The following is a 233,068-nucleotide window of genomic DNA, read 5'->3' as shown; positions in this document are numbered from 1 at the left end:
AGTCTGGACCTCCTTTCTGAAGCTGTTACCCCATTACCCAGAAAGAGTGGAGGAAAATGGATGGATGGACAGAGGTTTTTGTTATCATGCAGTTTCTAAGGGCTCAGCATGCAACAGGATGAGGACGTTCTACAAACAACTCTACGGATGATTTTACACTTTCACTTCTTTTGCATGACCTGTGGAGGTCAAGTTTTATTCACCAGTTAGTTGTTTTCTCAGTTTAATTCCTTGAAATTGATTCACTTACCTGGGGATTATAATGTTTCTTCGGTGGAAACTGAAATCCTGGGTACGCCTCGCTGGAGGAGAAAGGTTACTACTTATCTGACAAAATGAATACAAACACAATAGAAGAAAACACTGAATAGATTCCTCAAAGTGAGGTCCTTACCTGGGTCCTTGGGACTTTCTGTTTGGAAGCCACGTCGTTTACTGGGTCTTTTGGACCTTCTTTCCTGGCATGAAGAGAAAACGACGTTACTCACCTTGAATGTATTGATTCTTTTTGTAATGGACAACCAGGTTGTTTACCTGTAATTTTGGGTTTTGTTTGGTTACCTGCAGCATCCCCTGAATTGGGTGGTTCATTTGGAGGTACTGGTTCTAAAACATTTTAGATACTTTGATGGTAATGTGGGCTGCACAGTGGCGCAGTTGGTAGAGCTGTTGCCTTGCAGGTAGAAGGTTCTGGGTTCAATTCCCGGCCCTGGTCTTTCTGCATGGAGTTTGCATGTTCTCCCTGTGCATACGTGGGTTTTCTCCGGGTACTCCGGTTTCCTCCCACAGTCCAAAAACATGACTGTCAGGTTAATTGGTCTCTCTAAATTGTCCCTAGGTGTGTGTGTGTGTGTGTGTGTGTGCATGGTTGTTTGTCCCGTTGTTGCCCTGTGACAGACTGGTGACCTGTCCAGGGTGACCCTGCCTCTCACCCGGAACATTAGCTGGAGATAAGAACCAGCAGGGGTGAAAGTAGTTTTAAATTCTTGGGGTTACTATGACAAAAATTATATATATATATATATATATATATATATATATATATCCATCCATCCATTTTCTTCCACTTATCCGGGGTCGGGTCGCGGGGGCAGCAGCTTCAGAAGGGAGGCCCAGACTTCCCTCTTCCCAGCCACTTCTTCCAGCTCCTCCGGGGGAATCCCAAGGTGTTCCCAGGCCAGCCGAGAGACGTAATCCCTCCAGCGTGTCCTGGGTCTTCCCTGAGGTCTCCTCCCGGTGGGACGTGCCCGAAACACCTCAACAGGGAGGCGTCCAGGAGGCATCCTGACCAGATGCCCGAGTGACCTCAACTGGCTCCTCTCGATGTGGAGGAGCAGCAGCTCTACTCTGAGTCCCTCCCGGATGACCGAGCTTCTCACCCTATCTCTAAGGGAGAGCCCAGCCACCCTGCGGAGGAAGCCCATTTCGGCCGCTTGTACCCGTGATCTCGTTCTTTCAGTCATGACCCAAAGCTCATGACCATAGATGAGGGTGGGAACGTAGATCGACCGGTAAATTGAGAGCTTCGCTTTTTGGCTCAGCTCTCTCTTCACCACTATAGACCGGTACAGCGCCCGCTTCACAGCAGGCACTGCCCCAATCCGCCTGTCGATCTCCCGCTCCCTTCTTCCCTCATTCGTGAACAAGATCCCCAGATACTTAAACTCCTCCACTTGAGGCAGGACGACCCCCCTGACCTGGAGAAGGCACTCTACCCTTTTCCGGCTCAAGACCATGGCCTCGGATTTGGAGGCACTGAGCCTCATCCCGGCCGCTTCACACTCGGCTGCGAACCACTCCAGTGAGAGCTGCAGATCACGTTCCGATGAAGCCAACAGGACCACATCATCCGCAAAAAGCAGAGATGCGATCCTAAGGCCACCAAAACGGATCCTCTCAACACCTCGGCTGCGCCTAGAAATTCTGTCCATAAAAGTAATGAACATGAATATATATATATATATATATATATATATATATATATATATATATATATATATATATATATATATATATATATATATATATATATATATATTTACACACAGCCTCATTTTCAACAGTGGAGCTATAAAGGTTGAAAAAGGTTATTATTCTGGAGAAAGTCTAAATAAATATTTAGCCCACTAAATAAGAGGCAAAAAAAAGTTTGATAAAGAAAAAGTTTTTCAGACTCTGAGCTCAAAGCACCAAACAATTTTTTTATATTAATTAATTTAATTTCACATAATTATCGCGTAAGAAGCCATTTGTTTGTTAAATACTTAATGAAAAATATTTACCGTGTTTGATGTTTGTTGTAAATGACGTAAACTCACAAATAACGAGGTAATTAGTCCAAGTTTGTCGTTTATTGAACGTTCAGAAATTACAGCCGCTGTGATGCGCCAAGACAAAGGAAAACAACCTGAACAGGTGATCAACTCTAAACCATTCGCACATTTTCACTCTCCGTGTCTCTGTGTCATTTAAGCACACCCGTTGCCATAGCAACCTCCTGCGCTCCACAAGCCAACCCGAGATTACATTAAAAACAACATTCAGTCCGTTACGATATCAAGTTTGCAGACTTGATATTTATTTTTGCATCATTAATAAGCCTCCCTGAACACAGCGGTGGCTGATTAGTTCATTTTAATCTCCTGCTCTGTTATTTTGGTAATGGAACCGAAACGCAATTGCGCAAAATCTTGTTGAAACAATAATCACTGAGATTATTATTGTTGTTGGGGCATTAATTTGAACACGTTTTGTTGATTTTTTTGCTGTTGTTCTTTGACAAAGTTACGAACGTTTTAAACCAGCCAGAGGAGGACGTGCTGGCAGTGGCGCACAAAGTGGGTATGCAGGGTATGCAACGCTCTATGTCGATCTGTGTTTTCGCGTCCACCTGAATAATGACTAGTTGCGCCACTGCGTGCTGCTCTCAGCGTCCTGGTGGCGTCCAGTTTTTCACCTAATGCCGAGATCGACTCAAAACCTTCGCGATGACGTGTGGCAGCCCTGCTCTTGTAAAGCACTAAGAGTTCAGAAACAATATGAAATGGGGGAAAAGCGATTCATTAACTGATTAAGTCGTGTTTTAGATTGTTCTTGAAAAACGAATCAGTCACGGTTAATTAGTGGGCGCACTCACAGCTGCACAGTGAACCCATTCATGTTTTACAGCAGACAGCCGCTCGCTCTTGCAGGTACTGAGTACCCCCACGAAATCGTTTAGGGGTACGCAGTACCCTGCCGTACCCCCTTACTTTCACCCCTGTTTGTCAGTTGAAGTAGCACACCAGCTAGCTAGCTTAGAAACTGACCCATAGCTTCTCCCGCCTGACGTGTTTGGTAATTTGTTGAAATCGCCTACTTTGCCTGAATTCCCGTCACGTTTCTGTGGATCTAAAACGGTCTCATAATTCACAAAGGAACAGAACGATATTCACAAATGGACAAAATTGAGATGTCAGGGGAGTCTTAAAATTCACACACAAATTTGTGTTTGCATCAAAAGTACGAGTATGAATCTTGTTCTGTGGATTTGTGAATTATGAGACTGTTTTAGCTCCATACATGACTTGTACCGCAATGTCATAAATGGGTTTCTTCTTACATCGTAGCGTACGTAAAAGCGTACAAGCATCTAGATGATAGTCTGTTTTTTTGTACATGATTTTAGGCTTCGTAATGGTCTCCATGGTTACTAATGTTTAGGTGCGTAACTTCTCCATAACGTAATATTTGATTGCATCTTACTAAGCTTACTTACTTATTAAGCAGACGAATGTTAATCTGGCTTTAAAAAATTGTTTGCTGCAAGTCCACTAAATCACCAAGCGCTGCCAGTCCGACCGATGGACGTGATGGACTTATTAGTTGCTGTCCGTCGCCATCTTCTTTTCTCATCAAAGACATACAATAAAATAACAAGTTTGGTTGTTATTTTATGTCTGTTTATGCAGACAAACCACACAGCACAAGATGGTCATTATTATGGTGAAATCAACCAAATAAAAGCAGGATTAGGCTACCAACTGTCTGTTGTTTGACACATGTTATAGGAGTTAGCACGAGCAAAGGTTGTTGCGACTTCTGCCATGGCGGTGTGTGCCGCTTTCTGAAGAGTGTGATGTCACGTGCAAAGGCTCAATACATTATTTGGATATGGCCAATGCACTCATTTACATTCTCGCATGGAGCTTGCATGACGTTCTACCGCATACCCTGTGCGTATTCCTGTTCTGTGGCTTTCCAGTATCTCTACCTCACCAGGTCAAACGCGTAAAACCCAAAGAGAGATGGCCGTGTTATCTGCACCCATTTATCTCCAGAACAAGTCAGCCTAAATAACCAGTTTACCATCATATAAAAGCCTAACCCCCCCCCTGCCCCCGCGCCCCTGACCTGGCTTCCATTAACCCAGACAGAGGCTCAAAGAAACAGAGTAAGAGATCACAATCATCGCTGCTATCTGCTCTATCTTCATCTCCCGTCACTCGCGTCTGGCCAGCACAGGAATTTTTCACTCTCTGTCCTCCTTCTATCTCGGTAACCTCTGCATGACTCTGTGAAATCAAGCCAGGTGGCCGGGCCAAGCTGTTGGACCAGTTGCTCAGGCTCTTCTTATTTCTCTGCATCAGCAGCTGTTGTCAGCACAATCTGCACCTTGCACTGATTTTAGCCACCCTGTTTGTTGTTGCGGCTGGTTTTTTTATCTTAATGTGTGGGTGAGAATGCATGCCTGGCCTAACCTATGCTTTGTGGAGCATTAAGCCCCGGTGTCGTTGTGAACACTTGTGGCAGCAGCACTTTGTGCACATTAGAGAAAAAGGCCCAAAATCTTTGACTACCATGAATAGGTAAGATATACATGAAATTACACATTAATATTTTTCAGATTTTATGCTAAAACCACAAAACTATTATGTATTGTATTGTATTGTACCATCTCACCTCAATAAAATGACCAGGTGTTATATGTTTCCTAGTGTTTAAATCGAGTTAATCAGTAGTTTGACCATGCAACAGCGCAAATTGGAATTAGGTAAACAAATTTGCTTAATGGAAAGATGCCAATTTTGAAAATACTCCTGTTTTTTGCAAAAAGGTTTTTTAGCTATGATGAGGCTGTTTTTCACAGAACTGCACTGGAAACCTTTTTTTTTTTTTTTTTCCCCATCACAGGAGTCACGTCATCAACAATCACATGTTACTACGGGCAGAAAAGATGTAATATATGACAGGAAGTAGAAGTAGGATGATGGTGTGGAATGTTTTTCAATGTCCTGTCGTATGAACAAACTTATGCAAGTGTGATTTTAATCATTCTGTTAATTTCATTTAACAGAAACACAACAATTGAGAAACTGTGTTTTGCCAGCAGCTTACTGTCACATATTATGATAGCATTGCTGCGGTCACCAAGCTGCTGGACAGTCGGAAACAAAGCTAATGCGAAAAACCCTATCGACTGCAAAAGAAGAAACAATCTGGGAATTTTCTCTTTAAACAGAACCAGCTTCTTTTTTAAAATCAGACATCAGGCCTGTTTTGTCTTACTTTGACAGGTGTTAAGTCTTTAAAATTTGTAATCAGTTCAAACGAAATGACTGGAGAAGCAAATAAGAGAAATAATACGCAGTTTGCTGCAAGCACAGGCAGCCCACACAACTAAGAGCAAAGCGTTAAGTGTTTATATTCTGCGAAGGAACGCAGATCAGTGAGCCCTCTTAACTAGAGAAAGGTCACTGCTAATGAACAGGCAGATGGCAACACTCAATGACTTAGCATATTAGTTGCTTGACCTTTGACACCCCTGAGTGAGAAAGTGAAGGAGGTAGTGGAAATGGATAGCGGTGAATCTCAGCAGTGTCTTTTGTCCATTTAAAAGTGAGTGAATGTGAAGCTGTGAAGTCTGGTGAACAACCTGTAACCAAGAAAAGGGGCAACCAAAAGCAAATTTGTATGAATTCACCATTTATTTCATGAACTGGCCAAGTATTTTCAAGGAAACCATACAGCAAAAAAAAAAAAAAAATGTCTACAAATTTCCACACACAAAAATATGACATCCTGAAATTGTTTATTTTTGTTTAATGGTGCTCTATTCTTTCAGACATACAAGAGAAAAGCAGGAAACTAATGTGCATTGTTTTTGGGGTTTTTTCTCCGGTTCATTCTACATTTTGAATGTCCTATAGTGGTTCTTAATCAGGCTCGTCAAATCCGGTCTGCAACACGACGACGATTCACCCAGCCAAAGGAAAAATGAACTAAGTTCATTCTGTTGACATGACTTCCTTTAGATGTGTCGTTTTGTCCAGATGGAGAGCTCCGATATTGTAAATGAAAATATCTGGAGAGAGTAAGCAATAATTGGCAGGTGAGGTCTGTGGCAAAATACGAAGGCTAGTTTTCCTGGACCCTGAATGCGACACAGTTCAATGTGTCCTTGCTGCTTTTAGAGACACAAACTCAACAGTCAGATCCATAGATATCAGGTCATGTTGACTGAAGCCATGTCATTACAGCAGTATCAGTAACAACAATGACCATACACTAATGGCTGCTAAAGAAACTCTTAAGTTTAACCACAAGCAGTATGTGTATATATGAATGGCATTATAAGCAACCCCTATCATCTCTCTACCTCTCTTGTCATTTTGCCCAAGCACAAACATCAGCTATCACCGTTGCCATGGAAGACGTTCTTAATGTTTCACTGTTTACTGTTGAAATACAGGGGCACTTTAGCTGCCCACTAATGTGTCTTGAGGATTCCTGTATTAAAACCACTCATCAAATGCACCGTCTTTCCCTCCTGCCTCCACAGCTCAAGGCTTTTAGCTGGCAAGGTTTGGCTTTGGCTGAAAACCTGAGCAGTAATACTTAGGTTTCACCATCTCTTGGTAATTGAGTCTGCCAGAAAAGACGCGAGAGGCAAATTTGTGTGTTTCTGAAAAATATATTGTTGTAGGATATGAGTCAACATTTGTCAGAACAATAAAATCTGTTTCTTTTAGAGAAGTAAAGCATCCAACCTTGGCTTACATGATGTGGGAATAGTCTGTCGGGTCCAGCGCACAAATCACAACTATTTGTGGGTTAAAGTGAGCAGAAAATCAATGAATGATGAGTTTAAAGGCAGAGTGCAGAAATAGAACATGGTGGGTTTGTAGCATTGAAGTTGCCAAGGTTTCTGGTCCTAATGCTTTAAAATTGTTCCTTACAGATCTACAATATTCCAAAAAAATCTACGTAGAAGCCTCAGAAATGGGAAATCTTTACCACACCACTTCCATTAAGCATTTTTGTTAAATCTAATTATTAAGGGGCTGAAATTGTGCACTTAATGAAAGAAATGAGAAGAAAATACTATTAAATTCAAAATCACAGTATTGACAATTCAATTACTAATTGAAAAACTATATTGGATCGAGTAACTGAATGAATTAGCAAATAAACTATTGCGAATTTGAACTAAAATGACTATTCAATTTCCAAGTCAAACCGAATCAAACAACAAATCTAACTACTTGAAGGGAATCTTAAAACAGGCAGGCAAACAAACGTACAGATCAGGGGTCCCCAAACTTTTTCCTGTGAGGGCCATATAACTTTTCCCTTCTCTGGTGGGGGGCCGGAGTCAGTTTGTAACAGAAAAAGTGTGACGATTGCAGGAGTGCCTAAATGTAAAAATGTATTGTTTTCCAGAAAGCACAATCAAATAACCCTCTTTGGGTTCTTCACAGAAAAAATACAGGAAGGATTATAGTCCGTATTTTCATAACTATGAGGTGACCGACTATAAGCCACAACCTCAAAGTTTTTTTTTAACCAGTAAACATGCACATATAGCAGATATCTCTGCCGCTCCAGGTTTTCCACAACGATGCAGCAGCAGCAGAGGGGGGCGGACACCCAAAAATTGAATAAAAACAGGTCAATAAAATATCAAATTTATTACTGTTGAAAAAGAAAAAGTTGCCAAGTTTATATTTAACTGAACTAATTACGGCAGTTTCCGAACGGTAACTGTAACAGTAAAAATGCTGATCCTGTGTCTGCTACTACCGTGTTTCCCCGAAAGTAAGACAGTGTCTTACTTTCTTTTTATCCCCAAAAGCCCCACTATGTCTTACTTTCGGGGTATGTCTTATATTGGAAAAAAAATGTCGAATTTTTAAGCATTAGGCGGCAGTGACAAGTGCAGGGGACGGCGCGGTGACGTATGGAGAGGGGGACGGTGCGGACGTGGCCAGGAGGCGGCGCGCAGCTAGATGAGAGGGAGGCGGCAATACCCCCGTGTTTCCCCGAAAGTAAAACGTATGTCTATTTTAAAGTAAGACATATGTCTTACTTTCGGGGTACGGCTTATATTAGCCGACCCCCCTGAAACCCCCGATACGTCTTACAATCAGGGGTGTCTTACTATCGGGGAAACACGGTAGCATGTGCTAAATGAAAATGGGCGCCTTCCTCTTCTTCTTCTGCTGCTGCTGCCGCTGCTGCTTCTTCTTCTTCTTTAGATTTCAACAGCAGCTTGCATCCATTATTGTTGCACTGCTGCCATCTACTGGATCATAATATCTATACCTCAAATTCTCAAAATGATCCCAGTATTATTATTTTTTTTAATGAAAAATCTTCTTTTCCCCCTCAATGCTATTTAACTGATCAACAATATTCTCAAATTTCAATTCCCTATTAAAACCTAATTCCGTTTTAATGGGCACTTTCTTCTTTTATTTCCAATTTTGACTTACAATGATTCACTTACTGCTAAAGAGCCCCCTGGTGGTTGAAGAAAAATCCACATAATTTTGGCTTATAGTCCGGAAAATACGGTATATGAAAAAAAATCTGAATGTTCTCTGGTATTGTTCAGGGGGCCGGACCAAATGTGGAGGCGGGCCGGATCCGGCCCGTGGGCCGTAGTTTGGGGACCACTGGTACAGATGATCAAGCTCTTAGACTAACTTTTAGCTCTAAAATCTTTAGCGTGAATAGCAGTAAACACAGCTAGTCGCAATAATAGCTCGGTTTCTAAAGAAAAAGATCGTAAAGTTGTTGACAGCGAAAGTTCAGCTGTCACAGCTGAGCACAACGTTGGGCCGAGTGTAGCTTCTTCGAAGAGAAAAAACTGAGGACATAAAGTTATTCATTGGAGAGTAGTAGGAGAAAGTGGCAGAGTGAGGAAAATGACATGTAGACTAAGCAGCATAACTATAGAGTTAGCTTAGAGTAACGTATAAACCACCTTAACCTGAGTGGATAGCTAAGACTCTGAATACCCGAGACCCCCTCTAAAAATGTTTTAACTGACTATTGTTATAGTTCAGACACCAAATATGTGTTAATATACATATTATGTAAAAGGGGAAACTTCCTTATCTTGGCTCTTGGGGAGTACAGCCAATCAGCTCCAAGGTAAATTAGTCTCACTTCTGGATTGGCTAGCTTGACCGGCTAGCTTGCAAGAGCTGTGTCAACTAGGCTACTTAAGCTTACCAAGCATTATTTATTTATTTTTTTACAAATAATACGGAGCTAAATTCCACAGAAAAACTAATGAGCACTGTACTGTTATCAAAAAGGAAAGTTTTAAGCCTTGTCCTAAAAATAGATCATAATAAAACTGGGAGCTGGTTCCCAGTTGTATTTACTTTTAGAAACCACCGGTAAGCCTGCAGACTGAGAGCATGGAAACGTGGAACAAACCGATTTCTGAGAAATAACAGAGCAGGCTTATCAAAGAATCGTTTCAGAGATCTTCTATAGTATCTGGTTTTTTTTCTCCGTTGCTACTTTCCGCTATCTTGAAATTCAAACACACGCAGTCAGCAACTCTGTGATTCATAGCTGAATAATTATTAAGAAGCCATTCCGATCTTATTCTGGTAGCCAACCATAATGTAACAATTTCAAACAGATGGCATATATCACAACAGACAATGGCTCTGTGCTGCGGAGGAAAGGGAAAGTGGTTTTAAATGTGACGAGTTTTATGGAACAGATGGACTTCTCCCATCCTAAAGGAGCCGGGTCTATTAGTTTTTATTAAACTCTTATTAACCTTGGTTAGGGAGGATTAATTTGGCACTAAATGTTTAAAGCGGGTGATCAAATACTGAAAACTGACAGAACATTTGTCTGACACGCAGAGTGTCAGAAGAATTACTATTTAAAAGATGAGTCACGACATTAAATTTAGTAATAAATGAAATGAGAAGTTTTAGTTTTTTGGGGTTTTCTACGTGTACAAAAAATACATTATTTATACCACTTTCTGTAAGCAAAGGAAAATTAATTAACGCGATCTACCACTTTTTTTAACTGCGGCGTATTTTTTGGTAAAAGTTAAAGGGGCGGTATTATGTAATGTTGACTCTGTGCTTTACATCATGTTGTAAATTTATTCCCTTATCAAAATCGTACCTGGAGTGTTGCTTTGATTATTTTTTTTCTTGCATGATTGAGAAATTGTTTAATCTTCCATGGCAACCAATCAGCTTTACAAAATGCCTGGGTGCAACCGAGGCATTTTGCAGCCCTCCCCAACAACTCACCCACTCTGCTCCTTCAGACTAGCCAGAAGCAATTAGCAAACACTTGGTGGAACTGCGCATCTGTTGATCTCATTCTGTGAGCTGTTTCTCCATGCAACACTGGAAAAAACATTGCTAAGGAGTTAATAAAGGAGCAATGTTGCGATGACTTCAGTATTGCAAAGAGCAGAACCTTCTTAAAGAGACAGATGCCCAATTTCAAATCATTAAGTTTCGAAGTAAAATTTCTTTATGCAACATTTTTATACCAACTGTGGCAGCATAGTTACTTGATTGTGCTATGAACTTGCACTATGTGGCTGGAAAACACATAATAACCTCCCTTTAAGATTATTTTAATTCACTGTTCTTTTTTTTTTTTATGAAATCAGCCAATGAGCACATTTATAAGTCTGGGTCATCATTGTTTACAGTGCCTGAAGACGATACCTATGTTCTTCTGTTAAGATAATTAAATGCAAGTAATAACAGCGTGGTAAGGTCTAGCCATCATAAAGCTCAGGAAGGGGATGGGCTGTCAGTCCTAGAGATAAATGTGTGAATCGCCCCCAGAACAAAAGCAAAAGACAAAACGCAAAAGCAGAAGATATACTGCCTGAAACTGATCTCTATCCACGGTGACATGAGTCCTGTGCTAACAGAAACTGAAAAGCCAATCAGGCAGAACGAAGCCAACTCTCTCAAAGCAATAGAGAAAGCCAAATTTTAGGCTATTTTGAAAACGTACAGACCTTAATTTTCCAAGCACGTCCTCTGGTTGGATGCAGCTGGAACCAACATGTTTGGTGTTACAACCGTCTTTAAATCCGGAAAAGAAACAAAAAGCATGCAAGTCTGAGAACACAACTTCAACTGTGAAGGAAATGTCAGCATCATGTGTGCGGATGCTTTGCTGAAGGAGGGACTGGTGCACTTCTGAAAACGTACTCTGAGGAAATAACATTAAGCGGACGTAATAAAGCAAAATCCCAAAACGTCAACTGGGATGTTTGAGCTTGAGCAATGATGTTTGACAAACCGGGCAACAAGGTTAATGTTTTGGAGTGGCCATCAATAAGTTTTTATTTCAGTCTCATAAAAAATAAATAAATAAATAGTTGTGAGCCCACAAACCTGACTTAACTACACCAGTTCTGTCAGGAGGAATGGGCAAAAAATCTATCAAACTATTGCAAGAAGATTCTGGAAAGAAGTCCAAAACATTCTGATTACTCTACCAAATCCTTAAGGTGCTCAAGTATGAACCAACTGTTTTGTCATGTTTCTCTTCACATGCTAAGCTCTCTGGTTAATATTAAACTTTTGGAAAACGGTGAGCTTCTTTTCATCAAGACTTGCAAAGTAGTAGATCTTACATTGCTGTCGGTCATCACTTTGATTTAATGAAACTGGCGAAGCAACTGAGGGAAACTTTGCTTTGTTCCTGGCAACTCCAAATGTAAAAAAAAGAAGAAAAAAAACTCTTAAGTTTACGGTCCACACTGGACCCAGAAAGTCATGGTTCTCAAATCTTGATTGAAATGAGTTACAGCAGGAAAAAAAGGTCATGGAGAAAACCTGCTGGATTACCGGGGCTTTAGAACAGTAACAAACTCCATGTGTCTGTGTTTCTGTTCGCTCTCAGTGGAGAATTGTGGAGAATGAGATCCAGCAGGGACTTTTTTTTTTTTGTAACCATAGGAATTTGTAAGGTTCACAGCAAGAACAATAAAGGCTGTAAGATGGATCTTGAAGGTGGGGGGAAAAAGAGGATAACATTTTCAGGGTTACAATTCTTTGCTGTCAGTAGGAGTTTAGTTGTTAAACCCAGCTGCCCTTTTACCGCCAGTTTTCTTGATTGTGGCTTTCTTTAGGTCTATCTTAACATCTATCCACGTCTACGAAGCTTAGTGGGACTTTGACTCAGTCAGAAAGTCAGCAGGGAACGCTTTGACAGCAGAGGCGGAAAAAAACACACACACCTCATAGAAATCTGCTCAGCTGACAACATCATAGCAACAACCCAATTTCACATTAATCCGTGGTGGGAGGTTTTTACTTAGATGATCCCATATTTCCTCAAGAATGTCAGAGGGAAAAAAATGAACATTTTATTATTGATAGTTGTTTGAGTTACCACCTAAATTAGAAGCTTCTAATTAGGAAGCAGAGCTTGTGTGCGTCTGATTGGCCGGTGAAGGTTGTAAAGGTTTGTTCAAGAACATCAGTGAGCATCAACCAGCATCAGAGTCTCGGGATGGATCGATCCACTTTTTTCACTTCCGATACCGATACAGATATCGGAGGTTCAGATGTCAATCCAATATAGAAAAACGGTGCTGAATTGACTTAAAACATTTCTTCTTTTTTTTAAAATACTGACATAAATGTGCTGAATTACGAATTTATTTGATAACTGCACTGGTTCAGCACATTTAAATACACCAATAGCTTCACAAGCTTGGTCAAACATGTAATAACAGCAACTTTCATTTGTTCAGTCAGTGCAAATAGGAACGAAGACCAGGGAATCCAAGCTATGAACATCTCAAAGAGGATCATTCAATCCATCAGCTGGAGATAGAAAGATTATTTTAATCCTACAAATGTGTATATAGTTGTCAAGCCGACAGGTCTGGGAAAGATTATCATGATCTTTTATGTTTTCATTTTGCGCTACAGGATTGCTTTGTGTGGTTTTTGAGTTTGTGTCACAAGACAATCTGTCTTTACTGAAAGCTTGTGTTATATTTTCCTCACTGTTATCTGATCTGCTTTCATATTCAGTTAAAACAAATACTTTATTAATCCCAAAGGGAAATTAAATGTCATGCTGTTTAATTCTATTTAAATCAATTATGCTTATTTGTGTTGCAGCAATTCACAACATGTGTCATTTCAGGGCACTTCACCACCTGTCCTTTGTGTTGTAAGAATGCAGAGGAACAGCTGTTGAGGTTTTTTTTTTTTTTTTTGTAATTTGTTTCTCCTTCCCTCCAGCACCACACGACCTGCCTCTCCTACTGTACACCGAGTTCCTGTTTAATGAAACAAACGCAGGTCTTTGCCATCAGCTGTCCTCAGATGACTCCTGCCAGACCGGCAGTGAGTCAGCAGAGAAAGCAAAAAAAAAAACAAAACAAAAAAAAACAACAGAACATGGATGCCACTGAGGGCTCAGGGAACATTGCAGCATCAGCTCACAAATCAAATGGCACTGTGAACCAGAGAGACCCGTCTGAGATGCACGCTGCACTGCGATCTGCAGACAGAGAGAGAGAGAGAGAGAAAAAGAGAGAGAGAGAGGTTCGTCACACAGGCCTCGTGATCTTATTAATGTCCCCATCATGTTGTAGCCATTCTGTCTCCTCTCATATAACTTCATTTATAAAAGCCAACTATAAACTCTACAAACACAACTACAACAGCGATTAGTAGGGGAGGCTGTAAAATACTATTTAGGAAAAGACTTTCGGTCAAATTCTTGGAATTAAGAAATATTACATAATTGAACTGTTCCAGAAAATCACTTAAGCAATGTTTACTGGATAATCAAAATTGTACTTGAATAATTTTTAAATCAACTAATGCTAATGTCACTAATTAACTAATACAAATTACCCTACTTTTAGTCATACATTGAAATGCGTCATAAATGATAGGTCATGTATGTTGTTATGCATGTTGCAATTCCTTCCATCAGCCTGCTAGGGCGACGACAGATGGAAATGAGCCTCTTTGGCTAAATGTGGCATCTTTACTTGATGTGTGCACATTGATTAATATGCATTGTCCCCTGTCAACTCCAGCTTAGTTTACATGCTGTAACAGTTCAGTTCGGTCCGTCAAGCTGGTGTTGAATGGTTTTCAGAGTTGCGCAAGAATGCTGGTCTTCAGCAGGATGAGACTGTTGATAGGAAAACTGATGAAGCTGACTTTACACTAAACATTGTAGCCGGTGAAACATGTAAAAGCAACCCAACTTTTCATTTGTTCAGTCAGTTCAATTGGTATAACAACCAATGTGAAATATATAATAAAAAAATCTGCCAGAAACAACAGGTTGACTATCTTGGTCAAACATGACAGTCAACCTATAACAGTTGAAGGTCATCGATTAACTATGACTGTTCAGAAACCATCCGTAGAATGGTTCTGAACCGTTCTTTCAAATGGTTCAGAAAGTGCAATTAGGAATTCTAAATATAATGTAAAATAAATAATAAAGCATGGCCCTAAGTCCTTCCAAGACAATAACATAGTTTGATCTTTCCCTATTCATTGTATACCTCCAAACTTGTGAAGCTAATGGTGTTTTTAAATGTGAGGTACTGGTGCATAGTTAACAAATAAATGTGTAATTCAGTACATACATTTTATGTCAATTCAGCGATATTTTTCGGTATTGGATCTGTACTGATACAGAAAAGCTAAACTTCAGATATCGGCACCGAAAGTGGACAAAAAAAATGGATCGGTGCAAATTTACCCCCTATAAAGATGCTGAAGTGTATACCTGTGATATTATATAACACTATGTACACAAAGGACGACACCTGGTGCCATTTTCTCTTCCTCTCCCATGTCAGCAGCAGTAAAGCCTCCTATCTTCACCATGGTCATCTGCCGGAGACAGGTCTAGGAGGAAACGTGGAGAGTTGCAGCAGAAAATGCCTGTCTACTGCATACCTCTGCAGCAAATGTAGATGGAAAAGCACCTCAGCAGGAAGAAGAAGAGGAGGAGGAGGGGAAAGAGACAGTGGGAGTGGGGGATGCTGTATGGCAAGTGGTGCAACACTGCCCCCCTGTGAGCAGAGGTTAAGAGTGTGTGTTTAACCTCGGTGTGTATGGTTCCTTTTGAAAACCCAGTCTGTCTCTCAGCAAAGAGCCGTCCCACGCAGCCTCGTGTTTTGGACTTTGAATAAGACGCAAAGCAGCTTTCAGCCTTGGATCCCGTGTCGAGCTTATATCCCGGCTCTTGAACCTTTGACATTTCTTCTTCTTCTTCCTCTCAACCAGCAATTTACTTGTCAGTCAGCAAGATAACAAACAAAAAAAAAAAACAATACAGATGCACCAACCTGTCACGGAGGAATGTCAGCAGTACGAGTCAGAAGTAGAAGCTCTCTCTGCAGATCACCTGCTTTCTGTGCGATTACACGCTGAACAAAGTCTTAGATTGATGCCTTTCTTTGCATGGAAGGGATAGGTAGTGAAAAGGCAGTGAGGATGGTTAATGTTATTCTGATCTCTCTGACCTTTTTGTGGCATGTTTGCAGGCTTCATGAAAAGGGCACCCATGAAACGTAAGAGCCGAGCGGAAAGCAGGGGGAGGGGAGAAAAGCCTTTCTAAAGCCGGGAGCGTTTGTAATGCATGAAGAGTCGACTACGGCTCTGATCCCTCCGGCTCCGTAACGCAAAAACAGCAAGAAAAACACAGAGGCAACAACAACAGCTACCAAACAGACTGATGTCTGTAGTAATGAGACAGCAAATACAGTGCCTTACATCATTTATTTGCATACATAACCGGTTGAACTTATTTGTTTTCTCATGTGACTTCTGCAAACTTTTTTTTGTGTGTGATTTTTCATAATACACCAACACCACAAATACAATTTCTGGAAAGTGTGACATGGATTTCTATTCAGCAATATGTTGTAAACCAGTTTTTGATCAAATTTATGCTGCAGTCTTTTGGGGTAATTTGCATTTTGCAATAGATGCAATCCAGCTAGGCCAAGATAACGAGACAGGGGGCGGGGCCAGAGGCTGACTGGCTGGATTGGGCTTGGAACCCACTGATAACTGCTTGCTGTTCTAGTTGCACTTCAACTTGCATCTAGAACTTACAATAAAATACTATAAAGTCTAGTACTAGAACTCTTTATTTTCCTGTTACTCAAACTCTGCAAAATTCTGCCTGTGCACAATTATGATTACCAATTGATGTATGCACAAAGTTTTTCAAATAAGGCCGTGTTCACTAATGAGCATATTCCCGTCCTGCCCCCCTCCACCCCACCCCCACTGTCTCCTACATTTTATTCATAAAGGTTTTTGTAGGATAAAAGAAAAAAAAAATGAGCTCCTTGTTGAGCACAACGGCAGCTTTGTTCCCAAAATAGTCGGCCTTGTGATTTAAATTCAGTCTGGAGTCTTGAGACCAATGAGACAAGATCAAAGAAGTCTCTTTAGACTCACTTACTGCAGAAGAGAGAGCGGGCGAGAGGAGAGGCGAGAGAAAATGCAAGTCTCGCCGGATCACACGAGGAAATTGTTCTCCGCTCGCTTCCACCAAATTATATTAGATTGAGTCACTGTGGCAACCAAAGAAGATCATCTTTAATGTGCTCTTTAATGAGAAGGAAAATGTTTGTCTCCGGTGATTGAGGCTCTCGCTGCGCAAATTATAAGCGAATCAGCTCGGCAGCATGGGGCTCCTGACTGATGAAAAGTGGCTGAGGGACAGCATTCAATTAGTGCATTAGATTGACACAATCAGAACATGTAATGGGTTTCAGGGCTTTAGCTCCAGCCTCAACACTCTGCGACTAAATGACTCCTAAAAGGTCATTTTAAGATAGCTGAAGAAGACTTTGACTGGTTCTGACATCCTTTCATCACACACACACACACACACACACACACACACACACACACACACACACACACACACACACACACACACACACACACACACACACACACACACACACACACACACACACATACACACAGCCGGGGATGTTTGCATAGGGTTGTCAGCTGTTTCCAGAACATTTTTATGTTTATTTGCAGAAAATAAATTGAAAGCTAAGTAAATAGTCACATTTTCAGCAACTATCAGAGCCCAGCAGGGTTCGGAAAGGTTGAATTTTCATTTCTGAGTCGTGAATCACCTGATGTTACTGGGAGTCAAAAAGGCTAACGGTAGCTAGATTAATTATACACTACAAAACACACTAAATGTTGCCGGCAGTACCTCCTAAATCCTAGAGTAAATATCTCAGCCAAATTAAAATAAGACGAAACTAACTTACACGTAAGTTTTCATCAAGCTGTAGGAGTTTGTTTTGAGTAAAATAATTCTTGAATATCGATTAAAAAAAAAAAACATTTAAAAAAACGTGGAGCAGGAATATTCACCTTTTCACCATTAAATCCTCAGCAGAAAGATGCTAGATCATTTTGGTGTCTAGGTAAACAATCACAAAGTTTAATTTATCCAAGAAAAGCCAACACAGTTTGTTTTTATGTGATGAAGAGATTTAGTCAGTTTGTGTGTGATCTTTGTAGCATGGTGTTGTAACCAGTGTGTGGTGTGTGTGTGTGTGTCTGGTAAACGTACGTACAGCCATCAGTGGCGCAACATTATTCAGGTGGATGCGAAAACATAGATCGGCGCCCCCCCTGCACAAGGTAAAAATTTGTCATTTGCTGTCAAATGTGAAATCTACAGGTGTCCAAAATCTTTGAAAATTGTGCAATAAAAAAAAAAAATCAAAATTATAATTATTTTTTAAGGGGATGGCTGCTGAGCCCAGAGTGCTGCTGGTCAAAGTATTTTATGAACTGCTGTAACGGAGGAACATTTACATCATGGACCGTAATCTCTAAGAATAAAGAAGACAACAGAGGGTTTGTATGAAATAAGAATAACTTAAACAGCTTTCGGTCAGTCATGTTGCTGGTTTCTCATTTGTTATTAGGCTGACTTCCCACCGCGTGCTATTAGAGGATTCCCAAAATATAATACAAAGAAACCCTGGTGCTCATTTTAATCCCTGCTGTGAACATGGCGCCTAAAGTACGGCTTGAAAAGTTCATTTCTACTTTAGATTGATGGCTAGAACCTCCCCTTCCCCTTGATAAACATGAAGCCATTTCTTCCATAAAGGCTGAACACATCAGTTCTTTAATGAATGTCATCATGGCAACAGCTTCAGCTATCAGCGCTAATAATATTCACACCTTATAAAGCTGCTGATTTCTTCTTGCGCTCAGCTGTCTCTGTTGGCTGTCAGCGGAAAGCGGCCCCGCATAATCACTGCTAATAAATTAAGCCCAATAGAACTGTCACATCTCATTTGGACTCATTTGCACATGATTGTGTTTGTTTATGTTCAGTCTGGTAGAAGGAGAAAAAAAAAAAAAAGAAAAGCAGAAGCTTTGACTGGCAAATGGCTGGAATTAATAAATTTCACTGCTGCCCCTCCTCGGCGCCCCCCCCCCCCCCCTCACCCCCCTTTGCTTGCAGGAGAAATCAAACTCCTTTGCCAGAAACTCGACATGATGAGCGATCCTGAGTTGAACACAGCTGTCAGACGTCTGCAGACGTTCTGCTTTGATATGCTCTATGTGTGTTCTTGGAGTTGATGACTCCCTTGGATGATTAGTGTAGTAAAAAAAAAAAAAAAAGGAGACAGCTGCCAGGAGAAAATGATCAGGCTAAAGATGATGACAGACATCAGAGTGAATAGCGGATAGAGGACTGCGCGAGCTTCAAACCATAGAATTGAGATAGCAAAATAATAATGCAAAACCTGGAAGTCCTATTGACATTTATTTGAGGCATTTTAGATTTTTGTTACATATGTCGGTTTCATAAACTTTGCTAAAAAATGAAGGTTAGTAATTTTTCTTAAAAAAAAAAAAAATCAATTTATTGTAGAAAGATGATAAAGCGCATATTATTCTGCAAATAGAGATAGTGAAGAGAGGATACTTAGGGAATGTTGTGGGATTGATGATCAATTTTAATTGAGAAATAATGTGATACATGGATGTAGAAATAAAAGGATAATATTACACATATAGGCATGGCAGTTTCAGAATATTTTAGCAATATTTTGACAAAATATGATCTTTTATTTGTCCACTAATTTGGCTCTTTTTGGTATAAAATTGTAGTTGACATTAAAAAAAACTATTTAAACTAGGGATATTAAAACACAATAAATTATTTTTGGTAATTTATTTGATAAATTATCTTATCAATAAAACTGTTTTTGTAACTTTAACATCACATACGTTTTTTGTTGTTGTTTTTTTTACAATTAGGTCGATGTTGAAATAAGGTCCTTTGCCCCTGCCATGTTCGCCAAACAATTTATTTAGCTAAATTGTTACGATTGGCTAATATCATTGTTGAGGGATACAGACAGATCTGCAGACACACGCTTTAGAAAATTACAAAAATATTATAAAAGGGACAATTGGGGCATCGAGGATGAAAGGTGCTCAAATCCTGCCCGCCACCCCCCTGCACGCGCCTGCTCTGCTGTACATAAAAAAAATCACCATGACAACTACAGACTTAACCGGCTTGATTTCTATTATGTGTTTGTTTTTTAATACTCGCAGGAACTTTGAGATAGTTCATTCTGTCCACAGTTTAAGGGCCTGTGCGACCAAAGAATCATCCCTTGTCCGGTAAGTGTATTGCTAATCAAATCTGGGATTTAATTTGAAAATGTATCTATTAACCAGTTCATGCTAGGTCTGTTGCGGTTACTCCTGCTCGCCTTCTTACACTTTAATTTTGTTTTTGAACGTAGCCGTGAAGCTCCCTTTCTAGCATATTGGTGAAAAGAAATAACTACATTTCTTTCACTCTGCCGGGTACAACAACTTGGTCGCATTGTTCACAGCCTGGATCAGCTGGTTGCGCGGAAGCCGCATGGTGTCGAGAGCCACAGAGATTCCCGAAGAGACCTGGAGAAGGACACACCAGGGTTGTAGGGAAGGAAGCAAATAGCAGAGGAGAAAAGATATTTAAATAAGAGACAATGGAGGCTTATTGATAAGAGGATATATTAAGCAGTTTCTCCCCTCCGTTACTCTGGGCAACGTAAGGTCGCTCGTTAGCAAGATGGACGTATCAGCGCTAGCCAGAGGTCAGAGCCGAGAGCATAGTTTGATGTTCTTTACCGAGACCTGGCTGCACCAGGATATTCCTGACGACAATGTATGGGTCAGCAGACGGTTCGGGCGGACTGGACTGAGCTGGTGGTCTACCTCCACCACTTTTACAAAGCTCTCCCCTTAGGCCAGGGGTGTCCAAAGTCATCCTGCATGTTTTAGTTCTCTCCCTGGTTTGACACACCTGCATCAAATGATGGCTCATTAGAGGCCTAAGGAGAACATTGACTTGCTGAGGAGGTTGTTACAACCACTAGGGAGAAAACTAAAACATGCAGGATGCCGGCCCTCGAGGACCGACTTTGGACACCCCTGCCTTAGGCAGATCCTATTGTTTTGCTCTATGTAGTGAAATTTATTGGAATCTAGGATGGTTGATCAGAATATCAACCCTCCAGACCATTCAGGTCTTCTGGTTCTGTTCTGCAGCCCCAGAACCAAAACCAAACACAGAGAAGCAGCATTCAGCTTCTAAGCCAGGGGTGTCAAACTCCAGTCCTGAAGGGCCGCTGTCCTGCAGTTTTAAGATGTGCCACAGGTACAAAACACCTGAATCAAATGGCTTAATTACCTCCTCAGTTCTCCAGAGCCATGCTAATGACCTAATTATTCTATTCAGGTGTGGTGCAGCAGAGGCACATCTAAAAGTTGCAGGACACCGGCCCTCGAGGACTGGAGTTTGACACCCCTGTTCTAAGCACCTCAAATCTGGAGCAAACTTCAGGAAAACTGCAAAAAAAAAAAAAAGCTTAAATACTGAGTTCCTTCAAAACAAGTCTTGAAATCCACCTATTTACAAATACTTTTGAGTAGCAATAACTGGAAAATTGATGAGTATATTTGATTATTTTTGGTGATGGCATTTGACAAAATGTAATATTTATTTCTTGTTTTATAGTTAATGATTATATGATGTAAAGCACTTTGAAATGCCTTGTTGTTGTTGAAATGTGCTGCAAATAATATTGACTAGGAGAAAAATACTCTATTAACCAAAAGGTAAAGGACATTCCCTTCAAAATTTTACACTACACTTACCCAATGAAAAAACATTACAATAACTTAAGCTTGTAATTGGTTACTCTTCTTTTTGTGAATCCCATGTTGAAACAATTGAACTTTTTTTTTCAATGTGAACACAGTAAGATATTCATTCTCAATGAATAGAAGACTGCCGAGATTGCAACAGGGATGAGGTGACAACAATACAGAGGTGCTTGAAGGTGAAGACCAGAAGAGCTAATTGTTCTGGTGGAAATTCCACCTTCACACCTCATCCACCCCTCTTCTACTCTGTGCCCCTACCCCGAGCCCCGTAGCTGGTCACCTCTTGTCAGAAGACTGCAAGAGAGGCTGCACTGACGGTGTGATCCTAAGGTTGCTCAAAGCCTGTGCCACTCAGCTCTGTGGAGTACTCCATCTTCAACATGAGCCTGTGTCATTCCAGTGCGGAAGACGTTATGTCCCTGACCTCTGAGGAATATAGCTCATTGGGGCTGACCTCTTCAATCATGAAGACCCTGGAGAGACTCGTCCTAGAGCAGCTCCGGCCTCTGGCTTGCAGTTTGCTTGGAGTTGAAGATGCCATCATCTTTCTGCTCAACCACGTGTACACTCACATGATGGACCAGTCAGTGAACATCGTGAGAATTATGTTTTTCACGTCTCCAAAGCATTCAACACCATCCGTTTGGCTCTACTGGGTGAGAAGCTGTCGGGGATGCAAGTGGATCCCAACCTCCTTGAGTTTTGGATTGTGGACTGTCTGACTGGCTGGCCACAGTTTGAGGGTTCATAAAGCGTGGAGGAGGTTGTGTGGAGGGAAGAGGAGTGTAGAAGAGAGCTGTGAGGGAGGGAGATTGGGTCAGAGGACTGTATGGGATATAAGTGAAGGAAGGGGGCCAAAGTGGCAGAGTAACTGCAGGCATTCCTCCACCTGGCTGCAATGAGGAACTCGAAGTGAGGAAGATGCACTGAGGGAGAACAAGAGTCAGTGACAGTGGAGGGTGTAGCTAAAACTATTAAAAAGGACAATTATTGGGTCAGAGTACCAGTGGGTGTTTCATTTGTGTAACTTAAGGAATAATAGGTTTTAATAAAAAAATTTTACTGCATTTTATTGAAAATGTAAACTTTTGTTTTCTTCAGTTGAAGTAGTTTGTTTATACTTCTTGAATTTTCAGGACTGTTAAAACATGTCTGGCTTTCACAGAATGTCAATGTTTCCTTAAGTATCTTATATTGGATTGTGTTCCCAGAGATGGTTCTAAAAACACTTTTTTTTGTAGACAGTGCTTGTTTATTGTCTGTGTAAAAACAATATTTGAAAACATGACAGAATGTTTAAGATATCACATATGACACGGACATTGCCACGACAACAACAGACTTAAATGGCCTGATTTCTATTGTTTGTTTTTAAATTAGTTGAATTAGTTGATTTTGTCCAGATTTTCAGTGTGGGACCAAAGAAGCCCCCTCTTCTTGTCTGGTAAGCATAAAGATAATTAAAACAGAGTTTTAATCTGAAATTGTATCTGCTAAATAGTACACTGACTATTAAGGTCTGTTACTGGGTGAGGACACAAGTGGATGTTTTATTTGTATAATTTTAGGATTTATAAGTCTGAGTACCATTTTTATTGCAATTTCCTTTTCAAATGGAGTTTTCTTTAGTTGTAATAATTTGTTTATATTTCAGAACTTTTGAACTTGACCCATATATGATAGGAAACACACAGGGGTTCCGAGGGCGCCCCGTTTTTGTCCACTAAGCAAAAGTCTTTTGTATTTTTTGTATTTTAGATTGGATTTATGTACTGAAGATGGTTCTAAAACAAAGTAGTGGAGACAAGTGTGTATTTTCTTTGTTATAAAAAAAATGGTTAAAATACACACACTATTGTGCAGATATGGTAATTACCATGACGACGACAGGCTTAACTGACCTGACTTCTACTGTTTGTTTTTAAATACTTGCAGGAACTAACTGAGATAGCTGTGTTCAAACTTTCAGAGAATCATCTCTTCTTGTCTGGTAAGTGTAAACAAGGATTTAAAATGTACCTGTCAATCAGTTCATGCTAATTTATAATCTGTCATGTTAAAAACAACTGGGTAATTTATGCATATTCTAACATATTACTACTATTACAAAGATCTTATAGTAAAATTACTTCAAGTCTTTAGACAAAGCTTTGATATTTTTAAGGAATACAAATAATTCCTAAATGAAGCAAGCTATGTGATAGTTTTATATGCTGAGTTGTGCATAGGGCTTGATAAAGAAGGCTGGTTCTGTTCTGTGGAAACTTTGGAGATAATGATGCAAAGAAGGATATTACACAAAGTCAAGAAATTTATGGACAACCCTGACCAATCCTCTTTACGAGACTGTCTTGGAAAAACAGTGTCTTCAGTCAGAGGCTTCTTCAAATTCACTGTAATACAGACAGTTGTGACCATCGTGACCCTTTGCAGAATTCGAATTAATGAGCTACAACAACATATGATTTGGGATCAACAAAGTATTTTTGAATTTGAATTTAAACATGAGGTTAACAAAATAAGCAAATGACAAAATTAGAATATTAGAATAGAAAGACTTTATGTTCTTCCCTGGATGTTGGAGCTCCGCGTGGTTTCACCCAGTCAGTCGATCTGAGATTAGAGTGTGCCAGCCAGATTCCATGGCTTCAGCCAGCTAAAGGGACTCTCCCACAGCATCTGTGAAATAGAAAAAAACAACAAAAAAGACATAAAGTTTGACAGAATTACATTTGTTCAAAAGCTAACTAAAAATGTGTGCTACAATTATAACGAATGTATTTTAATATTATCAAATGAAAATCCAAACAAAAAAAATGATGTATTTGTGCTGCAGTGGGTGTGATAAGGGGGCCATTGAAGTAGTCCACCTTAACAAGAGGACCACAGTTAATATTCAGATTGACTTGAGTTTCATTTTTTCCACATATAAACATTGGTTATCTTGTTAACACTGGACTTTCTAATAACCCAAAGCTGCGTATGGTGACTATGAAGGTCATGTAAATAGGACCAATTGGAAAGTATGTATGATTGAATTGAAATTATTATAATTATTTTTGTGATAAAGTTCCTTAATACGACATTTACTGTGAATTGGCACCACATAAATAAACTGAAATGCATTATTGGGCCAGAATACAAGTGGAGGTGTTTGTGTTTTTTAATCAATTAAAAGTCAGAATAATATTTTTTTTGTAGTTAAATAAATAAATAATAATTATTATTAATTAATCATTTTTATATTTCTTTAATTTAGCAGGACTGTTAAAATTGATCCAAATATGTTGAGACACACATGCTTTCACAGGATGTCCTGTTTCTTTCGCTAAGCAAACGTCTTTCTGTGTCCATCTGAGGTACATCCTCCCAGATTAGGCCTACTTGATAAAGCAGGGCGTCAGTACCAGTATCTCTACTTTTACTGCAACACAGGGACAAGCTCAGCTGCTGTACGTCACCATGGCTGAGACCGATGACCAACTGATGACCCAGTGCAATGCAACAGTCATCACAGCATTACCAGAAAACAGGGAGCCCACATCGGCCGTGGAAGAGCCAAGTGGCACAACCTTCCATCGGTTCTCCATTAAGTTTCTCTTTAGCCAATATCCTTTGATAATTACTTCAGGTGACATTTGTGTCAAATAACAAGTGTTCTTTAATTTAACCTATCTAGCACTACTCTTCATTTTTCTCAGGTTGCAAAAGTTGTAAGTCTCAACCTCTGTTGCAATTTGAATAATTTTATTAGGTTTTGTCCTTAACTTCGCACACTTGGCCAGGCTATCTGGCTCTTTTGGTCATAGGGTTTGGCTGTCTTATTCATGGAATTTACCAGCCTTGCACAGCAGACCATCTCCCTCAAAAGGTGAGAGTTACATCTGAACTCATTTAGTCACTTGCAACCATGAACTGTAGTCACTGTCTGCCAGTAATGCATGAATTTCACATGTTTCCAATCAGATTGCATCCCGCGTGATGCTCGCCTACTTCTTTGGGGAGCTGGTAATCAGAGTGGAGGCTCTGGGCATCCAGGAATACTTTTCATACAACTGGCACAGATTCGACATCTTTATTATTTGTGTAGAGTTAGTAACCCTATAAGACTCAGGTTGATTTTGTGTCGCAATGTCAACCATGTCTGAAACAAAGTAAATGAAATATAAAGTGTTGATGACGGAACATCAAAATCCTCCATAATATATATATTTTTTGTGTTTGCTACTTTCTCCTCAGGCTTGTAGACTTCATTCTTGAACTTTGTGAGATACACCTATCACTCTCCTATTCAGTTTCCCCATTGCGACTGTTAAGCAGGATTGAAGGTAATCTTGACAGTCACATGGACATTTACTGCAGTCTGCACACTTTACCGCCAAATGCAAAGTCAGCATTTCTATACAGTACGGACGGATGAATAGATGGATTTTATTTAATATTTTCCTGGAACCCATCCATCAGATTTCACATTTAAAGTGAAATAACTGTATTTACATGGAATTTTCACATGAAATATGTCTGCCTGTTTTTTTTTATTAGATTGTAGTAAATAAATACGTCAACTTTAAAGTGAGATAAAATCCCAGGAATTTGTGCGATGCCAGTCTATCGATTAAAAATTGCTTTCAGGGGTCAGTTCACATCTTAAAGGGGCAGCATTATGTAAAATCAAATTTTTTGAGCTTTTACATCAAAAACCTTGCCCTGATTCTTTCATGCATGTTTGAGAAATTCTTTAATTTCTTGTGGCAAACATTCAGCTGTGCAAAACACCTGAGTGGACCCGGCACCGCCTTCGAGCTCGAGCTGCAGTTTCCGAGCTTCCAAGCTTCTGCCACACAGAGCAAGCCCTCCCCTGTGACTTCCCCACTCTGCTCCTTCAGCAGCAATTACCAAACACCTGGTGAAACTGCAGGTCTCGTTATACGAGCAACTTCTCAGTGAAGCGCTGGTTAAAAAAAACGTTAAGGGATTAATAGAGGAGCAGTGTTGAGACTTTGTAAAGGCAGAGCGTTGGAAAGAGCAGGGCTTTCTTAAAAATGACAAAGGCCCAATTTCAGGGCGTCAAATTACGATGTCAAATTAGGTCATGTTTGACTTATACGGGATTTTTATAACAACTGTAGGTTACATAGATACTTGAATATGATCTAAGATGATAACTACGTAGATGAAAAGCACATACTGCTGCCCCTTTAAAGCTGAACATGGAACCATAGATATCTATGGTGAGACAAAAAACCTGAAGCTTATCCAGTTGTCTTTACCTCTGCAGAGATGCGCAAGTTGGTGACCATGCTTGTGGGGATCCTGCCCATGCTGGGAAATGTAATCATACTCTATATACTCGTCATATACATCTTTGCCATTGTGGGAGTCCAGCTGTGGGCGGGGGACCTGCTTTACCGCTGCTTTTTGCCAGATGAGATGCTTGCGTAAGACACCTTCCAAAATGTTTTTTTTTCCTCTTCTCTCCTGCCTTCATTAAACTCTTTGGGAATATTCAGTCAGTGAGAAGATTCACCAGTTTAAAACTGTTAAATTTGTCCCTGACGTCTCTCACAGATCATCAGAAGAGCTAAATGAAGATTGCTCATAGGACCAAAAGAGTATCAATCCCATATTAAAAAAAAGAAGAGACAAGAATAATTATTATAATATGGCATAATGTGAACAAAATAACAAATAATACTATTAAATGAAAGGCAAAAACCTACATTTAAATTGTGAAAACTGTGCATTGAAGCTAGGGCTTAAACAGTTGGGTTAATTGTGATGAATCAATTACCGAAATAATTATCAACTAATTTAGTAATCGATTAATCATTAACTTTGGTATACAGATTGTAAAACATGCCAATTGCTGAAAGAACAGCACCCTCAGAGCTGTTATTGAGCCAAAACTGTACAAAGACTATCTATAAAAGAACATATACAACCAAGGACACCTCAGGTGTCATAGTTTTAACTTTAAGGTTAAAATTCTGTAAAAAAAAAACAAACAAACCCAAAAATAAATAAAATTCCTAAAACTATTGATATTAGGTCAAGAAGAAAGGAATGAGCTTCACGCATGTTGATCTCAGAAATACTTTTGTCAGCTGTAGATGGAACAAATGATCATATTCCCACTAAAAGACTGATATGTTAATGCATTTTAGGCAATATAATCTTTATTTTCTTATTTTAAAATACTGTACTATAATATAACCTCTGCTTAAGTGGTTAAATGAAAAATCTGCAGCGTGTACCAATTTTTAAATATCCGATTACTCGACTAATTGCCCGATAATAGATGGAATAATCGATTGCTACAATAGTTGCTAGCTGCAACCCCGTATAATAATTTTAATCTGTCATGTGCTTCTATTAACACAGAATGTACAGCAACTTAACTCCGAGCTATGGGTCTGTCCCTGGCGAAAGATTTCCCTTCATCTGTACCCTCGACAAAGGCATGCGGTTCTGTAAAGACATACCTGCCAGTCGTGAAGGCAATCTCATCTGCACGTTACCCGCTCCCCACCTGGATCCACTTGCTTCGACCCATAACGGTAGTCAGTGTGTTAACTGGAACGCATACTACAACACATGTCGTATTGGTGGAGAAAACCCGAACTTGAACTCTATAAACTTTGACAACATCGGCTACTCCTGGATTGCCGTTTTTCAGGCGAGTTCCAGATTTTTCCTCTTATTTGTCACTCTGTTACTTTGTCCATATACACTATGTTGTCAGAAGTATTAAATGCTCTGAATTCACACATGTATCAACCTGAGTGATGACCCTTTCTCAGTCTGTAGAGGTCAAAATGCTGTCTGCCAACCCCCTGCGGTTTTAATAACTTCAGGGTTTGGGGGTTTGTTTATTGTAATGTTTGACTATTGTTCCAGGAGTCTATTTATGATTTTGGAAGAGAACAGCATTTTACTCAGGCCAGTTAACCTCTTGCACACTAAATGAGTCCTCCGTGTCTTTATTGACCCTGCGTTGTATTCAGGTCGTATTGAAACTAGAGGGTTCATCCCCAGAGCTTTCCTCACGATTTGGATGCATCAAATTCTGCAAAATATCTTGGTGTGCTGAAGCACTCTGCATAAGGTTGACACTATGGTCTGGTTAAACAGACAACATCCAATCATTGTCCAAGGACAGAGTTCACCAAGCTCCTGATAGAGATGCATTCTTTTACCAATGTTTGTAGAAGCAGTCGCCATGTCTAATTGCTGGTTTCTGAATTTAATGATTTGGATGGGTGAGTGAATACTTTGAGCAATATGGAGTGTATACCATGAGCCAAATTAGACAAAAGGACTTTGGTACTTGTAACTGTTTGCTTTTTAATGTCTAGCTCAGAGTGGACCACTTCAAGATTTGCATTTATATGAAGACATGCAAGGTTTAAATTATAATTACTGTAAACTTTACCAAAGGATGATCTGAACTTCACAACTACTTAATCTGTCCTGTCTTGTGACTGAACTTCTGTGTGTTCATCCAATTTTTTTTAAAACTCTTACCCACGAGATCTTGTTTTCATTCCGTCTTACCAGAGAGTCAATTCACATTTCAGAGGGGTTTTTTTGTGCTACATTTTCCTTTATTTTTTTTCTGTGTCTTTTTCTCTTCAGTCTGTCACACTGGAAGGCTGGTCTGACATAATGTACTATGTGATGGACGCACACTCCTGGTGGAGTTTTGTGTATTTCGTCGTCCTCACAATTGTAAGTTTCTGTCTGTATGAGCTGGCAATCTATGGAGCCTCAAAAAAGCCTCAGGGCAAAAGGTTGTAGAGAAAATGGACATTTCGTATGCAGTGCTCAACAACTGAGATTTCCCCGTCTGTAAATGATTCGTTAAGTCATTTTTTTGTAGATTATAGGGTTTTTTCTTTTCTTTTTTTTGTGCACTACCTCACATTAGTATTGCAATAAGTTTTGTGTTCCATTGCAATAAAATAGCAAATACACCCTATTTTGTATATAGTCAGTACTAACAAATCCTAATTTAAAATGGCACACACCTTTAAAGAGCGTGCTTATACATTCTTAACTCTTTGGTTAAAATGAATGTGTTAACTGCGTGTTCATAGAACTGTACGTGACAACAGCCCATTATTAACTATTCAGATAAATAAACACAAAAAAGACACAATCAAAACTGTCAGATGGCTTTATTACCCCATGAAAATAACAAAAAAATTAGCTGAATAATTAGGATGTATTTTTTCTTTTTTTCCTCCACACATACATACAGCTAAAAGCTTTTCAAAACCTTGTATTGTAGCAGAAGTACTTTCAGTATTCAGAATGCTGCATGGACAGACCATTAAATACATTATTGCAAGAGAATGCAAAACACATTGCAAGGGAACGCAGAAGTATTGCATGGGAATGCAATGCTTTGTTTTGCTAGAGAATGCATTACTTTTGTGAGGTTTTTCTTAACCTTAATGTCCACAGTCATTTAAACTTTTGCCATCGGAAGTTCAAATGTATGTGTACCACAACTAAAAGCGATGGCTGCTATTACCTAGCTGGGTACAGTATATTTGTATATCACATAATGATGTCTCTGTTTGTCTTTTGTAGTACATTTTTCACAGTACAATTACAGTGGATTGGCCCCCACAAGAGCAAACTGAATTGAATGGCACAGTTAATATCGCATACAAGCTACACCCTAATTACTTGTTGTTTATGTCTTGATCCAGCTCGGCTCCTACATCATAATGAACACATGTGCCGTTGTTATTGCCACCCACTACTCAGATGCCATGAAACATGAGCCTGAAAGGAGGTTTCCTGGAACCGTGAGCTTCCGTGCAGTTTGGCAGGGTATAAAGGCAAGGATTTCAAAACTCGTCTCAAGGTTAGAGTTACATAAATAGTTATATAAATCTTCCTTTAATTGTAACAAACATCGAGGATGTGTTTTAAGGGCCAAAAATCTACAACTGCCTGAAAAACTGACAAAAAAAAATTTGGACTTATCATCTTAGAAATAAAATCGTTTGTAAATAAATGACTAAAGGTCATGCATTGCAATCCATAAATCCAAGAATTAAGTAAACAAGTAATCTAATAAATAATAATTGTCATTTAATCTCAAAATTTGCTATAATATAAATTCATATTTTGTAAATAAAACATAATTCTTTCAATATGTATTTAATAGTTTATTGGTTCCCGTCACAAATATGAAATAAATATATAAAAATAAAATAAAAGTCCATGAACTCTGTAACTGGCAGCCATCTTGGCAGGCAGTTGCTACTGAGTTGCTATGATAAGAATAAACGAGCCACAAGCTCACAACTAGCTCTCAGGTCATTCCTAGGCAGCATATAAGGACATTACAACTACTTGAATACTATGCTCATCTCAGCGTAAGAATAAGATGAATATCATTGATATTTACTTTGGTACTGATGTAGCAAAATTAGCTTAGCTATTATAGCTTTTATTTGCAAGCTAAGATGGGCATGTGGTCTACTACTAGGGGTGCACAGATTTATCCGTCAACCGATTTATAGCCACAGATTTCCTTACTTTTGGGAGATGCTTACAGCGGGTAGCAGAAGTATTCAGACCTCTTTAATTTTGTTCACTCTGTGATTCACCGCAGCCATTTGCTAAAATCAAAAAAGTGTATTTTATTTCTTGTTAATGTACACTCAGTTGTGGAGTCCTCTAGGGGAGATGGGGATTTTTTTTTCCTTTTGCTTTACCTTGCAATGATGTACTAATCAGTTCATGTTGCATAACTGAATACTGTTAGCCTTTCTCACGTGGCCACCATACTGTCTGCTATAACATAAGGCTTTCATGAGGTTTTTCTATGTATCTTAGTATCTTGTTTTGAACTGAAGTTTTATATATTTTTATTTAGGATAGAAATGCACCAGAAACCTATGATATGAACAGAACCGTTACATAAGTGAGAAAGAAAGAAAAAATACATCCAAACTATTTGGACTATTTAAATTAAACTAGTTTTCGTAAAGGAGGAATTTCAGGAGCACTCAATACATAGAATGAGTTCAGCTTGAGAACAGCACTTCTTGGTTCTTAGGGAATTCATGTTGCTCTTATTGTTCCCTTTAATTGTTAGAGTGAGTAGCATGTGCGCCCATCATCATCACCACATAAACGAATCATCACCACTGGTAAATAAATTCCCACCAACAAAGTTTCTTCTTTTTTTTTTTTTTTTGATCTACTACTAACCAGGGCCTGACTATTTTCCACCAGGGCCGGTGCTGGCTGCCTATCCGTAGGAAGCTAGAGATGCTCGTGACAGGGACTTACTTCAACAGGTTTATCACAGGTGCTATTCTGCTCAACATCCTAACCATGGCCATCGAGCACCATGAACAGGTAAAATGTGAGCATTTGTACATATTTCGAAATGTTTTTGGCTACATATACAATATTTAATATGAATTGTGATTCTGAGTCGCATTTTTTTTGTTTGCTTTATTATTTTGAAAAGGAGTATTTTAAGCTCTGCCTCTCTTCTTCAAAGGAGTTTCAAGTTGCGTTGTTTCTCCACTAGGGATGCACCAATTCACTTTTTTCATTTCCTGTACTGACGCAGATATCTGAGATTTAGTTTCGGCCGACACTGATCTGATACAAAAAAAAAACACACTTCGCTGTATTGACTTAAAAAGTTGTGCTTTTTAAACACAGATGTACTGACTTACAAATTTATTTGGTAACTCTGCACCGGTACAGCACATTTAAATATACCAATTGCTTCACAAGTTTGGTCAAACATGTAAAAACGACATAACTTTAATTTGTTCAGTCAATGGAATTAGGAGTAAAACGTCAAAAATGGTAAGAATAAACTGCAACAAAACTGCTTCCAAATTTTTCAAAAAGTGTAATTAGGAATTCTAAATATAATGTAAAATAAATAAAGCATGTGTTGGAGATTTTCCCTTCTTCAGCTTACTTTGTAATGTATGAGGTACAAGAAGAATCAGCGAGTTGAAATCATCAATCCTGTTTATTAAGGCCAAAATGCAGCGCTGGTCCATCATCGCTATGTTTCCTTGTGGGAAAACACAGCAAATGGCGCCTGAGAACAGTTTCTGATTCATTTTCTAGGCCTCTATCTAAGCCACGCCCTAAAGAGGGCATTCCCTGATGTGTCATTTCCTTAACCATACTTGTGTATGTGCGTGTGCACATATGCGTGCGGGCGTGCGAACATGCAAGCATCTAAAAGAGAGAGAGAGGGAAATAGAATCATTTATTCCAAACACATGACATTGCCCAGTTCACAAAGCATAGAATTAGACTGAATAGAGCTGCTCTTTAAGTTTTTTGCCATAAACAATTAAACAGTTAATCAATTAATCAGATAATAAATTCACCAAACCTATATTATTTTTCTATATCAGGGCTGATGCAGATATTAATATCAGATTGGTGCAAATCTATCTCCACACTCACTGTGTCCAGGGTTCGTACGGGTGCTTGAAATCCTTGAAAATGCTTGAATTTTAGCTGGGGTTTATCAAGGTTTGGGAAGTGCTTGATTTATGTATGAAGTCCTTAAAAGCACTTGATACTCAAACTCTGCAATTCTGTAATTAAATTCAATATAAAGTTTTGTTAAAAGCTTAAATTTGGAAAACATTATTTAAAGTTTAAAGCAGATATTTACGTACACCTAATAAAAAGATACGTAGACATTGTTTTCTTCCAGAAAGTTAAATCAGACTAAACTTCTCTTGTTTTAGGTTAAGTTTGAAGTTAGAATTACCTAAATAATTTCTAGTCACACCAATCAGGTGTGTAGGGTGTGTGTGTAAGAGATGCATCTCTGAAACATAACATTTTGTTATTATCTGGTTTTACCTTTTCCTCGCTGTTGAATGTACACGATACATTCTTAGTAACAGTAATAAATGATGCCATATACAGTGATCCCTCGCTATAACGCGGTTCACCTTTCGCGGTCTCTCTGCTTTGTGGATTTTTTTTGTGCAGTTTTTTTCTCAGTGCGTTGTGTTCTGCGTCCTGATTGGCTAAAATATATGTAATACAGATCGGCCATTCATTCAGGAGATGGAAACTGAAACTTTGAATGCCTGCTGAAAGAAACTGTGGCAGAAGGCTCTGCCATAGATACAGCTGTGAATCTCGTGGGGCAGGTTGGAGGAGACGCTTTAATGACACAACTACGGATGACATTATTGCCGTGATTGATGCACACGGACATCCGCTGACCTGAAAACAGGTTTTAGTTCTTTGGTTTCAATGTAGAGTATTTAATTATGCTCTGTAATAGTTGTAAAAACATAAATAAAGGTAACTACTTCACTTATCGCGGGTTATTTTAGGAACGCAACCCCCTTGAAAAACGAGGGATCACTGTAATAAATTTAAACATATTTTTTTAGTTAATCTGGATTGCTTTGTATCTCCAAAGAATGGTACTGGAAAAGCTTAAAAATGTACCTTGAAAATGCTTGAAAAGTGTTGACGTTTTCTGTGGGAAAAGCGCCTGAACCCTGTGTTTCTCTTCTTCCTGCAGCCTGAGATGTTGACGGATGTATTAAAGATCTCTAACTTTGCCTTCACGGGTCTGTTTGCCCTGGAGATGATCCTGAAACTGGTGGCCTTGGGGCTTGACTACTTTCAGGACTGGAGCAACAACTTTGACTGTCTCATAGTTATCATTAGGTATGATCTCACGCAAGTGAATATATCCCTTGACTCATAGGTTTGAGTCAGTATCCATTGAAATTCAAATAGACTCCGTATTGACCTTTTGCAGCTATGTCACTTAATCGTTTGAGGCGCCATGATGGACGTCGGAAGTGGGGGACGGGAGTGTCGAACAGAGCAACTGAAATTGTTTTTCCAAGTTGTTTTTGCCAGTTTAGCCACGGCTTCTACTTGTTTGAGTCGGGCTAATTTGCCTGTGAACATAACGCACCTGGTCGGGGTTCACAGAGGGGGCATTTACAAAAGTTGAAAATATCCATACGTCCTCCCTCCTGACTTGTTGATCAAATTACTGAATTCAAACCAAATTACTTTTTATCACTGTATCAAAAACAGCATTTCCTCTTACACTTGAGCGACATTAAAAATGTACAAAAGACTATACACAAACCAGTTTTGTCTGTTTGTGCAGATGACTGCGCATCATCCTGTGACCATTTTTAAAGGAAATCAACTAAATACCAATTTCAGGTTGCAGATGTCTGTTTTTTGACAGGCTTTGAAGGGACGCACAGGTTGTTTGACGTCCATCATGGCGGAGTGGGCAGAGGTCTGAAGAACGTGACTTCACGTGCAACGGGTCAATACGTAGTTCTCATGTGACGTCACCCTTTCGTGAACTTTGTAATTGACAGCCATTTTGGCAGGCGGTTGCTGTGGAGTTGCTATGACAACAATAACAATCTACAAGCATAGAACTAGCTCTTGCCTCATTCCTAACTTATAAATAACATAAGTGCCATACAGTCTTTACTCGATTGCAATTTTTGAGTACTCTGCCGACCTCCCCGTAATACTAAAATAAATATCAGTGATATTTGCTGTTCTTACTGTCGAAGTTGTAAAATTTGCTTATGCAATATAGCTTTTATCTCCAAGCTAAGACGGATATGTTCTTTGTGTTCACTAAGTAGTCAACTATATCGCAATATGAGATCGGATGCATGCGCCAGCCTGCTAAGATGGCACGGATCTCTTTCAGTTCAGACTTGTGGCAACTATGTATCAGATTTAAATTTCAAATGGTTCTCTGTTTCAGAGTTACACATTAGATTTAGAGCTGGGCTGAAAAACGTTTCACGACATAAGCATTTCATATTGGTCAATATTGATAGTTATTGGTCAGATTTTTTGTTTTAAATATCTGAAATACTCGTCAAACGAGGGGTGTGACCTTTCATGTTTGATCCGTGCAATTTTCTTTTATTATTTTGAAGCAGTTATGACTAGGCCTGTCACAATAACAAATTTTGCTGGCCGATAAATTGTCTCAGAAGTTATTGCGTAAAATGACAATATTGCCGTTTTAAGACCCTTTTCAAGTTATATAATAACATATTCTTAAAGATGAATAAACCTTATTTCTATCAGACAATTAACCCTGGAACTCTAAAATGTGTTAAATAAAAGTAAATAGAAACAACAAATAAAATGAATTATGAAGTCTCTGTAAACAGAATTGCCCTTCAAATAAATAGTTAGCTGAGATCAGTGCACCAGACTGAAGACTTTTGTTGTCCAACTTTTGGTAGAAAGAGAGAGAGAAAAAAGAAGAAAACGATAAATCATGCAAGTCAAAATTATTGCGTTTGTTTTAATTTATCACACGATTAATTGATTTATTGCTTATTGCGACAGGCCTAGTTAAGAGGTACGGCGGCAAAACCTTAAACTGCTGTTATACAACTTACTCAACAGGTTGTTGCTTGGCAACCAAAGAGAAAGTTAGTTGGTTGACGCCACCCGTCCTAGATGGCCTTTAGAGGTTGAGTGGCTAAATCCTTTCCTCTGCCTACAGCCCCCAGAACTCTACGCTGTTCTGGATAAAGCTATTGGAAATTCTTTCAAACATATCATCTTGATATGTTTGAATATCATATTGATCATGTGCATATGTATTGTTATTAATTTATTGTTTTGCCCTAAATTAGACATTAACAGTAAAGCAAACTAAACTGTTTGTGCCTTTCAGTATGTGGGAATTGCAAGCTGAAAGTGACAGCAGGCTGTCGGTCATGCGCGCATTTCGAGCCCTGCGGTTCGGGAGGCTTGTGCATTTCCTCCCTTACCTGTACAGACAACTGATGGTCCTGAAGAGGACCATTGAGGAGGCCGCCATGCTCTGCTGGCTGCTGTTCTTCATTATCTTCCTCTTCAGGTACATTCTCACACCGAATCCCAAGTCTAGCAGAGGGCAGATGAGCAACTTTCACTTCCGTCCTGTTTGTCCCTGCAGCGTCGTGGGAATGCACATGTTCGGCTGCCTAATTAAGGGAGACCTACGTGAATCCGGCAGCAAAAGCTTCGACAAGATTGACGCGCGGAAAAACTTTGACGACCTCATTTGGGCCATGGTCACAGTGTTCCAGGTCAGAATATATATATATATATTTTTTTTGCCATTTTTTGCACTGTTGTTGTTCAGTTTATTTATTTATTTTGATATTCATGCAGGTTCTGACGTTAGAAGATTGGAACTTTGTCCTTTACAACTGCATGGCCTCCACCTCACCATGGACTGCCGTGTTTTTCGTGATGATGATTATTGTGGGGAAGAACGTGATTCTCAACATCTTGGTGGGGATTGTTGTTGAGAACTTCCAGAACCAGGTCAGAATCAGAATCTGCTACCCACACCCACATCCATTTTCACAGAGCGACTACAGTAACAAAATGCATTGTCTTTTTTTTTTTTGTTGTTGTTACTATTCTTTTATCTAAAAGCCCGAAGATCACGCAACACTTTCAGGAATTCCTTCGACCATTGGCCGTCGCGTAAGTCCTTAACTTCCTCTCATTATTTATTTCAATCATCCCCTGATGTAAGTAATATGATGGAGTGTTGGGGCTTTCTGTTTATTTACGAGAATATAGTTATGATATTAGCTAAATGCAGGTTCAGTTTTACCAGAAACCAAGAACTTTGAAAAATAAACTTTGATAAAGTTATCAAAATATGACATGACTATCTTTAGTCTGTGTTGTTGTTTCTTTGAAGTAAACACAATCATTTCAAATACTACTGCTACTGATAATAATTTGATGCTGATTAAGTATTTCTACTAAGTAACATCTGTAAAACTTGTGCCAAAGTATAACTTAATAAAATACTCAACATTCCTTATTTAAATTTTTTATTTTTCTCATAACACGCTAGTCAAGATGGTAGATGGTTGGCATTGGGCATACTGGCATCACTCTGAACTATGGAAACAGAGATGTGAATTTCAAAAGGACGCAGATTTTCCAAAAACGAATCAAAATCCAAAATTTTGATAAACAAATGAAATCGATTTATCACCCAGCTCCATGACTAAGCTTTGATCTGCTCAAGACCTACCCCCAAGGGCTGCTAGCCCACTTCCTATAAACATCAATCAAATTAACAGGACATTACCAGCCAATTAATCAACCAGTCAAGTTTTTTGTCTAGCACCTTTCAGCAACAAGGCAGCTCGAAGCGCTTTATATCATACCGTTGATAAACATTACATTTTGACGAGTGACTTTATTAAAATCATCAATACACGTTGAATATATTAGGCAGTGTTCCATTTATTATGGTTCAAAAGCAACTCTAAGAAAGCAGGAGGATTTTTTGGCCTTCATCTAAAGCAGGGGTGTCAAACTCCAGTCCTGAAGGGCCGCTGTCCTGCAGTTTTTAGATGTGCCACAGGTACAAAACACCTGAATCAAATGGCTTAATTACCTCCTCAGTTCTCCAGAGCCTTGCTAATGACCTAATTATTCTATTCAGGTGTGGTGCAGCAGAGGCACTTCTAAAAGTTGCAGGACACCGGCCCTCGAGGACTGGAGTTTGACACCCCTGATCTAAAGGATCTAAAGCAGTGGTCCCCAAACTACGGCCCGCGGGCCGGATCCGGCCCGCCTCCACATTTGGTCCGGCCCCCTGAACAATACCAATCAGCATTCAGATTTTTTTTCATATACCGTATTTTCCTGACTATAACCCATTTATATGTGGATTTTTCTTCAACCACCAGGGGGCTCTTTAGCAGGAAGTGAATCATTGGAAATCAAAGAAGAAAGTGTCCATTAAAACAGAATTAGGTTTTAATAGGGAATTGAAATTTGAGAATATTGTTGATCAGTTAAATAGCATTGAGGGGAAAAAGAAGATTTTTCGGGGTTTTTTAAATAATACTGGGATCATTATGAGAATTTGAGGTATATACAGGGGTGAAAGTAGTTTTAAATTCTTGGGGGTACTATGACAAAAAAAAAAAAAATATATATATATATATATATATATATATATATATATATATATATATATATTCGTGTGCTTTGGAGTTTCTGAGCTGATGAATTTTTTTGCGAGGCGATTAAAGCTGGTAGCTCTTGAATTGCTACAAAATAAAGCTGTATTTCCTTCAGGCTACTGGCTGCAATGTTGACACCTTGAGATTCCATGAGACCTAAATCCTGAACATCATGGCATGGAGTGCATCCCAGTTTTCCATGTCTGTCATATAACCATTCATTTTAGCTTTTAAACTGGTTCTATTGATCCTGTGTCCAGACAGAGGGATAATCAGTAGCCTAGCCTCATGACCTGTTGGTTCTGAAGATCCTGCAGCTTCCACTTCTCTTCCTAACATGGCGCCTCCTCACCCTGACTCTCATACTGACAGGAAGAACCACAGAGCTCTGTTAGGTTAGAAGCTCATCTTCTGAAGTCATTTGTGAATGTTAGCGTCTCATTTTCAGCAGTGGAGCTATAAAAGTTGAAAAAGGTTATTATTTTGGAGAAAATCTCATCAAAATCAATATTTCCACTAAATAAGAGGCAAACAAATTTGTTTGATAAAGAAAAAGCCTCTCAGACTCTGAGCTCAAAGCACCAAACTATTTTTTATATCGGACAATTAATTTAATTCACATAATTCACATAATTATCGCGTTAGAAGCCATTTGTTTGTTAAATACTTAATGAAACATATTTACCGTGTTTGATGTTTGTTGTAAATGAAGTATAGTCAAAGAACGAGGTAATTAGACCAAGTTTGTCGTTTATTGAACGTTCAGAAATCGCAATGATGCGCCATTGCAAAAGTAAAAAAATAAGTAAAACAACTTGAACAGGTGATCAACTCTAAACCACTCGCACCTTTTTACTCTCCATCTCTGGAGATGGAGAGTAAACACCCGTTGCTATGGCAACCTCCTGCACTCCGCAAGCAAACCCGAGATTATGTTAAAAATATAACATTCAGTCCGTTACAATATTAGGTTTACAGGCTTGATATTATTTTGCGATCATTAATAAGCCTCTCATGAACACAGCGGTGATTGATTAGTTAATTTTAAACTCCTACTCTGCTCGTTATTTTGGCATGGGACCGAAACGCACAGAATTGCGCAGAATTGTCACCTAATGCTGAGATCAGCTCAAAACCTTCCGCGATCGACATATTGCAGCCCTGCTCTACCAAAGCACGAACAGTTCAGAAACAATATGAAATGAGAAAAAAAGCTATTTATTAACTGATCAAGTCGTGTTTTAGATTGTTCTTAAAAGACTAATCAGTCACGGCTGATTAGTGGGTGAACTCACGGCTGCTCGGTGAATCCATTGATTTTTTTACAGCAGACAGCCGCTCCTCTCTTGAGGGTACTGCTTACCCCCGCTAAATCTTTTAGGGGTACGCAGTACCCTGCCGTACCCCCTTACTTTCACTCCTGGGTATAGATATTATGATCCAGTAGATGGCAGTAGTGCAACAATAATGGATGCAAGCTGCTGTTGAAATCTAAAGAAGAAGAAGAAGAAGAAGAGGAAGGCGCCCATTTTCATTTAGCACGTGCTAGTAGCAGACACAGGATCAGCACTTTTACTGTTACAGTTACCGTTCGGAAACTACTGTAATCAGTTCTGTTAAATCTAATCTTGGCAACCTTTTCTTTTTCAACCGTAATAAATGTCCGCCCCCCTCTGCTGCTGCTGCATCGTTGTGGAAAACCTGGAGCGGCAGAGATATCTGCTATATGTGCATGTTTACTGGTTAAAAAAAAACTTTGAGGTTGTGGTTTATAGTCCAGTGCGGCTCATAGTTCGGAAAATACGGACAATAATCCTTCCTGGATTTTTTCTGTGAAGAACCCAGAGAGGGTTATTTGGTTATTATTTATTTCATTAGTAGTGTTATTTATTTCCTGACTTTTGTTCTGTGAAGAACCCAGAGAGGGTTATTTGATTGTGCTTTCTGGAAAACAATACATTTTTACCTTTAGGCACTCCTGCAATCGTCACACTTTTTCTGTTACAAACTGACTCCGGCCCCCCACCAGAGAAGGGAAAAGTTATGTGGCCCTCACAGGAAAAAGTTTGGGGACCCCTGATTTAAAGGAACTCAGATTTTCCTAAGATTTTATGGACATAGATTAACTCAAAATAGTACATAACTGTAAAGTAGAAAGAAAACTTTATATAGTTGAAGCTTCTCGTAATGCTCTGTACATGTTATGAGTTCTCATCAAACAGACCTCATTTCTCATTCGTAAATATTTTTTAAAAAAAATTTGTTTCCTCAGGCCACTTTAGCTTCCCAACTTGACCAACTGAACGCTGAGTCCAGCTCTGCTCAGATGCAGCAGCTTCAAGTGGAAGAAGCTGGAGCTGTCCCGACTGAGCAGGAACTGGTGAGTCTGTGTGAAAGACTTACTTTAGCAAGAGGCTAATCTTGAAATTAGTTTTATTTTTAAATTATTTTTCATGTGAAAGCTGGGGACGTTACTTAATTTCTAAAAAAGAACATTGAATACCATTCAGTTTTTTTTACATTTGTAGTTATTTTTTATTTACCTTGTATTTAAACCACTACAGAGGTTTGTAAAAGTATCCATACTTCTCAAACCAGTGGTGTCCAAAGTCATTTGGGGCCGATGTCCTGCATGTTTTAAACATTTCCCGGCGTCTTTCTGGATGTCTTCGTAACATGCTGAGTAGCGAACAAAGCCATTTGAATTAGCTGTGTTGAAACAGGAGCACATCTAAAAACATGCAGGATTGAAGACTGACTTTGGACATCCCTGCTTTCAATCAATTTGTCAAAATGTTTTCTTGAGATTTTGAGTGAAATACCATCAAATAATTCTAAAGTGGAAAGACGTTGGCACGCGTTTGAAATTGTTTTTACAGACTGTGTGTTGTAGACATGGGAAAAGACCTCTGTGAGCCAGTGCCTAACCAATTGCCTGTTGCTAATTAAGAAAGTTGCTTACTTTCAACACCTGATAAAAAAAATGTAATAAACTGAAATATCAATCTGTTAAGACAAGGATGCAGAGTTTAAAGTGTAACTAACCCCCAAATCAACTTTTTTTGTGTCTAAATAAGTTACTAATGGTGCGTCCGCACCGAGCGCGTTAACGCACGTTAAAAATGCGTCAGACGCTTCAAGTTTAACGCATGTGCACTTTGACTGCAGATGCTTGATGGTGCGTTCCCACCAAATGCGTTTCACGCATCTGGTTGTTGGGGTGGAGATGGGTTGAGGGACACGTTGGACGTGCTTGACAGGTTTATGCTTGTATTCCCGGTCGGCGTGTGCGTTAGTGGAGCGGGTCAGCCTGTGGAGATGTTGCGCTTGCCTCATAATCATACAGCATACATATCATACACATACAATCATACATATATAAAAACACGGAGGGCTGCTGGTGGACCGCCTTGGCCACCCCTGCCTCTGGGCTTAGCAAGTTTTCTGGGGAACACCATAGGTCACCTGTCTGCTTCCGTTTTAATCGCTCTCTGTCAGAACCGCTACACATTGCCATAGCAACTGACTGACAACAGTCCCGCAAGTGTGTCAGAATTCAGTCCATTACAGTCTTATGTTTTAATGCTTGATGTTTATTTTGCAATTATTATTAAGTCATCGTCTGAACACAGAGGTGGTTGTAGGGGTTGCACCGATTAGTCGACTAGTCGATTCTTTTCTCTGCAATGACTTTTTTTCTAGGCCAGTGACTAGTCGCAATCAGATGACAAAACAGATTTTTCCAAGGAAATGAAAGAAGGTGGAGTAGGTGAGTTCTTCGGAAACCTCAAATTGTATAAAAATGTAAATAATTTAACAAAGACAAACTGTAAATTACAGCATAGGCTCCCGCAATAGGGATGTTGCGCGGTGGTTAGCGCGGCGCCCCGCATACAGACTTTAGCTCGCGGTAAAGTCTGTCAGGATTGGCCTGATAAACGCCAGGTCGCTTGTGAATAAAACTTTTATTCTTCGGGACTTTTTTAGTCGCCAAAACCTGGATTTTATGTTTGTGACTGAGACGTGGCTGAGTGTTGGTGAGTCCAGTGCTCTATCTGAGCTTTTACCAACGGATTGTTCTTATTTTAATTCACCACGGACTTCGAGGAGAGGGGGAGGCACAGCGACTGTTTACAAACAGGACTATAATTGTAAGCAGTGTTTTCTACAGACGTCTTTCCCCAGCTTTGAGTTTACGTCATTTGAGATGAGACACGTAAACCCAGTTTTCTGTGCTGTCGTTTACCGCCCCCCCCCAAATATAATAAGGATTTTATAAGCGACTTCTCTGACTTTTTATCTGGGATTTTAACTAACTATGAACATGTTCTTATTGTTGGAGACTTCAATATACACGTGTGCTGTCCTGATAAGCCTCTGGTAAAGGACTTTTTAAGTCTTCTGGACATGAGCACGGACACACACTGGACCTGGTTATTTCCTGCGGTCTGCCTGTGACTAACCTGGAAACCTGTGACTCTGTGTTCTCGGATCACCTGCCTGTTTTATTCACTGTTACTTTGACACCAACTGCAGTTAAAACTCGCGCTGCTGTTCGGCGCTGTCGGATTATTAACCCTTCCACTGCCACTCAATTCTCCACCGCTTTTCTTCAGCTCTGTGGATCATCTGACTTCCTCAGCTCTGATACAGAAGAGCTCTGGTCCTGGTTCTGTTCTTCCTGTCAAACCATTCTGGACTCGGTTGCTCCATTAAAAACCAGGCAGCCAAGGATTAAACCTGAGCCTTGGTTTAATGACAGAACTCGTGCTGCAAGGCAGGAATGTCGTCGTGTTGAACGCAGATGGAAAAAGGATAAACTGCAGGTTACCCTTCAGATTTTAAAAGACTGTTGGCGTCTCTACCAGAACACGGTTAAAGAGGCTAAAAGGGAATATTTGGCAAATATAATTTCCTCAAACAGCCATAACTCATGTGTTTTATTTCACACCATTGACTCTGTCCTTAATATTCCACAGAATGCCTGTTTGGAAGCTTCTCCTGACATGTGTGCTAAGTTTCTGCGTTTCTTTATTGAAAAGGTTGGTAGTACCAGGGCTCTTATCACAGCTCCTGACTCCGACCCCTCTGTTTCGGTACCTTGCTCTGCTGCCTTCAATCAGTTTGAGCCTGTGACTGTCTCACTTTTAGAGGACGTGGTTGGCCGCATTAAGCCATCAGGTTCCCCACGTGATCCTGTCCCTCCACAATTTTTTAAAGATATTTTATCTAGCATAGTGCAGCCTGTTCTTGCAATTATAAATAGCAGTCTGTCCTCAGGTGTGGTGCCCTCTAGTTTTAAACATGCAGTAGTGCAGCCACTGCTTAAAAAACCTGGCCTTTATCCTACTGTTCTGGCTAATTATCGGCCTATTTCGAAGCTGCCTTTTCTTTCTAAGGTTTTAGAAAAAATTGTGTACTGTCAGCTGAAACAGTTTTTAGATGACAATGGCATTCTGGAGGTTTTCCAGTCAGGTTTTAAAACTCTTCATAGCACAGAATCTGCTTTAATAAGAGTTTTTAATGACATCCTTCTTGCATGTGATTCTGGTAACCATGTTGTTCTGATTTTACTTGACTTAACTGCTGCCTTTGATACAGTAGACCACAATATTTTTATATCGCGATTACACCACATTGTTGGTATTGATGGCACTGTTCTTAAATGGTTCCAGTCTTACCTAGAGGAGAGAACATTTTCAGTGAAAATTAGTGACTCAATGACTTATGGTGTCCCGCAGGGCTCAATTCTGGGCCCACTGCTTTTCTCTCTTTATTTATTGCCTCTGGGTTCTATCCTTAGGAAACATGGGATTTCTTTTCATTGTTATGCTGATGATTGTCAGATTTATTTGCCCATGAAGCAGAAGGATGTCCACTCTATCAAACATCTCCTGGCATGTCTTGGTGATATTAAATCTTGGTTGGTCTTGAACTTTTTAAATTGTAATGAAAACAAAACAGAGGTGATTGTGTTTGGACCCAGTGGCTCTTCTGAGTCCTCCTCTGTTGACCTTGGACCTTTGGAGGTATATTTTAAACATGTTATTACGGACCTTGGTTTTAAGGTGGACAGTGATTTTAAATTGGACAGCCAAATCAGAGCCGTGGTTAAGTCCAGCTTTTATCATTTAAGGCGATTGGCATCAGTGAAATCTTTTCTTTCCAGGCAACATTTTGAAACAGTGATCCACGCTTTTATCTCGACTCGACTGGATTACTGTAACGCACTTTATCTGGGAGTCAGTCAGTCGCTGCTCTCACGTCTGCGGCTGGTTCAGAATGCAGCTGCAAGACTTTTGACAGGAACTCGGAAGAGGGAGCATGTGACCCCTGTCCTGGCCTCACTTCACTGGCTGCCTGTATATTTTAGGATTCATTTTAAAATTCTTTTGTTTGTTTTTAAATCACTGCATAATCTTGCCCCGGCTTACCTCTCTGAGCTTCTTCACCCCTACGTACCTTATCGGTCACTCAGGTCAGCAGATCAGCTGCTCTTGGAGGTACCAAGATCCAGGAGGAAGCTCAGAGGGGACAGGGCTTTCTCTGTCATAGGTCCTAAGTTATGGAATGACTTGCCTTTGCAGGTCAGAGAGGCCCCTTCACTGTCCACTTTTAAAGTTCGTCTTAAAACCCATTTATTTTACTTGGCTTTTAACTCCTGCGGGATCTAGTTTTAGAGTGTATGTTTTTGTTTTTAAACTGTAAGAGTTTTTATTTTTTTTATTATGCTGTGTTTTAATGTACAGCACTTTGTATCAGCTGTGGTTGTTTTAAAGTGTTTTATAAATAAAGTTGGTATGGTATGGTATGGTATGGTATGGTATGGTATGGTATGGTATGGTATGGTATGGTAGTCAGGAGTCCGACTCCCGTCCTCCATTCGCTGGGCCCAGGCCTCTCTCCTCCCGCTTCGCTCTCTTTTGTAATCTGTAATCTCCCGTACAGTCAGATTGCTGTCCAATAAACTAGTGCCGAAAAAATCCCTGGCAGCTTTACGCTCTTATAAAAATATGGTTTGACTACATCTGGAAACTAAGTCCAAGCGTCATCCGGAGGGTGTGATAGAGGCGATCTCTCCCGCCGTCTGCATGTCGGTTCAGAGAGACGCTGCTGAGTCAGCAGAGCTTCCTGCTGCGCATCGGGCGGAAAAGCAGCGGGTGGTTTCGTTGAATTCAACTGTAACCAAACGGGATCCGTTCATAATACGTTTGGTTTGTGATGTTCCAAAAACACCATTGTGGTCAGTGTGATAATTTGACTCCTCTACCAGTAGCTATCCAGAGATCATCAGTATGGGCCGGTGTTTGGAAAAAAGGAAAAAAGTCAGACCCGAATTTGTGCAACGAACTTTTCTCTTCTGCTCACAAAGAATGATCTGTTTATTGCCCTTTTAATTCTGCATAATAGACTTAATAAAAGGGGAGTGGGGTGTCAATATTTGCCGTGAAAATAGCTGATAAAGCCTCCAAGTAGTTGTGAAGGGTTTTTGCGCTTACGTCACTATGACATCATCGCGACTAGTCGACATCGACTCGACTATTATCATGATGTAGTCGACCTTAAAAAATATGTAGTCGTTCAACCCCGAGGCGGTTGATAAATTAATTTAAACACCTGCTACTGATGAGCTGTCAAAGAGTTGGTGTGTGGGTCGCCTTATTCTTTTTTTAACTGAACTGAAACACACCGAATTCTGCAGCATATCTACGTGTTAAGTTTGTGAAAGTCAAGCTAGCATAGCGGACCTACTATCTCTGCAGTTTTATGCCCTACAGCAGGGACCTGCATGCGTGATACAACGTATCCGCACTGTAGGACAGAAAGCAAGAGGGGCTCACTGCAGCTCTGGGTGCTTGCATAACAGGGTTGCAGTGATGCTGCAGAGTGTTGTCACCATAAAAATCCCCCAAAATATAGAAAAAGTTGCAAGATTTGTCTTTTTTTCTTGTTTGTTTTTGTTTTAATCTCTAGAGGACAAATTGACAAATTTTATATGTAAGCAACAATGCTTCTTTTGTCCTGACCACAAGCCCTGCATACCTCACCAGCAGGGGGAAGCGGATTGATCCAAAATACTTATGATATTAATAACAAGCCTGCATCAATATCGGATCAATACTATAGTGATAAGATACGTATTTTAATTTCAGATTTCATCTTAAAATTGTATTTTATTTTTGTGTTTAAGTTTCTCAAATCTGCCTTAAAACAGAGTTTATTTTGATTTGCTCTCAAATAAAAGTTTTTGCACTTTATTTTTTGGAAAACCTGCACGTAAATCAATATGACATTAAAGTAATTTGTAGATGTCAATAACCTTTTTAAAAATCTGTCTTAGATTTTAGCAAGATATCTTGGAGGAAAAACAACGAAGACACCGAAAGGTCAGAAGTTTGGTGATATATCACACTTAAAAAAAAAATAAAATACTGGCCCCAAATTTACTTGGTATCGAGTTGCATTGCATTCTCCTAACCCTCAGCTCATTCCCATACTTCGCCACCCTCCTCTGTGTTTTGATTCCACCCTCTTTGCTGAAATTTTTCAAATGATGTCAGCCGTTGGGTTATGCTGTCACAGGTTAGTTACACTTTAAATACACTCATGAGTTTCTGGATGCTGTGCCTGTAGCAATTAAGCACAGCCTCAGTTGAGTTCAAGCAGTAAAACTGCTTGAAAACTTTTAAATTCTTTCATTCATCCTGTTGGAAAGGAGGGATAACTGACTTGTGACTGATTTACCTCATAGCAAGCTCTAGGCTGGAAGCGCTGGTTCAAAGAGCACGAAGATTGGTCCTTCTATGTGTTTTCTCCACAGAATAGGTGAGTCACACACACACACACACACACGCACACACAAACACGCACACGCTAAGAAACAGAAATCCACTGTCGGCGCGTGTAAAGATGTGTAAAGCTGATTGAGGTCAATAAATTAGATGTAGTTTGATTTAATGCTGCAATTTGAATTATTGCTTAGACCAGGGGTGTTCAAAGTCGGTCCTCTAGGGCCGGCATCCTGCACATTTTAGTTCTCTCCCTGGTGGTAGTAACAACTTTTTGAGCAAGTCAATGTTCTCCTTAGGCCTTCTAATGAGCCATCATTGGATCCAGGCGTGTTAAACCAGGGAGAGAACTAAAACATGCAGGATGCCGGGCCTCGAGGACCCACTTTGGACACCCTTGGTTTAGACTATCAAATTCTTAACAACTAAATTGATATTTATATCTATCACAACCTGAAGAAAGGAAGAAAGTTACACGATTTGTATGTTCAGAAAAAATTATCATCTCCTTTAATATAATCATCTGTTTCGTCATCTCCAAATGCTTAATAACTGCATCTGTGTGCTCGCAGGTGGCGTATATTTTGCGACAAACTGGTGTCCCACAGGCATTTCAAAACGGGGATTCAGCTCGTCATCTTGCTGAACTGCATTACTATTGCTTTTGAGAGGCCTACCATCCCGCCTGATAGCAAGGTGAGAGACACTTCACACACAGAAGATCTCCCCCAGCCTGATTTTCACACACACATTCACAGACAAACACATCCCGATAACGGAAGGCGAGCTACACGCTCTGCAGCCTTGTCACACAGTGATGTGTGAGAGATGCACCAACACACCCAACCCACTGACAAGACATGTGTGCTGTAGAAGTTATATCATGTGAAGTGCACGTGTTTTTCAGGAACGATTTTACTTGGATAAAGCCAATGACGCCTTCTCCGCCATTTTTCTCCTGGAAATGCTACTGAAGGTCATTTTGGCTTTTTAGCAATTCTATGAGATTTTAAACAAATAATTTGTATTTCAAATGTATCAGATGTTTCTTTTCTCTTTTTTTTTTTAAATCAGATGATGGCAAAAGGACTGATCATTGGGAAAACCACCTATTGCCACAGTCCCTGGAACAACTTGGACGGCTTTCTGGTAGTCATGTCTGTAATAGACATCGCCATCCTACTGGGGACGGAGGAGGGATCCTCCAGACCTCTGGCCATCCTTAAAATACTGCGTCTGCTACGTGCGCTCCGTCCCCTCAGGTGCATCCTTCATCGTGATTTTGTTTATGAAAACCGGCGTTTTGATGTGTCTCCAGAAGCATTTGTCGACCGACCGACAGACGCTGATATGTTGTGTTTGTGCGATCTAGGATGATTGAACGGACCCCCCAACTGAGACTGGCCGTGGAGGCGCTGTTAGCTTCTGTTAAGCCCATGGGAAACATCATTATTGTTTGCGGCATTTTCTTTTTCTTTTACGGCATCCTGGGAGTGCAGGTTGGTTGGAGAGCACGCACAACAGTTTTAACTTTTATTAACACTTTCGAGGAAAGTTAACAAATCAAAGATGTACCAGAAACATTTTCAAATGGTCTATAAAAAGGCCCTCCCCCACAGTAACCACATAGACACCATAGAAGGAGATGTCCTATAGTCATCTACAAATGACTAGGAGTTTTTTTTTTCGGTACACGTTTTGGCAAAATAAAAAGGAAAATATCTCCGTTGCAAGTGTCCACGACCTAGAGCAGGATGCCCATCTTTTAAAACTCTTAAAAATTATTTAATTTTTGTGTCTAATATTAAGGCCTTAAAATATCTTAATTTCATAAAATAATGTAATTAGCTTTAAATATGTTAATCGTAGGTCTTACATTTTGATGTGGCCCAACTATATACTCTCGTGGGACTTTTCTGTCAGGGAAAAATTTAACATTTCACTGGCCAGTTTGGACAGTTTTCAGGGGGTGCCACTGTGACTACCATGTATGATTTTCCTTTCACATCCATAACAATAGTGTTGGTCTATCACTATTATTCCTCAGTGAATACTTTACATTTTTTGTAGTAAAGTTACAGAACATCAAAAGGTTCAGTAATAGGCCACTGAGTACTTTCTTTTTTTTGTGTGTAAAAGCCTGCATGATTTGAGGTAGTAAACTAAAAACTGTATTTTTGTCTTTCACTCCAACTACAGCTGTTCAAGGGAAAGTTCTTTTACTGCCATGGTTCCAATGTATCGATGATTGTCAACAAGTCGGACTGTCTCTCGTCCAATTACGAATGGTTGCTTAAGGAGTACAACTTTGACAACCTGGTTTCGGTAGGAATTGTTTACCGTGTTGTTTTCTTTCCTTTAACTTTATTTAACAGCTGATCAACATGATTTGTTCAATAAGGGTTTCATTTTTAGACCAATAGTTGAAGCTACTTGTAATGCAACCTAAAGAAAAAAAAAGAAATTCCAGTTTGTCAAATCAGAACTATGAGCTCTACAATGCGGGTCAAACCTGATTCGGACCACAAACCTCGTGGTTGTTACTACCACCAGGGAGAGAACTAAAATGTGCAGGATGCAGGCCGTTGAGGACTGAACTTGGACACCTCCGCTTTAGAACAATGCTACCGCTACATTTCATTATGACAAAATAGTGTACGCATATAGATTTGAAAAAGTGTAGTTTTGATCTCATCTGAGCTTCCACGTGTTTGCTGAGCCTCCTACAAGACTCTTGGCAAACTGCACATTTGACTTCTGGTGGCATTCTTCCGAAGGTGTAGAGCACATCACCCCAGTTCTGAAGTCCTTATACCAGCTCAGAGAACAGACTTCTGTTTGTTCATAAACCACTGAATGACTTGGCACCAAAATACATTAAAGACCTGTTATTGCAGCCTTCTGGTTCAAATACACTCTGTATCCCCAGAATAAGAACCAAACATAGAGAAGCAGCATTCCGTTTTTATGCTCCTATAATCTGGAACAAACTTCCAGAAAACTGCAAAACGTCTGAAACAGTGAGGTCCTTTAAATCAAGGCTAAAAATTCACCTGTTTTGCTCTTGATTAGTAGTAAGTTAACATTGAAAAATTACATTTGCTTGATGATTTTTGATTATGGCCTTCGATGAAATATGTTTGTTGCTTAGCATTGTACATTTCTTTCAGGCTCTGATATCAGTGTTTGTCATGTACTCCAAGGACGGCTGGGTTGAACTGATGTATGATGGACTTGATGCTGTTGGAGTGGACCAGCAGGTATTTGGTTTCACTCCCGCATGCAACTAAAGCTTGACAGAATGGGAAAGAGAAAGATTTAATTGTGGAAGAAACACAGTTCCTGAAGATTTCCCAGGTTCTTTTGTAAAAGTGCCTGCTGGTAACTTTGCAAAGATTATTTTAGTTGCAAATAGGGACTTTTTAGATCTTGCTTAACCTATCTCCCTACTGTGTCTAAACAGAAAATAGTGTCAACCACAGCAACTATAGAAGTGGTTAAAATTTTTCTAGATGGGGACATAGTGATACAGATTGGTTGCTTCCATGTGGCTAAAAAAAATAACAGCAGAGACCAATGATTTGTGTACTACTAGAGCAGTCTTTCACATACTGTGGTTCTCAGAGCACTTTTGTTCCTTAGGCGCCCCCTACTGGTCTTGCCTGTAAACAACCGTTTATTTGCCGTTACGTGAGGTCAAAGTGCGACGCGTACAGCTAGCTTACCAAAGAATTGTGTTGCAGAATAATAAAAGATAAGTGGCTTAAAACTGGGTCACTCTAAAGAAAAACTGAAGATGCAGGTGGAAATAAAACAAGGACTACTTACACGTCATATCTGCTGAGAGCATTGATGCTGTTCACGAGCAATTCAGTTCCTTTGAACGGCTCTATGGCAAGAACCATAGACATAATATAAGGATAGACGCCTCATGGACCGCTCTCGCCTATTGTCACTGACGAGATTTAGGGCGGCCATCTTGGACCACTTCACTCAGCGTTATGTGTTTAGCAGGCAAAATGACATAACGCATTTAATAGATCATAACACGCTTTTTTGTTACTGGAAACCATATTCAAACATATATCAAAGCTACATTTATAAACAATTGTATTATTCAAATATGTTTTTAATACATAGTTCATCATATTTAAATATGCTTAGTGGCTATAACAATAGAATAGGAATGGAATATTCTGATATTGATGTATGATGAGCATATTATGAAGCACACAGCCGGTCATAATTTATTAAATTATTTAGTAATATCAATACATATTTATATAACTATACAAACACAATTAAATAATGATTAACAATGGCAAAAATAATGATTAATACTGAATAATATATATTGGATACATGTTTATATGTATGTGTATACATACATATAAACAGCAGACGAGTTCTAGCTTCAGAGAGATTCAGCAGCTGAGATCGAGTCCAAAATCCAATGTGAGATTCATCCGTGCTGCAGTCAATCCGTCTCTCCTTATAGATATCTCCCTCTTCTTCCTCACATCGTGTCTTTATGAAACTTTCAAAACAAAAATGGAAGATTTGGGATGTATCTTACTAGTGAAAGATACATCTCAAATAGTCTTTACCACACAGGTGGTAAAGACTATTAATTACATATAAATAATAGTCTTTACCACCTGTGTAAACTTTGCTGGTGAATGTCCATCCATCCATTTTCTTGCACCCTTGTCCCTTAGTGGGGTCGGGAGGGTTGCTGGTGCCCATCTCCAGCTAACGTTTGGGCGAGAGGCAGGGTACACCCTGGACAGGTCGCCAGTCTGTCGCAGGGCGCTGGTGAATGTTATAACATAATATAAGTTTTATAATATGTGTTATATTGTTTCATTTCTAATATAGGCTCTTGTGTCAGATAATCTAAGTCCATGTTGGAGAATAATTTTTTTTTTTAGATTTACGGAATCTCAGTTAGCCTTCATAGCGGGGCTGAACCCAGTATTACACCAAGCACTGTAGCTAATATTAGCTGGTATTTCGCCAGTGGACATAAATACAGTAAAGTAATATTCTAATCACAATATATACACAATAATATGTCCATCTTACTTGTGAAATGTTGTCTGTGGAGCCCTCACATCAATGGTCCATCGATCAGAACAACAATATCCCTCAGTGCTGAGGCATCTTCTGCTGTTTTGATTGAGCAAAGTAGGAGGGAGTACCGCTCCAAGATGGCCGCCGTATTTCCTGCGCCGGAGCAGCCAATGCGGAGTCTACTGGTGTACGCAGTACACCAGTAGACTGTAGTACGGGGTCTACTTGCCATTATGTCTATGGCAAGAACGAGTCTCAGTGGGTGAGAACTGTTTTGTTTTTTACGATTTTGCTTGCTGCTCACATGTCAGCAGCTGTTATTTTTACTTAATTGAAAATGATTAATTAAAATGTTATTAAACTGAATTAATTAAATACAATTGACAGAAATCGGCGGGTAATTTTATGTTAAATGGTGCAGAAGAGGATTTGTTTTTGTTTCTAGCAAAGCAACTCAAGTCCATTTTTCTTTTATTCTAAATAAAAGAAGCAGAATAATAAAGGATGTGTGTATTAATAAATGTTATTAATACACACAACACTTGGTAGTAAGGAACAACTTGTTTTTTGAGTTCCATGTATTTGACATAAATGGAAAGCGTTGAATCCCGTACCTGTAAATAACTCAAAATGCCCTGAGTGGACATGTTTGTCGTAGCCTGTTACATTTACCAAACAGCATGGATGAACAAAGAAAACAACAACTTTAAGAGACTAAGATATTCTTTTCAGGTCGTAGATATTAAGACGTGTTATGAGGCTATTTCAGGTTAGGTGGTCTGTGAGGGTTTGTTAAATAGGTTAAGTCATCCTCAGCCTGAATAAGTTTGTTTTAGAGCAAAGCAATATTCCTACAATTTGTGGTGTTTTTGAGAGAGAAAATGTATTGCACCAACATCAAGCATGCAGGCACAGAGACTCCAGTGGAAGGAACATAGATGTTTTCTGTGTATGTTCTCAGCCTATTCCCAACTACAACCTGTGGATGCTTCTCTACTTCATCTCGTTCATCCTGATGAGCTTTATATTGCTCGACATGTTCATTGGGGTGATGGTGGAGACGTTCCACAAATGCCAACGGGAGCAGCGGATAGCTCATAAATCCAAGAAAAGGCGGCACTCTGGTAAGACTGGTTATGATCTGGCTTGTCTATAGTGAAAACAAGCATCTCTACAAGCTGAAAACAGCAGTGTAGGGCTCCAAAAAGTATTGAGTCAACTCGTGCTAAATACAAACGCCATTACTTGTAAGAATGTAAGCGAAAACCATGTATGATTTTCCTTCCACGTTGCAATTCTACTCCTTTGTTGATACAGAAATGCACTGGAGTTTGCAGCTGTAAAATTAGCCAATGTGTATACTTTTGTAAGGCACCACAGGTGTCGTGACGCACGTATCTTTTAAACGTATTCCAGTGGCCGAAGATGAGGGATTTTTCCTTCATTATTCCAAAACACGTCGAAAAATACATACCGTGTGTAGCAGTCCTGCTCTGGAATACTCCATTACGACCTGCGTCTTCCTCAGCATGTTTGTGATGGGAACAGAACACTTCCAGCAGCCTAAGGTAAACACCCTCACACAGGCTGAAACAGACCGAAAGATTAGCTCATTTCAGCTCTCGGGCAAGAGATTGAGCAAGTTGTATCTTTGTTCAGTATATATCAGTTCTTTTAGAGTGGGTCTTCTACATCTTAACCCTCTTGCTGATCATTGAAATCGTGATGAAGCTCATCGCATTTGGCATTGTGAGGTACCTGAAAGACAGGTAAGAGACCTTCTCTCTCGCTGCTTCTCTTTTCTGCTCCAGTTTTTCCCAAGCCCTGCAGGTACCTAATGTGTCTTATTGTACGCGTTTAGCTGGAACATGCTGGACATTTTTGTCGTCCTGATTTCTCTAGTCAGCGTTATTTTGGGCCAGTTGAAGTTCCAGGAGAAGATGCCAATCAATATGGGCATCTTCCGTGTGGTGAGAGTCCTCAGACTTGCACAAGGTACAAAACCAAACACAGAGGTGAAATGTGTTGTGTTTAGTATCGGACTGCGCCTCCTGACAGTTTCTGTTGTTTCTGTTTAGTTCTCAAGACCACAAAGATCAAAGTTTTGCTCAAAACCATCATCAGGACTCTGTCGCAGGTGAAACACACACTGTGGTATCTTGGATTTGAACAAAAAAAAAATCCTTCTAATTTGAAATGTTCCAAAATAAATATTTTTTAATTCCCTACACAAAGTAGTTTCAAACCTTAATAATTTGATCCAAAACAAAATTTAAGACAGGGAAACAAAAAACAAAAGGTTTTCAGGAACGTTTCATAATTTGCTCACCTTTGAATATAACTCTTAACATAACTCTCAAAGGATGAAGATTTTTCTTTGCATGACAAAAACTGGATGCAGTTGTGATATTGGTGTCCACACATTCTTAAAAAGTCTTAAATTCACGTACATACAATGAAGGCCTTAAAATGTCTTAAATTCATAAAACAAAATGAAAATTGACCTTAAATACATTAATCACAACTCTTAAATTTTGTCATGACAAAATTATTTAATATCATGTGTAGTTTTAAGTAGGAGTGGGATTTAAAAGTTTTATCACAATGTTTTGTGGTACTATTGTGATAGTTCTTATTGTCACCTTTAGCATTATTTGTTACCGTTTCTTAGGTAATTGAATGGCAGCAATCATAATCTCACAAGCACAAATACTTCTTTTATGCCCATTTGCAAAACACATCTTTAGGACACCAGTGTGATTTGTATCCCTAAAATCCATATAGTAACTGCATATAAGTATATTTTAACATTTATTGATATTTAGTGATACACAGTTATTGAACAAACAGTGAAAATTGTAAATGTAACAGTCCCAACGATATGGACAACTCTAAGTGTTTTAAACATTCATTTGAATTAATTATGACAACAGTAAAGCTAAATCTTATGAAAAGAAATTCATTAAAATGAATGGTAAATGCCCGCCCCTGGTTTTAGGACTTATCTGTCAGGAAGAAGTTTAAGTCTCGCACAGACATTTTCGTTGAGCTACTGGTATCTACTAGCTGCTGATGTAGTTGAACATTTTTCAATTTTCTTGTGTCGGATAACATTGCCGCATGTTCAAGTCAAATTCAAACCAGTTACAGTAAAAGCCACAGACTTTGTCCAGTTTTCTGTATGGCCTGGGGAGTCTTACAAAGAGTGCAAAATTATGAGTAAAGCAGAGACAGATTTGGTTAAATCTACAATGGGTACGGAAAATATTCAGACCCCTTTACGTTTTTCACTGCTTCATTGCAGCCATTTGCTAAAATCAAAAAAGTTCATACTAATTCTCACTAATGTACACTCGGCATCCCATCTTGACAAAAAAAAAGCAATGTAGAAAGTTTTACAAATTAATCAAAATAGAAAAACTGAAATATCACACATGGTCTATTTGATATTTACCATGTGTGGTAAATGATGAATAGAGCAAATCATGAATAAAATTCCACTGAAATACTGTCTTTGCTATTAAAGGCACCAAACACTGTGTTTTAAATTTCCTGCTTCTGCACTGTGCAAATTTCATGACCTGCACATTTAACCTGCTCTTTGTTTTCAGGTCGGAAATATCGGTCTCTTGTTCCTGTTTTTCTTCTTCATCTATGCTGCGCTTGGAGTAGAGCTCTTTGGCAGCATCGGTTAGTCCCTCTACCAACCCACTAAACACAAAAAATGGGCTGCCCAGGAGGTTGGTAATCGGTGTACGGTTCATTCTTTGGTTTTTCTGTTTCTCAGCAAAATAGCAAAACAAAAAATTATTAGATAACGTATATATACATGGTTGTTTTTTAACATAAAGCGATACCAGAAATGACGGAAGTCGCCAAAGAAGATGAGTGTACAGGAGATTATGCTTTCTAATCTTAACTGCTTTCTTGTAATATTAAATCAGTTTTGCTTAAGGTAGTATGATGAGATGCTGATGAAGTGCGTCGACTCCCTCCATCTGTGACCAAGGAAGACCAGAATCGACCCCTTAGCCTCCCCAAAATTTCACCCCAGGCAAGAAGCAACATCAATGGTTTGCTTTTCCTGTGTGTTATTGACCCAGAAATGTTAAAGCAGATCAGTGACTGAGGCCCATTGGAGGCAGTTCATAGTGCATGATGGTGGCCAATCTGAAAGCCTTCATTGGCCTTTTATATTTGAAGAATATTTCCAAACAGAATATCTGTTTGGAAATATTGGACTTCCAGTTTTTCGTAGGAATGATGTCCAGAAATTAATGCAAATAAATCCTGATACTTCCCTGTTTTGATAATAATTGCAGAAGACATTTTGTGAACACATTGTGGACAACTGTACATCACTCATTGACCCTGTGCAGCTTCGTCACCTAGCCAGGTTCAGACACCATGATGGACCTCGGACGTGAAGGGCGGGAGTATTCAATGGAGCGACTGAGATCGTTTTCCCAAGTTGTTGTGGCTTGTGCTACTAAAACTAATTTGTCAGTGGAAGCAGCGCACCTAAGTTGCTGACTTTATTTGCCATCATCTGATTTAGGTTATTGATATGTACAATTTAATGTCCACCAACAGTTACTTGCTAAGCTCAAGATGAACAACTTGTATGACACCAAGCAGATACAGTGACAGTGTGAGTTGCTCACGGCAGATTTTGCTCACCATGGTGTGATAGGATAGGAGATCTAATTGATTCACAGACTGTTCCAAATTGATATGTAATTGGAAAAATGAACCACAAGGCATCGATGAGTCAATATTTTTAACTATACCGATTGCCGAGGAGGAACTCTGCAAGGTAGGCACAGTTTGCTTCATGCTAGCAAGTGCTAGCTACAACACTGTTTGAAGCCAGAAAAAAGAAAAGCCTGCCTTTCAACCAATGCTGCCCTCTTTCCCCGTACTGTGAGTCGTCTTCGTTTAAGTTTCTGTGCTTTTCTGTGCTTCTGTATCGACGAATATTGAAACAAAGTTCCCGGGATGTCCTCTCCTTCCAATGTTTGCAACTTATTCAGATGGCGCCGTTCTGTTTGTGATTTGTTTTGTTTGTCCGCAGGAAGCACCAGGTTCAGAAAAGCGGCAGTAAAAAATAAAACGGCTGTTATTTGCAGCAGATGTCGCAAAGCTGTGAGGGTGTAGAAATGACCAAAGCTGTTTCTAGAGCCAAGTAAAAACTGGAATCCTCCTGTAGCTATGTGCACTTATTTAAATTTCAAATTTGGTTGGACCATTAAAATATGTATTTTTTCTCTTGTTTTTTAGTTTTGGAATTGTTTTCTCATTTAAGACAGAAGAAACAAAAAAAGAACACGCACATTTTTGTTTTGTTTTGAAACGGAAGAACCAAAGAATGAACCATGCGCAGATTGTTGGAATTGTAAAATTCATGTCATTTGTTCAGTTTATATCACTTCAGTTCATTTATATTGCACAAATTCACAACAGATATCACCTCTTTGCACTTTACAAGACAAACACATCCAGTTTCTATACAGAAACATGTAGTCCGTTTCACAAGCCACTCGTACAGGCAGATTTAATTACATACAGTCCAACTCCATCCTAGTTATAAGTCAAGTTTAGTTTTATTGCTGTACTTGACGAAAGGCATTTAGTAGCTAAACTACAGGGATAGCTCAGGGTAGGCTAAGCCACTCTAACTTTAAATTGTATTAAAAAGGAAAGTTTTAGGCCTAGTCTTATAAGTAGACAGGGTGTCTGCCCCATGAACTAAAACTGATGACTCTGGACTCTACTAAATGACTCTGATGCTCCTCTCAATCTGACTGAAACTCTTCAAACTGATCATTACTGTGTAAACGCTCACAATAGATTAGACAGGAATTTTTTTGAGGAATTTTGTTTGTCTCTGTGTTGATCAGAATGCTCCATAGACTTCCCTTGCCTTGGCCTGCACCGCCTCAGCGACTTCAACAACTTCATGGTGGCCTTACTGACGCTGTACAAAGTCAGCACAGGAGATAACTGGAGCGGCATCCTGAAGGTACACATGAACACCGTGACTTATTCAATAATAACATGAGAAAACTGGCTTCTCACGGTGAGAAAGAGCCTTTCTCCAGATAACGATCGAGGAAATCTATCAATACATTTCAACTAGAACGAGATCAGCAGCACATGAGTAATGTTTGACGCAGGCAGCTAGTCAGTATTCTCCATTCCCTTTTGTCGCATATTTGAGACATTGTTAAACTATATTTATGGACATTTATGTTGAAAACAAGAGCCTATAAAGTCTTACTTTCTTTTTTTTTTTTTTTTTGGACAGTCAAGTTATTTTGGCCTTCCTATTTATATGATTTGATGTTCAAATTTTTTAAAAATATATTCAAAAATACTTTATTGATCCCAAAGGAAAATTAAATGTAGTTGTACCTCGTATTAGAGTGATTGTAGATGGCGATGGGAACAACAGTTTGCATTCTAAATTGTGTTCTCCGTGTTGATTTGTGATTTTGGCACTAAAGCAAAGCAACGTCGATGAAAAGTGGCAAACGCCCATCAACTGTCTAAGAGTTTACCTGTCTGCACAACTGCCAAATGGACACACAGTGGGAGTAGAACATTCCCACTATTGAATTATTAATTTGTGTAATGTTTCTGTATTTATTGAATTTTGCTATTTATAACCCTAGAAAAAACCAAGTAAAGTCGCCATGTCTGCCTTGCAGGACACGATGCCAGGGTGCTTGCCTAATGACGACAACTGTAACCCCTACCTGAACTATGCTTCTCCCATCTTCTTCACCTCCTTCGTCATCACAGTCCAGTTTGTTCTCGTGAACTTGGTGGTGGCAGTAATCATGCAGGCGCTGGATGACAGCAGGAAGGTAAAGTTGCCAATTGTGAACAAACATAAACTGTAAGTAATCTGACGGTATGCTTAGACCCTTTGTCCATTTAGTAGACCCACGTGTGCCTGACCCTCTCATGCATGAACATAGGTACACTGCAAGAAAACACAAAATCCTATTAAGTATTTTTGATCTAGTTTCTGTTGCAAATATCTCATCACTTGAAATAAGGCAAAACTTTATATTTCATTAATACTCATCAAAAAGAACTGGGTCAACTAGCAGATTATTTCACTTATAACGTGGGAATAACTTGTTATAAGTGAGGTTTAATAACCTATCCTAGGTTATTAAATCTTAATAATTCTGGATTATTAAGGCTTAATAAGATGTCGGCCCACAGCTTTAGGGGATTCTTTCTGGAATGTTTAAGAATGTATTTATGGGAATTTTTAACTATTCTTCCATAAGGTCAGACACTGATGTTGGAAAAGAAGCCCAGGCTTGTAATCTTCAATGTAAATCATCCTAAAGATATTCTGTCGGTTGAGGTCAGGACTCTGTGCGGGCCAATCAAGTTGCTCCACAGCAAACCCACTCATGCATGTCTTGATGGATCTGTCTGTGCACTAGTGTATCTCCATGTCAGAACAGTAACGGGGCAAACCAAACTGTTCCTACAGATTCGAGAGCATAAATTGTCCTAAGTGTCTCTATATTCTAAAACATTAATAGTTTGTTTCACTATAACCAAGTGACTGAATCTGACTCCTAAGCTGCGTATACACTGCAGCCTGAAGAAGAAGAAGATTTTAAATTTTTTATTTTGACGTAATGTGACCTGTACCTGATCTTTTCATGACAGACTGAACAACACAGGTCAGAGTCTTTTTGAATGCCATTCAAATGCGACCTAACGTCCAGGTCTCATTCATCCGACCTGAACGTCACTGATTCTCAACAAATGTCACTATTCTGCGTCCTGGTACGCGCAAGCAGGAAGAAAAACAACAACCATGACGGACTATAACGAGGATTAAGTTAATATGTCGGGTCTGGTCAGACAACAACTTCAAAATCGTAAGCTACGCTCCACAGTTAGCAGCCATGTTTACTTCCGAGCACTTCTTCTTCTTCTTTATGGCTGTTGGCAAAACACTGAGCTCGTTCTCTATGTGTGATGTTATTGCGCCCTCTACTGCGCATGCGGGACAGTTTCAGGTAATTTGTAGTTCAGACTGGAGAAAACATGTTGCATAAATTTGGAAAAGTGAACGACCACGCCAAAAAGACAAAAAAAAAAACAGATTTGGGTCACTTCAGGCTGCAGCCCTAAAACCAGTCAGTCCACTCTGTAATTTTACATGGAAGTTCTGTTGTAAATTCTATCTCCTGTTAGAAACGCTGTAAAATTACAGCGTTTCTAACAAGAGATAGAATTTACAACAGAACTTCCATTTTGTTGTAATTAAAATATATAAATATATGTTTGATTTCCAACTTTGAATTTTAAACATGGAAACGCTTACCTACTTGATGTTTCTTTCTGTAAAAGGAAGGAAATGGGGAAACACGGATGAGAAATATTGTACTTCTCAACGAACCTTCGGTGCCCGATGAAATCTTCGGGGAGGAAAGCAACTAAACTCAGAGAAACCGCCATATTTTCTTTGTATTGTTTCAGCAACTGTTTTAATGTTAAAACACAGTTTTAAGGATGTTCTTGCCTTGTTTCTGTATGAACTATACAATGTTTATACTTTGTATGTCAGTTTTTACTCAAGTGTACATAGAGATGTCAAATGTACTGAAGAATTGTACAAACGCATGTTAAATTATTGAATAAATGTATTTGCCTAATTTTGAAACAATAATCTACATATTTTTTATTTACATGCATTTTTCATATGTATTCATTAAATTGTGTACTGTTTTATTCATAAATGGAGTTTAATTATTTATTTAGATTTTTTATGTGATATTGTATAAAATAAGCTGAGGTGGTTAAGTGAAAAGTCAGCAGAATGTGCCGGTTTTTTTTATCCGATTATTCGTCAGAACAGCTGATAGAATAATCATTTACTAAAATAATCGATACATCTTTTACCCTATGTGTGAAAATAGAGTCAAATAATGCTTACTTTGTGCTTAAATTAGGACCATTTTAAATTGAGACAAGCATCGAAAGAGTGATGATCAAAACTGGAAGGATTATTTAATATTTAGATTATTTTAAACGGCTTTGGGAGCCTCTGTGGTAAAGTTAAGCACATGAAGCAAATGACTTGAATTAGGGCGACGGCATGAGGAAAGGCAGCGCCTGCACATGGCAGACCTGCTTCAACTCACCCTGGATTTAAATCATTAGTTATGTTCTAACAGATTTGGAAATGGAAAGATTTGATATCTAGCTTCGGAATACAGAGAAACTCAGATAATACAAACAAACAATAAAAACTGAAAGAGGGAGCTTTTAAAATATAACAAAGGAATAACTGTGAAGGAACAACTTGGCACGTATTTGAACTTCTGTCCTTTACTTACTTCAGCGCAGCTCATAGTTTTTAACAAGTTCTGTAGCTTTGTGTACTTCTAAATCGGCTCCTTAGTTGCACCTTTTCGGGCCTGCTACTACCTCTAGTGGCGTGGGGGTGGTAGCACAACTAATATAATTACGTCACTAAATGAGAATATCACAAAGTCTTTATTATTAATTCTGGCATTACTGCGTCCCCTCTAGTTCAGCGCCCCTATGTGTTGCATATAGTGCATATCCGGTTTTTGCGCCACTGGATCTGGCAGTACAGATCGATAGCCGCTGTACGTAAACGAGTCCTTAATAGCAGATTTATTAAGTACGGTTTTCCTTGTGGAAAACCGAGAGTGCGGGAGATATCAGCGGCTTATAGCCCGGTGTGTCTTATATATGTACGTTTCCAGTTTTAAAAAAATAAAATAAAATTGTGGGTGCGGCTTATAGTGAGGTGCGCTCTGTAGTCCAGAAAATACGTATCCCAATGTTAAAAGGTTGACATCACACAGGCGTGTCATATAAAGTCGGGGGTATGTAGAACTGCATTACTCAACAGCACTTTTTGAAGGTTTTGTTTTGGAGCATTTCTGGTTGAAATGAGGTTTTAAAAAAAACCTTGTTTCAAAAACCCCTGTAAGCAAGTCCAACTTAGAAGCAGATATCATAACCTGGAGGTGACCTTTCTACTTTTTGATGTGAAAGTAAAGCACCGAGCAGGAAGTGTGATGGTTTCCAGGAGGATCTGGCCTGCTCACTGTTGTGCCCACCATAACGCATACGGGGCCCCAACAACTTCCTCGGTAAGAAGCACTTTTCATTTTTTGTTTATTCTTATTATTGTAACACTGCATGGTTAATTTTTGGTGTTTTTCCAGAGATATTTGCAAAACAGACGTGAACATGAATATTTAAACATACAGGAATATTTAAGTTCAGTTCAGTGTCTGTATTGTCCCCTAAAGGGGTGATTTGTTTTTCAGCCAGGCATTTCAAACATGCAAAAACAACATGAAAAATGTAGACAATGTTAAAAACGTACAAAGCACACAAGCTTCGTATGTTTTGTACAAACCTGGTGTATCGTAATTTATTACGACACTGCAGATTTTATAAGTCATGAAATATAATGTTTAAAATCTGTCATGATGCATTTTGTAAAAAAAATCGAATCAGAAAAACCAAACAGAATTAATACAAACTAAACGTGCACCGACTGCGGTTTTCTGTCCGATTGCTAATCTTTAAACAGCCTGTTTTTTTTTTTGTTTTTTTTTCCCATCTGAAATGTTGCTAAATTTAGGTGGAGCTGTCAGTCAAACCTCTCATGACAGCAAAAGAGAACAGTGGCTAATTTTTAGACCTTTGCCGAGACAGGTTTGGTGGATAAGATCAGCTTCAGGGGTAAGTACTACGCGATCACCTAACCCACAAAATTAAGAACATCAGATAAATGTTGGGCAACTGTCAGTTTACACAGGAAAGTTTAACACTGGATGAACTTACAAATTGATCTCTGACACGTCACACAGTCAACTGCATTTCAAGTTTGATGTATCAAGAGTTTTTTTGGGGGTGTGGTATGAATACCTTAGTAAAAATAAGCTCATTATCTCCTGGTGTTAAATTTTAAATATCCGTTTTGAAGCTTTAATCTCCAACATAGCCGACATTTACAAATTTCCGAAAGCAAAATGTGTTCTCTGAAGCTCCAGAGTAAAAAAAACCAGGAAGCTCCTTCTCGGAACAAAGCTGGGAGCAAACGGCCTGTCTGCACTCTTTTAACGATGCAGCGAACATGGAAACTACAGGGAGCCTCTTAAGGTGGAGGAGAGCGCCACAGATAAATAATGTAAAGCCTCACAAAGTGAGACATGGCTCCTGCCAAATCAACATGACTTTATTCAATAGCTGGCTGTGTCAACATCTTCGCCCTTCCATATAACGTCTCCCTCTGCAACGCCTTCTCTCTTTCGCAGCACGGCAGAGACAGAGAGAGGCTGAGATTAAAGGGCCCTGAGGAGAGAGGAAGGCTGCGTTAATGAGCAGAGAGACGACGGGTAAGCCTTGGTAGCAAACATCTTACCCCCGTGCTTCTCTGCCTGCCACGCTGCATGGAAACATTTAGGAGCGTCAATAAATCATTCAGCAATCATTTTGAGAGGAGTTGGGGTGGGGGAAACGAAGGAGCAACTGTAAACGCAAAAGCTCTTCACAAGCCTCCGCAACACGTTATCATAGAAATATACAAATAGACGGGTTTATTTTGTTGGCCATTTCAGAACCAGCCAGTGAAAAGCTCAAAATCTGTTGTGAGAAAACGAAACATGAAAATAAATTAAAAATAAACAAAAAGATTTCGAGATTTAGTGCCGTCCTGTTAGACGCGTAATTCTGGCTGATGTTTCTAAAGATTTCCAGGGTTTAGAGAAAAAAAAGGTGAAATTTAAACGTAATCTGCATATTTAGTTACATATGAAGCCCCCAGAGCCTAAGAAAAGGAAAAAACAAATTATTTTAATTTATTTTTTAGTTATTTGTATTTTTTCTTGTTGAGGAGAAACTAAACACATGTTCCTAATCATCCTCAATTTCACATGTTTTGTGTACTGCAGTTTTTCCTTCCACCCAACTTTCCAAAACCCTGTCCTTTTGTACCTTTCCTTTAATTCTACAACTGAGGCAATAACATGGTCATATTGCCATATTTATAGATTTTTTTTTATTGTATTCTTGTGTTGTGGCAAGTTTATTAAAAAAAGCATTTTGTTATTCAGCGGAAATCACAATCCTCAAAATGAATAGCAATGAAAGCTTGCCACTAAATTGAACTTTGCACCTCTACAATGCGGAGACCGTCAAGTTTTTACTTTTCATGCTTGAGATGTTAATTGTTTATTTATTGTTAAAATAACATTCAAGAAGGGGGGAAGAAAAAAGGTGGCGAGAAACAGATCTGTCTGGAGGATGACGCCCCATATTTCCAATTTAATTCAATTACCTCAAAGCGGCACCGAAACCCAGGATGTGAGAACTGGCTTCATGGCTGGACTTTCAGCAATTAGTGTTTAATAATGAGAGCTATTTGCACTAAGGACAGTAAGTGTCTCTGAAGTCCTGAGTGGGAGCCCTGGGCTCTTTGCTCTTCTGACAAGTTAATAGTCATGATCACATCGTGTTAGGCTGGCAATTAAAATACGGGTGAACAGAAGCTATTAAAAGGCAAACATCACCACCATGTGGCCAGGAGCTCAATAAACTGATCCAGAAGACAAAAAAAAAAAAGAAGTAGAGTGGTTTTTATATCCATGTTTTATCTATACACTGATCATAAGTGACAGGGAGGAATGTCTGTTAAAATCAGCCGCTTGTCTCAATTCGATTCTGACACATTGTAAAGCACAGCTTTATCACGCTGAAGGTGTTGAAGGTGAGGTCAATATGACTTTAAAAACCACGAGACCCTTCAAACCCCCCCCACACACACACACACACACACACACACACACACACACGACGTCTCCGACTATAATTCAGATCTGCCGACTTCCAATCGACAAGAAACCAGACGCAGCTCAACGACGGCCTGAAAGCGTTGAACAGCTGATGGAGATCCGCTAAGAGGCGGTTTCATCGATGAGTCATTTTGGGTCAGAGGGGCGCTCATCCGCAGCCTTGAGCCGAATGGGTTTAACAGCACATCATTTCCTGGGATGTGAGAGATGAAGTCAAACATTGATTTCTTTCTCCCTCCCTTCTCTTCCTCTTTCTTCTCGCCTCTCGTCTTTATCTGTCTTTAAGCTTGAAACCGGAGCAGAGGACGGCTGCTCGTGGTCTAAGACGCACTTCTAATTTATCCCAACGCCACATCCTGCACATTAACCAACTCATTAGTCAACAGCCATGAAAATTCCCAGCCCTTTGCTACGTTACACGGATCACTGGGGGCTTAATCGAGTGTTGAGGAGGAACTTTGAAATGGAATTTTATTCTTTATTCAGCTAATGTAAAAAAAAAACAAAAAAACAATCCCACTATTGTGGCGTTTCCATTAAATAAGGAATTAAATGAGTGTGAATAAGCTGGTTCACGTAATGTGAATGATGATGGCAAATGATGGCAGTGACGGATTTAGTGACAAAATCTTTTTTGCAAAAAACCTGAATTTATTTGCCGTTTATGGTTAATGAGCTACTGAGACAAAATGATGCATCCAACGCTTTTCGTTCCACCAAATTCTCTTGGCTGGACAGTTTGACAGAGGAAAGCCCACAGTGCAGAGGAGTTTTATTCTGTTCCTACCTGCATTTTTTTATGATGATGATGATGATGATGATGATGATGATGCTGCAGAAAACTAAGGCAACTGCAAACCAGTCTAAGCCAGAGAAGTGTAAAAGTCTCCCACCAGTGCAGGTTACTGTGACCTGCAGTTATCAGGAAGAGGCTGAATCAAAACACCACTTTGGGTACTTGGATTTAGAGTTTGTGAAGAAAAATAGAATCAGTAACATGTACAAAAAAAAAAGTGAAGAAATGAGAAGCTATGTGAAATAACTTCACACATCTTTGAGGACAAAACCCAGACTTACTGATCGGGCAAATCTGACATTCTGTAATTAGATATTTTAATTCAGTAAAGATGGCTCTGCCCCAACGCTGCAACAGTGCCAATAGTTGAGTTTGTTTTGTTTTTTAAGCAGCATCTGACAGTTCAAATTTTCCACCTCATAATTATGTGCCGCTTTGAAATGTTTCTATTAAATCAAAATAAAACGTATCGAAGTTGTAAGCTCACAAAATGGGAACAAATTTAAGGTTTTTTTTTTTAATCATTTGAATGAATTCAATGAGATTCGAGTGAAGTCTGACAGGTTTTGTGATCTACAGGCAAAAATACATTCAGTTGTTTACAAGAAGGTTTCAACTCCATATATTTATTCTTAATCGGTGGTTAAAATGTTCAGTTAATTACAGGGTCTGTACTTGATTACTTGAAAACTGCATATCAGCAAATTGAGCAACATTTTTAATTCAAACACCCTGTTTTGTTGCTAAATTATTGAACAAATGGGCATATAACCTCAAAAACAAATACTTTGTTTTGTTTTTAGCCTGATATTAAGATTATTCAACCGTCAGATCGAAGTGCTATTATACCCTTTCAGCTTTCAGGAACTGTCGATTATTCATGGACCGTATTCAGAAATGTGGACTGTGGACGCTGAGATTAGCATCGGGGGGCTAATCATGCTGCAACATGTTTAGCATGGAGATGGTATTTTAGGCCTGTACAGGTTTGGTGATAGGCTAACTACTCTTGGCACATTTTAAACACAACTTTCCACTGTCCAATCAGATTATTTTTTGAAGCTAATTGATCCTCTTCGAGCCAAGAGAAGCAGCCTTGTTATCATAGACATAATATAAGGATAGACGCCTCATGGACCGCTCTCGCCTATTGTCACTGACGAGATTTAGGGCGGCCATCTTGGACCACTCCACTCAGCGTTATGTGTTTAGCAGGCAAAATGACATATCAACGCATTTAATAGATCATAACACGCTTTTTTGTTACTGGAAACCATATTCAAATATCTATCAAAGCTACATTTATAAACAATTGTATTTTTTAAATATGCTTTTAATACATAGTTCAGCATATTTAAATATGCTTAGTGGCTATAACAATAGAATAGGAATGGAATATTCTGATATTGATGTATGATGAGCATATTACAAAGCACACAGCCGGTCATAATTTAATAATTTATTTAGTAAGATCAATACATATTTATATAACTATACAAACACAACTAAATAATGATTAATACTGAATAATATATATTGGATACATGTTTATATATATATACATACATACATATAGACGAGGTTCACCCTGGACAGGTCACCAGTCTGTCGCAGGGCAACACAGAGACAGACAGGAAAAACAACCATGCACACACACACACACACACTCACACCTAGGGACAATTTGGAGAGGCCAATCAACCTCACAGTCATGTTTTTGGATTGTGGGAGGAAACCGGAGTACCCGGAGAAAACCCACACATGCACAGAGAGAACATGCAAACTCCATGCAAAAAGACCGGGCCGGGAATCAAACCCAGAGCCTTCTTGCTGCAAGGCAACAGCTCTACCAACTGTGCCACTGTGCAGCCCCAATTTTATGTTTCCTTCATCTGTACTTACAAGAAAAGGTTGTTTGAAATCGTCCACGTTGTCTAATGAACGTATAGAAATACGAGTTCCGCTTTACCATTCCGATATGTCGTCATCATGCTCAGCCGTGTCCTCTCAAACCAGGCGCTAAATAAATAGAAAAGTGCATTTGTCTCTGTTCATCAAAGAGGTGCCAACACTACACCCGCCCAGAGACACGTCGAAATTGAAGCACCCACAGCGGATCTCTGTGACGCGAGAGAGCGGGGCTTTCAGGTGAAGACAGCTGTCACCCTGATCTACAGCCCCCAGCAGGCTCAGTAATGCGGCCAAATTGCCCTGAGCTGCTGGAAATGATGCAGTCATTGTGGAGGAAATTGGAAATCAATTCTTGTCATCGCTGAACATAACTCCCCTCTTAGAGCCACGGCTCATATATATTTGCGCAAAGCTACGGCAGCTCAGATGAAGACGCCATTGTGCTGGGAACGTGGAAGTGGATGTGAGCGAGACGAGAGGAAGAGCGTGTGAAACCAGGCGCTGTTACTCTTTGAAATGTTCCGTTTGGTCACAATGAGCTTCAGATCTAAGTGTACCTTATTGGGCTACCTTATAATTATAAAGTAGAAGGAAAGTGACACACTCTAATAAAGAAACAATCAAATAATAATAATAATAAAGTGACGTGTGTTAGCATTCTACAGACTCGTTTCTTCAGCCAGAGCTTGGAGGTAAATTCAGGAGCATGGTCTCGTTGAAACGAGAAACTTCCTCGTTATAGCGAGACGACTTGATGACAAAGTTTCTGGTTAAAATGAGACGAGTCGTTAAAACAAACAAAAAAAGTTTCCCGTTTTAACTAGATATAAAATTTAGGTCCTCTGGCTGGTTATGACTTGTTAAAAACACATAAATTGTCTCACTAAGACGCTGCTAGTTTCTTCTGGACATTTAAAAATCCCAGTAGTTGTTGCCATTTTTACTGTTATCACCTTTCTTATTTAAAGAAGAATGTATTTTGTTTTTAATGAGATAGAAATCTCATTAAGCTTTTAATTTATTTATTTTTTTTAGTTTTGTAGAAATGAGAGTTTTCTCAATTTAGCTATTTTTGCATCACTAGAAAGTTTCCTAGTTTAAACAAGATGCCGCTCGTGAATTAATTTCTAAGCTCTGGCAGTTTAACGCCTCTGTAGCATTCAACCCCCTTTAGTCAGAAACCCCTAAATTAACTACCATTAAAAGCATTGACCCCCTTCTGTATGTTTTATAAATGTAGCCGTCTTTGAATAAGAACTTTAGTGAGCAAACGGCTTCATGTGAGACATTCTGTCGTCTAGACTATCTTGGGGAGTTTTTGTCCCAGTTGGATTTGGACCAAACTTTGACTAGACCATTCAAACGTGTCAAATGCATTAATTTAGAGCATTGGTTGGATCGCAGCTCCATGCTACGTTCAGGAACGCATCAAGTCTCACCAGCTTTCTTACCTCTGCTGAGGACACTCATCCCCACAGCATGATACTACCACCACCATGTTTCAGTGAGAGGATGCTGCTGTCTGGGTGATTTTCTTTTTTTTTTTTTTTTACCCTATATGGTTGGTTGCCTTGGATTTGACACATTAAGGACAAAGTTCACATGCCTTCATGAGGTATAAATAACCGCTGGACGGATATGACACTGATCCTAACCGAATCGATGAAGAGTGCGAAGCGTGTGGGAAGATCGCAGCATTACCTGCACAACCCCGAGGCAACAGCTAACCTCTGGAATATTCATTTATAAATATAGACACACTAACTAAAGATTTCCCCGTCACTCTGCCATGCTGTCCTCTGGGTGCTGAGCACTCATTAGAGATGATTCTTGCCAGTGATTCTCAGCGGTTCCCAGTAATGAGTTTTCTTAGCAGATTTGCAGACGGCGAGAGCGAAGCTTTAGCTTCCTGCACTCAGAGATTTTCGCCCAACCGTAGGAGCGACGTGGAACTAATGTCAGGAAAAATGCATTGACTGTAAATCAGAGCTCTGGTTTTTTTTAATTCAGAGCCCAGATGCACTGTTGTTTGTAATCATGTAGGTCGTAGCTGGAGGCCAGACTGCGGCACGCCGAGTGCCTCATGACAACACTCCCTGGTGGGGAGACGGAGAGGGGCGGCTCCAGCTACAAGAAGCAATCAGGCCCACTCTCTGGTTCCACTCTGTCTCCCCATAATGCACTGCTTCAACGCAAAGGGCCATCCATTACGATGCATCAAAACCTGCAAAACAAATCTCCTTAAACAGGACGGTGTCAGGTGTGATGAAGAACAATCGACAGAGGGGAGGGAATAAACGAAAAAAAAAAAAGGAAAACACATTCCCTGGATAAAAAAGATGTCCTCCTTTTGTTCTTTGTTTGCCTTGTTATTCAGACTGTGTGTTCGCGTCTCTCGCGGGACGCTCGGCGAGGCGCGAGCCATTCGTCATCCTAATTGGCCGTGTTTAGAAAAAGCGACTGTTGTGTTTTGATAGAGAAGCTCCTCCACTCCTTCTGGTCAGAGCAGAGCTGCCGGCTGCCCGTCAAGAGATGGATCGCTATGGAAATGGGAGTCGCCACAGACGTGTTCCTTCAGAATCCAGCCTTATCTTTTTCGGGAGAAAGGTTTCCACTGCAGCGGGCCGCCGTTCTCGTCGTCCGGCGCCCAAATACCCGAAAGCAAAGTCAGACTCAAAACACTGCCTGTGTTCAGAATAACTCTAATGTTCTTGCCAACATCTTCATGTCTCCTCAACTCTGTCCCATGTTCAACCAGAAACTTCTGTGGCTTTTTTTTTTTTAATTCTAAGATTTTCACGATGTTTTACAGATAAAAACCTGAAAAGTGCGGTGTGCTTTGAGTCAATTATTTTAACTACAATTTGTAATTATTGCTCGACGTCTTTTGGGTTTTGTCTTTCATAGTTTGCACATCTAGACACTAAAACTTTTAATGACCATTTTGTGTCCCAAAAATGTAGCTTTCGCTTGCACTCCGTGACACCAGTCCATCACAGACACACAACAGTGCACACACACTCCTACGCAAGAACAGCTTTAAGCTTCAACAGTCATGTTTTTAGATTGTTGGAGGAAGCAGAATACCTCGAGAGAACTCACACATCCACAGAGAGAACCCAGGATCTTCCAGATGCAGGGCTTGTTTTTGTAAAAAAAAAAAATTTTTTTTTTTTACATATATGTTTTCCCTCCATTTTACAACTATGTGTTGATTTGCTTTGGTTTGTCAGGTCCAAACCAATGACACACATGACAAACTAAAATCATATCAACTAAAAGTTGTTGTTTTTTTTTTATCCAAAGCTGAAAAACATTTAAAAAATACATCTTTGGGTGACTTAGCAGCTTAAATTGGATGTTTTTGAAACTACTAGCAGTAAAGACGATGAATTACATCCTTGAAGTGTTCCCTAGTAACTGCGTGGCGCTGATAGGACTTATCAGCAAAGGACAAAGTCGGCCGCTACTGATGCGTCGGACACCGGAGATCTGAGTGAAATCCATCTCTGTCAATCGGCTGCTTTACATGGAGGCAGTATTTCTTATAATGGCCCATTTGTCACTCCATCTAATCTCATCACATCTTCCATTTCCTCCCATCCTTTCCTGTCAGATGGACATTTAATAGCAGCGACTGACCATTGCTCAAATTAACGAGTATTAGCCAGGGAATCGAAAGCCCCTTTTACGACTTCGCTGAGTCTCATGTTGCCAGAAAGATTAGAAGTTAGAAGTTCCTCCAGGTTTTCAGAAAGCTTAACAAGAAGTTGTAGCTTTGTGACCAAAGGAGGACGATGATGTGATAAATGCAGTCAACACCATTTGATAGCCACTTAAATCCAGGCTATCAATCAGTTTTTGAAAAATTCTGCCATGTAATCTTGACCCGATAATAACTTTACTTAGAGGCGGGCAGATTGATGCAAAATATCAGAAATATCGACACCAAGTCGGTGTCAGTTTTGGACTGGTGTGGCGACTTGGTATTTTGGTTTTTACGCTGTAGTTTCTCTACCTCAAAAAAAAAAAAAAAAAAAGGTTTAGATTTGATCTCAAATTTTAATATTTTGAACTTGGTTTATTTACACAAATTTGTTTTATTTTTCTATATCCTTTTCGAGGTTCTAACAAAATTATTCAAAGGGGAAAAAAAACACAAAAACACCTAAACGTTAGAATCTTGATGACATATCAAACCGATAGAAAGTTATCAAACTCTTTGTGTTGCCATTATTACCTCATTTCATGTTGAATTAAATTCTTTATCAATTTTTTTTTTTCCCGGTACTCACGCTGAAGTTGGACCTCTGAAGAGGAGCATCTGGAAACCCCCAGCAGTCTGAGTGAAGTCGGCGTGGCAGCCAGGTGTGTATAAAAATGCACATATAAAACAGCCGAGGCCTGAGCCGCCCACGTCCCTGTTGGTGCTGCCTTCGCGGGCCGCCCTCCATCTGCTGCGCCCTCACCGCCGCTGCAGCCAGGAAGCTCTGCGGCCATATGCTGGTGTTTGGATCGGAGGGGTCCGCCTTTCATCTGCCTCTTTGATGAGCATCTCCGGTCCTGCAGCTGTGGAGGGAGGAGAGGAGGAGCAGGCAGCAGAAATAAGTCCAAATATGCACAGAGCATAATAAAGGCATCAGTGCAGCGTCCACTTGTGTTCATCTGTCTTTTCGTGTGTGGAGCCTTGTGGTGCAGTGCAGGAGTGTTCATGTTTCACCATTTTGTCCCATTGCAAACTTTAAACTTCCAACTTCAAATTTGGAGGGAGATCCTACCTGGTTTCAGTTTTTACTAATAAAAACTGTTATCTTAGTGTGACTCCCTAAGATAACATTATGTAGCTTCATGCATCTAAAGCGGAGGGACTCAGACTTTTTTCTAACGTGTCCTTTTGTTTTGTTGCATGTTTAAGGACTCTTCACAAAAGGGCTTTGATTTTAAATTCTGACTGTGAATTTAAAATCACATTCAGAGGTTTTCAAAATCTTGCTGAATTTAAAGCGCATTAAATCTTCAGTCAGAGTCTCTTTTTTTTCAAACTCGCTGCGATACAGGCTGCTACAGGAGATCCTTCCCGTGCACACTCAGCATGTACAACCACTCTTTGAAGAGCCTCGGATCAGGTCAGTAACAACATTTCATTTCGTTTTGGGATCAGCAAAGTGTTTTTGAAATGAATCACAACTGCAGTTCAGTAGAACTTGAGCTCCGTCAAATCAAGACGTTTCCTTTGTGTATAAATTCTGCACGGCTGGTCCAACACTCAGTTGAATTATCATTATCGATGTTCAGGTTCTAACTCTTCTGATCAACTGTGTCTGGAGCATGATGCTGCCATATTCATGTACGCAGCCCAGAAAGTTCAACTTTGGCCTCATTTGACAAGAGCACCTTGTTTCACATGTTTTGCCGTTTCCATGGAAACAAACCCATAATCCATAATCACTAGCTTTGCGAAGCGCGTGACTAATTGTTTTCGCGCTGAACTGCGGATCTCTGCAGCTCCTTTACTAATCAGTTACCGCCTGGTGCAAAACTTTGGATTTCAGAGAAAAGGGGACACATTCAAATGCGCACCACACTTTTCAGATTTAGAAAACTAATTACCGCTTTCCCTCCACTTCACAGCTACACGTTGCTCTATCTACCATAAACTGAAGTTTGTAACTGTAGCATGACAAAACGAGAAAAAGCTCAATACGTTTGCAACGTGCTGTGCTTTTGACTCCTTGTGTAATTAACACTGAGGGAATAACGGGCGTTTCAACTCCCATCTAGTCTGCAGGAACCCACCGCATCCCTGCAGTGATGCTGTTTATTCAAGCTCCTGCTCTCGGCCTTTGCAGAGAACAGCAGCAGCTAGTTGCTACATCTGTCCAGCCCAAATGTGCTTCAGTGCGTGGCATTATTAGCCCAAAACCACTGCGGGCTTCGATCCATGAACATATAAACAAACCGAGTGTGAATGAAGGAAGAAAAAAAAATAAAATCACAGGAAGTCAGAGTCATGACATCTGTGTCAAAACAGCAATTACACGCTTGCCTGATTTCTAACGATAAACAGACCAGCGACACCAAACCATGAACGGCGCCTCGCTGCGACAAGGTCCCTGAATTCAATTAGTGACAGACAGTCACTCTCGCACTCTCAAACACGTGCACACACGTACGGGGGCATGCACGTGCACAGTTTGGGTGCGTTTGCAGCTAAATCTGGTGCAGAAACCTTGAAATTTCCAATTTAAGTGGAAGTCATATTGAGTTTCCCTCCCTCGGCGTGTTCATGCCAGCGTGACTCCCAAGTTTCCTCGACCGCACACTGAGCCGTCACTCAAAGCTCTCCGGAGATGAGTGCGGACTCCCGTCTCCGGTCCGACTCGGTCTTCCCTGTCTGTGGAGTTTAAAACCAGAGCCAAAAAGAATCGTTATAACTCAGAATACGGAGCCCAGGCTCCTCCTTTAAAGGCAAACTTATTTCTTTACATTATTTTTAATGTTACGTTCACTAAATAGGATTTTATGTTCCAGTCCAGGGGGTCTGGTGACTCTCTGGACCTTCTGCAGTGGCTATTAAAAACTTTGGCTAAAAATGACTGTCAACTAATAAAGCAGTTCCTCTGTTTTTATTCCTGGATGAATTAATAAATTTATTTATTGTTTTTAATTTAACAGAACGATGCTAAAAGAACCAGCAATGTTTGTTTAAGTCTATATTCTTAAACATAAAAAACATAAAATGTTTTTTTTTGTTTTTTTAAATACAATTTCTTATTGCCTTTTTATGTGTCTTTTTATTTCAAAAGGTCATGTAATATTTGCTACTTTAGATGGGTTTTATTTAGCTTTACTGAGAAGGAAATAAAATAGCTCTTTGGATTGTAAGAGCTGTTTTTGCAGACCCGTGTTCTACACAGCATTCATATCATTTTTCTGATATGTTAGTTATGTGAAGGGGGAAAAAAATAGTAAAAGCAATCAGAAGGAAAATCAACCAAGACATAAAGAATGTATATAGAAACATATTTAGAATGCTAGTGTTATTGCAGAAAAGAGCAAATAAAGCCGTTATTGTTTCGTCAAAACAGGCTGGACAACAACTATCTTATTTAGCTTATCAGTCAGTTCAAGATATAAGAACTTGTGAATATGAGGGTTGTTTGTGAGATTAAAATGACTTTTTTTTAAAAATATATATATATTTTCCAATTATGTTAGTTTATTAAAAATAACTGTTTAGAGTATTTCCCCTTTTGCCCCAGTTTCAAGTGTTTTGCAGCAGGTTTTCTTCCAAGTTTCAGCTCCATCCATCTTCCTATCCTGAGCGGTTGTGGAAGACACACAGCGCCACCATTTATCACCAAATAGTGCGCTTAGGGTGATACGCAATGTTCTCACATCCATCACATTTTGCATGTGGGCTCAACATTTGAATGAGCTCTATGTTTTCGGTCTCCAACGTGACTGCTGGTAAACAATTTCAATAACAGCTTTCCTTTTTGCCACTCTGCTGTAAAGGCCACATTTGTGAAGTATGACATTAATAGGTCTGTGAGATGTTTAAAGGTTTGTTTTCACACTTAAACTTTCCCCCTGACCTGTTGGCTGTGATCCCCTCTCTTCATGCAGCGTATTCTCCAAGGTTCTCTTAACAAACCACATATAAAATCCCACCACAATACATCGAAGTAACATGAGAAATCGTGAAAAAGTTCTGGGATTAGGACGACATTTCAGTCTAACTTCTGCGCTCCTCCACTTCTAGCTGATTCACACTTCTCCCAGAGGGGGGAACGGCAGGCTCACAGTCCTACTGGGCCCCATCAGCTCGATGCTGGGATGAAAAGCACCATCTGATTTCCTCTTGTAGCTAATTGGAGCTTCGGCTGTGCTAATTAAATCAAGGAGCCACCTGGCGTGTGAGCATGTGCGTCCTCGCGGAGGAACACTTAAAGCCGCTGTTTTATGCAGATATCCCACATTATGCCCTACCAGACATTTCGACATCTTTGTGTGTACAGGTTGCTCCTCTCCCCTCACTTAAAAGCCATTGTTGCTAAGCGTAGAAACCAGCTTTGGTGTCTGCACGAGAGACACCGTGAAAATGTCAGGCTCCCTTGTTAGCGATTCCAACAGGCAAAAAAGGCAATTATGCTATTTTCATGTTTCCACCAAGGCCCCGCTGCCTCCGACATCATTCCGACACAAGGGCCCGGTGTTTTAACACCGGCGACAGCGGCATTACATTCCTCCGCTTCGGCGGGAAAAAAAAAAACCCTCACCCTCCCCTCCAGAGCTCCTGTCCCCCGCCGTCTGCCTCTCCTATCTCTCTCAATCACCCTTATCTCTCTCTCCCCCGGCTCTCACCTCCTCTTTCATTTCCCAGACAGTCTATCATTTGGGCAACACGGCGGCATGATTGTGGCTTCCGCTGGAGGAGGAGAGCCGAATGCCATCATCGCTCCCAGGGCCATAATCAATAGTGTCAGTAATGGCGGTGGCGGGAGGAGAACAGCGGATTGCTGCGGGTCTTTGTCTCTTCTCTGGCTCTCCCAGCAGTGCTGTTGAATTATTCTGCAGGCGTTCCTGCTGTCAGCCTCACTTAACTTAAGGCTGCACAAAGGGAAAATGTATACCGTCATAAAAAGGTATGGAGCTCATATTGCCCGTTGAATGGGCTCCAAATGTATTGTTATTGGCAAGGCTGTGCTTTTATAAAACAACTGAATTTCTACAATGGCCTCAGTCATGTAATGGGCTTTAACAGAGCTGCTTTCTATATCCCTTTATGTGGCTCGGCTTGGTAATAAAGCAAAGTTTCACCGCTCCATTTATTATTTACTCCATTGGCTTTTGAATTTGTATTTCTACTGTTTCATATTTTGATGTAGATATCGGTTTTCTTTCAAATGTTAATATAATCTTCAGTGGTAGGACATGCTCACATAGGAAAAAGAATCACATAGTATGTATACAGTGGATATAAAAGCTCTGCACATACTTGTTAAAAACTGAACCCTGTATTATTCATCTGCACAATGAACCTGTCAGGGGAGGAAGTGGGAGATTTCCAAAAATTAAAAGCTGCAATGACCCGGATTTGACAGTCTTTCCTGAACAACTTTATGATTCAGTTTCAGCTCTCAGTCTTTGTAGATAAACTCCTACCTGAGGTCGAATCTGATTATCTGGAAATAAAGTTTAGCGTCTTTTGCAGAGAGTCCGAATAGTGATGCAGTTTCATAAAATGAACTTCATTTCTTCTACCTATTAAAAGTGATTGTTGATAAACCAATAAGACAACAAAAAAAAAGCATCCATCAGCATCTCAATGTTGGTAAGTAGTTGGTAAGCTAACTACCGAACACAACTTGAAGCATTCAAGATGGCCGCCTGGTTTGCCATGACGTCCTGCTTTAAATGGACTCTTGCGGAGCTTTTCAGCGCTGCGTGGGATTCATTCCCTCTCAGAGCTCAGGTGACGGCACCGCGTTCAACCAGCCAAGTGAGAAGTCAGCTGTCTCGACTCCCGCAGCCGCCGAGCTGCCTCTGTGTCAGGGTGTCTGAGCCCTTCAGTGTCAGCTCCAGTTGAGGGGGGGGGGAAGGCACCTGATCATGTGGGTGCAGGCCCAGAACGCCTTCACTTTGAAGAAAGTAGCACTTTGTTTTTGGAACCAAAGAAAATTCTCTCTTTTTTTCTTATTTGCGCTGCAGCGCAGAGGAAAGGAGCGACAGGGAGGAGAGCAAGGGGGAGCAGAAAAGATACAATTTCACAGCTGAACACGCCCGCTTGGTTTTCCAGCGTGAGCAGGAAGAGATTTCACACCTGAGGTAATAACAGAGCAAGCGTAGAAGATAGGATCAGGTTTTTTAACACCGCTACCCTCTATTTCTCTTCATAAGGATAAATAGTGTTTTCTGCTAGAAGCACTTAAACTAATACATGCTTTAAAAAGGAAACAGTCTGTCTTACTTCCCTTACGTCTGCTGGAAATGGAGACTGCAAAGGCGAACTAGTACAAAACAAAGAGTGACATTTTTCTTTTTTGTTTACATGTTCGTAGATGTTTAGTATTTATTTTCAGTATGCATTTACTTTTTTTTCTAAAGAAAAAAAACCCCTTCAGATTATGTTTCACTTTAACCAGCATATATGGGTTTGTTGTACTTAATGGTGTTAAACGTTATGTTTGGGGTTAAGCGTCCAATTGTGCAGGCTTTTAGATGTAAACATATAAGACAAATAGAAAGCGAATGAAAAGAAGGAAAATATATTTTAATACTATGTCTGATATAAAATAAGGTTAAACAGAATCATAGATATAGTCGTTCAAAACCTGGTAACTAACTGATTATATAAATCGGTTGCAGTTGTGAGGTTTTGATTAGCGACGCACCGATACATTTTTTGATACCAATACAGATATCTGAGGTTTAGGATCAGCCAAAACTGATCCGATACAGAAAAACCGTGCTGAATTGACTTAAAATGTTTCTTTATTTAAGTTTCCGGGTGGTTTCCTGACCCACATGCAGAATCGCATACAGGACTCCGAATTAACAACGTGAGAAATTTATTAACAATGACAAATGTGCTAAAAGGTCTGGGTTTCTGTAACGTCTGCAGAGGAGAAGAGAAGTTAGTGCGGCGAGGAAGGAAGGAAGATAAATCTTTCAGTGAGAGACAGAGGAGGACTTACGGGTTGAAGCCGGCCGTGGAGGAGGGATGGCGATCCAGGGGTGATAGGTGGAGGCGTTAGGCAAAGATTTATGCTCCAGGTAGCCGTGGAGTCAGCAGAGTGTGAGACCCAGATGACACTGAACAGAGATCGGTGGAGAGGCAGGCAGGTGGCAACTGGAGGTAATGGGGGCAACCGAGGACTGAGTGAACGTCACTGGATGACTGTCTCAGAGGTTTCTGGCCAACAGATCTGGAGTTTAGAGATGAAACCAGCAATGACTTCGGTCTGGGAGGTGCAGATACAGAGAGCACAAGAAGTGAGCTGGAGTCACGTAAGCTTGGAAGCAAAGTAGCTTTCATAAAGACCAGAATCAGGGCTCCACTCTGCTAGAGCCCCACAGACCAGGATCCCGACACATCTGGCTTATGTAGAAAAGAGGAACTGCTCAGATTCTTTTTGAAAATACTCTTGAAGAGGCAGTACGTTTTTAGCTTTACATCGTGTCACGACGTTATTTCCTCGTCATATCTGGAGTTGTTATCTTGATTCTTTCATGCATGTTTGAGAAATTTTTTTATCTCCGGTGGCAACCATTCAGCTGTGCATAGTGCCTGGATGGACCTAGCTCCGCCTTCGAGGGTGAAGTTCCTCCTCTGGGTAAAGCAACAGCCAATCTCAACTCCTTCAGACTAGCCAGAAGAAATTAGCAAACACTGGGTGGAACGGCGCATCTGCTGAGCTCGTTATATGAACTACTCCTCAGTACGACTCTGGTAAAACTGTTGTTAAAGGGATAATAGAGGAGCGATGTTGTGATGACTTCCTGGAGGCGGGGCTTCAGAAAGAACAGGAGTTTCTTAAAGAGACAGGGGCCCAATTTCAAGGCGTTAAACTGTGAAGCAAAATTTCTTTTAAGTCATACAGCATTTTTATAACAGCTGAAGTTAACATAGTTAATTGATTGTGCTGAGATGACAGAATGTGGCTGGTAAATGCATAATACTGCCCCTTAACAGATTAAAAAACTGAACCAAAGAATGAGTCAAGGACTTCTGTTTACTGCCTCATTTTTTAATACAATATGAGGTCATTGAGTTTTATTTTTAGAATTTATATAACCAATAAAGCAGCTAACTAAACTCTTTGAAGCAAGCCTTTAGTCTGACCGTGTGTATACTCAGAAATGCCCGACCTCCAGGCCCACACAAACGACACACAAACGACCATCTTCATTTTCCCCACTTTTCCCCTCTAACCTTATTCACTTCCATCATGTCCCAGACACCATCAGTCACGGAGGCCAAATCCAATCTTCTGCTCAAGAATCAATCTCCCATCTCACTGGTAAAGCAGCACCTCATTGCTGTGCCACGAGATAATCAACCCCTCCTCACCCCTAATTGCTTTTCAGATCAAAACATTAACAGGATTTCTCAATTGTAATGCATTGTGGCCACGCCATCAATATGCATATGACAGTAGAATTGAGCCATCTGTTTAGCTTTCACGGCGCTGGCCCTTTTCCAAAAAAAACGGGACGCTCAATTTCAAGGACTTCGTTTTGGCCCGCATCCACCGGCGGAATAATCCGAGCGAACTCCAGCGTCGGGAAAACCGACGACCCAAATTGATCCATCAGTCAGCCCATCCAGACAAATGTTTATTCAGCTATGCCTCGGTTCAGTTATTCACAGTCGCGGATGAAGGATGGAATAAAATAAAAATAATAAACGACAGCAGGGAATAAAGAAGTTGACAAAGAGAGAAAAAAAGACGGCGCTCTTTTCGGCGCGGTAGGTGATCGCCTTGGGTTACCTCTGGGTGGAATCAATTATACAGGCTTCTTAAAAAGGCCCTTTCTGGGCTTCACAGGAAAATGTGAAGCAAACAAGTTCCCAAGGTATCTAAGCATTACTCCTTTTTATGTTGGAACATCAAACTTTCCCCTTTAAAACATTTTTTTTTTTTTTTGTAGTTACTTTCAGAGTGAAAATGTGGGGCATTGGAGATGTTCTCGCCAACTTCAGTCGCTTCCCTCCCTCCCTCCCTCCCTCTCCCTTAACTTTCCCCTCATGACTGATGTGTCTCCCCTACAAAAAGCGAATGTTGTTAGAGGAACTCCGCACCAGCTCCTGGGTGGTGTCCCTATTTTAGTCGTTGCTGGGGGGGACAGGGACATTAAGAGAAAATGGGTTTTAACGGGCATTTCTGACAGCTTTACTTTGCATTTCAGCGCTCCACGACGGGAAAACATAAACCTGACCTTGCTGTAACTTCAGTCTCCTGTTGACGCTGCAATTCCTGAGCGTTCCCGACGACTCCAAGAGGCCGTTTCATCGGGAAAACAGGCTTTTTTTAAAGGGATATTTGAGGTTGAAGTCGTAAAAAAAAACATTTAATAAAAGGTTCTTAAAATAAAACTAAATAACTTCAAGTATACAATTTTCTTAACCCTTTCGGATTTCATCTAACTCATTTTCACTCCACTTCAGAATTGAAATAAAGGGGGGGGAAAATGACTTCTTTTTTTTTTTCATACTCATAAAAACACATTTAAAAATGAATTATGAAATCACAAATAAGCTTTAAAAGCTGACAGATATCCTCTCTGCATGGTAACACTAAATAATTAAGATATTCCAACTCTTGATGTCCATGTCAACTTTGAAAAAAATCCTACCACTTAATGATAGATTTTCAAAATAACTTCAAAAACTCCCACTGGAAATGTTTAAAATTTTACTGTGAGCAGTTCCATTAGGTTAACATAAAGTTCAATCTATATTTTTGACAGAAGATCAACATCTCCTTCTCTAGTTTCAGCGAAACGCTCGACTTGTCTGATTGCCCGACGCTCACTCGTTTCAAGTTAGGATTTAGACTCTCGATGTCGCTGGTCAATAAGAAACCAGAATCATCCAAATGACAAAATCCATATTTTTATTATTGGTTTAAACCCAGAAATATGTCAAGTGGACGTGGAGTCTGAAGACTGATGGTGTTGACAAAAGCCCAAACTGAATGTATAGTGATGGACTAATGTAAAAAGTGAGTCGTAGTAAAGTGGAGGGGAAAGACCGTCAGGTTTTGCAGTTATGATGGATCCAACCACATAGAGGAGAGTGGAAGATGTGGCCAGATGTTCTAATAATGGAAGAACAGAACATGGAGCCATTGTGAGTGCAACAAGAAACCAGAGAGGAACATTGAAATGGAGATAGAGAGGAAGAATGAAGACTAGCACTGAAACCAGGTGAGGCTAATCAGAGGGATGTAGAGCAGCTCAGGGATTTTCGCTCTTACCTTTTTTTTTTTTTTAACGTATGGATAGATGGTATGATGCAACATGGTGGTGTTTTTACCAAATGAGAACAGCTGATTAGCTTTTTAAAAGCTCAAATAATACTTGAACTTTGACCTTACATCCCAGAGGAGTTGAAACGGAGGCTCCATGGATGCAGAGCAAGACTAAAAAGAGAGGAGGAGGAAGTTCATCTCTTGCATCAATCATAACGGGCATCTACAACGTTTCTCTCTCTGCCCGGGTTTCTGACCACACGCCAAGACAGAAATGTACAGAGGAGCGGCAAAAGCACATGATGTGGATTAGCAGTGACTGCAACAAATGATGGAGTCATCCAGAACGAGTTACAGTGGAAGACGGTCTCTGTTGGCCAGATATTGTGCATTTCATGGCAGTCATACAGCAACACCGTCTTCAGTCAGAGGCTTTTCCAGACTGACAGCTACTGCAGATCCTTCCTGCCCAAAGTCACCATCCTCACTGAAGACACGTATGGCAACATTTAATATTGGGATACATTTCTGAATTGAGTTGGATTATAAAGGATATAAAATGAAAAAATGCCTAAAACTAACTAGAACCAACAAGACCTTAGCGGCAACAATAACAATCAAATGGATCAGAAAGCTAAACATGTAGATCTTAACATGTAAAAAGTGCAGCCATCTTAGGACTTGTTCTTTTTTCCCAGCGTAACTAAAAACTTCAGTTTCTTAACGGGAGAAGTTGTGCTTCACTCTCCCTGCACCTCACAGCTACTCTGTGCTTTGTGTTGGTCTATATCGCATAAAATACATTGAAGTTTGTTACTTTAGCAAACGGGAAGCATGGCTCTACGTTTGAAGACGACGACGCGCTTTGCTTGTCGGTTACACTTCAAGGCGAGCCTCATTTAGGAATGAAGACGGGAAGGAGGAGATGTTTCCCTTCGCTGCGAACAGCTTTTACAGCCTCTTCCCCCTGAACCTTATTTGCGGTAGTTTCTTGGAGTTAGCAAAACTCTTAAAAGGGAGCAATTTCTCACATCTTCCTAGCTTAGCTTCAAGCAGAGCGGCATGCAAACAGCGTGTTCCGTCTCTTGTCTATTATGTTGCTCGGCGGGCTGTTTAAATCCGGGCCTTTTTTCTTTCTTTTTTTTTTTTTTTCTTAACTGCTGAAACATTGAAGCTTCGCCTCTTTTTAAGTCTGCGGTTAATTGGCAAACTTGCCTACACTCCCTAAGAGCAGGAGTCGGTCTGCGGGGAGGAGAACAACCGCCGCAACACGTCTCAAGTCTCCGCAGGTTTCTTCATCTCTTCTAATTAATCGCGTGTTTAAAAGCAGGAAACCTAAATACGCCGCTGACACGCTGCCAATTAATTTTCAATCGCAGTCTTCCTGAAGCTCTCCTGCCCCACCGAGGGGAGCACAGGAAAAAAAAAAAAATCTAAACTTGTACAGACTGGTAATGAAAGCTTTAACAGGGCCTCTTTGTTCCTGACAACACATGGTGAAACGTGCATCCGGGCCGTTTCGGTTCCTTGTAATCAGTTTCCCCCCCCCAAGCAGAAAACATGGCGGGGAGCGTCGATCCAAGAAGCGGCAGCGTCTCCTGCCTCCTTCCTGTCTTTGAGGTTCATGCCGAACAGATCCTTTAATTAAGAAGAGTCGATATTAAAACATAGCACTTTGTCCAAAGTGGAAATGTTTCCTGGTGAAGCTGTATAGTCAAATTGTTAGTGATCCAGTCATTGGTCACTGTAAGGTCTGTTACAAACGATTAACAGCAATAAAATTAAAGAACCAATACTCTAAGCTCTGCTATTAAATCAGCACTATTATTAATTCCTTATCAATGATTGCCTAATCAACTGTCTGAGGGTAAAATTCTTATTATTTAAGTACATCATTAGTCCATATGCAGGGGGTTTTCTGAGTAAACACGAGGCTGCATCAAAAATGATTCAACTCAAAAATGTTAAATTGTTCACAAATAAAATCACACAAGAGCAGTTAAATTCTTAAACACAACTAATATTCCAAAGAGTTCAGCCAAGTGAAACACTAAAACGCACTTTCAGTGACGATTGTGGTCTTGAAATGATCCAGTAGAACTTTTGATGGGTCATCTCCTGACCTGATCCAGTCGAGCATCAGGTGTGCTTGAAATAGGACAGGAAGAGATTTTTTTTTTCCTTCTTTCAACTTAATTCCGAGAACATTTGAGAGCAAAAATAATTTTTTTTTCCATCCATCCATTTTCTTTCACCCTTGTCCCTTAGTGGGGTCGGGAGGGGTGCTGGTGCCTATTTCCAGCTAACGTCTCGGGCGAGAGGCGGGGTCACCCTGGACAGGTCGCCAGTCTGTCACAAGGCAACACAGAGACACACAGGACACACAACCATACACACACACATTCACGCCTAGGGGAAATTTGTAGAGGCCAATTAACCTGACAGTCATGTTTTTGGACTGTGGGAGGAAACCGGAGTACCTGGAGAAAACCCACCATGCACAGGGAGAACATGCAAACTCCATGCAGAAAGACCGGGAATCGAACCCAGAACCTTCTTGCTGCAAGGCAACAGCTCTACCAACTGCGCCACTGTGCAGCCCACTATTTTTTTTCCATATAACTGCAAATAAATTTAGGGGTTAAAACATTTCAGGTTGTTTGGTGTTTTTGTAAAGTCAGAGTTGTGGCCCGGCCATTCAGCTGCTCCTGAGTCATTTGATCCAAAGCGAGTTTCCGCGGTACAAACTCCCCGGCGCTGGTAAGTCAAGCCGGTTTTGGATGAACAGCCGCCGGGTTTAGCATGGAGTGCTTAGTCATCGCATCACTTTATTGAGAGTGTTACTATGAGTATCACTATACTATAGTATCACTCTTAATAAGAGTCATCAGGAGCAAAAGAAAGGGATTCTCCACTAACTGAAAGCCTCTTTAAAAGAGCTGAGGTGGACTGAGGAAAAAAAAAAAATCAGTTTATTCTTAGATTTTTCTTTGCTGCCATTTGTGTTTGATTCTGTTACAAATGATTAGAGTTGTAATAGGAACTGAAATGAGCTGGAGTGGAGGAGCAGGCTGCACAAGGCTGCCACTCCGCTGATTAGTGCTTAAGAAGCACTAATCAGTTCTTTAGGAGCTCAAGGGAAATCTTGTCACGTATTAAAAGCACTACTGGGAGCTTTATTCATTAGTAGATGGTATCTGGTGCTGCATGTTCCCCCTAAAAATGCACACAGCATGGCCTAACCGTCAGAATGTCCACCACTGTGACGCTACACTGAATCTAGTTTTACCACTCCAGGTGGCAGCATGTCGGCGTACCTCTGACACTTAAAATTCTTTTTTTTTTTTTTTTTTTAAATCCTACATATAAAATATTACATTATGCTCTCCATTTTTGGATGCTGTTCCGCTGTAATAATTTTTTTTTTTGCTGATACTTAATTTAACTTTTGGTCATCTGTTATTACGCGTAGCAACAAGTTGGTTCACAACCACAACCGGCTGATTAACATTGAAAAAGCTGAAACGAAGCTTTAATTCTCCCATTACACTCCCAAGGTTTCAACAGTTTCTCAGCTGCGCCACCAGAGAAAACAAGATGGATTTGTTTTACGCAAACGTCAAAGATTCAAACATTCCCGGTGCAAAACCTTCTCTGAGAAAATCGGATCACAATCCCGTATTTCTCGTCTGTCGCGGGAAGTTAAAGGAGTCTTGCAGGGATGTTTTGAGGCTACGGATGAGATTGCTCTTTCCAGCCACAGGGGGGAAATCGATGCCATGGCTGAGTTTGTGACCAACTACATAAATTTGTTTGGGCAACATGAGATGCTTCCCTAACAAAGAACCCCTGGACCACCAGTGACCTGAAGGAAGTGTTAAATGATAGCAGGGAGTTCATTGAGATGTATGCAGAAGGCGGGAGGCAGTCATAACCCATTTCCATAAATATTTACCACTCTAGTCAAAAATCTCAACATGTTTGAGTTTTGCAGGCGAACCGCCGTAAAGAAAAACATCAGACGTTGTTGCTTCCTCTAAAAAAAAAAAAAAAAACCCCGAGCACCATAGATGCTTTCTCTCCCTGCCAGCTTTTCTTTTTTATTTTCTTTCTCCTCACAAGAAGTTGTCTTTAAAGATGCTGGATGTCGGAGGCGCCGTGGCAACGTCAGTGAAAACAAAACTGTTCTGTGATTTCAACTTTTTTTTGCTCGAGGCATCTCTCACAGCACCGAGAAAACTGCAGCAGCACAACAAATTGTTCCAGTGCGTTTCGTACAAGGCTGGCTTTACAGAGAGGAGAAAAACAGGATACAAGAAAGCCCAATGTGTTTGCAAAACATCACCATTTCATTTCTCCCCTTCTGGTCACTCAATATTGATTAAAATACCAATTGATATTTTAAGTTTGTGATTGGTTTCAGTAGCTGTAACAATGAAGTGACATAGTTCCTGTGTATGATTCTACCGTCGATGCACAAAACCCTTACAACATTTTTAAAAATTAGAAATAATGGGGGCGGGGGGACATCCAGGCACCTAACCTCTATGTTTCTTGGTAATAATTTAAGTCTAACCGGATGGGGTTGTTTTTGATGTGACAACACTGCCCTCTGGCGAAAGTTTAGAGTACATCCACGGAGAGAAAACAGTTCAATTCAGTTCAATTACTTAGAGGATTTTATACCGTCACGTGATCTGTATGTTTTTATCTTTGTTTTTTTTAAAAAAAAAAAACTGTAGCACATAAAAACATGTTCACCAGAGTTAAAAAATAAAATAAAATAGAGCAAATACTGTACAAATTTAGACATTATAGGCCTGGACACTACTGAGAGATAAAAGCCATACAACAGAAATAAAGCATCATCATAAAAAAAACGAGTTCAGTAGAGGTATAGTCTAAATACAATACCTTATGTCACCTGTGAAGCCTGGAGATGGAAGTCTCAGTTTTTGGGCGCAGCAGAACCTGACCAGCTCACCATCATAGAGCTTTACAGAGAATCAGAGGGTGCTTGAGGAAAATGTGAAACCATCTTTGGGAAAACGGAAAGATGAGCTGGACTCTACAACAGGACAATGAGCCAAAACAAACCTGGAGATCCATCAAGGTCTGGATGGCAGTTGAGAAACAGGAAGTCCTGTCTGAGGAGGCTTGAAACCAGGCAATGGAGAGAGAAACGGCGTAAACACTACACAGATCAGGGGCAGGGGTCATTTTCAAGCTATTGTGGTGTTTTACATTTTTTTCCCCTCAGCTGGAAAAGCATGTCTTTGTTTTAAATCAGCAAAACATGGATCAAGGATTTTGGTGGTTACAGCCAATTCGAAGAATCAGGTTCACCATCAATATGTGAACATAGTTCCTTTACAAAGAATTTTATATGTGATAGTTTGACCTAATTTTTCCACACGACTGAAGATTTAAGTCTGGAAGTAAAATTCAGCTAGTTTTGAGTTTGATCTGAATACATCTCCCTCGTTTTCCTGGCTGTTTTTTGCATCAGCACCTCAGCAGACTGCTTCCTTTCCAACATGTGTGTTATTCTCTAGTTAGCAACTACGTGAAGTTGTATACGCTGTATTTTCAACCAGCGATTTCAACTGCTAACTGCTAACCAGTGTATCACTTCCCCATTGATTAGCTTAGAAGCCATAGATTAGAGCCGTTTAGTCGTAATGTTACATCAAAGGCTCCTATAGATCAAAAACTCTTTGCCGTTAACATTAAATAAGCCCTGAGTACTTATCCAGACCTACCATTGAGGACATGCACTTTCAAAAAGTGAGTTAAAAAGAAGCTAGAAGTTAATGTATGTACTACGCTTTACGTAATGAACCTCTGGATGTTATTCCTAAAGATAAAAACTATGAAATGTGTTTATTTTCTCAAACAGCCACCAGATTATTTTTTTCCCCCCATAATTTTATTACAAACAAAAACAGTAGCAAAAGCTCCCCACAGTTCACAGCAACATTTAGCCGTGTTAGCTTCGTGCCGTAATGTGCAGAGAGCGACGGCGTCCCTGTTAGGAGTGTTGGACAGGCAGCAGGCTAGCCGTCTCTTCGGGTCAGGTCTCTCTGCTCCCACAGAATGTGTGAAAGTCTCAATGTGCGCTCGGTCTATAGTCCGTGAAGCGTGGAGCTGATAATGTCCATGAAGGTGGCTTCGACGCAGTAGCAGAGCTGCACGTCGGGGTCGGCCCCGCCCAGCTCCTCGGCCGTCTTCTGGGGCAGAGTCAGCTTGGAGGAGCCTCCGCCCGGAGCTGCGGCTTCCTGGGGTTTCTCTCTCAGACTCTGGAGGCCTGGGAGGAGGAGGAGGTTTTTATTTCTACTTCAGCAACAATAACATGTTTTAAATGCAACCGGTATCCATTTTAATACATGTGATCTGAACATTTGTTGTCTTTTGGAGGTCTTCTGGTAAAGTGTGCTGTAATACCGAGATGGAAAACCATCAGTGCCATATCTTTGCCATAATCAAACTTGACAACTTCTTACTTCTAAATAAATATATAAATCTCACTGGGCAGGCGAGCGCCGCTTGTGGCGTCATACTAGTGCGCCGACAAGCACGATGCATTAGTACGTCTTATAGGTCTGAACCAAATAATCCGATTAATTGTCATTACCGTATTTTCCGCACTTTAGGGCGCACCTAAAAACCTTCAATTTCCTCAAAAGCCGACAGGCGCCTTATAATCCGGTGCGCCTTATATATGGACCAATATTGAGCCTCAACAGATCTAGCAACTACAGTAAGCAGCCGCCGACTTCATTTTTGCCCGTAGAAGAAGAAGCGCGCGGTGCATGCTGGGATAGTTGTCAGAACGCTGGTTTGTTAATAAAGTTTGACTCGCCTATCTACCTACTGACCTGATAATCAGGTCGTCTGCAGGTCATTTAGCACCACGTTCTCCACAAACATGCTGTGTGCGAATGGAGAAGGGTGACCATCGTCCGGCCACGCCCCGGCCCAGTCGCGGGAGGCTCTCCTCGCCAACCCGAGTCGACTGTTTTGTTGACATTCTTTATGTCAACAAAGTGGCTTTAGACATTCATCCGGGACTAGGGTTCCCAAGGGACCAGCCCTTATACATTTAAAGACTGGGGGCTCGGGGGAAAAGAGACAGAGACTGCGGCGGCAGCATGTCGGTTGGTCTGCGTTACCCAGAAAGCAGTTGGGCACAATAACGCAACACCAACACCGTGAGTGAAACAATGACTGGGGCAGCCTAGTATATAAAGCACTCAGAGACCCCTTCTTTATTATTATACATCTACATTTGTAGAAAACGGTATAGATTCAATACGGTACGGGTGGCAACTCTAACTGTAACGTCTATTCTATGCACCCACCTTATAATGTCTTATATATGAAAAAAGTTTTAAAATAGTTTATTCATTGAAGGTGCGCCTTATAGTGTGGAAAATACGGAAATCGATTATTAAAATACTCATCAATCAATTTAGCAATCCATTAATCATTAACTGGAGGATGTAGAGACACAAAACAACAATTTTGCTGAAACACATGCAGAGCAGCAATTAAACCATTGATTAACCCAAAAATATCAATAATATCGATACCTAGTCTGTATGAGTATCGGATCGATACTGGTGTGGTAAAATTGACACTTTAGTTTCAGGTTCCCTCTTGAATTTTTATTTTATTTTCGGTGATGTACCTCAAAAAAAGATTTTGTTTTGATTTATTCTCAAATTGTAATTTTTTTGCTCTCTGTTTATGCATGAAACAACGCTCACCAATACGTTTTTGTTTTCCTATTGCTGCTGTTTATCATGTAAATGTTAAAGTTTTTTGTAGACACTTCGTCCCAATTCAGCCCTGGTTTTAAAAATAAATAAATAAATAAATTAAAAGGAAAAACCACAAAAATACCTAAAAGTCAGAAGTTTGATTAATGTATCAAACGTAAATAAAAAGTATCAGGGAAATCTACTTGTATTTATTTTGCAGTATTTACTTGGTTTCGGATCGATCGATTGCACACCTCTGATATTTAACACCCGAGCAACATGTATTCCTCTTAGCCAACGGTAAGCCAAACAGTGAAAGTAACTGTTATACTTACGGGCGATGAAAGGGTCGATGTCTCTGACTTTGGTGGCCACATCCGAAGCACAGACCTGGCCCACTTGAACCAACAAAGCTGCCACGTCGTCATAAAGAGGCGGGAAGGCCTGACAGAAAGCCACCAGGCACGGCAGCGTGGGCATGAAGAAGGAGAACCGCTTGGCACGATTCAGCACTACGAAGCACAACACACACTCATGAGTCCACGCAGCAGCTGTGCAAACACACAGCACACTCTTAAGGAGGCTGCTAGATGCGCTGTAATTAAGAGGGACGGCTGCAGTGGCAGCTAGTAGCCAGACGGTGGCAGCATTCCACAGGAATAGCATACTAAAACATGGTGTTTGCTGAATACTAACAGGAGTAGAATAAAAACATCCCATAAAGCAGGAGTGGTGGAACTCATTTTCATTTTGGGCCATACCAGGATCATAAATGTCCTCAGATGGCCGGTTTTGGCAGGACGGAGTAATAAAACCACCCCATTAACAAACTGCTAAAATATTAAATAAAAGTTACCTCTGCATTCAATGAGAACTTCTTGGGGTGAGTAATATGGGTTTAAAAGTTTTATAATGATATTTTGAGCTGCTATTCTGGTAATAATAAATGTGACAAGAAAAACTATTTATTACCTATTTTTTTAGGTAATTGTACCTAAAAAATCACAGCCCCACAAACACAAACCCAGCTCAATTTAAAAAAATAAAACAAACATACCCTTTTCATTAATGCACATCTTTATGCCACCAGTCAAAAAGAAGGATGATTTGTATCACTAAACTGCATTTAATCAATATTTCCTAACTGACTGATGTATAAGGATGCTCTTGTTGAATAAACTGTTCAGCGAAAAACAGAAAAAGTAATAATCCCAAAATTATGGACAGTTTTTTGGGATTAAAATTTATTGCAACGATAAATCAAATTCATCACGATAAATGATAAACGATACGATCCGATACGATAAAGACCCATTGCTGATACAGTTGATTTGATTGATGAAATATTATTCAAGCACACAACTGAAGGTTCTAAAAAGTTACGGTGGGCTGGATTTGGGCCTCGAACAAGACGCTGCTGACCTGTTAACAGCGTGCCCATCACACTGATGGCCAGCCTGGCCACACTCAGGGACTTGGGTAAGGCATACTGCGTGCACAGGTACGACAGCAGCTGAATTGCAAAGATCTGTGGGCAAACAAAGCACAAGAGATGTCACTCATGGATGTAACACATTAAAAACAGTAGATTTCAACCTGGAGGAGCTGCCAATGAAGAGTGCAGGTCTATCAGGGAGGTTCTGGCACAAAACCAAGCAAAGTTCAGGATTTTAAAGCCTGGAAGCAGCAGGGACGACTCACCTGCTTCTCCAGCTGGGGCTGGGCCAGCAGCTCTGGGATGAAGTCCAAACAGATATGGATGGAGGGGATGCCTGCCACAGTCAGAGGCAGGAGAGCCTGAGGGTAACCCTGATGCAAAGGGAGGGGGGGGGGGGGGGGGGAAGAAAATATTAATCCTATAATTAAACCATAAAGACAAGGGAGGACGCAGTGGACTCATCCAAGCAGTCATTTTGTGTGTGCTTATGTGTGGATTAGTAATTTCTGTTCAACAGCGTGTGGACAGAGGTGGATTTACTTAAGAAGAAGCCCAACATATGGCTGTCAGACAGTAGTCAGAGGGGCGGTGTCATGTGTCTGCCAGCCACAGAGCGCCATTTTATAGCAAAATGAAGTTGTTATAAAAATGCTGTATGTATCAAATATGTTCAATATAGCAAAGTACCATAATAAATGGAACACTGACCAACATATTTGATGTGAATTGAACATTTTAACGACGGCACTTGACAAAATGTGGTCTTATTGGTTTATATATCTGTTCACTATATGATGTTTTTTTTTACACCTTTAAGAAACTCCTACTCTTTCTGAAACTCTTCCTTCAGGAAGTCATCACAACGTTTCTCCTCTATTAACCCTTTAACAATGTTTTCACAGCGTTTCACTGAGAAGCAGCTCGTATAACGAGCTCAGCAGATGTGCAGTTCCACCAGGTGTTTGCTAATTGCTGCTGGCTAGTCTGAAGGAGCTGAGTGTGGGAGGGCTGCTCTGTAAGGCGGCGCTCGGAAGCTGCAGCTGTGAGGAGGAGCTCTGTATTTGAAGGCAGCGCTAGGTCCACCGAGGCGTTTTGCACTGGCTGAATGGTTGCCATGGAAAATTAAAGGATTCCTCAAACGTGCAAGGAAGCATCAAGGCAACACTGCAGATATGTTTTTGCTGAGGGGATAACATTATATAACATGATGTAAAGCTCAGAAAGTCAATTTGACATAATCCTGCCCCTTTAAAAGCCCACAGCTGCTCTGAGCTCCAGAGATTATTGTTGCCAAAACTTGGGAGGGGAAGTAGGACCAAACTGTATTTACCTGAAAGTGAACCAGCTTAGCAATGTTTGGGTCAGCAATGAACATCTGATGCAGCAGACAACAGATGAGGCATTGGACTTCCCTCAGGTCACTGAGCAGCCCCCCCTCCGGCTCGGTGTCGTCCATGCTCCCTCTGCTTGTCATCGGCAGCCGGCTTCCTTGTTTTGGGCCCCGATTGGTCCTCAGAAGGCTGTCTGTGGCGGCCCCCAGCACCTGCTCTTCGGAGGTGGGCAGACAAATCTCCAGGAGGATCTGGACAGCCGCACTGTCCTGCAGGCCCCACAGAGACAAGCGGTTATCAGGTTGTCAGAACCCCCCACGGGGACTGAAGATGCAACCCCGTTGTTTTGATGAGTGTTTCACTCACCTGCGCGGCCAGAAGGGCGTTCTTCAGCTCCTCCCTGGTGACCTCGGGCGTGTCCGGCTGACCAGGAGCCGCCACGTTGGAAATGATCTGATTCTGCCGATCGAAGTCGGCCGTCTCCTTGAGGTGACACTGAAGGTAGGCCTTGGAGGCCAGCAGGTATCCGTTCAGCATGTGAAGGACGATGTCCATCAGAGGGGGACACCTGACGAAGAAATGTAAACGACATCCATTTTACTCATTTGGGCATCTGCTTGGGTCTCGATGTAAGTTATCGATTAATGAGTTAATATGAAGTTGGTTGATATAATCTATCGATTATCGGTTATTTGCTAAGCAGCCATTTTCTTGAAAGGCTGAGTTTGCTCTTATATCAAAAGAGATGACCACAATATGCTGAATTACCAAAAAAACCCCATTAAATTTTAATATTACTTTGTGTCAGATGTATTAAAAACTGAATAAACAGAAAATTGTGGTTTTCTCACACTGTTAAACTTAAGACATATTTATATAATAAAATATAACAAAAAATAGAAATGTCATCAATTGATTAATGGTTTATTAGATTAAAATTAACTAATCTACTAATCATCCCTAGTGTGTAGGTAGCACGTTTTGATGATGCAAGTGCAGTGTTTACCTGTAGACCCTCTGATCACAGCGCAGAACAATCAGAGGGTCGACCATCAGGTCGTTCTGCGTGTACGTCTGCTGCCGGAGCAGCTTGGCTGAAGGTTGAAGGGCGTTTACTGTCATCACCCACAACCTGAAACAGGAAGAGAAATAAAAGAGCCTCATAAACGTCACAGGCAACAAAACTACAATAAACAGTCCAACAGCTGCTAAAGTATTCTGGGTTTGTCTCTACCAGCTTCAAAGACCTGACTGATATTTTTTTTTGCCCTATTCCGCTTTGTAAAGTATCTTAAGCTAAATCTGAATGGATGGAGAGTGTTTGCGCTACAGTGCTCCCTGTGGGACGTATTTGTTCATGTGGATGAAAACGTTTTAAAACCGATCTGATATTTTTTTATGACAGATATTCATTTATATAATGTGTGTGGATAAGGTAATAATTTTAGACATGTGGACACACTGACCAAGTTTTGTTGCAAAACATGACAATGTGAACTTCCTTTTTTTATTTTTTGTACCAACTACCGCAATAAACCCAAACACAGTGTAAAGCACATCTCTGTATGACATTAATAGCTTAATTTACTAAGACTAGCTTATGGAAAGTTTGCCCCCGTCAGGGTGAACCAGGTATTGATCTCTAAACAGCAGGTAGAGCTGCAGCTCCAAACCCTTCAAGCGCCTTGCACACTCCTATTAATCAATGTATCTGTGTGAAACCTGACACCGCTGCCCTCCTCCAAGCTTCACCAGGACCCCTCTCTTCCGTCTCTGCAACACTCAACATAAGAGGGAGCATGGAAAGATACTAAAGTCAGCGGGGAGGCAGCAATCCCTCACATCTCCTTCATGGAGAGTTTTCCTGCCCTGAGCTCTTCTTGTTGCAGGCCTCCTCTGGATCGATAGATCTGCTCGGAGCTTAGGTAACCGTGCTCCTTAGAGCCCTGGGGCGCACTGAGGGTGACCCTCATGTAAGCAAGCAAGTCCACCCACACTGAGAGTTGCTTTGCTCGATAGCGATCTATTCACGCAAACAGTGAGCGTGAGGCCCGAAGTTAAGAGCAACAACTTCTGCCCTGCAGGTTTCGCTTTAACCCTCTGACTGAGTCACATTCTTTAGAGGCAGAACATCTAGTCATCATCAATATTCAAGACCGAATTTGAGCAATAAACTTTTAATCTGTAAACAGATGTTTTTTTAAAGGATTTCAAACCAGGCAGAATTTGATAGAATTTCTATTATTAACGTAATACAGTAGATGTATTCTTGTGTGTGTGTGTTTTTTTTTAAAGCTTCATCACATGGAGCACCAAGTAGCACCTGCGGGGCATCACAGTGTTGAGGCCCATCCAGAGCTTGTTGAGGGTCTGCAGCAGGCGTCGGGGTACGCCGGGCTCCAGCAGCAGGGCCGTGCTGGCTGTGAGGGCCTCTGCGTAAGGGATCAGGTCTCCAGGTGAGAGCAGAGTCAAATGCTCCAGGATCCGCATGAGCCTGGGACTGCTGGAGGGCAACTTCTGGAAGGCTGGAGAAACAAAAGGTCGCATTTATCTTCGAGCCAGAGAGCTTCTCAGCGTCTTTCTGCAGTAATTTCTGGCTCAGCTGCGACAAGAAACAGATCAAACTGTCGCTGGACAATTTTACCAGGTTGGGGAGCAGTAACAGACTTTTAAAGTCTCACCCATTTCTGGTGAGAGTTGGACTCTGCCAAGGATGGATGGGCCTAAAAAAAGTGACTTGACTAAACTTGGTTCTCATCAATCTTACCCTGGTGCAGTTGGTTCTGGGTGTATCTGCAGGTGTTACTGGGAAGCATCATCCTTCTGAGAAGGGGTAGCGTTCCCGTCACCTCCTCCTCACACACCCAGTCCTCCACTAAACATAAGTGAGGGTAGTTGGTGGCCAAAAGTCTCAACAGTGCAGAGTGCAGACCTGGAATCGGCAACAAATGTTGTTTTTTTAAACTTTCCACAAAGCAAATTAATTATGTTTAGAGAAAAATTAAATTAACACCAGTTTGGACCATCTTTTGTATGGATGTTGCTAATGAGTGAAAATGACTCATGACACGTTTTTTTTAGCATAAGCAGAGGCAAGTAGAGTACCCAAAAATTGTACTCAGGTAAGAGTAGCACTACTTCAATGAGATTTTACTCAAGTAAAATTAAAAAATAACTGCTCAAGAAATTACTCAAGTAAGGGTAAAAAAGTATCTGGTTAAAAAAAATTACTCAAATACAGAGGAACTGATCAGAACATTTGTTTTAATATTTAAAACTGATGTGATCCGACAGACAAAAATGTAAAGTTAGGTTCAATTACAGGTATTTTATTGATTATTTTATTTATTTACAAAAATGATAATAATGAAAACAGTAATGAATAATAAATAAAACATAAGAATTTGACATAACTTCACATTCTCTGTCTAAAGAAAAAAAATGTGTTTAAAGACTAAAACAATGAAAATTAATAAAAATAAATAAGATGTATGATTTTTGCATATGTTGTCAATATGATGTTTTATTATTTTACATTACTATTTCCCTTTAGTCTTTAATAGACTTAACAATATATTTAATAGTCTTTAAATATATTGTTTAGAAAAGCCAATGTAGGGACAACTGCTACCGATAAACACCTTGATACAGACATGGAACTGCTGCTTTATTCAGTTTGTCTACATTACTGTGTGTCTGTTCCCATCAATTAAACAATAAATACTACCCACCTCTGAGTATAACTGAGGTATTTAGACAATTTGTCTTCAAATGTTAGTAAAGTCCTGTTTTACACCGGCTTCAAGAGAAACCGGATTTGGGTAAAAAAATGTATTGGTGGGTCAAAAGCCTTAAAACATCTGGAGATCAGAAATTCAAATCGCTGCGTCTTTAGCTTTTAACAGCCAGTTTAGTCTAATGAATGTAGATATCAGATTGGAAACTCACCCCCCAGCTCCTGCTGCAGCCCCTGGGCCTGAGTAACCAAGTACTTAATAGGGATCTGGTCCATTAAGGCTGCGGAGTAAGACTTTGGCTTCCTCTGCATCAGTGCTTCAAAAACAAAACACACACAGAGCATCAAACGGTGAGCACAGAAGAAGAAGGACAAAGATTTGATTTCATTTGTATAAGGGCACTAAAGCTGCAGTGCTGATGAGTTCAAGGAATTCAGAAGTGATCTTTCTTTGACGTGGGTTCATTACCACGCTGATGGGCTTCATTACTCCCCCCTTGAAGGCTATGGGAGCACTTGGGTAAGCACAGCAATTAAAGGGATGGGCATAAACTCTCACATAAATCTGGCCTAATGAAGGGCGAGAGGAGCGCCCGTCATGTGGGAGAACAAACACAGACTATGTGGCTTAATCTGGCCTGTGTGTGTGTGTCCTAGTTAGCTGTGATCCCACAGCCACCGGACTTGGCCGTTTGTCAGCTCGCCGTTTACTCTCGACGAAGTCGCCAACGCTTGGTGCCAAGATAGAGGAAGATGAATGACCGCTCATCCACGGTGGAGGCGTCTTCTAGGAGATTAAAGAGGTCAGATCGCTTCCTACCTCCTCTTGATGCCTGACAAATTCCCCTCAAACGAACACCAGTGACATTGTTCAGCGAAGGAAGTGACAGTGGACGAGCATTGGCCTTTTCCAACAGAGCAGGGATGCACCGACGCACTTTTTTCACTTCGTATACCGAGTGTAAAAATAATAAATCTGTTCTATGCTTCTGTGCTCAGAGCACAGAAGCATAGAATTAGAATGAATAGATCCGCCCTTATGGATCAGACACAATGTCAGAGACACCCGTTTTAGTAATTTTTAAATATTGGGATCGATATGGGTATCAATATCGGATCGCTGCATCTCTGCGACAGGCAGAAAGTGAGCTGGCGTCACAGTGGGAGGGCCTGCAGGGTGTTTTTTGTCTTACCCAGCTGTTTGGTGCTAGCCAGCAGGTTCTCTTCGAAAGACAGGATGTAGTAAAGGATGAGCAGCTGCGTGGTGATGGAATAGCGCTGCCGTCCTCCTCGACTGCCATCACCCTGCTAAACAAAATATTAACAAAAGAAGAGAAATTACTGACTGTAGGTCAGAGGCCTAGTTAAAGTCCTGGTCTCAAATGAATTCTGTGTGGCAAGAAAACGGATGTTCACAGATGATCAGCATTTCAGATATTTGACAAATATCGGTCGCTAGAAGTGCAACGCTGGTAGAGACGAACCCTAAAGGGCTTGTAGATTAAAACAAATCCAATCCACACATAAAACTGAGGAAACACTGAAGAAGATGTGACGCAGTGTCTGTTGTCGTTAGTTTTCTAAGTTGCAGAATGAGATTCTCTTGGTACCGGTCGGGAATGACTCACCCCTGCAGAGCTCTGGAAGACATTGAGGATCTCCTGCTCAGTAATTGGCTGATTGGTTGCCTCGGGATTGGCCTTGGACGCTGGAGTGAGGATGGAGTTGATGTAGGCGTCGATTAGAGGAATCAGCTGGGTGTGGATTGGCGTGGTTGTTTCACACAGCTGACGGTAGATCCAGTCCTGAAAGGTTCACACATATTTAAGTACGCACTCAGGTTCCCTAAAGGATTTAGCTCTGGGGCTTCAGGTTGCCGTGGCGACGTCTGGTGAACCACATGATCTCATTTGGCCAAATGTTAAAACAACTTATTTTCTATTAACTGGCAGAAGACATAAGATTTTATTTTATTAAATATCTTGTTATTCCAAGGAGTTCATAATGCCAAGCACTCTAAAAAAGATTCCCATTTCCACTGGAAGAGCCAAACCATAAACTACATGTTAGCACATCAAGGAATGACCAGAGAGCTTTTACTTTATAAAAAAACAAATAAATTAAATTCTGAACCAGTAGACCCAAAGCATCTCAAATACCTATAATCATGTCCATCCAAATCCTAATGTTTTTATTGGTAAAAAGGTTAATATCCGCTTCATATGACCTAATTCCCAGTAGAGTTTAACAAACCTTGTATGCAAGTTTGAGATTACAGGACAGAAAACCGATTTAAAGAACAAACAATTGGTTCATAATTCATCAGAGCTGTCATCCTTCATAATCTAGATGAAGGATTAAATTAGTTTGAATGATTTCTTATACTTTTTATAATAACCATGGTAGCAGTTTCCTTTGTTTTGTATTGACTAATTGTATTTGTTGACAAAATTTGCTCAATTTTTAATTTAGAAAGACAAATTGCAAGACAAATTTCTCATAGACGAGGGACAGCAGATGAAAAATAGCCATTGTTGTGGCATCATATTCATTGATAAATAAAGTCACTGATTACCAATTAGACATTGCTAGAAAGTCTAGTCAACTTAAAAAAGTACAGTAAAAACCTAAAATTAAGAGTAACAATAAATATGCCATCTGGGATTTTGTAAAAAAAATAACTCCCAAATTAAAATTTATATGTCTTTTGTCAAGGATAACATAATATTGCAATAAAATATGAACCTAAATCATATCTTTTTACAGATTCTAATAAGAAGTTCCATCAAATTCCATCAAATTTACAAGAATTGGCAAGACGATGGAGTTTTGATGCAGCGTCTGTAATCTCAGCTGAATGTTAGCAGGAGACGAACCTTAATGGACACTTTGTGCTTGGTGAAGGCTCTGCTCCGAAGGAGCTGGTAGATACAGTGAATGGGAAGAAACCCGGTGATATTGGCACTCAGGCTGTTCGTCACTGCCACCCTCACAGCATGAGCCGTAACCACCTACACAGCAAAACAACGGGACACATAAACACAACACCTTATTCATTTAGTCACCGACTGTCTGATTTATGTTTTGTTTTTCCTTTTCATGTTGCTTTTTTTTTTTAAACTAATTCCACTTAAATTCACTCAAATGCATTTTACACATGTTTTTTTCCTTTATGCTGCGTCTAAAGCAATTTATAGTCTGGAAATTATGGTAATCTATTTCACCTCAACAAACAGAAAAGCATTTTGTAGCTGAAGAAAAGTCGGGACACCCCGTCCCCTGATAGATAATCTCTGCTATGGCGTTCAAATAATTACAGTATTTTCCCAGACTACAGAGCGCACCTTACTATAAGCCGCACCCATAAAGTAAAAACAAACCAAAAAAAAAAAAAAAAACTGGAAACGTACATATATATAAGCTGCTGGTATATCCGCTGCTCTCGGTTTTCCACAAGGAAAATAGCAATAAATCTGCTATTAAGGCCGCAGTCCTGCGTCTCCAACCATGGACTCGTTCATGAGATTACATGCAGAGATCGATAGCCTTCAACTTAAAAGCTGCATCATATGAACTTCTTGTTTCCATGATGAGCGGGTATGAGTTTGAAAACATTTCTCCCACGTGCCTGCTGCTAGCATGTGCTTGTTCTAAATGAAAATTAGCACTTTCTTCTTTGATTTCCAGTTTTGACTTCCAACGATTCACTTCCTGCTAAAGCGCCCCCTGGTGGTTGAAGAAAAATCCACAGGAAAGCCGCACCGGGCTACAAGCCGCATGGTTCAAAGTGTGGGGAAAAAGTAGCTGATTATTGTCCGAAAAATACGGTATGTTCATGTTCTTTGTAGCAAGGTTATTTTAGAGAGCAAAGAGGTTTTCCTCACACATCTGTCATGAAAGTTAAGCTAGTTGACCTAAAATTGATTTTAAAAATTCATGTCCAAATATTTTAGAAGAGGCTGACATGGGGTCTTTGTTTTTTGTTTTTTTTTATTTCTTCCCATCGCCGTGTTTAATACCTAAACAGAAAACACACGCCAGAGTGGACGGACGGCATAAATACCTGCTCCGTGAAAATCTCCTGAGTGAAGATGGTTTTCATTTTGCTCAGAGAGCTCGGCTTGATGGCAATCTGCGAAAAAGATAAACACCCACCGGACAAAAACAACAACAACAAGAAAGAAAGAAAAGAAAACAATGAGAAACATCGACAGCGCGAGGTTTGCTGCGACTGAAAACAACCTTCAGGCAAGCAGCGCTGATATTTTGTAATTCCCTCCTTTCATATTTCATAAGAAAATTCTACATGGCAGGCAGAGCGCTGAATTGAAAGGAATGCCCTGGGGGTGGAAACAAACAGGCTCTAAATCCAATTACATTACACATCTTAGTGGAAAAACACACTGAGACAGGAAAACTACTGAGATCGCAGGGAAGAAACAATAGTGCACTTAATAAGTAATAAAATGGCAAATTGGCCACAGGGTATGATACGTCTTACTTGATGTGTGTATGCTGCGAGTGTTTCATTAGTGTTATAGTGTGGTATGCACTGCTGCTGCCTCAGATGAGAGGGAGGAGTGGGGGCCAGTACCTGGTCAGTCAGACAGATTTATTGATTTAAGTCTCCCTCCCACCTTACCTTCATCCCCAAAGTAGAGCACACCAACTCAATAATGGAGCTGAGCTGGTTGCTATGGAAATACATGGCAACCAGTAATAGCATCTCTCCAAAAGAAGCAGATACGCCTGCAGCACTGTAAGAAAGACACACACACACACACGTATGCATGAGAGGCGACTGAGGATAGGCATCAAGGCTTGTGCATAATCCAGGATCCTATTGGGACGAATTTAAAATAAAACTGATTCGTTTCCATAATCTTCCAGTCCACACACTGCATCGGTGTAGATCAAACTCCAGCTCAGAGCATTCATGATATTATGCACCTGAGTCGCAACGAGGATGAGTTAAGTCTCTGACAGATAAAACAGTGTGCAGAGCTGGCTCATAATTCTACAAAAAAGAAAAAGAAAATCTAACAGCTAAATTTAACTTTTAGACACTGAAAACAAAAAACAACAACATATATGCAAGAATTTCAACATCCACAGGAGATGCATAGTTTAACGTTTCAATAAACTAAAGCTGAAGTTTTCTCCTGAGGTACGAGAGCAACAAAAGTCCAGAGCTGTGCCAACAACAACTCAGCTGTGATTATGTGAACGCATCGGAAGAGAACTAAATCAGATTTCAAATATTTATAACTAGAAAAATAAATGATGAAACTAGAAGATGAGCTAAAAATAATAGCTTTAAAGTTAATTTCCTAAAATGCTTTCACATACCCGCTAACATTCCTTCAATGCTAAATAAAAACATTGAAGGAATGTTAGCTTCAACATTCCTATTATGTGGAAGCTAACAATATATTATGATGAGTTTTTTTTCTTTTTGCTAATCTGAATGTTTATAATATTGTTTTGAACTTATATTTAAAAATGTCTCAAAATATTTAACATGCATTTCTGGGATGGAAATTTCCTGGATCCTTTTTAAGTTTTTTTATCTACTCTAAGAATTACATTCTGATTTCAACACAAATACAAATCTCATCATCATTTATTTAAAGAAAAACAAAACAAAAAAGATTCATGAAAATGTTAGTTGTTGGGGGATTTTTTTCTTTAAAAAAGGACAAAAATAATGTCTGGTAAATTAATAAAACAAACCATAAATAGAACACACACCTGTGGAACCTAAGGGGTGAATTATGAAGTGAGATTTATAATTTAGATAAACAACTATATTGAGATGAAACTCAACAGTAGTCATTTAGCCAGACATATTGACCAGCTTTATTGATATTTAGCCAGGTGAAGAAATTCAGCTAAACTTTAAACAAAAAAAATGTGGTTTGCGCGTTAGTTTTTTTTTCTTCTTTCCACGTCTTACCTTTCAAAATATTCCTCCTCTTTGATCATCCAACTCAACCACATGACCATCAGCTGTTCTTGCTCTGGTGTGCTACACAAACACAGAGATGCGAATAGTTGTAATAAAACTTGAGAAATAAATAAAGACAATACTTAAATGGACTTTTTGAAACAACATTTTAGCAAATACATTCAGATGAAGGTAGTACAGTTAAATTATTACAGACAGGAAATCTGAAAGTTACATTAATAGAATTAGGGATACACCAATCCACTTTTGATAACCGATCCGATACAAAAAAAGTGTTGAATTAACTTAAAATGTTTCTGTTTTTTAAATACAGATGTAAATATATTGAATTACACATTTATTTGATAACTCTGCTCAAGTTCAGAAAATCTGTTTTAAATACACCAATAGTTTCACAAGCTTTTAAAAACAAAACAACTTTAATTTGTTCAGTCAGTGCAATTAAGAGCCTAACACCCAATAAAGAAACTGACAAAAACAATAGAACATGTGAAAATAAACTGCAACAAGCAAGTGGTTAAAGTGCAATTAGGAATCCTAAATATAACGTAAAATAAATAATAAAGCATGACGTCACTGAGAGCACAAAGCATAGAATCAGACTGAATAGATCTGCTCTGATGTATCAGACAAATTGTCACCGATACTCAATCTAGATTGTTTTTTCCATACCAGAACCGATACAGATATCAACATTGGATCGCTGCATCTCTAATTTGCGTACAGTAGGTGTTGCAGGGCATGAAAACAAACAAAACAAACAAACAAACAAACAAAAACTTTATGTACCTGACCAGGGTGGGGAAGGCCAGCAGCTTGCAGAAGGACAGAGAGACGAAGCGAACCCCAGCAGGAGTGGCTGGAGGTCGGCTGGTCATCAGCTGCAGCAGCTGCTCCGCTTCTTCATCCGTAGGTCTAAATACGAGTCCAATTAAAGCCAAGCATCGCACTCGAAAACAAACAAAAGCCAGAATTGACGACCCCCAACAAGAGGACAGAGCGACAAACATGGCATCTCACCTGAGCCCGGCGATGCCCATGAGGGCGCAGTAGAGGCGGAGCAGAGCGCTGGCCTTCACCACGTGCTCCTCCCTGAGACCAGAGTAACCCGAGCCGCCCCCGTCCTCCACGTTGGCGTCGTTGGGCACGTGCGTGCTGCGCGAACGCGGCAGGATGGCCACCAGCTCCAGCAGCAGCTGTCTGCGCATCTGCCACAGCACGGAGCTGCTCTCTCTCTTCCGCTGGCGGAGCGAACGAGAGGAAGACCTCTGAGCCAAACGCTGAGCTCTGGCACCACGGTTGCCATCACAACATAATCCTCTTTTAGCCATGTTTAGCGAACTACTAAACTTAAGTACCGAATAATGACGATTATGAAGATGCACGACGTCACTCACACAGGTAAGACTTTCCTGTGAGCTCAGAGACTAATAAAAGCTGAAATAACTGAAATCTTTCCAGTTTTCTGCTCCATCTTCTTGGGGCAAGTTACAGAAAAACATTAAACCAAAGGTGCTGTTGGCTGGATGCTCTGTAAACTCTGTGTACTGCTGCCAAGTCTTGAGCAGGACTCTCTTGTGAAAGACATTTTTAATCTCACTGGGATTTTCATGGTACAATAAAAGTTAACAATGATTTTCAGGAAAAGGTGTTATGAGCAATGAAACAATAGAGTAAAGAACTTCCTGCTTACCTGTTGCCCGTTGCGGATGAACATGCTGAACCAGGTCCGGACTTTGCTATTGGTTCCCAGGAGCAAACCGCTGACATAAGACACAAGCGGGCTGACGGCCTCGTCCGCCGTGTCCGGTTTGTAGTCCAGAGTAAGAGCTACGCCAAGACCAGGCAGGTGGCACTCCTCCACCTGGACGCACACAGTAGAGGGTTTATCACAGGGCAGGGCAATGCAGCTTAAAATTAAAACCACTCTTTTTTTTCCCCTTAAGTTTTTGGTTTTTGTAAATGACAGAGAATATCTTAAAGGAGGGCATTGGTGAAAAAAAAAAAAAAATCTGAATTTTCAAAAAAATAAAATCTTCAAAAATAGAAAATTCAATTAATCGATAAAATCGATGTATCACCCATCCTCAATATCTTAATAAGCTAGTATTTTTCTGTACTTGTGTATGGATAATGACACACCAGTTGGATATAAGCCTGCTATGATAAGCAATAAGATAATTAATCATTCGTTTAATTAAAATGAGATCACCTCCATTTGAAAAACAACAGTTAAAAAGTTTCCTAATATTGTTAAAAAGGCAACATTTTGAAAAATGCTGCAAACATTTGACACCCAGTGTGAAGTAGTTAATTTCCACCTTTTCTATTTTCTTTTACAAAAATCCTAATTGGCACTTTTGCCTTTTTTTCCATATCAAAAACTGATATTTTTTTAAACAAAATTTTGATTATTAAGACTTCATAATTCATTTTACTTATTATTCTTCAGTTGTTTTGTTTAGTTATATTGGATAATTAAAATGTTTTCCAGTTCCAGTGTAAAATGTTCCTTCTAAATTAAGATTTTTGTTTTTTATCTTTGAGAGGGTGTACTTGCATTAATGTCATTATTGTTACATTAGTTGAAAATGGTCTCAAAATGACAATATTATCGTTTATCTCAATAATTTGCGGGATACTTTATCGCCCAGTAAAATTTGCTATCGTGACAAGCCCAGTTGAATAGACGGAATAGAATAGAGGAAAAAGAAATGTGTAAATTCAATTATTTGTTTTCTATATGCAACAATTCACTTTTTAAACCCTGATCAAAACCCCCAAGACACTTGAATCAAAGTCCACATCTCTCCAGACTTTTTCAAACTGCGTAGGAACCCTGAGATGGCGATCAGACCGTGAAACGGTCGGGAAACTAAAAATACTTTTAAGGACAGCTTCACGTTAACTCCGCAGCCCTTCTGTCTTAGTGGAGCCGCGCGGGAGGCAAGTCGTGCTGAGGCATCATTCTGCGGAGCGATGAATTTTCACAACCTCCCGGGGCCTTGTTCAATAACTGACCTAATGCTGCAACCTCCTCCAGAGGAGGAGGGAAGCGAGAAGACAAATTTCTCCCCTCAGGGTTAGCACCGCACAGTGGATCGCAACATAAATCAGCGAGGAGACAAATCTCTTTTACTAACCTCTGCCACGCGAGTCCGTCTTGGTAGAGAGAGAGGGAAAGCGAAAAAAAAAAAAGTTGACAGCAAAACAGGGCCAATTACACAACAAGTGTTCAGACTTAACATACATTACTTTTGTTTTTAAGATTTCGTCACTTTGCAGAGCAGAAACGCAGACTGCTGTAAATTAATATGTTACTTAGGAAGTCTGCTAAACCACTACGGATGTGTGATTATGTTGGAATCACACTCGATATTTAATTCCACCGTGTTTCTACAAACACAGCAAACCAGCGACATAAACATGTCCTCCCGCAAACATCTTCCAAGAAAGAAGATGATGAAAAGAGACGTGCGACTTGTATTTATTTTAGATTAGCCATGAATAGTAATGCAGGAAAGAACATTAAGGGTGAGAGTGAGGTTGCTGCAAATGTCTCCAGCAGAGAGATACTGAGCCAAGAATGATGAATCCATCCCTCATCCAAACTTTTTAGGGAGGTTGTAGAGTTATACTGACTTGCTTTTATTATGCTTTCCTGACCTTTTATTCCCAAGAACCTTGTCGGAGAACTCTGTCTGTATCTAGAAATTCGAGAAGGTTCTGTTCAGGGGATCGACTGTGAAACCGTGGAGATGATGGCGCGAAAAAAGATTCTTCATAAAATTAAGAAAGAGATTAACAAACCCGAGCATCCTCTTTGTGTACAAGAACAGTGTGTCTTCAGTCAGAGGCTTCTTCAAATTTGCTGTGGCACAGATCGCTACAGGAGGTCCTTCTTGCCCACAGCCGACAACTTCAGCATCTCTTATAAGAACCGTTGATGATGTGATGGTATGACATTTAATATGGAATCAGTTTTTGAATTGAATTGATTTGTTGGCACAAACATGCAAGTGTGTTGAAAAAAGCAAATGAAAAAAAGTGAAATCACCAAAAATGTCGTGATAAAAAGAAAAAAAAAATCTGATTGTAGCCCCAAAACTTCAGATGGTTTTTGCACATGTTCCTGGTTAAATGAAAGGCATCCAGTATGCTTATTATTTTGGGCTCAGTTGAAGAAAATTGAAAACAATATTTTGTCTGTTTTCAGCAATAGAAACAGGATCTAGATCATTTTACCAAGTTTTAATACAGCAAATGAAAGGAGATTTGGATGCACCAAGGTGTATTTTAGATTATCGGCCAATAAGTAGATCTGCTCCTATTTAGCATGAAAATAGAAGGAAATCAGAACTCCAAGCTGTTTTTTTTTTTTATTCTTAAGAACTTCTGAGACGTGGTGGAGAAACCCGAACAGGTTGTTGCTAGGTAACCAGAGAATGAGTGAGTTCATTGATGCCACCAGCCTTGCTTAGGTGGCTGTGGGAGGTTGAGCAGTAAAAGGTTTTCCTTCTGCCTACATCTCCCAGAATGCTCTGGATCGGAGTTCAGTGAAAGTTTTATATATTGAATACTCTCTCTGATGTATTATCTATTGATTTTGATGGCATGTCAATCACGACGTATTGGTCACAAAAAAAAAAAAAAAAAAAAAAAAAACATGCCAGAGGCCACAAATGCCTCACAAGCCTCACTTTGAGCCTCCTTGGGCTAAATCAAAAAGTACTCTCCGACTGTTAGGGGCTTCTGGGGTGCATTTCTACCCAGATAATTAGTTTTCACCCAGGTATATGAAGTGGAAACTGAGAAGGATAAACAACGACCTCCATGAAAGCTAGCTAGGTTCAGGGAAAAGCTTGCCCGTGGGCTCAGTCTGGAGTCTTGTGATTACATTAACAGGGCGACTCACCACCATGGCTCTGATGTTCAGGGCTTGCGAGGGGTTCATCTGACAGAGCTGCCTGAGGGCTTCGGTCCTGCGCCGACCCCCCACGCTCTCCTCATCCTGACGCTCCCCGTTCTTGATCAGCCCTCTGCAAACTGAACCCAAACACAGCCCCATCTTAGCGCCTCTTAAGATATTTGGTCGGATTTCACATGTGGAGGAATCCCAGTCCGACGGTTTACCAAAACAACAGCCTTGGAGACTCTGTTGCTATGGCCCGGTCTCGCCCTCCATTAGCACCGAACGCCACTGAATCGTGACTCATTGCCGTCGGGGGGGGGGGACGCAATTCTAATCTCATCAGGGAGGCATTATCTCATTTTTCCTCTAGTTCCCCCCACAGCAGACGGCTTATAAAGTAAAATGTTATGACTGAATAAGACTGTGGCATGTCCTCGAATCATATCAGTTTCTCTCTCTGCTGAATCTAACATCTTTTTTATGCATTGTGGGGAAAAAATAAAAAATACTCGCAAAGTTTGAACTGCCTATCAGTCGTAGTTAAAAAGGACTGGCCTTGATGCTTCTAGACGTCCCATTTATTACACTTAGGCTTTATTCTCAGAAAGTCTTTCAAGTCAAGCAGAAAGGATTTCTTGATGCCAACGCAGGAATACTCTATTGACTCGGCGCCGACCCTGTTTGTGATAAGGAGGCACTGGAGACAACAGAAGATCTCCTCTAATTTGCTCCTTTAAGCACACATGGCTCTCTCTGCGAGCCGGAGAACTCAATGTTTATCATCAAAGACAAATGCACGCGCCCTCGGGGACTCTGACGAGGTCAGAATTAAGAGGGGAACCGGCTGGAGTGATGCAAAAGATTGGAAGCTTAAAGTTACATTTGCCTTTAAATATAACAAACCGATCAGTGGGTGTTTTCTGAATGGCCGCTGTTCAGTAAAGACGTGCGGCCCTCCGAGGCAGAAGGCTTACCTTCGCTGAAGCTGTCTGGGACGTTAGCGACCAGCAGGCACATGAACCAGTCGCCGTTGCGGACATGAAGCAAAGCCTCCGCCACGTCCACGATGGGCAGCAAAGACGGCAGCTCTGACAGCGGGACGGAAAGCACACAGAGGCATAAATATACATGCATTCCAATAATGCTGCATAATATAAAAGGAAATATGTGATGATATTGGTGGATGTGATATTAATTGTGATAAGCTTTGCTTTGGGTTCACAGTAAACACCCAGATAAGGAGTCGTCTATCCAGTTACTGAGGGGGAAAAAAAAATTGTCCCAACAACAAAAGGCTCAGAGAGTCCAAATGCATGCTACCGTTTATTGCAGTCAAAGCAGTGCTTTGCAAAATGCAAACGGCGAACATTGTTAGTGCAATGACAATAAATCTGCAATAATCCGTGCAGGCCTAGCCAACATCATACTAAAAATCCTACTAGCCAGTTGGGTGCTTCAACAGGACAATGATCCCAAACAGACCACAGAACAATTAAACTTCTGAGATATCAAGACTGGTAAAGATTTTTGTACCATGTTTAAAATGTAGTTTTGTGTTAGGAAACAAGCTTATGTAAATAAAATCATATAGGAAGAGTGATCAAAATCAAGCCAGGATTATTGCCAGGGTATTGCTTACTTTATAAGGACATTGATCCAAACAATAGTGAGGGTGTATGTATATAGTTGAGCCTGAATATAAAGACAGTTGTGTGAGACTAGTTTCTCTCTTTTTAAAAGTCACTGAAGTTAATTGTTATAAAATAATTCCACCATTAAAAAAAGTGATCGAATATATTAAAAGTCCAAAAACAGTGTGCCACTTAGGCCCAGGAGTAGTGAATGTGAACTACAGATGATGTGTATGTGAGGAAAATATCAGTAAATCTCTCACACACACACGCACACACACACACCTATTTCTAAATGTATCGTCTATTCCTACTATGAGTTTCAAAGGCACAAGTACAAAATGTCAAAATAAAAGCCACAAAAGTTTAGATGATTAACTGCCATCATTTCTGGTGATATTTGACTTTTCTAACAGTGGAGCATCTGTGAGGTCAGACACTGATGTTGGACAAGGAAGGTTGTCGCGCAGTCTCTGCTCTTAAGAGGTTTTCTGTCATCTCCAGAAAAGAGATGGCCAGCATTTGTTACCTGCTTGTAAAATACAGAGGACATCTGCCACTTCTTCCAGATAGACGGGGCTCTCGAAGAGCTCAGAAGACTTCAAGAAAAACTCCCCATTGGAGTCTGTCACCTGAAAAATAAAAAGACAAGAGAGAAATATTCAGCTTCAGCAGGTGAGGAACTGATGGAAATAAATGGTAAGTAAGTATTTTTGTGTTTTGACTGAATAATTTCCACCTGTAATATGTTTTAGCAATAATATCTTATTCTTGTTTTTTTACATAAAGAAGCCTCACTAAAACAGCACCAGCAATAAGTTCGGAATGCAGCATGCCCAACGGCATGCGAAAACCTTATTCATGATGGCCAGCAACTCGCTGAGAGTCAGACGGAGCCTTCTGAGCGGATCGCTGTGTTCGAACTCCAGGGTGAGTCCGTGCTGCAGCTGCGACACAAGGATGCTTTCACCGTTGGAGCCGCCTGCCTTGTGCCTGGTGGAAAATACAAAATACTGTTAAAATCACTGAAGTGAACACTTGGAATTATGCATTAAGAGTACAGACATATCCCTCATCAGCTGCCGTCACAAAAGAAAAAAACGTCAATAATACCTGAGCTGCTGTTCCTTCCGTGCGTCCTGCTCCAATGCGTGGAAGTCCACAGACAGAAGTGCTACGATGGAGTTGACGGCTTCCACTCCAGACAGCAGGCGCAGGATGAGCTTCTTGTCCTGCGCCCATGATTGACTCTGATCTGCAGGAGCACACAGAGCCATCCTCACCAGGCAGGGGAGCAGCAGCCTCAGCTCCGGGTCGCTCAGGGCTGCGAGACGCACCACGTCAACTTTCTGCATGGCTTCGAAGGCGTAGGAGCTGACAAACTGGAGCCCCGCGTTGTCTGCCATCTCTGCTCGCTGATTTGCTGTCGGCAACAGATTACAGTGCTGTGAGAGATGTCAATATCAAAACAAAGATAACCTGAGCATTCAAAAAAAAAAAAAGTGTAGTTTTTAAAACCTATATCTAGATTAGAGTAGAAAAGTAGCTTCAGATGATCACGCCATGTCTGTTTGTTGGTTTGATGTTGTTTTTCTGAAATGCTGCAGATGTATTGGTACACACAACTACCCGTACGCTTTGGGATTCTCTAGATGTGGGAAGGCCACTTGTGTTTTTGATTATGATTCTGCATCTCACCTGATACTTAAAGCCTATAGATTCAGATATTAAGTGTTGCTTTTCTTAGCCTGCTTCGTGCTGTCACACGAGTTCTGCTTCTTGGAATTTTTGATACGACAAGTCAGATGGTATTCAATAACATTCATTTGATCATCAAAACCATTTTGGATTGCCAGGAAAATATATATATTTTTTAATAGTATTTTTTGTGTGTATTTTGAGAAAACTTCAATGCAAGTAAGCATACTATTTAAGTGTTCTCGTGGCCTGCTATAAACTGACAATGCTTTTGCATAAGTAACATTTACCATGTTTAAAAACTGCACAGATCCAGGGATAATTGATCTGAAAGGGGATGTGTAAACTTACAGCTGTTATTTATGTATTATGGAGGAACACGTCCTTTCTCAGTCTATCATGGCTAACACTATACTTAGGTAGCATTTGACTTATGGCAATGTTTTTAATAAATCTCGTTGCATGTTTGATCATTCAGTTGCACCAAAACAAGATTTATCCATCTAGTTCTTAACAAGGTGAGGTTGATGGAGTTCTTTACTAATACGCGCTATTTTAACTTAGTGAGGACAATATGTTATTTAAGTTTACAGATTAATACTCCGAATTTTTAAAGGAAATGTTAAATAACACATAATATTGGCCAGACGTTGTAATTCTATGATTCGGTGAAGCTAACTGTTAGCTGTTGTCGGCTAAAAAAAGTCGCTATTTCCCCCATGATTTTAGTGCGGCTCTTAGCATGCTAATGCTAAGCTAGACACAGAGCAACACTCCTGTGTGCTTTATGTGTTGCCTTCGCTGAATGAAACAATGATTAAAAACACGTATATTTAGACAAACAGTAACTTACCCCACTAATTGAACTGATGCTGTAACTTCTGAGGGAAATTAAACCTCGGAGGCCTTCAGACCTCGGACTTGGTTGCGTCCAGTCAGCCACCCAGAATAGCGTCACACGTCGGCTGCCTTTCTCCTGGATGACTGGGGGAGATAAGTTCGTCCTAGCTGACGCCGGTTGTTGTTAAGTATCCTAACCGCTTTTATCTTTCATATTCACACGTCTGTGGCTTCCTCTCGTATTTTTAACCCACTGCATACACAGTGGTTATATCCAGTGAGTGAACTGATGTTGTCAGTAGCGCAGTGAAGCAGTGACTGACTGTAACTAGAGACACTGGGTTCCAGACAGGCAGTGTTGTGATACAGCTGCTGAGATCTGACATTGACAGACTGCTTGTCGAGTTCGTTCAAGCATCAAACTTATTGTTGCGCTTTAAAATCCCAACATAAGCAGATTAAAATGTCCTCGTTAATTTTATTTTATACTTTTTTATTATCACATGGATACTAATAATTCATGAGGTGGGTTTGACACTTTTTGTTTTTTTTACATTTTAGTCTCAACACAAAGCGCAAGGATATATATGTATATATTTGCGGGAAGAAATCTCTTGTCATTAAAAAGGCTGCATATTTCTCCTTTAAATTGTGTCACATTTGTATGGAAAATAATTTTTTTAGGTTGAACAATCTAGAGTTGTGGGGTTTCTTAGGCGTGCAGTTAGTTCTTGCATGACCAACACAACCCAAAAGATGTCTTCCTGCAGCAATGTGTGACCAAATGCTGTTGTAGATTCTGTCATCCAGGACACAACAATCCAAAGGGCTTAAGTAGAAGTTTATCTATAGCTGGAAGGAAGCAGTTAGATAAGCTCATCAGGAAGACCAGCTCTGTCCTGGGATGCTCCCCGTCCTGACCTGACACTGCAGGTGGTGGGAGATGGAACAACTCTGACTGAAATACATAACATCACTGTTGGACAATATCTCCCACCCCATGCATGAAGCTGTTGCAGAGCTTCAGTGACAGAGTGGTGGTGCATCCTAGGTGCACAACGTTGCAGGGGATCCTTCCCTCCAGCAGCTGTAAGACTTTGTAAGTCACTGCTCCCAACAAACTGAAATTATTGCATCCCTGCTGTTTGCTGCAGTTTTCCTAATTTTAAACAGTGTTTTTATGCACATAGAAACACATTTACAATGTTGTGCTTTTATTTTTCTTTAAATTACATGTCAGTTTCACATTTCTTTTAGTCAGAATATGCTCATTTTAATTACTGTACCCTATCAGTTTGTCTATGTCGTAAATTTGGCCTTACTGTACAGTCCCTTATTTTTTATTTTAATATTTCTTATCTTTGTGTGAATATGTTTGCTTCCACTTAATTTTAACTTGCTGCTGGTACACTTGAATTTCCCCTAATGTGGGTAATATGGTCATTTATATTCTCCTGTTGTTTTTTTTTTCAGACATTTTGGATCTTTGCTATGGTAGAAATCTAATGTCTTATTCAAACTTCAATGAGACAAATCAACAAACAATTCAGTAGCAGAATTTAAACTGGTATTGGCAGACATGATTTGGCCAACTGCAATGGTCTAAGCTTACTTGTCGTCTCTAGCAGACTCCACTGCAGAAGAAAAATACAAAATGAATTGCTGTGAACACACTCAATTTTTGAAGGATCATCACAACAACAACACTGTGGCTAAAGTGAAGTTTGCAGGTGGGAAAGTTGTGGTTTGGGTTGACTTTAGTTGCCTGAGCAGGAATCGGGGTTGATGAGCCTCCTCTGGAAGAATTTTTCTGCCATAATCCAAGAGCACACATTTTCAGTCTCAAAGCAGGGGTTCATGTCTTTTGTTCTCGAAATTTGTAATACTTTTGCTCACATTTTTATTTTGAGAGTAGAACTTTCTTCTCAAAACTTGTAATGCTTGTACTCAAAACTACTTCTTGCACTCACGCTTAGTCTCTACTCACTTAACATTGAACTGCCTTTTGGCACAGTCGCTTGGCAACCTCTTAGCCAATAGAATGTAAGTGTTGTACTGGGTGCGTTTGTTTCCTTCTATTGGGTGTGCCTGTGTGGCTACTGTTGATTGCATCAACCTGCGCCACCCACTGGATGTAGGGAGAAACGACGTCAGCTTTCTGCTCTATGCGTAGTACTAAATATCTGCCAGCAGTGTGCTACTAATCGTTAACAGCTACTGATCTTAGATGGATGAACAAACTGCTGCCCATCTATCTAAAAGTCCTGCTTTCAAAATGAAAATGTAAATAAAAATAGTAAAGTTTTAGGAACAAAAGACATCAAATCCTGCTTTCAGACAAAAAATGTGTGCTCTTGGATTATGGCAGCAAAATTCCTCGGTAGTCTCCCTTTCTGTCAGTGGGTGGCAACTACCACAGCTGACTGGACCTGCAAAGATAAACTCCCAGCACAACTCAAAGAGAACACAATAGAAAACCTTTCAAGATTTGAGGACAATTTGTGTGGGGAAAAATAGGTCAAAAATCACTCCTGAGCTCTAAAAACAGGACATGTCTTCTCCTGCCTCTTCTCTGTTACCTTTACAGCCACAGCGAGTCATCCTCCTCCATCTAACTTCTTCAGCGTCCTCAAACAGGACAGGTCTAGAAGTTGTCATTGTCAAAAAAGGCTTTTCCACCAAATATTTAATACATTTTATTTAAAGTGTGTTCAACACGCATTCAGTGTCACTTTGGTGAGAGTTTTGTCAGTTGCCCCAATTTGAAAGATGTAACAATGACATGAAACTGGAAGTCATTCTTGCTCAATTTCTACAGTAAATTATAAAATAGTTCAAGCTTTCACTGTGGTTCATTAAATGTACTCTGGTTGCGTAACAGAAAGCCCACTGACTGTGAGGCTGACATGATATATTCACTTAGTGCCAAAGTACAAGACAATGAAATAATTACATATTAACTAAAACACTTGCATTTTGAATACATTTTTGACATTTAGCTGCATATTTAACAAAATATTTCGATTAAATGACATTTAAATTCTCTTTTTATGATTTCATTAAATTGAATTTTGGCACTTAAGCACCTCTATAGGCAGGACACCCACATTAAAACAGCAAACTTTTCACTTTTCTGCCACGATAAAATTAAATACAAATGTAAAACCTGTGAATATAGGTTTTTAGCATCAAAAGAGTTTGACCTACTCTATTTACAGTCTTCAGACTGTCACATAGCAACAGTCTTTAGTCAGAGGCCTCTTCAGATTTGTTGCGAGACTGACTGCTAGCAGATGTCCCTCCAGCCAACGGCGCCATCATCCACGACGACACTCTGAAGACACTTGCATGATTTGAGTTGCATTTAATTTCTTTGGAGTAAAGAAAGTATTTTTGGATTGAAGTTTCACTTGATTGCACATCACAGTTCACCCACCGGCCCAAAGCAATGAACACCAGTACAGGAAAATAAGTTGACACACTTTATTCCTAAAACAGAAGCCACACCATCAACAGCTGGCGTGGGATTCATATATAATTATTTATATATATATTTATATATTGCAGTTTGGTTTTTGTGTCTAAATGTGTGGTATAAAATATTATATACAACAATGTACCTCTTTATTTGAACACAGTGAAGTTCATTGCTGTACAAGTCCTCTGTAGCTACAGCTTTGCTGCAAGTCCTTCATGCTCAAAGGCATGAAACATAATTCTCCACTAATTCTTCTGTACATTGTGACAATACAAATATTCTGTCTCCATTACAAAAAATAATACTCTAAAAGCAACCTACTGGGACTTTTATTTTTATGGAGTTTTTCCTTTTTTTCCGGTTTCTCTTATTAAGACGATTAACTTATGTCTGAGACCAATTGCTTTAAAGCAGGAAGGCTGATATAAACCTTCATTTTTAATATATAAAAGGTAAGAAATATGACAATTTATACATTTAGAAACTTACAATAAATAAGATAGATGCAGGCATTTTTCATTTGGATACTATTTCATCTAAAGCCTTAAAAAGGAATTTCTCGTATGAAAACCAGAGATCCATTTTTGTTGAGTTTTTTTTTCCTAGATCAAATATGTCCCTTTTCTTCCAATAGCTTTACAGATAAACTCTCTAATACGGACTGGCCAGTGACTCTGCTGCCATGCTACATTACCATGACAAGAAATCTGTCATTTCTCTCACGCTCATTTATCGGGACTCTGCTTCGAGCTCCTCCCGTCCCTCCGCTCTCCGTTACTCCCTTGTTGCCAACGAGTCGACTCTGTGGACCTGTAGCAGCCACAGGGAGATGGGAAGCAGGGACTCCATCTGGGTACAGGATCCAGCTCTGTACTCCCGGTGTTGTCCTCGCACGACGCGACCGGTTGCTTTGCTCCCTCTCTGAAACGCGTCTCCGCCGCCAACGGGCCGCTGGTTACAACATGGTCATGATGAAGTTGTACATCTGGTTGAGCACCACAAAGTGAATAGGCAGACATGATCTTCGGTCCTGCGTTGCCGGGTCGCACGTCAGCCAGGAGAGAGCGTTGTACTGCTCCAGCACAAATCTGCTCCGACACACACACACACACACACGCACACACACACACACAAACTCAGTTGTGTTCTCATTCAATTTAAAAAGAAGCTCTGAAAATCTATGCAGCAACTAGGTCTGGGTGATGTGGCTTAAAAGAAAAAAAGAAATTCAGATTTTTTTACTTCATACCAGATACGATTTTAATTGATTATTGTTGCTCGGGCTGAGCAATAAATCGATTTTTATCAACTAATCAACATTTTGGCTTTTCAAGATAAAATTTTTGGAAAATCTTTTCTTTTTTCTACCAGTAAACTTTTTGTGTTTCCATAGTTCAGAGTGATGACAGAACAAGTCTGACAGGCATGTTTTAAAGCTCCTATTTATTTGGACTTAGAATATTAGGGCAGTTATTTTAATATGATTTTTTTAAATTGCCAGAATAAAGTCATAATGTTAGTAATTTTATGAGAACAAACACAAAAATCTAAATTAAAAAAAGGAATGTTGAGCATCTTGTGAAGTTGTGTGTCTTGTATTGGTTTTACAGGTAAAGAAATACTTTGTCTTTTAACACATCAGAATCAAATCATTTGTATCAAAGACTTTGAAACGGTTGAGTTTGTCTATTTCGAAAAAAGAACCACACTGATTGACCCGGTGGTGTCATGAAAAGAAAGTGAGAAAAAAGATAAATCGATAAAAACTGTAAAATGGATATGGTGTGAAAGATTTTATTTTTAAGCCATATCACCCATCCCCTAATTACAAATGACCCCCAATTTCAAGTTAGTTGATGTAAAAACCACATTTACAAAGATTTGTAAAAGTGGCTTTTACTTCCATCCTCCCTTCTATGAAGGTGTATTAGGGCTATGAGAGTTTTTTTTTTTTAATTACTAGAACATAATTATAATATTGGCAGAATAAAGATGCAGTTTAGCAGAAGTAACGTCTCAATATTATGAGAAAAAAAGTTGTTTTAATAAGAAAAAAGCTACAATAAAGTTATCAAAATATGATGTTACTACCAGAGTACGTGGGGTTCTTTCTTCAAAATAGACACACGTTTTCACAATCATTTCAAAATCCTGCTGCTGATAATAATTTGATGCTTATGTGTTAATAAATTATGTATTTCTATTAAGTATCTTAAACCAAAGTGTAACTTCACAAAAAGCTCAACAATCCTCAATTGTACGTGGGGCTTGGAACCCGTTGAGAACTGCTTGCAGTTCTAGTAATTTTTTTACTGTCTTGTTGGAGTACTCATAAAATTACTACTTTATTTCCTAATATTACAACTGTATTCCGGTAATTTTATGACTTTATTCTTGTAATTAAAAAAATAAAAACATCCCAGACTGGCCCAAATATTCTGTCGTATCTGAATATGAATTTAAAGTCTAAATAGAAGCTCTAAAAGTTGTCAAACAAGATGGCGACCTGGGCATTTTGTCATCACTCTGAGCTATGGGCACTCGAGGAGCGCATGGGTAAAAAAAAACAACAAAAATACAAACAAAAAAAAAAACAAAAACCCACAGCTTTTTCAAAAATTAAATAATCAAAATCCAAAAAAATTCAACTTACAGCCCTGATAAAAACCAACAAGAAGTTATTCAAACTTTGCAGGAAAATTGTGAGGTTTCACAGGAAATTCACTCTAAAAATGGAAACGGGGCTCGCCAAAAGCCAGGAGGGCGGCAATAGTAATCTGTGCTCGAGTCCAGGTGGAGAGCGGAGTGGAGTTGTTTACCTGAGCACATCTGAGGTCTGATTGGAGTCGAGGGGGTGGGAGTGCTTGCTATGCAGCAGTTCGTCTGATTGCACAGAAGACACATGTAGGTGCAAAGAGGCCTGAGAGAGGGAGAACAAGGAGAGAGCCGGTGTCACACGCCACGCCATCAAACGATCTAACCTTTTATTTCATCTCATCATAATAATTATTGATATTTTCACTGCAGCGGGATAGCCACGGTGAGTGTGTAGCCAATTCCAGAGGCAATAAATATCCCCGGCAAATCACTGTGCAAATATACAAGCTTGGACTTAACTGGAATATAGGCTCACAAAGCTCTGAATGCGCCGCAAGTAATTTACATTTCACAATCTGCTCAGATCTTTTATAGTGTTTTCAAAGGCTTTTTGCAGTTTTATGGAGTGTTGCATACTGGAAAGAAAATCTCATACACCACTATAAGCCATTATTTTAATTTCAGATTATTTGTAATAAGGTTACTTTATTAAAAATCAATCTGCCTGACAGTATTTCAAGTACAATGTGGAATATGTAAATATCTTGCCCCAATCTCTATTCCATGTTAATATATTGGGGTATCATTGAAAAGGTAGTTTGTTTCAGTAGCTACTGTATGTTCAAAAACTAGAAGTCATATGGAATATAGATGGCATTCCTTCATTTTGATATGGCTACAGCAAAAAACAAAACAAAAACAAGAAAATCAACAAGCTGCGTTTCTCAGAAAATCAGAATACAAGATATCAATAAAATCATAGTTTTTTCACATGAAATGTGGATAGTGATTGTAACAGTTTGCCTGACAGAAGGTCACTTGCTGTTCTCAGACTTCTGTATCTTAGAATATTAGTGGAAAGTTGAGTGGAAGGGGACAAAAGTGTAGCAAAAAGCAGCATAAAAAAACAAAACAAGAGATTACTGCAACCAGGGTTTCCCCCAGAAAACTTGTTGAGCCCGGTGGTCGAGGCGTCGAGTCAGTTAACCGGTGGTCCACTGTGTTTTTGAATTAAAAGATGTTAAGTTGACAGGAAATGTAAAAGTATTTCTGTGTAATTATATGTTACGGGAAAGGATCTCCAGTGAAAGGCTATTTAAACCCACAACAAGTCTCAAAAAAACAAATTTGCACTTCTGTTTAATCCAAACTAAGTCAGCGGCTCCATAAGGCCCCGAAGGGCTTGAGGGGCCCCATAAATGCTAATAATTTAAAACAGACCACAGATACATAAATGTAACATTTGTTCATTGAGATTATCAATGCTGTTAAATTTTATTCAATTGTTTAGGCATACATAAATTAAATTTTTTAAAATTGTTTAACATTTAAATACAAGATTTTAAGGAGCTGGCAAGGTTACTTTGTAAAACTTCAAAGAACAATATTCATAGTTAGATTGTTTTGTTTCCATAGCAACAATCTGATGCTGTGAGTTTAATCTTTGAATTTACAAATACAAATTAGTAAACTGTGATAACTTATTGCTTTTTAGGCTGGCCAATTAAACTAGTCCCTTCTCCCATATTTCACTAAATCTAACACAGAAGCTGTTACAGCTGCTGATGTTTTTTAGCAACAAAAGGGGCCCCTAAGTCAAAGTCTGCTCAAGGCCTCATACAGCCTTGGACCGGCCCTGCATGATGAGGTAATCTGCTGCACTACGCAGCAATGGGTACGCGCAACAAACGGGAGATTTAATTCAATGCTGCTAATGTGGCTTTAGTAGCTCTTCCATTTTGTTTCTGTTGAGTTTTTAATAAGCGTCACAGAAACTATTCTGGTTGGTCGAGTTTATGGGACGAGTTTCTCAGATCGCCGTGCGGCCACACGCATTAACTCTAAGTAGACAACGCATTTGATATGGTTTGATGCATCGTGAAACCGGAAAAATAATACTAAGAATAATAATAAAATAATAAAATCAGCGTGATGCTAGACTCCGAGGAGAGCGCGAAAGCTCCTCACCGGGCTGAACCTGCATGATGAGGATAGCGCTGCTCGTTATCCACAAACGCTCTGGCCAACCGGGACCATAAACTTTACAGGAAAGACAGACGCAGAGCCACACGCTAGGCAACGCGTTGAGATGTAAACACCGCATATAATTGTTCGTTTACAAAGATAAATCATTCTCACCGTTCCACAACGCGACCTCTGAATTCGCTACAAGTTATTCCTGCGGTTCACATGGAGCTGCACAACCAGAGCTAACGCGGCGGGTTTTAAACTCTTACCCAGAGTTCTCCAAAGGATCATAATTCCTCACAGTAGGTTGATGTAAATATCCATACAAGTCAGCCTGTGTAAAATTGGGTGAAAGGAGGCGCGCGGGATCCGCGCTGAAGTAAAGCAGCGGCAACGCGCAAGGCAAAGCGCAGAGGCAAAGTGCAGAGGCGCCAGCTGTGTGATTGTTCCGCGCGCTGCTGGCTTTAAATGCATAAACTATAAACCCATTATAAACCTATCCTTTAGGAATAAATCTGCTCTGCTAGTGAAATGCTAAGAGGAAAAGAGACGCTTGCAGCCTGGCTTTTAAAAAGAAAAGAAAAAAGCGATTTGATTTTTTTTAAATTATTTTTTTATTTTCCTGGAAACGTAAACAGCAACGCTTAGCCTGGCGGCGGGGCTAGTAAAGCATGGCGGGCCGCCAGGCTTATAATACACTGGGGGAAACCTTGTGCAACCTTATAGAATAAATAAGTTTTACTTTGAGTGGAATTACTGGAACAAATCAAGTTTTCACTTGTCTTCTAATTTTCCAAAATTCACCCGTCTGTAAAGCCTGATAAGAAAACAGCTCAATGGGACGAATGAGCAGGTTCTGTCCAGCAAATAATGCTAGCAGCACCTAATGTTCTGATGTTAATCTGGGGCGTATCTGATTTGAAGAACCGGTAAGAACACCAGATACAGGTCGATTAGATTTACATAAAACCTCTCTAAGCTCTTTTTTAACCTAGATTGTAATTATTTTTTTAAAGTGTAAGGCGCTATAAGCACAGGTCCGTGGGGGCTACCTTGAGGAAGAGCGGACACTGGTTCTGAGCCTGTGAACAAGCTGACCAGAACCAGTCGGGCAGTGGGCCGGCCTTCGCAGTGGAGACAAGGTAGCCGAGTGCCAGGGGTTGCTGCAGCAGATTGGGAACCTCTTCATGGGACTCCATCCGGTCTGTGCTCTGACCCTGCAAAGCAGGTGAAAGCCAGACATTAGCTCTGCTAGCGTGAAAAAATGCGACGTGTGCGCGCGTGGTGACCCACCTTGCTGCCATCTGCTCCGTGGTGGTAGTGATGGCTGGGGGAGTGCACTGGGGAAGTGGTGGGGGAGATGTTGATGATGTCTGGGTCCAACTCATTCTCCTGGTCCAGCAGGTCAAAGATCCCAATGTCAGACCCGTCTAGGTTCAAGCAGAAAAACAAGTTACGTTTAGGGACGCACCGATCAACTTTTTTTCACTTTTGATATCGATACAGGTATCTGAGGTTTAGTATCAGCCGATACCGATCTGATACAGAAAAAAAAGAGTGCAGAATCTACCTAAAATGTTTCCTTTTTAAAAAAAAAACAGACATAAATGTACTGAATTACAAATTTATTTGACAAACACACAGATAGCTTCACAATGTTTGCCCAAGCAAACATTGGGCAAACTTAATTTCACTGAATATATAAATTAAAACACAAGTTTAATTTATTCATTCAGTGCAATTAAGAGCTTAACAGCCGATAACAAAGCTGAAACTGACAAAAGCAATAGGTCGACTACCTTAGTCAAACGTGTAAGAACAAAACATAGAAGCAGGCAGGATAGATTAATACCTAATCTAGAATTATTTTTCAATATCGGGACCAAAGCAGATATTGATTTCGGATCAGTGCATCTCCTTTTAATGACCAGTTTTTTATTGTAAAAGAAGGAACTGAAATGCAAGTAAAAATAAATCATAGAGGAAAAAAGGTGAAAGGCCCTTAAAGGTTTCTCCTGACAACTAAATAAAAAGACAATATTTGGAAACGAGCAGAAAGGAAAAAACAAAACATAAAAAGTAGCAAAATGTAATGAACTAACCTGAAACAAAAAAAAATTAAGAAAATAAAAAAACCAGTGAGAGCAAGACGGATGAGGGAGCGCCACTGACCGGTGGTGGGGTTGAGGATGTCGATGTTGGTGTCGATGTTAGTGTAATTGGAGCTGGCGACCTGGAGAGAGGCGGAGGTGGGAAACACCAGGATGTGGGTGCAGGAGGTGTCCTGCGGGGTGTTGAGCTGCGACGTCTGCATGTTCAAGGTGGTGCTCCGGCGAAACACGGAGCCTGTGGAGACGGAGTCTGGGAGGAACAGAGAGACGGAGAGTCAACAAAACACCACGAGAAGACGGGGAACGGGACGCAGGAGGGGGAATTCCTTCACACAGCTTAACCAGTTTCTGAACGCCTCAAACGTCCCGTACGCTTCTGGACATCAAGCCAAGGCTAATATCAAACAAAGATAATTCGAATTGAAAAATACTTTATTGATCACAAAGCAAAATTAAATGTCGTTCCTGTTTGCAGGAAAGATCTCTTGAGTCGTAGAATCAATAAATCACTTAAGTAGAACCTATCTGACAACATGAAGTAGGCTAAGAGACTTAAAAAAGTAACGCTTGAAGAAGTTGAAGAAAAGTAGTATACATCTAGAAATCATTTCTGAGGCTTCCAGACTCCAGAGAACCACAGTAAGATCCATTATCCACAAACGGAAAAAACATGGATGCAGCGGCGGGCCTTCCAAGATTAAAACATCCAAGAACGATCCAGAAGGTCATAAGAGATCTAAAGCACTGCAGGCCTCACTTGCTTCAGCTGGCATCAGTGACTCAACAGTAAGAAAAAAATACAAGGAAAAAAAAGTGAGACCTCTAATAAAAACCAAAAAGAACACAAATACAAAAAAAACCCAACAACAAAAACAACATTACGCAAGACATTTCAGGGGAAAAAAACATCTAGTGGAGCGGTGACACAAAAAGTTAAACATTTTTGGAAATTGTCCCTCTTGTTGGATCTGAGGCTGCGTTCACACAGCAGGACATATTTAATTTAGAGGAGGGTAAACAGATTGGAATTGGGTTGTTGCATATGGGGAAAAAAAGGAGAATTTGGGTCACATTCATCTGCTGTGTGGACATTGCCATACCGAAACATGATACAATAAAACATGGCGGTGTGTAGTGTGATGGTTTGGTGCTGCTCTGCCTCTTCTGGACGTGATTTTGATGAAAGGGCAACTTCAGGCCATCAGCTTGAGATTCTCAAGAGCACACAAGTTATTCAGATAGTTTAAACTTAAATCTGACTGTTGCATGACCATAAATGTGTCACTCAATTCTGCAAAATTTCTCCAAACAGGTTAACCTATTTTACGATTTGAAATATTTCAACGTAAAAGAAGCAAAAACTGAAGAAATCTATAGAAGATTTAGACTTGAGCAACTGAACAAGCACTAAAATGTTTCTTTACAACATACAGATGACGTAGCAACGCTGCCGTAGCACCTGTTCGGTTTTTGTTTTGTTTTTTTATCTGAGGTTACGCTTTCCAAACAGGTGATGTTCTCTGCTGAGCATAACTCTACATAATCCTGGCATGATGACTGACACTTCCCCCAGCTTGAGTCCCCAAAATAAACCCATCGATCTGGCTCTCCATCACTGAAACGAGATCGATGGGCATCTGAGAGGCAGTGCTTCATGAGAGAAAGGTACAGCAACGTCTCCACCATCAATCTGCTCTGGACAAGGAGGCGGATATGTTTGTGATATGCGGCCACCATCCATCATGCCCCACACACACGCGCGAGCGCACACACGCACGCACGCACACACACACACACACACTAAAAGTCTGCTCCTTCAAAGCGGCCGATTTAAGAGGCGCACATTGCAACTCAAACACAAAAAGTCATATTCGTAATCGTCCCCTAGACGATGATGTGCACGCGTCGTACCTGGCATGATGATGAAGGATCCCTGCGGCTCCATGGCGACCAAGCACACGCTGAGGATGCTGGGAGTGTCGGAGGCGGAGATTCCGCACATCCGACACATTTCCTTCAGACGTCGGCTGAGTGACTGCAGGTTTCTCCTGCTCAACAAAATGCTCCAGTCTGAGATGTGGAGACAGGAGAGATGAGAAAGTGATGAAGTGCTGCTTCTTGTTGGAACTGTGCACTGTGAAAGATGCAAACTGATCTGTTTCTGTTGACGTAAGTTAACTTGAAAAGTTTTTTTTTATTACCTTTTAACTCTCCGTGCCCCATCCTGCCCAACCGGCCAATCACCACTCTCCAGGGAACGGATGTCATCTGCACTAGTCCCAAGCACCAATCCCACAGCTTCTGCAGGCCCAGTCGACGTACGGAGCCTTTTTTCCTCCGAGCTCTGTGCAACACAAAAAACTTTGGGTTGGATTTACCACAGCAAATAATTATGGTATTATTCTATCAAATATTCTAATGATTAATTGATTAATTGGATAAGAACATTGGCAGATTCTGCAGATTTTTCATATGTCCACCATAGTCTTGTTTATGCCATATTAGAAATACAATAATATATCAAAATGAACAAATAATTAAATTCATTTTTTAAATAAGACAAACATTCTAATGCCTAAAATGCAATAGCATGGCTTTCCTAAAGTGAACACTTCATTATTTGTAGCAAAGGAAGCAACTTCAGCTAACAACATCAACATGTAAAAAGTTAACACAAAGTAGAGCTGATCTGTTGATTAATTTTTTGGGTAAACCAATTAATAACCGCTTAGCAAGAGGTGTTTATTATGCTATTTGTGCAGTTTTGGCCAGACCTGTCCCAATAACAAATTTTGCTGGATGATAAATTCTCCCAGTCATTATTGCAATGTTGTTGTTTTGTGAGGATTTTTAAGAATTACGTTGATATTGGCATAATAATGCAAAATACCCCTCTCAAAGACCAACAAACTTCAATTTTATAAAGAACAGGTAGCACTGGAATTGGAAGGCATTTTAAATATCAATAATAATAATAATAATAATAATAATAATAATAATATAAAAAACATAAATTAAATACATTATGATGTTTTTGTAAACAAAATTACCCTTCGAAAAATATTATTCATAAGAATGGAAATTATCAAGCTCCTTCTAATTAATTACTTACTGCAACAGGCTAAGGTTTTTCATCTTAAGTCCAAAATGTATATATTTCCTGTACAGTTTTGATTTAATTGCTGATCTGAGTGTGTTGCTCTTTCAGCAAGTGGTATTTTTTTCTGAGTCTGCATACTACAGTTAACGATTAATCAGTTGGAGGCTATTGCAATCAATCAAATCATAACGATTAATCATTTCATCCCTAATTTCTAATTCACATTAATTCAACAGGCCATCCCGGGAAAAAAAAGCCCCGCAGAAACAGGTTTCTGTCCTACCTGTTTGGCACGTCTATGTTGATGATGCTGGTCTCCAGCAGTTCGCCGTACAGGTCTGTGCATGTAGCCAAAAGCCACCGCTGGTCGTGGGACAGGCAGTATCCCACAAACATCACGTTGTATTTTTGCGACGCTTCACCAAACGTTTCGCCGAGTTCCGTCTGTTTGTCCTTTACCGGCGCCAAGATGAACGGCGGCGTGTAAAGACGCAAACACTCCGGCCTCTGCAAACACGAGGGAGTAAAACACTCTAAATATGAAGACGTGTAACACTGCTAAGTGCTTTTAGTCACTTGAAGTAGACAGATTGGTCTGAGTTTATTCTATGCTGTATTAAAAAAAGGAGCTTAAAAGTTTGGCAGTAAGAGGAAAAGGTCAAATTTGCTGCAAGGAAGGAAGCTGACTTAATCAGATCCCGATCTAAGATCCTCCCTTTGTCTAAACCGGCAACAGAAATCCCATTATGAACGTTTCAGGGAGCTAGCCAAGCAGATAATAACAGAACAAACTCTGGAGGAACAGAGGTTACAAGTTCTTCTGGTTCTACTCCAGTATAAACAAACAGTAAAGACTAACTATATTTTCAGAGATGAGCTGGATACAGATAGATTAACATCCGTCGAACAAAGCCGTTGCCTCCGGGATAATGCTGAGGAAAAACGATGCGTTCATAGCGGCATAAATAACTTTGTGGGGGTTAAAGAGCAACAAGATGGTTACACGTCTCGCTCACCTCTGTGCTCTTTAGCGAGTTGTCGATGGCTAAGCCGGGGCCGAAGCCGGTCAGCGACTTGACATTGGTGGAGGTGGGCAGCGGCCGTCTGCACTGAGCGAAGACGGAGAAGGCTAGAGATTTGAGGTGCTGTGCGTAGATATGTCGGTCTTCTCCTCTGACTTGCTGAAGTAGATACTGACATGGGACGATCTGGAGACAAAAAAAATCCATCAGAGGCCAGAAAGAAACAAAAAAAAACTAACAATCTCAGTGGAATCTAGAGATAACATATATTCTTTAGAAGATTTAGCATGGCTTCCTCCAAATATTACTCAGATTATGTTTATATTTGAATCTAAAGATGCGTTCACATGAGCCCTGCTCAGTCCGCCTTAATCAAACTCCAGTTTGCTTGCAGAGAAAGTTTGGTTAGTTTGTGGAGGTGTGAATTTGCGATCGGGGTCTGATGAGGATCAAAGAAGAGAACTCTGGTCCGCCTAAAAACCTCGGTCTTAGTTCGCTTGAAGTGAACTCTGGTTCAGTTTGAATGCAATGTATAACTGCCAAGTGGACCGGAGACCAATCCAAAAGAAGTAAGTGGACTATTGCGCAGGGTATTCTGGGTTTGGTTGACAATGTAGCATGAAAGCAGACTACATCAGCTCAAAATATTACAAATATTGCAATTTTGGTCCCCAATCGAATGACGTTTACTGAAGTGTTAGGTGTAAAAGCATCTCAATAATTGTGGATTCAATTTAAGTGTTTTGTTTTTTGATGAATTTATGTTGGAGACTGCGTTATCATGCCACCCTAAACAAAATGACTCGCACGGCCCATTAAAAACCAACATAATGCTCAGCCCAGGACGGCAAGCTGCTCGTCAAGTCGCCTCACCTGTACAGAAATTGAGTTGCGGATGTGTGGAGGGAGACACTGAAGCATCTCCAAGTAACAGCGAAGCAAACCCAGCGTCCACACACTGGAGTGCGTAGGCCCGGGCCCCGAGCCGCCGTCGGCAGGCTCCTCGTAGCTGAAGGGGTCTACGATGTAAACGACGATGGCGGGAGGGTAAGTGACAGCGTGGGACTCCCCGTCTGTGGGCACGCCGATTTTCTCCCGCTCCAAAGTGCTAAGGGAGAAAAAAATAAATAAAAATAAAGCTCACTTTCAGTATTAAAATACATTTAATCCATGAGATTAAATAGTGATGTGATTATGAAATTTAAGACCTGTGCATAATGTATTTACATTTTTGTTTTATGAATGTAATACGTTCAAGGCTTTAATTGTAGATAAATGAATGTAATGCTGATGACCTACTGAAGGTGGAGTGCCAGAAAGAGCTGGCGTTTCTTAAAGAGACAGAGCCCCAATTTCAAGCCATTAAATTGCCATGTCAACTTTCTTTTAACTCATGTTTTGAGCATTTATAACTGAGGGCATCATAATTGATTTATTGTGTTACAAATAGGTTACAACATGGCTGGAAAACACCTAATGCTGCCCCTTTAAGGCTTCTTAAGGCTGCGCAGACTCCCTGTGTGACGAACCTTTCAGGAGGCTCCGTGGGTCCCTGGGCCTGGCTGCTGGAGTTATCCCCTGAGGAGGCAGCGTTCTGGGTGCCAGCCTGCTGTCCCACCTGTCCGCTCTGGGACCCCTGGCTGTTCATGTTTCCGAAAGGCGGGAAAGAGTTGGGTTTGCCGGACGGCATGGAGCTGCCAGGCTGGCCTGAAGTCGCTGTGAGGCCATTTGATGATGCTGAGGCGCTTCCAGAGCCACCGTTGCTGCTGCTGTTGGGAACGGAGGAACCTAGCTGGCTGGCTGTGCTGGAGGTGGAGTTAGACTGTTGAGTGGATGACGTCTGATTGGATGAAGAAGAGGCACTAGGCTGTGTGAGGAGTGAACTGTCTAATGTCTGTGAAGCGAGGTAAGGAGCTACAGGGAGAGACGAGAAGACACAGTTGGAACTTCAGGAATGAAACAGAGCACCAAGTGAGGAAATCCATTTATAACAAATATGCAACAAAACATTTTTTTTAATAAAAGTTACAGACTGCAAAGTGCACAGTAGGTTTTGCATTGTAAATATACAACTAGGTAGCAGAACGCTTCCATCTCCTGCTGTCTGACAAAATTAATTCACTCTACAAAAACATCCTCCCGCACTGATCTCACTTTTAAAGCTCTCTGCCTGGCTTCTCTAAAATAAGAGCTAGACAACTAAACCAAGCCGTATTAAAGGTGGAAACCGACAAGAAACAAAAAAAACCTAAATGTTGCATTAAACGCACAGGAATCAGAAAGGCCGCTTTTTGAGAGCAAAAACACCGGAAGCGTGTCCGACGCGTACCGAGGTTGTGTCGGCACACTTGTGCGTAAAGCTTGAGCTTGGTGAATGCGTCGCTGTTGCTGCCGGCAGCCTTATGGAACCAGTCGCTGACGGGCTGATCCATCACGCTTTTGGTTCCGCTGCCGCCGACGACCACTATGCCGTCGGGGTAACTCCTGGAAATCGGCCGGTGCTGGCCCAGACGACAGGACTGATGAAGAAATAAAAAAGGAAAAGAAAGAGAAATTAAATCTTATTTTCAGTAGTGTTACTACCCAGAATTTAGCTTGAAAGCTTGCTGAGCTTCAAATGTAGGTGAGGTTTGCTAACATCTAAAACTTTCAGATCATTCATTTCAACTTATATTCGATGCCTTTAGAGAATTTTATATGACAAAACAACACAGATGTGTAAGAAAAAGCACCTGTTTTTTTTTTTTAATCTGAGAAGTGTGGTGTACAATTGTATTCAAAGCCTTTTACATAGAAAAACAGTTTTGGTTGGTCTGTGTTAGAAAAATTGTCCACCTGAATTAAATAAAGCTAAATTCAGATCAACTTTGTTGGAAGCTAAGAGTGGGTATTTATCGTATCGTGTATCACTTATCATTTATCATGATACGTTTATTATAAAAAGTTTTTTAATTACCTGTTGTCATGATAGATTCTAATTAATGATGTTTAAACCCCTGCACCCCCAAAACCGCCTGTGTTGTTAGCTTTATAATTTTTCACACTGTTACATTTTTTTGAGGTCCATGACCACAATAATAAAAAAAATAAAAAATTACAAACTTGGTTTTCCAGTTCAGGTTTATATTTATACAAAGAAAACTAACGAAACATTTTGCAACAAATAAAAATGACAGCTTTTCTAATTAAAATAATACAAAATAATAATAATATATATATATATATATATATATATATATATATATATATATATATATATATATATACATTTTGTGGCCTTAAATCACGTTGGTAGTGAAAAGTTTTAACACCGCTGAATTAGAGCATCAATAAAAATCAATAAACTTGGAAATATTATGGAACACAGTTACTGTGTGCAGTTTAGTTATATAAATCAGACATATTTATGTGATGGGTGTCATAAAGAAACGTATTATAAATAGGAATGTTTGTTGTCATCCCAATACTACAACAAAATATGGTGATAAAACTTAACATTCACCAATATTGGAGAATGAAAAAAAAAAAAGCTAGAGACTTGGGTAAAGCTTCACTTTCCTTAATGGAATGGTTTAAATCAAAGTATATAAATGTGTTGCTCAGCTCTCCGTCCAATCTGACGATGCATTATGCACCCATTTTTCAGAGAAGAAAGGCCAAGATCCAACTGCATCCTATGTTGTTTTTTTTTTTTAACCATGCATCATTCCCCTTCTAATTCTCAACCGCTTTGTGTTGGCCTATCACATAAAATCCCCATAAAAACACTTTGAAGCTCCAATTAACTGTTAACAGCGGATGCTTTGCACCGCCCCCTTTTTTTTTTTTTACCTCGTAAACGGCTGTGAGGTCTCGGAAGAAGCTTTTGGCACCGCTGAGCATGGCTTCGCTGTCGGGGCAAACCACCAGGTACCCGATGTCCCGCTGGGAGCCGTACGGGTCCAGCAGAAGCTTTTCCCAGTACGGCAAACCGAACGGAGACAGCACCACGAAGTCATACTCGTAGCCCACCAGGAAGGTGGGGATGGGCAGAGGCTCCGGAGACTCATCCGTGCCTGTGGACCAGAGGAAGAATAAATCACTTAAGTGGGAAGGGGCCGGGCGACGCGGATTAAATCTGCAAATTTATTTCCAATTTTAAATCTTCCTTTAAAGAAACCCCCCGGCCCCAAAAAGACATTAAAACTTGACTGGAAACATTTTCAAGTTGTGGCTTTTATCTCAATCATTCCTTCTGTAAGTTGGACGACGGAGTATTAAGGACCAGGATGCAAGACGTTTTCTTTAATTACGAGAATGTAGTCATAATATTAGCAGAATAAGGATGAACTTTACCAGAAGAGTGTCTCAAAATGAAGAGTTCTGGGTAATTGATTTTTTGTTTTTCATGTAAAAGTTCTCATAAAAGTACTGCTTCATTCTCTGAATATTACAACTTTCTATTATTATTTCAACATTATTCTTGTATTACTTGTATTCTAATAATGTCATGACTTGATAGTGAAAAATAAATCTCAATTTCAAACAAGGTGATGAACCTCGATGGTGAATATAAGCAGTGAACTGGTGAAAAAAAAAAAAAAAAAAATGTAGATTTTCCAAAAATCAGATCTTCAAAAACCAACAAGTTGCTTAATTGCCCAGTTCTGATTGAAACTAAAAGATATTAGACAACATGAAGCAGACTGGTCTGCAGCGATCTGACGTCCGACTTTACCATAAGAGCCACGTCCGGCCATCTTGTGGAACTGCTGCCAGGTGAGGGGGCCTTGAACGCCCCACGACCGCACCATCCTCTTCTTCTGAATGACATCCTGGAGAACAGGCTGCAGCGACATCAGCACCCGCAGCACATCCTGAGAGCACAGGGAACTCACGTCCACCGCTGAGGATCATGGGAACAAAAGACAGACTGAGACTGATGAAACCAAGGGAACCCAACGCGCCGCACAGAACTTTATCCTAACGAACAACAAAAGAAATACTTTGTCAACACGACGCCAAGGCAAACCGCCTGGTTGTTTGGTTCCTCCGGGTAAACGTTGCTTACTTTGGAGCTAATAGCGACTGCTGATTGGTTAGTTGCTGACAAACCCCGTGGATTGATTGACTCTCCCAGAATTTCTTTCCGAATACATACTGACATTGTGCTGTGTGATCCCGCTCACCGTTTTGTTTGGCCCAGTGATGAAGGCAGGTGCTCTTCACGAGCGCCTCGTCCACTTTGCCGCCCGACATGTTGTCCATGAACTGCCTGCCGTGCTCCAGAGCCATGTAGCAGTCGTTGCGGTAGTCCCTCTCCTCCACCCGCTGGCAGGGGGCCGCAGGCGTGCTGCTCGACCCCCTCGACGCCGCCTCGTGCTCCATGACCGAAATGGGCGAAAACGGGTTTGTGCACTGATCCTGCAGGAGCACGATGAGCTCGTCGGGAACGCGCTCCCCTCTCCCGACCCCGGTCCTCTCCAGCGACGAGAGCCGGAGCTCCTCGAAGCTCTTCTCTGCCTCCTTGCTGACGTCCGAGCCGCGGCCGATGATGTCCAGCTCGTCCTCCAGGAAGAGGCCCGAGCCGTTCCCGTATCGCCGGTTCACCACAGCGCTGAAGCCGCAGCTGCAGGGGTCTTGGTCCTCGCCGTCGGCACCGCTCAGGTACACGCCCACGTCGGCACCTTTGATGTTCATGTTGCACACGCAGATGCAGCAGCTGTCGAAGTTGCAGTCCTTGAAGAGGTTCATGACCGACTCCGAGAGGATCAGCGTGACGTAGAGGCTGTGCGCTTCGGGGATGGAGGGGACTGTGGCCGGCTCCACCGAGTTCAGCGGCCGGCACGTGGAAGGGGTGGACGCCGGGGAGTACAGGTCCGAGTTCTCGTACTTGAGGGAGCCCTGGACGCTGGAGGGGCCCCGAGGGGTGCGCGGGGTCCGGGGCGTGCGTGGCGTGGGAGCCGAGAAGCGTGGGGTTGCAGGGGAAGGCAGGATGCCGGTGCCACTGTTGCTGGGGGGAGCGCTGTTGGACATAAAGGGGGTGTGGGTCTGAGGGGTGTAGGTCTGGGTGTAGTCCTGGTCCATGGCACTGCCAACACTGGGAATATTACTGAGAGAAGACACAATGAAAGACGGGAGTTAGGACAAGGAAGGGTAAAGACATTTCTCCAAAACCAGAAATATCTTTGCTTTAATTCTTGGTTCTAAAACCACGGCCAAAATTGGCACATTGAGAATTTAGTTACTGTGTTACTGTAATTGGGACCTGGTATCACTTTGTATGTTCACCTCTAACAAAAATATCAGATTTCTGGATGCTCTGACACAGATCAGCCTGAAAAATTGCAGATTATGCTCAATAATCTATTTTCTCAGACCTATTTCAAAATATTTTGTCATATGCAAGCGGCAGGAATTTATTATACAGGACGTGCAGGACTTTTTTTTTTTTTTTTTTGGTAAGGCAACCATTGTATTTTTCTCACTTAACATTTAAATACCTTGCATGTAAGAGAGAACTGGTAATACAGAAGCGACGCTGAGTGATCTGCACTCAGAATTCTTATCTTAACTGCACAAAAACACCAAGAACAGACGAGAGAGAATAAAAAATGGGCAGCAGGAAAACATAAGGAGATAAAAGAGAAAAAAAAAACCTTCAATGAACAACTCGCTAAGTGTCCCTCTGAGGTAAGAGTTTATTTTGGAAGGGGAACTAACTGCAAGGCCTTAGAGAGTCACAAGGGGAGGAGGACAGAGAGAGGGGGAGTACACCATGTTCCTCGCTGCAGGAGGGGAACAACTCCTGGCACAGGCCCATAAATAAGAAGTCCCAGCTACAGCACATTCAGAGTGGCATGGAATGCAGTGTCTTGTGCTACAAATTAAGATCTTTATCTCCCATGCTGAGCTGCGGCCAGACTTATTCGAGACGGAAGACAAAAGTGCCGAGCTGAAAGAGACGGCTGCGTGGTTGGTGTTAGTTCAATATTTGGAGGCACGGCCAACACGGCCTGAATGGCTTTGCTCACTCCGCCGCCATCGCTGAAGCTGCAGGGAGACTAAAACGGCACAGAAAATTAATGTCGTCATTCACAAGTTCTTTGGTTCGCTGATTGGCGCGGTTGAAATTTTAACGGAGGAATCCGGGTCAATAGGAGAAATTCCAGATGGAGCACGAAAGGGAGATGAGAACTGAGCTTTTCGCTGCACATGGTGCATCCTTTGAAAGGATCAAGTGAACACTAAAGGGATGCTGTTATTGCATTTTAGCCAATCAAATGTTTATATTCTTACTGAAAAACTTAATTTTTTTCAGTTTGGTATAAAAAAAGTTTAAAGTGTCACTGACAAGATAATGCCACTCACATCATTTAAAAAGATTAACTACCACTACTGTACTTTCATTCTGCATACACAAAACTTTGTATAATAAGTATTTAATCACTATTATTATTATTAATTTAAAGCTTATGTGTGCACAGAATTTCATCTTTTTAAATCATGTAAGTGGTTTTGTGGTCAGTGACACTAAGTGGATAAATAAAAAATCTGCAGGATGAGCCTATTTTTTTTTTTAATCTGAATTATCTGAATAATCGATAACTAAAATAATCTTCAGTTGTTGCCCGAAAATCTCGTGATAATAGTTGGAATAATCTGTTTTAAATTAAATCAATCTGATCTTGCTGTATGGTTCTGGTGTCTCAATTGGAGCTCTCCCATCTCCCACTGATAATCCAGACCCTCAACTGCTACTGCCATAAGGCGGTCATGCATGGATAATGGAGCTAGCTGCCAAGGTGGTGTCCAGTGGGAAAACAGTTGGTGAGCATGGACAGAAAGAGAGCAGAGGATAAATATACACCTCCAGGCACAAGTAGAAGAAAAAAACAAACAAAAAACAAGGTGGTGATGGTTTTACCCGTCTTTGTTTAGGAAGCCCATCACAGGAACAGTAGTGAGCATCTCCCTGCCCATCGTCCAGCTTGTTCTGTAGATGCAGTCCTCCGGTAGTTTAATGGGAGGGAGACACTGGCTGGGCAACGTCTTCAGGGGGGCAAACATGGAGCAGCCTACAAATGCCTGACACAGCTCAGGTTTGTACACAAACGAGTAATCCTATAAAGAAACAAAAAACGCAGAAGAGTCGCTTAGATTCTTAAATCAAAAACATCTAAACATTTACTTTCAGCTTGCATCAAAGTCAGGAGCTGCCAGCCTGCGCTCACCTTGATCTCAGACGGCTTGGGGCTGCAGAAGCTCTCCTCCACCTCGATCTTGAAGTGGCCCCCCAGCATGGAGGTGCCGTCCAGCGTGGTCATGCCGGGGTTGGGCTCCATGATGTTGTATTCCTTGTTGCACATGTTCATGGGCGAGAAACCCATGATGTGCTGCTCCAGGGAGGGAGGCGTGGGGAACATCTGGTGCAGGTCTGCCGAGCCTGGCGGAGGGAAGAGAACAGGGAGCTATCGGTTTGATGGAGTCTCGCTGCTGAAGTTTTCGTGTCGATCACGCCGCGGAATGTGCAGACAGCAGATTTCCTGCTTTCAAACTGCAAAGCAAACATCTGCAAAGACCCCATTTAGCATAATAACTGCGAGCGTCTGGATGCGTCTGATGGCTCGTCCAACACATTCTCTCAAAGACACTTGCTGATGTCAGCTGTCTCCTTCAGCAGTGAAACGTGGCCATCGCATTGGTTTTGAAAATATGTAAATGTGGCAATGATAATAAAAACCCTGCAACGCAGGATATGACACAGGTAAACTATATAAGTGTAAGATGGATTTCAGGTGATTCTAAACACAGTTAAAGGGGCAGTATTATGGAAAATCTACTTTTATGATCTTCACATCATTTTATGATGTTGTTCTCTCATCATAAAACATACCTGGAGCGTTGTTTAACTGTTAAAAGCATGATGTTTTACGAAGTCCTTGAATCTCCCACGGCAACCATTTAGGGGTGCCTAAACGCTTGTTCTCACAAAGCATTGCCTATTTCCCAAAGCTCCGCCTTCAAGCTGCAGCCCCCAGCCAAGCTTCCCCTGAGTTTCCCCCCCACTCGGCTCCCTCAGACTAGCCAGCAGCAATTAGCAACCACCTGGTGGCTCTGTGCATCTGCTGAGCTCACCAAACCAACTACTGCTCAGTGCAACTCTGGTAGAAACGTTTTTAAAGGCTTAATGGAAAGTCACTGTTGTGACGACTTCCTGAAGGTGGAGTGTCGGAAAGAGCAGGAGCTTCTTAAAGAGACAGAGGCCCAATTTCAAGGCGTTAAATTTCAAAGTCACATTTCTTTCAAGTAATTTTTAATATATACAACTTTTTTTAAAACAGCTGAAGGCAGTGCTATAAAAGGACACACACAGAATACTGCCAAAGAATGGATGGATGGAGTAAGAAAGAAGTGGAAGGACCGGTGGATGGATTGCTGGATGGATGGACGAGTCCGGCCAATAGCATGGATTGAAGAACGGACGGATGAATAAACATCAATGGACAGACAGATGGAAAGACAAATGCGTGGACGGATGGTTTGGACATAAATGCTGACGAGGAAACTGATAGATTGTTAAATAGATGGAAAGACGGATGAACCTCTGAATGAGTAGATGGACAAAAGTGTTGATGGGTGGAGAAATGTTTAGACAGAGGAGTGGATGGAAATACATACTGATGCAAGATACGGGGTCCAACGAGGATGTCTTCGGCTCCTTGTTCCCAAATCTCTCATCAGTTCCATTCACGGGCCGTCTGGTACCAGGCTGCGACAGAAAAGTCAGAATATCAACTCTAAATTTACCCCCCCCCCCCCCCCGTCTAATTTTTCGCACCTGTAGAAGCGAACAAGTGTAACACCTGACAACAGTTCAGATTAACAGAGAGGAAGTGATGAAGAGAAGAGCACAGAATGATGGAAGCGCGCACACACGCACACACACACACACACACACACACACACACACACACACACACACACACACGCACACACGCGCACACACACACACACACGCAGCTGCCAAACTACGCTGCGTAACGAGATGCGCGCCTCAACGTGAAGCGTGAGGCCTCCGCTCACCGTCAGGTCGTCCTCGTCCGAGTTGAAGAGGTTGTCGAGGTCGGTGAAGGAAACCACCAGGTCCGTCACGTGCATAAGGCTGGACGAGGCCATGCGGTTGTGAGCAGCCGCACGTTGCGCATCTGGACACAGGGAGGGACACACAGGCAGGCGTGACGCTATTAATAAAGATTTTATTTGGGCTGAACCTAAAGTTCCCCGTGAGGACGTCAACGCTGCCCGAGAAGCAAGTAAAGCCAAAACATTTTCCCTTTCTGTCAGGAAGGCCTAACGCCTAAACAGCTGGTTGAATATCTTCCTAATTAATTTTTTTAAACACTTACAATGTGACAAACTTGTGATGAAACAAATATTTTAGGACGCTTGTTTGGTGAACACTGAACTGTAGATCTTTAAGGATTCATACTTCTTAAACTGTTCAACCATTTTCACATGTAACACCTAGAAGTTTTCACCTGTAAGGATTCGTGTGACAGGCCGACACAAAGTTGACAGAAAAGTCGCTGTTAATACTTTGTATAACCGCCTTTCATCGCAATGGCAAAAGCAAATGGTGAAGAATTTGACGAATCGTGTTTGGAGATTAAGTCAAATTCAGTTAAATTTATGCATATGCATTTATATATTTAAATCTTGTCACAGATTCTCCATTTGATTTAGGGTGTTTTCACATCTGTTGATTTGCTTTATTTATTTCAAGCAGGTTTTAAAAAAATAGAAAAATAAAATAATTTGTTTGCCACTATATAGTTTTCTCTTTGAAAAGGAGCAGGAAGAAGTGAACACTTATTTAATCCAACCCCTTTTCTCAATTTAATGAACTACATTACCTACTGACTCAGTAATTATCAAACATTTGTACTTAAAACCATGTTATAATATTGATTTGCCTGTTCAATAAAATGTGCTAAAGAGCAAACAAATAAATGATATGATAAATCTTAATTTATCATGCAATTAATTGAATTGTTGGTTATCGTGACAGGCCTAATTGCAACAGTTGTCAAATGTTTAGCTGGTGCTGTTTGCTTTCACGCTGCACTGTGTCAAACGTGCCAAACCTTTTGAAAAACCTGTCCATCCACTTCATGGCTGTGCTGCACTTTGTGTTGCTCTGTCACATTAAATCCTGCTAAAGTTACCATGTTTGTAATTGTACAGCACACTGTGCGACACGTGTTAAATAAAATGTTACGAAACGACTGCTTACCATCTGTTTGACCGGTTCCTCCATCTTCACCCTGAGAGGAGAAAAGAAAACAAAGATTAAATGTTTTAAGAAAACACATGCAGATGAAACTGAAAGTGAAAAAAAAAGAGACACAAGTAAAACAGGCAGGCAACGCTTAAAAGTAGCTAACTAAAGACACACCCCCACCTACACCAATCAATGTGAAAATCTGGAGGGGGGGGGGGGGGGAAGCATCAAATGATGGAGTGGTGAGAGAGAATTGAACTAAAACAGAGCAGCAAAGAGGCTCTGCTTCTTTCCACTGTGGCAAATGGGATTTCCAGCATGGGCCACAGTGAAATCATGATCCAAGGAATGGCTTCTCCATCTCCTGCCCAGACATCAATATCTGGGAGGGCTGGCCTTCTGTGGGAGCGTGTGTTCCTGTGATGGTGTGTGTGTGTGTGTGTGTATGTATGTGTGTATGTGTGTGTGTGTGTGCTGAGCAGAACTAGCTGGGGAACGGGACTGTTGTGTCCTCTTCATTGATTTCATTTTGCTCCGGGCTTTTCTCTGACCAGCGTAGGCTCTAATTTGTCTCTCTTAGAGGCCTGACACACACACACGCGCACACGCACGCACGCACGCACGCACGCACGCACACACGCACGCACGCACACACCAAGGTCACAATCTATCGGCCGCAATGATGCCTTATCGCAATATCAATACGTTTGCCTTGGGTGAAAACACGTTAAAGTCTGGTTTGGACTATTGTAATCTCTCTGATTTCCCTTTTTCCGACTCGTCTAAAGCCGTTTCCGTGCCTGCGTCCTCGGCCTAATTCAACAGGAGCAGCGCTTCTGATGATGCGCCCCGTTGCGGCATGTGTGTGTGTGCGTGTGTCGCATGGCCAACCATGCAATCGGCAGCGCTCCACTCAAAAAAACTGCTTGATCGCTGCTTGACGTTCATGCATGATTCACAAAAAGTCGGTTTAGTATTCTGACAGGAAGTGAAGGTGGGACGTATGCACCGCTTCAAGCCTCTTCCGTCACGACGCAATACAACGGCAGTACTGACATGTCACTTCCAGCACACTGCCAGAGGAAGATTTGAAATTTTATTTATGTCAAATATTTTACAGAGAGCAGGATTGTGAATATATGGAACTTGCAAACCCATCAGAACAAAAGAAGGTCGGTGGACGGACAGCGGACAAAGAAACGGACGATCAAAAGGATGAAAGAGTGGGAGAAGGAGAAAGAGATAGATGGACAGATAAAAAACAGAAGTAGAAACATGAATGAATGAATAATCGAAAGGATAAAAAATTAAACAGAAGGATGGACGGATAAAACGGAAGGAGAGACAGGGGAATAAACGGAAGGAAAGAAGGATGGATAAACAGAGAGAGACAGCTAGGTGACCAAATAAAAGGACGGATGGACAAACATGAGAGCAAGTTAGATGGATGAATCAGAGAAACTGATGAATAGATGGGAAAACGGACAACCTTCTCATTCTCTATTTTCACCTTTCCACATGTTTGCAGATATGGAAATGAATTTAATCAAATTCCAAACGTTCCCAGATTCATCCAGGCTGAATTAGAAACGCAGTGTAAACTCCTAACATGCAGCATTTCAAAAGAAAAGCCGACAAAGACTAGCTTGGGTAAAACTTGGAAAACGACTGCGTGTGTCCGCTTAAATCCGGACATATGTTGGGGATGTAAACACACACCGACTGAATTACTGTCACTCCGCTGAGAGCTGCCTTCATCCCAACACCAAAGCGGTTTTCGCCGTACCGATTGGCCAGTTGGGAGACAAACTGCACACAGGCTGGAAAGTCGGACATATACAGTTGCAGCGGCTTTCCTTCAGTAGGAATACAAGAAGAGATAGGAAAACAGTGGAGGAAACTGAGTATGCAAACTACTAGCTGCTCCGTTGAAGGAAAAAGCAACAACAGGGATTGAGAAATTACTTCCTGTTCGTTTAAAACGTGGCCAGTCAAAGAGAAAGTACGAAGACAGTGACTGCGGCGTTATTTTTAGTGCTGTGCTGCTGAGGATGCCGACGGCCTATTTTCTAGCTCGTCTGCTCCCGGATCTCAAACAAATCAACCCCTCTTGTTCAGTTACATTAACAACTCGCCGCTCTTTAAACACGACGAGATATCCTGGCAAAACGCCGGGAACTAAAGCAAAAAGCTAAAAGAAAGAGAAAAAAAAAAGCTGCGTGTATATTCTTGACACATTCAACGCTGGCTTAGGTTGTGGTGTTCGTATCCCGGCAACATCTGAGCTGATAATATCACACAAAGCATCGTCAGGCGACACAGGTGCACCTTCAACGTGAACACCAGAAAAATACTGACTATTAACAGCTTCTTTTTTTTTTCTTTCTCCTGAGATGAACAACAGCAGCAGCAGCACTAACGAGCACTGGAGTCTCTTCCTGTTACTTCATCTGCTAACATCACCTCACAACCAGAACAAGAAGTGCCGGGGAGTCCGACGTGTTCCTAGGGCCGAGTCTCTGTCTTTGGACTTATTTTCTGTACTTTCTAATAAAAATAAATAAATAAATAAATTAAGAAAAAAGGTCGTCGTGTCTATTTTTTGCGATAAGCCCCTCACGCCTTTTGAGAGCTTGCGTCACTGAGCGCAACCCATTCAAGAGATGCTTTCAAGCACAAAGGAAGTGCAGAGTGTCCAGATCGGACGGTTAATATGAACAGGTCTGCATGTTACATGACGGGTGGGCTTAGGAACATCACAAGAATAATGGCAACACGTTGGATGGTCTTTAAGCAGAAGAGGAAGGAAGGAAAGAAATGGAGCAAAAAAAAAAAAAGATTGTTGTAGGAATTTTTTATATCTAATTATTCTCTGCATTAAAAAGATCTTGAAGAGACACTGTCCTATTTTGCAAGGGACTAATCGATATAGTTGATTTTGATCGACTCCAATTTTCCTACCTTGTGTTTCTTTCCAGGCTCCCGCTCTCCTCCTTTGTCCTTCTTCGTGGAGAAGGTGAACTTAACGTCTCCTTCCTCGAAGGCGTAGGGGTCTTCCTCTGGCTCATGATCTCCGTCGGTGACAGCGGCAGATAGGTACTGATTCCTCCTGGCTCTGTACATCTGAAGCCGGTCCTCGGACACCTTCAGAGGCATTTTAGATGTAGACATCACTCTGAGGAGGGGAAGTGGGGAAACGCGACACAAAGATGGATTAATTCCATTATAATAGCACAGAGCAAAAATGATTCAAAAATTTGCTTTCCAATTTTTGGTTTTCATAAAGCTCGTGTTTGTGTGTGTGTGTGTGTGTATTTCGTCCATCCTTTGAGTTGTGAGTGCTTATTAATCATTGGTACTTGGTGTTTTCAGGGTAAAAAAAAAAGGGGTTTCATGTTTTATAACTTGAGACAAACGGAGCACTGAACATATGGGATTAACAGTCAGGTTCACTAAAGCAAGAGTGAACCGCAACAGCTGAAAAAATGGAACAAACTGAACAGTATGAGACTAACGGGTTTTAAAACACACCAAGACTGAAAGTTTAAAAGCTTAAAAAGAGCTACTATGCAGGCAAAGGTCATTAGATCCTTCCTGTTATCTGCTTGTAGTCTTGTTCATTTCATCAAAACTAGCAAGTATTTCTTACAAAGTCGTGCTTCTTCTGATCTCGCTTTCACCATGAAGAGTGCGACTGTCAGTGCAGCCTGGATGTTTTTAAATGAACAAAAAAATCCAAACTTTTAAAGTTTGGAAGTGTCTGGTTGCCGGTCGACAGCCGATTTTCCTCTAAAACGTAACTCCTAAATCGTCTTAGTTTACGAAGGGCGACTTTTACAGGCGGAGCGGCTCTGTGCGAACAGATGGCACCTCGAAACATATGTCAGCGTCGCTGTCATGTTTGCAGGCAGCAACATAAATGTCAGCGGATGCAAACAGCTCCGACAGCTGCCGCGAGGCCCGACCGATGCGGCGTGTTTGCCGTCAATTACGTCTCTGCGGTATTTCTGAAAACCTGTTCGAACATTTAGTAGCTTGTGGCTTGCCGTAACTGCGGACTACTTGGATGCGAGACATCGGAGGCTGGAGGGGGGGAACGTAAACACGCCGTGTGGCAGGAGAGCGGGGCACTGAGCCGGTGGACGCGCCGTCCCTCCGTTTTACCTGGACCTCGTCTCACTTGACGACATGACTGTCTGGCCCAGATGTAAGGTGGTATGTGCAGTGGCCTGAGCAGGAGATTAGCGGTCATTCAGAGCTGTGGTTGGAAGGATTACAGCTCACTAGAAAAAAGGCTGTCCGAACAGCTGGTCCCTTAGGACTGCACAACTCCACCAACCCAGTAATCCCCCCGCCTGCCCCGCCGTCCCCACCACCTCCAACACACCTGCTGGTGAGCAACGCCGTCTCTGCCGCCTGACAGCCAACAGACAGGAACTCTATCAGCTTCAACTCCGTCCCGATAGCCGGGGTTTATCTTTATCTATACTGATCGTTACTCTTCTTCTCTCAGAGCTTCGGAGTGTGTTTTGTGTGTAGAAATCAATGAGTAGAGCTGTGCCGGCACATTCGTAACGTGTGATGTCACAACGGGGCAAATAGGGAGTGATTAACATGCTAAGGGCGAGGGGAATGTTGACTAAAACTAGGTCTGGGCGACGATGAGGACGGCGGTCCCGCAAACGGTGGGTTGCCGGTTTGATTCCCGCTCTGTCGGCTTCTGTCAATGTGGGCAAGACACTCCGGTTCACATTACTGGTCTTTTAATTTTTGAGACGATCCAGAACTCTTTCACATTTTTAAAAGAATGGGACTTTCTCCATTCAGACAATACAAGAAACTATATTTTTCTACAACTGGACAAAGTTTTTTATTATTCTTTTATTTATCTTAATGTGGTGTTTTCTTAAAGTTCAAGAGGGAAGTGTTCTTTGCTAAATTAAAGTTTATTAGTTTTTGAGAGGGCAAACTTGAATTATTTGGCCATTATTATTATATTTCTTGAAAATGGGGTCAAAACAACATAGTTTATCGTAATCATTTCTTTGGACAATTTATCATCCAGCAAAATATTTTATTCTGACAAGCCCTTTGATATTGTCCACATCTATCACGATTTATATTGTAGGGCTGGACAATAAATCAATAACAATATATGCCGCTGTAAACATGTTATCAATATCAATAGATAGCACATCTGATGCAATAATCAATATTCAATATGTAGAATATTCACTAGTAGCTGCACAGTGGCGGAGTTGGTAGAGCTGTTGCCTTGCAGCACGAAGGTTCTGGGTTCCGGCCTGGGGTCTTTCTGCATAAAGTTTGCATGTTCTCCCTGTGCATGCGTGGGTTTTCTCCGGGTACTCCGGTTTCCTCCCACAGTCCAAAAACATGACTGTTAGGTTAATTGGCCTTTCCAAATTGCCCCTAGGTGTGAGTGTGTGTGTGCATGGTTGTGTGTCCTGTGTGTCTCTGTGTTGCCCTGCGACAGACTGGCGACCTGTCCAGGGTGACCCCGCCTCTCGCCCGGAACGTTAGCTGGAGATGGGCACCAGCAACCCTTCCGATGGAATGGAATATTCACTGAACTCTGATCCAGAACTGCACAGCATTCTGGGGGATGTCGGGAGAGGAAAGCTGCTCAACCTCTCACTGCCAGCTTAAGCAAGGTTGGTGGCATCAACATGGTTACCTAGCAACAACCTGTTTAGTGACTTGCGCAGCAGTAGTTTCATGTTTTGCCCCCGTGCTTCATAACTACTAATAAAAAATAAAAAAAACAGTGGAGTGAAAACAGGAAATGTAACGCCACCAGTTTGGAAGTATTTCAGTCACATTGTTCGGCCCTTAATATTTTGGTACAGATTTATTGACCAGCCCTAACCAAACCCTTAAAAGTTGCCGATTGGGCGTGAAGCTTGAAGCGTTGACACTCACTCTGTAACCGACACCAGGTCCTGTGACGCCGCTGCCTCGTCCCTCAGCTTGTCTCCAGGCAGCGGCGGCGTGGGTAGCTTAGCCTCCTTCCTGCGGGGCAGGTTGAATAACCTCCACGGCGTGTGGCAGCCGTCGTCCTCCAGGTTGACCGCTGAGCCCACGAACACGGTGGGCTCGGGAGGCTCGGAGAAGGCAGAGGTTCCCGGATGAGAGTGGGGGTTGTGGAAGTGATGGCTCAAACCGTGGGGCCCGCCGGGATCCTCGCCGTCGCCCTTTGCAGTGGCCAAGCAGGGCTCTGGGGGGAGCTGGTAGAAGTGTTGGCTGTTGGGGGTGGAGGGGTTCTTTATGACCTCCCCTGACTCCTCGCCGCGCTCGCTGGGGCGGGGGCTAAGTGGCGGAGGAGGCGGCGAGTTGGATTGTTCCGAGGGCCCAGCGCCGATCGCTGCACCGTGGAGCTGGGGGGGTTTGGGGAGGGCGATGACGTCTGCAGATCGAAATCGTCCGCTGTCCTGAGCCCTCATGGCCAGCCTCTGGCCTACTGCCGCTTCAGTCTCTATGGACGTTTCGTCGCTGGCCAAGCTGCGGTGATGGAACGGCATTTGGGGTCTCTTCTGCTGCTTCTCTGGCTTCTCTCCTCCAGTTTTGTGCTTGGTCGGAGGCTGGGAGGGCTGACCCGTCGACTGGGTTTGGCCCGGAGTGCTGCCTGTTCGCTGCTTTCCTGATTTGTGTCTGCAGTGAAGAAAACAAAAACAAGTGACGACGTGCACAAGTACATGATAAGCAGAGTTTTTCATTAGCCTAGAATACTTTTTTTTTTTGCCATCTCCATAATTTTTTGTTCTGAAACAATGAATCGTGATTAATCAGATTAATCATCAACTAATTTAGTAATCAATTAGACAGTCTCAAAAGAAAGACATTTAAGATAAAAAGACCCTACGTATGTTTTTGCCAAAACTCAAGTGGCATAGATTGAGTTCACCCAGTTCAGATTCATTAAAAGAATGCTGTGTTATTGTGTTTATTTTCTTATTTAAAAAGGGAATTGGTTTGTTTATATTCATGTTTCAATATATCACTAATATTGTACAAAAAGGCTCAAGTGATTAAATGAAAAATCTGTAGCATCTTTATCCGATCGATCGTCAGGAAGTACAAATGACTTACCTGGAGCAGCTGCAGTAGGACCTCTGTGAAGGCACCACAAAGTCCCAGGCTCCTACCTTCTCCACCTCCTCTTCCTCACAGATACCGTTGGACGCAGTTGGAAACTTCCGCCTAAAGGTAAAGGTGTGAGAAACAAACACATCTAAACCAAATTCCAAAGTAATTTGTTATTGCACTGCGAGGAGGAAGAATCTGTTTTTACGCAGCTCGTTACGCACGCCTAAAATAATAAGGATCAAAAAATGTGAGTCTTTGGTTGGTTTTCTGCGGTATGTAATCCCGCTTGATGAAAGCTTTGTTGTGTGGCTGCATCACCGTCCCCCCCGGAGCCACAATATTTTGGCTGACAGGCCAAAAGCTAAATTTAGCTGGCAGTCTGTGCCTGGTCAAGGGGTAACAGAACCCAGGATGAGCCCAATGTGTCAGAGTCACTGAAGCTGAATTATACAAAACCCAGAGTTGTTTTTCTTTTAATTATCTATCATCAAAGACACAAACCCAGAACTCCACATATGTTCCCAAGGCATCGCAAAACAAACAAAGCACTGGATTTACGTGGATCTCGTTGCCCCTGCTTCGGAATTTAACAGAAAACGTTTCGAGTCGGCTCTGGGAAGAGAAAGTTAATGAGACGTTGGGGTTTGCGGAGAACCCGGGCAGCGCTAGGAGATTATCCATAATCTCCACTGCTATCCAAAACGCCTTAAAAGCAGAAACATTGTGAACCTTTCACAGCAGATTCTCTTGATCAAGCACAGAGAGAGAGCCGGGAATCGTTTCAGAATGCCTATAATTAAGCTAAACGCAAACGAGCAAAAAGCAGCTCTGGTTGCTGGCTGCCTTGGTTGAATGCTTGCCTCCTCCATTTCCATAAACCCAAATCCTTTTAGAAGAAAAAATTTTTTCGGGCTGAAATAATTAATTGGTTAATTGTGATTAATTGAAATAACTGATTAATCGCGATTAATCAATGAACTGAAATAATCGTCAACTAATTTTGGAATCAGTTAATCGTTAACTGGAGTACATCTCAAGGAACGCCATTTGCTCAAAGGACAACATAATCAGAAGTAATTGAGCCAAAACTGTACAAGAAAATGTGCATTTAAGAAATATAAATATGTATCTGTACATATGTTTTACCAAGAACTCAAATGGCGTAGTTTATCTACACGTGGTTTGAATTATGTAAAGCAAATCTCGTATTAAAAGGCCTTTTTGCTGTCCAATTATTAATCTAAAAAAATGAATCACCAAATCTGCCCTATTGATGCCAAGTCGAGCAGAAAGGGCTGAGCTTTTCACATGTTGATGTTAGAAGGATTTTTCTAGCTGCAGACACATCCTTTGCTACAAACGATGCAGTGTTGACAAAAAGAATGCTGTGATTGCACTTCAGGCAATAAAAGGTTTGTTTTCTTATTTGTTAGCATTTTTCTGATAATGTATACAGTAACATTAAGTGGTTAAACAATAAAATAATAATAGTTAGTTGTAGCCCAAGAATTTTTTGCAGATAACAAAATCCAATCTCTATGTTTTTTTTATTTCAGTCTGGTAAAGCGGTGTGTTACTCACTTGTTCTGCGCTCTGTTGATATTGCACTCTTGCCAGACACGCTCCACCACCTGACGGGCCAGCCTGCGTGGAATCTTCCCTCCATGGTGACTTGTTCTGTCCACGCTGAATGCGTCAGATGATGATGGCATCTTGACCCACTTCTGGGCCGACTGAGAATCCACTGGAGAGAGGAAGATTGGGGTTGACAGACCGAAAAAACCTCCCCCCAAAAATTCAAAATAAAAAAATCTGCAGCGAAGAGAGACACGACTAGCTTTCTTTTCCTAAATTTCTCACCTGTGTGCGCCTCCTCGGGTGACGTGGGAGGGGTGAGGGTCACCAATGACATGGCAGGCTCTCGCTGGGAAGCAGGCACTTGGTGACCACCCGGGTAGACGGCAGTGCAGTGAGAGGACCCCACAGGGGCCATGACGGGGATATCTGACTGGGGTACAAGCACCAGGCAGGCTGGGTAGACCATACGCACCCCACCTACACCAACAAAAAAAAACCAAATCTGATGCTTAACAACAAAACAAAATGCAAAAATGACCGAGTCGGTTATTAAAACGTAAAAACTGACCAACGAGGACCTCTACAGAGGCCAGAGAATCATCCTCCCAGTCCATGTCCTCAGGCTTGTCCTCTGAAGAGCCCTCCTTGTTACTGCGACTGATGGGATAAAACTGGTTCCACTCCTCGATCAGCTTCTGTGTGGGGGGGTCTGACATCTTAAACGACTGGCCAGTCAGTGTTGCCTTCAGGCCGAACGGACTCAGGATGACTAGTGGGGAGGAAAAAAAGAGAGAGAGAGAAAAAGAAATGAATATCCTCAGCAGCTTTCTTGTCTCTCTTCACCCGCCATAGGTTTTCTAGATTTGGATCACTTCTCACTCCAAATCTACAATTTTAATGTTTTTTTTTTTTTTTTTTTTTTTACAACAACACAGCAATCAATTTCAAAATAAATTCCCTCCATTTTTAGGTTTTGGAATATTTTGATCTCTGCTGTCCCACCAATTTGATTTCTCTGATTGTACTTGGTCATGTTATAAGTAAAGTTTCGTCTTTTTTTTTTTTAGCTGCTACAGAAAGGTGACTCACTGCAGAAAACATGCAGTAGATGCAACATAGGAGTGGGGGAAACAAAGAAAAAAAACAATCACTCTGCATACAGAGCACACCAACATCCATCAGCCAATGCAAATTGTTCCATTAAACACAATGCATAATGCATACATGTGAGCACAGAAACCATCAGCGCTTCAGCTGGCGACACACACACACACAAACACAAACACACACACACGAATACATACACACACATGGGGTTTCATCTTTCACTGCGTAGAAAATGCACTGAAATGTGGAGAAGGGGGCATAATGGCTCAGCGGACGGACTGACTGGGTGGGTGTGAGGGCGAGCATTTGTTAATGTCCCCCTCTTCTCTGCCTTTCTGGTATGTCATTACTAGACTGGATGGGATCTGTTCCCAGGTATTGATCCAGGGGCAGGACTGAAGGGAAAAAAAAAAAAAAAAAAACAAGGCAGGTGGGAGCATGGAGCAGAAATAGGCAGGAGGCACTTACCTTGGTGACTAAACCGGTTTCTCAGGAAACTTTTCATCTTTTAAATTTTTTTTTTTTTTTAACTTTTTTTAATCTTCTTCTGAGCTTCCTCACCAATTAGTAGGGATGCAATTAGACATTGATGCAAGAGATGCGCGTGGGGACATTTGGGATATAATGTGCATTGTTGTTCGCTTCTCAAACAACAATCAGTGTGACCGCCTGGGACTCATCATCATAGATCAATCACTGATTAATCTATGAGCGACTAACACACCAAGTGACTTGACGCTATGGATTATATTTTGCCTTAAACTCAGCAGTGGCACACAGAAAAGCAAATATGTTTGCTCGAAATGACTTGGTTTTGATTATTGTTATCCGTGTCAATTTTTAATATTTTTTTTATTTATTCTTTATTTACCATTAACTTAGCCATAAATGTCGTTATCTTAAATTTGGGAATTCTAAAAGGTTGCCAACGTCTCTCACGTGTCATAAGAGACCGAGATTAAAACTTTAAAAAATGTAAATCAGAACAACTTCGCCGTACTCCGAACAGATTTCCTTTTAAGAGCTAAAAGTTTAACAAGAACTTTTTCTAACTTTCAACACGTTGCTGATCCTGGACAGAGCTGAATCTTTTTTCTGCTATACGTAGCAGCATTCAAATCAAGAGTTATGTCGTCATACGTCAGCGCTATCTGGAAGAGATGAAAAAGCATTTGATTTTTGTGTTTCCATCAGTTATCGGTCTGGGTGAAAATTTGGTCAATGAATGCCTTCTCAGTGCATCTCCTTTATAATTACTGCTTGTTTTTGGAAAACCAAAGCACAGTTTGGGAAATGATAGTTTTTTTTTCCCCCTCTCCCACTCGTCTCCCCATCTGCTTCTTTCCCTCTCTTTCACTGCCTGTGAGTCTATCCTGGGGTTCCCTGAAGACATGTCAAATGCGCTCAGATCAGTGTGATGGGCTGAGAGTTCATTACATTCACTCTGCGCCCTTTTATGAGGTCACATCCTGGAGAGGTCCGTATGCAGGGGCGCTCTGCCGCACAGTAAACCAAGCGTGGCGGAGGTGAGGAGGAGTAGCGAAAGGGGGAGGTATGAGGTGTTGATGGATGAAAAGGAGCTGGATGTCCGCCCTTCCTCAACGCTACACTTGGTTAGCCAGAAGGAGACACACTGCGGCAGGGAAAAGCCTCACCTGTACGCGCGCACGCACGCACGCACGAGCACACACACAATAGCCACAGCAGACCTGTTTCATTTGGGCGTATCAGTGTTCGAGCATTACAACTATGTTCTAATAAATATATAACCAGACGCAAAGAGAAATGATATTTAGAACAAAAGAAATGTTAGATTTTATTTAAATTGGCAGCATTATGTGTTTTCTATTCACACAGTGCCATTTTATTGCATAATCAAATAACTATATAAACTTCAGTTGTTATAAAAAAAATTCCATATACATCAAATATGACTTAAAAGAATTTTGACTTTGTAATTTAATGATTTGAAATTGGGGCCGTCTCTTTAAGAACTCCTGTTCTTTCTGAAACTCCGCCCCCAGGAAGTCATCACAACATCGCTCCTCTACTAACAGTTCAACAACATTTTTGCCAGCACTGCACTGAGAAGGAGCTTATTTAGTAAGATCAGCAGATGCGCAGTTCCACTTGGGGTTTGCTAATTGCAGCTGGCTAGTCTGAAGGAGCTGAGCAGGGAAGAGCTGCTCTGTTAGGTAGAAGCTCAGAAGCTTGGAGCTGCACCTTGAAGGTGGAGCTAGGTACAACCAAGAGTTTTGAACAGCTGAATGGTTGCCGCGGGAGATATAAAGATATGCAGATATACAAACATGCATGAAAGAACCAAGGTTTTATGTTTTGTGATGAAGGAATAACATTATCACATGATTTAAAGATAAAAGAAAATAAATTTTAAAAAATCTATTTTACATAACGCCGCTCCTTTCAAACATGGAGGACGGGGCGTCTTCATTCGATAAATTCAAGGAGTCATTCACTGCTGTGACTCAGGAGAAATACAATTATCTTAAAAGAGTAACTAAACCCATTACTTTCCCAGTAGGAACTCAAGTGTCAAGTTACAATAGTCATTTCATTTTAATCTGAGGCAGTAGTCTTTAACTGAGGGGTTTTATCACCTCGCCTCAGGAGGGCTGGAAACACAGTGGAGGGGGTTTGGCTGTAGAGGAGCCAATACAGTGAGCTGAGGAAGTGATCCGTATTATTACCCTTACAGAAAGACAGCTGAATAACCAAATCTGGAAATTTCCATGGTGATTTGTCTCATCCAGGTTATTTATTCATCATGTACAAGTGGGAATATAAAATAAATAAATAAATAAATAAATCTTACAGAACCTCAATATCTAAACTTCCGGACATTATCTCTTTTTGACGTGGCTTCTTAGAGGAAGCGCAGAGATGGAAGAAGTCATTTAGAGAGAAATCTTTTTCCTATGGCAGGTCAGGTCACGTTTGATCTTAGGCTGTGAGAGAGGAAGGTTTTCAGCAGGTAATAGGAAGGTTGAACATCTATGTTTTATCCTTCAGGAATTTCAACCTGTCTATCATGAAGCATGTAGCGTGTTAAGGTAATGACTATATATATATATATATATATATATATATATATATATATATATATATATATATATATACACACACACACACACACACACACACACACACACAAAGAGAGTGCTATTTTTGTATCCCTAACTATGGTTTGTCTTTAAAAACCTGCCAGTTCCAATTTTAGCCGATAGAGATTTTATTTTATTTATTTTTTTTGTCTGAAAAGTCATTATAAAAATGAAGGAAATTGGGGAGGGTAAAAAATATTAATTTACAACTGGAAAAGAAGAGGACAAAGGGTTGGGTGTAGAGGTGTGCCGATCGATCGGTCACCGATCATAATCGGCCGTTTTTCATGAAAAAGTGCATGATCGGCGATCATTGGCTCTTGTTGCTGATACCGATCACCTGCATTCCATTTCGCAGCCTGCCTGTGCAGCTGGTCTCCTCTTTCCTTCACACTGCGCAAACGTGCAGCAACAAATCCTAAGCAATGTGGAACTATAATGCACTGAGTGAATGGGTAAGTTTGCGTGTTGCAGCGGAAAATTGAAGCATGTCAAAATGCATCAACACAACGAAGCTAATATGACATAAAAACAATACCATACTTGACAGAGTTTGGCTACATCGAGGCTCATTGCAGTAAAAAAGACATATGGAGGATCAGATAGCAGGTAAAGCAGCGCACAGCTACAAACACTCACCCGGATTAGCATGACGGTCAGAAAGCTAAACAAATAACCCGCAAAATTATTTAAGTCTTCGAGCTGCGATGTAAGACGCTGGTTCTGATCTCGCTGTTGAACCGCTACTCGCTACAGGTAGTAATATTTCAGACGGAGCGCGATTCTGCTCCACCTGGTAGTGACTCTCACACCGAACCTCTGTTTAAAGCTAGCATCTAACCTAAAAAAAATACATTTTACATACGTATTAAAACTTTTGCTGTCCTAACATGAGACACATAATCTCTAAAAAAAATAATCGATCTCCTCCCTGTTCTGGATAATTACTCCGCTCAGTCAGAAACAGCCAATCAGAACTAGCAGTAATCAGCTAGCCACCATGCTATCAGGAAGTTTTCATTCAGTAACTCAGGATTGTTTATTGTAATGTAACCTGTATTTGCCTTTGAATGTTAAGTTTTATACTTCAATTTTTTTGGCAATGTTGAGAGGTTTTATTTTGGCTCTTTGCATTATTTAGCCTCTTCAGAGCCTTTATATGTTATCAGTCTGTTAAAGATAGTATTATCGATAGCAGTACAATTTGCACAATGCCTGTTTTGTTTAGTTTTCTTCTTGGAAAAAGTTATTAAAAACAAGTTTTTGTCTAAATTAAGGTGAATTCATGGTTCCTTTTCCTCATAATGTAACCGGTAGTGTTTATGATTAAAAAAAAATAATAATAATTATGTGATCGGTATCGGTGATCGGCCCTCATGGGTGATCGGTATTGGCAGGAAAAAACCTGATCGGCACATCTCTAGTTGGGTGATGTGAATTTTATTTGTGGCAATACAATAATGTATGATGTAAATAAAGAAATACTATTCTTGAAATTTTTCCCCATTTCAAATAGGTTTCTTCAGGACACTTAAAGAAGTGTGATTTCAATCAGTAAACTGCCCTCAGCAACTGCATTTAATCATATTTCCAAATTCACTGGTATTTAATGGGAAAAACAATCGATGCAAAATCCTTGGCGCAAAAGTAGAAGCAGTGAATGGACGTGGAACCCCAAGCCGTTATTGCTCTCTGCGCGTTGTACATAACGCTGTTTCGGACCTAAATCCCAAATCAATTACAGTTTAAACAGAGCACACCTAAACCACACAAGCCTCACAATATAACTGCGTGGACTTGAGCTTATCAGTCCCACGAGTCTTTGCACTAACACACATGAAAGCGTCCAGGGTCAAAGCACCGGCCGCCCTCTGCCCAGAACAATCATTTCCTTCAAGCAGAGCGGCTGGTGATGGAAAGCAGAGCCATACGCACCAAACTCCTTTACTCACACCTTCTAACCTTTATGACCACCTTGAGTAATATCTTTAACGCGCTCTCTGTGACTCCGGCAGCAACTAGGTTGATATTACGGGCAAACCAAAGTCACATTTATACTGGCGTGAGGCTTTGAGCCATCACATCACATCAGTATAACGTACATAGAATTGCAATGTGAACAGATAAACAATGCTATATTTTTTGTAAATAATAATTAAAAACTTTTTTTTTTTTTTTAAGATGCCGGTGTCAGCAGTGCATAAACTGGGCACACGGGTCAACTGACTGATTTTTTAAGCAAAAGAGAATCTTCCCCTCCAAGCCCCCGGTTACTGTGGGCAAGTTTTTGGTTGAGTAGTTCACTGAGTCATCGCCGTTTCCTGTTTGGTGTCTGATTTTCATACAGCGTCTCCTCAGTGTGTCGCTTCAAAATGATAAATCTCATTGTTAGTATAAAAGAGACAATTCATTATTGGTAAATGAATTGTTTAGGGCTGAAACGATTAATCAGTTAATTGTGACAAAAATTATTGAAATAATCGTCAACTAATTTAGTTAGATTAATCATTAACTGCAGCATAAAGACTCAACAAAAGATAATTTTGCAAGAGGGAAAAACATACTCAGAGTAGTAATTAAGTCAAAACTGTACAAAAAATATATCTTTTGCATTTGAGATAAAAGCACTTTTCTGTAAATATGTTCTACCAGAAACTCCTCAAGTGGCAGTTTCAGCTTTACACTAAAATAAAGCCAAGTTATTGCATTTTAGGCAATGCAATGTTTATTTTCTTATTTAAAAAATGAATTAAATTATTTGTTAATTTGTGTATTTCAGAGCATCTCTAATACTATACGAAAAAGGCTCAAGTGGTTCAATAAAAAATCTGCAGAACGTGCCAGTTTCTTAAATCTAATTAATAGACAGAATAATTGATTACTAAAATAACTTGGTCTTAATTTTGTGTAATGTCTACCTGCCTTTTTAAGTCCTGGTCAGTTCCTCCAGAATCTACATACTGACTGTAAATCTTAATAGAAATTTGTTTCTGAGCAAGAGAAACACCACGTTTTTTTAAACAAAAAACACAGATATTCACGAACATCAAAATCAAACCATTTTACTCTTATAACTAAGCAGAAAGGACGTTTAAAAAAATGTGTTCTGACACAAAAGTCGAAGGCAAAACTGAGCTGCAGTTATAAAAATAATGCTATATCAGAAAATATAATCCAGAAAGTACACCATTTGTCAGTCACTTCTCGTAAGGGCAGGGCAGAATGTAAATTACAGTCATTACACCGTGACGTCTAAATGAGAGGATGCAAGCTGGCAATAGTTTTGACTTCCAGAGCAGGGCTCCAGATGAGTGATGGGAGATCATTAAAGCTGCAGGTTTTTTTTTTATAACCACACCACAACCTAATCTAAAGTGACTGTGCAGGCTTTTCTTTCACACTGGCTGAGAGCCATTCAGTAATGAAAATCAGCCTGACAGAAGATTATATGTGCATTATCTTCAGCAACAGCAGCCAAGACGGCTAACGCAGCCATGGTAATATTTTTCGTTCCAATAAAGTGCATTTAACGTGAGCCTTTCCTTCTTGATATTTTTAGTCATTTTGGGCTTTGAAAGGAGCTGGTCTAACTAGAGACACCACTGTTTTCAGCACATCATAACAAGACAGGAGTCTGTGACCTTAACAGTCCAAAGAGACATTTTTTTGCCCTCAGTAGAGCTGAATAAAACAGGTTTAGAGCCACAAATTTGAATGAGAATTTATATTTTACAACAGTTTATTTTGGGAAAAGACATTTAATAATTTTTGAGAGATATCTACTGCAGAACATCTGTTGTAATTTTTTAAAGAGTAAACATTTCAGCTCTATTTTTAGGTTTTAAAATAAAAGATACATTTTTTTTTCTAAAAGATACTTTTTTTCTAGAAGGCTACATTTTCTTACATGGGATATTTGCACACAGTTTACAGCCTAATAAGAAAAATGGATCTAAATAAAAATGATTGGGAAATTTAGTGTGATTCTGGTGTGGAAATTAAATACAATTACTCCAGTAAGAAAAATATTTAAAATACAAAGAAATAGCTCAATCGATCAGAGATGAAAATTGGCCAATTATTATTTTTTTGCTTCATCGGCTGTGATCAGTTGGTAAAATACTGGGGGGAAAAAAAAAAAAAAAAACGATAGATTTTCTTATTTTCCTGATCACCAAATGCTTAAAACTAAAAACACCTACAATTCTTGGCTCATAAATGCATCAACCAACAGAATGTACTTTGATGCCTTCTGTTTGAGTGAACTTAAATATGTTAAATGATCATACGCTCTGGAGAATAAATGAGCCAGTTTATTCATTGAACACTGCCTCTATTAAAGAACCTGGATCACATTTTCCCCTCCCTTTTCATTCAAGCTAGCCTTAGAGCAGTGGAGTCCAAGCGTTTTAGACTGCGGGCGAAAAAAGTTAAAAGCATCATATTTGCTTCCAATTAAAAATGCTAAATCATTTTATTGTGTTTAATTTTTGTGATTTAAATACACATTATTTTCAAAAAACAAAGTAGAAGAAAACAATTAATTAAAGTTTATTACGTATCCTGAAAACTGTTTCAGATATTTTCCTTGATAAAAGAAAGCTGTACATCTTTCGTATTGTGTTGGTTTAGAGAATGTTTTTGGTTTAATCTCAGCAACAAGAACCAGAATTTTCTTATAAAATCCTCGCTGCATTTAGACAAGTTTAATGACTGTGTGCCAAGGTCTGTTGAGTTAAAAAGTAGCTGACCGTTTGTGCTGTGTGAAAATGCTGTGCTGAACTCTTTTCATTTAAGAATTCATCCTAAAAACAAATGTGTACCAATTCTTTGACTGCATTAGGGTGCATTTCCATTACTAATCTGCGCAAAACTTTGTCGATATATCAAAAATAATTTCGCAATTGCTGCGTTTCCAATCACATCGTGTTTTTGACCACAAGTCATCTGATGCGAAATAAACAAATTTAAATACGACCGAAAAACAAACGCATCCAAGCGCAAAAACGTTTTATAAAAAAAAAAACATGAGTTTTTTTCAAAATTAAAAGTGTTTCCATTTAGCCAATTTACTTTCACAATTCCAATTTGCACAATAATACGGTCAATGGAAATGCAACTTGTGAGAATTGTAATCAACACATCAGACTTATGGAAATAAACAGAAATCAGCAATCAAAGCAAAGCCTGATTGGTGCATCTCCAAAAATAGAATGAAACATTTTACACATTACTAATTTTTAGAAGAGAATAGATTACCGAGTGCTGAATATATGCAGCCTTCTTCCAGAGGTTAAGTGATCAAATCATTATGTATCAAGTAAACACATGATGAGATTCATGCTAAACTAAAGCCTAATGTTTTCCTTTTTATTTAAATGAGTGCCGTTCAATGAAAAGCTTCTCCTCAGACGACTTGGTGTGTCGGTGCAGAGGTCTGGATAAGACCAGGAAAATGTTTCGTTTCCACTGGATACTGTGGTTAGTCTCATCTGACCAACGCCTTCGGCTGGCCTCTATATATTGAAACGGGGGAAATTCCTAAGCAGTGTTGATGCATTAAATTAAAAACAACACATGCTTTCCTCGCAGAAACGAGACCTGCTATGTGCAAGATTCCAGACTCAACCAGTAAAAGTTTGTCTCATCTGCAGCAAACCGGTGCGTCTAGCCTTCATGCTACACTGCTCCGCTTTAAGAGTCAAATTAAAGTAACATGAGCAAGAAAACCACAGTGTTCACCCAGTTACTTATTACAGATTTTTTTTTTTTTTTTTTTTGCAAACACTTGAAGAGGAAATGCAGTACCGGTGTTTTAAAAGTAAATCCACAACAACAACAAATAAAAAAAGAAGACCGACCTTGAAATGGGCTGGACGCCTGCTGGGCCAGAGCTAGGTGCTCCTCTGTGAGGTGGTAGATGGGCTGGTGCTGGTTGATCTCCACGCTGGTACACACGTTGCTCTCGCCGTGCAGAAAGAAGGTGAAAGCGCAGGACAAGTGCTCACTGTGAGGGAACGGAGGCAAAAACAGAAAAAAAATACTGTAACTTTGGGCTGGAAGACAAATCAATTTTATATATATATTGTGGATCAATATCAATAGTTTCATCGCTCAACCTCTCCACTAAGCAAGGTGAGTGGCATCAACTATCTGTGTTGTTCAGAATGAGGGCCGCCAGGGCAGCTTAGGAGGAAAGAAATGTACAAAACATAAAAAAATCTAAAACTGTTATCCAATTTATTTATTTATTTTCATACGATCTCATCTGCTTTTCTCCTCAAAGTACCTAGCTTAGCAAAAACAAAATGCAAGTTTTTTATGCATTTATGCCAAACAAAATGTAATAATTATTAAATATTGAATAAAAGTGAGAAGGGACAGTCTAAAAGTTGATATGTTTGCATATTAGCATCGTCTGTGGGCTGGGGGGCCCCGGCCAGTCAAGGCTCTCTGGGGGCCCACGGAGTGGAAACGTTTGGGAACCCCCTGAACTGACTCACTCACTGCTTGGTTACTTTGTAAAGAGCTCCTTAATATTGGTGAAAAAGTACCACATTATTTCACTAATAACAAAACATTTTCCCCATGTTAGAGGTGAAATAATCCGCCACTGGAACTAGTGCTTTTTCATCAATACTAAGGAATTAAAGGCTTAAAACAAGCTGATATATCTTGCTTAAAAGCAACTTGTAAGTTAGTCTTGTCCTATTTGTAGTGCACCAAGACATTTGCACTAGAAACAAAAAAAAAAAAAAACTTGTAAGATTTTGTGTTTCTGCAGTGTTCCATGCCTTCCCAAACAGCTTTGGTACTCCATGAATCTGATGTGTTTAGCGGTAATCCTTTCAGTAAATGGTGTGCATGGTTGTGACTTTGACATTTCCCGAGTTGTGCAGTGGTCTATTGCGGGAGTCAATACAGCAATGCTTCACAGGTATTTATGAGCACTGCTGGGAGCGAGTGTGTCTCTGCCTGCTTACTGTGTGGCGCTGTGTGTAAAACAAAGGGGCAAGCCCTGACTAACCCTGGCATTCTAGCCAATAAGCTCAGCAACAAAACACTACCTTACACACACACACACACACACACACACACACACACACACACACACACACACACACACACACACACACACACACACACACACACACACACACACACACACACACACACACACACGATCTTCTCTGCTTCCAACAACGCCTGCCTGTGCCAGTCTGACCTCAGCAGCAAGGCAAAAGAAAAAAAAAGAAAAAGAAAAAGATAAACCGCTGAGGGAAAGCCAGGACAAGCAGCGAGGAAGGAGAGCAGCAGGGTAAAATGCTGAGCATTGTCTGTGGGCTTTCCTCTCTCTGCCGGCACACACCCGAGCAAACACACATAAAATGAGGAGGGAGAGAGACACAGACAGAGAGAGAGACAGAGACAAAGAAAGACAGAGAGAGAGAGAGAGAGAGAGAGAGAGAGAGAGAGAGGGGAGACAGTGCAAGTGACAAATGACTGAATAAGAGTGGATGCAGTGAATTTGGAAGTAGATAAAGGAGGGTTGCCTCCCTGTGGATTTGGTTAAGCAAATATGAGTCTTTTACCCCCCCCTTCCCCAACGCTGGTGATCTGACACACCTACTCTGCAGAGGATTAAAGATGAGGAGCGGGAACAGAGAGGGTGGGAGGCGTAGAGGAGGAAGGACGGATTGGTTCTATGACATAATGACACCTATCAGGTTGGGTGGGGGGGGGGGACAGTCCACATGTGTCAGTTAGCTTTAGCTTCCACAACAGTCTACAGGGTTGAACATCAGTGCTCCATCCACCTTACGTTTAAGGTATTTTCCCACCAGAGTCTGGTAGACTCGCTTAGCTTGGGGATGGAGGGTTTCCCCTGGTGTATTTAAACCTGGCGGGCCACCAGGCTCGACTTGCTCCCCCACCACGCTAAGCCTCGCACAGTATTATTCCCAAATTATGATGCCTAAGAACACGAACTGGAGTTTGATTAAAGCGAACTAAACAGGGCTCGGGTGACCAAAAAAGGGCCATTTCTTAGTTTTCTCTTTAGACAAATTTAAAATCAAACAAAGTTGGACTTGTGGTCCTTAAAAACCATCAAATCATAAAAAAATGATCTAAAAAAAAAAGAAAAAAAAATCTAGAAAATTTAGTCTGGAAAAGCATAACATTTTGAAACAAACATGCATTGACCCTGCTGAAAGGAAGACGTGCATTTTTTTTTCTTCCGTCTGATAATGACGAACCACTTCGTGTTAAGGAATCACAGAAAAGCCCAACAAATCATGTAGAAATCTGGTTGTGAAGAAGAGACTTAAGGCCTCTTCTGCAGGCCTTAAATCAGTGTCGATTCTTAACTTAAATGTCCTGCATTCTAAATGCAACCATCTCAATGCAAAGTTCCTGCATTGCAGCAGAAGTACTCAGGCAACAAACAGTCATCAGAAAGAGCATGGGAGTAAGTGTCATAACTTTCCAGCGGTCGTGTTTGCCGGTTAGAGCGCCGAAAGCAACATTCACTGACAGGTACAGACGAGAAGCTATCTAAATGCTCGGTGCCTCGCTGTGCTCTTTGCTAATGAGAGTGCAGAGGATTGGTGTAATTTGCCAGCCAGGGTGTCAGAACAGTGCTCGACATCAGTGCAGCCATTCTTCTTCGCGTTCGCACTGTAATTATTACACGCATATGCTGACAAGTTCTGTGCTGTGGAGGCTGGCTTGTCATACGCGACGTGCAGCGCTGAAGATACTTGCAAGGTTCAGCTCACAAATACAGTGCGGTGCCTTTTCGAAGGAGAAAAGGGGATTTTGATTAAACAGTACATTTAGATGGCTTAGCGGTGATAATTACCTGCAGCTCAGCGGCGAGGTGAGGGACGAGAAGAAGAAGAGCGATAAACTTGAACATGGGAACGTTTTTATTTTTACCTGCTTTGCTTTCCAAAGTTATGCTGCTTGTTGTGGGGATATTGGATAATACCAAAGAAAGGGATTACAATGAAAAATGTAGGTTAATCCTAGTTAAGGTAGCAACATATAGGTATATTTCCTGATATCCTGCAGCGATCGTTTCCCATCCGTTGCAGTTATGCGCCAAGATGTTAGATTTTAATATTCTCTGAAATAAATTTATTAGTTTCTGAAAATGTAAAAAGGTGCAGGGGGGGGTATGAATACTTATGCAAGACTCTGTACACAACGGGTTAGCATTACTGATGGGTATTATTGGGGTGAAAGTTCCTTTATTTTGGGTACAAACACAACACACACAGAGCAGAAGTGTTGGCTGCCACTGTGCATTCCTTAGCAGAATGCTGCGATTTGAAACGGGTAAAGTGAAACGGTGAAGGACACCTTGTGTGAGCTAAACTTGGAATCAGAAATAAAATCTCACGGATAAGTATTTTTATGATGTGGTAAATGAAAGATCTTTTAGAGCTATTTTTTATTTTTGTATTTATTCCTGTTGCTCATTTTAATGAGCAACAGGTTCTCATTTTCAAGAGCCACTTGTTAAATTAAGAAACAAAAAACAAGTTTTAACAAAACTATTAAAAAGAAAAACCCAAAAAAGACCTTTACACTCATTTAGTGTTTGTTGGTTTTTGCCCTTGAGAAAACTGGATGCCAGAGAAAGTGAGGACAAGTCAACATTTTGTCTAAACTCTTGTCTAGAATTAGGAGTAAAAAAAAAAAAAAAAAAAAAAAAAAAAAAGAGTTAATTTGACTGAATTTTATTGAGTTTAACAGCCGAGTATACGCGAAGCAGACTAAAAGCAGGGCACAGGTGAGAGAAGCAGGAACAAACAGCTTCTCCAAGCAGCCGCCTGCAGGAGAACAGAGAGCTAGACAAACAGAGGACAGAAACGCTGGTATGCTGCCAGGTGAGGCTGTGTAAAGACACCTGGGGAATCTGGGCACATGCTGGCGCAAAGAGCAAAGAAGCCTTTTTGTTTGCTAGGTGTGTCATGATGTGTAAGTGGTAAATTACACTACTTTGACTCCAGTGTGTGCCCAGGTGGGGTGAAGGGTGGAGGTGTTGGGGCGAGACAGACAGGGTAGAAATACCAAGACATTCTTCTGTTTTCTGATGTTTTTAGTGTTTTCTGAACAGGTTGTTACTAAAAATGAGAGTTTCTTTTCAATCAACTCACACAAGTTTAAATAAAGGTTAACTAAATCAAACAAGAAATGCGGCTTATCCATATTAGCGGAGGAAAAAGGGCGGGGGGATAGATGGCCTTGAGATTGGTGAGAAAGTGTGCAGAGGGAGTTAAAATGTGTCCGTGTATTCTGCACACATCAACAAAAACACACAGCATCCTCTGCTCACGTGCAAAGAAAACCTGACACTACACATTCACAATCGTGCGCGCGCGCGCGCACACACACACACACACACACACACGCATACATGCGTACATCTGCACTGTGAGCAGGGAGAGACGGCTGCCATCTGTGGCTCAGCAGGCAGAAGTACAGCCGACACACACGCCATCATACCAGATTGGAATCAGCTTCTTTACAAACGCAATAGTGCAGATTTTAACCTTAGGAGATTACCACACACACACACACACACACCCGCACACGTACACTGACTGGGGTGTTTTAAATATTCTCTGGTTCGTCTCTGAGAAAATGACTTAAAATATCTGAATGTTATGTAACAGTTTATTGACTTAAACTGTTCAAGTGTTTTCTGTTTTTTTTCTTTTCTTCAGATAATCCTAAAAAGCCAGCCTGCCTGAGCTGCATGATACTTGTGTTTTACTAAGTTCGTAGCGGGGCTTATAAGAGAGAAGAGTGTGTATGTGTCTGTGTGTGTGTTTTGTTGGGGGTGGGGGTTCAAATGTCAACAGGTGCCCCAATCTGTGCCGGCCAACTTAACGCGGCAGCAACAGCAGCACCTGACGCAGCTCCTCACTGTCTCCGCTTTCCCTCTTCACAAACACACAAACACGCATTCAGCAAACACCCGGAGTGTGCTGCTGCTTGCTGCTGGGCTCGCACAGAAAAAAAAAAAAAAAAGCTCACACACCACAGCATGTGAGGAACCCACACACTGGCACAACAAGCAGCTGCCAAGTAAGTGTGTGCCACTGCTGAGCAACACTGATCACACACACGCGCACCCGACAACCGGGTCAGGCGTGGATTTTTTTGGGAAACCACAACACTGATTGATGAGTGATTTAACAGCTATGGGTGTGAAATGTGTGAACTATTGCGCATATAAACCAGGACTGCACAATATATCACAAATATTTCATCCTTGATATTAATATTGCAAAAGACAGTTTGAAAAGCAATATTTGTCGGTTATTGTATTAAAAGTGTCAACATAGGGTGAGTGTGTTAACATGGGTGCATTGTAATAATAAAAAAACAGAGTGAGTGAGAGAGAGCGTATGTGCATTTATGGCAAACTGATAAGATCATTCATGATCTTTCTTAGGCTGAAGCCTTTGACTAGTCCCTAATTACACAGATTTTCACTTTAACACCTTAAAGCTCTAACACTGTGATGCTTTCTGAAAAACGTCAGCCCCAGCCTAAGGGAGCCTAAATGGAGATGCACAGTAAGTAAAAAGTTTTTTAACAAGTTGAAAAATGTTTACCTCACATCAACCCCTACAGTTGAAAATCCTCTAATGACATCCTTACACCACAAGGGGCAGCAGAGCTTCACCACACACTGTTTCGATGCAGGCCGTGGTTCCCTTAAGTTGCAAAATGCCATGAAAAGACAACAAATATACTCATCTATGTGTGTGTATTAAATCTGAGCCATCGGTTTTCCATAATAACAACATGTATTTAAGATACTCTAATCCTTACATATTGTAATACTTTCAATGAACAAACCAAATCAACCTATTACTCTACCTCCTAAATAGAAGGCAAACATGTTTTAGGTATGAAAAAAAAAAATGAAAAAAATATCAAGCTGCTTTATGCTGTAAACCAGCAGTCTGACTAAATAGCTAGCTAATTTCAGCTGCTTATCTAGAAATTTGTCCATGTCAGGGATCTGCAACCTTTGCAATCCAAAGAGACACATTTGACCTCAGCTTAGCTAAATAAAACTTGCACTTATAAAGATCTACTATATGACAATTATTATTATTTTAAGAAAAAGATTAAAACTGCAAAAAAAAGATTTTTCGTTTTCAATGAGAAGTTCATATCTGTGGAATATTAAGAAAAAAGAAAGTTAATAAAAAGGCACAGTTTCCAACACATGATGAGAAAAACAAACCTAAAAGATATTACCTTTGTGGAAATTCAGTGCAATTACCCCAACAACTAACTGAAAACTTGTAAAACTTTAATTTGTTATTTCCACACTTAAAAACATTAGTTGGTTCTTTGTCAATTTTTCTTCAGCCAAAGTTATGGAAGGTCTTCAGAGCTACAGGCTGTATTATTGATTTTTTTTTTTTTGAGGCTTTTGTGAAACTAGTGACCTTCATTTTGCAATATTCAGACAGGAAGTGGGCAGAAAGAGAAGGGAGGAAGACATGCAAAGGTCAAAAGGTCTGCAATCTAACCTCGGGCGGCAAAAAGCGTCTGTGTACAAGGGGCCCGCTGTACCTCCGCACCACCAGACGCTCCTGATTTTCTGTTATTGATAAAGGCAGTCGGACCCTGTAACGCGTTGTCTTCATTTTGAATGTCAGTGCTAATACGGCGTTGTGGTGAGACTGTGGTATTTATTCTCATGCTCATCACGCAGTGAGAACCTCACACTACCCATTCCTAGTGCATGCATATAATCTATGTTTTAATCAGCTGATGCAAAGAAATCAACGGGAACTTGATCACAACAAGTTCCTCAAGTTTAGGCCACTGGCCTGGTCTGGAACGCCTGATGGCTATGAAGTTGTTGTTTTTTTTTTTTCGGAGCAAAATTCACCTCAACTGAAAGAGTTAGGGAAAGCTTTGCACAAGTTGTGCCAATATTAGCATTACCTTCAAAAGCATGATTTTTTTTAACCTGTGATCTGTTTGATTGATGCATTAATGAAATTAAAAATGGTGTAAGTAAAATAAAGTTTTATATTGAAAAAGAAATTGAAAAGGAATGCATCTTCTGCCACTGCATTATTTTGTATTTGTTTGTGGTAATTCTTTTTTTTTCTTTTAAAGGGGCAATTTTATGTATTTTCCAGGCACATTGTGTCATTTCATACCACAATCAAGTAAATATGTTAAATTCACTTGTTATAAAATCGCTGTTCATTACTTTGTAATTTAAGTTAGTTAAATTGCATCTGTCTCTTTAAAAACTCCTGTTCTTTCTGAAACTCCGCCCTCAGGACACAACATCTCTTCTATGTGAACCCATTAACAACATTTTTAACCGGTTTTGCACTGAGAGGCAGCCGGTATAATAAACTCAGCAGATGTGCAGTTCCAAAAGGTGTTTGCTAATCGCTTCTGGCTAGTCTGAAGGAGCTGAGTGGTGGAGGTCTGGGGTATGAGTGCTCTGTGAGGCAAAAGCTTGGAAACTGCCTCGAAGGTGGCGCTAGATTGACCCAGGTGTTTGCACAGCTGAATGGTTGCCACGGGAGATTAAAGGATTTCTCAAACATGCATGAAATAATCAAATCAACACTCCAGTTATGATTTTGATGAGGGAGTGACATAACACGATACTGCCCCCTTTAAAATGACAGAACTCAGACACAGCTTCATAGTTGATCTGTTTCATGTCATAATTTTAAAATAAAAAATTTAAATACACATTTACTCATTTACTCAGTAATAGAGTAGCCGTCTCAAATACTTTTTCACTCTTTTTACTTTTACTTGTTGAAAGTGTTACTCTTGCATTGAATACATTTGCGGTTACTCTATCTGCTGACTCTGTCCTCTGGCTGGTTTGTCAGTGCGTCTCAGATTTTCAGGTAATTCTCCCCTAATTTCGTTCCACTTCCAGTGTTTCACAACCTTCAATGGTGATGTTTTTTTTTATTATTATTTCTAGCAAAGAAGCACGATTTCTCCTCTGCACCAAGTCCAAATTATAATCCGAACTTTACTCGTTTGATGTGAAAACTTCACGCTTTTCGCCTCAGGGTCTCCTCTCCTTTGGGAATTCCTTGAGGGTGCTTATCCAGGCACACAGTCTTTGTTGCTCCTGCTTCGGCGCTCAGGTTCTCAGGGATTTCAGAATGTCATCTTCCCTGCAGCGAGATACTGCTTGCTCTTCAAAAAAAGAAGAAAAAAAATAATAAAACAAAAAGGGCCAAACCCTAAAGGTGTGTATTGAGTACGAATGGTTGCAATTAAAACCCAAGCTGTCAGCGGCGTGAGCTGACGGACACGGGCGAGGGCGGGACGCCTCTTGTTTTGGCGTCGGAAGTGGGACGTTTTCGGCTCGCGGGGGGAGAACGTGAACAGGAGATCCTGAGTAACTTGTCGGAACATTTTGTTCGTTAACCAGATTTTGCGGGGAACTCTCTTCATACTCTCGTGTGCATCTCTCTGCGTCTGTCATGTTCACAGGGAGGATAAAGGAGAATAAAAAAACAGCCACAAGATCGTTTAATCATTTTCTTTCTTTTTTTTTTTCCCTGTCACTGCCTTTCCTCCCACTTCTCTCTGCTCCGCTCTTCATCTGTTAACTGGCAAATGGCTGGGGCTGCTCTCTGATCTGCTCTCGTCTCTTCCTCTCCTTCCCGTCGCACGTGGCGTTCGCTCGCTCTGATCATCAGCCGAGGCGCTTCCCCTTGTTCTCCTCCCATCCGTCACCTCTCAAATGCAAACGCCGGTTTCGTAGCTTGGTGGGAAGACAATGGGATGATCCGGCGACAACACGAAGACAAAGAAAAGCTTGGTGGGCACGTTTGCCTTCAGATGGCACGCTCTGCTAGCGAGATTCAAGAGAGCAGAGGCGCCCTGTGCGGCGGCAAAAGGGAGGACCGGAGCGAGGGAGACAACCAGGGTTGATAAGCTCAATAACTGAACAACTGGATCTAATTAGATCCCCCTTCCTTTTCCTGTAGCTAAAATATTTTGCTTTCTGACAAATTGACAACAGGTCTCTGCAGTGGTGCACCTTTCTATCTGCATAAAACCAAAATCATGTGAGAAACGGTCCATTGTGTTCTGCTGTCCGTTTTCATGTTTGCCTTCAGACCAATCTGATGTGTTGAAGCAGCAAATATTAGCAAAGCACATCTACTTTACTGTAGGATATCACTTTTATTAACTTCTCTTTTGGAAGAAATTGGAGGTGTGTGTATGTGTGTGTGTTTTTCCAATCTCCAGGTTAGGGTCGTCATCCCACTTTTTGTTGCAAAAGTTTTCTCTGCAATCCTCTGCAGCGATATCCCAATAAAATACATTGGAAATGATCAACAGCTGAAAAAGACGTGCTGAATTCAACATGCTGCCTTCGTTTCCCTTTGCTGTATCTGCTTGAAAGAAAGTGGTTCAACGAAAAAAGAAGAAAAAAAAAACACTCCAAAAGAACTGCCGCAGTGTTCTGAAAACAGAAATCTGTAAAGACAGTAAAAGTAGCAACAGTTCTCATTCAAACTTTCAAAGGGTAAAGCTCAAGTCGATCCGAGGTGAATGAAACGGTGTTTGAGGAGGAACGGACGGCGGAGCTGCAGCATTCCACAGATGTTTGTCGGGCTTGGCCGGGTAAGGACTAAGAACTGACCTTCCGCTTTGCTCATGTACACTTCCTCAGTCCTCTTCCTTCGAGATAGAAAGTAAAAAATAAAAAGAGACTCCTGCGTTTTTTGTTGTTGTTTTTTTTCTTTTCTCCCTTGTTTGTAAATATCTGCCACGGGTGTCAGCGTGACAGTGATCAGGGGTGTGGAAACATGTTTTTACTGATCATGTGCTGCTGCGGTGACATGACGTGCTGGCATGGCCACGGATCCTGGCGAGACATTAATAAACGGTGTTTCTGGATTGGACGCTTGCAGTAATAATACCCAGCAGGACCGGCAACAAGACTGCTTTTAGCCGGGACGGAGATGCTGAAGAGGCTCTGGAGGAACGCCGTTATCCAGGCAACACACCGAGCCAGAGGAATTAAGTAGTGGCTCCACATCGAATGCAAGGTTAAAGTTTTTAATCAGTCATCATGTGGATTCTGATTTGTGGTGCTGGGTTTGAATCCTGGTCACCAACTCAAATGTAAAACTTTTTGAGACCTTTCCGAGGCCATTGTGAATGAAAAGCTGGCAAGCTAGCTAGCAAAAATGTTAGCAGTGAGCCGCAGCTGCTACAGAGATGTCTGAGTGCGACTCAACCTTTTGCCTGACAGAAAAGTCCGGTGAGAAAAAATAAACAAATAAATGCATAGAACATACAATATCCCTGCCGTGACCGAATTTAAGACCTATGATCAGCATATTTAAGGCTTTATCAATCAATCAATGAATCAAATGTTATTCGTATAGCACATTTCAGCAGCAAGGCATTTCAAAGTGCTTTACATAATTAAAATAAAAACAGCATGTGACATTGAATAAACAGTGAGAAAGAAAAATAAATAAAAATAAATAAAAAGTCTGATAATTAAGACATTTTAAGGCATTTGTTTTAGATGTGAATTTAAGGATTCACTGACGTCCTGAAAAACATGACAGTGGGGGTAAGGCTGCACTAATAACATCGTCCACAATGTTATTAATGTTTTTGAAAGCGGTTAACATTTAAATGAGAAACAGATCTTATCCGCCAATCTTATCTACAGGGCATCAGCAAGCCTAATTTAAGATGTTTTAATGCCACCTTGAATGAACTTTAAGACACAAAAAAAATCTATAAATAGGTTGGGGGAATTTGCTGCATTACAATTAAGCATAGCAGCAACTGTGATCCTGGCTTTGTTCTCATCATGCTGCATGCTCTCTACAGCCTTAACCTGATAATGCCAGGTTTATAGTCTTAGACAGGTTGGCAGCAGAAGTCAGCCAGCCAACTGCTGATAAATGTTCACTTATGTATTTGAGGAAAAAAGCTAGCTAGCTAACAAGGGTATATTAGCAGCCAGTAGCCTCAAGTGACAGAAGACAATGAAGGTGTTTGCGTGCAACTCAGACTTTTGCTTGACAAATAAGTACCCCAAGATAAATACTACATCAAATAATCCTGCTTAAGACCTGTGAATAATAAATTTAAGGGCAACGTAAATATACAAATTTAAGGCCTTATTTTAGACACGTGAAAGTAAGACTTTAAGTTTGAGCAAGGATGAGTAGACAAGTTGTATATACCACCGCAAAGATCTGAGAATAAGCCACTGTACCCTTTTGCTCTGCCATGAGAGAGGGTCATGTCTGCATGCGCTGCTAACAATAGTTACCTCACTGATGCCAGGTTACCAACTTTGTCGCAATGTTTAGCAACTTTTCGAACAAACAAACAAAAGACAAATCGCTACCAGCATGTCAGGTTTACTAAAAATCTGTGATTGGTAAAAAAAAAAAAAAAAAAAAAAAAAAAAACTGCAACTGGTGTAACCCTACTGTCCTCCAAACTGCCTTGTGACAGGCTGGTGACTTCTCCAGGATTTGCCTTATGACTGAGATGGGCATCTGTGGCCCTCAAACTGAGTTTGTGCAGCCCCCTACTATTAACAACATAATTTTATTACAGTGGAAAGTGTTAAATACAACACAAAGTATTCATGTTCTTATAACCACGCTTTTATATAATGAGCATTGATCCGAAGACTTTTACTGAAAAGTCGACTTTGACTTGTCGACTCAAATCAGCCTGTATTGAATTTATTGAAGCGTTTTGAAGGAAAGTGATCCAAATCCTGTTTCTACAGCTGAGAATAAACTTGTTCAAATGAGCCCAAAAGAGTTTGAAAAGTAGATGGCTTTCTTTTCCCACAGCAAACATGCAAAATCCTTTTTATGTTTGGGATCTGCAATGAACAACATCCTTCTTACAAAAATCTAAACAAAAAAAAAAAAGAGAAAAAAAAATAAATTGGACTGTTTTATTTGCTCCCAATAAAACACAGAGACAAAAAAGTTCATGGGATCTGAATACTTTTGCAAGGCACTGCAGCAGCATTAAAGAACCAAAGCACAATCAGAAGGGAGAAAACAAGGTGAGCGTAGGTAAACAGCAGAGAATCGGGTGATATCACCTTTCCTCCAGTCTAGCCACCTGCCCGCTGGGAAACAACAGCTCAATCTGCTGCCACAGAGACACCAAAACACACAGCTCAAGCCTACGCTCCAACGCGGAGGAAACGCTCGGCTGGAACTCCGAAGTCCGGCACTTTCCCCACATGTAGAACTCTATTACTTTGAATTGATCTCCTTCTCCCACAGATGGAAAAACAGGCCGAGCAACTTCATAAATGTCAGATTAGACTTGGAAGGGAGAGAGAAACAGGAACAGATAGAACGACATGTTCATGAAAAGATAAATAAATAAATTAAAGGAGAAAAAATAGAAAAAGAAAGACGGATGAGGAATCCGGTCCAGAGCGAGCGGATCATAACCACACAGAGCTACAGCTGGAGCTGAATAGAGATGATTCTGACACAACCCTGACGGCAGGTCAGGTTCCAGCCACACAAAGTGACACGCCGGGGGTGTCTCTGAAGCCCCTGCTGTCAGTCACGACATTCCCGACTCGGTCAGAGAAACATCTTCCTCCTCTAAAGATGAATCCATTCTGCAACCAAATCACAATTCTGACGGAGCAGCATCTGAAAGAATGGGAATATCGCCCTGGTAATGAACGCATAGGCACGAGGGCTGAAACGATTAATCGGATTAGTCGTGATTAATCGGATTAGTCATGATTAATCGATTATTGGAGTAATCAATTAATCACGACTAATCCGATTAATTATTTGATTTAAAATAATTTAGAAAAGATAAATTAGCAAAAGAATTACACACTGAGGGCATTAAGTAAAACAAAACTCTAAAAAAAATAAACATATTGCATATAAGATGATAAACTCCTCAAGCGCCATTTTTAGCTTCACCTGGTTCATGTAGAAAAAAAAAAAAAAATTAGCTGCACATGCGCCCTTTGCTACAAATGATCACCTAAACGCTACAAGAATGCTGTTGTTGCATTAGAGGGAAAAAATTTTATTAAAAAAAAAAAAAAAAGGAATTTATTTATTTGTTCATTTGCCTTTTCCTATGCATTTCTAATGTATGAAATATGTGATCTAAGTGGTAGATCAAGAATCTGCAGTTTGGCCATTTTGTTTTCAGATTACGCGATTAATCAGAATCGACGGAATAATTGGGCCCTAATTTAACTCTAGAATATTATTTAGTGATATGTTGTCACAATCATATTTAAGAGAAATTATAAAAACTTGTATTTATTTAAAAGCCATTAAGTGACAGAATCCTCATGAGTTGTAAAACAATTGTCAATTAGCCACAATTAATCTGTTCAGCTTGTGTTTCACAGATTGAATTCAAAGATAACCATTTGTTACGGCACCACAGACGCCAAACAGTCTTCAAAGAGACATCTGGCTCTATTGCACTTTTCAAATGGTTACTGATGACACAATCAATATCACTGCACAGTTATAAATACTGCATGAACTACGAGTTGGACCGCTCGTACTTCGGAAGTGGAGAAGAAACGATGACGTGCCGGTATTTTGCCGCAGCCCTCCAGTTGGTTTTGTATTTTAATTTTTTTTCTGAATTGAAACTGAAACCCGCATTCGGTTTGCAACAGATCACTTCACCCAGCCTGAATTCCCAGATTTGTGGCGCGCTGCACGCGCCGCCGGAGATGGGGTGCCTAAAAGAACACAAAAAGGATTAGCTCTAAATGCGACCATCTGTCTGAACCTCTGGATTAAGACACTACGGTTGGAATGGCGGTTTCTTAGAAAAGGATCGACGAGAAGGGAGGGGTGGGGGAGAAGGGAGTGACAGCTGATGGATTAAGTATGACGAGTTTTTCAGACCTTCGCTTGGCCCTCTGCTCCGCTGCAGACTTGAATAAATCTCTTAAGGAGTTCACTTTAGCTCCAAACTGTAAATCAAGACAAAAATGTATGAATAAAACAGCAGTGATGTATAATTGTGCAGCAGTTAAATCAATGTTTTTCTTTTAGGTTTTTTTATGGCTAAAAACTATTTTAAGTCATATTTATGTTTGGGAAATTGTCTCCCTAGCAACAGGGTAGAGCTCCAGGTTACATGTTTTCCTGGAGTTTCTGCTCCAAAGAGGTTCTGTGTGTGTGTGTGTGTGTGTGTGTGTGTGTGTGTGTGTGTGTGTGTGTGTGTGTGTGTGTGTGTGTGTGTGTGTGTGTGTGTGTGTGTGTGTGTGTGTGTGTGTGTGTGTGTGTGTGTGTGTGCGTGTGGGAGGGGGGGGGTGTCTACCGAAGACCCCTTGCGGCTACTATGTTTGAACAGTTGCACACTGGGAGTCGTGTGCGCTCTCTCACGACTGTTTCTGGGGTCACAACTAGCGATTATTTAGATAATCGATTGTTCTATTAGTTGTTTCGACAATCAGATAAAAAAAAATTTGCAACCTTCTGCAGGTTTTCATTTACCACATAAGCTTAGTCTGTACAATATTAGGATTACAAAGAAAACGCGAATGAAAAAATAATTCAAATCCCTTTTTAAAACAAAAAAATTAAAAATTTGATTGCTTGCGATGCAGTAATATGGCATTCCTTTGGCGTACACTTAATCATTTGCAGCAATGTGTGCATCTGCAACTAAAAAAAATGCTTTAACACATGAAAATTAGCATTAGTACAGTGTAGAGCTGATTTGTTGATTTTTTTTTTTTGGATTAACCGATAAATAATTGTGTTGCAAAAGATGCTTATTGCAAGGTGAAGCTAAAACTGTCATTTGTTGAGTTTTGTGTAGAACTTATTTACAGACAAAGTATGTTTTTATCTTAAATGCAAAATGTGTATATTTTTATACACTTTTTGTTTACTTGCTGTTATTCTTTGAGAAAGTAGCCTTTTTTGAGTCTGTTCATTCCAGCTAACGATTAATCGATTACTAAATTGGTAGATGATTAATTCAACAATTGATTCATCGCGTCTAAGCCTGGTGCGCCGACTTGATGGTGAGCGGCTTGCAGACGTCTAACGACCAGTCTCCTTGTGTTTGCGTTGTGCAGCGAGGGGATAAATTTAGCGCTTTAGCCCCAGACTGGAGGCAGCGGCCCTTTATCCTGCTCTGTCCTACTTATCCGAGCGCCGCTCTGTGTGTCCGTGGACCGACGCGTTCACCCTGCGGAATGTCGCGTTCACCTCGCGACATTCCGCGGCAATATGCGGTATGTTTTTATGCATGCGTACATATAGCTCGCATTTATACATAAATCAGCTCCCTCTGGGGAGCTTTTTTTTTTTTTGCAGAGTAGCCCTTGTTCTGTAACAGCTTGAACTTGTTAATGGTGCTCACAGTTAGACAAAAACAACGACAGACTAAACATATTTAAATAGAGCGCAGCAGCAATCTGAGACTGCCCCGGAACACACCACAGATCCGGTGCGAATGCTCGGAGCCGTGCCGGACCGAGACGCAGCCCGTCCTCTTTGTCCAGATCAAACTAAAACATCAAAGCAGACGGGATTTAATGTTGCTCTCGGTTTCTCTAATGCGGCCAATTAAGAACAAGTCGACAAGTCGGTGTGTCTGAAGGCAGCCAATAGACCACGAGCATCCCGCTTCACCTTGGAAACACACCATCCCAGGGTGCATTTTCCTGCTGCCATGACAACGGAGAGGAGCTTTCCCTCTCTCATTCCCATACTCCCACCGTCCCCCTGTGCTCTCTCTCCCTCTCCAAGTCTCCAGCAGAGGACGGTTCACGGAAACAGCCAACCTGAACCCCAGACAAAGAAAATCACCTGCAGTTGTATCAACACACAGGCAAACAATTATATTGTTGCTTTCTTATTTTACTGTCAATTTCAACTAATATTGAAATCGGATGAAAAATGTTTGCCATCGTGGTAAAAATTAGTCAAGATTTTCAGAGGAGGGTGTGAGGGATGACGCAAGGGTCTACAGGCCAGCTACGGCTGAGGTCAGGGGTCGAGGTTGTGAGATGACAACAGCCTCCACCAACTGGTGGCTCTGGATGCTGCGCCGAAGCTGACAGAGGAGCAGCGGGGTATCGAGTGTCTTCCCCCTACAGGTTCGCACGGGAACGTTCTTGAACCGCTGTCAAATCTAGCTGCTAAACAAGTGGGGGGTAAGAACCGAGCACCGAGGTCGATGACTGCTACCGGGGAAAAGCAGAGCGTGAAGTCAGGACTGAGAGAACGACATGAGTAAATACAGAAAAGTGTTAAGTTGGGCTCAAAGAGGATAACTCCAAGAGTTTTCTCTCCAGTGGTTTTCTGTCTTTTTATATAACTTTACGAAAATGTATTTTCTTTTTCTACTAATCGTATATATATATGTATCATAGTCTTTGAATCTCAAAACCAATGCAAAGCAGCTCTGGATCGATCAACCAGAGACTGGACACAGCCAATCAGAATCCCTCAGCGTTTTTACACATTTTGAGCATGGAAATTTCATACTTTTCCAGACTCAATACTTTACATCAAAATACTTCACATGAACTTTGACCACGCAATAAAGTTTGATCAAACTCAAATGCACTTCAACATATAGACAGAGGTCATCTATCGAGTTCTTCAGTTTCTGTTTCATTCGATATCTATCCTGTATCAAAAGGACCTTCAGCACATTTTTTCTTCTCTGGCGTACTCTGGTCCTTAAAGTAAATCCGATAACGTCGGAGTCTTGAGCACAAATGGAAATCGTATCGACGACGAAACCGTCAACTCTACCAAAGCACTCCGTGGGAATCCCCAACTGAAAGCGTTTTTGTTTAAGACATCTAAAGCGCCGCATGGTTCAGAAGAATTTAATTAAACAAACAAATTCTCAGAGTTTAGTGGCTGAATTCCAACAGAGATATGCAATGCAAATTGGTTTAGAGAGCAGGCCAATGCAAAGCAGCTTCTGGCCTGCTCTTCAACAAGAGAGACAACGCGTTTGGAGGTGAAGCAATGATAAGCCGTGTTAGGCAGTCAATTCACTGTGTGAATCTAAATTAAAGAAGAGGAACAAGAGGTGTCACAGTACAGTGGGTTTAAATCAATGTACCGTCGAGAAGGATTTTTTAAGGACAACAAGTGAAGGACTTCCTCACAGTTTTAAACCGATTCCCATTTTTATGACTTCGCTGGTCTCTGAGAAAGAAGCAGACGTGCTGGCTCTCTCTCTCTTTCACTGCTGCTGGGGACTCCAGATAAATCTCTGCAATACTGCTCTCCTTTTTCAGGTTAAATCAGGTTAGCATTATAAGGATGTTAATAAGCTTTTGACCCAGGCATCAAAGATATAAAGCTGGTTATTTTGGTGTGGAGATGCTTTTTTGTTTATTATAAACTTAATAAGGTCTGACGGAGGGAAAAGAAAAGGGAAAGATAATTAGAACACAGAAAAGTTGCTGATTTTATTATTTTTTATTATTCTTTTACTTTTAGCTTTAATCTGCCAGGAAGCTAGCTTGGCCGTTTGCCTTCCTGTGCTATTCCACTCGGGGGGGGGGGGAATCTCACTTACAGAACAGTCTGGGTTTTCTCCCGTTCTCTTGGGGTCCCTCCGGTAGATTTTTCAATAAGGCCAATCAGCGAACAGAAGGACAAGTTGTGAGTGATGACATCAATTTTATGCATTGAATTGTACTCCACCTTTTAGCAACGGCAGCGGAGGAAGTGTAGGAAGCCATTCAGGCCATGTTGGCCACACTTCCAAGTCCTGAATTAGCATTAACTTTGAAGTGGAGGACGGTTGTTTACAGCGCAGGCAATAGCATCAAAGTAACTACCAGGAAGCATAAAGGATGTAAAAATGTTAGCAGCCTGTTAGAAGGAAGTAGAAATATTTACAATTTCAAAATTACACTGAGAGGCAGATATTGCTTCTAGTGATCCTAAGTGAACTTAATTATGATTGTCACTAATAAAACTTTTTTTTTTAATGTCCAATGTTCTAGACTAACTAAAATAACATTGATTATTCATCTCAATCTCTCATGTGCAGACAGTTAAAGCTTTACAGATGAATAAGTAATGACAAAGTGACTGCTAGGAGCAAAAAAGTTTGTTAGAGAAACATTTGTTACAGATTGATTTTGTAGCTAAATATAGAAGCCTTACAGTACATTGTTTCCAGTATTAACACCACTAAAGCTGAAAAGTTACCAAAAGTAGTTGTGAACTCTTAATTGTAATGTTCACTGTGTCCTCCCAGCCCATCCTTAGTCCCAGCAGTCTGTATAAATTCAGCAGCTCTGAGTTTAACTGGCCTTGTAACTACAGGAAACGTTCCATTGACAGATTTTGTAGCATTTTTTTAGATGTTCACAGAAGTGGATGTAACTATCTGGAGCAACAGACAAAAACAAGCCTTTTTTAACCCTCTAAACATATTTTTATTAGGGTTTAACTTTTTTTTTTTTTTGATGGATAAATCCATTTACTATCGGTTTGTTAGTTTTAGCGTTAAAATAACCAACCGAGAAAAAGTCAATGGAGAATCTTCTGTCGTATCTTTGTGGTTCTTTGATTATCAAAATCCCGGAGTGGTTGTTGTGGTTACAGTGGATCGAACCAAAGGAAGGAGGAAAACATCCTCAACAACAACAGAGATTCACCACTATTTATAACCTGCCCAGTCTGCTTTGTGACAGCAGAGGGGGATGAAGAGGAGGGCGGGGGGAGCGGGGAGACAGAGAGGGAGGGAGGGAGAGAGAGAGAGAAGGAAAAGACCATTGTGGGTTTTTTTTTTCCTTGACTGGGGCCTTCTGTAATCAGCACAAATAGGTAAAAAAAAAGAGAAAAAAAAGCCTACAGGGCTTAAACATGCTTGTTAAAGTTAGAAAGTGTTTTTCCAGTCGTCAATTATTCACTTAAGATATTTAACAAATATACCTTTTAGAAAGAACCCTTGATTACAGCTGAGAATAAAGTCAGGTTGGATTACACGTTAAAACGATTCCCAAGATGGAATTTTACTGAACTGTGAATGCGAATGAGGGAAGGAAAACACAGATGAGCCCAGAAGGAGCACAGGTGCTTGTGTTACGACTGAAGAACTTTCAACTTCCCCTCAGCAGAACCACAGACGTAAAGATCTGTAAGGCTAAAATCCTGCATGTGCACAGTCGTAACTTATCAGCAGAGTTCCTAAACATTTTTCACATCTTAATTCCATTGAAAACTGAAAAATACTTCATGCATTTTCATAGGAAAATTGAATGCTGTAACTTTAACCATCCTGGTATCTTCAACGAGTCATCACCAGCAGTCAGTTCTGCAATAAATAAAAGCCTCTGTCTAAAGACAGTTTCTGTGTGTCGGGCCAAAAGCTCAAAGATATTCCACAGTAACATGTCCTGGACGACACCACCAACTGTTGGTAAACACTGCTAATCCGCCTTATTTGCTTTTGCCGCTCATCTTTTAATCTATCTTAGTTTTACCTACTTAAATTAGCAGTTAGTTGCCAGGCTTCAGTATATTTACAAGAAATCACTATGCTGATTTTTGTATCCGGGTCTGTTTCGATGGAGAGTGGAAGGAAGAATCGATTGAAGCTTATATGGGGGGAAAAAAGCATAAAAGGAAGAAAACAAGAAAAAAAGGAAGGAAACACTGAAGGTAAGAAGGAATAACAAAGAAGGAATAACATGTCTCAGGCTGAGTTCATGCAGCACATCTAGATGCTCAATTCCCATTCAGCTTTTTTTTTTGTTTATTCATAAAACTAATTAAATGCAACCGCAGTCAGACGTCTGTGTGAACGGTTTGCAACTCGCACGACCCCCTCGTGCAGAAGAAGAACTCTGACGTCACACGGCAGCACACCATTCATGGCGCTGCCGTAAACGGCCATAAAATAGCTTTACTTAAAAGCTATCCAGAATCGACACGATTGTCACAAAATCGTAACAAAACAACGGGAGCTAATCAAGAGAATGCGCCACTAGCGATGTCATTTTGTGGCATGATGACTGCAATTTTTTTCTGCAGAGAAGTCTGTTTAGATGTGCAGTCAGAGCTGAGAGTGGTGGGATTGGGAGGCAACGTGCTTTACCGACACATAATTATAATTTTCAGCCATTGTTTATGTCTGGATTTGCCACATCTGGCTTCTTTGGGTGCAGAATTGTGACACTTGTCTCACGCCAGTGACATAAAAGTCGGATTATATGCAACATGATCGTTCAGACAGCAGGTGCTATGATAAATATCAGATGTGTGTCTGAATCAGTACCGCATATGGAAGTGGCAAAAGTCAGATTTTTGTGGGCCGTTCAGACTGCTGTGAAAAAGTCCAATTCGGGGTTTTGCATATGGTCAAAAAAAAGAAAAAGAAACAAAACAGCTCATTTTCCTGTTCTGCAAACAAATGTAACGTTTTTCTAGTCTGCATATAAACTCTGAATTAAATACATACACAAAAAAATCATGGAAAAAAAGCAAACGTTATCCAATTAGTTTTATATCCCTACAACAAGCCTCTCAATACTACCATGTTAACATCATGACGTCCTCAAACCAGTCAAAGGGAAATCTAGCAAGAATCCAAACAATAAACGCCAGATGCAGGCAGATTATCAGCTAAACAGTAAACAACACCATGTACAGCTCCCCCTACTCTCTCTTAAACACAGCCGCCTTATCAAACTCTCTCCTGTTGTTGCGTTTACACAAGTATGAAACCTGCAGCATCAGGTGCAGCTACAAAACTCAAAAACAACAACCTAAAAAGCATCTTTGACAACAAGCTGAATTTTTTTTTTTTTAGAGTGGAGAAGTTGAGAGCAAGCGCAAACAAAATAAAAAGAAAAAGAAAGAAAAGCCACCATGGCCACAGTTTCCTTAGTACACAAGTACTGCATCTGTTATCTATAAGACCAGACACTGACTGTAAGAAATCCAGCTCAGCAGATAGCGGCGAGAAGAAGGATGGCTCAGCTGCATGCACACTCAGAGTAACAGGGAAGATATGAGGCAGACAATGGGGCCACTAAAGCACCTCTGTGGCCAATATTTAAACTCTAATATCACAAGAGTTATGTAGAGCACTGAATATTTTCAAAAACGATCTGCCGTTTCAGGATTTTTTAAAGCAGGGAATATCGCTCTCGTAGCCAAACATTAATGAGCGTAATACAGTTTTAAACGGCAACGAGGCAGAAAACAGACGAGGGGAGGAGTTTGTGGCGTACCTCTTGTTGATGGGCTTCTCGTGCTTCTCATAGGGCTTGACGAACCACTTGCCGATGCGCACAAAGCTGCGGTTCATGAGGCAGCGCTCCAGCAAGTTGTGGATGGCTTTGAACAGCAGAGTGCGACACTCGTAGGAAAGGCCGTTCTCCCACAGGTCGTCGTCCTCGGCTGGAAAAAGAGAAAGACAAAAAAAGTGGTGATTCTCACTTCACCCGTTCGTAAGGAATCTCCGAGACAAACAACGTTAGGCGTAAGAGCGCGAAAAACAAAAACGGTGGGAAGAACGCTGAACTGAATGATGCCGATGTGACAAGCATGTAATATTAATCTACCTGTTTGAGATCAGGGATGCACCGATCCATTTTTTTCATTTTCGATACCGATATCTGAAGTTTAATATCGGCCGATGCAGAAAAATGGAATTTACTTGAAACATTTTTTTTAAATCGACATAATACTTAATTACAAATGTATTTAATGACTCTGTACCAGCATAGCACACCTAAAGCGTCACTGACGCATCAAAACCACTAACATGATTTAAGAAGTTGAACTACTGTGCTTTCATTCTGTGCACGCAAAAGCTTTATATTTATAACTATTTCTCACAAAATATTATGAATACAGAGTGTCGCTGTTTTGGTCTGTACTAACTGGGTCAAACGCCAGTGCCATCTTGTGATGTAATCAAGGTAACTCAAGCTGTAAACAACTAAAGTTGAGTACAAAGAATCGGAAGATTTCAGCGAAGATTTGAGCAATTTATCTGCAGTTTTGGAGGAAGAGACATCTTTAATTCTGGTTTAATTCAAATAATCCAATTACTCTAAAGTAACTGGCTCCAAGTCCTGCATTTGGTCCAACATATGAATATTCTGATCATGGAGATCAGTAACCAGCCGTCCAATTCCTGCTGAATTTAATTTTTATACACAAATTATATATATGCACACACACAAATGCTCATCCCAAACTCTCCTTTTATATACATTTTGGCAGAATACAAAGAGAAGCAATACGAGATCAGCGTTTTCCAGCAGCAAAATCAAGTAAAACACATGCATATCTTGTCCATTCATTTCAGTCTTTTGGCCCAATATGCCGATAAAAACAACAACAACAAAAAAACCTAACTCCTGTCGAACGTGACGTTCAGGACACCGTGAAAATAACGGCCCGTTTCCTGAAATGCAAAACAGCGAGCCTGAACGCTGTCATTTACATGGCATCACGAGAAGATGCCATGTAAATGACAGCAAAAGTGCTCAGTTAGACAGAGTGAGGCTGGGTAGAAACCCTGCTGCTGAATCATTTTAAGCACCCAGGTCTCAATACAAGATGATTTAAGAAGGGCACAACGTTTAAGGTTGAGGAGCATTTTGCATTTAGTTATGAGAACTAGAGTATCCAGAGCAAACCTAAGTCGATCAGTGATGCTGTACTTCAACCAACTGATGTTGTAAAATGCTGCATAAGCAGTCTACGTCTAAGCCCAGGTATTGTTCCCACACTAGTGCTGTTAAGCCATCAAACAGCAACATGCACAGAGCAAGATTCCAGTTAAACTTGCATCTTGTGCAGTGTGTGAAGAAAGGAGAAGAAGAAGAAAAAAGAAAACAAACAACTACTATTTGGTACGACGGGCTACAAAAGACACAGCGAGCGCTTGCCTTGCTGCTTACAATAAAGAAGTGTGCCATTAGACCCGTATCAGTCTTGCTTTCTGAATCACATTCTGCGCTGGCCTGAATGCAGGTCTAATCTCATTAACAGCCACTGCTCACATCTTACAGCACTTAAGCTCCTTTCAGTCAAGTCTGCAGCAAACATCTCCCCGAGTGTGCCGTCTCCGTGTGAGCTCGGGCATAATAAGTACGGGGAGCGACGAGGAGGCACAAGATGGCCCAGAAGTGACTTCATCGGCTTCACTGAATGATTAAATGAGCCCTTTGCCTGCTGATTAAATATGACAATTGGATAAATTTAGAGGGAACTAATATCTAAGAGAGTGGTTCAACTCAACTCCATCCAAAAATACTTTATTTGTGCCAAAGAAAAATTAAGGTTGAATTCACACCAGATCTGCTCGGTCCGCTTTAATCAAACTCCAGTTCATTTGTCTAGAACGTCTGGTTCATTTGAGGAACCAGACGTTCTAGACGTCTTGGTCCGCATCAGACTGGTCCGCCAGTCTGATGCGGACCAAATCAGAGAACTCTGGTTCGCCTAAAAACCTAGGTCTGTTTGGTTGAATGCAACTGTGAATGGAAGCGGACCGGAGACCGCTCCTAAAGCAGGAAGGGAAGCAAAGCACAGGGCATTCTGGGTAAATACAACAAAAACAGTCTACCATCAGCGAGAGACAAGGCTCATGGTCATTGACGAAAGAGAAATCGTACATACAACCGCTAAACTCTCACGTCACTCCATTCTTGTTTACATCTTTGAAGATCAAGTCTTCATCGCCAGCAGCTGAAAATGCAGCAAATGTTGCAGTTTTGGTCCCCAAATCAAACTGAGTCCACTGGACGATCAGTTGTCATAACTCATCATGAAAGTATCTTCAGTCGCCAGGAATTATGTTTTCCACAGAAACATATGGCGGATGACACCATCAGTTCCTGGAAAGCACTGCTAATCCAAAACATTAGCTTTTGTCATACCTCTTTATATCTGCATCTGGGTGGAAGCCAGACAGAGAGATGTTGGAGTTGGGGATAAGATCCTGGGCAATTATGACTATAAAGATATGGTCTGGACTTCTACCTCTACTCTGCTCTTTGGTCCAGCTTAAGCCTGTTGCATTGAGCAATTAATCAAATTATAATCAATGAACTCGCAAACATTTCCATTCTGATGATAAATACTTTTTCAAAGTCAATTTTACTTATTTTTTCTGTTGAGTGTGGTTTTTATTTCCATTTTGTCAATTGTTTTTGGTTGTGGTGTTGAATTTTGGATATTTAAAATATCTTCTAGTTAGAGTATGGGCTGTTCTTTACAAAATTAAAGTTTACTGGTCTGCGAGAGAGTGGCCTTGCATTATTATGACATTATCAGTATGTAATTTGAAATCGGTCTCAAAATAAAAATGTTATTGTTTATCACAATAGTTACTAGGAAACCCGATCAATTCCTCTGTGATTTGGGGTTTAGGTTCCGTTTTAGATTTTAAGACGCCAATCAACCACTCCCATTTGTAAAAGCTATACATGGTTGCCATGGTTACACATGTTCAAAAGTTTAAAAGCAAGGGCAAAATAATCTTCCCAGCTGCACAGCATTTACGTAAAACCAAAAGGAACAACTGCCCATTTCAGACTCTTCTGGACTCCAATAAGCTAAATTCTCTTCAGGCCCATATGTAAACATGAAAAGCAGCAGACATTTTGCAGCAGATAGTTTTATCAGGGTCAGGTGTGAAAATAAAACACCTGCAAAAATCACTGCAAGGACAAAAGGAAGGCAAGAAATAAAGTATAAAACACTGCGCAGAAACCCAGTGGATTCTGGTGCCGCAGGGAGAGAAAAAACAACCAAGCTAGAAATGTTACTTTATCTTTCGTGACGACTTCACCATATTTCCAAATCATTAAACTGTTTAAACCCAGATGAGAAGAAATTAACAAAATCTATTTAATTAGAGAGGTCGGATATATCATAAGGACGGCAGAATGAAAAGAAAAACAGCTTTGTGTTTCAAAAGGAGCCATTTATCGCAACTCCACTAAAGCTCTTTATAACAGCTGTAACTCTAGTAGACTTGAAGTAGCCATAAAACCCTTACCAACGACCAAAGAGAAAAAAAAGCAACCTCAGGCTGGCTGCCAACAAACAGAGGACTTGAGGGGATGTGGGGGCTACGTGTACGGCCATTTCTGAGAGGACCCAAACTAATTCATTGGACGCAAGCGTATCATGAAGGATAAGATCTGGGAACACAGAAAAGTGGTGCAAAAGGCAGGAAAGGGGAAGGAAAACAGCAATTTCCTATTAAATATTTACAGCGCTGGCTAAATAACAACAGAATAAAGCCATTTACCTTTCAAGATATAGTGGAAGTAAACAGAGCGTGCAGAGAGTCGAGAGCTTGTGTTTTTCTTTTTTTTTTTTTTTTTTTTAAACTAAGTCGGAGTTAAGTGATTTAGCAGCTGCTGCGGCCATCCTGAGACACAAGGCAGACAAGAGGGCAAAAAGTCAACAAGCAAAGAAAGTTCAACCCTCGAGGCACTCGTGATGCATTAGGAGGGGAAAAGGAAGAAGAAGAAGAAAAAGAAGAAGAAGATGGGCCAGATTCTCAAATTTAAACAGACTCGGTGAGAGCGATAACGTCCACGGACTGGGGGAAATGGCTTGTGTCTGGGATGAGGAAGACATCAAGCTGGCGTTTAAAACCTACAGCCTTGGTGCAGCGCTCCCCTCCCTTCGCCATAACCTGGCAGAAACCTCCCCACCCGCCCCTCCCTGCCAAGACCACATCTGCCTCTTCTGTGGCCCTCCCTGTCGCCTGTGACTCCTCAGTCCCTCCCTTCGGCAACAAGAAGCCCTTAAAAAAAAAACACACACACACACACACACAGGGGCGTCTGGTTTGCATCAAATGTTCCTAATGACCTGGTGTTCGCCGCGCGAGGCCCTCTGCGACGCTCGCCACTTCAGACAGACCTAAGTAATGCTGCAGTCCAGGGTGAGCTTTTGTTCTCTTGTAAACAAAACAACACTGATTAGAAAGGACAATATCTGTGTGAAGCTTCCCACAGAAGATGCAGGCGAATAAACCCAGACATCCGAGGGGAAGGGCGACATGCAGGAGCAGAGGATGAGGAGGTGGGGTCGGTTTTCTTTTTTTTTCTTTTTTTTTTTTTTACATTTTTAATAGCTTCTGAAAAATCTCTGTCACGGTCACCGCCTGACGATTGCGGGAAGGTTTCCTGGGGACAGAAAAACAACCAAGTCGGGGGGTGGGATGGGGGGGCGGACACTTTTAAAGCTCGAATCCCCGAACATGTTTGTTGACCTTATTGCACTTGTCTGCACAAGTCCCCGAGCAACACCCATTAGTCTTCTTTGGGAAGAAAAGTTTAAAAAAATAAAAACAGAACAGAAGTCTTAGCTGGCATTATCGTTAATCCACTTCAAAGCATCTAAACATGCGGCAGCTCATGAGGGTTGCCTAAATAGCTACTTAAGTTTTCGCTCCCATAAGTCGAAAAATTCATCTCTGTGAATGCATTGTCGCTTTAAGGCGGGGGCAGGGTGTCACTTAAGACGCCTGATGAGGCAGCAGTGACTTAATGAAGTTGTTTCTTACAAATGTTCCCATTTCAAAACAAAATTCCACACTTCTTGCGGTTGGCTTTTACAACAGCATTAATAACAGCAATAATCAATTTTATTTATATTGCCCTTTTTATATGAAATTCAGATATTAAAGGGCACATTCACAATTGGGCCCACCAATTGCAGGGCGAACTTGTACCGCCTTCGCTTCATGTTTTGACACTTGAGTACAAACATTTTTGAGTTACAGTTCAAATCTTTTATATTCAGAAAATCCTGGGCTGGTCATCAAACATGAGCTAGAGGAAATGTGGTAACACTAATTGATGGGGTGTGCTTAAGACTGACATGACACTGTCATAAACATGATATAACTGCTGTCATGAACAAGTCTTTATGAATGTTTGACTGCTGTCATGAAGTGTGATTCAGCAAATAATGACACTTTTAATGCAAATATGCATTGAAAGTTGCATTAAAAGTGCGTTAAAAGTATCAACTTTAACATTATTTGGCAAATAATAAAATTTTTATGCAGAGCTGCATTAAAACTTACATTAAAAGTCAATTAAAAGAGTCAGCTTTGCATTACAAGTGTCATTATTTACCGTTTCTTCGTGACAAAGTGTTACCGAAAATGCTAACTCACTGTTTCAACGTATTTGCTTAAATGGAAACCAGGGGTGCACCGATTGCAGTTTTCAGGCCGATCGACGATTACCGATCTTTAAAATGGCTCACCTGATGGCTCTGATTTTGCTTTTATTGGGTTTTTTTTTAATGTTTGAAATGTTGCTAAATATGGCAAGAAAGTTGCTGAGTTGTAACAGTGACTAGTGTACTATTTTTAGCTGTAAACGTGCAGACATAACCTGGTGGGTGGGTCTGTCAGGCCGATATTTAGACCTTTGCTGAGGCAGATAAGATTGGTTGAACATGCGAGTATAAGCTGATCACCAATCTCCCTAAATTAATAAAACCGGGAGCCGATTTATCGTCTAACCCTAATGGAAACAAGTTGAAATTTCAATGTTTTGTGGGTCCTATTGTGAATGTACCATCTCAAATAAACTTGAAGACATTTCCGTTCACTTTAAAACTCAGAACTGGAAGAACATGAAGGCTAAAATAAAAATAAAAACAGTGGTGAAATGAGCGAGTTTCGCTGTAAGCAACTCAAAACCAAAGTGGTTGATAAGTGGGTCAAAAAGCTTCAAGTTGTGACGCAGCAAATGAAAGATATGGGCCATCTTCTAAATATAATTACAACATAAGAGATCATTTTTCACAAGTTCTGATTTTTATCATGCACTTGCTGGAAAAAAGGAATGTCTTGACAGTTTAAGTTTTCTCATGCCTAATAATCCATCCATCGTCTAACACGCGTATCCTTTAAGGGTTGCCAGGGGGGATGGTGCCAATCTCCAGCAGTCAGTGGACCAGAGGTGATCAATTCATCGCAGGGTAACACAGAGACACACAGGACAAAACAAGCATTCACACACATATTCATATATGTCTTTTAATATGTTTTTTCCAAACTCATTCAGAGTAGTAAGTAAGTACTGACATCGAATTCAATGTTTTTCCAGACTTTTACCAACTGGACAGGAATTAAGGTAAATAAGGAAATGTAGATCATTTATCCACGTCCAATTTCTTGGGAAACTTTAGAATTGCCCTCGTTTTCACAAACAGAGTAAAGATTTCACAAATCACCAACTTTGTTGATATTCTTCCCCCCAAAGCAGTATTTTATTCCATTTTGTTTATTAAACATCATGAAAATCAAGCACAATGCAGAAACGCCAGATATAGCTTAAAAATATTGCCTTTAGTTTTTTTCACAATAGATCCGATTTCCGGTTTCAATCAAAAAAATGTTCTAGCTTTCTTTTCTAAATACAAAATTACAAATGATGGCAAACATTTTCAAGAAGTGGCTTTTATTTCAATCATCCCTTCTGTGAGTTATACAGCGGAGTATAAAGGCCAGATAACAAGAATTTGTTTAATTACGAGAATATAGTCATGATAGTAGCAGAGTAAAGATGCAATTCTTACCAGAATAAAGAACATCCTAAAATTACAAGAATAAAAGTTGTTTTTATGACACAACAGCTTTGATAGTCTAGATCTGATGTGACCAGCTCCGTCAATGTGTTTTTTTTTTTCTTTCTTCAAAAACAGACTCAATCTATTAAAGCTTTATTCTAATTATATCAACTTTATTGTCATATGGCTTTATTATTTCCAATTTAAAATAGGGTTAGGGTACCCTAATGGATAAAATAAACGTACTGTCCATCCGACTGCATGGTTTTAGACAAATATCCTGACGTAAATCAAATACTTGAAGAAAACACTGCCTGCTACGAAACCAGGAGTCTCATCTGTCGTCACTGATTTCTTTAAAACTACAGTAATGAGATATTTCCAAATTTAGAAGGCTTGTACGCAACAGCTCTAAGCTGGAATCTTTTTGAAATGTTTGCGAAAAGATTCAAAAAGTTATATTAATTTTCAACCAATCGCATTAAAAAAATGCATTGAATTCTATACTGATATAATTCAATGCGCACAGACGCAAACAAAGGGTACGTAGATTTCAAACCTGCAGTGCTGGTCGCTTAAGATCCTAGATTGCTTACACATCTGAGAGCGTGCATGTGGTAGGCAGGGTGGGAAGCAGGCGGCGTAGGAGCTGAACGATGAGCGACCTCATTTAGACAAAGATTTATGGGCTCAGGTGAAGCTTGGGACACTTTCACGTCTCTGCCTCCTATGAAGCCAACCCAGATGAGCTGACCTTTATAAGAGCGCTTAGGCAGAAGCACGGCAGCGCCATAAAGAACGTTCACGTCTCCGGGATGGAAAAACTACTACGTCTGCCATGCCCTTGCAGAACACGCATTCAAAATATTTTAAATGGCTTGTTTTTTCTGGACCGATGGATTCTTTCAACTTAAGGACGGGGGAAAGACAGGTGTCTTTCTCCAAAAGTTGCTCATCTGGGTTTATGCAATTAGAGCAGCAGTCAGTCATTAAACAGAAAGATTAATGGCTTATGATCAATGGTGCTCAGGGGAACTGAACCCAGGCTGGCCTAGAGCCACTCTCCTTCCCTCCAGATCTTTCTCAACTGCAAGGAAAGAGAGGGAGCACTCTGTAAAAAGTCTCCATTACTAATTAAAGAATATTTCTTCAGCAGAGATGAGGGGGAAAAAAAAGAAAAAATGCTGGACTACACCCATGGGCCAGGACGGTACGCATGGCCGAGTCTCTGCACTATGCCAGCCAAAGGAGATTCGTCAGAGAGAGACCAGGAGAAGGGGATGGAGATTGAGCGGGAGGAAAAGAGGAAAGCACAGGGTGGTTTCGCAGGGCAGGAGATTAGCCCTGGAAAATTGATCCCCGAGCACAAAAGCCATCGGCCACTTTTTTCCCCTCCCAGGAGCCAGGTCCGGGTTTATCAACTCATCAATCTCAGCCGTTACGCGCCCGGAGTTTCGAAGATGTCTGAAACGAGCGGAGAGGAAGCGGCACCACTCCAGAGCTAAGGTTAACCAAGTGTGTCTAATTGTTCTTTGATGCACATCCTCTCGGCCCGCCAAGCCCCATGGACGGGACGCACACGAGCCTCCCGATTAATGCTTCTGGACACACTTTGTTCATGCTGATGGCCGGGCGAAAGAATGTCATCTTTCTGCCCGACTTTCACAGGTTTTCCGAGTCGATAACGCTTGGGAATTCCAAAGAGCGAGTGGCGTTTCTCCTTCCTGAATCCTTGCCTGGAGTTGTGGGGAGTGCTTGGCGTTCGTTGGACTCTGGCGCTTATGTATTACATCATCTCACGACTGGGTCGTCGCGGTGCGTGTCACTGCTTCTGCGACTGCTCGAGGAGGCAACGTATGTCGCAGCAATCTGTGCGACGGGATTACAGGTGCCGAGTCGGACTTTTACAAACATTTACCACAGTTTTTATTACACATATTGTCTTCCTACGATGCCACATTAGGGCAATTGCAGAAGGAAAAAAAAGATTCCAAAAAAACTCTGAAATATTTTTTGGGGGGAAGGAGGGGAACTTGGACAGTTCAGAGTTTCCAAAGTCATACATTTAAAAAAAAAAAATAAATATCTGAAAATTCCTAGAAAATTTCTGAGCTTTTTCTTGCAAATTTTTAAACTTTTGGAGCTCTGAAATTTTCTTGGTTTTTGGCGGAAATGTACTCCTTTTTTTCTATGTACAATACGCCATCGTACCTTTCAGCCGATGGAAGCCCTTCCACTCAAACACATCTCTCGTTCGACAATTACAGCCGTCAGTGGGGGAGCAGCTTCTTCTTAACATGTTCGGCGTATAAGTGGAGACGTGAAAACACATCTGCCACTTTGAGCAACAGGACCGCTGAGCATGCATGAACAGAAGCTCATAAAAGTGAGCGGAGAGGTTTACCAGTGTGTTTGTTGCCAAAGAAGCTTCCTTGTCAAGTATTCCTTCCACAAATGAAGTCCTTTAAGGGCACTTATGAAACAAGCCATTACAGAGGCACAAGAGGGCTGGAATTCCTGGCAAAAATTGTGTGAAATGCCTGGATTTCTTTGCAGTAATATGAATTCACTTTTACATTTTTGGAAAATTCATCATCTGAGTTAGGGAAAAAATCGGAAGGATTCAAAAGAAACACTTTGGATGAGAAAATAACATTGTAACATGATATAAAGCTCAAAAAAGTCGATTTTAGAGAGAATCTGTACTGCATGCACAGGTCGTCGATGAGGACGAAAATTATTTTAGGGGAAGATTTTCACAGACAAAATTATTATTCTTTTTTTTCTTTTTGGTAAAGTATTTCTCTATCAACCATGTTTCATTGATTAAACTTGGTTATTTATAGCAATTGATGACACGTGCCCAACAAAAAACAAACAAAAAAAATACAATGGAGCTCCAAATCTTTTTTGGATATGATTTGCCTGTTTCTTTTTTATCATGGCAACTGTGCAAGACCCTTTTTATCTTTGGCTCGACAATGACTTACAGACTCTTTATAGAGGAAAATTAAACTACTTTGCTTGCTTCAATTAAGTCTGAGAGATAAAAATATCAAATGTCTTCAAAAATTAACTTTCCTCTTAATTTCATTGCCTTAGTATGATCTCAATCCAACAATTTTGGCTCTCGTAGCAAAAAAAAAACCCAAACAAAAAAAATTTGGGGATTAGACACTTAACCAAACCTGCTGAAGGATCACACACTACAAGATTTATCAACAGAATTAAAGCGACTTGAGAACATCAAACTCTTGAGATGGTAACAGTTTGAAGGTACACATATACCAGTAGGTGGTGGAAATGAAAGATATTCTCTACTCACTCAGTATTTCAAAATTATGCAATGATGATATTATTGTTACAGTAAAGTAAATGAAACTCTATACAGAAGGTGTCCCAGGTATAGAGGCAATTTGTGGATAATTAATAACAGGACAACATAAACATCTGACCAGTCTAAAATCTAAAAAAAAAAAAAAAAAAGCTTCAGCTGAATGTATTTTGAAAAAGATATGTGAAGTGCTCAATAAATGTTCCACTATTTTGTAAAGAATTTTTTTTCTCTCCATACCAAAAGGAACTAAACTTCCTACTTTTCTGATGTGAACTGATGACATTATTTTAAGCCTGGGATGGTAACAAACTGGGACATGTCAGTATATGCTCTCACATTTGCTGTCAGCAAACATCTGCATTCTTAAAGCAGAGCTTCAGATTTTTTTTTTTCTGCTGCACTGAAAGCAGTTCAATAATTTTCTGCTGAAATATCATCAAAGAACAGAAAGGAGAGAAAAAAGAAAGAAAAACCAGGCTGACCTGGAAGAAAGTGAAACTTTCAGTCAACATGCCCTGCACAGACTACTGAAATATGCCCTTTGGAACTAGATGTTCCGCCCTGAGGTGCAAGACAGAGCCCCTTTTATTTCACCCTTGATTCAAATGCACAGAGGAAAGTCATGACACAAACAAAAAAAACAACAAAGTGGGGGGGGAGAACTTGTGAACTCGTTGAGTCACAAAACCTCCACATAATCCAGAGACCACTGACAAAAAGACGATAACCAATTCCAGACGATACAAAAAAAAAAAGTTTAAATAGAGCTGCCATCATCAGCTTCTATCCCCTTCCATCAACGCATGGATCTCAAACAATGTTCATCAAACTAGTGGAGGAGACAGTCGGACCCATCCCCCACTTCTTCTTTTAGCAATCCCAGGAGATTGGCTGCAGCGCCCAGCAATGAATACATGTGGGGACTCCGGTGACCAGAGCAGAGATGGTGCGGCGATAAAATGTTATAGGCAGCAGATGACTGCCTCTTCCCTTTGACCTTCCCTGTTACGTCCAATCATTTCTCAGCTTTACTAATAAAAAAAAGAGCATCCATTTGTCTCCGACTCATTGAGGAGATGAGAACATTGCTTGAATTTGTTGCAAACTGTGCAGTGGTTGATTCAAATTGAAGGGAAAATTTGTGTATCGTAAAAAAAAAAAAGAGGGGGGAAAAAAAGCGGCTATTTATCTTTCATGTCGGATGCCTATGGTCAGGAGAAGGATTGGAGAGATCATTTGCATGAGAATGCATGCCTATGCTGAACTGGTAAGATGGGGGAGGCAAGCTGTTTAATTCAGCAACAGCGCTCGCTTGTTGGGGATAATTCCCGTGCATGGCCAGGGGAAGATTAGAATTGGTTTTCTCGTAGTGTCAGAGCGAGCAGGGCGGGTCGTCCGGCAGCGTAAGAAGAAGAGGGAGCTCGGTGGTTTGTTCCTTCAATGGTGATTAAGAGCCAGACGTTAAAAGATCCCTCAAGTTTTCCGCCCTTCGCTACTCCCCAGCTCTGCGGCTCCCTCCTCCTCCCTCCTCGTCTCCCCCAGAGAGCGGGGATTACTGACACACTGGTACGCACAAATGGCACTTGCTCAAAATTAAAAGACTTTCACAGGCTGCTAATCTAATGAGGGTGGAAGAGGGTGGCGGGGAACGAGCGAGCGCCATTTCAGACGCCCAAAATAATAATAAGAAGAAGGAGAAGGAGAAGAACAAAAAAAAAAGGGACAAGAGTGGATTTTCATGTTTACCGCCAACACTGCCCGAAACGGTAAAAAGAAGCTGCAAAATGCAAGAGAATTCCTCCAGAATTCCTGGGAGGCAAAGAAGAAAGTCAAAATTTTAAAAAAGCCATGGAGCAAGTGGTGAACTGTGTGTGGCGACAGGAAGACATTTCACATCCCAACAAAGTTTCAAGCTCATTTATCAACCTGGAGATCCAGGTTGATAAAGCATCCTCCTCAAGCATTTTAGGACAGTCCGTCCATAAACTCCTTCTAATCTCTAATCCAGGATGCGACAAACTGCAAAGGTTCAATATTGGTATTGTAGAATATTTGTTAAAACTTGTCCAACTGCAGAGCGGTGTAACACTGACTGCTCTGTGCCACCCCATCTGGCCCCAGTATAAATAAATAACGGCCGATAATGACAGTAAAGCTCCTCAAAGCTCATGTACTTACGGCGGTAATAAATACATTAATAATTATTTAACAAGCTAACAAATAAACGGGAAATAAAAGATTCTTACCCTCATCTATTGAACTGAACACAACCGTTGCCAGTCTTCAATGGCTTTTGTAGGAATTAAAGTGAGTATTTGCAACATCTAGTAGTAGCTAACGTTGTTAGCATTAGCTGCTGGGCAGGTAGTCAGATAAGGTAACATGTCAATCCATTAATGAGAACAAAAACGTCTATTTTAAGTCTTTCTTGTCCAGTTCTAAGACACACTGATGCCCGATTCACGTTCACCAGCTTCTGCTTGTTAGCTCGTTAGTGAGCACACATCTGCTAATTTAATTTTAAACCCGGTAATAGTAACTAAGGCTGCTAAATATATAAAAATATCTGTAAGCAGCATCACCGTCGCAATAAAATATAAGCTGATTACATGCAGTTAAGTACTGCACTGTCACTCTCTCTCTATACCATTGATATATTTGGTGAAGCTTGTCGTTTAATGTAGCAGAAAATGTTTTAGGAAGGCATCTAGACGTTCTGGTGAAGTCATTAAGACACCAAACAAAGCTGGTTTCTTTAATAAAAACAGCAGATGAAGTCAGACGCAACTTTTTCAGTGTAGCTTGGTTATTAAGGGGGAAATAATGAAGCTCATTTCCCCCCCTAGTATCTGGACAGACAACTTAATATCTAGGGTTGATGTTTGCAGTGAAGCAGGAGCACTTTAACGCCCGCAAGTATTTGATTATTTATCTAAAGCAGAGGTGTCTAAAGTGCGGACCGGGGGCTATTTGCGGCTCACAAACCGATTTTGTGCGGCCCACGACTCCAATTCAACATAATGCTTACTGCCTCCCAGAGCATATCTGTATGATGCAGATGGATGCTTTTTATTTTTAACCAGGGCAAAATTATTACAGAAATTAAAATCTTACTTCAGAAATGTTGGCTACTGCACAAAGTATTCAATACTCAGGCTTTTTGTATCCTCTTGTGGAGAGTGAGTATATCCAGCACACTTTGACGCATTCAGATCTGCTTTTAATGAATTTATTAAACTTGGCTGTACTATTTAATACAAAAAGTAGAATAATTCTTGTTTTTACTGCTCAAAATTGACCAAAAAAAAACATAGTGGAGAGCTTAAGAGATTCACAAACTGGGCCCTCTCTTTTAGAGGCAAACCTGCAAAACCTTTTTAAAGTTTTGGATCAACAACAATTTACACATAGCTTGCCAATATAAACATATTTCAAAAACAAATAGGAGTGGTTTACTCATATTAAAAAAAAAGCAATACAACTTAGTTTATTGTCGAGTAGGTATTAAAAAAAAGTCTGCATTTTGTTTCTTTTTCTGTCAATTTTTCCCCGTTGTTTATATTTTGGCCCTCAAGTCATTTTGAAATGTCAATTTTGAACCCATTTGACAAAAAGTTTGGACTCTCCTAATCTAAAGTTAGATTGTCCATCGTCACAAAGGGAAAAAAGATTCAAGAAAGATCCTAAAGATCTGATCTATAGGCAGGAGGAAAGAAAGTACGCCACACCCATGTGGGAACGACTTAATCCAACATATTAAGACATGAGACGCAGACAATGGTAAAAAAAACAACAACAACACACAGGGCTCCTGATGCAAAGAGTTCCAGACATTCCTCAAAGAAAAACGCTGCGTTGTAAGTCAGGCCAGCGGACAATTAGCCATTTCCTATCAACATAACACTCGAAATACGTTTCATCTCCTTTCCAGCGCTTGTGGAAAGCACAGCAGCATCTCCAGCAACCTGCAAATTAAGATGCTCCATAACACGTCCTCCTGCTTGAAATGAAGCCCACTCCATCAGAGGGGCCCGAGCCAACCGCTTCAGGTTATTACCAGCACCCGTTAGGCTTGAATGAGCCGCCCATCGTAGCCTTCAGCTCCCAATCCGAGAGTCCACTTCAGGCACAAAGTCTCATAATGAAAGGGGGGAGGGAAGAGGAGAGGAGGCCGCAGACAGGCTGTGTGTGGCTCAGGAAGCAAACTTTCATCTACATGGCAGAAAATGTGCATGAAGACGGCTTTTCATGCACATTTCATCTTCCACATCTCATGCTGCTCTTAGGAGGGAAAAAAAGAGCAGAAAGAAGAGAACGGATGCGTCGGCCTCGTTTCTGCGTGGCTGCCTGTGCTGAACTGCACTTCTCCCTCAAGTAACGATTGCCCATCTACGCTTCTACGTCTGTTTGCATCGCGCCAAACTAGAATGCAGAGTGCCGATTTGTCCGAAAGATTTGTCGCGAGCATGCGGGCGAAACGCCACGGCACGGCGCCCGGTGTCTGCTAGGAACCCGAAAGGCCCTGCAGATGTTGGCACCGGCAGCCGGGTCGGCTGGATTATCAGTCAGCCGATTGGGTAAAGGCGGTGTTGGATTACACGGATAACAACACTTCCTTACTACTCTCACTTACAGGGCGTCCAACCTGACAATCACCCTCTCGAATCATTTTTTTTTTCTTCTTTTTTTACGGCGCAATCAATAACAAATCTTGACATCATGTTCAAGTGTTTCCTTTATAAAAGCTCTGAGCACCACACTTTCCCTTTTCATCTTTTACAGCCATCATTCTTTTATAGGAGTATAACCTTGGGTGAATCTACGATCGGTTCACAGGTAAGAAAGTGAATTTTCTAGTCATACTTTTTTTCTGTCCTTGTTCTTGCAGCAGCAGAGTAAATTATTTCCTCTTAAAGGCCTTTTTTTTTCCTTTCCATCTTCTTTCCATCTAAACTACCCGGTTTCACAACCTCCATTATTGAGAAACTACAACCACCTTGGGCATCGCTCTGTAAGCCACTAAAGAAGCGAAGGGGAACGGTCCCTTCTTACCTGCGAGCTCGTGGTGGATCAGGTTGGCGAAGTTGGGGTCGTCCCCCCACCAGAAGAGCCACAGCTCCCTCCAGCCCTGCCGCTGGCTGCGCCGCCACACGCTCAGCACGTCGGCCTTAAGGCAGCGGCTGAAGCTGCACAGGATGGGGTCCTCCTCCGTCACCGGGAAGAGGATGGGGGCGGAGGTGGGACCCTGCCACACGAACTTCTTCCATTTGATCCCCGTCAAGTCAGCCTGCAACCGAGGGGAGAGAGGGAGGAAAAGACAGTGAGGGAGTTGGAGGATTCGCTGGTGTACAATTCAGCACCTTTTGGGGGGAGAGGCGGGAAATGAAGTGTACTAAAAACTATGCAGTTTTTACAAAAAACATGGTATTGTTTCTCTTTGATGATTACTGCTGTAAAACAAAAAAAGGGGGGGTACTAAAGAAAAATGGTTCTTAAAGTGCCTTGCAAATTTTGTTATAAAATTTATTGCTATATGTCACGATAAATTTTGTCTGGAAGATACATGGCCTCAGAAATTATTGCGATGAATGATTATGTTGTCATTTTCACAGTGATTTTCAAGTAATATGCTGAAAATGGCATAATAATAATAATAATAATAATAATAATAATAATAATAATAATAATAAGGAAAATTTGTCCTCTCAAAGATCAATAAACGTGAACATTTAATGCTGGAACTGGAAGACTTTTTCTTTTAAATATCCAAAATAAATAAAACACAACAACCAAAAACAGTGGATATGAATTAGAAATAAACACCAAACACAACCAAAGCCATAAATGAAACAGATTAGGACGTTTCTGTGAATAAAATAGGCCAGTTTTAATTATCGGACCGATACCGATATGTTAAAAACCAGTCGATGTCGATTTATCGTGCATCCCTAGTTAAATGACTCTTTACTAATTAGATACATTATTAAGGCAAGTGGATGCTGTCTTTAATTTAGTAGCATCAGAGTAAATGGAATTGAAGGAAAAGCAACGCCGTACTTTTCAGATTTTTAATTATTAAAAATAAAATAAGAACTATATACAAGACTGATTCATCTTAAAATTAACCATGGACTTGTGGTGTATTTTTATTTATTTTTTTTAACTTCTATAACGTGGGGCCAGACTTTAGAAAGGGCTTAGAAGGGCGGTCGCCCAGGGCCTCAATTTTTTGAAATAAGTTTTCATTAGTGAATAGGGACCCCAAAGTCTCCAGCCCCGGACCCCACATCCTTGTAAATGCGGCCCTGGTGTAACGTGACGAAAGTTCAGGGGTTCCAAGGAATTCACGAAGGCAATGCATTTGGAAGACTTTGTTCAGGACTGTTTAGGATTACAAGGAACAGAATGTTCAAAACACATCATGATGAAGTGGTTCTGGTTCGTATAGTTTCACTGCTTTTAATCCGTATTATTGCCGATTGCTGGCAGCGGCGGAGTCTGCTTTTACGCAGAGAACCCAGAGGAGAAATCCTCATAGGCACTAAATCACCAGCAGGGTTATTAAGTGTTAAAGCAGGAACATTACGCCCCGCTGCTGGCTCGGGCTGCTGCTTATCAACCCATGTTTACCTAAACACACGCAACACATGCCGGCTACCTTAGAACACAAACGCAATGCCTTATAGGCACTCACATGCGTTCCCCTGCCGGCGTAAGTGGGCCTCGATTTATCCTTGTAGGCATTTCAACTAATCCGCAACAACACGGCCTGTTCATTACACAGCTGTTTAGTCCTGCTTCGTTCGGGCAGACTGAGAGAGCCTTCCCGCTGTATATTCAACCAATTAATCCATTACAATTCAGGGGGATACCTTAACTCAAGTTCAGACGCATTGAGCGTGGAAAAGTGATTACTCGTGGTTGTGGCGAAGCAGTGGTCTTTTGCCCGAGTAGGGATAAGCTGGGAAATTTGTGGTGGAGGTGTACGCTCTTTGTTGTCAAGCTGGACCTAAGGTGGCCCTCAGAAACAGGTTGGTATTGATAACAACAATCTTCCTGATCCATTTTAAAGCCTAGTATCGTCTCCCTATACCCCATAATTAAGGCGTTTTGAGTCAAGAAACCTTAGAAATAAAATAAAAAATAAAACTTCCTTATCTCTGGTAACAGAAAGCTGAAGGATTTACTCTAATTTAAAAGATGTGAGCTGAAGAAAAAAAAAAAAAAAAGAACATTTTAAATAGAGAAGCACAAAGCAATCAGATGGTTTCGGCTTGATCAGCGTCTCAAGAGGCGAAAACTCAAAGATCGACTCGTTTTTTGATCATTAAACGCACTGTGCCGTGTCACGCAGAGAACACTCTTGGGGTGTGGAAGCTGTTATCGACTGAAGGACCCAAAGTTAGCCGTTTTCGATATCAGTTTGATGTTTAAGAAGAAAGTCGGGAGAGACGGATTTGAAAGGCAAACACATTTCCTCCGACATGTCAGCATATGTCTGTTCAGGCCGACAGAGAGCGAGCAAGATTTCCCGCTACGATACATTTATTGTATAATTTATTCTTTATTGTGATAAAATATAAATTCTATTTAACGATGTTTAAAAAAAACGAGAAAAAAAACTATCCATATTATTGGGATTGTTGGCTTTACTATTTTCTCCACTGTTTTTTCATGGACAGCATCAATAAATACCTATAAACTTGAACATACAATTTAGCAGTTACTGTGTGTAGTTTAGTGATACAAAATCACACTAAAGAAACTAAATTTAATGATTTTTCTAGAGCAGCGTTTGAGGATATATGATTGCAGTGAGAGCCACTTAAACTTACCTAAAGAAATAACCCGCTCTTAATGTCACTTTATTCATTATCACAATAGTACCATGAAATATTGTGATAAAATTAAGTCCATATCGCCAACCCCCTACTTTCTGCAAATAACAGAAAAGCTGAACAGAAGGCAGAAAAGGCTTTATTTTTACTGTTTTGAGTTTTCAAACACACTGTATTTGGAAATGATGGCAGGATTTGGTTGTATCCCTGTTAAAGTAAGAATCTAGATTCCCTAGGAAAGTTGCTCCCCCCGCTGATGTTGCAAATTGACAACTGCTGAAAGAAGGAGGCGATAAAAAATATCCCAATATTTTGTGGAATTTATGGTGAAAATGACAAACGCAACAATAAGAAAAAGTTTCTTTGCCGTCTTTTTTAAGCAACAGTATGATTCACTGCATGACGGCGCAATGAAAGGTCCAGAAAGACAAAGACTGCTCTTAAAATACCAGCTGCACTTACGTAGAGCTACTAACTGTAACTGAATTGAATCATGTTTTTCAATTTGTAGGTATTTGTTGCTGCTCCTGTGGAACCAACAGTGGAGAAAATTGCAAAAATAAAAATTCAATACTATCCAGTTTTATGGAGTTTTCAAACATCGTTAACTGGAATTCGTCATTATGCGAGTAAATCTAAATTCTTTCCATATACAAATATTCACAATAACAATACATGATAAATGCCCAATCCTTGAGCAAAATTAGCAATGATAAACCATTTTTATGCCATTACATAAATTACATAGGTTTTAACACAATTAATCACTTTTTTTTCTTTTTGTCGGTTTTGTTTTGTTTTGTTTTTTTCATGCAAAAGTCCTGAGGCGTAGCCTTTGTATTTGTATGTCTCTGGCTCATCAGTAAATATAATGAACAAGCGACATGGGTGAACAGCGATGGACGCTGAAGTCGCTTCTCTTGGCCCACTGGAGGTTCATTTTTGCTAAAAAACAAAAACAACAACAAAAGAAACGATCTGATTGAACACTGAAAAGACTATTGTATGCTCAAGTTGTGCTAAAAGGAATTGACCAATCAGCGAAGCTATTACAGGCTAAAATACAATGTCAGTGTTAAACACGGTGCAGCAGAACAGACGTCCCCAATGCTAACACCAGTGTCCACTGCCCACATTTCTAAAGAAGGATTCTTTGAAAGTAGTTCCATGACTGATCAGATGTTGGTGAAACACTTGAAAGCTGAATGGTTATACTCTTACTTTGTACTAATCTAATGGTAGAATAACCTAAATATATATTAAAAACAAAAAAAAAATCTTTATTTGTTGAGCTCATCTATTTTTTCAATAATCTGGCAGCAACCTTTTTTGAATTTCAAATTTTGTCAGCATATATATATACATAAAAAAATATATATAATAAAAACACTACTTGCCGTTTTTTAGCATTATTTTGTGGGCCGGAAGTGGAAAAGTTCAATGCTAGTTTTGCTGTTCTCGCGGTGCTAACCACTCACCTAAGATGCTAAAGCCAGTTTAAAACATAAACTACTGCCATCATTTGACCATTATAAAACGTTAGTTAAAATTGTGTATCAACGCTCCTCATCTCCCGTGACTACTGCTGGGATTAAAAAGAAAAAAAGAACGACCTCTCATTACACGGAGGTCAGCAAAAAGGATTTGGAATGCAGTTTCTAAATCTTGTCAAAAGAATTGACAAAAACACTTAATGACAAGTCAGAGGTTTACAAAAATTGGTGACCAGAAAATTCTGACCGACGCATCTCTTTTTCGTTTCTTTCTACCAAACACTAACCGAACATTGATCACAAAAAAGGAAAACCTCTAAACACATCACAACAGCCATGGCGTTCGTCTGTCAACCACCTTCCACGCTGCGCTATCGTACACATCAATCTTCACCAGAAAGACGTCAGAACTTTGATTCAGCTGCTCTACTTTACGCATCAAACAGAACAAAGCAAATGTTTGCTTTGTACCCACCACCAGCAACAGTGAAGAAAAAAAAATATCAAAAATCAAAGTCAGATTGCAATATATTCTTGTTTCACATATGAACACACCATAATTACACTACATGCATCAAAGCGTGATCTCTGATGAGCGACCAGACTTCCTGAGGAATTCTAAAAATGCTGCCTCTGGGGGGGTTCAAACAGCCAAAAGCGCGGCCTTAGTGCGATGGCAGCGGTGCAGCGGGCGGTTGGGCCCCGCTCTTTCCTGCTGGAGTGCGAGAAGCACTACTTTACACCTGCGCCACGCTCGGAAACATCTGTGCTCACAATGGAAAGGGAGGGTGGAAACAACGGTTAACTGTGAAACCAGATCGTAAGCGGTGCAGACAGGCAATTAGAAGGTGAGCACCCCATATCGTCTTAACCACCGCGTCCGGACCTCCTCTGTGTGTGTGTTGTATCTTATGGAAGGCTTTTTGTTCTTCCTCCAGCAAAAAATTGGTTTTTACACTTGCATGTGCTGCTGAGATGGGGCGGGGAGGAGGGGAACGCAGGAATCTAACAGTTGCTGAAGCCCTGAAAAAAAAAAAAAAAACTAACATTCAAATAGGAGTTTCAGTTTGCGCTTTCACTACTGCAGCCAATTTCGCTCTAATAAAAGTTAAAAGTCTTTACACACGAAGTCCCTCCATTTCTGTTTCCATACAATTATGAGTTTCGAGCCTTAAATTGTTCTCATACGACGACGATTAAACAGCCGAAGTTACCGGCGAAGAGAAATTGCCAGAAAGATACCGCTTTCCCATTGCTCTTACAGGTCAGATCTAAATGGCAGTGAACAAAAGTGGATACAGTTAGAGGGTAATTGCTTGACATTAAAGGATAATAAAAAAAAAGGAAAAAAGCTCTTCTCGTATTTATATAGAAGATTAAAGGCCCCACCAGACAAACACCATGTCCTATTGTGAGTTCTTGCGTATAAAAATGTTCAAGTGCATATCCACTGCACTATATTTGAACTATTTGAGTACAGCAATTAAACTGCAGAAAAATGTTAAAAGGGGGTCTTAAAATTATGTCTAAAGGAAAGTTATTGGTTTAGCAAAAAAAAAAAGAAAGAAAGAAAGGGGGGGAGAGTAAAAAAGAGAGCAGATTTCTTGAAATCTGCATGTTTTACTTAAAGAGAAGTACAGCTGAGTGGGGAATTTATTCCATAATTTATTTTGAACTCGATGTCAGATTTTATTTGGTAAATCTTTACACACTATAGATCAGAGGCAGATCAGATGGAAAACATTTAGTGCAACGCAACCTGGCTGCAGGCTACAAAAGCAGCTGGTCACTTTAATACAAATGCTTCCACTTCTTTAAAGTATACCTATAAATGCATGGATTTCTAACTATTAGGGGAATAAGAAGTTAAGGTTTTATCGCAATATTTTTTGGTACTGTTGTGATAATGATGAGTGGCGATCAGGACTTTTTGTTGCTTTATTTTTAGGTCAACTATATGGCTGCCACCTTGTGTCACAGCAGTAATGGCACCACAAACACAAATGCTGCTCTTGAAAAACGTTCCTATTTGTCTTAAGCCTCTTTAGGATACCAGTCCCACATAGAAGTGTGATTTATTTCACTTAACTGTAAATTGTAACTGGATTTAATCCTTTTATAATTCATTGAGCAGCAAAAATGTGATAAATTTGTAAAACTAACGATGCCAACAACAGTTTTGGCAGTAATGAATCAAAATTCATACCATGACATGTAAAATATTGAGACACGACAAGCGATGCAATAAACGGTTTAAAGAGGAGCAGCAAAAGATAACGACTGATTTGTGTTTTCCTGGAAAGTCGTCCGACTGTCAAACAGCAACAGTCTTCAGTCAGAGGCTCTTTGAGATTCGTTGTGAGACTGACTGCTAGTGGAAATCGTTCCTGCCCACAGCGAGTCTTTGAAGATACTTCACTTTTAAACCTTAACTTCTAAAAGGTATAATGTATAACACTTAATATGGAGCGCTAAGAAATTCCCAAAGCACAATAAAACTCAGTGTTTTAACAATAACAAAACTTTGATAAGCACATTTGTTATTTTTAGAAACAGAAATGCAGCAATTATTCCTTCTGTTGTTAAAATAACACAACGCATAAATTACTAGTTTTGATAATGCTATGTATAATAGTTATTTATCATATGAATTTTGATATACTAAAATAAAGGGGGAAACATGTTTAAATTTGGAATATTTCCACAGAATATTCCACAATTTTTTGTTGTTGTTCTCTTTACAGGCGGCCAAATTTGTCTCGGGAAAAGTGAACAGTCTCCTTTCAGCCAGCTGAACAGCAGTCTGCAGCAACAGGGGTGGATAGAAGCAGCCCTCTATCTCTCGTTGCTCAAAGCAGCAGAAGAAAACTCTCTGCACACCATTAAAAGTGACTTCAACACTTCGAAACAACATTGTTGCACTTGTTTTCTTCTTCCCCAAACCTCAGCCTACCTCCTCCTGGCCAGTAATCAGCCCATCCCTCCGCATTATGCGGTCGGAGTTTCTCTCCTCTCAGTTTATCGACATGAAAACAACTGATATCCGCTTACAGGACTTACAGTGACAGAGAGGGAGGGAGAGATCTGTTTTTGTTGTATTCAAGTTCAACTTCAAATGCATTTTATGCAAAAGCTGCACCTAGATCATTACAAACATCTGAACATTTACGGTTTAGATAAAGACGTTAAAAAAAAAACAAAAAACGGCTACACTGTACTGATCTCTGTCAACACTGACATTTGAACTCAGTGTTGAAGTTCCTCCTGTTTGCAGCCACCTGTTGCTGTCTGGCTGTCTGCTGCCGTTGCTCACCGCCTCCGCTGGATTTTTTGCTTTGTTGACCTTCCTTTTTGTCTAAAAGCATGCAACTGTGCATATTTTTTTCCCCCTTCATCTAAAAATCTACATGTTAAAGCTATCCTTGTGTTTCTGAAGTACATTGTCTTTCATGGCACATCTAATTTAACATCCTTTAAGTTAGTGGCCAGGCACTTCAACATAAATTAAAGCAATGACGAAAATGTTAAGCAGTTTAATGTTGCGCCGCTCCTGTCAGACATCAACAAGCTGCCTGTAATTATCCCTAGTTTTTACAGTGCAACTAAACGCATGAGTCAAGCAGAGAGAGAGAGAGAAAAAAAACAACTGATCAAACACAGTGGTAACCCGGAGTTTGACCCAGTTCATTGCAGGGATTTAGCCACTGTCGTAGCTAAAATACTGATTAGTGCTGCAGCTACAGCTGCTGCTGCTCGGCTGTTGACTTACAGGAGCAGCAGGCCGCCCTCCTCGTCTTACATTACAGCTCTGACCATGACCTTTTTATTTTATTTTTTTATCATTATTATTTTATTTTTGTTGTGCGTGACCGTTTCTGGTGTTATCAGGACTGGCGCATCTTTCCTGTGGCTGTTCTTGAAGGAAGCCACCTGAACACGCGACAAGTTGTTCCTACTTTGTAACCAAAAAAAAAAAAAACTTTTCCAGCTCCACACTTTGGAGATAAAACTAATACAGAGGACAATTTCAACTCACCATTGTACGATATTGTTTATTACTGTTATTAATAATGTCACGTGATTCTACGCTCTACAGGAGAAGTGAAGTACAATATAGCAAAATTGTATGTTTTTAAATGTCTCTCACACATTCACACCCTATCCACCTGACTGGTTCAAGAAAGTTACAAAACAAATCTCAAAAAAAATGTTCTTACCAAGTGTTCCAGCATTTAGCAAAATAATAATTTAGGTAATTCTAACTGACCTAAAACATGAGAAGCTTGGTCTGATTTAACATCAAACAAATATGAAAAAAAATTATTTACCTTTAAATATCTGGTTTAAGTTTTAAATATCGCTTTGCAAATTTAGGTTTTTAATTAGAGGTGCACTGGTTGCAGTTATCTGTCCAATTGCTGATTACCAATCTTTTAAAAGCCTGACCTGCCGATTCAGATTTTTTTATTTATTTTTTTTATCTGAAATGTTGCTAAACATAGCAAGAAAGTCTCTGATTTGGCAGCAGTGGGGTGACTACTGTTAAGTGCAAATGTGCAGACATGATCTGGCGAGCCGGGCTACAGGTCAAACCTCTTTCATGGCAAAGAAAAAGATGACGGTGGTTGATATTCAGAACTTTGCCACGGTAGACAAGATCAGCTTCGCACGTCAGTACCGCCGATCACCGATATCCAAAATTAAGGAAATTGGGGTCACTGTATCAATACACCCCTATTTTTAAATTAAGTCAGATTGCACTTTATTACAAAACTGTACAATCTCAATATCAAATACTTTTAAAGGCTTTATACAGAAGGCAAGCACCAACCTTGAAACCACCTGCTCGAAATTCAAGCATTTTCAAGGATTACAAACCCTGTAAGGACCACAAGCAGTTTGTCAGAAACGAAATGAATGGATGGACACACAAGAAAACTTCTCCAGTTTTGCACAAGCGCCATAAAGTTGACCAAGCTCAGCACGTGGGGCTTTTCCTCCTCACAGAATCTATTAAATCTGTGAGGATGTTGTGATGAAGTAGATGTTCAGGATCTTAACAGAAATGTCCAAACAATTCTGGCTACACAGCTAAACAAAAAGTTATCAAATATTTTCTACGTTTGTTTCTAGTGAAAAATCTTAGTATACTTGAAGTGAAACCAAACCAGCTTACTGGTACAAGCAACTTTTCGGCAAGATATGGGAGCTTGTTTAAAGTCAAAAGTTCCCCAATATATATTTTTTAATCAATGTTAAGGAGTTTTCTTGCCAAAAAAGTTGCTTGTAAGCAAGTTTGCACTTTATTCTAGACCAAAAAAATAAATACTTGGAAAGCTTTCGTGTTTTTACAGTGGCTCTGTTAGGTTTGACGCTCATCCGACTGGACGAACAAGGAGTCTGTTGAAGTAGAAGTGTCTGTACCTGCTGCACAAATTAGCAAATCTCCTCCAAAGTCATTTTTAATTAAGTTTGTTCTCTTCCAAGACTAAGCTATTTAAGCATGGAGCCAGGTAAAATGTTACCACATGTTACTGTGGAAAGACTGGAAAGTTTGTCTTCGCAGTCTCTCACCATGAAGCGTACATGGCGATAATCCCGTCAGGGGTTTGTGTGGCATCGAGCGCTTCATAAAAACGTCAGCTCAACGAGAGCGCTAAAAAAGCCTGCCGATACCCACGGGAATGACGATCCACGGCTAGAAATGTAGAACGAAGAAATCGGCTGTTAATCGGAACCGACCTGACCGGTCGAAAAGTTTCACTGTCCAGTGAAGCTACGGTAAGGAAAAACGAGGTTGTGCAACGATAAAACTGAACGTTATTGCCGAGTGAAGAAGAGTAGAAGTGAGCTACGTCCTGCGTTGCTGAGGTTTTGGATATCAGGGGAAGAACTTTAAATACATCAAAAAGCAGCAAGACAGAGTCAGTCCATTCAAATTCAATTTGAAAACACTTCATTTATCCTTAAGGGAAATTAAATGTCGTTGCTCATATCATCCAAGTAGGATTTTTGCTAGTAGTCAGGCCTGCAACGAATCTGAAGAGCCTCAGACTGAAGACTGTTGCTGTCATGACAGCATTATGACAGTTCAATTTCCAGACAGCGGAGACGATATTCCACGGCAGCATGTGTAGTGGATGACGCCATCGGTTGTTAGAAAGCACTGCTAATCCGCCTCATTTGCTTTTGTCACTCCTCTTTAACTCTGTCAGGGCGTGTTGTTAGAAAGCAGAACAGAGACACGACGGAGTCTGGGATTTGATCCTTGTACATTGTGACAGATGGAAGAGATTATTTGAACTTACTCCATCCCCTTTTCAGCTCCTCTTGGATTTGGGGGTCACAGTTCAGGTATTATTTGAATTTCTGAGATGCTAATTAGCTGATCCCAGTTGAAAAAAAAGGACCAAAAGTCCTTCCAGTTGCACAGGATCCAAACACCAGTCTGTCTCAACATGCAATGCCTCAACCAAAAAAAAAAAAAAGTTATAAACAAAAAGAACCAGCATGCTGCTACCAAGAGTGACATAATTCTAATAACATCATCTGCAATTCATGACAGCAGAGATGCTCAGATCCAGGATATTTCCTGATCCGAAAGGGATATATGTGCCGATACCAATATTGCTGTTACCCCTGCAATTTGTCCACATATGTTAAATCCTATTTGTATCCACAAGGTCAGTAAATACGTGATAAACCTCAACAAACTGTCTTTCTATGAGGATAAACTCGGATTTAAAATGTTGAATCTGAAAAGTTCCGAGTAAAAAACGTAAATAACGTTTGGATCGGTGACCCGTTTATCATGGATTATGCTGGGATTTGAACTGTTGGCCAGATGGATACCGGTTCTGGATCAGATCAGACGAGACGGGATTGGGACCCAAATTCTCTAGAATGTATGCAAACATTATTACTATTTATTATGGTTTGTTAGCAGAGCAAGCAAAAGCTAATTTAAAAATACAAACTTCGATCACTGTTTTAAAAAGCGGCAAAAAATACTGCCTCAATAAAATACGTTTTATTGAGGCCAGATAAATATTCTCAGTATCCTAATTTATCATTCTTTTTTTTGTGTAGCACCCTTTTCATTCAGTTTCTTTTACGGTAGTACGGTACTCTACGCTCCTAGAGACATGTGACGTCTCTTTTCCAAACATAAATATGACTACTCAGTTAGGGAGGCTAGAAGACCTGCTTCATAATGCTGTATTTTATATTTTTAAAGAGAAACTAGAATTAATTAAAATTGATAGAATTAGTAGGTCAAAATAAGGATGAACATTTATCGTGTCGTTTATCATTTATCGTAATAAATTTCTTATAAGAATTGTGATTTATTGTCACGATACAGTCCAGTTAATGAATGCAATTATTGAGAACTCTTATTTACATGACTGCTGTCCAAAAAAGGCGCATTACAATTTCTTTCAAAAGCAGCATTTTGTGGAGTTGATATCCGTGTCGTGAAGTCACATTCTTACAGAAAGTTACCTTAAAAAGAAGTGATGAATTGTTCTTTTCTCTTTTATTGTCATCACACAGTACCACGAAATATCATGATGAAAACTTTAAAGTCCATCTCGCCCACCGATAGGTCAAAGGTTTACAAACTGTAGTCTGCTTGGTGCATCTCTATTTAAGTCAACCTATTGCTTTTAGATGTTACAACTGAGTTTCCTCCAATTTTATGCACAAAAAACCCCCACAAATTCTAGATCAAAGTGTCCTTAAATCCCCCTGAAATCGAAACGAGAAAAACAGCATGCCACAACTCTGCACCCAAAGATAGCTTTGCTGTCTGCAGTTGCGCTGTTTGTACTTTCTAAATAAATTAGTTACAGACTGTGTGTAAAAAAATAAAAAAAAGAAAAATATATAGAGTGCCAAAGATTCCTGAGTATTTCCTTCCAACAGCTCTGCTTCCCAGGCTGTGCGCATGAGTGTACCTCAGACATTTCCAGCCCTGTGAATCAACACGGCGCTCCTTCCTGCTCGCTTCTTACTAAATACTCAGATATGCGGAGCAACTGCTCGGGAGAAGCGTCCCGGGCAGCGTGGCCAGCGCCAGTCGTGGGGAGTTTTAGATTTCATAACGCCAGAGCCCAGGAATCACGCCGGCGCATTAGAAGGGGATCGTGAGGCCGAAGCTGCTGTATAGAGAGAGGGGAGAAGTTTTCCTGAGGTGACGCACACTTTATAACTCGGTGGGGTCGCGACCTCTAGAACTCTGCCAGCTAGCTTACCTTCCCCTCTGGCAACTTTGGGTTCTGGGTCTGAATAGGGAACACTGTGTTCGAGCAGCTGCCTTTTTAAGATGCAAGACAACAGGTGAGGCTGCTCAAATCATGTCACAGATGCTCCTTCTCCTACCAAGTTTCTTTTTCCTGCCAATTTACCTTTCCACCCCGAGTGAGCCTGTTCTGAAGCGAACCTGAAACTAGCAGGTGCTCTGGCATTTTTCTTTCCGAAAGTGATGCAAATTCACTCCCGTAGTCGACGACAATTTCAATCAATTAAATGTAGAAGAAAGCCGCCAAAGGTCTCACAGGTACACCAGAGGACAGAGTTCTCATGGTCTTACTTGCAATATTAAGAATATTATTGCACCAACAGCATCATGCCATCCACCGAAGAACAGAGGGGAGGGGGGGGAGTAAACTACCACAATGTGTTCATATTCTTTTTTGCCATAAAACCACAAAGTGGACTCTGTTGAGCAAGTGAGTCATAACAGCAGTGGTGTTATGCTTAGTCTCAGCATGCAGGGAAAGAGAAAGAGAGAGGAAAAAAAAAAAAAAAAAACGTTAGCCAGCCGGGCACGGCACCGCCGCCGACCAGCCTCTGTCTTGTCCATCGCATCGTAGCCAACGCTGCCTTCAAGCGAGGTCGTAAACATTATAATTACGAGTTCTGCGCGACGCGGTCCGGAGACAGCGGGAGCGGCGCTGAGGGAAGAGAGAGTGGGAATTTTCTGCAGGGAAATGTTACCTTTAGGAGGGCGGAAGGCTTCGGAAGCGGCTAAACGCAGGGTGGCGTTCGGCCGTGTTGTTATTAGAATGAGTTTAATGTCAGCATTAGTAATGAGGCATTTCCCTGCTCATGTTTAACCCCCCCGCTCCCCTTTTTGGTTTCGCTGGCAGAGCTCTGCATATGTAATCTGTGCAGTTTGGACATCACAAGAGAGGGACTGCAACAGAAAAAAAATATTACTTTTTTTCCCTCCGGCAGCATTTAATCACTTTATTTTCCAATGAAATTGTATATGAAATGTTAAAGTTGTGGACATTAAACTGACCGGCTAACGTAAATGTACGAGTTTCTCATAATATTGAGAAGGTGTCGCAGCATTTACAATAAAAATAGGAAACAGAAAAGCAAAAATTATTCATACTGCTGCTAAAATGGCATCTGTTGTTACATCTATAATAATATATATTACTCTTCATTTGTTCTGTTTTGATTTTAACAAAAACAAAAATGAAACAAGCGCCTGTTAGAAGTGTAGAAAATCGTTGAATTTTGCAGGGCTCCTTTAGTTTTGAGCCCAGGTGTCTGACTTGAAACATTTCCTAGTCAGATCTGCCGCAAGCCAGCTGACCGGCAGGGCGCAGCAGGTGTTCACTGCTCTGTTTTACACAAGCTCCTGACGCTTTCAGCTGGCATTTCAGCTGGAACTTCAAACTAAAAAGAGTAGCGATCAGGGTTTGCATGGTTGAATCAGATTTTCTCGCAGGCCTGCTTTTCTTAAAAAAAATTTTAAGAAAAAGAAAAAGAAAAATATATAGCGTGCCAAAGACAAAGATTCCTGAGTATTTAATCTGCAGCTGGTTTGTTGTTTTTGATTCAACAGAACATGAATTACAAGATTATCCCGATTCTTGGAAGACAACATACCGTATCATCTGATTTTCAATTAACTGAAAAAAATGCATGCATAGACTAAAGAAATTATGGGAGAACTTACATTTTTATCCATAAAATAATGCAGATTCTCATCTGTTGGAGACTGACTGTTGCACCTGCACTTTAAAATAAAACAACAGTGGAAACAGCCAGCCATCCCCCCGACCCCCTAACTTTAACCCTTTTTAAAACTTCGGCACCATAACCAGCGTACAGTTCAACCTGTTGACAAGCCAATTAACTGCAACAACAAACACGCTCCCCCTCCCCACTGTTTTCCTGAGCATCTGGCCAGAGGACGGACTGTAAACAGGCCCACTAGGTTTGCTACTGTGGCCAAGAATATGGAGCAGGCAGGCTGTGGCTCCTAATGCACTGTTTGTCTCAAATGGGACTTAAATAATATCGGAGATCTCCGACCGCAGCTATTTAGGGTGATGTTAAGCAGCCACAACTGGCAACACGATCACATAAAGAAACATCCAGATGAAAGGCGGGTTAAGATTCATTTCAACAGAGAGCCATGCTGCTACCTTTTTTCCTTTTCTTTTCTTTTTTCTTTTCTTTTTTTTTGGGGGGGGGGGGGGTTGTTTGTACTGCCAGGGGTTCTGAATGCCAACCATTATATAATCAGCCTGTGCCCTAGTTGGTGCTGATACCAGAATATGAAGTCCAAGCAGATTAAGACACTGCCCCCCCCCCAAAAACAAACAAACAAACAAACAAAAAGCAACAATAACTACGTCTACTATGTTTAATGTTTCTTTTTTTGTTTACAATAGCATAAAGCGTGAAAAACTTTCGAGGAAAGAAACAAAAAAAAAAAAAAACAAGAGGCGGCTTTTAAAGAGGGGCGGGCTTGTCTGGACAAGCCGTGCAGTGACACCCGCTAGTTCATTCGGGAGGTGTCAGCATTAAACATAAACAGTAGCCCTATCTAGCAGCGACTGTTCAAAGGTCTGGCAGTTTCCAACTCAAAGCTGCTCAGCGAAGTGCATCAAGTGTTTGGATTGCGGCTCCCCGCTTGATAAAACGTAGTGGAAATGCGACGAAAACCAGATAGTAGCAGGTTAATAATAAACAAGGCGCCGAGGCGAACGGGAGAAAGTGCAACGACATCATTACTGAGAGGTTTGTAGTAGTACCAAATTGGGGGGGGCAGAAAAAGCACAGTTTTCCATCCCTTGTGGCAAACTAAATGTTAAATGAGATATAGTAACACAAGCTTTAGCTTTCAAGGAAAGTGAGAGTTTTGTTTACGGGCAGTCACCCTTGAACAGAAAGTTAACGCCAACTGACAGGTCATTGAAGCCAGCTGATAAAGTGTTAAAAATCATTTTCATTTAAAGTAAAATAACCCTGTCGTCTACTAATGTCAGCTTTGACAGGGCCTTAAGCCTGGCTAAGCTACTATCAACTGATGCCTCTGTGGCTAACGTTAGCATAGCCCCCGTTCAGCTAGTTAAAAATGGCTCCTTTCCTTTAGTTTTAAATCTCTTACCAGACAGAATAGATTGGAATGGCAATCCTCCAAGCTGGCCCCGTTCGGTACGAAACAAGAACTCATCCTTCTTCACTGTGAGATCCAACTCTCCATCGTTTTCACGTCCAGGGGAAATCAAAAAACAATTAGCCTCTGTGTGTTTTCTGTGCAAGCCTAATCAGCGAGAAATATTTTTCTGTAACATTTGGCTGGAGGAGTTAATTCAGCAAACAACCTTCCGACTGCAGTTTCCTCCGCCAGAGATAAAAAAAAAAAGAAAAAAAAAAGAAGCGGATAAAAGAGACAATGCCGTCCCTACGCCGACATCCCAAAAGTACGCCGTAAAACCATGTTCAAAAGAGCGTAAAAAATGTTCATAAAACAAAAAGAAAAGGAGAGCAAAGAAGCAACTCTCCCCCTCCCCCTTAGCCCTAAAACGGTCTCCGCTTTAAAAAAAAATAATAATAAAAACGCCTCGTCTCACTCCTCCATCGCTAAATTTATCCGAAAAATGAAATACATCCTGGCGAAACGTCTCGAAATCTGGCACCGGCCTACGTTTCAGCAGAGATTTTGATCATTATTAGAGCCTCGGTTCCTGTTGGTTTCCATTTGAATTCATGGATTCCTTTCTTTAATGGCGGCCACAGGGACAACTCTGCCTTCCACAGCCTATTGGCTCATTCGTGGTCAGAGCTTCGTCAAGCTAGCAGCGCGTCCACGGAGACACCTCGCACACAGAACGACGTTTCCGCCAAAATAAAAGCTAGTTTTACAGCTTCATTAGAAACATTTAGTGGACAATTTTGACATAAAGATTTTAATAAATAAAAGAGAAGTAAAGAAATTTCTCCCGCTCTGCTACTGTCTTATATTTAAGGTGTATTTTGTTACTTTAGCTTACCAGAACACGTCCTCCACATTTTTCCCATAAAGCACTGCATCTTGTCAACATATTTTCTTCACATTTGTCCTTTTCTTCTATTATTATTATTATTATTATTATTATTATTATTATTATTATTATTAGTAGTAGTAGTAGTAGTAGTAGTAGTAGTATCAGATAAACAGAAGAAAATACAGTGTCATGCAGTGGAGAAAATCAGGTGTACCAGCAGAAAAAGGTAAATGAAAGCATGCAGTCACTTAACTAAACATTATGGCAGACTTCACATTATAAATATACATTTCTTAAAAATGAACTGTCTCAGATTAGCTGCAACTCAGTAGCATAATATAAATAAAAATGAATTAATGAAAATAATAATTATTAGTATTATTACTATTATTGTTGTTATTGTTTCTGTTATTGTAATCGTAACCCTTTCTTTTTAGTCATAACAGTATTGTTGGTGTTATTACCATTTGTAGTTTAAGTTAACATTACGTAGTTAACTTGGTGAAATTTATGAGTAGTAGGTATTGGTAATAATAATAATAATAATAATAATAATAATAATAATAATAATAATTATTATTATTATTATTATTATTATTATTATTATTAATGATCATATTAGGCATTATAGAAATCAGTTTTGTTCATTTCGTGTACAAAAAGAATGAAGGCTTGAGTTAAGTTATATTACCTGTGAACTACAGTTTGTCTTATTTTGACAGCCCAGAGCCAGACTCTCTCGGGTTAGTATCGCTGCCTTTACTTTGTCGCGGTCATGAGGGCTGTAATAACACAAGACTGATAGGTATTGCCGCTGGGCCAGCGCAAGTGGCGCTACTGAGCAACAGATTTTTTTTTTCTTTTTTTCCCCCCCAGCTATGATCAAATCCTATACAGTAAACTTGCTCACTTACACAGTGCACCACCTAGCGCATGCCATGTTTCACTTACATTTAAAATGTTCACAGATTATGCATTGATGCGCCCTTTGTTATCCTTTATTGTAATAAAATAGATCCATTCATCCGTGAGGTGTCTGAATACGGTGAAGAACTGAGTAAATGTTAAATTTCCTAAAACTACAACAGGGAAACAAGCCAGTATTAGAGAAAATGAGTTGGGGGTAGAGGTATGCTCAACACATGATCAACTTAGGAAATGGCCATATTAGCAACACTACAAGATAGATGAGTGGTGCAGTGTGTTTTAAAGCATGAATAATGCAATATACCAATATCCATCTAAATATGGACTAATATTATACTTTACGCTGACTTTGATGCGGTGTCATTACTTTAAAGCCTCATGTATCATATTTAAAGAGGAGTACAGTACTGAATTACATCAAAGTGCGTTTTGTTCATAATTGATTTCAATTTGATTATGTTCCAAAAAGAAAAGGTGCATCGTCACCAGTCATTTCATCAAGTCCACATTGATTGTTTTGCCATTAAAATGTTTCTCGCTCCCTGAGAGCAACTGCAGCACAACCAGCATGTTGATTATTTATGAAATTTCAGGTCTGCTGGTTGCTGTTTCTGAGTACAGGTACCTCTTTTTGTTCAGGCTGAAAATCTGATTTTTATTTATTTTTTATTATTTTTATTTTTTAACAATGGCGCCAGCATGAGCAAACGCTGGCCTTACAATTTCGGATTGTGCCGTTTAAACAGTGGCTACCTCTGCAGATCACAAAACATCGCCTTCAGGATATTAAGCGTCTGCGGGTTCAACATGCCGCTTCTATTATTTATTTGTCTGGGTTTACTCGATGTGTGACAGCTGAGAGGGGAAAGGCAGCTGCAAACGTGAAGTGAAGAGTGCAGCCGTGTCTGAATGCTTTGCTGCGATAAGAAAAACAATATTTTCATATAATTTTATGCTTTTGACTTTTCTGTTTTTGTTTTGGTGTCACAACAAAACAGACAATGATAAGAGATCCGGAGACTTGCAGCGACTCGAGCTCGAGTTTCACAAGTAGTCGAGTTAAATTCAATCAGTCTTGATGCCAGTACTCATTTGGATTCTGGTCTTGACTTTGACTAGGCCATTTTAAACATGTGAGTATGGCTTGATCTAAACCAACCAAACTTTATGTCACCTGGACCAAAATTGTCGAGTCAAAAGTACTTGTGGGCCTAGAAAATAAAGCAAATATTGCAGTTATTTTATTTATTAATTTGTTTGTATGTAATGAATGTTGTTTGTCATAGATACAAAACTTGGAAGGATTTTGCATATTTCCTGTAGTAACAAAAAAAGCATGTAATTTTCCATTTCTATGTACTCTTTAGAATATATTTAGTCTCAGTTATTAGAACAGGATTCGGGTCTCTTTCTTTCGTAATGTTTAGCTAAGTTAAATAAATTAAATAAAAGCTGATTTGGATGCAGCAAAGTTGGCTTTTTGGTAAAAGTCTCTGGTTAGACGTTTCTACTTATAATGTACTCAACCTTTTCCATTATGAGAAAATGATCATTTTATCTTGATTAAAAGTAAAAAAAGTCTCCATCTGCATCAACCGTCTGTGTTGGATGAACTTGTGTCGTTCTTGGACGTCATTCTAGGAGACATTTATTTTTTTATAAAGACCTGCACAAAGTCTACCTCGTCCAGCTCAGCTGTGAATCTCCGCAGCTCCTCCAAAGTCACCATGGGCCTCTGTTGACATGTCTTGGTAGGGGTGCCATTGTACTCTTCTGTTTCCAATTTCAGATGAGGCTCTGTGGGAAGTTCAAAGCTTAGAATATAATTTATAATCTAATCCAGTTTGAACTTCTCCAAACCTTTCCCCCTGATCTGTCTGCTGCGTTCCTTCGTCTTCATGAGATAAAGGTAAAAAAATAAAAAATAAAAATTCAACCCATATGCTCTGATTTTCTAAATAGAAAACATTGAATGGTGTGGTCATTACATCAAAATAAGTGAAAAATAAAAAATTTCAAAGATTTGTAAGGCATTGCACCAAGCCAAATCCTGACTGCGTCCTACTGTATGAGTTGCAACATGTCTTTGTGAACTGTCAGCTCATTACACAACGTTTCTGTTCCACTTTTGCAGAACAGAGTCAACAGATACAAATGTTTGGACCCCAGCACACTCGGATCAGCCTGGAGCAGACAAGAATTCCAGTTCACACACACACACACACACACACACACACACACACACACACACACACACACACACACACACACGCACACACTCTGGCCAACACAGTTCAAGTCTTGGTCAAACATTTTGTTGAGGAGTGAGCTCTGCTAATCACGGGGCTCTGACAGTTGATCTCTACAGTTCAGCCGCCACGGGTTTCCTTCGTTTATTTATTTATTTTACCAATGGTGCACTCTTATTCAGTTTGAGGCCTTCATAGTGTGAGTACAGCAGGTTTATTAAAATAGAATAATTTATAAATAGCTTCAGCAAGGGCTTGCTCCTAATTATAATATGACGCAAGCTGTCTTAATTTCTTTATAGAAGTACATGACAGCCCGCTGGCTGGGTCTCATGAAGGAGTAATTACGGTCCTATAAATTCAACTTCTGCTAAGCGCTTTCCCCCAAACCAAAATCACAAGCGCTTTCACAACTCCAGCCCGACACGTCACTGTTGTACCCTTACGATATGTGCAGTTTTGCATAGTAACGCGTGAACACGTCCTCGTGTGCTGCACGAGTAAAACGAGTGCAGACGTCTTTCAACAGATCCTTTCTTTCCTCCAGGGCCAAGAGGAGTGAACAGGTGAAATTTGCGAGACTTTCTGCGAGAACTTGGGGAAACCGGGTTGTAAAGGAGGTGATGATAACATGTCTCAAGGCCGAGAAACACATGGCTCCTCCAGAGACCTGGAGGTGTAATCGCCTGAGGGGAAAACAGGCAAGGAAGACTGTTTTGGTGCAGGATCCACCAAGAAAGATGCTTCACCATCGTCTGCACAGATTTATTTATCCTCAAATGCTTATTTCCTTGGAGATCCGGTATCTTCTGTTTAAGCCAGGCGCAGTGGGATTTTAATCTTGCATGTCAAACACAGAAAACAGGTCTGATCTGAAACAATACAATCTGGCACTGATGCGATAATTGGCCCCTACCAATGAAACGCATGACAAAGAGATTGCGCTGTGCCGTCTCAAAAGGCTCAGCTCCGAGTATGTCATCTGATCCTGAAGGACTGAGCAGCGTTTTAAACCTTAAATCTCCTCAAGGGGCGATAATCTCACACTCACTGTTTTCCCTTCTCCTTGATATGAAGAGACAATCGAACATGATACCATCTCCAAGAGACAGAACAAAAACCCACATCTGGAGGCTGTGGCAGATGTCACCGTGCATTGAGCGACGTGGACGCCGGACGGCTGTCATAGCGGTCGATGGGTTTCCCACGTTTGTCTGCCGGTTCGCCTTATCTGAAAACCCACAGAGCAACTCTGTCGTTTCAGAGCACAACTGGAGAAGATTGAAGAAACGAAAGTCAGGAGATAGCTTGGTGTTGCCTCGCTGCTCTTTTGACATTTGATCGGACACGCTTTGCAGCCCCTGTCGGCCTGCTGCCAGAGTATTTGTTAAGACAGAGAGGTTTGCCTCGCCTCTTGTGTTACTAAGGCATTGCACGGGAACGTGAACAATAATTCGGAATTCAACAAGAGGCCGCGTTTGGTGTTCGGATTAGACGGACAGAAATCAGAGACGCCAAACTTGAAGACTTGGTCATTAAAACGCGATAAAACGGGGAGGGGTAAGAGCAGGCGTAAAAAACGGATCTTTTTCTGAAAAGGCTTTCTCTTAAGTTAATGAAGCTGAACGCCCAAACAGAAGAGGCCCTTTAGCTCCACCGTGCTGAGGCCTCTGGCAATTAGGAGGATGATTCAGAGGAGCAGAGGTCAACGACGTAACGTGTGTTTACTGAGGCTGAGTGCTAATATCCCACTGTTCATCTGTGCAAAGAAGGCGATAGTTAAAAAGAGGGTTAACAACTGTGCCGTGTTCTTATGAAGTAGCTCTCCTCCTAATTCACACACACTTTTACTTTCCTGTTCTCTTTCTGCATTTATGCTGAAGCTTCCACGTAAACCTGAAACCGTCGGATTCAATTAAAGTCAGTCGTGTTTTGAGAACTGGAGAGAATTGATGTGAAATGCATTACTTGTGTGTTCTACTCTTTATTGCCAAAGGTTTCGTCACCATCTTGAATTAACACCTCATTCTCACTCCTCTTCTAGAATTTCGAACGTGTTTGCGCACAAATCTGGACGAGTGCGTATTATGGGAGTTCGCAAAACCAGTTTGCATGTGTTTTGTGGACTTGGAGAAGGTGTTCGAGTATTTTTCCCAGAAGTTCTTATTGTTTAAAAATAGAGCATTTTGTATTACTTGCCATTAGAGGAAAGTACGGAAGAGGATTTGGGCCACACACAAAAAATAAATAAATGAAACATTCTGACTTTAATCTCAGAATTCTGAGAATTCTTAATTTTATTTTTTTCAGTGGTCCTAATCCCCTTCAGTTGTAAAAGCTTATGTTTCAAACAGCTTATGTGTTCTCAAATTTTTATGACATGACATACTGTGATTTAAATAATGTATGAATGGACATTAACATTTTGAAATGATCAGATTCACTTACAAAAGCAACTCGTTTTATTTCATTCACTGTCCCCTGTCAGCTTTGCTCTCTTTAGGAAGAGATGAGCGCTTGAATAGGAATTGCTGAAGATAATGTTTAAATTTTACTACATTTTTATTCACCCCAAAAAGTTAGAATGACTGATATGGAAGACTTATTTTCCCAGTGTTCAGGCTAAAAGTTCAAATATAAAAAAATATATATAACAATGTCAATTTTTTGAAATCCAAAAGAAACAGATAACACAGGCATATAGTATCTTTGAACAAAGCTTAATAGTAAACATTGGAATGTGTACTTGTATTAGTCAGCCTAAACAAATTAAGTGTTATTCACCTTAAAGAATATGTAGCATAGGCACACACACACACACACACACACACACACGCACGCACACACGCACGCACACACACACACACACGCATACACACCTTTTACAGAATGCGATCACATTTGTAAATGATTGCAGCTGTGTCCTCTTACTAACAAGTGTGTTTTCATTCTACAGTCTAAAATTTGGGTGTTCATGGGGGGATTTATTAGGTGGCACCTACCCAGCCCCTCCAGGCCCTGCCGTCGTTCAGACGTTCGTCTCGTGCAACTTATTTTCTTCACATGTGCATCACATGTACCTGGGGAGTTTGAAGTGGATGATTAACACCTTAAGCATGTTGTTTTCCTATATGTTTCATATGAGTACAACTTGCAATCGTTAAAGTTTCGCAAGAAATTTTCCTCTAAGATCATCTAAGCTCATCCTGAAAAAAGTCCATCAGGTAATTTGTGCATCCGTTGCATGGTAGAAAAATCTCATCTGGGAAAATCTGACTTTTTTGAGCATTACACTGTTTTGTAATAGAGAAGAGATGTTATGATGACTTCCTGAAGGCGAAGTTTCAGAAAGAGCAGAACTTTTTAAAGAGACAGAGGTCCAATTTCATGGCATTAAATTACCAAGTCAAATTTCTTTTAAGTCAATTTCTTTTTTTTATAACAACTGAAGAAAAAATAGTTACTTGATCGTGCCGCAATCTGACACTATGTGCCTGGAAAATACATAATGCTACCACATGAGATTAAAAGATTTCTCGAACATGCAAGAAAGAATCAAAGCAACACTCCAGGTATGTTTTTGATAGCATTATAACATAATATACGGCTAAAAAAAAAGTCGATTTCACATTCCAGTGCTCCCTTACAGTGCCAAATCGGTATATACTACAGCGTCAATGTGTTCTGAGCCACATCACCCTCTGTGATTCAGACGTGGCTCTTTGCTGGGTCACTTCAGCTGTTAAACAGAGCTACAGGCCTGTCGGGTCGCCTGCAACAATAACTCGCGTCTGTACATCCGCAGCGATGTCTGGTTCAGGTCAGGTCCATGTTCCCTCTCTAGGTTGAGTTGAGAGACGGCTGTTTGGGTGCTGGCCCTGCACACACAGGAACATTCCAGGCTCACAAATAAAGCTGTGGTTGTTCCTTTGTTGCAGTGCTGACTAGACAAGTGCCTTTCTGCAGGGCTGATGAAGTCGCGCATCCCCCGCTGGTAAACGATCTGACACACATTTTAACCGCCGCAGTCTTTTTTTTTCTTCTTTTCCACAGGCCCCTGTTATGAGGCGGGTTTGTTATTCCCGCCTTCTCGGATTCCTCCGCTCTCCTTATCCACTGCCCTATCTGTCCAATATCCATTCTCCTTCCGGCTTCGTACGTCTCCCGGTCATTTTCCGCACATGTTGTAAGCAGATGGAGAAAAAAGGTGTCTATATAGAAGATATTTTCCCCTTCTTAAGCAGCCTTCCATCCTGCAGAACCAGCATGGGACTAATAAATTCAACATGAATTGAAAGCTAATGAAATGTGCGACCCCCCCCCCTCACCTCCCCGTCTCTCCCTCCTTACAGCCAGCCACTTGGAAGAAGGCTGAACACACAACTCCTTGAGCACAGAGAGAGAGATGGAGAGAGAGAGAGATGGAGAGAATGAGATCATTGTCACATTAAAAGCAGCAGTTGACAAAACTACTAAACTGGCCCGCTGTCATCAGGCTGACCTGGGCAACTGGCCACAACATGTTCAGCATTCCTCTGTGACATGGCGCTTTGTCATTTTCCTCAGAGGGACACCGAGGGACGGGCCACATCAAAGCAATCATCCGGGGCTTCTGGTTGGGGACATAAATAAGAAAGCGGAATAAAAAGACACTTTGAAGGAGCACACATGAAAGCAGCTGGGTCCAACGCCGAGTCTGTTGTTGTGGCGAAAGGCAGCGCTGAATTCTTATTGTTGTCGAGGAGCATGCCGTGAAAACAAACATACGCTCCACAGGACGTCTGTACAGGTTTGCACACACTGCAGTTTTCTCACCGTCCATATGGACCGCCACAATGAGTTCAGAGACAGAGGAGGAGGAGGAGGATGAGAGAGAGAGAGAAAGAGGAGGAGCAACTGAAGACAGATGCACAGTCACTCGGATCCTGAAAGTTCAACTCGAGGACATGGTCAGAGGCACAGCGTTGTCTGCAGGGCAGTTCCTGCAGTGGAAGTTTCGGTAACACTTTATTTGAAGGGGTGTAAGGCATAAGACTGACATGACACTGTCATAAACATGACATAACATCTGTCATGAACATGAAGGAGTCTTTGTGAATGTTTATGACAGTTGTCATGAAGTGTCATTCGGTAAATAATGACACTTTTGATGTAAAGTTGCTCTAAAAGTTGCGTTGAAAGTCCATTAAAAATGCCAACTATGCATTAAATTATCATAATTTACAAAATCATGCAAAGGTGGCACTTTTAATGGACTTTCAATGCAACTTTTAGAGCAACTTTACATCAAAAGTGTCATTATTTACCGAATGACACTTCATGACAACTGTCATAAACATTCATAAAGACTCCTTCATGTTCATGACAGATGTTATGTCATGTTTATGACAGTGTCATGTCAGTCTTATGCCTTACACCCCTTCAAATAAAGTGTTACCAAAGTTTCTCTCAGCGGGGCCAGTCACGTTTCAAAGTCGATCGGCTCTTTCAACCTACAGTTGAAATCAAACGCCTTCGTCATTTCTGTTTGCTAAATGCCAGAAGTTTGAAGTGAAAAATCTTTTGAGATTCTATCTTCCAATCAAATCTAAACATAAACCTGACCTGTCTGCTGTGTTCCTTGGTTCGTCGAGATGCTGTTTGCCAACTGGCGCTCTCTCAAAAAAAAGTAATTGCTGTATTTATTTTAAGATTATATTACACACGGGTAAATTCTATTTACTAATTAGTTGACTTCTGAAAGCAGCTGATTAAACTGGATTTTTATGGGGATATCAATGTGTTACACTCATTACACTCTTTAAATATTTACTGTGCAGTATTTCTAAATTATGTTTCCTATTTTGTTTCCATTTCATTGCTAAGTGTTACTTTGCATTGGTCAGTCAAAAAGAATTCCAGATAAATTATATTGCAATGCGACTACGAATGAAAATTGTCAAAGGTGAGGACTTTTGTAACTCACTGTACACTGCAAAAACAAAACATTTTGCTAAGTGTTCCTTGTCTAGTTTGTAGTGAAAATATCTCAAGTAAGACATAAGACAAGTTGAACTAAGATAAGGGTGACAAAACTAACTTACAAGTAACTTTTCAGCCAAATTAACTATCCTAGGCTGCAGAAAAAGTTGGATAGTTTGGAATTAATTTTACTCACTTGTTGCAGTGAGTTTATAAAGCCAGTGTTGTGACTTTATAGGTTCCCATTCAAATTCTATTTTTCTGACTCATTAAGTTCTGAACCTCCGTAATATTTTGTTTTTGCCCACCAAAGTGGGGGCTTATCCAGGATCTTTTGCATTTTTGTTTTTTCCATTTAATTCTCCCAGAGTTTAATTTGAATGAATAAAAATGAGCAAACTCAATGCATACTGCCAAAACAAATTCTGAACATACTCTATTGTCGCATTAACCACCAGGTGGGTTGATGACTCATTTCAACATTACCTTTACTGATAAATATGTTTTACTCTACTGAACTTGGTTGAATAAAGCAAAAAAACAGTTCAGAAGCATCCCATAATTCATGCGTTTGCAAAAAAGCAAGCACAGATTTACTACCCAGAATCCAACCCTGTACACTCTTCTATATTTTATGTTTGTCGATATTCATGAACAGGTTTTATTTGGACATTTCAGTCAGTGCTCAATAAATATAACAAATGCAGCATCCAAGGTCTCAGTAAACATTCTCCTGTCAATAAATATTATTGACAGACACAATATCTCCTTCTGTTCAGTGATCAGTTTGTGTATATTATTACCTTTGCTCAGAATATAACGCAAACACACTGTAACAACGACTAATGTAGTTCCCATGTCATTACTGGTTCAATGCACGGCGCGCAGGTTCTCACCCAGATGTGTTTTGTCGAAGCCGCTCCTACGTCAGACCGACTCAGTGCGTTGTGTGTTTGTGTGTGTGCCTGTGTGTGCAAGAAAATGTGTGCACATGTGTTTGGAGCCATTATTCACAGTGTAATATGCCAAATATCCTCTCTCAACACTCCAAACTCACATTGCAACATGAACACTTGCCCAGCAAAATGCATTATGGATGATTGCATCTGTGTTACATTTTCTCTGTAGAGTGTCTACTTGTGAGAGGCAATGCTATTAATACATTGTTGTGAAAAGGTACTTGCCCCACACCAGATTTTGTCTGATTTTGCTTCTTTTTTTTTTTTTCTTTTTTGTGACAATTGGATGTTTTGGCTCAACATTCATTTCAGAGTAAACAAAAAAAGGTGGTTTAAAATAATGATTTAATTTATGCTGCCTAAACTAACCTGCTCCTTTATGAAACATAATTTCCCTCTAAACCTAATAGCTGGTTGTGGCACCACATGCTGCCATTAATGAGTGTTTTCCATCTCCGTGGAAGAACACAGTCAAGTTTTTTCTGCTATAGGAAGCAGAAACATGCTTTGAGTTGTTCCATACCAACAACACATTTTGCCGCAAAAATAACGGGAATTAGTTGAATTGTTTCACATTCAGTTTTTTTTTATTTATTTTTTTAGTTTCTTAATATCCTCACCCACTCCACACACACACACACACACGCACGCACACATTCTCACACACGCACACGCGAAAAGTAAGCACCGCTCACTCTGGCCTTTTCTCTGTGATACATGACAGTGTGTGACCCAGTGAGTCAGTGCTAGCTCCAGAACAACATGAATTAAAGGAAGGAGTCGGTAAACTTCTGTGTCAATCTGTGGCGTTTCAACCCTGACAGCTACATCATGGATCTCCAACCTCTTTGCATTCAGTGGACCAGAGAGTTCTGCAAAAAGGAAGAAAATAGAGCCATTTTGGCAATTCAGGGTTTTTTTTATTTTTTTTATTTTGTTTGTGTGCCATCATCCGGCATGTTTTCACCGAAGCAGCCCACGAACTGAAGACGCTTCCCTATCTGGTGATGTGAATAAAACAGAATGCAAATCACCTTTTTGCAAAAATGTGTTTGTTCACGCTTTGGCTGAAAATGCAACAGTGTTTCTTTGAATAAATCATTCCGTTGGAAAAAAAATAAATACTTTTTTTTTTTTCAGATGCATGCCACTTAATTCAGTTGCTAAAACATTCAACGGAGATTACTCCTGATTTACAATGCAAAAGGCTGATTTTTCTGGGGAAACTACTGCCATTGGTAAAATACTGTTCATCCTGTTGCAAAAATGTGTAAAGACTCTTAAGGTTGGAATAAAAAAAAAAAAAAATGGAAGTGAACACTATTTAGGAAGTCTGAAATTATCAGGATTATTTTAAAAAAAGCGAGTGTTTGACTGGTTGATCAAAATATTTTCACACAGTTCATTCTGCACTACCACTTCTGGGTGTGGTGGTACTGAAATGTAAATGATTATTTCCTTAAACATTAAGAATTTATGTTCTGTTTAAAACGGAACACGTACTTATTAGTAGAAACGTGAAATATGTGTAGGGAGAAGGACAGCAAACCTTTATAACGACATCAGATTGTAGCAGAATAATCTTTTATCCTGCAGATAATGATCATGAGATTGTTAAGCAATATCTAACTGCGATGCTTAATTGGTATTTAGCTAGAGGAATGGAGTTGTGGCTGTTGAGGAGTCAGAAGAACAGGAGCTTCTTAAAGAGACAGAGGCATAATTTCACAGAGTTAAATTTCGAAGTCAAATTTCTTTTAAGTCATGTCTGATACATACATAAAGCATTTTTATAACAACTGAAGGTAACATAGTTTCTTGATTATGCCATAAAATGAGACTATGTGCCTGGAAAATGGATATTACTGCCATTTTATGTCCATTCTTGAATGGATAGGTTGAATTTTTGGTGTACAGGAAGGTTTTCATATTGACACTAAAATCCTGAGCGCAACTGATATTCCCACTAAAATGAGCAAATTTGACAAGTTTGAGTACTCAGTCGAGCGTAGCGAATAAATCCTAGAGGTTTGCACATTTTGCAGATGAGCAAGAATAAATTTACAAGAGGGACTTTAGAGTTGTAGACCTTGCCTAAACACAGAGATAGATGAAGTGGTTTTAGAGGATTGGAGAGCGCACTAAATTATTTATGCTTGTGGATCTTCACCAAACCTTTTTAGGGGCAGGTGGACATTACTCCTAACTGTTAGCTTCCATTGAAACTAATATTTGAGAGGGAAAGAATCGCTTTACAGCAAAGACAATCCAAGTTGTTCTCGGAACAAAGCATTTTTCTTTTCTTTTCTTTTTTTTTTTTTTTTTACAAAGTTCTGAAATTCAGCAATGAAAACAGTTGTCATAAACTACAACTCTGAACACAATCAGAAAAGAGAAATTGTCCAAATGATCTGTAGTTTTGTACACTTTTAATTATTGAATATTCTTGAGTCTTTTGGCTGTCGACTGATGAAAAATTGATGAATTTATAAATATGGGAGCAGGTTCTGAGATTAACTCTAATGTGGGAACTGCTTTTCACTTCCACCAGATAAATCAGCCTTCTTGAAAAGACCACTGTGTGATACACTCTCTCTTAAGACCCCCACGAAGAACACACACACACACGCACTTACACACACACACACACACACACACGCACTTACACACACACACACGCACACGCACACACACACACACACACGCACACACACACACACACACGCATGCGCATAGCTATCACTGCTGCTGTTGCTCCTCTGGAGACCCTCATTTTTCGTCTGGTTTCATTTCCAGAACTGGGGTGTCATTCAGAATGTTTGACTAGTGACACTGTTCATGACATGAAGAGGGAAAAGAGAGAGGATGAGGAGGGTTCAAGGGTTCATGTAAATATTGGCAATATGCATGTAGCAAGGAACGCCAGTTTATCATAATGTTCCACTGTTATTAAAGAAAACTTTTTTAAAATTGCTGGATTTCTTTTTTTTTTAATGCACAAAATGTTAAATGTAATGTGGCGGCCCTAATAAATTATTAAAAGTAACATAAAATCAATATTAGGATGAACTTTTAATATGATTTGAGTGTTTCATAAAAGCACTATAAGGCACTCTGCTGTCTCACTCTGGAATACATATAAACACTGGGAGAGTCCAAGACTGAATTGGATACTACACAGCAACACCCCATTTATTCCTTTGCACTTAACAGGGGTTGTCCCAATCCGGTATTTATATCGGAAATTGGTCCGATATCAGCCAAACAACAAATATCGGATTATATCTGCCTGCATCTAAAATCTCAGACAGATACACTCAATCGGAGATAAAGTGCTCCAGCTTTTAGTCTGCTCCAGCATTTCTATCCAGTGGCACTTGTATCCCCCATGCAAACCTCTTGGTTAATAATAAATGAGTCAGCTGCTGTCATACCAATTGTCGTTGCATATTGTTCTTTGAGTAATCTCACTTGATCAAGCATTTTCTGACATTCCCACACTTCAAAATAAGCAGTAAAAGTATGACTTGCGTTCTCACGGTGACATTGGTTGTTGGGGAGCCTGGTGAAGAAGAAGAAAGTGAGCTAAGATGCAGCAAAGGGCAGTTAGACATGAAAGCAAACCTCAAACCACTTAAGATGTTTATAGAAAAGCTTTAAAAAGTAGACTACAACTAGGGTTACATCGACAGGATGTGTAACTGACAGATCAAAAGAGTTTTCTTTTTAAATCTAGACTCATTACATACGGCTAAAGAGAAGTAAGGGAAAGTAATTAATCTGTTACCAGTAAACTTGGGTAGTCAGAATGCCGCTTTTTCAGTCTGAGAGCAGATTTTGAGGAGCAATTGTCCGATGCCATGAGAAAGTACATGCTGAAATATTAAACTCCCCACCGGCTCAGTAGCAGGAAAACATTTTACTGATGTCTTCCTTTTTTCTTTTTTTTCCCAATAATATGACAAATAAAATGAGCTTTTGCCAATTACAATTATTTCCTTCTCTGAAGAGTTTGTGAACTCATGATAGTCGTTCATCTCTGCCATAATCGCCGTATTTACTATGTTGTGTTGTAAATGACACATGGCAAAACTCCATGACTTTACGAGAGGGGGGAGATCGGCGTGGTGTGTTTTGTAGACCGTGAAAGGTCTGTGCGAAACAGACGAAAACGGCGACCACACTGGGTAATTTCATCAATGTGATATTTAAATTCACTTGGGATTTTTACATTCTTTTTGTTGTTGTCAACATGCGTCCTAAATAGTGGAACGTTTTGGCCTTGGCTAGCAATGGGCCTCTTTTATAGGACCTTTTTGTGTTGACTGAATACAGCCAGGCATAAGGTGTGAATCATGACAGAGATGAGTTCCCTCCACAGCCAGACCAGGCCAGACTCCGCCTTAAAGATGAGGTAATAAACTCTGCTTCCTGTTAAAGGAGTCAGTTGAAGTGGTCTAGGTGTCTAATGAGGTTGCCTCCTGGGCATGTCCCACTGGGAGAAGACCACGGGGCAAATCCAGAATACACTGGTGTTAGTGCATGCTCCCTCTGGCCAAGCAACGCCTTGGGATTTTCTGTAAGCTGGAGAAGGCTGCTGGTTAGGGGACTATCCAGAGGATACTTTACCTTGGATTTCACTGGGTTTCTATGCTGATTAGATTAAGACACATATGTAGGACCTTCATCCATAGCCAGAGTTATTGATATGGATGTGGACGTGTAGGTTTTCCATCAAATCTACATGTCCAGTTAAGATGGGACCATACAACACGGTTGTTGTTGACAGTTTTTTTTCCATCACTGGCCCTTGTTAATCCAACTTTCCTTTGTCTGTATTGAAACCCTGTTCACTGTATGGCGATGGAAACCAGGTGATCATTTTATCTACAACTGGACTCCCAAATTAAATTTCAGTCTTGTGCTGGCTTTGCTTTCAACCCTCGACAATCATCGCAGAGGCGATCCCCAGAATTCAACCAGCAACTGTTTTACCCCGACTACATCTCTCTGGGGCTCATGTGCTCCTTTGCTTTTAGTATTTGCTCATTCCAAACATCTCGGTGAGTTCCCAGCTGACTTCATATCCACCTTTTTACTCCGCCGTTTTTGATATTCTTGACATGAGTGCTCCTCTGCGATATGCCCTCCCCGTCCGTGTTACCTGAATGATGATGGGCCGCCGAGCCTTTTCCCCCCGCCGCCCTGCCAGGCGGCTGCTTTGTTGTTGTTTGCATTGACACATGGAGTGACTGAAAAAGGTCAATCGTTTCTCCCGTAGAGAGAAATAAGAGAACCTCTGGATCATAACTTCTGCATATCTATGAGCCAGAGAGTGTGGCTGTGACTCATTTCCGTGGATTTATTGACTCGCGTACGAGCCTAAAATGGGGGAGTCATAATTGCGTGGAGACGAAGGAATCCATGCAGGCGATATTATGATAATGCGGCGTCTGCGAGATGCGAAGAACGGATTGCAGAGCGGCAGTTGTGTTTCCCTGCCACTCAGTCTGCCTCTCATGAAAGTCAACATCAAGGTTTTCACTCTCTGTTTGTACTAAGCAGGGATATTAATAGCTATGATTTCCCCCACTGAGCAGAGCCTTTGTCTTTGTTTCTGGCTTACTGAACTCTGCAATATGTAAGAGAGACAATGACACCACTTATTTATTGTTCTAATTTCTTTTCATGAATCCAGGATTTCGTTAACCTTTGCAGCAGGACCAACTATAATCTTCATCCAGCCACTCATTCGCCATGTTTTTTCTTCTTCTTCTTCTTCTTTCCATCCATCAGCACTGACTGGAAGGCAGCTGGTGTCTTCAAGCCTGCCAGTCTTCATTACAGGTTAAAATAGAGTAAATTGATTTTCTTTGTGTGAATGAGCTGTCTCCCTGGGAACTGCTCCGTCTGTTTTTATGTGTTTGATTCGGGTATATAAGACAATGTAATGACGCATTCACACATGCAGATATAAGATAGCGAGACCTGCTGAGCGTAAAATCCCGATTCAATAGAATAGCTGTATTTTTGAATCACTCCTCACATCAGGCACTTTACACTGATGAGGCTTAACATTGCGACCACCTACCAGATTAATCCACGTTTTACAGCCGAACCAGCTGGTCTCCTACGGACCCCCGCAGGCATTGCTGTGGTATCTGGCACCAGAATAAGCTCCTGGCTCCTGTAAGTTGGGAGGTGTGCATTCAAGAAGTAGATGTGTTTGTCCAGCACGTCACCAAAGTGGTTGACTGAACTGAGATCTATGTAATCTGAAGGCTAAATAAACACTTGGGACATGTTGACAACCTCAAATCATGCCTACTTTGGCAAGATTCACTGTGTTAATAAAAAAACGCATCCATAAAACTCAATTCAGTTTCTATAATTCAGTTCATTAAGTAAACCACATTAGATTAATTACACACTGACTGGAGTTTATAAGCCTTTATTTGTTTTATTCATGAGGATTTTCCTCTCACAGCTCACAAAAATACAATATTTCAGAATATAACATCTGGCGAAAACAAAAGTATTCTTAATACCTGCTTAAATGTTGTTGTTTTTTCAAAAGGTACTCTTAATCTAACAAACGAGTCTCATTGGAAAGCATGTTCTAACTCAACGAGCAGCTGGTTTAAGTTTGAATAGTCAATTCAAGTGAAGTTTATTTGTGTAGCACATGTCAGCAACAAGGCAGTTCAGAGTGCTTCATATCATGAAAACATGATACAGTCATCAATTATGAAACAAGCAATGAACGTTGCATTTTGTCAAATCCTGTCATTACGTCTTGATTCTGAATGTTTGTTCCAGATTTGTGGTGCATAGAAGCTGAAAGCTGCTTCAGTTTGGTTCTGGTTCTGGGAATGCAGAGCAGACCAGAAACCAGAAGACCTGAAAGGCTAATACAATAACAACAGATCTCTAATATATTTTTGTGCTAAACTGTTCAGTGATTTATAAACTAACAAAAGCATTTTAAAGTTAACTCCTTGAGCTAAGAAGCCAGTGTGAGGATTTTAGACCTGGAGTGATGTGTTCTATCTTCATGGTTCGAGTGAGATGAGGTGCAGCTCTCTGCTTTATTTTTTAAAGTTATGGTAACTAGTGTTATTTCTTGTTACAGTCTAGTGAGAGCATGTAGATTTGAAATAGGAGAGGACCGATCACGGCAGTGGCGTATGGGTGAAGCACAACCGACGTATGGAGGGATAAGTTCTTGAGAAGGCCGTCGCAAGTTCGAGTCCCAGCCTGATGACCCTCTCTCATTACCCACTTTCCTGTCTGACAATTGTCAAGTCCACTTTTAAATAAATTAGGAGGGGTCCCAGGATTGAACCTTGGGGTGCCCCACATGTGCCTCCTGTCCACTCCGATGAGAAGTTACCTATTGACACAAAGAGGAGTCAACAGGAGGAAGAATAAGTGATTTCCTGTGCTTTCCTTTGACAGCCTTTCTCTCGTCTTATAAATTGTCCTTGGATAAAACACTTTTCATCATAACAAGGCAGTCTGGGATCGTCTTGCCCTACTCAGGGATTCTCTCTCGCCAAAATGTGTCAGGGTGGTTCATGATGACATCCTGGTGTTTTCTCTGGCTGAGCACTCAGCGTGTCCTTGACTCTGCTGGCTGTTTGGTTTCCAGGAGAACACAACCAGATCAGGACCCTCGGTGTTTGCGTGTCAAATGTGCTCGAAACGATTATGTATGCATGCTAAACACACATCTATGTCTCCTCTGATGGTCTTATTTATTTACTTTTTTTTTTAAAAATGTTGTGCTTTGTGGATGCATACAGTTACAGCAGCCCCGTGCTCTGCTAAAGCAGGGATCCAGGCTCTTGTTCCTCAGCCATCCTGCCCCGTCTCTGGTGAGTAATCAGGTAATTGATCATAGAGACAGGTAATTATTCCTGTGCCAGACTCACTGGCAAATGAAAAGTCCGGCAAAAAGCATCCGTCTCATCCAACACAGCCTGCGGTAAGAGGACAAGAGAGGTGTAAAAATGGGACACCGAGAGGATAGATAGCCAAACGAAAAGACCTTGAATCAAAATGCTTTTTTTTCCCTTTTCCTTTCTCCCCATAAAGTCTTGGAACAGTTGAATCGAGACATTTAAATACACCGTATAAAAAGACACAACCGATTATTTTCTCGCCGTCTAACATTAAATCAGACGAAATCTTTTGATTTCTGTTGCCAAATGCCAGAATGATGAGAGAAATTATTTTCATTGCTTTGTTTAATGTCCAAATTTTCAGGAAGATAACTGTGGAGCTCTACAAGTCAGGATACAGTGGCTGAAAGTGCTACGTTCATCTTTTCAAATACAAACTATATGCAGGCTAAAATAACATCTTTAAGGAAGATGATGGGTTTTGTTTCACAGAGATTAGCATGTTTTGGTGGAAAATGCGTCTCAACCCCAGAACAAAAGTAATGCCAGCCAATTACTATCCATCGTGAAATAAGCAAAAGTAAAAGGAAAGTATATTATCCAGGGAAGCTTGTGAACCAGAGAAAATCATTCCAGCTGTCAAATACCAGCGTGGTACTTGGCGGTGGAGGGATTGGGGCACGTCACAAAGACATCAGTCAGGAAACTAGACCTCAATCATCCTAAGCAAGCTTCCAAACTTTTTACAAGGCTTTCAAAAACAGCCAATGCTTTACTACTCAATTTCGCTCAATTCTCATCTCTGCCCAGTGGTGCATCTGGGTTTTCTCCCATTGAGTTTGATCTCTCAGTTTGCATTTCATCCCGGGCAATCAGTGAACAGAAGGAGAAGCAATGAACAATGATGTCAAGTTTTTGCACTGTTTTAGAATTGTATTTTGCCTCTACAAGGTTGTAGTTTGGCAATGACAACAGAGGAAGCCAACGGAGCCATTCAGCCCCTGTTGGCCACATTACCAAATATTCAACAATTAAAGTCGGAGCAGGAAGAATGCTAAGGCATTTTGTTGCTGGCATGGATTTTGTGGCCCAACTCCACAAGGGACAGTGAGAGTACACAATATCTGGTAAGCTTCATAGAGTGACTTTCCTTACAATATAGCTGACGCATTACATATGTCCCGGCCAAATAACATGACGCAGGTAACTTCAACCTCTGGATCAAAGTGTTGATCAAGGGGCTAGTTTTTACTAGGCTTTCAAAATCTTGGTCTCAGTTCAGTATGTAACATATCCGACTCATTTACATCTGTCCTGTCAGGAGGAACAAGTCAAAATTCCTAAAGCAAACAGGAATAATCTCGGTGCTCTGGCTGACCCGAATCAGGAAAAAAAAAAATCTAATTTATTGCAAGACAGAGAGAAAAAACCCCCCATATCTTTTGAAACAGTGTATGCGAATATCTGGTTTCAACTCCAAAAGATTAGATTGGTGTTGCTCTCTCCGGTTTTTGTAGATAACACAGAAAAGAAAGGACAAGTTGAGCAAAAGCCCAGAATCATAACGGCAGCTATCTATTTCCACAACTGATTTAAACATTTAAATTGCTATATAGTGCGTCTCACTTGACTTGCGTTCCGTCGGTCATAAAAGGTGAGCTACCGTTGGCGTGACAGAGTGCTTACACGCAGAATTTTACCTCCCCCCCCCACTGCCTGCATCTTTGATCTAGGTTGCTTGCTTCATTGGTGTCATTTAGGTTTGTTCTGGAGCAGTGAGTAAACCAATCTTCTTACATGCACCCTTGTCTGCAGTTTGCCCTTGATTTATGAACAGGGAATAACCGAGCTGAACTTGGTGCTCATTTGTCACCTGTCATTAAGATGTACTGGTAAGGTGTTTTCTAGCTCCAAACAGCCACCCTCAGCTCCCCGAGCCCTCTCAGTCTCAGAGCTGTTGATGATGCTTTTGGGCCTGTGTTGCGAAGAGCGGCAGCAGAAGAAACAGAGGAACAACGGAGCCTTGCTGCCTCTCCAGCTGTGCCTAGCACACAGGAAGAAAAGGGAAGAAAAAAAAAAAAAGCCAGCTGCATTATGTGTTGTCGGGTTCGTCTGCTGTAATTGCGTAGCCGTCTGAAGCAGAAGATCTCTTCCCCCTCGCGGCGATCACTCATTGTCATTTTTCATCTTCACAAGTTTGTGCACAATGGCTTTTTTTTCCCCTCCCTGCCTCCCTTGCCGTCTTGCTCACGCACCCCTCCACCACGCTCAGAAGTGGTTGCGCTCTTGTGGGCTGAAACTCCCACTGGAGACAGACACTTATTTGGCTCCGGGATAAAGCGAGATGTGTGCTGAATTGAAATGCTAAGTCTAGCATGAAACTCCAAGGGCCATGGGAGACTAATCAGTTGTTGAAAGGCAAATAAATATACAGTATAAAGGCTGCCTGCAAATCTAATTTAGCCTGGACGCATGGTGCTGTGTTTTGCTGCTGCTAAAGGCTTAATTTTAAAACAAGTACATTACAGCCTCTTCCAGTCACCCACCATTCGCTACATTTGTCTCAGTTTAGATTGACTCAGTTGCATCGGAAATTTTTCGGGCCTCTTGTCACAAACGAGTAACACAAGGATGATGTAAATAAGCTAAGAAACAGTGAAACAAGATTTTTTTCAAAACTCAACTTCAAATCCTACCATCAATGACAAAACCAGTCTCAAAGTTTTTCAACTTGTCAATTTTGCCTGGCCATTGCCTTCCTGTGCAATTCCACTTGGTTCCCATCTACCTTCAGCACTCCGTCTGATATTTCTCTCATTGAGTTTGATTTCTTCAATTGAATTTCAACCAGGCTAATCAGCAAACAGAAGGAGGAGTTGTGAATGATGATGTCGGTTGAATTGTAGTCTGCCTATTTAGGGTTGTAGTTTCACAATGGCAGTGGAGGAAGTGAATGAAGCCATTCAGTCCACGTTGGCCACGCTTCCAAATATTGAGCAATCGAAGTCAGAGCAAAAGAAAAGCATGAGACATGTTTTGTGTGTCCAAAGAGGCCAAACCACTTGAAAAAGTTGCATCTTAAACGCAACTGATTTGGACTAAAGTGAACAAACTAAAGGTTTGAAAACACAACACACACCTAATGCTTTGCTGAGAGTACCTCAAGTACTTGGACTCTTAATGGTAACTTGGTATTGCATCATAAAAGTATGGCGAAGTTAAGAGAGTTGTCCGGAGAGTTCAGAGAAGACTCAGTTACCGTGTACAGTGTGCCTAAAGATACAGTTGGCAGCGTAGCTCGGAAGAACAGCTTCTTGCAGTTATGGTGGTCAAAACCCCGAAATGGAACCAGGCACTGAGATTTCCATTTCCACAGTAATCTACATACTCAACGCTAAGTGTTTTCTTGCCTGAACTCCAAGTCATACACAACCACTGACCCAAAAGCTCAAGAAAAGGGCACGGCCAATTTGTCCACAGCTATATACAAAAAGCCAGTGATGTTTCAGGATTCAGTTCTGGGGAGTGAGGAATCAAAACTGGACCTGTTTGGGCTGAGGGATCAGGAGTATGTCTGAAGGAGAAAAATTAACCATGCACTACTAGGACAGCATGCCCACAGGGAAACATGGTGGTGGTCCAGTGATGTTCTGGGGTAACTTTGCTTCCTCTGGAAAAGGAAACCTGCAGCATGTAGAATACATCTGTAAGGCTAAAGCTTAAGTGTCTTTGGACTCTAAAACAGAAGAATCCCAAGTTTAAAGTTCACTTAAAATTTGATTTCAGAAGTCCTGAAACGTACTACTATTGTCAAGATGTGCGGCATGTAGGAGGTGAGGTAAACGCAAGTGGACCCACGCAGTAGAGAAAATGCTGATGGTTTTAATGATGAAATGACAAGAATACAAAGCCCAGCAGCACAGACGAGCAGAAGGCCAGGAGCTCAGAAACTGGTAGCAACTGGAACAAATGCAGAGACGTGACACAAACAAGGACCCGACAAGTAACAAGAGACACAACTGGGATCAATCAAAGGGTAAACGGGACAACATGGAGACTCAACTGGCGCAGAAACCAACATAAACACACAGAAAACTCAAATCTTCACAACTAATGCCATTGCGGGCTCGATTGAAAATGTCTGGTGGGAACTGAAAGTCCTCATATCATCAGTATTGAACTCGAGGTCTTTCGCCACAGGATTCCTCATGGGCTCTACCAGGAGCTGGTGTATGGCTATGACTTACATTTGCATTACAGCAACCTGGGCGGTCAACTAAATATTAAAGATGCTTGTTATGAAGGGTACTGAATTTTGGTAACAGATTTTGCCCAAAAAAACCCCAACTATTTTGCAGTGGGGGGTCTACAATAGGTAACTGTGGTGAATTTCCCTTCCTGCCCCCATGTTCATCTGTGGTAAGGTTACAGGGCTGAGTCTGAAAAAGACCCAGTTGGAGATGTCATTAAATATGTATTTCCCTCAGCAGAAATCCCTCTAGACACACTGCTGAACTGACATTCTGTTGGTGTCCTCTGCGCTTCATGTGGAGTGAGGGGATAAGGAGGGTGGAGTGGAGAAAACAACACTGGCAGTCAAATACAGAAGCGGAGTAAGTGATAGGGGGACATGTTTGACAGGTAGACGATGCAGTGGCAGGGAAAGGTGCCTGAAGAGAAGGGGCTTCGCTGACAAAACATCTGACGTAGGTCTAACTGATGTACAAGTCATGGTCTCATCAACGAATTTGAATCCATTGAGGTTCCGTTAAAGATGCTTTTCTGCTTCGTGGAGGACATATTCTTTATTTCTGTCATGTTTTCGTTTCTATTCGTTTTGCTCTCTGCTCCCATTAAGCCTGTTTTCCGTTACGAATCAGGGCACTCGCTCCTTGTTTGGTCAATAATGTCTTGCTGTAGTGTATTTCCTTTATTACTTTGTTCATCGTAAGAGCCTTAAAACAAATAGTATTTATCAAAATAATAGATTGTTTCTCTGTAATCATTCAAAAGGTTAGCATTTTAACAGCTTGTGGGAGAAAGCTGTGCAGCGGTTTTGCTTTTCGTGTGTGTGCAGAGTTAGTGAGGAGTCTCTGACAATGTTCAGTGCCTCATGTTTGTCCAGCACAAACATGAAAACGGTTTATTTATATCAATTTTGTTTGATTTTGTTAATGTGCCAGTTGTTGATTTCTGGTGAAACTTTTGAAATGATAGCGGTACAAACAAATAATTTTTTGCTGCATAAACATTGGACTCCAGTTTCGTTTTGTCGGGGGTGAACTTTACTCAGGTTGTACGAAATCACAAGGATGTTGTGGTTCTTTTAGTCAACTGTGAAGAGTCTGTGGCAGCCTGAGTTCACATTATGTTTGCTACGATGTCAGATGAGTAAGAAGGCAAAGATATAGCATGACTTAACTGAGGCAGCATTTCAGCCCCTGCCTGTTCCAGCCCAAGACAAGGTGGGATGAGAATTTTCTGTAACGGGGCATTAGCAGATAGAGAAAAAGAGGAGCAAATTTCCACC

General features: G+C 40.6%; 3 protein-coding genes and 1 long non-coding RNA gene across 5 annotated transcripts; 1 reads left to right on the top strand and 3 right to left on the bottom strand.

Annotated features, from left to right (window-relative positions):
* Positions 1 to 21,650: 21,650 nt before the first annotated feature.
* LOC103476104 (voltage-dependent T-type calcium channel subunit alpha-1I-like) lies at positions 21,651 to 61,108 on the top strand. The gene is made up of 33 exons (XM_081615884.1): positions 21,651 to 21,655; positions 21,862 to 22,102; positions 25,261 to 25,377; positions 25,473 to 25,597; positions 25,746 to 25,834; positions 26,785 to 26,944; positions 27,888 to 28,182; positions 29,142 to 29,234; positions 30,224 to 30,381; positions 31,624 to 31,678; positions 31,764 to 31,889; positions 34,063 to 34,211; positions 36,229 to 36,414; positions 36,493 to 36,625; positions 36,711 to 36,866; positions 36,981 to 37,031; positions 40,812 to 40,919; positions 47,292 to 47,365; positions 47,901 to 48,024; positions 48,236 to 48,304; positions 48,403 to 48,590; positions 48,701 to 48,827; positions 49,528 to 49,653; positions 50,499 to 50,588; positions 53,363 to 53,525; positions 53,818 to 53,969; positions 54,061 to 54,170; positions 54,263 to 54,396; positions 54,480 to 54,538; positions 56,013 to 56,091; positions 58,302 to 58,423; positions 59,112 to 59,270; positions 60,790 to 61,108. Exons 1-33 carry the CDS (start codon positions 21,651 to 21,653, stop codon positions 60,877 to 60,879), a joined length of 4,113 nt encoding a protein of 1,370 aa, XP_081472010.1. The 3' UTR covers positions 60,880 to 61,108.
* Positions 61,109 to 69,969: 8,861 nt separating this feature from the next.
* LOC145554847 (uncharacterized) lies at positions 69,970 to 79,870 on the bottom strand. The gene is made up of 2 exons (XR_014090868.1): positions 78,687 to 79,870; positions 69,970 to 72,555 (listed from the first exon to the last, which is right to left on the bottom strand). It is a non-coding gene; the product is annotated as an uncharacterized LOC145554847 (long non-coding RNA).
* Positions 79,871 to 87,875: 8,005 nt separating this feature from the next.
* On the bottom strand, positions 87,876 to 111,687 carry ints2 (integrator complex subunit 2). Of its 2 annotated transcripts, none has more exons than XM_008428198.3 (25): positions 111,296 to 111,687; positions 109,858 to 110,167; positions 109,599 to 109,737; positions 109,274 to 109,376; positions 108,088 to 108,201; positions 107,117 to 107,247; positions 103,895 to 104,065; positions 103,222 to 103,442; positions 102,991 to 103,116; positions 102,190 to 102,261; positions 100,876 to 100,990; positions 100,297 to 100,365; positions 99,110 to 99,244; positions 97,862 to 98,038; positions 97,427 to 97,538; positions 96,446 to 96,550; positions 95,265 to 95,429; positions 94,821 to 95,022; positions 93,504 to 93,629; positions 92,864 to 93,065; positions 92,497 to 92,766; positions 91,430 to 91,537; positions 91,151 to 91,256; positions 90,064 to 90,240; positions 87,876 to 88,272 (listed from the first exon to the last, which is right to left on the bottom strand). In XM_008428198.3, the coding sequence occupies exons 2-25, from the start codon at positions 110,148 to 110,150 to the stop codon at positions 88,091 to 88,093; spliced, it is 3,621 nt and encodes a 1,206-aa protein (XP_008426420.1). In that variant the 5' UTR covers positions 110,151 to 110,167; positions 111,296 to 111,687; the 3' UTR covers positions 87,876 to 88,090. The 2 variants fall into 2 exon arrangements, with proteins under 2 accessions (XP_008426420.1, XP_008426419.1); XM_008428197.3 differs by having other exon boundaries at positions 97,427 to 97,541; positions 111,296 to 111,686.
* A 3,064-nt stretch (positions 111,688 to 114,751) lies between these two features.
* Positions 114,752 to 209,376, bottom strand: med13a (mediator complex subunit 13a). The gene is made up of 30 exons (XM_008428196.3): positions 208,659 to 209,376; positions 192,964 to 193,198; positions 177,239 to 177,407; positions 155,814 to 155,959; positions 146,292 to 146,492; positions 146,006 to 146,200; positions 145,727 to 145,889; positions 144,149 to 144,259; positions 142,982 to 143,710; positions 140,003 to 140,216; positions 137,054 to 137,084; positions 135,844 to 135,965; positions 135,439 to 135,529; positions 133,992 to 134,203; positions 133,685 to 133,881; positions 130,947 to 131,869; positions 130,496 to 130,663; positions 129,610 to 129,833; positions 128,108 to 128,297; positions 127,308 to 127,692; positions 126,652 to 126,886; positions 125,773 to 125,964; positions 125,040 to 125,263; positions 123,858 to 124,000; positions 123,568 to 123,726; positions 121,718 to 121,906; positions 120,839 to 120,975; positions 120,598 to 120,762; positions 117,580 to 117,680; positions 114,752 to 115,848 (listed from the first exon to the last, which is right to left on the bottom strand). Exons 1-30 carry the CDS (start codon positions 208,722 to 208,724, stop codon positions 115,716 to 115,718), a joined length of 6,450 nt encoding a protein of 2,149 aa, XP_008426418.1. The 5' UTR covers positions 208,725 to 209,376; the 3' UTR covers positions 114,752 to 115,715.
* Positions 209,377 to 233,068: the final 23,692 nt, after the last annotated feature.

Source organism: Poecilia reticulata, chromosome 14 (genome assembly GCF_904066995.2).
Source record: "Poecilia reticulata chromosome 14, P_reticulata-male-v2, whole genome shotgun sequence".
Lineage (NCBI taxonomy): Eukaryota > Metazoa > Chordata > Actinopteri > Cyprinodontiformes > Poeciliidae > Poecilia > Poecilia reticulata.
This window is presented reverse-complemented; position numbering and strand designations above follow the sequence as displayed.

Bases quoted from the DNA above. Each gene is read 5' to 3' on its own strand.
- med13a (XM_008428196.3), bottom strand. From the start codon at position 208,724: ATGAGTTCTTGTTTCGTACCGAACGGGGCCAGCTTGGAGGATTGCCAT. The intron at 155,960-177,238 runs GTACGCCACAAA...GTTCCCTCACAG, and splicing joins GAGAAGCCCATCAACAAGAG to TGAGCACTTGTCCTGCGCTT. The intron at 137,085-140,002 runs GTAGGAAAATTG...TTCTCCTCTCAG, and splicing joins AGCCTGGAAAGAAACACAAG to GGTGAAGATGGAGGAACCGG.
- LOC103476104 (XM_081615884.1), top strand. The intron at 48,591-48,700 runs GTGCATCCTTCA...TGTGCGATCTAG, and splicing joins CGTGCGCTCCGTCCCCTCAG to GATGATTGAACGGACCCCCC. The intron at 49,654-50,498 runs GTAGGAATTGTT...CATTTCTTTCAG, and splicing joins ACTTTGACAACCTGGTTTCG to GCTCTGATATCAGTGTTTGT.
- ints2 (XM_008428197.3), bottom strand. From the start codon at position 110,150: ATGGCAGACAACGCGGGGCTCCAGTTTGTCAGCTCCTACGCCTTCGAA. The intron at 100,366-100,875 runs GTAAGGTGGGAG...TCTTTTTCGCAG, and splicing joins GCTCTACTTTGGGGATGAAG to ATTGCCATCAAGCCGAGCTC. The intron at 92,767-92,863 runs GTGAGTGAAACA...TGGGGCCTGCAG, and splicing joins ACGCCCTTCTGGCCGCGCAG to GACAGTGCGGCTGTCCAGAT.